General features: G+C 36.7%; 6 protein-coding genes, 1 long non-coding RNA gene and 2 pseudogenes across 25 annotated transcripts; 6 read left to right on the top strand and 3 right to left on the bottom strand.

Annotated features, from left to right (window-relative positions):
* Positions 1-12,760: 12,760 nt before the first annotated feature.
* ANXA7 (annexin A7) lies at positions 12,761-44,780 on the top strand. 7 transcript variants are annotated; one of them, XM_081267871.1, is made up of 14 exons: positions 12,761-12,861; positions 24,855-24,909; positions 26,709-26,913; positions 27,890-28,000; positions 28,515-28,579; positions 28,977-29,042; positions 33,529-33,631; positions 33,844-33,938; positions 37,259-37,372; positions 37,580-37,750; positions 39,828-39,998; positions 40,076-40,151; positions 41,371-41,483; positions 44,353-44,780. In XM_081267871.1, exons 2-14 carry the CDS (start codon positions 24,856-24,858, stop codon positions 44,473-44,475), a joined length of 1,467 nt encoding a protein of 488 aa, XP_081123997.1. In that variant the 5' UTR covers positions 12,761-12,861; position 24,855; the 3' UTR covers positions 44,476-44,780. The 7 variants fall into 7 exon arrangements, with proteins under 7 accessions (XP_081123997.1, XP_081124001.1, XP_081124000.1 ...); XM_081267873.1 differs by lacking the exon at positions 12,761-12,861 and adding an exon at positions 12,934-13,514; XM_081267872.1 differs by lacking the exon at positions 12,761-12,861 and adding an exon at positions 12,934-13,526.
* Positions 44,781-54,185: 9,405 nt separating this feature from the next.
* Positions 54,186-150,964, top strand: CFAP70 (cilia and flagella associated protein 70). The gene is made up of 28 exons (XM_081267827.1): positions 54,186-54,288; positions 57,328-57,427; positions 58,962-59,148; positions 69,680-69,778; positions 69,958-70,037; positions 72,102-72,281; positions 74,018-74,200; positions 76,779-76,873; positions 82,225-82,324; positions 84,191-84,325; positions 87,970-88,140; positions 88,322-88,402; positions 91,130-91,221; positions 104,041-104,105; positions 104,427-104,608; positions 107,978-108,109; positions 112,817-112,942; positions 114,261-114,394; positions 114,517-114,632; positions 114,853-115,086; positions 127,769-127,927; positions 128,607-128,731; positions 130,309-130,461; positions 131,183-131,344; positions 131,678-131,767; positions 144,453-144,554; positions 149,906-149,953; positions 150,828-150,964. Exons 2-28 carry the CDS (start codon positions 57,365-57,367, stop codon positions 150,906-150,908), a joined length of 3,375 nt encoding a protein of 1,124 aa, XP_081123953.1. The 5' UTR covers positions 54,186-54,288; positions 57,328-57,364; the 3' UTR covers positions 150,909-150,964.
* LOC308634195 lies at positions 150,536-151,970 on the bottom strand. The gene is made up of 2 exons (XR_014018974.1): positions 151,395-151,970; positions 150,536-150,992 (listed from the first exon to the last, which is right to left on the bottom strand). It is a non-coding gene; the product is annotated as an uncharacterized lncRNA (long non-coding RNA).
* Positions 151,970-153,768, top strand: MRPS16 (mitochondrial ribosomal protein S16). The gene is made up of 3 exons (XM_081267882.1): positions 151,970-152,347; positions 152,775-153,035; positions 153,527-153,768. The coding sequence occupies exons 1-3, from the start codon at positions 152,335-152,337 to the stop codon at positions 153,658-153,660; spliced, it is 408 nt and encodes a 135-aa protein (XP_081124008.1). The 5' UTR covers positions 151,970-152,334; the 3' UTR covers positions 153,661-153,768.
* A 1,887-nt stretch (positions 153,769-155,655) lies between these two features.
* DNAJC9 (DnaJ heat shock protein family (Hsp40) member C9) lies at positions 155,656-177,147 on the top strand. 2 transcript variants are annotated; one of them, XR_014018973.1, is made up of 6 exons: positions 155,656-156,233; positions 156,388-156,528; positions 157,018-157,272; positions 159,581-159,667; positions 160,182-160,356; positions 176,979-177,147. XR_014018973.1 is itself a non-coding variant. In XM_081267880.1 (5 exons), the coding sequence occupies exons 1-5, from the start codon at positions 156,054-156,056 to the stop codon at positions 160,299-160,301; spliced, it is 783 nt and encodes a 260-aa protein (XP_081124006.1). In that variant the 5' UTR covers positions 155,659-156,053; the 3' UTR covers positions 160,302-162,552. The 2 variants fall into 2 exon arrangements, 1 of the variants encoding a protein (XP_081124006.1); XM_081267880.1 differs by lacking the exon at positions 176,979-177,147 and having other exon boundaries at positions 155,659-156,233; positions 160,182-162,552.
* On the bottom strand, positions 162,562-210,425 carry FAM149B1 (family with sequence similarity 149 member B1). 10 transcript variants are annotated; one of them, XM_081267846.1, is made up of 14 exons: positions 210,195-210,425; positions 205,206-205,310; positions 203,789-203,918; positions 192,651-192,793; positions 191,675-191,791; positions 175,875-176,039; positions 173,707-173,894; positions 170,605-170,729; positions 170,016-170,119; positions 166,922-167,146; positions 166,301-166,418; positions 165,932-166,057; positions 163,870-163,942; positions 162,562-162,808 (listed from the first exon to the last, which is right to left on the bottom strand). In XM_081267846.1, exons 1-14 carry the CDS (start codon positions 210,239-210,241, stop codon positions 162,753-162,755), a joined length of 1,722 nt encoding a protein of 573 aa, XP_081123972.1. In that variant the 5' UTR covers positions 210,242-210,425; the 3' UTR covers positions 162,562-162,752. The 10 variants fall into 10 exon arrangements, with proteins under 10 accessions (XP_081123972.1, XP_081123974.1, XP_081123970.1 ...); XM_081267848.1 differs by having other exon boundaries at positions 175,875-175,970; positions 210,195-210,424; XM_081267844.1 differs by having other exon boundaries at positions 162,562-163,942.
* LOC308634044 (putative divalent cation/proton antiporter TMEM165) lies at positions 177,535-181,037 on the top strand (annotated as a pseudogene). Its single transcript has 2 exons — positions 177,535-177,559; positions 178,994-181,037. The product of its transcript is annotated as a putative divalent cation/proton antiporter TMEM165 (transcript).
* A 40-nt stretch (positions 210,426-210,465) lies between the features above and the next one.
* ECD (ecdysoneless cell cycle regulator) lies at positions 210,466-243,252 on the top strand. Its single transcript, XM_081267843.1, has 14 exons — positions 210,466-210,515; positions 212,017-212,226; positions 215,104-215,221; positions 218,294-218,381; positions 218,497-218,675; positions 219,619-219,811; positions 220,493-220,621; positions 222,442-222,570; positions 232,192-232,277; positions 235,233-235,339; positions 235,473-235,656; positions 236,654-236,721; positions 238,847-239,061; positions 242,614-243,252. Exons 1-14 carry the CDS (start codon positions 210,479-210,481, stop codon positions 242,848-242,850), a joined length of 1,980 nt encoding a protein of 659 aa, XP_081123969.1. The 5' UTR covers positions 210,466-210,478; the 3' UTR covers positions 242,851-243,252.
* A 1,982-nt stretch (positions 243,253-245,234) lies between these two features.
* On the bottom strand, positions 245,235-246,996 carry LOC308634529 (ribosomal protein S6 kinase beta-1-like; annotated as a pseudogene). The gene has a single exon. The product of its transcript is annotated as a ribosomal protein S6 kinase beta-1-like (transcript).
* Positions 246,997-249,246: the final 2,250 nt, after the last annotated feature.

The raw sequence follows: 249,246 nt of genomic DNA, 5'->3' as shown, positions 1-249,246 counted from the left end.
AGAATAAACTAATTTCCTGCTTCACCATCAATTTCCCCCCCTTTTTTGGGGGTGTGTGGAGGGCAGCTATTAACCCAGCCTGGTCTCTGAGGACCCTCCAGAGCCATGCCTTTGGCAGGGATTCTGTTAATAAACCCCATCTCTGTTACAGTCTACTTTTAAATGGACATACTTGTGTGTGTGTGTGTGTGTGTGTGTGTGTGTGTGTGGTGCTGGGGGATTGAACCCAGGGCTTTGTGCATGTAAGGCAAGCACTATACCAACTGCACTATATCTCCAGCCCCTTAAGCAGACATACTTTTTGTACAAAAACTTAGAATAGTAAATTTTGTCCCATAGGAGTCCCTTAGCAATATCTAGAGACATTTTTGGTTATTACAGCTTGGGAGTTGTAGAGGAGGTTATAGTATCTACATATTTCTAGTGTTTCACCCCCATGAGGAGGCTTTTAAGTAGAAAAGTATGTAGAGTTAATCGGTTGATGGTGAAACAGATGCCATCTGAAATTTGGTTTTTCTGTGGATTTGAAACAGCACCTTTTGAAATTAAAGCTCCAAAATATTTTAACTTCTAAACTTCCTCATACTGAGAATAAAAACTGCTGAGGAGGGCTGGGGATGTGGCTCAAGCGGTAACGTGCTCACCTGGCATGTGCGGGGCGCTGGGTTCAATCCTCAGCACCACATAAAATAAAGATGTCCACCGAAAACTGAAAAATAAATATTAAAAAAATTCTTTAAAAAAATGCTGAGGACAGATACCAAGGAAGCTGAGACTGACAGGTTCTCAGGCTAAACTAAACTTGCCTATGTATATTTCCTGCCTTTTGTCCTGCTTTGCTTCCTCTTCTCATAAAAGCTTTCCTCACCCAACAGCCTCCTGAAGATGGTAATTTGAGTCAAAAAGTTTCCTTAAAAGTTGGCTTTGATTAAACCTATTTTCTTGCCAATCTGAGTCCTGATTATTTTCTTAGCAGCCCTGCCCAGGGACCTTGCCTAGATCCCCACTGGCTGAATTTGGCTGCACACCTTGGTAAGAAGTAGACAAAAAAAAAAGTTAAAATGAAAGTTTTGTAGTGGAAGAACAGCTAGATTGCTTCTCCCCACAGGTCCCACAAAAGCAGTTACAATTTATGTGAACAAAAGTAAAAGCCATGTGATACATTGCTGCAGTCATGGCTGGGCACAGAATCACGAGCCACTCAAGCAGGAACAAAACTTTATTTTGAAAAGGCCGCCAATACTCTGTAGGCGCTGGCAAGCCAAACCCGGTCCTCTCACGAGGGCCTCCACCGGAACCGCGGACCTCCCCCGGAATTCCCTCCTACTATCCTTCCCCAACCAATGGGAACTCTCCATGAGTCCCGTAACATGAATCCGGTAGCAGGCCAAGGTGAACAGCGGGAGTCCAATTTCCATATGAATGTAAATCTTAACATAATCATCTCAGTGGCTAGCTGGCGTCACTTTACAACCAAAGGTGCCATACATCGTATATTTGCTTGTGGCTCCTAGCATCTGCCCCCTTCTGTTTAATTAAGCAACAAGCAATGTGGCTAGGGACCGTGCCTGGTAGGTTGTCCAATTTAACATATGGTTCTTACCCGTCATGGGAGAACTGACATTTAGGCGTCAGCTTCCTGTCTTAGGTTGAATCCACTGTAATCAGATCAACCCGTCACTGACTACCGGTCCAGCATTCAGCCATGCTTGTGGATAGGCCTATGCACCAGTGGGGGGGTGAGGTTCTTGCCTCACCTCTGTTGGCCCCCAAATTTAGCCTTGGTGCCAGTGGGGGGGTGAGGTTCTTTGCCTCACCTCTGTTGGCCCCCAAATTTTAGACCATCACTAGTAGAAGGGAGGAGGATACAGAAATGCCACGACACCAAGCCAATTGATGGCTCCTTTGGAAAAATTGCGTCACTGGTGACACCATCAGCAAAGATATGCCAGTATTACCACAATAAACATGGGGTGAGCTGGCAAGGAAATTGCATCACTGGTGACACCATCAGCAAAGATATGCCAGCAGTACCACAATTCGGTGCACCAGATGATATTTCACAATGTATGCAACTGATATATAGTCCAGGCAAGTTCTGCAAGCAGTTCAAATTGGAGGAGTCTATCAATATGTCCATTTCCTCCCAAAGTAAATCAAGTCCTTGATTGAGCATTACTTGTTGAGTTATATTCATTGATGCATCAGTTTATACAGTTTACTGTGATAGCTATCATAGAAGCTGTAGTTTGGTTTTATTTCAGTCTTCACCGGAATTGGGATGGAGATGGAAATTCTGGCAATGATGCTAAAGAGACATTATCCTGAACAGAATTATTAAATATAATGAAAAGGAAAGGTGAAAGTAAACAAACAGATCTGTTAAACTCCTTTAAAAACAATCCTTAACAGCTGTTTACCTAATTTAAATTAAACCATATAAATCACGTGAATAAAGAAAAAATTCGGATCCATTTTTTCATGAGCGCTCCTCATATAAGAAATATGGACATACACACATACAGACATACAACACAAAACAGAAGTGTGCACACAACATACAACACATAAGACAATAGTAAATAAAGGCCTTGTAACTATACCTAGGTGAAATCTCCATTGCAATGTTTAAAAACTCCACAGTCAAAAAAATAAAACACAGTCAAAAAATAAAACTGAACAGAAAAACATTAACCTAGGTTTGTATGAGCTCAAAATTAAAATAGAACTTTATGATGTGGGAAAAATGCAATAATAAAATAGATATTGAAAAAAAAAAAAAAAACACCTTGGTTAATCACTGTCGCAGATGTAAGAATAGCCAAGCTGGAGCTCTGGATGTCAGCTGTTATGGATTTGAGTCAAATCATCTTCTTTTTCTGTAGAAATTGTTTTAGTTAATCTCTCTGGAATCCAAATCGGTTGCTGTTCATCCTGTGGGAAAACACAGATAGCGCCCCGATTCGGGCCTTTCCATTGTCCTGTTAGAATATCTTTCCAAAGTACCTTAGGCTTATGTACATTTTTTGGGTACAAATGTCTTTCCGCAGCACTAAGTCCCGATGAATCCAAATTTAAAAAGTTTAGAGTAAAAAGGGTTATTTTAAGTTTATCTTTGGGGGATATATACCCCTTTCCAATTCCCTCCTTTTGTTTTAATAAGTACATTTTAATAGTTTGATGAGCTCTTTCAACTATGCCTTGTCCTTGTGGATTGTATGGAATTCCTGTTATGTGAGTAATGCCAAATGATGAGCAAAATTGTTTAAAAGAGGTGGAAGTATAACCAGGACCATTGTCCGTTTTTAACTGTTTTGGAACGCCCACAGTGGCAAAATTTTGTAACCAATGAGCTATAACATCTTTAGTTTTTTCTCCAGCATGAAGGGAGCCCATCAAAAATCCGGAAGAGGTATCAATTGTAACATGTAAATATTTTAATTTTCCAAATTCTGGCAAGTGTGTGACGTCCATCTGCCAAATATGGTTAGGTATCAGTCCTCTAGGATTGACTCCAAGATTAACTTGTGGTAAAAATGTCACACAATTTTGACATTGTTTTATTATATGTCTGGCTTGTTCTTTAGTTATTTTAAAACGTTTTTGTAAAGTATTAGCATTGACATGGAACCTTTTATGAAAATTTATAGCTTCTTCTATTGTGGAGAAAATATGTATGTCATGTGTAGATTTATCTGCTAGTTCATTGCCCATACTAAGGGCTCCAGGCAATCCTGTATGTGCCCTGATATGACCTATAAAGAATGGATCTTTTCGGTCCCAGATTAAACTTTGTATAGTGGAAAACAAAGAGAAAACAGTAGAAGAAGGTGAAATCCTACCAGCATCTTCAAGGGATACTATAGCATTAACTACATATTGACTATCAGAAAATAAATTAAATACAGAATATTTAAACATCATAAAAGCTTGTAATACTGCATTAAGCTCTACCTTTTGAGCTGATTGCTTGGGTACTAAAAATGTAAAAGTTTGATCAGGAGTAACTACTGCTGCTGTACCATTGTTTGACCCATCAGTGAATATATTTGGAGCATTTATGATAGGGGTTTTTCTTGTCATTTTTGGAAAAACTACAGGATGCTTAGACCAAAAAGACAACAAAGGATTAGATGGTAAGTGATTATCAAATGAAACACTAGTTTTACACATGATTATTGCCCAAGTATTTAACTCATTAGCTAACTCATCAATTTGATCCATAGTATATGGAGTAATAATTTTATTGGGAGAAATCCCAAATACTCCCTTAGCTGCTTTTATTCCTTTGAGTATCAATTGTCCTACAGCCTCAGGATATCTAGTAAGAATAGTGTTAGGAGAATAAGATAAATGTATCCACAATAATGGACCTTCCTGCCAAAATACTCCTGTAGGAATATTTTTTGTTGGTAGTATAATAAATAATAAAGGCAAACTTATATCAATTCTATCCAAATGCATATTTTCCATATATGTTTCAATGATTTTTAATGTCTTTCTTGCTTCAGGCGTTAACATGCGGGGTGAATTTGGATCTGATGGACCTTTTAGAATATCAAATAAAGGTCCTAACTCTCCTGTTGGTATGCCTAGATAAGGCCTTATCCAATTTATGTCTCCCAATAACTTTTGAAAGTCATTAAGTGATCTGAGTTGATCTACTCGTATTTGAATTTTTGGTGGATGGACCATGGTTGAGGATAATAGAACTCCTAAATAATTAATTGGAAGATTTAATTGTACTTTATCTATTGCTATCTCTAGATTATAATTTTTCAATAAGTTTGTAAGTGTGGCATAACATTCTAGTAATGTGTTTTTATCTTTATGTGCCAATAACACATCATCCATATAGTGAAATATTTGTAGTTCAGGATTTTGATTTCTAAGTGGCTGGATTGCTTTATTAACATAAATTTGACACATAGTTGGGCTGTTAGCCATCCCTTGAGGGAGTACTTTCCATTCATATCTCTGATCAGGACCCTCATGATTTAGTGTAGGGATAGTAAATGCAAAATGTGGACTATCCTCGGGATGAATTGGAATTGAAAAGAAACAATCTTTAATATCTATAGCTAAAACATGCCAGGTTTTTGGTAAAGCAGACAATTGAGGAATCCCTGATTGAGCAGGTCCCATAATAACCATCTCATTATTAATGGCTCTTAAATCTTGTAATAATCTCCATTTACCAGATTTCTTTTTAATGACAAAAATGGGAGTATTATGGGGGGATACGGAAGGTTGTATATGTCCTTCCGCTAATTGTTGTCTGACCAAGTCATGGGCTACTTGTATCTTTTCTTTAGTCAGGGGCCACTGAGGAATCCACACTGGTCTTTCTGATTTCCAAGTAATTTTGATTGTCTCAGTGGCCCTTTCTGAAAACCCAATTCATGTCTATTTATTTCTTGATCTATTTGAATAGGTGCTGTCATACCTTGTTCTTGTTCTCTTAATCTTTTTTCTTTCTTAAAGCCTTGTTTAGCCCTAGTAGTGGGCGCGTTAGGATTGATGTTATTTGTTAATGTCAATCCTAATTGATCTAGGATATCTTGTCCCCATAAATTTACAGGAAGATGATCTAACATAGGGCTGTATAGTTCCTTCACATCCTTCAGGATCCCTCCAATCTAATACCATTGCACTTCTATCGGGATTAGTCGCCACTCTTAGGCCTCGAAGCGTTTGAGTGGCTTGTTGTAATGGCCAATGTTTTGGCCATTCTTGACGAGATATGATGCTGAGGTCAGCACCTGTGTCCAGCAGCCCATTAAAGTCATGTCCTTGAATATTTAATTTTAGCATTGGGCGAGAATCTAAATTTAAAGACAGCATAGCCCAATCTACACCTGTGGAGCCTAATCCCTTGGAACCTCTTTCTACATTACAACTGGAAAATTTATCATGCAGGCTGGGTATTATTAATAACTGTGCTATTCTATCTCCTGGTGAAATTACTGATATACCTCTTGGAGAACTAGCTATAATTTTTATTTCACCCTCATAATCGGGATCAATTACCCCAGGACTTATCATAAGTCCTTTTAGTGTAGAAGAACTGCGTCCCAATAATAAGCCTACTGTTCCCTGGGGAAGAGGTCCTTTTACTCCTGTGGGAATGATTTGAACTCCCATCTCTGGAGTTAGTACTGCTCTGGCAGAGGTGCAGATGTCCAGCTCTGTGTTCCCTCTAGTTTGTCTGATGAGGGATTTAATGGATAATGCGTCCTGGGCACTACCTTGATGGTGCTGTTGGGTTCCTCCATTGCCCCATATATTTGTGGTTTTGGGCCCCGGGGCATTGGGCCCTCTAGTCCGTTTTTTGGCAATGGAGCCTGATACCTTTCTCCACGATATCGTGGGTAAACACTTGGTCCTTGTCCGTTTTTTGATAATGGAATACCCTCTATGGTGGTTTGAGAACGGCATTCATTAGCCCAATGTTTCCCTCTATGGCATCGTGGGCAAATACCCGGTATTCTATTCCTTTGATACCCAGCTTTGTTAAACCCTCCTCTTATGGGGCAACTCCTTTTAAAATGTCCTGTTTGATTACAATTATAGCATGTTTTTGGCCTGGCATCTAAAGCCTGTTGTACTGCTGCTAAGACTTGCCCTTGTTCATTAATGTCTCTACATAATTTAATATATGTGTTTAAATCTTTATGTCTCCATGGTCTAATGACCTCTCTGCAGCAACGATTTGCTTGGTCATAAGCCAGTTGTTTTATAAATGGCATTACCTGTTCTGTATTACCAAATATCCTAGAGGCTGACTGAATAAGTCTATCTACAAATTCAGCGTAAGGTTCATTAGTTCCTTGTATTACCTTAGATAATTGACCTTGTAAGTCTCCATGCCCCTGTAAAGTTTTCCATGCCCTAACTGCATCTACAGCAATTTGTGCGTATATGCCAGGGTCATATTCAATTTGCTGTCTTTGACCCTCATAAGGTCCCTTTCCCAATAGCATATCTATATTTCTTTGAGGGTAACCAGCTTCTGCATTTCGCCTAGCTGTCTCCATGCAAAATTCCTCATTGGCAACCTTTCATAACAAATATTGTCCTCCGTTTAGGACAGATCGACACATGTTAGCCCAATCTGCTGGTGTCATGTCCAAGTTGGTAACAGATTCGACCATGCTTATTGTGAAGGGAGCTTGCGGCCCATAGGTTGTTACAGCCTCCTTTAATTGCTTTATTGTTTTGAAATCTAAAGTACGGTGAATTCGTTGCCCTCCTGCCTGCTCAAGTACAGGGCATGCTAATCTTTGGGGTTCTGTCTCAGAATTCCGTCCATCAACTACGGGAGTTGAGGGCCGCTCAGCGGTAGATGGAGCTGTTGGTTGAATTACGCCCTCTGGTGATAGAACGGAGTTGGTAGCAACCTCCTGTTGTAATTCTCCACCTGATGGCTGCTTTTCCTCTAAGCTTGCTTTCTTTAAATTTTCCTCTGTCTGACTAGCTTGAGAGACCTTCTCTTTTGCTTGACCTAGCGTTTTTTCTACCATAGTTTGGACCTCTAACAATTTACTTAACAGTTTTTCGGTTTGTTTTTTTACTGGATTCTAATCTACTATAAAGGTAACGTAACCCAATAAGATAGGATAAAACAAAGCCGAAACAGAATGAAACAAAAACGGAGCAGAGAATGGTTGTATCGATTTTCTCTTTCTCAGGGCCGAATAACTTCAAACCTTGAGCCAACCATTTTTCCCAGTTCGCCTGAGAAAATTCTAGGGCTAGGGAGCTCGAAATAAAAACAAAATAAATCAAAACAAGAACACACTGTTTTTTGAGATGGTCACCCATCTTGTCGCCTTCCCTCAGGGGCGAGCAATTTTACTCACCTCTAAGCTTCAGGCGTTCCCCGTACGGGCCACCAAATGCCGCAGTCTTGGCTGGGCACAGAATCACGAGCCACTCAAGCAGGAACAAAACTTTATTTTGAAAAGGCCGCCAATACTCTGTAGGGGCTGGCAAGCCAAACACGGTCCTCTCACGCGGGCCTCCACCGGAACCGCGCGTCCCCCGGACCTCCCCCGGAATTCCCTCCTACTATCCTTCCCCAACCAATGGGAACTCTCCATGAGTCCCGTAACATGAATCCGTAACATGAATCCGGTAGCAGGCCAAGGTGAACAGCGGGAGTCCAATTTCCATATGAATGTAAATCTTAACATAATCATCTCAGTGGCTAGCTGGCTTGTGGCTCCTAGCAATACATATACGTGTGTGTGTGTGTGTGTGTGTGTGTATTTTTGTTGTTGTTGTTGTTGTTAGTCAACCTGAAGAGGGGAGTGAAATGGGACAAAAGGCAGAAAATGCCAATATGCAGATTTAGCCTGTGTTAGGCCAGGGCAGGGGCAATTTTTGTTTTCAGCTTTCTTGGCTTTGCTATGCTTCTATTCTCAGCCTGAGGAGGTTGTGTTTTGTTTGTTTTTGGTACCAGGGATTGAACCCAGGGGCACTTAACCTCTGAGCCACATTCCCCAGCCCTTTTTATATTTTCATTTTGAGACAGGGTCTCACCAAGTTGCTTAGGGCCTTATTAAGTGTCTGAGGCTGGGTTTGAATTTGTGATCCTCCTGCCTCAGTCTCCCAAACCACTGGGATTACAGGCCCCGTGAGGAGGTTCTTAATTTTAGAGGGGCCCTCTAATTTCAGTCCCTTTCAGTATTTGTGGAGTATGTTGATGGATAAAGCCTAACCTCTTGTGTACCCAGTATAACAAAAATTCTCAACTCTGCATCAGAAACATCAGACATGATGGGTTTTTGTTTTTTTGTTTTTGATACTAGCATGTTTATTTGCTCTGAGTCATGTTATTAGAAACAGAAACCAGTGCTGGAGCCCCTAAGGTTCTGAGCACTGCCCACTGCACCAATAGCAGGACCAACTGACTCCCTGGGTGGACTCAGTACCACACACACCAGGTAGGCTTGAGCTCAATTCAGGACAAGAGCCTCCTAGGGAATAGGCTTTGCTGTGAGTGGTGCACCATCCAGAGGTTGTAGCCCAGGGCACTGAGGCTGCTCCATCAGCCTAGGTCCACCTCCATTCCAATTCCCATGTTCCCTTTAGTGGTTGCAAAGTGGCGGCTCTGCTCCTGGGTTTTGCATCAACCTCTGGGTGGGGGGGGGCGTCTGCAAGTGGTGGGTGCACTAGGTCTGTCCCTCTACCAGCTGTGTTATCAGGCCAGTGACTTACCCCCATCTACTCAGAGTCCACATGGCCAGGATGGGGATAACTTAAGGCCCAGGCTTGCAGAAGGCCATGGCAGGCCTGGCACATGCTGACTTTCCAAGGATCAGCTGTCACCTAGCTGGAAACAATCCTGGACACTCCTGTGACAGCAGGTTCTGAGGGGACTCACTGCGCACCACCTCAAACCAAGGCCAGGATGATAGCTGAGAGCACACAGGGCCACAGAACCATGCGCGGTTCTCCTCTCCAGGCTCCAACATGTCATGCTCCTCCATGGGTCCTCACACATAGCACTGTCACACCTCTGCTCTCAGCACTTCACCTGTGTTCCAGATGTTTCTCTGACACAGCCATGTGCAGGCCAAGTGCCAGAATCACCAGAGCAATAATGGCAGCCTGCTCCACGCAGGACACTGCCTAGCTCGCGGTGAATGCACCTGAGGACACCAGGAGGCCCATTCAGTGGCAGAACTGCAGCACTGCTCCATTTGATAGAGATCGTGAAGCAGCCTCAGGCTACCACAGGCTGGCAACAGTCATCTCTATGAGGCCTACTGGGCTCTGCCACTGCCCATCCCTTGCGTGAGGCAGTCCACCCCCCTGGCTATGCAGAGGTGCCCCCTCCTTCCTGCTACCTGTAGCATTCCCAGGACTGCATGCAGGCCTTGTGAGGTGCTGCGCTGGGTCTTTCCTTGCCTGCCCATAGTGGCCCTGGACTCACAGCTCACCAGCACATCGCTCACATATCACACAGCACTGTCCAGTCAGTGGTACTGACACTGGATCTTGTGGTCTGAACACAATCTGAGAGGACACCCAAAATTAGACGGTGACAGGTTCTGCACCCTTCAAGGTCTTTGTCTTCTGGTCTGGTCCCAGATATGATTGCAGCTGGGTCCTGAGGTCCAGGGTGCTGCAGCCTGCATGCTAGGATCTCTACCCACCACCCCTGCAATGCTTCTGGTGGCTCCTGCTGCATCTGGCATCATCGTATTTCTCATGTCCCCAGAACCTCAATCTGGCTAGGCCCTCTGAACTCCCACTGCCCCTGGGTGCAGCAGACTCCTGGTTTCCAGGCCTCCCTCTGCTTGGCTGTTTAGCAGTTAGGTCTGATGTGTGATCCTGGCTGTAAGTTCTCTGCCCTCAAAAGCTGTGCAGCACCCACTGGGGCATCTTGTGGGCCCTCAATTTTCCTCCTGAGAAGGACAGCATGTCTCCCCCTGAGCCCTGGAAGCATTTTGTTATTGTGTTCTGACTGTGATAACATGTTCTCTGCTCTGAGACATTTAGACGATGACTCCAACTAGCTGTGAGTACATTACTATTCCAAAATAGTGACAAGATGGGACACATTTCCAGGGCCAAAGCCTGGGGCAGGTGGCCTATGGGCCCAGTGGCATCTCCATAGCCATTTGGGCCCCAAGCTCCTATCTCGTTGTTCTGTCCTCCCAGCACATGGCTTCCCTCCTGTGGTCCATGGGGCTACCCAGGCTCTATTCATCACATCTGGTTTCCAGTCAGCAAAAAGGAAGGGTATCTGCACACGGAACTTCCACTGACCTCTCCCTTGTGAATTGACACTTGGCCACACCAGCAGCAAGTATGCTTGGGAAGTGAATTCTTCCTTCAGTGCTGACCCGGAAAGGAAGACGTGGATAGGTGGGAACCAGCACCTGCAATTTGTTGGAGCTCCTAACACCCCTTTCCTTCCTGACTTCCATCTCTTTCTCCAGACCTCCTCAATGGTGTTAATTTTAACTATTACAAACTTTTTCACACACATTTAAATTCCCAGCTCTTTTCAGCTCTTGGAGGATTCTGTACTCTGGTACTCTGCTCTTGTTTTTCAACTAGGTGCCACTTTTGATCTCTGAGAATGCTGATTCACAGTTTCTAACACTCTCTCCCATTCCTGGAGTGAAATTCTGTCCCTAGGCAGAAACTGTTGGTACCTCTGGCAGGCTTGGCCTACAGCAGGGCTCTTGCTGTTCCTCTGGGACCTGACACAGGTGGGCAGGAAGTCTGCAACCAGCCTACCCCCTGTCTCCGGCTTCTGTCCACTTGTTTATCTGCCCCTGACTGTTATTTTGTTGAGAAAATTCTGGTGTATTATGGTTTGGGGAAAAACATCCTCTGTGTCCTAGATCCCACATTTACTGGCAGCTGTTCCAGAACTGCTTGAGATCTTGAGAACCTGTTCACTCCTGTTCTTCACTTCAGGCACAAGCTCCTCTCCCCATGCTTCCCTGTACTGAGTAGGCACTTAAGTGCCAGAGGGCAAGTCCTGCACAACCCTCATCCAGAGGAGAGAGCTGCCCTGTGACACCCTCTGAGTTGGCCTTCCCCAGCACACTGATGCTGAGACCCGACTGCCCAACATCAGGGAGAACTGATGGCTTGTTAAAACAGATTTTGGTCACTCCCTGGGAGTTTGGTTTATTACTGAGTCTCTGGGAAGGCCTGGTTCTGAAGGGTACTAACAGACCAAGCCTGGCTACTAGCCCCAAAAAACCAAGTAGAAAAAAATAGATGATGCAGCCTGTTGTGGTCATGTGGCCATACAAGAATATATATTTAAGTACTTTCTTTGGGATGTCAACCACAGCTTCAGGGTTAAGTAGGGAAGGATCAAAGGCAATAATAGTCTAGGGGGTTTGCATAGCTAGTAATGTTGGTCAGTCCCTGGTCTGTTTGATCTTTATCCCGTAACTTATCCTGCAGTTTTGTGGGGGCCAAGGAAATGGTCAATACTGGTGAGGGGGGCAGTTTCTATTCCAGTCACATTATATTTATCTATCAGACTTGTCATCTTGAAATTAAAGATAAACTGAAGGAAAGAATAAAAGAAAATAATAGGTCAGAGACAAAATGGGAGTTAGGTCAGTGACTGGGGCCTCTTTCAGATTCAGTGGCCCTAAGGTGGAGCCCAAGAATTTGCATTTTTAACTAAAATGTTTCTAGGTGATGTTCCTGGTCTGGAGGCCACACTCTGAGAACCACTGACTGGTTTTTGCTCTGGACTACCGATTCCTTTATGAGTTTAATATATTGATCGACTTGGAACCGTCTCCAATGTTTTAGTGTGTGTTTAATACTCTTGGGTGTGAGAAGAGCCTAGAATCTCCAACAACTATCTTCAGAGGTGGTTTTGACTAGCAGCAAATCTCCAGTTCCGACTATCTAGAGAATTCCAAGTAAACACTGATTGACTTCGCAGGAAGCTAATAAACGCCGTCTCCATTCCCCAAAGAGACGACGGAGAGGTTGCACCGGCCTCTCCTTCTCAGCCCCGTTCCGCCGCTCACTACTACAGGGGCTCCGGGATACCTCAAGAACCAGAACCCCCGCAACTTCCTTAGTGACTTAAAGGAACACAAAAGGGATTAGAGCAGGCCCTTTAGGACCGAGGCTGGTGATAAAACCGGCTGAGCCACCTAAGGGGAGCGTTCTTTCCCGCAGGTGGAGCCGGGGCGGGAGGCCGAGGCCGCGCGTGGTGCCGCCCTCTCGTCCCGGGGGGGCGTTCCCGGCCGCGGCGGCGATCCTAACGGGCTCGCGAGGCCGCCGGCTCCCCGCCCTCCCCCGGCCCTCCCCGGCTCCATCTTGCGCGCGAGCGGGTTGGGCTCCGACGCTGCTCCCGGTCAGGTGAGGAACTAGGCTCTCGCCTTTCGCCCTCTCTCCCGCCTGGGTCACCTCGCCCCCAGCCCGCTGTGGTGGCCGCCTTCCGGGAAGCGGTGGGGTCCCGTGGGTTCCCCTCGCTCCGGCGCAGTGGTGGCGACTCCAAACCCGGGCTGCAGGGCGGGGTCGCGCCGCGGTGGGTGTACTCGGGAGGCGGGCGGGCCAGGCGGGCGGGCCGGGCGGGCCGGAAGACCGGGGGATCTTGTTGGTTGGTCCTTTGTGTCACTGGGCTCTGCCGGGATCCTAGAGCAGTGACGCCCTGCCCCCTGGCAGGTAGACCACCAGTGGAGAGGCTGAGGTCAGGGTGTCCCTGCTGAAGCCACCTTCTGGGAGGCCTGGTAGGAAAACCCAGGAGCGGCACTGAAAGCCAGATCTGGCCGGGGACTGACTAGACTTTCTGGTGACACAGCAAATTGAGGGAAACGGGAAATTTTGTACTTTGCATAGTGAACTCTTGAGACAGAATTCAGAAACCTGAGATTTGTAGTCTGGGTTAGGCTTAAGATTCTTGGGAACTATTCTACGAAATAGCATTCGAGATTTGATTCCTCTTCATTGAGACCAACAGCCAAAGTGCACGGATTGTCGCCCGCCCTCTGAGAAGACCCAAGAAAACCCAGGTGCAGAGGGAGGTGGGTGCTGTCCACTATAAAGGAAAAGAACCCACCGTCTTTAAACTCTGTAATTTGTCGGCTGATAACGAGCTAACTTGATTAATTTGTCTTAATTACATTATGTGTGTAAAGAGATACTTGTCAGAAAGGCATTTCAAGCACTAGATAGGCAGAAGAGATAATTTTGGTTACTGTAAACTTAAGCCCACTTTTAATTCCCTCCTGTCTATGCAGAAGACCAGCCATCTTTCCACATTCTTTACCCAAATTACTGACTGATTTAAATGGTCCTACCAGACCTAGAGGCAAGTTTCGGAAAATTGTATCTGATGTTGCCCAACTTCAGTCACCCTTCCTGTTTTTTTTTTTTTTTTTCTTCTTCTTCTTCATAAATTTGCAACAGCTGCCTCCTGTGTTCTGGGCTGCAGGCCAGCTTTGGGACTTCCATTGTAAGACCCACCCATTTACCAGCTGAGTCACTGGGTGGAGATAGTTTGGAGAACCTAGAATGATTTTCTAGTTTACTAAAAGTGTTTGAGGATAGAGAATGTTAAAAGGAAAATAAAAGCTCTGGTTCACCAGTAGAGCCTTATTATTCACTTTGGTAAAGTTGTGTAATTTGTTGAGTCATCCTGGGATTTGTTTAGATTTTTACAAAAACTTTCTAAGTTTACCTTTTGAATAGATGATACTGCACAATGTTAAAAGACTGAAAGGACATTGAAAAGTAAGTTTCCTTCTCCTTGAGCACTCCTCTCAAGAGGCAGTCACTGTTTTTTACTTCCTTGTGTATTGTTTCAGGGATATTCTATACGTACACAAGAAAATAAGTGTATTTCTTATACATATGGTTTCAGATTACCTATACAGTTTTTCACCTTGCTTTTTTTCACTTTGGAGAGAGTTTTGGAGAGTTTCATATGTGGGTTAAAAAGCTGCCTCCCCTCCCATTCCCCCACCACTAGAAGCGCTTTACCACTGACCTACACCCCCAGACCCCCACCTTTTTTTTTCCCGAATTTTGAGACAGGGTCTTACTGATTTGCTTAGGGCCTTGCTAAGTTTCTGGGACTGTCTTTAAACTTAGGATGTGTCTGCCTTAATCTCCCTAGTTACTGGGTTTACAGGCATGCACCACTGCACCTGGCCTTCCTCATTTTTGAGAACTGCATAACTCTTCATTTAATAAATGTCCATAATCTATTTCACTTGTCCCTTATTGATGGCTGTTTACAGATTTTTTAAATTTGTTATTCATTTATTTTTTTGGGGGGTGGTACTGGGGATTGAACATAGGGGTGCTCTACCACTGAGCTACATCCCCAGCCTTTTTTTTTTTTTCATTTGACATAGGCTCTCATTAAGTTGCTGAGGCTGGCCCTGAATATGAGATCCTTTTGCCTCAGCCTCTTGAAAGCTGGGATTACAGGGGTGCATTTGGCTTATATAGGTTTTTTTTTTTTTTTTTTTAAGAGGAGTGGGAGAGAGAGAATTTTTATTTTTTTTTCATTTTCGGTGGACACTTAATTTTTTTTTAATTGCAAATAATACTGTAATCATCTTGTATATACATAAATTTGCACTTGTGCAAGTATTTCTATAACATTCCTGGAAATAAAATTGCACTTTCTACCTTTTCATATAATTCCATTCTTTAAAAGGTACTGAAATTCACTATTTAAAATTTAATTTTTATTATATGTAGTTAGGCTTTGCTTTATTTTCATTGTTTTGAAAATCTTATTGACATAATTTCGTCTAAGCACTTAAAAGTAGGATTTAATATAGTAGTTAAATGTAGGAATAGAAGTTTGTCTTGGAATAATTAAAAAATTTTTTTTTGTATAGGAGGCTGAGGCAGGAGGTTTTCGAGGTTTAAAGCCAGTCTGAGCATGGCAAGGTTCTAAGCAACTCAGTGATATGGCTCAGTGGTCGAGTGCCCCTGAGTTCAATCACCAGTTACCCCCCCACCAAAAAAAAATTTTTTTTTGTAGGTATAGATGGACAGAATGCCTTTATTTTATGAAATATATAACATTTTTATTTCCATTATATAGATAAAGAAGCAAACAAGAGATAAGTTATTTTCACATTGTTTTGCAATTGTAATATGACAGATCTATATGAATGGAAACATAAGGAAAGAAGAAACTTTCTTTGGGAAGCCTTTTAGTAGCTCTTCCACCACTAAATTTAAAAGTCAGTGTCCGGCTTCCTTTCTAAACATAATTCAATAGAACGTTGACCATTTTTTGCTTTTAATGTCAAGTTAAAAAGAGAGAAAACAAGATTTATTTTTGTCAAGTTACAATTACTTTTGTTTTAAATTAGAGTTTTCAGCCTCAATGTGAAGTCAAGGAAAATGCAAGTATCTGAATCTGAATTATGATTAAGACCATAATATATTAGCTTTTTAAAATTAATTTTTTTAACAGTAGAATATATTTTGACATATTGTACACAGTGGAGCACAACTTCTCATTCCTGTGGCTGTATATGGTGCAGAGTCACTCCAGTAGTGTAATCATACATGTATATAGGGTAATAAAGTCTGTCTCATTCTACCATCCTTTCCTCCCCACAGCCCCACGCCTCCCTTCACTCCTCTCTACAAAAAACAAAGTTGTTTCATTATTCCCTATCCCCCATACCACTACTGATTAGCACCCACTTATGGGAGAAAACATTCGGCCTTTGGTTTTGGGGGAATGGCTTATTTCACTTGGCATGATGTTCTCTAGTTCATCTGTTTACCTGCAAATGCCATAATTTCATTCTTCTTTAAGGCTGAGTGATATTCCATTGTGTATATGTACCATATTTTCTTTATCAATTCATCTGTTGAAGGGCATCTACTTTGGTTCTGAAGTTTAGCTGTTGTGAATTGAGCTGCTGTAAACATTGATGTGGCTACGTCACTGTAGTATGTGATTTTAAGTCCTTTGGGTACAAACCAAAGAATGAGATAGCTGGGTCAAATGGTGGTTCCATTCTAAGTTTTCTGAGGTATCTCCATATTGCTTTCTATGGTGGTTGCACCAATTTTCAGTCTCACCAGCAATTTATGGGTATACCTTTTCCCCCACATCCTTGTCAACACTTATTATTATTATTATTATTATTATTGCTTGTATTCTTTAATTGCTATTCTGACCGGTGTGAGATGAAATCTTAGAGTTTTGATTTGCATTTCTCTAATTGCTAGTGATGATTAATGTTTTTTCATGTTTATTGATTGATTGTATTTCTAATTCTGTGAAGTGTCTGTTCAGTTCCTTAGCCCATTTATCGATTGGGTTGCCTTTATTTTATGTGGTGCTAAGTATTGAACCCAGTGCCTCACACGTTAGGCAATCACTCTACCATTGAGCTACAGCCCCAGCCCCTGTAATAACTTCTTGAGACTTAGAAATTTAAATTGCTAATGTAGTCTTTAGTACTGTAAACTATTTGTTGTGTATTTATCACATAAATTATTTTCAGATTTTTTAACTTTTTTATTTTTTTTGACCCTGACCCTTTTTGGTCCATTTAGTTGTTTTTTTTTTTTTTAAGAATTTTTTTAATATTTATTTTTTTTAGTTTTCGGCGGACACAAATGTGGTGCTACCGCTTTAGCCACATCCCCAGCCCCGTCCATTTAGTTTTGATGCAGACATCAAACCTGACACAGAGAACAAAGTTCCTATTTTTAAACCCAGGTTTTTTGGTTCCAAATGACTATATGCAATATATTTTTTATTATGTTTTTTTGTTGGCTTATAACTTTGACTCAATTTGTGCACATTCATTTTCAGTTTAGCAGATTTTTATTTTGTATTCTGTGTATTATAAGGGACACTGTAATAACATCTCACTTTCCTATATTTGTTCAAAAGGTTAAATACTTTTATCTGCACCTAGGACAAAATGGGTTTTCTTAAATTATCTGACTTGCAATCAAGTCAGACTCAGTTGGCATCTATTGTTTTAAATGTTGGAGATTGAACCCGGGACCTCCTGCATGAGTATGTGCTTTCCCATTGAACTACATCCCAACCCTTGTTGGTCACCTTGATGTACAAGAAATATAAATCATTTATGGCTATATTGGGGAAAAGCATCAAAACATATATTTTAAAATTTAGGAAATTTGATGGTAGGTCCAGAAATGCCAACATGTTTTGGTACCAAAGTATAATTCACAGACCAGCAGCATCAGCATCACCTGGGAGCTTTGTTAGCAGTGCAGAATCTGAGTCTGCATTTTAACAAGGGGTGATTAACATACATATTAAAATTTGACAAGCATTGTTTTTGTCCACTACATTGTACAAAGAAGAGAGAGACTAGATAAATCAGGTGGGATGGGTGATCTCAGGCTTAAGGGCCAAGTCAGTTAATGATAACAGTTAGTTAAACAAAGCCATACTAAGAGAGGTTCCAGTGGTGGAGATTTTATTTTAGAGGTTAGGTGTTGGTAAAAGATTGAACTAAATTAGAGTTAGTACTAAGGAGATCTGAATGTCAGGCCAAGAATTTTGATACTGGATTTGTGGTCTGAAGGATTTCTGGTCTGAAGAGTAATTTGTTTAAAGAGCAGCATGTTAGGAAGGATCAACTAAGGTGAAAGAGTATAGGCAAGAATATAAGTGGAGAAATAATTTTAGTTATATAGGCATCAAGTGATAAAATCTGGTCTAAGGTATGGCCATGAGAATAGAAATGACAGGAAGAAAAGGAGAAGCATTTCAAAGGAAGACTAGAAAAATATTGGGTTACTTTCTACCCTGGGGTACTGGGTAATTTAAGTAGTGACACCACTGTTGACATATAAGAGATGTTAAGAGTAGTCTAGTAGGGAATGATGAGTATTTAATTCCACACTAGTATCAAAGACCTCCTGATTGGCTATTGCTTTTTTTCCCCTTGTGGTGCTCAGGATGTAAACCCAGGGTCTTTTGTATGTGCTCTACCACTGAGCTACATTCCTGAGTTCTTGACTTTCATTTTAATCTGCCCCTTATTCTATTTTGGTGGTTATTTGTCACAATTACATTTTACCTTTTGCCTTGTATCTGGCACTGTTCTACTTTCTTGCCAGTCTGTGCCCACACGTTTTAAAACCTTGTTTAAATCTTCCATCATTTATTCTCCAGCTACGTTAGAGTTTATTGGTAAATGTTAAATGATTGCTGACATATAGATTTATTTCCTAGATACATTATATCTGATCACCAATAGTATTTTAGATTTGAACAAGCTGAAAAAAGGTACTCTTTTGAAAATTTTTAAAAATATTTTTTTATTTGTAGATGGACACAATACCATTATTTATTTTTATGTGGTGCTGGGGATCAAACCCAGTGCCTCATACATGCTAGGCAACTGCTGTACCACTGAGCTACAACCCCAGCCCTCTTTTGAAATTTTCTATTTGCAATTTTAGGTTAATGTTTTCTTCAAATGCAAAATATAACAATATGTATTTCATATACATATTGTAACATTTTTGTTCACATAGGCTCCATTTATTTTATGTGAGCTGTCTTTTATTTTAAAAAATGAAAAAATGTAGTCACAGAAGTAGACAGAAGAATATAATGTATCCCTATGTACTTGTCACCTACCTAGCACCGACAATTATCAGCTTGTCTTGTTTTGTCTATTTGTACCTATAAGTGTTCCTTTATTTCCACATCCTCTCCAGTATTTATTATTATTCGTATATTTGATGACTGCCATTCTGACTGGTGTAAAATGAAATTTCAGTGTAGTTTTGATTTGCATTTCCCTAATTGCTAATGATGTTTAATATTTTTTCTTATTTGTTGGTCATTTGTATTTCTTTTGAGAAGTGTCTGTTTAATTCATTTGCCCATTTATTTTTTGGTGTAAAGTGTTTTAAGTTCTTTATATATTCTAGATATTAGTGCTGTGTCAGAAAAGTAGCTAGCAAAGGTTTCCCCCATTCTGTAGGTTCTGTCTTCACATTCCTAGTAATTACTTTTGCTGGGCAGAAGCTTATTAGTTTGATGCTGTCCCATTTAACTCTTGGCATTATTTCCTGAGCTGTAGGGGTCCTATTGAGAAAGTCATTGCCTATGCCTATATGCTAGAGTGTTGGCCCTTTATTTTATTCTGAGAGTTGCATAGTTTCTGTTCTAATTCCTAGGTCTTTGATCCATTTTGAGTTGATTTTTTTTCATTGTTGGTATATAGGAAAGCTATTGATTTATTTATTGTGTGTAGGGTGAAAGATAAGGATCTAGTTTCATTCTTTTACCTGCAGGTAGTCAGTTTTCTTAGCACCATTTGTTAAAAAGGGTGGCTTTTCTCTAATGTATGCTTTTGGCACCTTTATCAAGGATCAGATGACTGTAGATGTGTGGGTTTGATTCTTGTTTTCTATTCTGCATCATTCGTCTATGTCTGTTTTTATGCCAGTACCATGCAGTTTTTGTTACTACAGCTCAGCAGTATAATTTAGAGTCAGGTATTGTGATGCCTCCAGCATTGCTTTTTTGGCTTAGAATTGCTTTGGCTATTCTGAGTCTTTTGTTCTTTCAAATGAGTTTTAGGACTGTTTTGTGTAGTACAGTGATGAATGTCATTGGTATTTTGATGGGAATTGCATCGAATCTGTATATTGCTTTCGGTTATATGGGCATTTTAACAGTGTTAATTCTGCCTGTTCATGAACATGAGAGGTCTTCCCATCTTCTAAGATTCTCTTCAATTTATTTCTTCAGTGTTTTATAATTTTCATTGTAGAAATCTTTCACCTCCTTGATTAGATTTATTCCTAGTTTTTTTGGAGGGGCTATCATGAATGGAATTATTTTCCTGATTTCTTAGCAGATTCATTGTTGGTATATAGGAAAGCTATTGATTTATTTTATTTTATTTTACTTTTTAAAAAATTATTTTACCTTTATTTTTTAATTTTTTTTAATGTGGTGCCCCAGGGATCGAACCCAGTGCCTCACGTAAGTGCTCTACCACCTGAGCCACAACCCCAGCCACCCCCCAGAAAGCTATTGATTTTTGTATGTTGATTTTGTAACCTGCTTCTTTGCCAGATTTGTTTATTATCTCTAGCAGTCTTTCAGTGGAATTTTTTTGATCTTCTAGATATAGGATCATATTATATACAAACAGTGATAATTTGACTTCTCCCTTTCTGATTTTTTTTAAATACCTTTTTTTTTTTTTTTAATGTGGTGTTAGCAAGCACTCTATCACTGAGCCACAACTCCAGCCCCACTTTCTGATTTTTATACCTTCTCTTGCCTAATTGCTCTGGCTCAAATAAAAAAAAAATTAAAGTAATACTTAAAAATCAAAATAAAACAAATGGGTCAAATATATTAAATTGGCAGCATAACTACACAGATTTTATTTTAAATTTCTTTACAATGTAGTAATTTTTTTTTTAATTTTATTTTTTTATGCCAATTGCTTTTTTTTTTTAAGAGAGAGAGAGAGAGAGGAGAGAGAGAGAGAGAGAATTTTTAATATTTATTTTTTAGTTCTCGGCGGACACAACATCTTTGTTTGTATGTGGTGCTGAGGATCGAACCCGGGCCGCACGCATGCCAGGCGAGCACGCTACCGCTTGAGCCACATCCCCAGCCCCTGTAGTAATTTTTTTAAAACATTTTTTATTTTTTAGTTGTAGGTGGACATAATGTCTTTATTTTATTTTTATGTGGTGCTGAGGATCAAACCCAGTGCCTCATGCATGCTAGGCGAGCACACTACCACTGAGCCACAACCCCAACCCTATAATGTAGTAATTTGACCATGCATTCATAGTGGAATATATCCTGGAGACATAGAATATTGTAAAAAATATATATTATTTTGTTTTTTTTTTGTTATGTGGGTAACATTATAGACATTTGTATTAACTTCCTATGGCTTTTGTAAAAAATTATCACAAACTTGGTGGCTTAAAAAAAAAAAAGCAAACATTTTCTTATAATTCTGGAGTCCAGAAGTCCAAAATCAGTATCATTGGACCGAAATCAAGGTGTTGGCAGGGCTGTACTTCCCTGGAGGGTGTAGGGAAAAATCTCTTCTTTCCTTGCCTCTTTTAGTTTCTTTGGCTTGTGATTATATCACTCCAATTTCTGTGTCTGTGACCACATTGACTTTTCTTCTGTGTGTTATTCAAATTTCCTTCCGCCTCCCTCTTACAAGGATACATGTGATTACATTTAAGTCCATGTGGATATCTAGAATAATTTCCCCAGTTCACGTTCTTTAATTACATCACTTATTCTTTTTTTTTTTTTCAAAATAAGGTAATGTAGTGTTGGCCAACTCTAAGGATTAGGGTGTGGTTATTTTTTGAGGACCTCTGACTGAGTTAACTACAGTGTCATTATCTTTCTGAAACTCAAATACAGTATGATGAACCAAATAATTATGTTAATGTCATTAGGAACTAAGACTTAGGGTGTAAGGGAAAACATACATAAATGTAAAATTAAAAACCCTGTAATCCCAAATTTGCAGTGGAAATATCAATATGAATAAGTTTTCTTTAGAAAAAAAAAATCATTAGCCTTGTCATGCTGAAAATCTAGAGACAATGATCAATCTAGTAGCAATTAATATCCCTAGTACCCAGGTTGTCATCTCTAAACTTTTTCTACTGAAAATGATTAGGGCTTCTTGAAGAGTAGACTGTCCAGATCTGGGCAAAAAAAGTACAAGATGAGCCTGGAATATCTTGTCATGTAAAATGGCAAGGAGACCTGGGGGTGTTGCTCAGTAGTAAAGCACTTGCCTAGCATCCTTAAAGCCCTAGATTTAGTCCCCAGGACTGCGGGGAAGGGATGGTCAAGGAAAATAGCAAAGATTTCGTAGCCTACTATGAAGGGGCTCCTTTTCACCAAAGGTGGGATAAATTGAGCATTAATAAGAATAACTACAGTGGTCTCAAGTGTGTTTAAATTCTTGAATTCATACAGATACTTAAAAAATTTAGTGCTCATTTTGTAGGCTAGCTCATTATTTTGAAAAATGGTTTAAAAAAGGAAAAAAAATAAAATAACTTCTATATAAACTATACTTCAGGAAAACTAGTGTTGATGATAATATATTTCTCAAGAAGTATTCTTGAGGGGCTGGGGATGTGGCTCAAGCGGCAGCGCGCTTGCCTGGCATGTGCGGGGCATCAGTCACAAAAAAGAAAAGGTATAAAAAGAAAAACACATCCTTATGTGTTTCCTGATAGAAGTACAGAAAACATTTATTGATATTCTTGTCCAAAAAACCTGGATCTGAACAAGTTTCTAGATCTTACTACTGATTTTTTTTGGGTGGGTGGTGGTAATCATTAACACTGAGGAGTTTCAATTGGCAAAATCCAGACATTGGGAGATTTTACAATAAACTGGTTGGTTTCTTCAAATAAACTACAAGAAGAAACACAGGCAGCATAAGGAAGGGGAGGCTTATAGATAAAGAGACATATGAACTGATTATAATAGATGGACCTTATATACTGATTTGAACAAACTGTAAATATTTTGAGACAATTGGAAATTCAAACAATTACTATATACTCGATATTGGGGAATTATTAAAATTTTAAGATACAGTGTTGATATATGATTGTGGATTAAAAGAGTGCCCTACTTTCTCTTTTAACTGAAAATGTATTGACATCTTTGTAAGTTAAAGAATGAAGTCTATGAATTTGCTTTAAGATAACCTAAAGGCAGACCAGTAGAGGAAAGGAACCAAGTGGGGGAGAGCTGGGGAATAATATTGGCCAATTATATTGTGTGTATGTAAGAGTATGTAACAACAAATCCCATCAGTATGTATAACAAATAAAAATGTGTGTGTGTGTGGGGAAAGATAACCTGGGGAACATAGTTTTTGGGGGTAGAATTAACCATGACTTGGTAATTGTTGAACCTGAACATGAATAACATGAATGGTCATTCTGTTAGATTAAACCATAATATTTCATAGATTAAAACAATTTCAGGGGCTGGGATTCAGTGGCAGAGTGCTTGCCTAGCATGTGTGAGGCACTGGGTTTGATCGTTAGCACCACACACAAGAAATTAATAAGATAAAGACATGCTGTCCATCTACAACTACTAAATAAATAAATAAATAAAACAATTTCAGTAAGACATGGAGTTAAAACTAACACTGTTCTTTTTTACTTCTGAATATGTTTGAAATTTTCTGTAATAAGTTAAATAAGTACAAAACAAAATAAAATCTTTAAGAGACAAGTGGAAATTTTAACTCTGACACATTGATATTAAGGGATTATTCATTTTTTTCATGTGTAATGACACTTTTAAACAGCTCTGTTAATTATTTTAACAAGTCCTCATGTTTTTGGAGCTTTGTTGGAGTATGTATAAGTTAAAATGATGTATAATTTATGAGATTTGCTTCAAAATAATACAGTGGAATGACTGGGAGTGAGAGAGTTGTAAAGAAATAGAATTTAGCCTTGCATTGATAATTATTGCAGCTGAGTAATGGGTTTATCTTTACTTTTGAATAAGTTTGAAATTTTTCATAATTAAAAGTTTAAAAAAGCAAGGATTTAATCAGGTATGTTAACTTTTTTTTTTTTTTTTTTTTTTTACTTTTTTTTGAGCCAGGGGCTCACTGCTCCTCTACCCTACCTGGCACTATAAGCCCTCACTGCTGCACCAGTTCTATGTTAACTCTCAACATTTATGCCATCATTTTCCATAATAGGGTTATATTTCCATATAAGGGAATTTCTGTGATACCTGGAAAGCATATTTTATTTTATTTTATTACTTATTTTTGTTTTTGTACCAGGAATTGAACCCAGGAGCACTGAACACTGAGCCATATCCCTAGCCCTTTTTGTGTTTTGTTTGAGACAGGGTCTCACTAAGTTGCTGAACTTATGATCCTCCTGCCTCAGTCTCCCTAGCCATTAGGATTATAGGCGTGGCCAGTATGCTCGCATGTATTCATTTTTAGTACCTTCACTTTGTGTCAGAAAACTACTGCAAGTTTTTCATTTATAAAAGCAATACAAAAGTATAATTTTAAAATGAATGTAAGTAAAAATTAATCGGCCTAAAGTATTTCCCAAATAATAGTTGTAGAATTCAGAGATGAGATAAACTGTATGGTGTAAGAATGAAGTTGGAACCTTTACTATACTGATCTGTGCAAATAGCCAAATGAAGAAGCATCTATTATAAATGTTGTATATATCCCTAATATCCACATTTTGACACCTACCATAAATCTTCTGTGTGGTTGCATGTGTGCCTGAGTATCTTGAAAGGCTTTAAAACTTACCAGAAATTACAGAGGACATTTTTTTTCTTATCATTACAGAATGTCATACCCTGGCTATCCCCCCACAGGCTACCCACCTTTCCCTGGATATCCTGTAAGTATTGACACTTCAAAAACTAAAATAACTCATATCCTTGAAACAGGTATTATATATAGGAATAACTGATTGCAGATCTTGCAGATGTGCTAGAGCAGGGTCATAAACTTAAACCTCCAGAGGTACCAAGTATAATTGGTGATTAAAAGCAGATGCTGTAGGGAAACTATCAAGAACAGTTTTCATTTATGGGAAGCTGGTGGCTACTCAGCTCTAGCCCCATAAGGCTAAGCATGGAGGTAGATCCAGTGTTGCAAGATATTTCAACACCTCAAGTAAAGCCAGAAACTTACATTTAGTGTGCAATGACCTAAATTTTAAAAATTTTGAAGTTTTAAAAATGTTAACTGATACATGAGCTTATAAAACGGGTATGTAAGCCAAGTCCATCCCATGAATGCCTGGCTTTTAACCATTTTGTTAGATTTAAAATAATGAAGAAGATCTTGACTCAGATAATTTGCAGTGGATCAGAGGGCCCTGGACTTGTTGATAGCTGTACCACTCTGAGGATGAAATTCATAGCTGAGGCATTCATAAGAATTACACATTTCAATTTAATATTCATAAGTGTATTAGGACTGTTATATAACCCTGGGGACTGTAAAGTGGGGCCTATACAGGTGAATGTTAATACATGGATCTTTATGTGAAGTAAATATATGGCTCTCCTGAATTTGTCAGAGGAAAAATGAGAATTAGTAATATGTTCCCAGGTTTGTACTAAACTGTAACTCTGACAACCATTTCTGTCAGTTAGGCTAATTGCTAAAATAAACAACCCTAAAATCTCCGTAGTTTATCACACATATCTTGCTTGCTTCAGTTTCTTGGAAGTGACAGTATGGCAGGGGTGGCTGGGAGGAGGCCTTCTTTCATGTACTGCTTCAGATTCCCAGGTTCCTTCCTTGTATTGATTCTACCATCCTTTCACACCTCAGGTCTTCCACTGGATCCTATTTGGGTGGGAGATGAAGGAAGAAAGAAAACATGGAAGATTGGGTAGAGGTTTTTAGTGGCCAGGCTAGAAGTGGCATGAATAACTTTTGTCTGCTTTCATTCACCAGTGTTCAGTCATGTGGTGCTCCCTAACTGCAAGGAGTTCAGAAAGTGTAGTTCGGCTTTGTGGCTGGGGAGAAAGAGTTTGTTTTTGTTTTTAAACATCGTCAGTGTTGCCCAGGATGGCCTTGAACTCTTGGGCTCAAATGATCCTCCTGCCTCATCCTCCCAAGTAGCTGGGAGTACAGGGGTGTGCCACCACAACTAGTTAGAAGGAGTTTATTGAACACATTAAAGAAAGTCTACCACTCGTAGATGTCTGTCTGAACTAAAATCCAAAATGTTACGCCTTGTGTATGATTGAATCACCCCTTTTTTCTTTAATCTTATGCAACAGGTCCAGTTGTATTGCAAGAAAACAATGAATTCCTCTCTTTATGGTAGAGAGGAATATCTTTATCATATTTGCAAATGCTAGGAAAGTGAAGGAAATCATGAGCTTTATTAGTTGTTTTTGAAGCCTTGGGGTTGGCAAGAACCTAGTTCTGACATTCAAATAGAGAAATGGACCCCTCTTACATGACCCAAGTAGAATTAAATTTAACTAAATTTTGACAAGTGTCTGAGAAATTTGTTTAGTACTTATAAACTAGTGTAAGATGCTAGGACTTCTAATGAGATTTTTTAAAAGTAAAATAATAAGCTAAGAGACCTTGATGATAATTTTTGGTCCTCTTTTAAAATATGGGTCATATTTCTCTGATCATATTCATTTGAAAAATTTTCTGGTTTTCTAGCCTGCAGGTCAGGAGTCATCTTTCCCGCCTCCAGGTCAATATCCTTATCCTAGTGGCTTTCCTCCAATGGGAGGAGGTGCCTACCCACCAGCACCAAGTGGTGGCTACCCAGGAGCTGGAGGTTTCCCTGCATCTGGAGGTTATCCAGCCCCTGGAGGCTATCCTGGTGCCCCACAGCCAGGGGGAGCTCCATCCTATCCTGGAGGTGAGTTGTGGATTGTGGGATTACTGATTTGGGATTGCTGAAGTACTTTTTCCTTTTCTCTCTTTAATTCCTGCTTGTTTTATAAGAGGTCAGAGTTGTTCTTAGTTAATCATGGACGGTAAGAGGAAATACCTAGCTGGCAAGGTGGAAGTATAAAAGTTCTCAGAGGACCTGAAAGCTGGGAGCAGTCTAAAAAATTCTGTGGAGAGAATTGGAATAAATTTAATGGTAATAATGGGCCAATATGTAACACTCTGGTTGATTATTTATGATTCTAAGAACTAAGGCACTTCAGTTAGTATGACTTTAACCTTCAACTTTATCTGAAGGTTTTTTAAAGAAGGAGAAAAAAACCCAAAAAACCTTAGCAGTTTGTATGGTCAGTTAATAAAGAAGATGAGTGTAGTAAAAATTTTAATTTTATATATTTTTGGTACCAGGGATTGTACCCAAGGGTGCTTAACCACCGAGCCACATCCCTAGCCCTTTGTTATTATTTTGAGACCACCTCACTAAATTGCTGAAGCTGGCTGTGAACCTGTGATCCTCTTGTCTCAGTGTCCCAAGCTGCTGGGATTACAGGTGTGGGCCTCTGCCAGTTTGTAGTAAAAAATTTTAAGGAGTTGGTGAGAAGCTGAATAATACACAAGGGGACTGCTTTTGCAGCATTACTACTATAGCATTTCCCAGCAGATTACTCTGCTAGGCATGGTGGCGCTCACCTGTAATCCCAGCGGCTCAGGAGGCTGAGGCAGGAAGATCCAGAGTTCAAAGCCAGCATCAGCAAAAGTAAGGTGCTAAGCAACTCGGTAAGGCTCTGTCTCTAAATAAAATACAAAATAGGGCTGAGGATGTGGCTCAGTGGTTGAGTGCACCTGAGTTCAATCCCCGCTGCCAAAAAAAAAAAAAAAAAAGATTACTCTGAAGTTTTCTCTGCATGAGAATTTTCACTGTAGCTTATTGAACTATTTTTTAGTTCCTCCAGGCCAAGGATATGGAGCCCCACCCAGTTCAGCGAGCTTTTCTGGTTATCCACAGCCACCTTCACAGACTTATGGTGGTGGTCCAGCCCAGGTCCCACTACCTGGTAGGTATCAGCTGGTAGTATAGAGAGAAACAGTAACATAATACTGTGAATTTTTTAGTCGCCATTGAGAGAACTTGGTTTATGTTTGTGATAGTCTTCAGTGAATATGTATATGGTTTCATGAAGCAATTTAATGGAAATGCTTAATCAGTAAAATGGGGATGTGGAATCACTTTTTGTATTTAAAAGTATCTCCAAAGCCAAAAAGAAAACACTTTAGGAACATCTGTCCAGTGTGTGCCACAAATGAAAACACCCCTGATAACCATTCCAGGTGGAGTCAGAATTAAATGTGGGTCAAATATAAAAATAAATAATTTGTTACTGTTGTGTAGAACAGGGAATATTAAAAAATCCATGTTGGGTTTAAAATCAGTGTCCTAGTGTGACATCCTGTTGATAGCATGAATGTTCTCATGTTTCTATATTCATAGTGATCAGTGTTATTTTGAAATATTGTCATATGACCTGTTTTTTTTTTTGGGGGGGGTTATTGTTGTTTTTTAATATTTAGGTGGCTTTCCTGGAGGACAGATACCTTCTCAGTATCCTGGAGGACAAGCTCCTTACCCTAGTCAGGTATTTTTGCTTCTAACTTTTAAAATTTAGTTTGGGAAACTGGAAAATGCCAAAGAAGGATACCTCTCCTTTGCTAATATTAGAGGTTTCCATGAAGCAGAGGAAATGGCCTATTACAGTTACTTGACTTTAATCTTTGCTTCTGATAGATCCCTTAGTATCCTGATAACTTCAGTAAGATACATACAGATCCTTCTTACAGATAATGAAGCTCATAACTTTAAAGATTCACTTGGGTTCTCAGCATTGGTTTTAGTTCTTTTTCCTCTTTCCTGCCCTTACCAGCAATTATAACTATGAACTTGGGTCACTGGGTGATTGGAATTTCTGACAATGATTTATGAAGGGTTGTTTTGCTTTTCACTTTTCCATTTATAACTTTCCACTCTTCTTTCAGATCAATACAGAATCCTTTCCTTCCTATCCTGTTTTTTCTCCTGTTTCTTTGGATGATAGCGGTGAAGTGAGTAAGGCTTTCTAATGTTCATTAATCACTAGATCCTCTCTATATTCCTCTATTTGTTTCTGGTTTCTCATGCATTTTTCTTTCATCACTTCCTTGAAAGCTCAATTGTGTGGGGGTTTATCTTTTTGTCCAATAGTACTTGGCAGGGCTTTGAACATGGTAGTTGGTTAAGCATGTTGCATCAATTTCTTGGTAGCCCCAGACGGTCTCCCATACATATGTATATGAAATCTTCATCCCATCTCTATAGATCTGCTGGTTTATTATATTTCTTTTTCAGTGGTGCTGGGGACTGAACCTAGGATCTGAGCATGTGAGGCAGGCACTTTGCTACTGAGCTACATGTTCAATCTGATAACTCCTTATTTTTTGTGTGCTGAGTGTTTTTTTTTTTTATTATTTGATGCTTTATTATTTTTTGTGTGCTGAGTGTTTTTTTTAATTGTTCTTTTTAGATATAGAGCAGTAGAGTATATGACAGTAGAGTATATTTTGATATGCATGCATGGAGTATATCTTATTCTAATTAGGATAATACTATTTTATTCTTAAATCACTTTATTAATTATTTCATATCCTGTGGAAGTTACTAGGATTAGAAGCAGTATACTTTTACCTTGATTTTATTATTGATTTTCTCTATTATATATTAACAAAGGTTTAGCATTTTCAAGCTTATTTTAGGCTGGAGTATAGTATTAGAAGAGAAATACCTTAGTGAATTATTTTGGCTCACTTTTCTGATTTGAGGAATTTGAGATCCAAAGAGGTACCTCTTCTAGGGCCATACAGTTGGGGAAAGACAAAGGTGAAGACCTGATTGTAGTTCTTCTGACTTTCAGACCAGAGTCTTTCTGTTACTCTGTGCTGCTTTGCCAGTATAGCAAATGATAGTCCTCCAAAGCACATAGTAAATGGCTTTCAGTCCTTTTTTATGATTGAAGTTGATTATTCATCATATTATAAATCTGTGGTTAATGTGAGAATTTTGATTTTAGCTTATGCAGATATATAGCTTTAAAGACATCATTTTATAATTAAATGAGATTTTTTAAAATATAGAACAGTAAAATTAAAATATATACACGTATACAACTTATTTTGTGTAACAATTTCCACCTTAAACTAGAACTGAAATTAATAGGGAGACCCAGCAGCTTGGGAGGCTGAGGCAGGAGGATTGCAAATTCAAAGCCAGCCTCAGCAATTAGTAAGCCCCTAAGCAACTTATCGAGACCCTATCTCTAAATAAAATAAAAAATAGGGCTGGGGATGTGGCTCAGTGGATAAGCAGCCCTGGGTTCAATCCTCGGTATTAAAAAAAAAAAAAATGGGGAGTTAACGGAGCAGTAGATTTTGGAAGAGCTTTTATTTATTTATTTTTTAATACTACTGGAGATTGAGCCCGGAGGTGCTATACCACTATGCTATATCCTCAGCCCTTTTTTGTTTATTTAAAAAAAAATTTAAGACAGGGTCTAGCAAAATATCCCAGAATTACCTCAAACTTTTACTCCTCCTCCTCAGCCACTGGAATAGTTGAGATTACAGGCATGCACCATTGTGCCCACCTAGCTGGAAGAGCTTTTAGATGGAAATAGCTTAGTAGCTCAGTGGTTAAGTAGTTAAGTTCAATCCCTGGTACCAAAAAAAAAAAAAAAAAAGCCCTTACCCACCTTTAGTACCAACTGATTTCAACCTTCCCACTGAAAAACTAACCAGAATTAGAGTTGGACCAGAGAGATCAGCTAGCCCAATTACCCATACAAGAGAGTAATTTTTCTTTATATCTTTCTTTTTTTGGCGGGCGGGGGGTGGATAACCAGGTACTGAACTCAGGGGCATTTGACCACTGAGTCACAACCCCAGCCCTATTTAAAAATATATACATTTATTTTTAGTTATAGGTGGACACCATATCTTTATTTTATTTTTATGTGGTGCTGAGGATCGAACCCAGTGCCTCACGCATGCTAGGTGAGCACTGAGCCACAACCCCAGCCCTATTTTGTATTTAATTTGGAGACAAGATCTCACTGAGTTGCTTAGGGCCTTGATTTTTGTTGAGGCTGGCTTTGAACTCGTTATTCTCCTGCCTTAGCACCCAACAAAGGGAGGGACTTCTATTAGCAGACACATAGTGCTAAGAAATCTCTCCTAGAGCTTTGACTGTTAGGAACATAGACTGATTTCTTTGAATTTAATATAATTCCTAGAGGATGATAATATTCTTGAAGATTCATTTCTAACTTAAGACTTTCAACATAGAATATGTCAACATTTTTCTCTACAGATGAAAAATAAAAGATTTTTTTCTTTTAGACAAAAGAGGAAAACAGTGGGAATCATCAAACAGTGTATGACAACAGTTCATTTTTCTTACTGTTCAGACCAGGTTATTAAAAGCAAGGTCTTCTGCCCTTCTAAGAATTTAGACAACAGTAGCTATCTCAATGGCCAGTATCTTAGTTTCTTGATACAGTAAGCCTTAAATAAGAAGAGTATTTTGAAATTTTTTATACTTGAATATTTGCTACAAGTAGAATAATTAATAGTTTTTCCTTAAAACCATCATAGGAATATTTCTTGTTAGTATTCTGCTTACATTTTTGGCTAGTAAGTGGGAGGAATTATTGACCATAAAATATTATCTTGGGACTGTATCTCTCTGGTAGAGTGCATGCCTAACATGCCCAGGCTCTGGGTTCAATCTCCAGTGCTGCCAAAATAAAAGTTTTTTTTGAAAGAAGGTCATGTTCCCTTCTTCCCATTTACTTTGACCATAGTGTATTATTGTATAATAGGTATAATTTTAAATTCAGTTTTAGTTGCCTAAAAAGCAGTTGGATCATTTTTGAAATAATATTGATTGCATGTTTAAATGATAATACCTTTGACATGTTTGGTTAAATAAAACATGTTGTTATAATTAAAATTTTTGAAAAATTCATGGGTTATTATCTTGCTTCATTCCATCCCTTATTAAGTCTGACTTGGAATATTTTAAGAAAACTATTGAATTGTTTCCTAGCATAGTATTTAAAGTGAAATACTATTGCCCAACCTCAGACCTTATTTAAATTTTACTAATTGCCCCAATAATGTCCTTTCTCTGATTCAGGATCAAATCCAGAATGAAACACTGAATTTATTGTCACATCCCTCAAGGCCTCTTTAATATCAGTCTCTTGTTCATGACCTTTACGCTTTTGAAGAACACTCATTTATTTTTAAAACATTTCTTAATTTTGGGTTTGTTTGATATTTCCTCATAATTAAATTCAGTTTATGCCTTTTTGTCAGGAATACCACAGAAATGTTGTTTTCCTAGCATATCATATCCAGAGGCACTTAGTGACTTCTTCCATTACTAGCAAAAAGAATTTTTTTTTTAATATTTATTTATTTTTTTAGTTCTCAGCGGTCACAACATCTTTGTTGGTATGTGGTGCTGAGGATCGAACCCGGGCCGCACGCATGCCAGGCGAGCGCGCTACCACTTGAGCCACATCCCCAGCCCTGCAAAAAGAATTTTTGATCACTTATTTAAAACATTACTTGCTCAGTTTCTCTCATGTAATAATCCAAACTATGCAGTTATCTTTGTTCTGATCATACTTTTGTCTCCTAATTTTAGCATCCATTGATACAGTTATAACTGAAACAGTTATTACTGTGGTATTTGTCAAATGGCGATTTTTAAATTTCCACAGAGATTTGTACTTTAATAATGTAGTCCAGGGTAGAGCGCTTGCCAAGCATGTGTGAGGCACTGGGTTCAGTTCTCAGCACCACATAACAAAAATAAATAAATAAATAAATAATAAAAGTTAAATTCTTAAAAAATATTATATGTATATATAAATTTCATATATATAAAATTATATATGTATGTATATGGTCTGTGTTCTGTTTTCTCGTTTGTTTCCTCATAAGATAGAAATATTGTACCTTTCAGAATCTTAATCATTATTTTTTTTCATTTTGTGGTTTTATTATAAAACATTTTATTTTTAATAATCAGGGCCTTTGGAAGAAATGAAGAGATATTACCAAAATTATATTGCTAGTTTGAAAACTTGTTGGGCTCTCATATCTATTTGACTAAAGCCATATTCTGCCTTTACATCAAACATTTTCACTCCTCTCACACTGTTTAGGGATCAGTCCTTTTTTTCTTCCTGTTCTAGCAAAAAGGAAGCCAATGCATAAGAAGACCATAACTTTAATTTCACAAGTTTGACCCTTTTGTGTCCTTGAAGACTGATGTCTGGCTAATCTGTTAATACAAGAAAAATTGGTTCCAAAGTGGGATAGGTCTTTCCTATCTGTTCTAGAATGAGCCCTGGTAATAATATGCTCATATTCTTGATATTAAATCCAAATATTGACCTTCTTGCCTAAAGATTGATATCAGGAGAATCTTTAATTTGCCTTATTATCAGCAGAGAATCCTGACTTGGATTTTATGTTTTGTTCTTAGCCTGCAGCAATGACTCAGGGTACTCAAGGGACCATTCAACCAGCTGCCAACTTCGATGCTATGAGAGATGCAGAAATTCTCCGTAAAGCAATGAAAGGATTTGGTAAGGAAAACAGATTTTGTCTTTTATAAGAAGTTAAAATAATTAACTCTGAAGTAAAATAAACCTATGTCATAAACCAAGTTCATGTGTCAGGCTGTGCCCATACTTCATTTTTTTCTGGTACATACTTCCTTGTAAGTATTCTATGGAATGATCTCCAGTAGCACCCAACATAGATTTCATCCTTACTTCAATGTGTATGGTTCTTACAGGGACAGATGAGCAGGCAATTGTGGATGTTGTGGCCAGTCGTTCCAATGATCAGAGGCAAAAAATTAAAGCAGCTTTTAAGACCATGTATGGCAAGGTATGGATTTTTGTTTCTGTGTTTTTGCTTTTCTTTAGTGAGCACAAGCAGGGGCAGGTAGACTCTGCATTCATGTCAGATTGGATGCCATGTTTTTATTAGTATCTTTAGTACAATGGAGAGACAGCTAGAGTTTATAGACTCAGGAGTGGTGAATTCACTATATATTTCTTTTAAAAGCCTTTTTCATTCTAGAGAAATCCTGATCTCATAGTCATTCCTTATACTAATGTCTCATATGTGATAGTTGTTCAGTAGAAACCAAATTATAACCATAATCATGACCTCCTTATAGTGGAACTCAAGGCTTATTACATAGCCCCTGATTAATTCTTGGTCCTTAGCATCATCTTCTACTCCTTCCTCTCCCTTCAAACAAGTTCTGTATTAACATTAAATGGAGCTGGCTGTGGTGGCACAGTGACTCAGGAGGCTGAGGCAGAAGGATCGAGAGTTCAAAGACAGCTTTAGCAACTTAGTGAGGCTTCAAGGAACTCGGTTAAACCTTCCTCTAAATAAAATACAAAAAAGGGCTGGGGATGTGGATCAATGGTTAAGTGCCCCTGGGTTCAATCCCCAGTACCCCGGTACAAAAAAAAAATACATGTAACTACTTGCCATTCTTTGCATACTCTGTGGTCTCTCATAGCATGTTTTGTACATGCTATGTTCCTGGCCTTTTACACCTTTTTGTCTGCATGACCAACAACTTCTTAAAGACTGTGTTTGAATATCAATTACTATAACATTTCTGTCATTGCTCTGGGCAGAATTTAACTATTCCTTCCACTCTGGTCCCATAGCACTTTGTATACTGTCACTAATCTCATGGGACACCTCTTATAACTGTGAGCTTCCCTAGGATAAACCATGTGTGTTTATCTTTATGCCTATAGCACCAAGCATACAGTAACAAGTAACTTCCTAATATTTGCTGAATGGATGATCATTGATTAAATCCAGCAAGACTATGGCTAACAAGTTCCATCCTTCTTCAGATTTAATGAGAAACACTGGGCAGCATTATTTAGCTATTTATATAGGAATCCCCAAAATTTCCTAATATCTTCTGCATCTAGTTTACTTTTCTCAAAATGGAGTAGCGATTCCTCAGTCTGGCCTTGCCTATTCTATTCTGCCTTTTCCTCTGCCCAACCCAGATTCACTACTACTGCGGCTACTTTTTTTTTTTAATTTTTAGGAAGGTGTGCTCTGGGGATCAAACCAGGACATCAAGCACATAGGCAAGCACTCTACCACTAAACCACATATGCTTCTTTATTCTTTTTTTTTTTTTTTAATCTTTTAGTTGTAGTTGGACACAATACTTTTATTTTAATAGGATGCTGGGGATCGAACTCAGGGCCTCTCATGTGCTAGGCGAGCATTCTACCCTTGAGCCACAACCCCAGCCCCCTCCCTGCTTCTTTATTCCTAAGATTAAGTATGCAAACACAAGCCCTAGACTTCCGTAAAGTGCAATATCAGATTCATTTCTCTCATATTTTCCATGTTATGAATTTCTTCAGTTCATATCTAGTCTGTTATGCTATCTTGAATTTTCTCAGATACTGCTTTAGAATTAAAACTGAACCTATTTTTCTTACCCCAGCTACCTTATCACTTGACTTCTTATTAGTAAAATGAGTTTTCTTGCATACTGTGGAGTCATCTTTGAGTCCATATTCTTTTTTTAAGAAAAAACATTTATTTTTTAATTGTAGGTGGGCACAATACCTTTAGTTTGTTTTTATGTGGTGCTGAGGATTAAACCCAGTGCCTCATGCATGCTAGGCGAGTGCTCTTCCTCTGAGCCACAACTCCAGCTCCTGATTCCATATTCTTTTTTTTTTTTAAAAAGGAAGTTTTTTTTTTTTTTTTTTTTTTTTTTTTTTTAAAGAGAGAGTGAGAGAGAGAGAATTTTTAATATTTATTTTTTAGTTCTCGGCGGACACAACATCTTTGTTGGTATGTGGTGCTGAGGATCGAACCCGGGCCGCATGCATGCAAGGCGAGCACACTACCGCTTGAGCCACATCCCCAGCCCCCTGATTCCATATTCTTTATCAATTAGTGAATATTTATTCAGGGCCTACTATATGCAAGTAGTGTCTTGTCCTAACAATTTTATTTACTAAGTTTTATTCTATAAAATGACTTTTTAAAAGTGTCTTTTGTATATTTTGTTCATTTCCATTGCTGCTGCCTAAGTTCAAGCCTGCTTGCCTGCCTTTCTTTCTTCCTGTCTCTTTTTCTTTCTCTCTCCCCCACTCTTTCTTTTGTGGTGCTGGGGGTCATACTCATGTTAAACAAGTGTTCTACCATTGAGCTACACTCCCAGCCCAAGTCCAGGTCTTTATTACTTCTTAACTACATATTTCAATAGCCAAAATGTTCTTATTTATAGCCTTTTTATTACCATGGACCATCCTGCATATTGTTACTATTTATATCAAACTATCTTGCATAAAAGTTTCCAGTGGCTCCTCCCAGAAAGTAATCCAAGATTTAGTTATCTGCTATGAAAACCTTCTTATCTAACAAAATCAGTTGTCTTTATTATTCCACTGAGCAAGCTTTACTCATTCTTTCCTCTTACCTGGTGATTCTCAAAAATAGCTAAATACCATCAAAAGTTTTAGAACTTAAAAACACACAGAATTTCTAAGTCTTAGTTTTAGACACCAATTTTTAAAGAAGCTGTATAGATGATTTTAGTACTGGGAACTACTTCTTTATTCCTTGTTTGTTCCATCTTTCTGCCTGAAATACCTTTTTTTATTTGCCTGCTAATTTTTTTAGGTATTCTTCAAAAGCTGGACTAAAAGCTTTCTCTGAGCTCTCTATCCCTTTAAAACTTCCATGTTTCAACTTTTTCGGTTTGTTTTTATACTCCTTGTCTGGTGCTGGAATACAGGTTGGCATGTATTTCTCTTTTTAGATATTTATCTTTCCAAATGAGAGTAAGATGATGATGATTTCTGTTTCCTCATAGAACCAGTTTCTTGTACTAAATAAATATCCATTTATATTATTAATCTAAGTTATTATTTATTCCACATATTTCTCATATTTGTAACTGGTAAAGTAGAACTGCAATAAGAATATATCAAGTGTTCATAGATAGAATGAATATGTATCTGCTCGAATGTAACACACTTCCAATATATGTGTTATTTCTTTAGTATATCACTTTCAGATTTGAAATTTAGGTTTTTCTAAAGCAATTCTATTTCATTTTTTCATATTTTTCTTAAAAGATTTAAGTGATAAAAAATTTGGAGAATATGTATGCTTAGGTTGCATTTGTAATTAAACAGGATTTAATCAAAGATCTCAAGTCAGAGTTGAGTGGAAATATGGAAGAACTGATTCTTGCCCTGTTCATGCCTCCTACATATTATGATGCCTGGAGTTTACGGAATGCAATGCAGGTACTTTGTCATTTACTACATTTTATTCCATTTCACATGTAAAACCCCACAAATTACAGTGGTTCTGAATTTTCATATCTGAAATAGTTTTTCAGTTCTAGAAGACAAGTATTTGTTGGAGTAGTAAAATTTAATTACTTTCAGTAATTGAAAATAAAGATTTTGCTTTTCTTTTATATAATTTACCCTTTTCTTCATTTCACATAGGGAGCGGGAACTCAGGAACGAGCATTGATAGAGATTTTGTGCACAAGAACAAATCAAGAAATCCGAGACATTGTCAGATGTTATCAATCAGAATTTGGACGAGACCTTGAAAAGGACATTAGGTCAGATACATCAGGACATTTTGAACGTTTACTTGTATCCATGTGCCAGGTGAGTGTAGCGTGAATGTTTCTGTATAGTAGAGGGAACATACTTTATTGCCAATTAAAATGAACATTCTTATTCATTTTAATATTTAGCCACCTTGGAATATTGCCAGCTTTAAGAGGAATAGCACAGATTTGGTATTCAGGTTTTTTTGTAGTTAATACTGGGATTTATTTCTGCAAATTTGGATTTCCTAAGAAATTAGAAATTGGGGCTGGGGATGTGGCTCAAGCAGAAACGCGCTCACCTGGCATGCGCGGGGCGCTGGGTTCAATCCTCAGCACCACATAAAATAAAAGATGTTGTGTCCACCGAAAACTGAAAAAAAAAAAGTTAATCCATCTCTCTCTCTCTCTCTCTCTCTCTCTCTCTCTCTCTCTCTCTCCAAGGTTTAGTGGAAACAGAACCCAGCTTTAGGCTAGAATGGGGTTAAAACTGTATATTTAAGTTTAGCAGTGTCCTGCCAGTTATATTGGACCAAATGAAGATATGTAGGACAGCCATGGACCTGATGAACTATGTAAAGAGAGCCAGAAATGCAGAAAAATATTTAAGGGTTCATATTAATACTATGATTAGTATCATTCTTATTCTGATTGCCCAAATATGCTGGAGAAGTAACAGATAATACCCAAACTGGTATTTGGACAGAAAGGATGACGGTGTATTTGAAAGAGATGATAAAAAACACTAGCACACAGATTCAGTGTAAGGAGTTATGACTGTCCTACTAGTGCATATGTCTTGAGGAATCTAAAAGTAGAAGAGGGACTCTTGAAAGCCAACAAGGTAATTGGAAAAAGTGCAGAAGTTAAGGGATATGGAAACAAAAAAATGAAGCAGATAGGTTGTTATAACAGTAACAGAGCAGGGAAGTAGGTTAGCATTTAGAAAGAACAAGGAGGAAAACAGGAATAGTTGATGCTAAAGAATTGTTTTAAGATTTTACATGAATTGCTGAGTTTCTCTTTATGCAGGAAGGATTTAAGACCCCGCCATACTTTTCTGCGGTGTGAATAGAAGATTAGCTTCCTAGAAAAGGGGACTGCATTTTGAGTGTGAGTCCAAAGGCAGTGTTAAGGGAAGTTTTTCCTTGAGCATCTTTTTGTGTGCTATGTTCAGATACCCATTTAGAATATCCCTCTGCATATTCTTTGTGTTAAGTGCTTCTTAGAAAACACTCTTCACCTTGAGAGAGCATCTTTTCATTTTGTTCCTCAGGCACCAACTTGAAAGGGCAACCTTGTATTAAGATTATACTTGGGGGGGCTGGGGTTGTAGCTCAGTAGTAGAGTGCTTGCCTAGCATGTATGAGGCACTGGGTTTGATTCTCAGCACCACAGGTAAATAAATAAAATATAAAGGTCCTTTGACAACTGAAAAAAATTTTAAAAACTAAAAACACCTTAGATGAAGGAAAAGAAGTCCATAAAATCTCCATATTATATCTTCCCTCCTTAGACTTTAAATTCCTTGAGGGCAAGAACCTTTAGTTTTATGTATGGATATAAGGGGAATTCCATACAGTGCATATTGATGTTTAAATCTTAGCTTAGGAGAGTTTTAATTGTGTCATTTGGTAGTTTCTCCCTCCTAGTAAAGAGATTTTTGTTTAAATCTTTTCTGTTTTAATTTGACTCTCAAAGCCCTAAATTTCTTCCTTTTTTTTTTCCCCCTTCTGTATCAGGGATTGAACCCAGAGGCACTTTACTACTGAACTACATTTTTTTATTTTGAGACAAAATAAGTTGCTGAGGCTGGCCTTGAACTTGTGACCCTTCTGTGTCAGCCTTCCAGGTTGCAGGTTCCAGGTTGCTGGCATGTGCCACTGCCTGTCTTGAAACTCTTTATTTTAAAATAACCTTATTAAACTCTGATCATTTGCTATAAAATCCAGACAGTGCAATATAGTACTAGCTGCACTGCTACAGTCTCTTTGGAAATGAAAGATACATATGATGACTTAATGTATTAATCTTTATTAAGTTGTCTCTTTAAATCCAAATGTTACAAGATTGCAAAACAATGTTTTTAATAGCACTTTTCTTCATTTCAATTCATGCCTTCTGTTTTTTTGCAGGGAAATCGTGATGAGAATCAGAGTGTAAACCACCAAATGGCTCAAGAAGATGCTCAGCGTCTCTATCAGGCTGGTGAGGGGAGACTAGGGACAGATGAATCTTGCTTTAACATGATCCTTGCCACACGAAGCTTTCCTCAGCTGAAAGCTACCATGGAGGCTTATTCCAGGGTATGAGCTTTTCTTCTGAAAATTTGGTGTCTGTTTTAGGATGTGAAAATATTTAACCCTATAATTTTTGTTGACAGATGTCTAATCGAGATTTGTTAAGCAGTGTGGGCCGCGAGTTTTCTGGATATGTTGAAAGTGGTTTGAAGACCATCTGTAAGATATTTTTGTGCTTTTCTTGGTTTTGTTTTCCAATCAATAGGGGTTTGAATAGTTGTTCCCATTAAGTGATAATAATTAATAAAATCTTCCTGGCATCACTTAGGCAGAAACTGAGTTAATTATATGTTTTTCTTTGTAATTTCCTGTGAATGGTTGCTGGTGTGGTCAAAATAGGATTGTTTTGAGATTATTCAACTTTATCTATAATATCTTTTCCTGAGAACTGTGCAGGAAGATTCAGTAGATTATAACACTTCTTTAAGGTGAACAGGAAAGCATTAAGGAACTACTGGTACCACGACAAAACATTTTTGAACCCTCAATTATGGTTTTTAAGTACTTAGCCCAAAGAGACCCTTTTCCCTTTTGAAATTAAACAACCCATTTCTGGTGATCTAAATGCCCAGATGTCTATTTGAAATTGAAATTTTGTTCCCAGGGATACTAGGACTAAGGAGAGTAACACAATTGTATTAGCAATGGAGTATCTTACAAATATTACTATCCTAATTATAGCAAAAGTGATAAATGTACACTTAGTACCCTACTATTTGTAGGAGGAAACTCAACTGAGTGAATTTTCTAGAGAAATGCCAGATTTCTGAGCGTCATTTTGAACTCTGCTCAAATCTTATATCTTACTTTCAGCCAAATGATATTCTTGACTGAAAATTCGGTGTCTGTTTTAGGATGTGAAAATATTTAACCCTATAATTTTTGTTGACAGATGTCTAATTGAGATTTGTTAAGCAGTGTGAGCCAAGAGTTTTCTGGATATGTTGAAAGTGGTTTGAAGACCATCTTGCAGATGGTCTATTTCACATGAGTCCTAGGCTTATTTTTTTCTTACAGGTGGTCTTCAAACCACTTAAAGAAGTTTGTCATTATTCCTCTTAAGATATTACTGGGGCACACTTCTTACAGATTTTTCCATTGTAAGGGAGCAAATATAATGAATCAATCAATACATTTATGGAGAAAAAAATGTTTTATGGGACAGAGGAAATCTTCTAGATTTGAAGGTAGCTTGTATGGTACAGCAAGAAAGAAAGATGGCTGAGAAAAACTAAGGGAGGTTGACATCTCCAACTCCTCTGAGATTTCTAAGATGATTATGTAGAAAATAAAGGCAAGCTAGAAGTGACAAAAGAAGCTGGAGTGGTAAACTGGTTTCCAAGTCATGATTTTAGTCTGAAGTATCTCTGACTTGCAGTGCAGTGTGCCCTGAACCGTCCTGCCTTCTTTGCTGAGCGGCTGTACTATTCTATGAAAGGTGCAGGCACAGATGACTCCACTCTGGTCAGGATTGTGGTCTCTCGAAGTGAGGTAAGGCAAAGCAGCACTTTCTTTTTTTGTCTGGGATTTTGAGTGTTAGCTTCTTAAAAATGTCTTAGTTGGTTGTGAACCCCTCAAGAATATTGTAAGAAAGAGCTTTCTTTGTCACTGTATTTATTTGTCATAGTATTCACTTTCTTCATTTTGTGAGAGAGGCCTATAGTAGTGAACAAAACCCTCTACCTCAATAAAAACACCACCAAGAAATGTTCCTAATTGAGAAGATCTGTGGAGACTACTTATTTTATGGCAAGTTGAATGATATTTATTTTTAATTTAATTTTTGTAAGAAACAGGAGTCAAGCTATGTTGCCTAGGCTGGTCCCCAAACTCCTGGGCTCAAACACTCTTTCTGCCTGAGTCTCCTGAGCAACTGGAATTATAGGCACGTGCCACCATGCCTTGCTTGTTTGCTTGCTTTGGTTTGTTTGTTTATTTATTTATTCATTTTTTCACTTTATTTTGCCTGGCTGGAGTCAAACCTAGGGCCTTATATATGCCAAGCAAGTGCTCTACCACTAATTAATCTACAGTCTTGGGCTTATTTTTTTAATTTTGCTCATGTAAAAAATTACATGAAAAACTAATATATGTTAATCCTATTAGATATGAAAGTTGAATGAAAGTTGATTGAAATTTAATGTCCCTTATTCATTATAAGGGATCACCATTTTTCTTTACCTAAATGTGGACTCAAACATTTTTATTTATATATATATATGCATCTATAAGAGTGAGTGAGTGAGCGTGTGTGTGTGTGTGTGTGTGTGTGTGTGTGTGTGTTTAGTGTTGAGGATTGAACCCAGGGCCTTATGTTAGGCAAACACTCTGCGACTAAGCTGTAGCCTGAGCCCTGAAATTTTTTAGTTTTAGGGAAATATACACTACTAAATAATACTAGAGAAGCTAGATCATTTTTACCAAACCAACCAGTATATGATGTTTTAAAAAACATTTTGTGTGTTTATTCTTAGTTCTCTAACCATGATCTTTTAAAAAATTGTAATGAGGAGCTGAGCTTGTAGCTCAGTGGTACAGCACTTGCCTAGCATGTATGAGGCACTGGGTTCAGTTCTCAGCACCACATATAAATAAATAAATAAATAAACAAACAAACAAATAAATATCCATTGACAACTTAAAAATATTTTTAAAAATTGTAATGAAATATTCATAACACAAAATTTACCATTTTTAAACATTTTTAAGTATACAATTCACTGGCGTTAAATATATTTATGTTATTATGTTACCATTACCACTGTCCACCTTAGAACTTTTTTCTTCTTTTTTTTTTTTTTTTAAGAATGAATTTCAATATTTATTTTTCAGTTTTTGGCGGACACAACATCTTTGTTTGTATGTGGTGCTAAGGATCGAACCCGGGCCGCACGCATACCAGGCGAGCGTGCTACCGCTTGAGCCACATCCCCAGCCCAACTTTTTTCTTCTTGCCAAACAAAATTTCATGTTTCAGTATTGTAGGGACCTCTCACAGCACGAGGAAAGTTAATACTGTGCTTTATTCTACCTTTCTCCTTAAACAGTAACTCCCCAACCTCTTTTCTTTCAACCCTCAGAAAACACCATGCAACTTTTGTGGTTTTTTTTTTAAATTTTTAATTTATTTTATTTATTTATGTGGTGCTGAGGATTGAACCCAGGGCCCTATGCATGCTAGGCAAGCATGCTACCACTGAGCCACAACCCCAGCCCAACACCATGCAACTTTCTATTCCTATGTTTCACTGTGCTAGCCACCCCGTATGAGTGGAATCATAAAAGTATTTGATCTTTTGTGACTGGCTTTTTTCACTTAGCTTAGTGTCTTCATGATTCAGAAATTTCTCCCTTTTAAAGGCTAAATAATATTCTATCATATCTTTTTTAAAATTTTTTTCAGATGTTGATGGACCTTGATTTTATTCATTTATTTATATGGGGTGCTGAGAATTGAACTCAGTGCCTCACACATGCTAGGCAAGCACTCTACCACTGAGCCACAACTCCAGCCCCAATATTCTATCTCATCTATTTACTACTTTTTCCTATCTGTCTTTGCAAATGTGGCTTGTTTGTACCTTTTGACAATTGCGAATAATGCTGCTGCAAAGATGGGTATACAATCTGTTCAGGTTCCTACTTTTCACTTTTTTCTTATTTACCAAGAAGTACAATTACTGAATGATGTAATTCTATGGCTCTTTTGACTGGGGGGGAATCACCATACTGTTTTCCATTGCAGTTGCATCATTTTACATTGTCACCAGTGATGAATAATGGTTCCCATTTGTTAACATCCTCTCCAACACTTATTACATTCTTTGTTTGTGATAGGAATCATTCTATTATCAAATGGGTTATTCTATCATAGCCATTCTGTTTTTTAAATGACTAATATATTTGGAAAAATAGATAACATGAGTATCACACTTACCCAGTATTTTACAGAACAGTTAATCAGACTTCCATTGGGTACTGCTAACCCTGGTATGAATGTCAGCTAAAAAATGTCAGTCACTAGGTGTTTCCTCCTTCCCCACATTTTGATTATTAAGAACTTATGATTAGCCAGGTGTGGTGGCACACGCCTGTAATCCCAGCAGCTCAGGAGGCTGAGACAGGAGGATTGTGAATTCAGAGACAGCCTCAGCAACATCGAGGTGCTAAGCAACTCAGTGAGACCCTGTCTTTAAATAAAATACAAAAAATGGCTGGGGACATGACTCAGTTGTTGAGTGCCCCTAAATTCAATCCCCAATGCCACACACACAAAAAAATTTACGATCATTAAGAATTACAATAAATACTAGGGGTTTTTGACTAATTTTTTTTTCCTAACCTATCATTTCTTATGCAGATCGACCTTGTACAAATAAAAGAGATGTTCACTCAGATGTATCAGAAGACCCTGGGCACAATGATTGCGAGTGACACAAGTGGAGATTACCGAAAGCTGCTTCTGGCCATTGTGGGTCAGTAGAAGGGATTTTTTTTTTTTTAAAGGAATGAAGCTATTCATAGCTCATCCTTTAGAACAATGACTGACCCGCATGCAGCAGTATCAACTACCGCTTAACCAAAACAGCTTTTTACCAAGGACTGTCAGGGTAATGTGCTCAGTTTGCACATGTTGTTGTTGCCTTAAATCTAATGTTATCTTTTCACTCTGTGTATAAAGTAAAGCCATATCACAATGATGTAATAATTTAGCAATGTTTGTAAAGCTTCATTCTCACTGCTTTTATTCTAATTAGGATTTCAAATTGAATAAAAATCCCAGCAATATTTACATGTGTAATCATGAGTACATGTTTTAAAAGATTTCTCATTGGACCGGGGACATATCTCAGTGTTATAGCAGTTGCTGGGTGTGTGAGGGCGTGAGTTCAATCCCCAGTTCTGCAACAACAAAAACTCATCACCTCAATCTAGTTTAAAAAAAAAATGAGAAAATACTATTTTATAAAAGTAATGCTGGTTTGGCTTGACTTCAGAACATGATTGTGATAAAGGAATATAAATAATGATGTGTCCACACAACTCACAGCTAGTAATAACTGGTTATTTCCCTCCTTCCCTCTGCCTTGTGCATGCTCAGCAAGTGCTCTACATCCCTGTCCCTTTAAAAATAAATTTATTTTTAAATGGTTTTGCCAAGTTGCCAAGTCTGGCTTTGAACTTGTTGTTCTGCCTTAGCTTCTCAAGTATTTGGGAATGTGGGCATGTACCACTGTGCTTGGCTTACTTATTCTTTGTTTTCTAACATCTTAGTCTTTTCAGCATAAATAGGAAAAAAAAAAAAAGAGAGAGACTTTGCTTTAGCTAAGTTTGTATTATATTTCCATTAAAAAAATAGATTTATGGGGGCTGGGCTCAGTGATAGAGCGCTTACTGTGCATGGGTGAGGCACTGGGTTTGATCCTCAGTACCACATAAAAATAAATAAATAGATATATTGTGTCCATCTACAACTAAAAAAATATTTAAAAAAAATAGATTTGTTTATTTAGTTTTTTTTTTAATGTGGTGCTGGGATGTGATTCTGCAACCTGTACACTTGGAAAAATGAGAATTCATACCCCATTTGACTCAAATGTATGATATGTCAAGATCTTTGTATTGTCATGAGCAACTAATAAACAATTAATTAATTAAAAAATAGATTTAAATGTTGGTAGGGGGTACTCGGGATTGAACTCAGGAGCATTCTGCCTTGAGCTACATACTCATCTTTTTAAATTTTTATTTTGAGACTGGGTCCCACCTCCTCAGTCTTCTTAGTAGTTGGGATGACAGACGTGCACCACCTTCCCCAGCTTAAAATCAGTATGATGTTCGCCAAATGAGAACAATTTACCTGAAATCTGAGCAAAGAGATTTCTACAATCTTCAAATTGGTAAATGTGGAGATTATAGAGATTTTGCTGGTATTCTTGAGATTCCTTTCCATCCTAAGGCTGATTATTATAAACTATTTCCCTGCTACGGGATAGTGGGAGTTCCCTAATGCAGACCACACAGCACTGAAAGTGGTGAGTTCATCAAACCTGGTATTGTAAACTGATGGGACTACGTGCAAGATGGTAAATATTGTTATGCCTCCAAGGCTGTTAGGAGCTGAGTAGGAGCGAAAGAAGGTTGCCTCCTCCTCTTCAGATCCCCAGTATCATTACCCTAACTTTTTATTGGGCAGGACATCAGATTGTTTCTGTATTCCTATGGGATTCCACAGGATATGGAAGAAAGGCAAGGATCACTTTATATGTTCAATACTCAAAGTAAAATAAATCATTTTTAATTTATATAAATCACTATCTTCTTTTAACCTTTTTTACCCTAAGCTTTGTTTCTTAGCACTTTACTAGCTATCCAATGTACAATAGGGTGGAGGATGTATTTGTTGCCTTTCTAGGTAATAAAGTCTACTAATAACAACTGTTTTATGGCCTTTCCTCTCATAATCATTTTTCTGTTATCTTTCTGAAATTACATTTTAGGTATCAACTGTCATTTTTGTTTAACTACCAAACAACCATATCATCTTATTTTAAGTTAGCATTTGTAAAAGTCTTTGAAATTCTGATTTTACTAATTTATAAATTTGATTGATAGAAAACTACTTCCATGAAAAGTGATTAATAAAAATTCCCAAAAGACAACTTTAATTTTAAGATAAATAACTAAATAATCAATTTGGTTCCATGATTTTTCAGAAACAATAGAAATTGTAAATTTCTTTTTTAAAAAATTCAGCTCTTTTGACCGAGAAGGGTAATTTGTATCTTATTTTGCATGATTGGTGTTCTGTATTCAAAATACTTAACTCTCTACACACCAGTTTTACCTATGACAACTTTTTAAAATGGAATCAAATGTTTATATGTTTAAAATACACATCTTACTTTTCCCAGTTTTTTAAATTGAGGTATTTTTTATTGGCATGCTTCACTTAGTAACTTGTTGCCTGAGTTCATAGTTCATATTTTTTTATTGAATAAAAAAATGTACATATTTAAGGTACACATTATGGTGTTTTGATATGCCTTGTGAGTGATTCCCACAATCAGGTTCAAACTAATATCTGTCACCTGCCACATTTAATCAGTTTTTTTGTATGTGTAGTGAGGACCTTAGCAAATTTCAAGTGTACAAAACATAATTAACTATAGTCACCATGCTGAACATTAGATCTCCAGAATTTATAACTGAAAGTTTGTACCCTTTGACCAATATGTCCCTATTTCTCTACCCCCACTCCTAACAACTACCATCTACTGTTTCTCTGAGTTCTATTATTTTAGATTCCACATTTTAAAAATATGCAATATTTGTCTTTGGCTTATTTTACTTAGTATACCTGTCACACAAGTTTATAGTTAATCCCTGTTGCAAATGGCAGATTTCCTTTTTTTGAATAATGTTCCATAGTATATGTAGACCAGGATTTCTTTATCCATTTGTCCATTGGTGGACATGGGTTATTTCTATATCTTTTTCTTTTATATTTTTTTAGTTGTTGATAGATCTTTATTTTTTATTTATTTATACCTGGTGCTGAGAATAGAACCCAGTGCCTCACACATGCCAGGCAAGTGTGCTACTGCTGAGCCACAGCCCTAGTCCCTGTTTCTATATCTTGGTTATTGTGAATAATGCTGCAGTGAACATGGGATTGTGGATATTTCTTCAAGATACTTTATATTTGGTGCCCTTCAATTATATATGCAAAAATGGTATTTCTGGATTTTAAGTAGTTAATATTTTGAGGAACGTCCATACTATTTTCCATAACAGCTGTACCAGTTTACATTTTCAGCAACAGTATAAAAGGGTTTCCTTATGCCTGTGATCCCAGTGGCTCGGGAGGCTGAGGCAGGAGGATCGTGAGTTCAAAGGCAGCCTCAGCAATGGCAAAGTGCTAAGCAACTTAGTGAGATCCTGTTTCTAAATAAAATACAAATAGGGCTGGGGATGTGGCTCAGTGGTTGAGGTTCAATCCTCAAAAAAAAAAAAAAAAAAAAGGATTCCCTTTTTCTCACATCCATGCCAATATTTATTATGTCCTTTCTTTCTGATAATAGCCAACTTAAGTATTATGAGGTAGTGTCTTCATGGTTCTGATTTACATTTCCCTAATGATTAGTGATGTGGAGCAACTTTTCATGTGCCTGTAAGCCATTTGTATGGCATCTTTGGAAGAATGTTTATTGAGGTCCTTTGCCCATTTTTTTTTTTTTAAGACAGAGGGGGAGAGAGAGAGAGAGAGGGAGAGAATCTTAATATTTATTTTTTAGTTTTCGGCGGACACAACATCTTTGTTTGTATGTGGTGCTGAGGATCGAACCTGGGCCGCACGCATGCCAGGCCAGCGCGCTACCGCTTGAGCCACATCCCCAGCCCTCCTTTGCCCATTTTTAATAGGGTTTTTGCTGTTGAGTTTTAAGAGTTCTTAGTATATTATAGATATTAACCCCTTGTCAGATATGATTTGCAGATACTTTGTCCCATTATGCTTTTTGTTGATTTTTTGCTGTGCAGAGCTTTCTGGTTTGATGTGTAGTTCCACTTGTTTGCTTTTGTTGCCTGTGCTTTTGGTATCTATCTAAACAATCATTGCCAACACTAGTATCAAGAAGCATATTCTTTTTTTTTTTAAGTTGTAGTTGGACATAATACCTTTATTTATTTATTTTTTCCAATATATAAACATGTCACAGCTGCAGACAGCTAAGGATCAAATCCAGGGCCTCACACGTGGTAGGTGAACACTCTACCGCTAAGCCAAAACCCCAGCCCCAAGAAGCATATTCTTTATATGTTTTATACATATGTACAATAGGGTGGAGGATGTATTTGTTGCCTTTCTAGGTAATAAAGTCTACTAATTTATTTATTTTTGGTGCTGGGGTTTGATAGGTCTCACCTTTAAATCTCTATTTTCAGAGTTTACTTTTGTGTATGATGTAAGATAATGGTCTAATTTCATGCTTTTGCATAATACATCGCTTTTATATCTACCATAATTCTGAAGATCTTTATTGGCCCTTGATGATTTAAAAAATTGGTTATGAAAGACATTAAAATTAGTTGCAATTTAGGTATGTTCCAAGAAAGTGAGGTTTAACATACCTTAGATGCTCAATGTATGAGTGAATGAATATTAAAGTGTTTCTGTGGGAGAACTGAATGCTAGCCCCTGGGAGGAGCTAGCCCCTAGTCTAGGAGATGAGTTAGTGGGACAGCAGAATGGCATCAAAACCCAATGATTTAACCCTGAGACTAAGCAGTTATTTGTTATATTGAGCATTACACTAGGTCTCAAGAGAAAAGGCAAAGGAAAGAGTTTGTAAGTTAGTGGGAATTCTAAACAAATTAGTACGAAAAAATTATGTTAGATTATAAATTCTGCTGAGGGTAAGAACTTTATTTGTTTTATTCTAACACTATACTTGGTACAGAAGCAGATACTTAATATAGGTTTGACAAGCAATTACACTCAAAATCAAGGGAATGAATAGTGAATATCAATTATTTTTCAACAACTTTTTTTTTGTCATGGGGGTCTTGTGTTGCCTAGCTAGCCTCCAACTTGGAATCCTCCTGTTTCAGCTTCCCAAGTAGCTAGGATTAGAGGCCCATGCCGCCAGGCCTGAAAACATTTGTGTGTGTGTGTGTGTATAAATACTAAGATGAATGAATTCAAGGTGAAATAAGATACAAGCTGTTCATAAGAAGATAGACATATATACAGTTGTAAAAGAAGGCAAAAGCAAGATATGTAGTTTTAGTACTTATATTTAGGTCTTTGGTGTATTTGTGGATTTATTTTTTTGTCTGGTGTAATAGGTCCAACTTCATTCTTTACATAACTGTATATCCAGTTTTCCTAGTACCATTTATTGAAAAGACTATTCTTTTCCTCATTGGATTGTCTTGGCAATCTTGCAAAAAATAAGTTGACTATAAATATATGGCCTGGTTCAGTGGTGCACACCTGTAATCTTACTGATGCAGGAAGTTGAGGCAGGAGGCTCATAAGTTCCAGGCCATCCTGGGCAAATTTAGTGAGACTCTGCTTCAAAAGAGGGCTTGGGAGGGCTTGAGTTGTGGCTCAGCGGTAAAGTGCTCACTTAGCACATGCATGGCCCTGGATTTGATCCTCAGCACCACATATAAATAAAATAAAGGTATTGTGTCCAACTAAACTAAAAAATATATATTTTTTCAAGGGCTGGGGATGTAACTCAGTGGTGGATCTCTCTGGGTTAAATCCCTAGTACCACCACTACCAAAAGTATTTGCTCTTCTTATCAGAAATTAATACACAAGGGGGAAAAATGAATACAAAGGGGTCACTGTTAAGTACTATTGGAAATAACTGTAAATTTGAAAGTTGAAGACGATTAATCTCATCACTATGCAGGTCTAGATTCTGATGCTCCTTGCTGCAATAATATGTCTAGTGACATCTGGAATATGATTTGGGGCCTAAACAGCCTCAAACTCTGCGAAGATGAGTTCCAGACAGAAGTTGGAGACAAGTTCTTCTGTTTCTGGGAGAAGATTATTAGAAGGTGCCCTGCCTAAAAACTTGCAGGGCAGCACAGCATCACCTCTTAAGGCAATGAAAGAAGAGGCAGTGGTGGAAGGCATTGCCTAGAACTGGCAGTGGGCATGTACAGAGCAAGAAGTTGAGCATCTGCCTGCAGAGCAAGCAGGCCAGGCCCCCAGCCACTTGTCCACCTCATTAAGAAACTGGTCTCTGCACAACAGCCCCATCAGCTCTTCACCTCAGTAAGCCCATCTCCACTGCAACTGCTTCATAGTGATTTCCAGAAGAATTCTTCACCATATTCTTGGCCCTAACTCTAGTTTATTGTCATGCCCAAGTGGGATGGCTGTCTTACTGCAAATTCACCCATAGTCCTCTGGGGAAAAAATGAAATGTCTTATTCAATAGTACCATGGTTTTATGTTTATTATTTGTGTGTGTGTTCCTAGGAATTACACCCAGGGACTTTGGAATACTAAACACAGTGCTGTAACATTGAGCTACAGCCCACGGTTTTTAAGGACTTTTATTACCTATAACCCTACAACTTTTATAGCTTTTGTGTTTTATTAGTATAAATAAGAATTATTTTAAAGTATGATTCTGGTAAATCAATATCCTAAGCAAGAAATTTTCCATGGACAGGTGGGGTGTGTGTATGAGCGGTTTTTTTTAATATTTATTTTTTAGTTATAGGTGGACAAAATATTTTATTTTTATGTGGTCCTGAGGATCGAACCCAATGCCTCACACATGGTAGGCAAGTACTATTCCTCTGAGCCCCAGCCCCAACCCCATGGTTTTTTTTTTTTTTTTTGATATTTATTTTTTAGTTGTAGTTGAACACAATATCTTTAATTAATTAATTTATTTTTATGTGGTGCTGAGGATCGAACCCAGGGCCTCACCCATGCTAGGTGAGCGCTCTACCACTGAGCTACAACCCCAGCCTTGTATGAGCATTTTAATGATTTTGAAATTTCAAATGCAGAGCATTTGAAAATTGTGCAAGGAACTTGGTCCCTTTCACCCAGATTTCCAAATAATAGTTTATTACATTTACTCTTTTGCTCACCGTGGGTGTGTTTGCATGCATGTGTGTGCATCTATCTCGTTAATGATCTTTTTCTGGATCTTCTGAAAGCCAAGAAAGCAATCCAAAAACATGTCTCAGTACTTCTAAACATTTCGCTGTATATTCCCCTAAACAAGGACATTCTCCTTCATAACATCAAACAACCTTCCATTTGAGGAAATCAATGGTGCTACAAGGCTACCATCCAATCTATGGAGTCTGTCCACATTTTGTCCATGTTTTGTTTGTTTGTTTTTGTTTTTCTTTTTGTACTAGGGATTGAACTCGGGGTCACTCGACCACTGAGCCACATTCCCAGCCTTATTTTGTATTTTTACGTAGAGACGGGGTTTCACCATGTTGCTTAGCACTTCACTTTTGCTAAGGCTGGCGTTGAACTTGTGATGCTCCTGCCTCAGCCTCCCCAGCCACTGGGATTACAGGTTTGCGCCACTGCACCTGACTGATTCATGGTCTTAACAATGTCTTTTTTTCTTTATGGTCCAGAATGCTATACAGCAATACATGTTGCTTTTGACTGTATGTTTCATCGGAATCTTCATCTGGAGAAGTTTCATCTTTCATTTCTGACAGTTTATAGGCCTTGAGCTGAGGATGTAGCTCAGTGGCAGAACCCTTACCTAGCATACATGACCTCTATCCTCAGTTCTGACAGGGTTGGGGAAAACAGGTCTTACATTCTATGGGATGACTCACCACCATTCCTAATAGAAGGAATACCATTAAAAAGATGCATTGCTTTTTTCAGTGCATCTCACTCATCAGGAGGCACATGAAGTAGAGTCCTCCCAACACTGGTAATAAAACCTCCATATACTGATTATATGGCTATTTTGATTCATAGTTTTCTCCTATATAACCGGTTAATATTTCATGGGGAAGAATCCCAGGATCTGCCAATGTCCTTTTCCTTATCAAATTTCCACCCATCAGCCTTAGTATTCATTGAAGACTCCTGCTGTATCATCCTTCTTTATAGTGGTTGTCAAATATTCTTTATCATTCTCTCTACACTCCTGGGTTGATATTCTACTGAAAGAATTTTCCTTTCTTTCCATTATGCAATTGTGGATTTGCATATTCGTATCTTGTTCAGTGAGTCCATTATTGTCATTTTTTTGCTTTGATGCTTATATTGCCCATAATTTGGCCAACAGGTGTCCCTTCAAGCTGATTCTTAACACTCCAACATTTTTAAGTTGTATATATGGTAAGATTCATCCATGTTATGTGTAACTGTAGTTCATTCATTTTGACTACTTCTAAGATGCCATTTTGTGAATGTACCATTTTTTAAAAATTTTTAAAATTTGTTTTAATTAGTTACACATGACAGTACAATGATCTTGACATCATACATTTGAATCAAATGGGATATAATTTCTCATTTTTCTGAGTGAAGAGGTTGCAGAATTACATTGGTCATACAGTCACATATATACATACAGCAATACTATTGTCTATTTTATTCTGCTACCCTTCCTATCCCCTCTTCTCCTCCCCTTCCCTCCCATCACTTCTCTCTACCCAATCTAATGTGACACACTTCTCTCCCCCCCCCACATCATCATACATGTAATCTGTATAAAGATGAGGGTCTCCTTCCATCTTCAGATCCAATCCTCCACTGGTGGGCACTTTTAGGTTTTGTTGTTGTTGTTGTTTTAGTATTTATTTTTTAGTTGTAGTTGGACAACTAAACCTTTGTTTTATTTATTTATATGTGGTGCTGAGAATCCAACCCAGGGCCTCCCACGCGCTAGGAGAGCATTCTACCACTGAGCCACAACCCCAGCACACTTTAATTGTTGTTACTATCATATTTTTCTATTTCAGCTCTTGAATGTTGAATTTCAAATGTATTAGAAACTTGCATTAGCATTATTTACTTTGTCTGTTTATTGTACAAATACCAAGCACCTAGAAGCAGAACCATTTACATTCACCAGCAGTCAGGCTTTTAAAATAGTGTCTTATCTGTATTGACCACAGAGAAAGATTAAAATGATCTGTTTGTCTCACATAGTGTCTGTGTTGCGCAGGCCGCCCTCAAATTCTCCTTCCTCTGTCTCTGCAGCAGCTGGGGCTATTGGTGCCGGCCACTGCCCCTGGCCAAAAACGCTCCAAGCAGGTTTTTTTTTTTTTTTTTTTTTTTCGTACCAGGGATTAAACTCAGGGGAACTTAACCACTGAACTACATCCAGCCTTTTTTATATTTTATTAGAGACAGGGTCTCACTGAGTTGTTTAGGGCCTTGCTAAATTGCGGAGGCTGGCTTTGAACTGCCTCACCCTGCCAAGTCTCTGGGATTCCAGGCTTCTGCCACCACGCCCGCCTCCATTTATGGAGGAATACTGAAATAAGAGTCAAGAAATCAAAATCGAAAAGTAGACATGGTGTACTTAACTAAAACTTCTGCCAAGTTAAGTTGGGAGAGGACCGGATTCGCGAGTGCGCTGTGCTGGTCTGGGGCGCGGACTGCGGGGCGCAGGCGCAGAAATTCACCTAACATCCCTCTCCCTGCTTTCTGGTCTGAAAACTTATCGCGAGTCTTGGAATAAGCTTGTGGCGGTTGCAGAAAATGAGTTCTCGCGACAGTGACTTGGTTGCTATAGTTGTGAAAAACTTAATCTGAACTGCGGCAGGTAAGAATTATTCCTCTACAGATAACCCTCTCTTCACGACTTCCACGTCCTGGCCGTGCACCACACTACACCCGGACACCCCAATCTTCTCCCTCCGCTAAAGCCAGGCTTAAAATTCGGTACAGACCGAAACTCTAACGACCCCCCAAGAACGGACTCTTGCGTCACCGCAGCACCCCCTCTCGGGGGCGGGCGAAGGTCGCATTGCAGTTCTGCTGGAGATTGACCCTTAACGCCCACTGCGCGGGTTCCCAGACCAGAACCAGTCACAGAGCTTCCTTCGTCTCATCTGTTTCCAATTCAACCCTTGCCTTGCAGATTCTGATCAGATGACAAACAATGGGTGACTTGTTGGGGGCAACAAGAGCCTAGGCCCACTTCACCTGACCACAACTTGTAATTAGTCCGATTTCTTTCCTTCATTATTCGGATATGCTGCGAAAGATACCTTGTGTACCAAGCATGTACAGGGGTTCTGAATATAACTAAGGTTGCTTGTCTTCAAGAGTGTAATTGAGCTTTCAAAAAAAGCTGGGCATATTAATAATGCCTTTCGTGCTGTGCCTCATAGGGTAAACAGTTTTATTGTTTTATGGAATATTCACAACAAAGGTGAAACAAATAGAAAGTTATTCATTTTATAGAAAGTGAAAATTAAGACCCAAAGAAGTTACGCATTTGCCCAGGGTCATGTAGTTATGAAGTAAGAAAGATCTTTTAAATATCCAGTCCTGCGGTGGGGTTGTAGCTCAGTGGTAGCTCTTGCTTAGCTTGTGTGAGGCCCCAGTCCTCATAAACAAGACAGCTTGTGATACATGTCACAAGAAATGTATAAAGTGCTAAAATAGTGGGGACAGGGAAACGTTAGAGTAGGAGGCATTTCAGCCATTTTTGTCAATATAGAGATGGAATGAGGGAAAAAAGAGGGGTAGTTCCAGAGGAAGAAAAGAGGCAAAGGTACAAATGACTAAGTGCAGGTAATCTTTGAAAAGGACTAGGCCAGAGCTAGGTGAGGGGACTTTGGTTCTGCTGGAGCCTAGAGGGCTTTGAATATAATGTCACAGTTTTATTTGGTAGATGAGAGGATACAAGTGATATCATTAGATATTAGATCTGTACTTTAATATGGTATTTATCTGCTTGTCTTTTTTTTTTTTTTTGTGGCCATGGGGTACCAGGAATTGAATTCAGGGCACTTGACCACATCTGGAGCCACGATTTTGTATTTTATTTATAGACAGGATCTCACTGAGTTCCTTAGCACCTCACTGTTGCAGAGGCTGGCTTTGAACTCATGATCCTCCTCCCTCAGCCTCCCCATCTGCTGAGATTACAGGTGTGTGCCACTATGCCCATCTCTGTTTGTCTCTTTGATCTCATTTTCTCTGTATTATTCAGTGGTACAAGCTACTGAGCTACTTGACTAACTTACTTTCTTTCTTCCTTCCTTTCCCTCTGAATCTTTTACAGTCTTCTTTCTGCTTGGAACATCCTTCATTTTTTGTCTGTTCTTTTAGTTCCAGGTCACCTCCTACAAGGAGATTTTCCTGGCATGCACACTCATGCATATGCTTTCAAATCCAGCTAGGTTCCAGCTTCAGCACTTCTTTCTGTATGATGGGTTGCTAAATAACAAACTTGTCTGAAGCTCAGTTTCTTGTTCTCTAAAATGGCAATTTAAGAGTCACTTGGAAGAATGGATACATATAAGATAACATATGTAATGCCCTTGGCACATTTGGCATATAGTAGGCCATAATCAACAGTTAGTTTCCACCTGTAATCCTAGCAGCTTGGGAGGCCGAGGCAGGAGGATCACAAGTTCAAAGTCAGCCTCAGCAACTAAATGAGACCCTAAGCAGTTTAGTGAGACCCTGTCTGAAAGTAAGAAATTAAAAGCTGGGGATGTGACTTAGTGGCTATGTGCCCCTAAGTCAACTCCCAGAACCCCCCCCCCCCAAAGAAACACAGTTAATTTCCTTCCCCCTTTCCTCACCTATGTCCCCTTCCCCCACTTTACTATTTTTTGTCACAGCATCCATTACACAGACTATAAAACTCTTAGCCTATTTATGTCTCTCCTTCTCACTAGATCTTAAATTCCTTGTTTGCTCAATTAATGATTTTGACAGAAATGGAATGGAATAGAATTTTTAAAAAATGGAGTCAGAGATACCAGTTAAGAGGCTTTTGTTATAGTCTAGCAGAAGAGAAAATAAGTTTTAATTTATATGGTACTATTATAAAAGAAAGAAAGGGATTAATACAAAATGGCATTTTAAATGTATACTTAATAAGGAAATTGCCGATGCCACTTAGGCCCTGAAAGAGCCCAGAGATGTGATTTTGAACAAATGATCTGAAACTTTAGGCAACTGGAAAAATGAGGAAGTAGTTAGGAAGAGACAGAATAATTGTAACATCTGAAGGCTGCAAGGAGTCCTATATTGTTTTTATCACCAGCCCTAGATAAACTTGGCATCTATGTCCTTAGCAAATGTTTGAATTGCATAAATAAGCTCCTCCTTGAATAGAAAACATGACCTTAAAAAAAACTGATATACAATCTGCTTTTGAAATTATGTCCTTAGTATTGTAAAATAATTAAAAATATATATCTGGCTAGAGACATGTCAGGATCTTTTCCAAAGGATTATCATTTTATGATAGGGTATATTTCTTGCTCTCAAAGTGTATTTTTGTAAAACAGAAATAAATCTTTGAGATGGCTTTACAGATTGAAAAAAAATTACCAAAGAACATTGTGAAGAATATGGGGAATGGGAGATGGGGAGATAGTGTACCTACTCTCTGTTTTCATGATAATTTGTACATTATACATTAGTTGTATGTATAAAGAATATTTTAAACACTAACCAGTGGAATTATGATTGTGACCAGCTTCCCTGAAGCACTTCTTATCCAGCCTTGAAAGTTAGGAAGGGGAAAACAGAAGGCTAGACTATGGCATATTCTTAGGTTCTCCCCGGTATAGGTCATGATGTAATGAGGGGACAGTTTCATTTATTTTCTTTACAGAGACCAAAGGAGAACAGAACTTTGCCCAATTACTGATATGGAACAGGTGCCAACAGGAGGTAGACTGGTGCAGATCACTGTGACAGATGGATATGATTTGGTAAAGTTTCTTTTGGAAATGTGCAAAGTCCCTAGTTGGGGAGTATCAAGGGAGGAATGGAGTTTTTTTTTTTTTAAGATGTTGATGAAACTTTATTTTATTCATTTATTTATATGCGGTGCTGAGAATTGTACCAAGTGCCTCACATATGCTAGGCAAGGGCTCTACCACAGAGCCACAACCCTAGCTCAGGAATGGAGTTTTTGTGTCATTTTGTACCTCCAAACTCCCTCCCTTTGCATAGCAATTTCATCCTCCGTGTTTCTTATTTGTAATCTATAATCAGCAAGTCACATTACATTACTATGTGTCTAAAATACCTAGCTCAGTGGTAAAGTGCTTGTCTGGCATATGTAAGGCACTGGGTTCAATTCTTAGCACCACATAAAAATAAATAAAAATACTGTGTGTTCATTTACAACTAAATATTTTAAAAAATAAAATAAAATACCTAGCAATTTGAGTACTAAATTTATCAGAGTTGAATCAAGATTAGCTTTAGTTTTTGTGGATAGCAGTTCATATATTAATTTTTCCCCTTTATTTTGAGAAGGATCTGAATTCTGAGTTTCATTTGTGATTAATTTCATTTGGTGAATTTAAATAATAAAACCACAGTTACTACTTAAAAGTAGGAGAATAGACTGGGCTTGGTGGCTCATACCTCTAATCCCAGCCACTTGGGAGCCGGAGGCAAAAGAATTGCAAGTTGGAGGCCAGCCTGAGCAATTTAGTGAGACCCTGTTTCAACATAAGGTTTAAAAAACAAGTTTAGGATATAGCTTAATGGTAGAGCCTAGCATTTGTGGGACTATGGGTTCAATCCCCAGTACTGAAAACAAAATTAAGAGAATAATGAAAAAATATTCAGGATTATGAACTTTAAAAAGCTTGTTCCAAAAGAGGATATAATTAGTAAACTCCACTTGTTTTAAAATGTGTGTATAAAAATGTATATTTACAGCAAAATACTAAAATATACTAATGTTTTAATAATGCTTACATGTTAGAGTAAGATTATGGGCAATTCATTTTCCTCTGATTTTCTCATTTTGCCAATGTTGGTGATTGAACCCAGGCCTTCTGCACACTAAGCAAGTGCTCTATTACTAAGCCACATTGCCAGCCCCCCACAGTATACTTTTAAAGTCAGACAAAACACAATAAATGTTAAATTAAAAAACTTTAATATAGGCTGGAGCTGGGGCTCAGTGGTAGAGCACTTGCCTACCATACATGAGGCACTGAGTTCGATCCTTAGCACCACATAAAAATAAACAAAATAAAGGCATTCTGTCCATCTACAACTACAAAAAAATTTTAAAACTTTAATGATATTTAAATGGAATATTACATTTAGCTATAAATAAATTTGTTTAATGATTTTCTACTTTTCCCTGTTTTTGTGACATAGCTTGTTAGGGAAAAGAAGAAGAAAAGAAAATGCTATTTATCCTGAGTCAAAATGGGTTGTCAGATGTGTAGGAAATGTCTTTATTTGAATTTAATTATAAAGTGATGTTTCTGCCAACAGAAAGGTTACAAAGGAGATACTCCAGTTACTTTTGTTCGAGCGGAATTCAATCAGGTGACTCTGGGAGACTCTGCAAAAATTACTGTCTCTTCAGAGGGAACTGCAAAGTACAACTTCACTAGCAGTTTTGAGTTCAATCCTGAAGGAGGAATCACTTTGAATGACCTCGCTCACAATCCTGTATTCTGTAAGTCCTTGTGATTCTAAAAAATGTTAGTTATATGAGTATTATATGAGAAGATTCTGAGATGCCTAATAGGTGACAATTGAATATGCCTTATCCCCTGACTTTAAGAATAATGAAGTAGGGGCTGGAGATGTGGCTGAAGCGGTAGTGCGCTTGCCTGGCATGCGTGCAGCCTGGGTTTGATTCTCAGCACCACATACAAATAAAGATGTTTTGTCTGCCGAAAACTAAAATATAAATATTAAAAAAATTCTCTCTCTCTTAAAAAAAAAAAAGAATAATGAAGTATACTTTGAGTCCTGTCTGATTTGGCAACAGTCACCAGGACCTATTAATTTAATCAATTTTAATCAAAAACCTTTGATATCTGACTGAATTTTGCAGTCTTTATCCTCTACATAGAGTTGAGATTCCCTCTCTTTGTATTCCTTTATTTAAGGTTGCCAAACTTAGAAAAAAGTGGGGGAAAAAAGCAAAATATGTGTCATACTTATACTTAAAAATTATTCATTGTTTATTTGAAATTTAAATTTAACTGGGCATCCTATATTTTATCAGGCACCTATATCTGTTCTTTTGTATACTCACCATGTAGTGTAGCCATTATTCATTTGCCTTTCTTGCTAGAATAGGTGCTTTTGAAATCAAGATTGAACTCTCAGTATTTTTAGACTTTCTAGTGCATTCCTTTGTTGAAGGAATGAAATAGAGGGATGGATGGTTAATATATCCTTTCTTCCTTACCTTTATGATTTCAAAATATGCAGTATTGTCCCTGTTGTAATGTGTTGTATCAGTTTACTAGTCCAAAACTTTTTTGGTTTTGTTCTGTTTTAATCTGTTATCTTCTTTCATTTTGTAATTTTTTAATTACACCTCTGGGATGCCTTCTGGAACCCAGATTCCAAGATCCCCAAACTTAGATGAGAACTGGAAATGTATATAGTATTCTAGATTTTCAGTATTCTGATCCTGTATCTTTCTTTCCATAAGAATCACTTGGGGCTGTGGGACCACATCTTCAGGTCCCCACATCCGAGCACCAAATTCATAATTGTTAGAGGAGGAGTCTAAGAAATCAGTCACCATTTGACCCACACTCTCTCCCAAGTACCTTCTTCTCTCTTTGTTCTGTGTTTCTTTGCTATCCCAAATAGGAGGAGTAATCCTGATTGCATTCTTCACAAGTATGTTGGATGGGAAAAACAGAACTGAATATTCTTTTTGTGCAACCAGAGACACTGGGCACCGTGGTGCACCCTTGTAATCTTAGTGCCTGGGGAGGTTGAGGAAGGAGGATTCCAAGTTCAAGGACAGCCTTAGCTGTTTCAAGATAAAAAAAAAAAAAAATGAAAAGGACTGGGTATTTGGCTCAGTGGTAAAACACCACTGGGTTTGAAACCCCACCCCCCAAAAAAAATGGAAAGAGAGAAAAATACAAAGAAAGGGAAACCCCCTTGTTCATAGAAGCAAAGAAAGAATTAACACCTGGGAAACTTGAACAGCTGCCATCGATGTATAAATGGTGGTGGTGTTGGTGTTGGGGGAGAGGGCAGTACTCTAAAACCTACGGGCTTGGGTTTTAATGCTCTTACAAGGACAAAAAATCTTGGACTGCTACAGATGAAGAGTTGAGAATGAGACTACCTCCCTACCACAAGCTAAGACTCCTAAAAAGAACAGTCTAGGGAAAAAATAAATTGGCTCACCATTATCTCTAAAATAGAAATGAGCCTCCCTTAAGAATTAGTAGTTGTAGGCTTGTGCCAGCTATTAAAGAACATATTTTGGAGCTGGGGTTATAGTTCAGTGGTAGAGTGCCTAACACATGTGAGGCATTGGGCTTGATTTTCAGTACCACATAAAAATAAAATAAAGGTATTATGTCCATCTAAAACTAAAAAAAAAAATATGTTTTCTTAAAACACACAGGAACATTTAGGAACACACAAGAAACATACTAAAAACTGGCCACATTATAGGCTGTAAATCAAGTCCTACCAACTACCAAAGAATCTTAGCAGATTAATCTTAACAGACTAAGTTTTCTGGCCAAAATACAACAGATAAGAAAATTAGAAATCAATACAAAAAAGAGTTTTTAAAAATCCACATGGAAATTTAAAAACACTCATGAATAATTCATGTGACAAAGAAGAAATCATTATAGAAATTGCAAGACTTGTTTACCATGCATGAGGCCCAGCACCACAAAACAAAACCCGTGAGATATAGTTAATGTGGTAATTAGAAGTACCTTAATAATTTTTAGTGCGTTCATTAGAAATCAAAAAGAATTTAAAACAGAGCTTATTCTGAGAAAATGGAATAGATGTATTTTTCTATATTCTTCCTACTAACTACGACTCAAAATGAATAATTTATATAAAACAAGCATAAGAGATTCTGAAAGGTAGAAAGAAGAAACCTTGAAACTGAGGAATGACATAATGGTGAATTCCTTAGATTTTCTTTTTGCCTTATGTATGTCCCGGACTTGGTGCTGGAGAAGTTGGCAAGCTAGAAAAACCAATGGGTATAGATTTTTTTTTTATTTTATTTAGAGAAAGAGAGAATTTTTTAATATTTATTTTTCAGTTTTCGGTGGACACAACATCTTTATTTTATTTTTATGTGGTGCTGAGGATCCAACCCAGTGCCCTGCGCATGCCAGGCAAGTGCGTTACAGCTTGAGCCACATCCCCAGACCCTATAGATTTTTTTAAAAGCCTAATAAAATTTTGCTCTCTCCAGTCAAAACACCAGGAAAGGGGAAGCCTAATAAGACAACTTTTAGGCAATAACTGCTTTTTTTTTTTTTTTTAGAGAGAGAGAAAGAGAGAGAGAGAGAATTTTTTAGTATTTATTTTTTAGTTATCGGTGGACACAACATCTTTGTTTGTATGTGGTGCTGAGGATCGAACCCAGGCCGCACGCATGCCAGGCAAGCACACTACCACTTGAGCCACATCCCCAGCCCGCAATAACTGCTTTTTTCCAGCCAAGTACTTCAGGAAAAAAAGGCTTTCTTCTCAACCCAAGCTGAGTGGGAAGTCTAGACTACCACCATCACAAAGCAGTAATAAGGTACCCAAATACCCTTGTGGTACCAGAGAAGACCAAATAGGGAGCCAGAACTTCATCTTCTTTGGCAATAGTCTTCTCCCTGTTCCGTCCTGCTCCCCCACCCTCACCTTCGTGGTCAAGACCACATTGAGGACCTTGTGCTTATAAACTGTCATTAACAAGGTATCCCTCTACTTTACTGGGGTGATGTCAGAGGAGGCCTAGTACAGGTTCAGAGCTTTCATTATCACCTAGGGTTAAAGAGTCCACAACCACTGCAGGATCTGTGATAACCAAATAAGGAAGTAGAACTCCTGATTCCTCCTCTGCAGTAATAATGAGCTGCCTCCCTTAGGTGTCAATGGAGGCTGAGTTGAGAACCGAGAATTCTACTCCCACTTAGCAGTAAGGAAGCAGCGCCTTCTCCCCTTTTTTTCTTGAAACTTAGACAAAGCTAGCTAAAACAAAAGATCCAGAGTTTTTACAAAGATCCAGAGTTTCAGTACATAATAGAAAAAGTCCAGGTTTCACCTGAAAATCATGTTATCCAAGAACTGGAAGATCTCAAACTGAAATTAAAAGGCAGTCAGTAGATGCTAACATCAAGATAACAGATATATTAGAATAGTAAGACAGGAATTTTAAAGAAGCTAAGATCAAAATGCTTCAATGAGGGCTGAGGCTATAGCTCAATGGTAGAGCACTTGCCTAGCATATGTGAAGCCGTGGGTTCGATGCTCAGCACCACATAAATATAAATAAATAAAGGTATTGTATCCAACTACAACTAAAAATAAAAAATAAAAATATTAAAATGAGCCAGGCATGGTGATATTGATCAATGCAGCAACACCATTTGACAAAATCCAATACCAATTCACAATAAAGTAGTTGGGCTGGGGTTGTGGCTCAGCGTTGGTGCACTTGCCTAAGCACAAGTGAGGTGCTGAGTTTGATCCTCAGCCCCACATAAAAATAAATAAATAAAGGTATTGTGTCCAACTACAACTAAAAATATATGTATAAAAATATGAATAGTTTTAACTTTTTCAACTTGATAAAGACTGAAATTACACTTAATGGTGAAAGAATGAATGATTTCCAAGATCAGGAATAATTCAAGGATGTCTGTTCTCACCATTCTAAATTCAACATGGAATTGGAAGTCCTAGACGATGCAATGAGATCTGGGAAGAGATACAAGGTTTACAGATCTGAAAAGAAGAAGTAAAAATACTGCTATTTGCAGAGGAAATGATGATCCATGTAGAAAAAAATACCAAGGAATCTACAACACTTAAAAAATAATAAATGTGTTAAACAATATCACAGGATAAAAGAATGTGCAAAAATCAATTATATTTCTGTATACTTGTTATATTGACATCAATATTTATAACAATAAATATTGTTATAATACTATTTTGTAATTGCCTCAAAATTTAGTGTAAAATACATATATAGGCCTTTTAAAAAGTTTTTTTTGTGGTTGTAAATGGACAGAATGCCTTTATTTTATTTGTTTATTTTCATATAGTGCTAAGAATGAAACCCAGTGCCTCACACATGCTAGGCAAGCACTCTGCCACTTAGCTACAGCCCCAGCCTCATGTATAGGACATTTATGCTGAAAACTAGACACTGCTAATGCATGAATCATAGAGGATCTAGATAAATTGATATATGGTGTATAGAACTGGAAGACTGTACATATTTAAGGTATTAGTTCTTCCCACATTGATATATGGGTTGAATATCATTCTTCTCAAAAATCCCAGCAAGATTTTTGTAGATAGGGAAAAGATTATTCTTCTTTAAAAAATACTTTCAGTTGTAGATAGACACAATACCTTTATTTTATTTATTTATTTTTATTTGGTGTTGAGGATCAAACCCAGTGCCTCATACATACTAGGCAAGTATTCTACCACTGAGCTACAATCTCAGCCCCTGGAGAGGATTATTCTTAAATTTATATGGAAAGGCAGAAGAACTAGAATATCTAGAACAATTTTGGAAAAGAATGAATTGGGATGAATTAGTATCTGTATTTTAAGACATATATCTATAGGAGTCAAAGTTGGTATGAGTGGAAGAACAGATACATAGATTAGTAGAATGGAACAGGAAATCCAGAAATAGATCCAAATATATCCAACTGATTTTTTTAAAATGAAAGTGCAAACCCAATTAATTGTAGAAAATGATGCTGGGGCCATTGGACATCTATAGGTAAAGAAATAAACCTCAATATGTCTCACATCTGACACAATAGCTAGCTTCAAGATAGGTCACAGAATTAAATGTAAAGCTACAGAACTTTAAGAAAAAAAATCATAGGAGAAAAATCAGGATATAAGGTAAGACAAAGCATTCTTTTTTTTTTTTAAAGAGAGAGTGAGAGAGAGAGAGTCTAGAGAGAGAGAGAGAATTTTTTTTTAATATTTATTTTTTAGTTCTCGGCGGACACAACATCTTTTTATGTGGTCTGAGGATCAAACCCGGGCCGCACGCATGCCAGGTGAGCGCGCTACCGCTTGAGCCACATCCCCAGCCCAACAAAGCATTCTTAGACTGAAGAACAAATCATTATCCATAAAAGGAAAAAAAAGAGGAAGAATTGGACTTTGTCATAATTAAAAACTCTTGCTCTTCAAAAGACATTGTTAGGAGGACAGGCTGCAGAGCCAGAGGAAGTATTTGCAAAGCACAAAAAACAGGAATATCTAGAATTTTAAAAAGTCAACAGTGACACAAAACAATCACAACCCAAACAAACCAGCCAGAAAATAGGCAAAAGATATGAGACATTTCACCAAAGATAAACAGATGGCAATTTAACACATGAAGATATTCAACATCCATCACCAGACAGTGGCACTCTCCTGTAATCCCAATGACAGGCTGAGGCAGGAGGATTGCAAGTTTGTGGGCAGCAACTTAGTGAAAATGAAAAACAAAAAGGGCTAGGGAGGTAGTTCAGCACTAAAGCACCCCTGGGTTCAATCCTCAGTTTTGCAAAAAAGATAATTCAACATCACTAGCCACTAGAGAAATGTGAATCAAAACCACAGTGGGTTATTACTGCACACCTAACAGAATGGCTTACCTTGAACAAGGATAAAACTGTATAAAAGGAAGCTTCCTCTTTGTTAATGGGAGTTTGATAACAATGCCTAAGTCTTCTCAGATAGTGAAAGAGGACCTAATTTTTGAGCTCTTGTATATACAAAAATGGTCACAAAATTTTTAAGTTATAATCTATTTTATTTTTTGCAGTTCAGGGGATCAAACCCAGGGCCTCATGCATATTAAGCACATGTGCTACAAGTGAGCTACATCCCCAGCCATTTGTGACATATTAAAAACCCATCTTTAATAAATTGATGGGCTTAGCCAGGCATGGTGGCACACGCTCTGTAATCCCATTGGCTCAGGAGTTTGAGACAGGAAAATCGCGAATTCAAAGACAGCCTCAGCAATGGTGAGGTACTAAGCAACTCAGTGAGACCCTGTCTCTAAAAAAAATACAAAATAGGGCTGGGGATGTGGCTCAGTGGTCCAGTTCCCCTGAGTTCAATCCCTGGTACCAAAAAGTATATAAAATAAATTGATGTGCTTAACAACCATAAGAAGATTGAAAACAAATGACTTAAACATTTAATTCAAGAAGCTAGAATAATAATAGGGTGACCCAAAGAAAGTATCTTAAAATTAAGATTAAAAAATAAGAAATAATGAAATGGAAAACAAGAATTACTAAACAAAAATGCTTCTTAAAAAGACTAACCTTAATTACTAACAAATAGGCAAGATTGAGCCATAGAAGAAGGAGGGAGGGAGGGAAAAGGGGAGGAAAGAGAATGAAGTGACACAATGATATTAGGAAGAAAATGGACCATAACTACAAGTAGAATGTCATTTTTAAAATTATAAAAGGATATTCTGCCATTACTTTGGAAAACTTAGATTAATGGACAACATTTTGGAAAATGGAAATGGGGAAAAAAATTAAAAAGAGGTAGAATTTATTGAATAAGAGACTAAGAGACATCAGCTAATCAAAGTTGTAGACAGATGGATCCTGATTCACACAAACTAAAGAAAATGCTGTTGAAGTACAAGTTTGAATAAAAAGAAAGACATACTGTTCTTAGGAATGCTCAACCTTATAAAGATGCCATTTCCCTCTTTATAAATTTATTGTGATCTTTGTAAGACTGCCAACATTTTTTTTTCCCAGAGATGGGTATTAAACCCAAGGCCTTGCATATGCTGGACAAGCACTCTACCATTCTACCAGCCCTATTTTATTTTTAATTTTAGAGTTCTTTTTAAAAAAAAATTTTATAGTTGTCAATGGACCTTTATTTTTAATTTATTTATATGTGGTACTGAGAATTGAACCCAATGCCTCACACATGCTAAGCAAGAGCTCTACCACTGAGCTACAATCTCAGCCCCTTTTGAGAGTTCTTATAGAAAAAAAGATTCTTTTTTTTTTTTTTAGGAAAAAAAAGACTTTTTTTTTTTAAAGAGGGAGAGAGAGAGAGAGAATGAATTTTAATATTTATTTTTAGTTTTTCGGCGGACACAACATCTTTCTTTGTATGTGGTGCTGAGGATCAAACCCTGGCCGCAAGCATGCCAGGCGAGCGCTTTACCGCTTGAGCCACACCCCAGCCCCCCCCCCCAAAAAAAAGATTCTTGATGTAAGAATGATCAGGAAATTCTGAAAAGAAGGGTAATGAGTTATTAGTTCTATGTGATAGAATGTAATATACAAACAAAATGGAACATTGTAGTAGCAGGCATGTGTAGTCATAAAGCTCACTGGAACAGACTGGAATATCCAGATGTAGTAACTAGTACTTCTGGTAAATTAACATGTGATTCAGTTAATATGTCAAATCAGTGGGGGGAGAGATCTGTCACTCTTTTTTTGTGATGCAGGGCCTCACACATGCCAGGCAAGCACTTCACTGTCGAGCTAGCTACATTCCCACAGGGAGAAAAGATGGATTAAGTAATGAACAGTGCTGGGATATCTGGGGAGTTATCTGGAAAACAAATATAACTAATCTCAAAATATGCATCTGGGTATGGTGGCGCACAGCAGTAATCCCAGCAGTTTAGTAGGCTGAGAAAGGAGAAGAGCAAGTTCAGAGCCAGCCTCAGCAACTGCGAGGTGCTAGGCAGCTCAGTGAGACCCTATCTCTAAATAAAATACAAAATAGGGCTGGAGATGTGGCTCAGTGGTCGAGTACCCCTGAGTTTAATCCCCGGTATCAAAAAAAATTTTTTTTAAATTATGCCCAAAAATTTTACAGATGGACAAAATGTGTGAAAAATTAAAGTATGTAGGTACTATAAGAAATCATGGAGTTGAAAAAAATAAATCAGAGTGGCAAAGCATTTTTAAGTATTTTATAACTATTGCAGCCACAGGGTGGAAGAAAGGGCAGTTTACATAAATAACTATAAAATATAGGCCATAAACTGGGATGCAATTTATAATTAATTTCTTGACAGAAGGCACATTTCCCTTTATATCAGTAAAAATATCAGCAAGGGGCTGGGATTGTGGCTCAGAGGTAGAGCGCTCACCTAGTATGGGTGGGACCCGGGTTCAATCCTCAGCACCACATAAAAATAAAGGCATTGTGTTGTGTCCATCTACACCTAAAAAATAAATTAAAAAAAAAGAATATCAGCAAGACTCTAATAGAAAAACACAAAACATTGAAAACTACACAGTAAAGAAAACATATCTGGTCCTTAAAAATGTGAAAAATATTTAGTCTCACTTTAATGAGAGAAACACAATTATGCTTAGATGCCATTTCTATCAGATTATAAAGGTCACAGTTTGTTAGTATACTATATAGACAAATATGTTGTCCAGATCATATTATTTTTGCTGAAAATGCTGAAGCTGAACCTAAGTTTCTAGGAAACACAGTAATTGAAAACAAATACCATGAAGAAAAAAGATAAATTCAGACAGTGTGATGTTCTCTTTAACTGCGGGCCTAGTGCCTTCAACAAGCCAACGTCATAGGAGAAAAGTATGTGGAAAGCAGGAATTTTTTATTTTTTTATTTTTATTTTATTTTATTTTTTTTTAATTTCTTTCTTTCTTTTTAATATTTATTTTTTAGTTTTTGGTGGACATAACATCTTTGTATGTGGTGCTGAGGATCGAACCCGGGCCGCATGCATGCCAGGCGAGCGCGCTACCGCTTGAGCCACATCCCCAGCCCAGCAGGAATTTTTTAAATGAAAAGAAACTTAAGAAACTTGACAACCAAATGTAACCATGTGGTCTTTGATTGGATCCTGGTTTGATCAAACTAGCTACAAAATAAATTTGGGGGAATTGGGAAATGCTAAATATAGACTGGACATTAGATGAATTTTAGGAATCATGTTTAATATTTTATCAAATATTTGCTAGATGTGATAAAAGTATTTCATTTTTTAATACCTTTATTTGATTTATTTTTATGTGGTGCTGAGGATCAAACCCCTAGGGCCTCACACGTGCTAGGCAAGTGCTCTACCACTGAGCCACAACGCCAGCTCAAAGTATTTCAGTTTTGTAGGAAAATGTCATGTTGTGGCTTTGTATACATTAGTATTTAGGAGTAAAATGTCATGATGCATATAATTTATTTGAAGATATTTCATCAAGCAAGGCAAATATGATGAAAGTATTTTGGCAAACAAAATCATATATAAGGAAGCAAATATGACAACTTTCTAACAATTACTAAATTTAGGTGATGGTTGTATGGATATTCATTATGCTATTCCACTTTTTAGTGTATTTGAAAATTTTATCATTAAGTGTTAAGCATACCAAGTAATGCTGTAGTGAAAATTCTGGTACATCCTTGTGTGCCGTGGGGATCCTGTCAAAGTCTCCAAAGCCCTGTCCTAGGCAAGATGGAAAGATCTAATGCTTTTCAAACTTCAGATTTTAAATTTAGTTATCCTAAAATAATTCAATTTAGGGGGGATCATAATCACTGATCTTTTATCCTACAGAAAGTATTTAAGGTTTTTGAGTAGTAAGGGTTAATATTATATGAAATTTTGGCATCAGATAGTCACATATATCAGTTACCTTTAAACGTATGTGTATGCATGATTATGTTATAAAATCCATTTCTTATTATAACTTGTAGGCAAAAAGCTCAAAAATTACTGAATTTGTTTAGTACTTTGCATTAGAAGTCACTGATGTTAGTGCTTTCTTGGGTTACACAGTTTTTGTTTGTTTGTTTTTGTTTTTTTCTGTGCTAGGATGAATCCCAGGGCCTGCCCATGCTGGACAAGTACTCTGCTACTGAGCTATGTTCCCAGCCCAAGTTCATTTTCCTTAACTTAAATTTATTTGCTTTACTTGATTATCTGATGGGTGATTAGAGTTGTTCTCATTTTATTTGCTTTGATTTTTTAGTAACTGTGACTGAAGTTTTACAAAAGGAAAAGAAACAGAAAGATGAGAAGAACTTAATACTAGGTCAAGCTGTGGTGGATCTTCTTCCCTTACTGGAAGGTCAGATATATGATTTTCTCAAAAGCAGAAATATGAAAGTGCATATTTAGATGCAAAGTGTTGCAAAACACAGCCTAAATGAATTTGGAGGATTTAAGAAAAATATGAGCACATTTATTTCTGTCTGCAATACTAATTTAACTCTTCCTTCTTTGGCTCAACTTGTCTTCCTTTCACAGGAGAGAGTTCATTTGAAATGGTGGTTCCTTTGCATCCTGTGCAGGGCTCACCCTTAGAAACCCCTCGACCAGGCTCTAAGGTAATCAGTTTTAACTCTTTAACATTTCAGCCTTCCATTCAATATAATGAGTCTGTCTGTTTATAAGGTTCAATTCAGTTGAGTCCAATTCATTGGTCACCTTTTTTATTTTCCCCACAGCACAATAATGCTAGGTTCTAGAAAACAGATGAATAAATCCTACCTTCTAAGAGCTCACAATCTATGGATATAACCCAGTGTGATGAAATGGTGATGGGGGGACATATTGGCACAGAGCAGATATTGTTGGTTTTGCCCAGGAGTAGATATAAGAAAGGCTTAGCTATGGAAATTCTTCTGAGCTGTGTGCTGATGAATCAATATTATATGAAAGCACATAGCACACTTAAAGACATGTAGCCTGACTCTGGCTAAAGACTTCTAATTCAGCAGTTCTATCCCAGATCCCTGTTGTGAATTCTAGAATTCATACTTTACAGCCACCTGCTATATTTCTCTCTAATGTTACCCCATAGGCACCTAAAATTCAACATTACAAGTCTAAACTCAGAATCTTTCCTAAGATGTACTCTTCCTTTTTTCTTAGTTCTTTTGACTGGTGGCATCACCCAGCTATGAAATCAGAGTCCAGAATCTGTCACATTCCTCAGATCCCAACCTCAACCAGTTTCCAAATTCACCTTTCACTAAATCCAGCCTTTTCCATCTCCTAAATTTCTTCATATTCTTCCTGGAATCACTCCTACTTGTTATTGCCGCATCATCTCTTATCTGAATCATTATCAATAATCTTGTACCTGCCTTTTCCTCTCTCTAGTTCACCCTTCCTACTGCTTGCACAGTGACTTGAGGGGCTGGGGTTGTGGCTCAGTGGTAGAGCACTTGCCTAGCACATGCGAGGCGCTGGGTTCAATCTTTGGCACCACATAAAAATAAATAAGTAAAATAAAAATATCAAAATACCAACTATAAAAACTAAAAAAAAAATTTTAAGTGAATTTGATGGTGACTGGACATGTAGCTCAGTGGTAGAGCACTTGCCTAGCATGTACAAGGCCCTTGGCTTAATCCCCAGGAACACACACATACACACACACACACACACACACACCACAATGAATTTGATCACATCTCTTATCTTACCCTTCTTAGTATATGGTGTGGTTCATGGGTTCACCACTCTATACAGTGTGTACAGTCTAAACTGTGTACAGGTTTAGATCCAGATGCCTTAGTGGGCATATGACGTCTTTGTAATGGGAACTTTCCACTATTTCAACCATATCTCCCAGCACTCCTGTCCTTGTATTTTATGTTCTAAATCCTGAACTACTTCTTACACACGTGAATGGAATACACCATACTGTTTCAGTCTCCTTTTGCATCAACTCTTCTTTTGATCCAGAGTTGTTTTATTTTTACATCTTTACTTATCTAGGTTGCAAACTGGTATTCATCCTTTAAAAGTCAACTCAGGGGGGCTGGGGCTGTAGCTTAGTGGTTGTTTGCCTAGCACATTGAGGCCCTGGGTTCAGTCCTCAGTACCATATAAAAATAAATAAAAATAAAGGTGTTATGTCCATTTACAATTAAAAATTTTAAAAAGAGTTAAAAGAAAAAGTTTCAACTCAGATGTCATCTCTAATTCCTCCCTAGCTCATTAATCAATTATTCATATCTTCCTTGGTGCTTCTCAACTAGAGCATTTTGTATATAGGTCTCTTAATACGAGTTTCATGATGAAAGAAACACTTATCTTCATCTTTATATCCCTAGTGCTGTAGTAAAGTGAAAACATCTAATTATCAATCAACACATATTTTAAACCTACTTTGTATTATATTCTGTGTGAAAATGTCAGAGATATAGAAAATATTACTATTTTTAATTATCAAATTAATTAACAAAATCCTGTTACTTAAGCATAACAGTTACATGAGATAATGGGGAAAAAAGGAAAGCCAATGGCAATTTTTAAAATGCTACATAATTTTATTCTTTTCTTTTTTATGGTGCTGAGGGTCAAACCCAGGGCCTCATGCATTGTAGGCAAGCTCTCTACCACTGAGCTTCAAACCCAGCCCTAATTTTATTCTTTTATAGCAATGCAGTCTTGAAGTTAAAGTATCTGTGGCAGAGCCCTTACTGACTGCAGCACAGGTCTTGGGGAGCAATCTACTGAAGGTCACTTTGGAGGGTGCCTACTCTGTGCCTGAATCCTTCGTTCCAACAGGGACTCAGCAGAACTACATGGTTGGTCTGCAGGTTCCATCACTTGGAGAGGTAAAGCCCTATCACCAGACATTTATATAGCATCAAATGTGTCTACACTCATATGGCTGAGATTCGCATCAGCTAAGCATTAATTCAAAACATTATTTTATTAATTGCTGAGATTTATTTTAGACTTAAAAATAAAGTTTATTTCTGTTTATATACTTTTTTATATTTATAATTAACATGGTCATTGTATATTACATATAATTTTTATTAATAGTATATGCTTATTGTAGAATATATGTAAGATATTTTTCAGTATGTGTTATTGTTATGCATGTATTTTGTGGGTTTTATACAGTGTATTTTATTATACAGAGCTTTCTCTTAATTCCAGGTTATTTTCTTAAGCCAAATTTCTAAATGTAAGAACTAGGTATGAGTTAATTTTTGTATATTGTGTTAGGTAATGGCACAACATTATTCTTTTTCATGTGACTATCCAGTTTTTCCATCACCATTGGCACCCTTAATTTTGACAATTTTTGTCAGTATTCTTATTGTTATGAAGTAACAGATTTTCAAAGGCCCTTATCCTGCTATTTTGTAAGTGCCAGACTTTTATAAAAGATTTTTAAGTTTAACCCAAAGAAACAGAATTATTAAATTTCTCATATGTAGATTTTTTTTAAAAAATGTTTATTTTTCAGTTGTAGTTGGACATAATACCTTTATTTTACTTATTCATTTTTATGTGGTGCTGAGGATTGAACCCAGGGCCTCACACATGCTAGGCAAGCACTCTACCACCGAGCTACAACCCCAGCCCTCTCATATGTAGATTTTAAATTTTATTAGAGGCTGCAAAATTACTTTCCATACTTGTACCAATTTACATTCCTCATCAACAATGTATAATACTATTTTCATTCATAATTTTGTCAACACTTGATATTTTTAGACTGCTTTTGCCAATCTGTGGTATTTCGTTGCTTTAATATACATTTCACTGATTAATTAATTTATTTATTTTTGGTACTGGGGATTGAACCCAAGGGCACTCAACCACTGAGTCACATATCCAGCTCTTTTTATTTTTTGTTTTGAGGTAGGGCCTTGCTAAGTTGCTGCAACTAGCCTTGAACTTGTGATCCTCCTGCCTCAGCCTCCAGAGTTACTGGGATTACAGATGTGCACCACTGCACCCAGCTTCACTGATTACTAATTATACAAAGCTTATTTATTTTTAAATGTTGGATTTTTCAATTTGCTTTTCTATAGATTGACTATTCTTATCTTTTGCTAATTTCCATTGCAAATAAGCTTTAGATAAATTAAAGGATATGAAAATAAATGCCTATAAAAATCATCAGATTTTGTTTTTTCAAAGGATAATTTTTAAACAAATGTAATTGCCTCATATACAAAATGACAGTCTTATCAAAGATTTTATTTAACTAATTAGTAAGGGAATCAGTAGAATGGGAAGAAGTGACCTATGAGTAGGTATCAGGAATGCTGAAATAACTTTTCTAATAATTCAAAACTTATTAGTCCTAGGGTATTCACCAGTTACATTGCCACTAGACAAAATGTATATTTGCATAACTATAGACAAGAATAATTTGCATTATCAACAATTTTATAAAAAGTAAAATGGCATAAAGACAATGAAGGGCACATACTCCTATACAGAATCAGATGATCATGAAAAGATGTTTTGTAATAGACATTCCTGTAATCACTTTGTCCTTTTCAAAGTTTTTTTACACTTTTTTCTCATTGTTGTATTTATTCTATAGAAGGACTATCCCGTTTTATTCAAGAATGGAACACTGAAGCTTGGAGGGGAAAGAGAAACTTTTCCCCGACCCAAAAAATGGCCTATTGCCAACATTCTGGCTCCAGGAGCTAATAATATTCCTGATGCGTACATTGTTGGTGGTCCCTATGAGGAAGAAGAAGGAGAACTCAACCACCCTGAGGTGAAAGTGAACAGTTTTTTGTGATAAACTCAGGGCATTTTGCGAATCACTAGTTTATGTGCATCTGTCACTTATCAAAATAAAAGAATTATATATCAAAACACTTAACTATCTAATTCTGATGGGAATGTCCCTTTAATGTCTATGTGTGGGGGGATGCTGGTGATTGAACTCAGGGCACTCTACCACTGAGCAATAGCCCCAACCCTTTTTTTATGTTTTATTTTGAGACAGGGTCTCAGTGAGTTGCTCAGGCTGGTCCTGAACTTGTGATCCTCAGCCTTTGAGTAGCTGAGATCACAGGTGTATGCCACTGTGCCCAGTTTGATTTCTTAAGTCTAGCAAGTAATTTATGTCAAATTTACTCTTTGTTTTTTGAATAGATAATAATTCAGTCACAGTTTAAAATAATACAGTGAAAATCTCCCTCATAGTCTGTCTCTTCTCCTAAACCCTTCTCCTATCCCATTACCTAGTTAGTCACCTCTATTACAGTTTCTTGTGTTTCTTTCCATATACTTTTTATACATATAAAAGCAAATAGGGTTGGGGTTGTGGCTGGGTTGGGATTGTGGCTGGGTTGGGGTTGTGGCTCAGAGGTAGAGCGCTTGCCAAGCATGCGTGAGACACTGGGTTTGATCCTCAGCACCACATAAAAATAAAGATATTGTATCCACCTATAACTAAAAAATAAATACTAAAAAAATAAATTAAAGCAAATATACAAATGGTCAAAGGAAGATTAAAGACAGAAGCATTTAGAAAATTAAGGGGAAATTTTCCTTACATAGAATAAAAGGGAGTCAGAAGAACTGGCTCACCAGATAAAAAAATAATAAGTACTTAAAAGGGAACATCACAAAATTACTAGGGTCACCACAGTTACAGTCTGTTCATGATGAAAAACTCCAGTTTTTCATGAAACATCCTCAGAGATTGGCACAGTGAAAGGGATGAAATTGTTTTTCTTTAGTAAATCCAGACTCACTGGAAGTATTCATAGTCTTACTATTTTCAGAACTAGAATTAGTCAGGAAGACACTGCTATTATTTCTTAGGATATGGAGTGTTTTTGTTTTTTTAAACTGGGGGTAGGAAGTGCTTACTCATATTGAGAACAGGGGGAATATAACTCTTGCCTCATATATGCTCATACACTAATACACACGTACCTGTGCTGCTTCCCCATCATTTGTTTACACATTTGTAAAGGTGTGCACAGTTACACCATTATGCAGGTTGCTTTGTTTCACTTTATCTTGGACTTTTTTTTTTATATCTCTACATAATGAGCATTTCATTCTTTTTTCTTTCTTTTATGAACTTGCATTATGTTATGACATTATTTGGACATAGTTTAATTTATTTAGTTTCTTATTAGTGAACATTCAGGTTTTTGAAATTATTTTTTCTTTTTAAAACCTATTTTATTACAACACATAATTTCTCAGTGGCATAGAAAATAGTGTAAATACACTTGCAAATGTTTCTTTTACTAGCTGATAATCATTAGGGGAATTATTCAATAGTACAAGTTGTAAAATGAGGATGGTTGAAATTATTTTTATTACCTGACTGTAAATATTTACAACAATACTGATAAAACTAGCAGTATTTTAAAAATATTGTACAGTATCTTTTCTTATCATTGTGGTAGGTGAAAGTTTATATTTTCCTTAGATTTATATTTTAATTTAGATCAACTCTCTTATTTATTTATTACCAGGGATTGAACCCAGGGGCATGCAACCACTGAGCCACATCCCCAGCCCTCTTTATATTTTATTAGAGATAGGGTCTCACTGAGTTGCTTAGGGTTGCTGAGGCTGGCTTTGAACTCTTGATCCTCCTGCCTCAGCCTCCTGAGTTTCTGGATTATAGGTATGTGCCATCGCACCCAATTTAGATCAGCTCTATTATTTTAGATCTTTAGATTTTATATTATGTTTTAATTTAGATCACTAGTTTTCAACCCTGATTGCACATTAGAATCACTTGAAACCTTTAAAACTATGGAAATGGCCAAGCCTTAAACCAGATGGATTATATAAGAATTTACTTTTAAGCCAGGTGGCATAGCCCATAACCCCAGTGACTTGGGAAGCTGAGGTAGGAGGAATGCAATGCCAGCTTCAACAACTTGGTGAGGCCCTAAGCAACTCAGCAAGACCTTGTCTCTAAATAAAATAGAAAAATTACTGGGGATGTGGCTCAGTGGTTAAGTGCTGCTGAATTTAATCCCTGGTACCAAAAAAAAAAAAAATTCATCCAGCTTCCACAGGATTTTAATATACATCCCTGCTTAAGGATCACTAATTGAGGTGATGTGAATAAATATTTTGCACTTAGTACTAGATTGATGTATAGATTATGTAAGTAATATAACTTACCTTCTCTATTAGTAAAATACCTGAAAAATTTAAGGTGGTGATAGTGGCTATAATAGTGGTCATATTCATAGTAGTTACAGTGGTAGTAATAAAATATTGCAATCAAATCCATTACAAGAATGCCCCACAGATTGAGTAGGATGAAAATGTGACACATATGGAATAAAATTATTCTTATTATTTTATAGGACAGAGAATTTAGGAACCAAGCAGAGTACACAAAGAAAAGGATTATTTGGGACTTGGAAAGTCGCTGTTACCTTGATCCTCCTGCAGTTGTCAGGTAGGAAGAGAAAGATCATAGGTGGGAAGACAGTTACTTGTGTTAATTTTACTTACATTTGAATTAAGATGATTTGAGACTTTTTCTTGCTCATATCTATAAATAGTTAAACATTGTGTTCATCTGCTAATAACAGATGTACCTCTTGATGATGGCTTAACCAAGATGTATGTTTATTTCTCTTTCATATAAAAGAAATCCAGAATTGGACTGTGGTGGCTGCACAGTGTTATCAGAAATCTAAGCTTAATCTTTCTTTTTGCTTTACCTTCTTTAATATGTGCCTTCCATCTAAAAGTTTGTCTTATGGTCCAAGGTACTGCTAGAGTTTCAGCCTGCACATTTATGTTCCTGGCAGAAAGTTGGAAGAGGGGAAAGGCCACAGGATTTTAAGGAGGTTCTATAAGGAGGTCCTTCTTAGTCCTCTTTATAGAACCTTCTTGGAACCTAGTAACCTCTGTTTACATTTCTTTGACCATCTCTAGATGCAAGAAAGGCTAGAAAATAAGTTGGTTTTTTTGGATATATTGTCACCCAAACTAATTCAGGATTTAGTTACCAAAGAATAGGACACTTGATATTATGTAAATAACTCTTATTTTCTGTCAGTAATCTAGTGTTTAGGGAGAGATGAAAAATAGAGGTTTATCAATATATGTATAATCTGAATGAGCATCTTTGACCTTTAAAAAATTGGTGGCTTTTTTTCTCTCAATACTTAAAATATTTTTCTTCACTTCTTTCTTTGCATAGTTTCTGAAGAGAAGTTCAATGTAATTCTTATCCTTATCCCTTTTTTAGGTATGGGTGTTTTTTTCTATCTCTGGTTTGTTTGTTTGCTTCTTTTTATTTGAAATCCTGCAGACTGTTTTTCCTGTAGACTGTGTTTTACATTAGAAACCAATCACCTTAATATATATATAGAATCCCATCCCCATGACTTAGCTACTTCAAAATTAAATGGCACACTTATAAATATCTGTGACATAAAAGAAGAAAGCCCATGAAAATTAAATAAAAAGTGTTTTGAACTAAATGATAATAAAAGCTTAAAATATCAGAATCTCTGGAACAAAATAGTACTCAGATATACACTTTTAAAGTATTTGTAACAGAAGGAAGCAAGATAAAGAAGCTAGATAACAGTCATATTTTCAAATTAAATTGTAGGAAAGAAAAAATAAGAGTAGGAGCAGGAATATGTGAAATAGAAAAGAAACAATACTACTAAAAGTTGATAAAATTCTAACAAGTATAATCAAGAAAAATATCATTGGAAAGGGAGCTATCAAAACAATCCTGCAGATCCCAATGGCTCAGAAGGCTGAGGCAGGAGGGTCACAAGTTCAAAGCCAGCCTCAGCAATGCGGAGGCACTAAGCAACCCAGTGAGACCCAGTGTCTCTAATAAAATACAAAATTGGGCTGGGGATGTGGCTCAGTGGTTGAGTGCCCCTGAGTTTAATCCCTGGTACAAAACAAAACAAAACAACTCTACAGATAGTAAAAATGTATTAAGTTCTTTCTTCCAAGTGGTCTAATCTGTCGGTCTAGTCTGATGCTTTCTACTGAATTTTAATTTGTTTTATTGTTTCCTTCGTTAAGATAATACAACAATTGTATAATTACAATTATATAGCTTACATAAACTTGGTCTATTTTAAAGGATCAAAACCATTACTTGTCATAGGGCTGGGGTTGTGGCTCAGCGGTAGAGCGCTCGCCTCTCGTGTGCGAGACCCTGGGTTCGAGCCTCAGTCTCACATAAAAATAAATAAGTGAAATAAAAGTTTTGGGTCTTCCTACAACTAAAAAATAAACATTAAAAAAAAAACCCTCACTTGTTTATACCATCCATGTGAGTGATATGTTTTTCCCCATTCTTTCACCTTCAGTCTGTGGATGTCTTTGTCTATGAGGTGAGACTCTTGGAGACAACATATTTTTAGGTCTTATTTTTTAATCCAATCTGCCAGTCTATGTCTTTTTAAAAAAATTACACAATATCTTTATTTTTATGTAGTGCTGAGAATCAAACCCAGGGCCTCATGCATATGAAGTAGGTGCTCTATCACTGGCTACAACCCCAGCCCTAATCTATGTATTTTGATTGATGAGTTTAGGCCATTTATGTTCAAGGTTATTATTGAGATATGATTTGTGTTCCCAGTCATTTAGGTTTATTTCTAGTTTTTAATTTGAATTCGTTTCTCCTTTGGATTGACTATTCCTTTAGTGTAGTTCCTCCCCTTGCTGTTTTTCACTTTTATTAATTTCATCTTCATAAATAGTTTCTTGAGAATATTCTGAAGTGCAGGCTTTCTGGTTGCAAATTCTTTTAATTTTTGTTTATCATGGAAGGCTTTTATTTTGTCTTCAAATCTGAAGCTTAATTTTACTGGATGTAGGATTCTTGGTTGGCATCCATTTTCTTTTAGAGCTTGGTATATATTATTTCCAGACCTCCTGGCATTGAGGGTTTGGATTGAGAAATGAGCTGAGATCTGAATTGGTTTCCCCTCTATGTAATCTGATATTTTTCTCTTGCAGCCTTTAAAATTGTATCCTTATTCTGTATGTTAGGCATTTTCATTGTAATACAACTTGATGTAGGTCTTTTGTAATTTTGCACATTTGGGAAACCTGTAAGCCTCTTGTATTTGATTTTCCATTGCATTCTTTAGCATTGGGAAATTTTCTAATATTATTTCATTGAAAAGATTGTGCATTCCTTTGGTTTGTATCTCCTTGCCATTAATCTATCCCAATAAATCTTAAATTTGGTCTTTTCATGTTATCCCATAATTCTTAGAAGTTCTGTTGATGGTTTCTTAACATCTTCTCTCAATGGTCAACTCTGTTTTCAAGATTATATATTTTGTCTTCATTGCCTGAGGTTCTGTCTTCCAGGTGGTCTAGTCTGTTGGTGATGCTTTCTACTGAATTTTTAATTTGGTTTATTGTTTCCTTTATTTAAGGATTTCTGTTTGTTTCTTTTTCCCCCAGAATCTCTATCTTTTTTTTGAAGTGATCTTTTGCTGCCTGTGTTTGCTCTCTTACATTATCCTTTACTTCATAGATCAGTTTAACTAAGTACATTCTAAACTCCTTCTCTGACATTTCTTCTACTATGGTATCGATGGATTCTGTCTTTGGAGTATCTTGGTTTGCTCAGAGCAGTTTGTTCCCTTGCTTTTTATTTTTTTTAAATATTTTTAGTTGTAATTGGTACAATATCTTTATTTATTTATTTTTATCTGGTACTGAAGATTGAACCCAGTACTTCACACATACAAGGCAAGTTCTCTACCACTGAGCTACAGCTCCAGCCCCTGTTCCCTTGCTTTTTCATGTCTGCTCATCTAACAGTATGGACCTGAAGCAATAGTTTCTATCCAGTATGTTTATAGTGTCCCTGAACGTTTCTAGTACCTCACTGTTTAGGGGGAGACAAATAATAACAACAACCAATGCAAACAATTTACAGCATTAAACCAAATAGTTCCTACTATGGTGTCTACAGTGTCAATTATCACAGTAAACAGAAATTATATGATCAGTAATGCCTATAATAAGAATAGCAAGTTTGAAAAAGAGTTTTACATTTTCAAATGGTTGACAGGGAAAGAACAGAAGTAATATAAGATGTGATGATTATGAGGGAGGAGGAGAGAAGATAGAAGTAAAAAATTAAAGAAGAGTGAAAGAACAATGAGGAATTGGCTGTTAGCAGAAGAATCAATGGAAGCAGGTAGAAAAAAATACACATAAATTTAACTAAAAAAATAAAAGAATACAAAACTAAAATATACTAATCAAACATCCTAGTTAACAAAAAACTAATACATGTAAAATAATTGGCTTCAAAAATGCTAAAGATGAGAATAAAAAATAGGAAACTATATAAATATCCATGTACCATTAAGGTCACAATTAAACAGTGAAAAAGAATAATAATTTTAAAAACTCAATGAAAAGTTAAAGAATTCTTGCCATTGAAGCTTAAAATTCTCTTCTCAGCAGTTTTAGGTGTGGTCTCCTGGAGTGTGATGCTCCACCCTTTGGATTGTTGGAGTGAGTCAGCAACCCTTAAGCAGAATTCCTGGAGGCAGGGTTTAGGCATATGTTGGCTCCAGGCTCTTTGCTGAATGCCAGTTGGTCACAGGGGTTTTAAATCTGCACACCTCCAGGGCCCAGTACTTGCTGGTCCAGGCAGGAGGACTTTATACCAGGGCGCTCCTGGGTTTCACTAGTGTGGTGGGGGAGCCAATTCTTACTCCTCTAAGACACCTGCAGACCCCACGTTTCCTGGTCTTGGGTTCAGTTTCCAAACAATGTCTCCCACTACTACCCTTTTGAGTTCTGACATCCCTCTCAGCCAGTCCTTGCAAGCAGTTGGATTGGAGGGGGCGGGGTAGAGCCAGTGGGTTTCCACGACCAGTTGTCCCTTGTGTAAACCTCTCTCCACATCGGATTTTCTTCTGGTCACTTAAGCGCACACAATGTTGTGCAGTATGTGTTTACTGGGTCTGTATTTTGGGACAAACTCATGTTTGCCAGGAAACAGCTTTCTTAGTTACTGGACCCTGCCCCGAAGCTGCAAAATGGTTTCTTCCTTTGTCCTCTGCTCACCACCTAGAGAGATGGTGGCAAGGCATGAAACAACTCTTTGAGATCCTGTCTCTAAATAAAATACAAAATAGGACTGGGGATGTGGCTCAGTGGTCGAGTGCCCCTGAGTTCAATCCCCAATAGCCACCCCCCAAAACAACGAAATGAACCTCAAGTTCTGGCACTTAGAATAATAAACATTAAATATATCCCAGCTCCTAACTATATTAAGATAAAACTTCACACTAAAAACCCTAATTACCTCAATTCCTATTACCCAATACATAATATCTAGGTTCCAATTAAAATATTAGAAAGAAGGCTAAAAGTGATGAAAAAATAGTTTGAAGAGATAAAGGTAGCCTAAGAACTATCCTCAGATATGACATAGATTTTGGAATTATCAAATAAGAAATTTAAAGTAACTGATTATATATGTCTTATATCTGTATTAATATGCATATCTATTTTACTAAATGAAACTGACTCTGAAAAAAAAGATTTGACATTGTAAAAGCCTTTGATTATTTTGCAAAATTGCTCTCAAAAATGTGCTGGCAGTCGAGTGAAATTATTTTTATGGAATTGTGTAGATTAGGGGAAAAAATCATCAACCTAATACAAGTTTTTATTTATGTGCATTCCATTACTTTTTAGAAGAGAAGACTATTTACCTTGATTCTAAACTATACTAACCCCATTTTTGCACATAATGCTAATGGACTGATTTTTTATTTACAGTTTTCAGAAGCGAATTGTTGATTGCTGGCTTTGGCCTGTAGAGATGATAAGAGTTCCTCTGGTTATTGCACCCAAAGGAAAAGCTGGAAAAACTGAAAAGGTAAATATGTGCACTCAGAAATATTTATAAAGTCAGGTGCAGTGGCTGGTTTATGTGATCTCAGCATCTGATAGGCTGAAGTGGAAGGATCACTTTAGCTCAGGATTTGACTTGGGAAACATAGTAAGACCTCATTGTAAACAAACAAACGAAACCCTTCATATAAGAAACGCTGGCTCAGACTCAACCTGTTTTTCTGTTTCTAATTCTGATACCAAAAGAAAATATGAACTGACTGTGGTTCTTCTCCTGACTTTCCTGGTTTTAGGACTGAAAGTCTCATGTCCCATGAAACCCTTCTGTCCCAGGATTATTTGCCATTGTAGTTGTTTGTTGTTTACTAATAATCACCCAGGCCTTATTTCCAGATATCCTATTTTCCCATAGTCTTTTATCATAGTTTTACCATAAGCAAACCATATGAAATGGCCATTTTTCGAAGTCAAAATACAACCTAGTATATTTTCTGAATTTCTTTTAAACCCACCATCAAAATGTTTTAGACTGATAATTAACATAATAGCATTCATAGATTTGCTACTCTTCTGAAAAGATAGAGCTTTGGTGAGCCTAGAACATGTTCTATACTGTTTTATCTGTACATGTCTGATCTTTCCTGCTTGGTCATAAACTCTGTGAGGATAGGGGTCATGTAGAAGTATCTAGATTATGTGGTTGATTTGAAAATAAGCTTTTGCATAGTAAAAATACTATCATTGTAACACCATTTCCCCCTGTTATTATATAACATATATTGGCTAACTTTCCTGAGATTTCTAAACCACATACTATTATCACATGAACATAAAACTTCCGAATCTAGTTTCTAATTATTATTATTTTAGGAGGCAAAATCAAAGACTACTTTTAAGCTTGGAATTAAATTTCTTTCAAAAAATGGATTTATACAGCAAACCATAAAGCTATAAAAAACAATGTTAAAACTGGGCACAGTGGCACATGCCTATAATCCTAGCAATTTGGGAGCCTGAGGCAGGAGAATTGTAAGGTTGAATCCAACCTCATCAACTTAATGAGGCCCTAAAACTTAGCAAGACCCTGTCTCAAAATTTCAAAAAGCATATAAAAAGGGCTGTGGAAGTGGCTCACTGGTTAAGTGATCCGTGGTTCAATCCCTAGTACCAAAAAAAAAAAAAAAAAAAGAAAGAAAGAAAGAAAAAGAAAAAAAGACGTTAAAACATATTTATTTACATGTTCCTCATCTTTTCTGTGAGAATTTAGATCAAGTATTGCAAATATATGATAGATAGTTTTCATCCTTCATTGTCTATGGCACACATTGCTCATTGATCAAAGCACTTTTTTGGACCCAGATGCATACACAGAATTTTTCTCTTCAAAGAATGCTAAAACACCTCTACCAATTGATGAAAATTTGGGTATAAGTTAAAAAGCCTACTGGTCATAATTGGTCTAGATGATTTGTAAGCCTCATTTTATTTCTTGTAATTCTATGAACAAAAGCTAGAAGCTAAAACTGCTGATGCCTTTAAGTCTTTGTTAGGTTTTTTAATAAGATCTCATTTTTCCCCCTAAGAAACAACATGGTAAAATTGACTTTTTGGTTGAATATATGTATTATCAATTAATTTGAGTATGTATTGATTCAGCTAGCATATTTATTAATACTGTTGATATGTATTATCTCAGAGATCATGGTATTATTAAACCAATTTTGAAGCTAAACAAACAGAAGCCCAAAATATTATATACCTTGCCCAAAGATACATAACTAGCTAAGTAGTAGAGTTTGTTCCTAAAACTGAGTCTGCACGTCTGAGTCAGTTTCTCACCTTATGCGACATTACTCTGTGGCATTAACAACTCTCTCTTTTATTCCTTTAGGCTGATGATGAAAGTCAGCTTTCATTTCATGGTGTGGCTTATGTTAATATGCTCCCCTTGCTGTATCCAGGTGTGAAGAAGATTCGGGGAGCATTTCATATTTACCCTTATCTAGACAGTACAGTTTATGAAAAGGTAAGAAAAAATTGTAGAAAAGGTATCATTATAATTTATCCTTTATATTCACATCTTTAGTATACATGTCTTTGCAGTTGATACTTAGAACCAGTTGGTATACTGGGATGTTAAATGTAGACCCTTGCAGTCATTTTCCTCTGGACCTCAAAACTTGTGGATAATGAAGAACACCAAACCAGAAACAACCCAAATCTCCATCAATAGGTAAACAGGAAAATAACAACAACAATAAAAAATCTATCAAGGGAATACTGGACTGGGGATATAGCTCAGTTGGTAGAGTGCTTGCCTCACATGCACAAGGCCCTGTGTTCAATCCCCAACACCAAAAAAAGAAAAATAAAGTCTTGGTTTGGGGCTGGGGTTGTGGCTCAGTGGTAAACCGCTCACCTTGCACTTGTGAGACCCTGGGTTCGATCCTCAGCACCTCATAAAAATAAATAAGTGAAATAAAGGTATTGTGTCCAACTACAACTAAAAATTAAAAAAAAAACAAAAACAAACTATCTTGTTAGGGGCTGGGGCTGTAGCTCAGTGGTAGAGCGCTTGCCTAGCATGCGTGAGGCACTGGATTCAATCCTCAGCACCACATAGTATAAAATAAAGACATTGTATCCACCTATAACTAAAAAATAAATATTAAAAAAGGAATACTACTCACAATAAAAAGAAATGAAATATTGATACACACAACATGGATGAATCTCAAATGCATCATGCTGAAGAAACCAGACAAAAGGAGACTACATACTTTAACTATAGAGTTATCTGTATTGATGAAAAGCAGATTAATGGTCATTTGGGGACAGAAATATAGAGAAAGAGTGATTACAGAGGACTGAGAAATATTAGGTATGATAAAAATATTTGTTTTCTTGATTGTGGTGATGGTTTCACAGGTATATAAGAGTACAGAAAGTTTATAACAATTCACACCTCTAGTAGTAAATAAAAATTGTTTTACATGTCTTTGCCAGAATGGACATTATCATTTTAAAGAATTGTTTAATTTTAAGAGTAAAATGATAACATTGTCATTTAAAGCTACATTTATTTGATTACTAAGTGTTTCTTGTTTTTATTAACCTTTAGCATTGCTTTCATGAACCACTTCATGTACTTTGCCCATTGGTGTATTTTTCTTATGTTTAAAAAAGCTGCTTTATATATTAGGAATTATAGGTATCTTTTTCACATGTTTTCTGATATTATCCATATTTTAAAATTTATATTGTAACTTAATTTACCATGGTTTCTTTTACATATAGAAACTTTAAATTTTTGGTAATCAAAATCTTTCCTTTGAGCCTAGGAAGTCTTAATTCATATCTTTAATTAATATCTCATTCTGTTTATAGTTATCACAATTTATTTTAATAAAGTCATATAACATTTATTTTATTTTGAAATTTATTTATGTATTTATTTATTTTGGTACTGGGGATTGAACCTAGGGCCTTGTGCATGTGAGGCAAGCACTCTACCAACTGAGCTATATCCCAGCCCTTGAAATTTATTTTGATCTATGCTATATGTAACACTTTTGAATTCTTTCTTTCATATATTACAAAGCATTGCTAATTATTTTTAATGGATATATATTTTATCATTTTTATTTACTGTAATTTACTAAACCTTTTTTTTATTCAGAGACATTCATATTTTTAGTTTTTATTATTATAGATTCCTTTGGAATTTTTTTGTGTATAAACTTTTTGGTCCTATTAAATTATTTCTTCCAGATAAATCCCTATAAGTGTGATTTCTGGTTCAAAGGAAACTGATATAGAGTTTACTTTTCACTTAGTATGCAAATAAATGATGGGTCTTTCATGATTTTTGTAATTGAAAAATAGTTGTCATAATAATGATGAAATAATAAAAATTTTTCTTATATTTTATAAAAGATCACTTTCCTAGTAAGTAAATATAAAATTGACTTTTTTCTTGATCATGTAGCCAGTCATCCCTCTGGGATGTTGATTCTGAGTTCAATTCCCAATACTAGCTAACTAAATAAAATAAAAAAAGAAATACGGGGTAAAAATGGGAGTTCATAACCCACTTGAATCAATCTGTGAAATATGGTATATTAAGAACTATGTAATGTTTTGAACAACCAACAATAAAATAATTAAAGAAAAAAAAAAGAATAAACCACTGATACATGCTATAACATAAATGAACCTAAAAAATATTAGACTAGGGCTGGGGATGTGGCTCAAGCGGTAGCGCGCTGGCCTGGCATGCGTGCGGCCCGGGTTCGATCCTCAGCACCACATACCAACAAAGATGTTGTGTCCGCCAAGAACTAAAAAATAAATATTAAAAATTCTCTCTCTCTCTCTCCTCTCTCACTCTCTCTTTAAAAAAAATATTAGACTAAATGAAAGAAGGCAGACACAAAAGGCTACATATTGTTGCAGTTATCACTTACATGAAATAGTCTCATGGTACAACATAACCTAGAGTTGTGAAAATTTGAAAAACTTTGCACCTTTGAAACTTTGCATACAGTGCCTATGGTAGAGGTGGTAGGATTATGAGTGATTTTTTAGTATTCATAATTTTTCTTTAATAGTTAGATTTTCTTTTTAATATCATTATTAAGGTATAATTGATAAATAATAAACTCTACATGTTTAAAGTGTACAATTTAAAATTTTGATGTGTATGTAAAATACACATCTGTGAAACTATCACCACAATCAAGATAATAAATATGCATATTATCTCATAAAATGTTCTCATGTCCTTTGTTATTCCTTTGTCCTATCTCTGTTTTCCTGTCCACTTTTGTCCAGGGGTCGGGGGTGGTGTTCTAGCTTTCTTCACTCAGCTTAAATTATTTTGAGAAACATCCATGTTATTTAACTTAAAACTTGGTGATAAGGGGCTGGGGTGTAGCTTGGTGGCAGAGCGGTTGCCTAGCACACATGAGGCACTAGGTTTGATCCTCAGCACCACATAACAAATAAAATAAAGGTATTCTGTCCATTTACAACTACAAAAAAATTTTTCTAAATGGTAGTAAGATTTTTTTTCAATTTATTTACCTATAGTTTAAACCATACAAATGGGCTGGGGATGTGGCTCAAGCGGTAGCGCGCTCGCCTGGCATGCATGCGGCCCGGGTTCAATCCTCAGCACCACATACCAACAAAGATGTTGTGTCCGCCGAGAACTAAGAAAAAATAAAATATTAAAAAAATTCTCTCTCTCTCACTCTCTCTTAAAAAAAATAAATTAAACCATACAAATGTTTTACTTAAGACTTTAAACTTGCCTTAATCTTCTAATTTAATTGATGAGCAGTATTTAGATACTGTTTTTGTGTGGAAATTAATTCTACCATTTAAAATTAATTTGAAATTATATGTTGAAGATAAAATGCTTTCTGAGTTATGAGATACCAGAATCGAGTTAGTTCATAAGGTCTCCCCTTAAAACTTAAAAGTAATATGGTAGGCAGCTAACTTTCCATGGTGACCTTACATGTTCTAGAAGTAGAGAAATACAGTGTAGCTTTTCAGGTCCTTTCTCTGAGTCTATGATGTTGAAATTTTCTGGAACACTAAATGATGCCTTCAAGTTTGTCTTATTTGCCTGTGTTTCATTATGTTTTTTTGTCTTCTTTTCAGACCAAATTGTCATTCAGTTTGTTCCGAGATACTGGTCATCATTTGAATCAGAATAATAAAGTAGGAGGAATTAATTCTCCACTGACCAAACCAGTTGTTTCTAAGAATCTGAAAGAAGATAAAACAGTCAAAGAAAAAGACATAGATGGAAAGATTAAGCCTGGGGATGTGGTAGGTTCTTGAAAAGTTGATTTTGTCTGTTTTCTTACTGCCGAAGGCTCGCACTGATTTCTCATTTGGTGAATTGTATCAATATAGTTTTTATTTTGATGTATTGTAATGATCATCATTCCTGTCACAATGAAGGCCATGTTAAGGATTCAGTTTTTGAAGTATGTTCATTTTCTTTCAGCAGGCTCCTAGTATAAAATCTCAGAGTTCAGATACTCCTTTGGAAGGTGAACCTCTTCTAAGCCACAATGCAGAAGGACAGGTAACTATGCATAAAATTTTGGAAAATTAAGTTTAAATTCATCAGACCTTTACTGAACAAGACAGCTATAGTGGAAAAGGCTCAGGACAGGGAATCTGACCTACCTCCTATATTTGCTCATGGCTAGGTTATGACCTTGGACAAATCTTTTTGTCTTCTTAAGAATCTGTAAAGTGAGTTGGTATCAAATTAATTTTAAGGCCCTTTCTAGCAAATTTTTTTTTTCATTAATTCTACTGTATTAAGCAGGGATGCAAAGATATATCATCTGCAGTATTTATTCTTTTGCCCTCAGGAACACTCAGCTGTTTGGTAGGAGAAATGGATTGGTACAAATCTAACCATAATGCCTAATTTTGTTAAGTGCTATGATACAGGTACAAATATAAGTTTTTTGTGGGCTCAAATGAGTCAACAATTAATATCTGTTAGGATAGGACTGTCTCAGGGAAGGCTTCATCAAAGAGGTGATTATCTAAACTAAGTAGTAAAAGAAAGAACTCTTTGCTTAATAAATATGAAATAAGAGGCATTGCATGGCCAGGGGATAGCTTGAGTGAAAGCACAAAGAAAACCTATAAGAGTAGAATTTAGAGTACATCAGTCAATTCTGTCTGGTATAGAGGAATGAAAAGAAAGGACAGGTTCTAGAAAAAGGTGGGAAGAGAGGCAGAGTGAAGTTGTGGGAAAACGAGTCTTGCTAAAAAATTTGAGCTTTATTCTGTAGGTAATGAGGAATTCTTGAGCTTCATCTTGGAGACTCATATTAAAGGTTTTTTTATTCGTTTATTTTTATTGGTGCATATTATATGGAATGTTGGGTTTCATCATGGTGTATTGGTACATGGGTAATGTTTTATTTGCTCACCTTCTCTCCTTAGTAACTTTCCTTACCTCCTCTTCCACCCTCCCCCTGGTCTCCTTCCACTACCCTATTGGTCTTCCCTCTACTTTCTTTCTTCTTCTCCTTCTTTTTTAGAATTTAACCTTAATCTAATTTATTTGTTTTTATCTGGTGCTGAGGATTGAACCCAGTGCCTCATCAGTAGTAGGCAAGCACTCTGCCACCAAGCTATAAGCCCAGCTCTCTTCCTTCTACTTTTATGACATTCTTTTCCCCTCTCTTCCCCTTTTTGTCCCCACTAGCTTCCACATATGAGAGAAAACATGATACTTTTCTTTCTGAGTCTTTACTTATTTTACTTAACATTATCTTCTGCAGTTACATCCATTTTCCTACAAATGACATAATTTAATTTTCTTTATGGCTAAATAAAATTTTATATTTATATCTACACACACACACACACACACACACACACCACATTTTTTTTATTGATTCATTTGTTGACACCTAGACTGATTCCATAACTTGGCTATTGTGAATTATGCTGTGATAAACATGGGTATGAATGCATATCTAAAGTATGCTGACTTTAATTCTTTTTAATTTGTTCTTTTTAGTTAGACATGACAGTAGAATATATTTTGACATATCAAACATACATGGAGTATAACTTCCATTTTTGTGGTTGTACATGATACAGAGTTTCACTGGTGGTATATTCATACATGAACTAGGAAAGTTATGTCTGATTCATTCTAATGTTTTTCCTATTCCCATGCCCCCTCCCTTCCCTTCATTCCTCTTTGTCTAATCCAATGAACTGGACTCTTCCCTCCCCAAGGCCTGCCCTCTGCTTATTGTGAGTCAGCATCTGCATATCAGAGAGAACATTTGTTTTGGCCTTTAGTTTTTTGGGATTGGCTTATTTCACTTAGCATGGTCGTCTCTAGTTTCATCCATTTACTTGCAAATGCCTTCTTTATGGCTGAGTAGTATTCCATTGTGTATATGTACCACATTTTCTTTATCCATTCACCTGTTGGTTCCATAGCTAGCTATTGTGAATTGAGCTGCTATAAACATTGATGTGGCTGTGTTAGTGTAGTATGCTGACTTTAAGTTCTTTGGGTATTTGCTGAGGAGCGAAATAACTGGGTCAAATGGTAGTTCTATTCCAAGTTTTCTGAGATTTCTCTCTATGATAGTAGGTTTTTCACAAGGTATTGATGACGATTTGATTTAGGGCAGGTAATGTAGTATAAAGAAGTCAGAAACCTGGAGAAGCAAGATGTTTGGAACTCAGAAGCTTTGGGTTTGTTGATGAAGAAAAGATAAAGATAACTAAGATTTCAAGCCTTATTTTCTGGAAGGATGAAAATGCCATAAAGAGAAAAGTCCAGAGAGGTCGATAAATTTGGACGTGTTGTATTTAGGATACTAGCAAAAATCTAGATAGAATTATTCAGCAGTTAGGGTTCATAAATGGTAATGAGGAGATTGTGAATGGGAATATAAAAAGATTATGAAAAGAATATTTTTGCAGGACACACTAAAGAAGATTGCTAGAAGAAAGAAGGACATTTACTTAAAAGAATTTCAAGAGAAGTTATGGGATAAGTTCAATGGGTCTTCAACTGAGGTAGAAATTTCCAGGAATAAAAGTGGAAACCTTTTCATCCATGAGATAACCACTATTACTATATTCCTTTTCAGTTATTTTTCTATGTAGGAAAGATTTTAACAGTTAAGATCAAGCTATGTATGTGATTTTATGTGCATTTTCTCACTCAGAATATTGTAAATATTCTCTTATGTTACTAAAATTTTCTCTTAAATATTTTTTTCCTGAAAATACCAAATAAGAAAAAATGTCTTTACAGCAATATTTTGAAGCAGGGACATACATTGTGTTGGAGATTCAGCTAGACAAAGCTTTGGTTCCAAAGCGAATGCCAGAGGAGCTAGCCAGAAGGTATGTAGCAATGGTTCTCATACTTGTTTAATACAAGCAGTTTAGGTTTAAATAGGAGGAAATCCGTTTATCCCCATGAATGTAATTTCCCCAGGTTAATCAGGAGTTTTATGTTTTTTTTTTTCCAGGTGGAATTTCCTTTGCTATTGTTATTTCCTTATTACAAAAGCATTATATGCTTATTACAAAAAATTTTAGAAAACCAAGATGGGCAAGAAAGTATGAAAACATTGGGCTGGGGATATGGCTCAAGTGGTAGCGTGCTCGCCTGGCATGCGTGCGGCCCGGGTTCGATCCTCAGCACCACATACAAACAAAGATGTTGTATCCGCCAATAACTAAAAAAATAAAAGTATTTAAAAATTAAAAAAAGAAAGAAAGAAAACACGTAGGTTTTCTACTCATCTGGTGATAACCATTTTTAAATGAATTTTTGTTTTTAATAACTCATTTTATGTTTCTGATAACAGCTGATGTTCATTTTAAACATTTTTTCTTTTTTTTGCATTACAGTTTTTAATACACCTTTATACGATAACCATTTTTAATTCCTTTTGTATTTATCCTTTTGGAGTTATTTTAAAGCCTCCCATATTACTTACACACACACACACACACACATACACACACAAACACACACGCACACCCCACATACCTATAGGTAATTTGAGGGGTGGGTACTAGGGATGGAATCTAGAGAAACTTTACCATTAAGCTACACACGCCAAATCTTTTATTTGAGACAGATTCTTCCTAAGTTACTAGGCTAGCCTCAAACTTGCCATCCTCCTTCCTTAACCTCCTGAGTACTTGGGTTTACAGGCATGTGCCACCTTGCCTAGACATAAATGTAATACTTAAAAATTATTTTTGCTTGTGTATTACTAGGAAGTTGTGTATTTCATCTAGATTATCCAAATTGTTGGAAAGTATTTTATTTTTTTGCATTAGGGATTGAACCCAGGGACACTTAACCATAGAGCCACATCCCCAGCCCTTTTTAATGTATTTAATTTGTGATGGGGATCTTGCTAAGCTGCTTAGGTCTTTGCTAAATTGCTGAGGCTGGCCTTGAACTTGTGATCCTGACTGGGCCTACCAAGTCTGGAATTATAGGCATGCACCAGCACTTTCATTTCTAATTTTAGAGATTTGAATCTTCCCTCCTTTTTTTTTCTTAGACTTGCTAAAGATTTGTCAATTTTGTTGATCTTTTCCACAAATCTGCATTTGTATTTCATTGATTTCCCCTATTGTTTTTCTATTAGATATTTTTTTCTCCAATCTGATTAATTCTCTTGCTTCTACTAGCTTTCAGCATAGTTTGCACTTCTTTTTCTGCTTCCTTAAGGTGTACAGTTAGGTTGTTGATTTGAGAGTTTTCTTATTTTTCAATGTATATATTTAAACTATAAATTTCTTTGTGAGTGCCGCAGTCTGGCTGGGCACAATTCAGGAGCCACTTGTCAAAAGAAACGAACTTTATTTTTAGAACCACACATGCCAAACAAAACAGCTCCTCAGGAAAACCTTCAGAGCCCAACTGCCACCACCGGCTTCCCACAAGCCTCTCCACCTCCCCCACTCCTCCTGCTCCCCCACTCCTCCTGCTCTTGAGGCCAATTGGCTGGGTCGCATGGGCAGAGCCAAAAAAGTTCCCCAATGAGCAGCTCCGTGGTCTGAAAGGGCAGGGAAGCAGCCCAATGAGCAAAGTGATCACTTAGTGAAGAAGAGAGAACAGCCCAATGAGCAAAGTAATCACTTAGTGAAGAAGAGAGAACACCATGAAGGCAGTACTAAGAGGAAAGTTCATTACATGGAGTTCATTCCTTAAAAGAATAAGTCAACAAATAAATTACCTAACATTACATCTCAAAACCCTAGAAAAAGAAGAAAAAATCAACACCAAAAGCAGAAGACAGGAAATATTTTAAAATCAGAGCTGAAATAAATGAAATTGAAACAAAAGAAACAATTGAAAAAAATTTATTATTAGTTGTTCAAAACATTACAAAGATCTTGACATATAAATTGAAAAAATTGACAAAACAAAAAGTTGGTTCTTTGAAAAAATAAATAAAATTGACAGACCCTTAGCCATGTTAACAAAGAGAAGGAGAGAGAAAACTCAAATTACTAACATATGTGATGAAAAAGGAAATATCACAACATACACTACAGAAATACAGAAGATAATTAGAAATTATTTTCGAAAACTTGTACTCCAATAAAATAGAAAATGTCAAAGGCATCAACAAATTTCTAGAGTCATGTGACTTTCCCAAGTTGAATCAGGGTGATACACACAATTTAAACAGATCAATTTGAAGTGATAAAATAGAAGATGCCATCAGAAACCTACCAACCAAGAAAAGCCCAGGACTGGATGGATACACAGCCAAGTTCTACAAGACCTTTAAAGAAGAACTAATAACAATACTCTTCAATTTATTCCAGGAAATAGAAAAAGAGGGAGCACTTCCAAACTCATTGTATGAGGCCTGTATCACCTTGATTCCAAAACCAGGCAAAGACACATCAAAAAAGAAAACTTCAGACCAATATCTCTAATGAACATAGATGCAAAAATTCTTAATAAAATTCTGGCAAATAGAATACAAAAACATATCAAAAACATAGTTCACTATGAGCAAGTGGGGTTCATCCCAGAGTTGCAAGGTTGGTTCAATATACGGAAATCAATAAATGTAATTCATCACATCAATAGACTTAAAGATAAGAACCATAGATCATCTCAACAGATGCAGAAAAAGCATTCAACAAAATACAGCACCATTTCATGTTCAAAACACTAGGAAAAAACTAGGGATAACAGGAACATATCTCAACATCGTAATAGCTATCTATGCTAAGCCCCAGGCCAACATCATTCTAAATGGAGAAAAATTGAAGGCATTCCCTCTAAAAACTGGAACAAGATAGGGATGCCCTCTCTCACCACTTCTATTTAACATAGTTTTTGAAACACTGGCCAGAGCAATTAGACAAAAGAAATTAAAGGGATTTGGATAGGAAAAGAAGAACCCAAATTAGCACTATTTACCCACGATATGATCCTATACCAACAAGACCCAAAAAATTTTACCAGAAAACTTCTGGAACTAGTAAATGAATTCAGGAAAGTAGCAGGATACAAAATCAACACCCATTAATCAAAGGCACTTCTATATATCAGTGACAAATCCTCTGAAAGAGAAATGAGGAAAATACCCCATTTACAATAGCCTCAAATAAAATAAAATACTTGAGAATCAACTTAATGAAAGAAATACCTCTACAATGAGATCTACAGAACTCTAAAGAAAGAAATTAAAGAATACCTTAGAAGATGCAAAGATCTACTTTGTTCTTGGATAGACAAAATTAATATTGTCAAACTATTATCATACTACCAAAAGCACTATACAGATTTAATGCAATTCTGATCAAAAATCCCAATGACATTTCTCATAGAACTAGAAAAAGAATTCATGAAATTTATCTGGGAAAATAAGAGACCCAGAATAGCTAAAGCAATCTTTAGCAAGAAGCATGAAGCAGATGGCATCACTATACCAGACCTTAAACTATATTACAGAACAATAGTAACAAAAACAGCATGGTATTGGCACCAAAACAGACTGGTAGACCAATGGTACAGAATAGAGGATATAGAGACTAAACTACAAAATTACAATTACCTTATATTAGACAAAGGCACCAAAAACATACATTGGAGAAAAGATAGCCTCTGCAACAAATGGTGCTGGGAAAACTGAATATCCATATGCAACAAAATGAAACTAAACCCCTATCTCTCACCATGCATAAAATTCAATTCAAAGTGGATCAAGGATCTAGGAATTAAACCGGAGCCCCTATATCTAATAGAAGAAAGAGTAGGCCCAAATCTCCATCATATTGGATTAGGGCCCTACTTCCTTAATAAGACTTCTATAGCATAAGAATTAAAATCAAGAATTAATAAATGGGATGGATTCAAACTAAAAAGCTTCTTCTCAGCAAAAGAAACAATCAGTGAGGTGAATAGAGAGCCTACATCTTGGGAGCAAACTTTTACCACTTGCACATCAGAAAGAGCACTAATCTCTAGGGTATATAAAGAACTCAAAAATCTAAACACCAAGAAAACAAATAACCCAATTAATAAATGGGCCAAGGAGATGAACGGACACTTCTCAGAAGGTGATATACAATCAATCAACAAATATATGAAAAAATGTTCAACATCTCGAGCAATTAGAGAAATACAAATCAAATCCTCTCTAAGATTTCATCTCACTCTGGTCAGAATGGCAAGTATTACGAAGACAAACCACAATAAGTGTTGGCGAGGATGTGGGGAAAAGGTACACTCATACATTGCTGGTGGGAGTGCAAACTGGTGTAGCCAATATGGAAAGCAGTATGGAGATTTCTTGGAAAATTGGGAATGGAACCACCATTAGACCCAGCTATCTCTCTCCTCGGTCTGTACCCAAAGGACTTAAAACAGCATACTACAGGGACACAGCCACATCAGTGCTTATAGAAGCACAACTCACAATAGCTAAACTGTGGAGCCAACCTAGATGCCCTTCAGTAGCTGAATGGATAAAGAAAATGTGATATATATACACAATGGAATATTATTATTCAGCATTAAAGGAGAATAAAATCATGGCATTTGCAGGTAAATGGATGGAGTTGGAGAATGTAATGCTAAGTGAGGTTAGCCAATCCCCAAAAAATAAATACCAAATGTTTTCTCTGATTTAAGGATGCTGATTCATAATGTGGTGGGGGTGGCATGTGATGATTAGATGAACTCTAGATAGGGTGAAGGGGAAAAGGGGAGGGAAGGGAAGGGATGGGGCTTGGGAGTAGGAAAGATGGTGGGATGAGATGGACATCATTACCCTAAGTACATGTATAAAGACATGAATGGTGTAACTCTACAGCCAGAGGTATGAAAAATTGTGCTCTATATGTGTAATATGAATTATAATGAATTCTGCTGTCATATGTAACAAATTAAAAAATGAAAAAATGTGATATATATAGGAATATTATTTAGCTATAGGAGGAATGAAATACTGATATATACTATAACACAGATGATCTTGAAGATATTATGCTATGTAAAAAAAGTTAGACATAAAAGTCACATATTGTATGATTTCATTTATTAAAAATAAGGGAAGAGTCACAAACCAAAATTGTAATAATATTGCCTCTTGTATTTATCCTTACTGGTGTCCTTTATTTTTTCATTTGACTTCGAGTTATTGACTATTATCCATTTATTTCATCCTGAAGGACTCTCTTAAGAATTTCTTGTCTTAGCTCTTGTTTTATCTGAGATTGTCTTACTTTCTTCTTTCTTCTTGAAGGATAGTTTGCTGAATATAGAATTCTTGGTTTGTGATTTTTTTCTGTCAGGCTTTAAGTACATCATCCCAGTGTTTTCTGCCCTCATGGTTTCTTTTGTTTTTTATTTTATGTTATTACCCTCTTAAATTTTATTTTGGTAGAATCTCATTAAGTTTCCCAGGCTGTCCTCAAATTTGTGAACTTCCTTCCTCATCATCCTGAATAGTTGGAATTACAAATATTTGCTACCACACCTTGCTGGTCTCATGGTTTCTAATGATAAATCAGCTGTTAATATTTTTTTTTAATATTTATTTTTTGGTGTAGATGGACAGCACACAATGCCTTTATTTTTTATGTGGTGTTGAGGATCGAACCAGGGTCCGCCAGTCTAGGTGAGCACTCTACCGCTGAGCCACAATCCAAGCCCAGCTGTTAATCTTATTGAAGATCCTTTGTCCGTGATGAGTTGCTCTGTTCTCCCTGCTTTTGTTATTTTCTCTTTGTCTTTGCTTGACAGTCTGAATATAAAGTATTATTATGTGGATCCCTTTGAGTTTATGCTGCTTGTAGTTTTTTAAGTTCTTGGATGGGGAGATTCATGTCTTTCATCAAAGTTGGGAATTCGGGGTATTATTTTTTGAAAATTCTGCCTCTTCCTCTTTTCTTCTGTGACTTCTAGTATGTACATGTTAGTTAGCTTGAAAGTATCTCACATATCTTAAGCTCTCTGGACTTTTCTTTATGTTCCTTAGATTTAATTATTTCAGTTGTCATGTTTACACATCTACTGATTCTTTCTTCTGCCTGATCAAATCTACTATGGAACCCTTTTAGTGAACTTTTAAAATATCAGTTGTACTTTTCATCTCCAGATTTTTATTAGATCCTTTTTATAATTTCTATCCCTATTGATTGTTGAGAGCCACAGCCGAAGGGGCCCCAGCAAACTTCCAGCTGCCAGCAAACTTCCAGCTGCCAGCAAACTTCCAGCTGCCAGCTGATGATTGGCTCACAGCTGCCCCAGCAACTTCTAGCTGCCAACTGATTGGCTCCTCTGCAGTGATGCTCATTGGGCTGTTTCTCCGCCCTTTCAGACCATGGAGCTGCTCATTGGGGGACTTTTTTTGGCTCCGCCCAGCCAATCGGCCTCAAAGAGCAGGAGGAGTGGGGGAGGTTGAGAGGCTTGTGGGAAGCTGGTGATGGCAGTTGGGCTCTGAAGGTTTTTCCTGAGGAGCTGTTTTGTTTGGCATGTGTGGTTCTAAAAATAAAGTTCGTTTTTTTTGACAAGTGGCTCCTGAATTGTGCCCAGCTAGACTGCGGCAATTGATAGTCTCATTTTCTTCATATATTTCTTTACTGGTTTCTCCTCATCTGTTATTTGTGGTTTCCTTTAATTCTTTTGAGTATATTTAAGATAGTTTGATTTAGTATCCTTGTATAGTAAGTCCTGTGTCCGGGCTTCTTCAGGGAGAGTTTCTGCTTATATTTTCCTTTGAAAGAGCCGTATGTTTCTGTTTCTTTATTTTGTTTATGATTTTTTTGATTGAAAACTGAATATTTGAATACTATACTGTGGTGACTTTGGAATTCAAGTTTCTCCCTTCCTCTGTGTTTGCTGTTTGTTAGTATTGAGAAAACTTGTGTTCAGGCAGTGTTTTGACTAAATTTTTCTTGAATGCCAGGACCTTAATACAAAACAAAACAAATATAAACCACTTTCTGCTAATCCTTGTAGATGATTCTGTGCTGAGGCATTTCTTTAATATTTAACCATACTATTAGACTGGGGATATAGCTCAGTTGGTAGAGTGCTTGCCTCACATGCACAAGGCCCTGATTTCCATCCCCGCCACCACAAAACAAACAAACAAACTATACTTAACCATATTTTTTCATCAGCCATTACTTTATACTTGCACTGAGCCTATAAATTGATCAGTAGTGGAAAGCTTAGTGTTTCTCAGGTCTTTTCAGAGAATGTGTTCTGTCCTGGACATGCATGTGGCTTTCTAAATTTTCTAGTAAACACAAGTACTTTTGAATGCTCTAATTTCCAAAAGGTACTCTCCAGATTTGCCTCCTAGGATTTAGGTTGTCTATTATATATCTCCACTCTAATCTTTTGCCCCAAGCACCTGCTGCTTTTTTAATAACCCGACAGTGGTTTTGAACAATGCTTTTCTACTCTAAGGAAAACACAGACCAGTGCCTTACATCAGTTCTTCGGGGAGTCCCTGACAGGTTAAAATAAATACAGTAATTTGGGAATATGGTCTGTTATACTACCTCCAAAATCAGGGACCAGTATGCCACATTGGAAACCCAGGCTACCATCTTTAAGACTGTTTCTGAACTGGGGATTTGGTGGGCAAAGGCAAGTATAAATGCCACAAAGCTTCCTACCGTTTTTATGTTGCCTATTTCTTAAGTCAACATTTGCTTGATTGCTGTGAACCTTTGACAATTTTCCAATATTCTGACAGAGTTATTGCAGTATTTCAAGGTTGTTTTTTTTTTTGTGTGTGTGTGTGTGTGTGTTTGAAAGGGTGGAACTTTGGAGTTTTGTACTCTGTTGTTTTTCTGACATCTAGACTTTACTTCTTGATGTGAGAAGCACTGTTCTCAAATTTAAGGATGAAAAAAGTGATAGATTTTATCTTGTGGATTTTTTTCCCCCAGTACTGGGTGTGCTCTATCTCTGAGCTACATGCCCATATCCCAGCCCTTCTTATTTTTGAGACAGGGTCTCATTAAATTGCCAAAACTTGCCTGATTCTTTCTTCTGCCTGATCAAATCTACTATGGAACCCTTTTAGTGAACTTTTAAAATATCAGTTGTACTTTTCGTCTCCAGATTTTTATTAGATCCTCCCACCTTTGCGCCTGAGTAGCCAGGATTATAGGTGTGTGCCACCATGCCTGACATTAGACTATTATGCATATTTTTAGAACTTTTGATAAATATCTCCAGTGGCCTTCTACAAGTGATGTATGAGATTGCTGTTTCTTCATATATTCACTAATACCATAATTAAATTGTTTTTTGCTATTTTGATGGAGACAGTTTCTCCCTTTAGCTTTAAGCCATATTGTAGTTATTTATTAGTAATTTGAATGTTTTCAGGGAGAATTATCTGTTTATAATGACACACATCATATTTTATACCAGAGAGTCCTTAAACCTTTTAAACTTTACATCTGGATCCTTTCCAAAGATAAATTGAGCATATTTATCATAAATGATATATAAAAATAGTGATGATAATCTAGAAATAGAGTTAAAAACTCAAAGCCATGGGAACAAAAAAGAAGGCAGTATTAAATAGAACTTTAATGAGTAGACATTAAATCTGAGCTATCTAATAAAGAAGGAAACCCTGTAAGTTATAAAATTCTAATCACAAATGAGAAAACACACTAATTATAGGTCCATGACACCATTGCAGAAAATAATCTAAGGATAATTCTATTTTTAGCAAAGAGAGAGCTTATTCAAGAAGAAAGTTGGATATACACACTCTAAGAATTGGGTGCAAGAATGCAGACAAACTCCAGTGAGATGTGCTGCCACGGCTTAAGGCTGAGTTTTTATTAGGGTACATAATTAGGTGATATATGTATGACCCACAAGGGCTAAACTTCTTTTTAAAAACATTTTTTAGACATTGATGGGCCTTTATTTTGTTCATTTATTTATACACGGTTCTGAGAATCAAACCCAGTGCCTCACACATGCTAGGCAAGCGCTCTACCATTGAGCCACAGCCCCAGCTCTGAGGGGCTAAACTTCTTTAAGGATTGGCAAATATTGAGCAAGATCATGTTTCTCCATTAAAGGGTCTGCTTTGATATGTGGGGTTAGTTTACATCAAAGTGTCTGGTGGTTAGTCATGTCATGATTAATCATGTGATTGAGCCAGACAAAGAATTTATGCATTACTGCATCTCCTATATTTCTAGAAATTTATCAGTGTCTTCAAGATTTTCTAGTTTATTGTAATATATATTTTCAAATAGTTTCTAATGATCATTTGGATTTCAAAAGTGTCTGTGGTGACATGTCCTTTTTCACCTGTAATTTTGTTGATTTGGGTCTTCTCTCTTTTCGTTAATTTTGTTAAGGGTTTATTAGTCTTATTATCTTTTGGAAGAATCAACTCTTTTTTTCATTGATCCTTTGTATTTTTAAAATTCTCAGTTTCATTAATTGCAGTTCTGATCTTAATTATATCCTGTCTTAAGACCACATTTCTCCCCCCGGTATTAATTTTCTTTCTTGCTTTTTTTTTTTGTACCAGGGATTGAACCCTGGGGTCGATTAACTGATGAGCCACATCCTTTTTTATTAGAGACAGAGTCTTGCAGAGTTGCTTAGGGCCTCACTAAATTGCTGAGGCTGGCTTTGGACTCTTTTTTTTTTATTGGTTGCTCAAAACATTACAATGCTCTTCATCATATTTCATACATTTGATTCAAGTGGGTTATGAACTCCCATTTTCACCACGTGTACAGATTGCAGGATCACATTGGTTACGCATTCACGTTTGGCTTTGAACTCTTAATCCTTCTGACTCAGCTTCCTAAGTCACTGGGATTACAGGCATGTTCCACAGCACCTGGCTTCCCTGGTATTAATTTCTAAAACAGATTTCTCCTTTGGGCCCTTACATAGATAATATGGAGTGATAAAAGCATCCTTAATGATTTTATAGCAAATGCATAAGCAATTTTATAGCTTTTTTGTCCCATGACTTTTTATACATTTAGCATAACTATATACAATACTTTTTAAAATTATGCTTATGTAACATGTAAATATTATTGAACTTTTTGTAAGAAATGGTTATTAGTAATCTTTTTTGGGGGGAGGGGAGAAAGGCCATAGGGAGATAAAAGGCAGATTTCTCCTCCACGTTTACCTTACCCAAATCCCAAATGATTTTGGGGTATTGCCTTGCATGCACAAGGCCCTGGGTTCATTCCTCATCACTACCAAAAAAAAAAAAAAATTAAAATAGTAGTGAAAATTACACCCAATTACTCCAAATAATATAAAAGATTATTGCCTTTGGTTGCTGGCTGTATGTACCAAACTGCAGAAACTATATCACTGTTTAAGAATATGTATAAGTTTAAAGCAGTCTTTGACATATGAAAGGAAGCTCAATGACTTTCATAATAAAAGAAATGGAAATTAAGATTACCCTGAAATGCCTTATGTTTTTAATTGCTGAAGATTCAAAGGCTTGATAACATGCTGTTGTTGATGAGGGGGTTTGGAAACAGGCCCTCTCATGCAAACTGGGGAAGTGTCAATTGGTCTAACTCCATTGGAAAGCAATTTGGTAATAGTCATTTAAGTAAAAACTGATAAATCTTTTAAGCCTTTGATCTGGTAGTTCACTTCCAATAATTTATTGCTATAGTTTGGATCTAGATTGTCCCTCAAAGGTCCATGTGTGAAAGACTTGGTCCCAGTTTAGCTCTATTGAAAGGTTGTGTAAACTTCAAGAAGTGGGGCCTAGTAGGTGGATTCAGGTCATTAGAGTTTCAGGTCTCAAAGGGGATTGTGTGTCCCTACAGTCTTCCTCTTTATTTTCTTTGATATCTGGTATCATTAGGTGAACAGCTTTGCTGTATCATGTGCTCCTGCAATGATCTATTACCCCCCTTCTCTTAGAGACCTAAAAGATATATGAGTCTGCTTAACAGTGGACTGAAAACTCTAAAACTTTGAGCTAAAATTAATCTTTTCTTTTTATAAGTTGACTATCTCAGGTATTTGTTATAATAATGGGAAGCTGACTGCTATGTTTATCTTCAAATAAATGTTCTTATCCAGGTTATCAATTACTAGCACATTGTTAAATCTAGTGGTTAGCTGGAACCAGCATTTAACTACTCAGTCTTCCTTGATAGACTTTCTTAACCTGGTTCTTAGGACAACTATACTCTCTAGGTTGTATTCTTTCCGCCCTGGCCTTCTTTATCTCTCTAGCATTTAAATGTTAGAGTATCCCAAAACTCAAAATCCTTGAACTTATTTTCTAGCTATTCTTGTTTCCTTGTTTTTTGTTTTGTTTTGTTTTGTTTTTGTTGTTGTTGTTTTTGTTTTTTTGTTTAGAGCCATGAGACTGGCTAAAAAAAAAATCTATATGCTGATGGCTCCCAAATTTGTATTTCAAGTCTCGACCTCTCTCCTGAATTCCAGGTTTGTACATCTAATTCTCACAAACTTTGCTATTGCTCAAATGTGCCAGGCACATTCTTACTTACAGCAAGGCCTTTTATACTTCCTGTTCTTTTGCCTGAAATATCCTTGTCCTCAATATCCACATTAATTGGTTCCTCATTTCCCTGTATCTTTAGTCAAATTTGTCATCAAGGCAATACAACATACTTAATCAGTACATAGGAGAAACACTGTTTTATTCTTTTTAGATTCTTGTAAGATCTTCTGAAAATGGAAGGAAGAAGTTTTGGCATAAGTAGTTTGATGGTGACAAAATGTGTTTTCTTAGCGTAAAATCTGCTATCATTATTGTAATCTTATGTACTTCTCTAAATTTTGATAAAGAATACACTTTTTATTCTAGATGGAGAGGAAAGAAAAGATTTTACCTGCCCGTATCACTGAGATTTCTAAATCTTTGTGCTTTCAGAGACTTATACTGAGTATCCCTAAAATCATTACCCATTGCAATCTAACCCTCAGTCAAGCAGCTATTTGCACACAATAGCAATTTTTTTTAGAGTGTAAGGGTAAATACAGGATGCAAATAGCCAAAAGTACCAGTTAGACACTCTGAGTAGCTGTTTTTTTCCTGTCTAGTCCATAGACCAGTTACTATACTGGGGTTCACATATAGGTTTTTACATGATAGAGAAGCACATTGTTCAAATGTAGTAGGGAAAAAGTCCTTAGATCTCCTCTACCCAAAGTCTCTGGAGGTGAGATATGAGATAACATAAACCTGCAGATAATAAATTTTTTAAACTTTTTTTTTTGAGAGAGAAAGAGAGAGAGAATTTTTTATTTTTGTTTTTATTTATTTATTTTTTTTGTATGTGGTGCTGAGGATCGAACCCGGGCCGCATGCATACCAGGCGAGCGCACTACCGCTTGAGCCACAACCCCAGCCCCTTAAACTTTAATAATACATTTTATTTAAAGTAAAAATAGCTTTTTAACATTTAGTTAAGGTAAAGATTACTAATGAGATCTGATGTTCCTTTTATTGTAAAAAGTCAAGATAATAAATGTTTTTTTTAAATATTTATTTTTTAGATGTAGTTGGACATAATACCTTTATTTTACTTATTTTTATGTGGTGCTGAGAATTGAACCCAGGGATCTCACACGTGCTATGCCAGCACTCTACCACTGAGCAACAACACTAGCCCCTATATAATAAATTTTTATATTTTATTTTCCTCATACAGGGTCAAGGAAATGATTCCTCCAAGGCCTCCCCTTACCCGTTGGACAGGAGGTGCTCAGAAGGCAAGTGCAAAAACTGACATGAAAGCATAAGGTGTTGACTGCATACATTTAAAATGGCGTGGACTCTTCAATGTGTCTTCTAGAAGGAGTGAAAACCTGTTTGAAGTGTCACATATTTTCATTTCTGGTTCCATTTGTGATCAGTGGTAGACAGTAAGTGGTATACTGTTTAACCCTTGGATAGTGGTCTCTGAGTTAGGAAAAAAAGCGTAGTTTATATTTATAGTGTTACTGAACATAAATCCTGATCCAATTTTAGATTTTCAATCCATGGTCTTGACCTCTTAAGGCCACTTTACCAGACATTTTGCATTTTTCTAGGCAGTGAGTGATTACCACACTCAGATCAAGAACATTTCTAAAGCCATTCTGGATGAATACTACAGAATGTTTGGAAAACAGGTTGGGAGTAACATAGACAGTGAAACATTAGAGGAGCAGAAATGCCAGCTCAATTATGAATTTAACTCCTCTGGAAAATACTTTGCTTTCAAAGAACAACTCAAGGTAAAGCATTCACTTATTTGTCTGTGGGATATTATGGAGCACCTTCTCTATGTACTTAACATTTTTTGTCTCTGATTATGTTCAGCTAACTTCTCTGTGATAGAATATCAGTAGAAGCTATACTTCTGCAGTCTTGGAATGGTTTAGTGTCCATTCTGAGTGGGAATTTTTGTTTTTGTTGTTTTTTTGGTACCAGGGATTGAATGCAGGGGTGCTTAACCACTGAACCACATTCCCCAACCTCCCCCCCCTTTTTTTAAGAGAGAATTTTTTAATATTTATTTTTTAGTTATCGGCAGACACAACATCTTAGTTTGTATGTGGTGCTGAGGATCGAACCCAGGCCGCACGCATGCCAGGCGAGCACTGCTTGAGCCACATCCCCAGCCCCCACCCCCACCCTTTTTTTTTTGTATTTAGAGACAGGGTCTCACTAAGTTGCTTAGGGCCTCACTAAATTGCTGAGGCTGGCTTTGAACTCACAATCCTCCTGCCTCAGCCTCCCAAGCTATTGGGATTACAGGTATGTGGGCACCACTCCCAGCTGTTAAACCACTAAGCAAAGAAAAGACCATCAGCTCCAATTGAAATCAAATTAAAGCAAGCTTGTAATTCCTACCAGTGGGGGGGGGTGTCTCTCCCGAAAACCACAGGAACAGAAGATGGCTCCGCAGCTCTCCAGGAGCACAGCTTTATAGTGCAGAAAGTTACAAAAAAGGTCAGGTGTCTTGAGAACTTACAGATAACAGAATTTTGACAAGTATAACACAAAGGCATATAGTAAATTAATGGTCCAGCACTTAGGCAGGCATTCCAAGCAAGTTTAGAAATCGCAGTAATTTATAGTAAGCTGAAATTAACTTTTCATGCCTTTGTGGCGAGATGGCTCCCAATCTTAAGAGGGAATTAGGCTGGGTTTATCACCAGTATGAGTATTGGAGAAATGAATTCTTCACTTGATGCTAGGCTAGATTTTGGACCTGATTTCATGTTGCTCTAGGAGGAAGAAAATGTTACTGACTCTGTGAATAATTCTGTCTCCCATTCAAATCTCTCCCTGGCCCATGGAATCACTTAAGATTTGAGAAATAGTTGCTATGGTACATGCCCATAATCCCAGCAGCTGAGTAGGCTGAGGTAGGAGGATTGCAAATTCAAGGCTAGCCTCAGCAATTTACTGAGTCCCTGTATCAAAATACAACATAAAAAAGGAGTAGGGATGTAGCTCAGTACTAGAGGGCCTCTGGCTTCAATCCCCAGAAAGAAGAAAAACAAAAATCTTGACTAATAATGTTTAACATTTATTAAATGTTTTCTGTACGCCAAGCAAATTTTAATCCTTACAATAACCCTGTGGGGTAGGTACTCCCCATTGCTCCCTTTTATGGGTGGGAAAATATAATATTAATTGGTTAAATAATTTGCCCGAAATCACAGAGAATAAAGGTCAAAGACAGGATTCAAATTCAGGCACTTTGGCTCTAACTGCTATGTTACACTAGCTCTGTGAACATTTGCAATGTGTCCTTTTCTGTAGTAAATTGATACAAAGAGAGCACGTGGAAATGATAAAGTAGATGCTCATGGAGGCAAGAGGGTATTCTCAATAGATGGTATAATCACTTCTTGGTTTGATTCTGGTTTTGCCTTTTCATGCTGAGTGACCTTCAGGACATAACTTTACCTTTCTGTGCCTCAATTTCTTCATTGACAGTGAGGGACAATATTCATATTATCACATGGGCTCTTTATGAGAATTAAATAATATGATGCATGGAAGGTGCTTCCTATAAAACCTGGCAATGATGTTAGGTTAGGGAGAGAAAAAAGCAGCTGTGTGGCCATAGCAATGTGCTGTGTTTATGCATTAGTCCCCCATTATGGGGGGTTATGTTTTGCCATATCACATGACTAAGTCATTCAGGGTCACTCCAGGTGAATTTGGGTATGACGTGAAATAACCACACCAAGACAGAGAAAATATCTTTTTCTTGGGATTCTTCAGCCATGGCTCCTCTGCTCCAGCTCCCACAAGGGAGGCCGAAGAAAGAGGAGGAGGAGTTCTGAAGCCCCTTTTTATTGAGGGGAAGATACTCGAGAAAGTTCTACCCCAGTGAGAGAGAGTCAGGTATCAGGGGGTTGAGTCTAGCTTCCTGATGTCTTGTAGTCGCAGATTGACTGACATCTTGGAAGGCCACACCTATCTCAGGTGCTGTGTGGGGATCATAGGCAGAGCAAGCGAAAAGGACACATATCTCATCAGCCCAATGAGAGGCAATGTCAGTCCAGTCTGCTCATGTGCTCACGCTTATTGTTCACACACACGCTGCCCATGAGTGGCTCACCACAATGTTTCAAGACCCCCAGTAGATCCTTGAAACTGTGGATAGTACTGAACCCTGTATGTACTATGTTTTTTTTTCTATAACATAAATACCTATGGTGACTCTCACCTTTTCACATAAAGGAAGAACTTTATGGCTTTTTTTTTTAACATCACTCCTCTGTGCTTTAGTGCCATTATTAAGTAAAATAAAGGTTGTTGAATATAAGCACTGCCATACCACAAAGGTCAGTCTTATAGCAAGACGACTACTTGGTGTCTGATGGGCTGGTCATGTATAGCATGGAAACAAAAGGACGATTGAACAAAAGGATGATTCACATCCATGGCAGGATGGAGTAGGGCCGTGCAGGATGGAGCAGGGGCCGTTCAGGATTTCATTATGCTACTCAGAATGATACATAACTTAAAACTCATGAATTATTTATTTCTGAAGTTTTCCATGTAATATTTTCAGACCACAGTTGACCATGGGGAACTCAAACTGTGTATAAGGGGAAACTACTATATTTATGTAGCACTTTAAGTTTTTACTTCTGTTTTCTGTCTTTGGTTTTCAGTCATCTCCTATAGATAAGATGACTGAATACTAGAACTACATGTCCACTTAGCAAATTAGGAAACTTAGGTTCCAAAATGTGAAATAATTTATGAGATTGTACATGTAAGCATTATAACCAGATTTCCGTTCTCTGGACTCAAACCAGGTCTTTTTCCCTTTCTGCCTTGAATCATATGGCCACTATGAGAGAGTTAACACATAGCCAAATGCTAAGATTTTCTTCAGGTACATAACTCTCTTCACATGGGATGAGTCCTGCATTGCCCCAATTGGTAACAATGGTGATGTCAAAGAAAGAAGTTCTACAGAGGAATACCAGAGACCTGATAGTGTAGTGTCACCCAGGGAGAAAACAATCACCATCTGAAGTTCTGATGAACCTTAGATGAGAAGTCCTAGAGAGATGTGCTATCAGCACAGTGCTGGTCTGTGTTATATGAAAGGCATTGTGTATATCTTGCAGCATGCAGTGGTGAAGATTGTGAGAGAGAAATATTTGAGGACAACGTCATTTGAAAGCCAGGAGGAACTGCAGACATTTATCAGTGAGCTTTACGTATTCTTGGTAGATCAGATGCATGTGGCCCTAAATGAGGTAGGTGTCAACACTGACAGCTCTTCTTTTCTCTGTAGAATATCAAGATCGCCTTTGAAATATTCCCACTTTGCTTTTTTTCTTCTTTATTCAACAAATATTTATTAAGGTGGCTACTCTGTGCTAGGCACTGAAAACAAAAGATGAATAAGAAACTGCCTAAAATATAAAGCTAATTTCGGGGAGAATAAGGGATATACTTTTACAGTTTCCTAGAAAAATAAACTTTATGACTTTTTAAAATGTAATGGAATCATCAAAAATAGACAAATTAGGCTATGGAAATGGTGAAACAAGATTATCATTCTATTTGTTTTGTGACTGTTCACAATTCTTACAATAAAAACAAAGAAAAACTGAGTTTTCAGATATTTTACCAAATTGCAATACATTTCAAATATGCTTTTCCCCAAGGCAGGTAATCTACTTTCCAGTCCATTTGTCTGTTTGCATATTTATTTGTACACCTGTCTTGCTTCTTGCCTTCATCTGTTCATTTTTGTATGCATTCAGTTGTGGTTTATTTGAAAGGAACAAAATCAAAGTTGTTTTGTGCTCATGTTAGTCTCTTACTAGCTGTGCCTCCTCTTTCTATTTGTTCCTCTCTGTTGTTATTCTTCCCTACTACTATCACTTTTTTCTTTGATGTGGTTCAGCCTTCTTGGAAGATGTAGGACAAGAGGTTCAATATTGTAGAATTAAAAGAACAGTCCTTAATTCTTGGGAATGGATGATGTGGATGATTTGAATTGGAAAGCAGTTGAGAGTTGAGTATGGAAATTGCTGTTGCCTTCTGAACCAAAAGAACTCTCACCTAGTGGTGGAGTCAGGCACAAAATACAGTAACTGCAGTAAAAGGAGGTAAGTGCTGTGATAGTTTTCATTGGAGAGCAGATTAGAGTGAACAAGTGAATTCACAGAGGAGCTATAGCTTGAGCTGGGCCTTCAAAGCTGAAAAGAAATTCTCTAGATGCATGTCTCAGAGCATTGAATCACAGGAATTCCACATAGGCTTAGGAGCTGCAAAGAATCTGGTATATACAGAGTTCAAGAGCAGAGGTTGAAGTGGTTAAGAGGTAGGGAAGACGATGAAGCTAAGGATCTGTTCCTGTTGGGAAATTTGGGAGAGTGAAGGCATGCCTTGTATTCCATACAGAGAACTTGTGACTTTTTTCTCATTAGCAGTTGGGAGCAATAAATTAAACTACTTTATGATCAGTTTACATTTTATAAAAATCATTCAGTTTTTATACAGGGTTAGAGCAGTTATAGAGGGTGGGTTCAAGGTGGCAAAACTGGTGATGTTAGATGACTGTTGCATAATAAAGAGGAAGAGGAGTAAAAAATACTTAAGTTTAAGGCTCATTGACTGGGTACTGATGTTAACATTAACCAGGATAAAGAATATAACATGAATAAATTTGGTGAAATGCAGATAATGTTGAATTAATTTTAAATGTTGGCTTCTGTGGGGTTTTGCTAAAGAAGAGATCTGAACTAGAGATGAGATTTAGGGAGTGATGATACATGGATGCTACTGTCATTGATGAGGCTGCCTGAGAAAAATAGGAGGAAAGAGTGCAAACTAGTTATAGAATCCTAGGAAACACAAACATTTAAGGGATGGCTGAGTGAAAGAATTGATGAAGGAGACAAGTGGAATTGTTAAGGAAGCAAAAGAGCCAGAAGACAGTGGAGTTCTTGAGCCAAGGGGAAAGAATTTTAAGAACAAGTGGTCAACATTGTCAAATACTCCTAGAAATTCAAGGAAAACAAAACCCAAGAAGTTTTCATTGGGTTTGGTAATAAGGAGGTTATTGTTAACTTTTACATAGCAACTTCATTGTGCTAATGGGAAGGATTAAAATTATAGTGCATTGAAGAGTAAATGTGTGACTAGGAAATAGATTAATATAAAATCAGGAAGTTGATAATGAAAGAAAATATGGAAAAGTAAAAGCTAGAAATTATAGGAATTTTCTTTTTAGGATGGAAAAACCTTGAGTACATCTATCTATAAGTTTAGGAAATGGAGTCAGCACAGTGGGAGAAGTTGAAAATTTTGGAAGGAGAGGAGATAAATAATGATAAGCCCAGGTTATACAACTGGAAAGGACCAAGGATTAGCCTTAAAACAGAAGGGACTCAATGCCTCTTCCTCTGAGACCAAAAGGAGAGAGGGAAAAATAGATGCAGAAGTTGCTGGTCGAGGTGGTGCTTGCCTGTAATCCCAGTGGCTCAGGAGACTGAGGTAGGAGGATTGTGAGTTCAAAGTCAGCCTCAACAATTTAGTGAGCCCCAAGTAACTCAGTGAGACCTGTCTCTAAAAACAATACAAAAAAGGGCTGGGGATGTGGCTCAGTGGTTCAGTGCCACTAGATTCAATTCCCAGTACCCAAAACAAAAGATTGATGCAGAAATAAACAACTTAGGTGTGGGATTAAAAATTGAGGGTTTCTTGCCTAATTATTTCTATTATCTCACCTCGTGAGATAAGGTCTTTGTTGAAAGTAAAGGGAATGCAGGTTGAATGAACAAGTTGAAAAGAAAATTTTGTTGTTAAACAAGGACGAATATAGAAATTACTGAAAGTATTAAAGATTTTCAGCTAAGACTGAATGCCACAAGAGTCTGGGAGGCTCAGGTATCTCTATAGCTATTATGTTTCTCTTCCTTTCTTTTTTAAAATGTTGTAGATGGACACAATACCTTTATTTACTTTATTTATTATTTTATATGGTGCTAAAGATTGAACCCAGTACCCCATACATTTGAGGCAAATGTTCTACCCCTGAGCTACAACCCCAGACCTATTCAGTTTTTCTTAGAATCAGTTAAACACACTTGTGCAGGAATGAAGAAATCAGATTGTAGGCTTATTTTTTTAAAAATTATTTTTATTTATTGATTTATTTTGGTACTAGGGGTTGAACCCAGGGGCACTTTACCACTCACCACATTCCTAGTGCATTTAATTTTTTATTTGGGGACAGGGTCTCTCTAAGTTCCTGAGGGTTTCACTGACTTTCTAAGACTGGCCTTGAACTTGTGATACCCCTGCCTCAGCCTCTGTAGTCACTGGGATTACAGGCATGCTCTGTGATTATGGCGCCTAGCTGTAGGATTGTTTTAATTTGGGAGTTTTCAGGACAAATGCAGGAAAAGGACAAGGATGCTTGAGATTTGAGTGTGCTGGTGAGAGAGGAGGACAAGTAGGTAATCATGAGGTCAGGTTGATCCATTTGGGAAGTGATGGGTTTATTGGAAGTGGAGGAAATGAAGTCAGGAAGCTACTTTAAGTAAATGATAAAAAGGTGGAAGGGTTGGAAAGTGGATTCTGGGAATGGGATACTAGAAGTAGAGTAATTCAGGTGTGGGCATAGAAGTGTGCTTCTGGAAGGATTTGAAGGTCATGATAATTAAAACTAAAAAGCACAGAGAACAGAAGCATTAATCAGTGATCAAAAACTCTTTGGCTCATCTCAAATTTGGCTTTATTTTAAAATTATTTTTTGGTACTAGGATTGAACCCAGGGGCACTTAATCATTAGGCTGAATCCCTAATATTTTTTATTTTGAGGCAGGGCCTTAGGGCCTGAGTTGCTTAGGGCCTCATTAAGTTGCTGAAGCTGGTCTATGAACTTGTGATCCTCCTGCCTCAGACTCCAGATTGCTGGGATTACAGGTGTGCACTACCCCGCCTGGCCTTAGCTTTACTCTTCACATTCCTTAGCTACTATAATTGTTAAAGTCATTGCTATCATTTTTACTTTTTTAAAAAAATTTTTTAGTTGTTGATGGACCTTTATTTTATTTATTTATTAATTTATTTGTGGTGTTGAGAATTGAACCCAGTGCCTCACCCATGCTAGGCAAGCACTGTACCACTGAGCCACAACCTCAGCCCAATTTTTACTTTTTTAAAAAAATATTTATTCTTTTAGTTTTCAGTGGACACAACATCGTTATTTTACATTTATGTGGTGCTGAGGATGAACCCAGGGCCCTGCGCATGCCAGGCAAGCGCACTACCGCTTGAGCCACATCCCAGCCCCCATTTTTACTTTTAATTAAGGAATTTTAGGTTCTTGCATGGCCATAGCTTCTGACTCAGGAGATTACTAATTACACCAGACTTGATCTTCCAGCCTGGGTATATATGATATATTCTATTTCTGGTTTTCTTTCTACCTTTCTGGCTATTTCTCAAATGTCTCCTTTGTATGATCTATCAGTTTAATTTTCCCCCTAAAGTTATAGATCTGGCTTTTAAAGCTTTACCCTTTATCTCCTGTTTTCTTCATGTTTAAAAACTCTAGCTAGCACTAACTTGCTGATGTTTTTCACATCATGGCCCTTAAAAATGATATTTGTCCTATAGAAAATAAAGGAAGCTATTTGAGGTCAGAGGTAACTTGAGTAGGGACACTGTCTGCCCTGAGGGTTGAGGAGAATTGTTTTGGCCTTAAACAATTTTTACTCACTTCCATGAGCTCACACTATTGGTATTCAAATACCTGAGCTTCCCTTTCACCCTTGATATTTGTTTCTTGGTTCTCTCATATTCTCTTACTGCCTTGGCAAGACTGTAAGAAACCTCAGTATCATCTTAGATGTTATGACTGTATCTTTCATCTGGTTATTCTCATAACCCTCTTCACTTGGAATTGCTTCATTTTGTTTGCTTAACATCTTGATATTGACAAGGCCATGCCAGATGATGTCCAAAGCACTGTTTCAGCCGTTCATACAAGCAGTGAACAGCTTCGACTCTTTGCATTTGAAGCAGAGGTTAATGAAAACTTTGAAATGGCAGCAGTGTATTATAAAGAGGTAATTAAAAATCTTTCTCAGTGATTTTTGTTACTATTATTGTAAAATATGGACATAAAGAATAGTAGTTTTTGAATACTGAAAATGAAACTTGTGGGGCAGGGGCTATAGCTCAGTGGTAGAAAGCTCTTGCCTAGCATGTATATGACCCTGGGTTTGATGCCCAGCACTGCAAAAAATAAAAAATCAAATCTTGTTTAGTGAAGGGTACACACAAAAATCAATATAGATCAGAGTCCAAAAATAGGCCTGTACAATAAGGATATTTGATTTTTGACAAGATATAAAAGAAATTCCATAGAGAAAGGATAATTTTTCAACAAATAGTGTTAAAACAATTGGTTATCTATATGCAAGATAAATTAAACTTGATCTAATGTAAGCATTATACAAAATTCAAGTTCAAATGGATGATGAATGTAAATTTAAAACAAAACTTTTAAAAGAGACAGAAGAAAATCTTCTTGGGCTAGAACTAGGTAAAGAGTTTTGAGACATGAAACTGAAGTACCATCAATCAAATAAAAATGAAATAAATGGAACCTCATCAAAATTTAAAACTTTTGCTCCATAAGAAAAATACAGATCAGGAGAAAATATTTGTAACACATGTATTTGGCAAAGGATTCGTATCTAGAATATTAAAAACTCTCAAACTTAACATTTGTATATAAGCATTGGTTTGAGTACTTGTTTTTAATTATTTTGGATGTGTACTTAAAAATGAAATTGCTAGGACATATGGCAATTCTGTGTTTAACTGTTAAGGATTTTAGTAGAAATTGCATTGTCTCTTTAGATTGCTTACGGTAGTGGTGGACATCTTAACAATATTAAGTCTTCCAATCCACAAACATGGGGTATCTTCCCATTTATTTATATCTTCTTTAATTTCTTTAAGCAAAATTTGTGGTTTTAATTCATGAGGCACCATTTTTGTCTCAGATTTTTAGATGAATTTACATTTGCAATATCATGATTATGGTAGAAATTACTATATATGGTTGATGTCCCATAAAATGAATCTTTAGGCTTTTAAGGTACTAGATGAGTTTAAGGTGATCAGACACAGGGAAGAAATGGCTTGAGGATTCAGTTTTTACATTATTTCAACAATATATTTTTTGTCCATCTATTAAAGCTAGAATAGTAATTATACTAGGCATTTGGGATTCCTGGTAAGCAAAAAAGTAGTCATGGCCTATGCTCTTATAGAACTTACAGTATTTATGGAGTGCTTACCATGTGATGTCATATGTACAAAAAGTAGGACAAAATGTCAAAATAACCTTGGCCCTCCTGATGCTTGTGTGCCTAGAGGTTGGTCCGTGAGCCGCAGAACCTAGATCACTGGCTGGACTATGGTGCCTTCTGCCTCCTAACTGAAGACAACATCAAAGCACAAGAGTGTTTTCGGAAAGCCCTTTCCCTGAATGAGAGTCACATCCAGAGGTAGAGATGGAAAGGAGATTGAGGGATGAGTAGGAGCAGATGAATTTCTACATGAGATTGTCTTGATTCCATGAATGTGACCTTGGACCATGCTCTTAACCATGTTAGCGGTCTTTTCTCAGCTTGTTGCTCTGTGGTGTCCTGGCTGTCTTGATGGAAAACTATGAGCAAGCAGAAATTTTCTTTGAGGATGCCACTTGCTTGGAACCAACCAATGTTGTAGCCTGGACTTTACTTGGTATGTTATTTTCCTGTGATATGTGTGTGTGTGTGTGTGTGTGTGTGTGTGTGTGTGTGTGTTTCCATTGTAAGACTCTCTTTCCCTTTTTCCTCTTTGATGGCTCATCATGTAGTTCCTAAACTTTGCTAAAAATATGGGGGAAATAGGTCAAAGGTCTCAGTTCTTCATTATGTGATAGTAGGAAATCACATTTATTTCAATATCTTTCTTTCCTCAGGTTTGTACTATGAAATTCAAAACAATGATATTCGAATGGAAATGGCATTTCATGAGGCTGTCAAACAACTTCAGGCACGAGCAGTTCAAACACAAGTAACGAAGGAAAAGAGCACTGGAAATGTAGAGTACGCTGAAGAAGGAGGGAATATAGAATCCAGTTTAGGCCCTTGGGGAACCATAAATGATTCTTCTACTGCAGCAGTCAAGGCTGTAGGAGCAGGAGGTGGAAATGGTGAGTAGCTATTGGGAAACTTACTGACCTTCTGAATAGCAGCTGGCACACAATAGGCACTAAGTATATGTTAGTTAAGTCAATGTGTACTGTAGTTTTTAGTTATTTCAGTGATACTAGGAAAGACTTCTAAATATTTCTTCGTTCAGATGATCAATGGTCTAAAGCTTCTATTAATATTGTTTTTTGAGTTTTCCAGAGTTTACTACTTCCATAAGTACTAAGTTTACTACTTAGTAGTATAAGTACTACTCTAAGTACATAAGTACTGTTTACTACTTAGTAGTATAAGTACTATAAGTACATAAGTTTACTACTTTTCATAAGTACTTTCATAAGTGTCCCATTCTTGCACAGTAGAGTTTCTTGCACAGCAATTTTTTTTTCTTTTCTTCTTCTCTTCCTACCCTGACATGGGTAAGGATCCTGTCTTGTGATTTTTAAAGCTATGTGTTTATTTATCTACTCCATTTTCTCCATTTTTCATTAACAGTCTCTTTTCCTCCACTTTAGGAAATCAGTCTTTATAACATATTTTAAATGTATTTTTGTGTGTTTCCTGCATATATGCATTGTTTTGTGCATGCCTTATTTAAGTATGTCTGAGGTATTGACATTTCCTAAACTGCACTATTTATATATTTGATAACTTTGATATATGAAAACATCACCACAGTCAAGGTAATGAAAATATCTTGTGATCTGTTTCTCCAGCCCCCATTTTCAGACAACCACTGATCTGATTTCTGTTAGTATAGATGAATTTACATTTTTTAGACTTTTAAAATTCTAGAATTCCCTAAAATATTTAGAATTAAATAGAATTACATAGTATGTCCTCTTTGTTGTCTGACTTTTTACACTGAGCACAATTGAGATTCAACCATGCTATTGTTTTTTATGAGTTATCCTTTTTTATTGCTAAAATGGTTCCCATTGTACAGAGATAGCACAATTTGCTTATCTGTTTACTGGTAGGTATTTGGGTTGCTTCCATTTGCGACTATAGAAATAAAGCTACTGGGACATTCACAAGTTTTTGTATGAATATTTAGATTCATTTCTCTTGGGCAAGTACTTAGGAGTTGAATGGCTAGGACTATGATTTTTAAAAATATATATTTTTTAGTTGCAGAATGACACAATACCTCTATTTTATCTATTTATTTTTATGTGGTGCTGGGGATGGAACCCAGTGCCTCAAGCATGCTAGGCAAGCCCTCTACCACTGAGCCACAACCCCAGCCCATGGGACTATGATTATTTAGCAGTGTATTTTTAAATTATCTAAATATTTGGGGATTTTCCCCAGACATCTTTGTTTTTGATTTCTAATTCAATCTCATTATGGTTAACACATTTGTTTTATACAATTTGAATCCTTTTAAATTATCGAAACTTTTTTTATGGCCCAGCATTTTGTCTATGTTGGTAAATATTCTATATACATTTGAATAGAATATTCTCTTGAATAGAATTTTCTGTAGATGTTAGTTAGGGTTAGTTAGCCTAGTTTTGTACCTGTGAAGTTTTGGTCTAACTTTTCCCTCCTCAGATCACATTTTCTTCAATTAATTTTATAATTGTTTCACATGTTGATCTTTAGTCTATATTCTTTTTCTTTCTTTCTTTTTCTTTTCTTTTCTTTTTTTTTTTTTTTGAGGTACTGAGGGTTGAACTCAGGACCTCACATGTGCTAGGCAAGTGCCTACCGCTGAGCTATATCCCCAGAAAAAATCCTCCATTTTTTCTGAGATGCTAGGTAGACATTAAGTTTTATCTTTTTATATAGGGATCTAATTTTTTCAACATTATCTACTAAACAACCATTATTTACTGTTTGATTTAAGATATATAATCTTAGAGCTCTTCATTCTATCATATGTGTCTGATATAAAACTTTACATATGAATATGAAAGCGTATGACATACGTCCTTTCACTGCTGTGGTTTTATAGTGTGAATACATGATGCTCATTTTTTTTGCTATGGTTTTGTAGCATGTCTTAATAATTTGGCATATCAGGTTCTACCATATCGTTACCTTTTTTTAATATTTATTTTTAAGTTGTAGTTGGACACAATATCTTTATTTTATTTATTTATTTTTATGTGTGCTGAGGATCAAACCCAGGGCCTCCCATGTGCTAGGTGAGTGCTCTACCACTGAGCCACAGCCCCAGCCCTCGTTACATTTTTGTAGTTCACTTAGCTCTTTGTAGATCTTTATTTGTCTATATGGGTTTTGTAGTGAGATTATTAAGTATATTAAAATTTTTATTTGGAGTATGGCAATATGTAAAAATGTGGATGTGTAACCGATGTGATTCTGCAATCTGTATACGGGGTAAAATGGGAGTTCATAACCCACTTGAATCAAATGTATGAAATATGATATGTCAAGAGCTTTGTAATGTTTTGAACAACCAATAAAAAATAAATAAAAATATTTTATTTGGACTACATTGAAATTTTAGATTAATTTAGGGATAATTAACATTTTATATTATTAAGTCATTCCATCCAATTGTGTGGAAGATTTTTCCATTTTCTCAGATCATCTTCCATATCCTTTATCAAAGTTTTAACATTTTCTCCAAAAGACCCAGTTTAATTTACAGTTGTTTTACAACTATTGCTATCAAAATAGCATTTTATTTTTGGTTATTGCTATCGTTCTTTAGTATATGATGTTGTTTTGTAGATTGAACTTGTATACGACAGCCTTGTTCAACTTTTATTGATTCTATTTGGATTATTGGTTCTGTTGCTTTTTAGAATATGATTATCATATCATCTGCCAATAAAAATAGTTTTATCTTTTTTCTCCCAATCCTCATACCACTATTTTTTTTAACTTTTAGTAGTAGATGTACATAATATATTTATCTTATTTATTTTTATGTGGTTCTAAGAAATGAACCCAGAGCTTCACAGTGCTAGGCAAGTGCTCTACCATTGAGCTATAACCCCAGCCAACTAAAATCTCTTATTTCCTCTAATAATATGTTATTTGGTAGTTGTGGTATCAACTGTGTCTTCTTCCCTGTCTAAAGGGGAATAAATTTAAAGTTTTTTTTTTTTTTTTTTGGGCCTAATGGAGCACACCTGTAATCCCTGCTACTTAGGAGGCCTAGGGATGAGGATTGTGAGTTCCAGGCCAGCCTGGGCAGCATAGTAAGACTCTCTCTCAAAAGTTTCTATGCAGGGCTGGGGATGTGGCTCAAGCGGTAGTGCACTCGCCTGGCATGTGTGCGGCCCAGGTTTGATCCTCAGCACCACATACAAAGATGTTGTGTCCGCCGAGAACTAAAAAGTAAATATTAAAATTCTCTCTCTGTCTCTCAAAGTTTCTATGCAGCCAGGTGCAGTGGTGCATGCCTGTAGTCCCAGTGGTTCAGGAGGCTGAGGCAGGAGAATCAAGAGCTCAAAGCCAGCCTTAGCAGATTAGCAAGGCACTCAGCAGACCCTGTCTCTAAATAAAATATAAAAAAGGGCTGGGGATATGGCTCAGTGGTTAAATACTTCTGGGTTCAATCCCCAGTACCAAAAAAACCCCAAAACTTCTATGCTATGTCCATGTACAATTGTACAGTCAATCCCACTTTTATATATAAATATAATATACTAATTAAAATATTAACAAAAGCAATAGAAGGAATATCAGTAGAGTAGATCAAGCTGATTGGGGAAGGAGGAGGGGAAGGAAATGGAATATACTGGATCAGTTTATGTTATGTGCATGTATAAATATGGTATAATAAATTCGACTATGTATAATTATAATGTGCCAATAAAAATAAATTTTCTCTATTATATATAAAATATAAACTTTTACTAATAATTTTACAGAATTAAAAATGACCTCTTATATTTTTAATTTCCAAAGAATTTTTTTTCATAAATAGGTGGTAGGCTTTATCAAGTTTTTTTTTTTTGTTTTTTGGTGTTTTTTTTGTAGTTATAGATGGACACAATAGCTTTATTTATTTATTTTCTTTATGTGGTGCTTGAGGATCGAACCCAGTGCCTCATACATGCCAGGCAGGTGCTATACCACTGTGCCACAAGCCCAGCCTCTTAAATTCTTTTTATCAGTTGAAAAAATAAAATTATTTTCTCTTATATGGTGAACTACATTGATAGATTTCTTTTCTTTCTTTCTTCTTCTTCTTCTTCTTTTTTTTGGTACTAAGGATTGAACCCAGGAACATTTAACTACTGAGCAACATTCTCAGCCCTTTTTTGAATTTTATTCAGAGACAGGGTCTCACTGAGTTGCTTAGGACCTTGCTAAGTTGTTGAGGCTGGCTTTTTGTTTTTTGTTACTGGGAATTGAACTCAGAGGGGCTTAACCACTGAGCCACATCCCCAGCCCTTTTTTATATTTTATTTAGAGACAGGGTCTTGCTGAGTTGCTTAGCATCTTACTAAGTTGCTGAGGCTGGCTTTGAAATTTTGATCCTCCTGCCTCAGCCTCCTGAGCCACTGGGATTACAGGCATGTGACACAGCACCTGGCGTTTGGAACTTTGCATTTTTGTTTATAAATGAAATGGCCTATATTTTACCTTTGTCAATCTAGTTTAATTTTTTTAAATATTTTTTTTAAAGTTTATTTTTCCATGTTCACATTAAGTGGAATCATACTGGCACTTGGGGTTTTTGGGATTGGAGAGGAAAGACAGGGCTTTGTCCTTGGCATCCAACCATCTTTTTTTTTTTTTTTTTTTAAGAGAGAGAGAGAGAGAGAGAATTTTTTTAATATTTTATTTTTTTAGTTCTTGGCGGACACAACATCTTTGTTTGTATGTGGTGCTGAGGATCGAACCCGGGCTGCACGCATGCCAGGTGAGCGTGCTACTGCTTGAGCCACATCCCCAGCCCGTCAATCTAGTTTTATAATCAGGGTTGTTATAGGGGTGAGCAAGGAAAAGATGTTGTTACAAATACAAATTTTCATTTAAATAGGAGGAACAGGGTGGGGTTGTGGCTCAGTGGTAGAGAGCTTGCCTAGCATATGTGAGGCACAGGGTTTGATCCTCAGCACCACATAAAAATAAATAAATAAAATATAAAAGTAACTAAATAGATAGGAGGAACAAGTTCTGGTGTTTTATTGTATAGTATAGTGACTATAATTAATAATGATGTATGTTTTAAAATAGCTAAGAGGATTTTATGTGTTCTTATCACAAAGAAATGATAAAAATTTGAGGAGATGGATATGTAATTAGCTTGATTGATCATTTCACAAAGTATACATATATTAAAACAACCTTTTTCCCCATAAGTATACACAATTATTGTATATAAAAAAATAAATAAAACTTAGAAAAATGTTGTTATGCAACCTTTCTGGTCTATTATGTATCAACTTATATATGATAAGAATTGATTTTTACTTGAAGGTTTAGCAGAACGCAACTATAAAACAAAGCCTGAGTAATTGGCAAAAGGGGGTGTTTGATAACCATTTAATTTTCATATTCATCTTATGTATTTTACATTCTTCATGGTATTTTATTGTTGTTGTTGTCTTTTTTTAGCTGTACTAGGAATGAACCCAGTGGGGCTCTACCACTGAGCTATATCCCCAGACCTCAGTTTTGTTAATCTTTTTTATATTTATTCTCTAAATCACTGATTTGTGCCCTTAAATTTTAAGTGATTTTTCTTTATTTCTTTGGGTTTAAAATGTTGCCCTTTTTAAATTTTGCTTTATGTTCATGCCACCTTAAAGTGATCATTTTAATTTTTTATTGTAAAATGAATTGTTTTTGTTGGGAACTTAAACTAATGCCTTAATTGGAAGGTTTAATTCCACAAACAGGAAAAGTGAAGAAAAGACAAGACGGGCAGAGAGGGATGTGAACTAGTGTAAGGTAATGCTTGCTTTGTAGCAGACATTTCATTATGACAAGCTGCAAAGGACAACTGGTTGCTTTGTAAGTATACCTAGATTGGTCTTGTGAGACATCTCTGAGCATTCAAGCTATATGTACTCTCCATGCTTCTGAATAGTGTGAGCAGGAAAAAAGGGGCATGTGTTCTTTTTTCCTCCTCCCTCCCAAGGTCAGAATTCATCATATGGGGAGTTAATTTCACTCTTATTTCCAAGTTGCATCATCTGGCCCTTTGGCAGATGCTTTGGGAGTCATATGCCATGCCCTGAGGTATAGGATTTCATCCAATCCAGAAGTGGTGGGAAGAGCCAGGAATTCAGATTATGTGGCTGGTTGACCTCACTGCACAGAATTGGCCAAAGCGGGAGGGCCTGACCCTCGTTGGTGGTATTGTTTTGAAAGAAACTTTTTGAGCTTCTCTATTGATAGGGAGCTACTGTCTCCAGAAGCTTTCTAGAGGCCCATACAGAAAAGTACAAACATAGGATCCACCTGCAGGGGTCTCTTTGAGGAGGTCAGGGATCAGATTGTAGGCACAGCTTCAATTATAACAAACATAGTGTAAAAGTTTAGGAGTTAGAGATCTTCAAGCTAGGTGAGAGGGGCAGATGCAAGTCCTCCATCCCAGGTCTCATGTAGCAATAGTAATCATGTGCATGTAGAAAAAGGCTTCCCCTATTTAAGAGATGTTATGTTGGTGGGATGCCTTAATTTTGAGGGTTTACTTCCTATTTGGAAACAAGGGAGGGTGGGGGGCGGGGTGGGGGAAGGAGGGGTGGGATTCTTTCCTTGCCTTTACTCCCCGAGTTCTTTTTTCAAATCTTCCATATACTATTTAATTTATAGGTTGGTCCTCTCAGTTGCCAAGAATAGTATTTTAAAATTTCTTATTCTGATTGAGAATGTGTCTATTTATTCTTGTAGTTTTGCCAAATTTTTGTTTTAAATATATTGGGGGGGGCTGAGATTGTGGCTCAGCGGTAGAACGCTCGCCTAGCACCGTCGGGACCCGGGTTCCATCCTCAGCACCACATAAAAATAAAGGCATTGTGTTGTGTCCATCTACACCTAAAAAATAAATATTAAAAAAATATATATATATGTATGTGTGTGTGTGTGTGTATATATATATATATTATATTGAGGTTTGGTTATTAGGTGCACAGACTTTGAGAATTTTTGTCTTCTGTTTAATCAACCCTTCTTTCATTGAATGGTCACTTGCTATACCTAGTAATAGTTTTCACTTTAATTCTGTGATAATATGATTATACTACTTACATATATATTTTTTAAAATTTTTTAAAAATTTAATTTTTATTTATTTTTATGTGGTGCTGAGGGTCAAACTCAGGGCCTCACCCATGCTAGGCAAGTGCTTTTCCTCTGAGCCACAACCCCAGCACTACACTACTTATATTTGTTGTTAGTATTTGTATGATATATCTTTTCCATATTTTTACTTTCAACCTTTCTTGTGATTGTGTTTTAGATAGCTCTTAGAAATACCATATGCTTGGGTTTTGCTTTTGTTTATTCAATCATATTTGTTTTTTTAAATTGTAGTATTACATTGTTGATATCCTTGTATTCATGAACACAGTGTTACTGTGTGCTTTGTATTTGACATGGTGTGTATGAATGTGAGAGTTTCTCCTGTCTCGCCTTCTTTAGGATTGATTGAATTTTGTTATTCCATTTCCTCCTTTTATTAGCTTATAAATTATTCTCATATAATTTTTTCCCCACAGTGCTGGGGATTGAACCCAGGGCCTTGTACATGCTAAGCAAGTACTCTGCCACTGAGCTACGTCACCTCCTATATTGATGCTTTCTATCTTTTAATCCTACAAGATGCTCTTATGATTATTGCTATTACTGTTTTGAACTATTAATATTCATTAGATGGCTCTACATATTCACCATTCCAATTTTTTAAAAATTTTTCTTCTGAATTTCCAATCTCACCCTGGATCGCTTTGCCTCTGACACTTTAATTTCATTTTGTTTAGTCATGATTTTTCTGGTTTTAGTGTATCTGAGAATGTCCTTCTTTTCATATTTGAAGGACATTTTTGCTTGGTATAGATTTCTAATTGCTAGTTATTGTCCTTCAGCACTTTGAAGATGATTATATTTTGGGGGGGCTTCTGTTGTTTCTGCTGAAATACATTAGCTATAAGTCTTACTCTTGTTCCTATGAAGATAATTTGTCTTTCCTCTGGCTATTTTGAGTCTTTCTCCTTTCCTTTGTCTTTGGGTTTCTGCAGTTTCATAATAAAATGACTAAGTTTGGTTTTCTTTTAATTTACCTTAGTTGAGGTTTGTATACTTGAATTTGTGTATGTCATTTACAAGTTTTGGGAAATTCTGTTATGTTTTTTAATATTACTTTTGCCTTATCCTCTTTCTCCTCTCTGTTAGGGACTGCAATTGCTTTTTGTGTTAAGCTATTCATGTGTCCTCTGCATCTCATACTGCATCTTTATTTTTTTCCCACCAATTTTGTCTTTCTATGCTTCATTCTAGACGTTTTCTTCTACCTTAATTTTCTCTGCAGTTTGCTTAATCTTTAAAACCATCCAGTGGTTTTTTGTTTTTTTTCAGTCCTGGGGAACTCAGGGGCACCCTACTACTGAGCTACATCCTCATCATGGAGGCTGGCTTTCAACTTAGGATCCTTCTGATTCTGCCTCCCAAGAAGCTAGGGATATAGACATGTGCCACCATGTCTAACCCAATGGATTCTTAATTTTACTTATTTTTTAGCTCTGAAATTTCTAGTTCATCATTATTATAACTGACTCTTCTGATTCTGTTTTTGGTATTGAGGGTGTTTTTTTTTGTTTGTTTGTTTTTGTTTTTTTAAATCTGGGCACTTTCCACTGAGCTACATTCCTAGCATTTTTTTTAATGATCCCAACTTAGTTTGCTTAGGGCCTTGCTAAGTTGCTGAGGGGTGGCTAGGATTATAGGTATGTACTACCATGCCTAGCATCTGATTAAATTCTTTTTTTTTTTTTTTTTTTTGTGGTGCTAGGGATTGAACCCAGGGCCTTGTGCATGCGAGGCAAGCACTCTATTAACTGAGCTACATCCCCAGCCCAACTTTTATCTTATTGAACTGACTATAGTTAAGTTCATATCCTGAGCTCCAGTGAAATTATTTGTATTTCCTGTCATTTTTGTTCATATTTTCAAGTATCATTGTATGTCTTGCTTTTTTTTTTTTTTTTCCTTCAGGACACACCATTAACAAACCAAGTTTGAGGGATTGGGATGATCTGAAGCTAAATTATAATTCCTGTGAGGGCCTACTTCAGTTTCATCATTTTTTTTTTTTTTGATAGTCACCGACTACCAGTGTCTGCCATACTTAGCTTTGAAAATTAGTCAAAAGTAGAGACTATTAGATTCTCAGTTTCCCCTAGAGATCCATTATATATCCTAGAAGAGAATATAGTTCCTGGGCCTATTTCCTTCTACATATTGGCTTGGAAATTCTATCTGGTTAATTCTCTGATGCATTTAAGCAGATCTTAAAAAGTAAAGTTAAGACTAAAAATACATACTTTGTTAACTTTTTCTGGTTACCCTCAGTGGGAAGATTGGTCTGAATTGCCTAATCTATTAGTACCAGACTCAGAAGTCCTTCCTACCTATTTTTTTTTTCCATCTTAAAAAAATTTGTTGATACTTTTTATATTCATTTTTTTTCCTCTTCTATTTTTTTAATCTCTGTAGGTTTATACATTTAAATATTATCCTCATTTTAATGTGATTTTGGAAGGAAGACTAAGTAAATACAAACACATGGCCCTTCTACCCTAATTGGAAGTCTCCAACTTTTTTTTAATATATATATTTTTAGTTGCAGGTGGACACAATACTTTTATTTTATTTTTATATGGTGGTGAGGATTTAACCCAGTGCTTCACGCATGTTAGGTGATCGATCTCTCACTGAGCCACAACCCCAGCCCCCCAACTTCTTAAACTGGATTCAAAGCCCATCTCCAACACATTGTTCAGTTGGTGATCCCATTTTAATTTAAACTAAGTCATTTAACTATTATTGTATTTCTCTACTTCCATTTATCACTAGCAGAATAATGTACTTGTGTTTCATTTGATTTGCCTCAACTTCTTATGTTCCCAATTTACCCACATCCAACAATTCAGTTTCCATTCTATCATTCATAGGACTGATGACTAACTTATAGTAATGGCAGCAGCATGAGGTGGTGTGGTAAGTCCTTTTAGGAATACCAATATAAGATATGAAATATTTAGGGATGGGGATCTAACTCAATGTAGAACGTTTGCTTGGCATGTCCAAAGCCTTGGATTCAGTCTCTAGCACCCTGCAAAATACACATATAAAACATTTAAAAAAAAACAACTATTTGAAAGTGGTCATCTGGTTTCTATCATAGGTAATCAGCTCTTCTACTGTAGTGTGAAAGCAACTGTAGAAAATATATAGGCACTGCATTTAAAAATATTTGACTGTGCTCCAAAACAACTTTATTTACACATACAAGTGGTAAGCCAGCCTGGCACAGTGGCGCATTGCCTATAATCCCAGCAACTTGAGAGGCAGAGTGAGGATCCCAAGTTCAAAGCCAGCCTCACTAACTTAGTGAAGCCCTAGTTAACTTATCCTGTCTCAAAATAAAAAATAAAGAGAGCCAGGTGTGGTGGTATATGCCTGTAATCCCAGCAGCTGGGGAGGCTGAGGCAGGAAGATTGCAAATTCAAAGCCAGACTCAGCAGTTTATCAAGGCCCTACACCACTTAACAAGACCCTGTCTCTAAATAAAAATTTAAAAAGGGCTGGGGATTTAGCTCAGTGCCCCTGGGTTTAATCCCTGGTACCAAAAAAATAAATTAAAAAAGATAAAAAGGGCTTGGAATGTGGCTTAGTGGTTAAGCGCTCCTGGGTTTAATCCCCAGTATAAGCAAAAATAACCAAAACAGTTTCAGCACTATAATGAAAGCACAAATAACCGGGATGGGAGCAGACTTCATGGATCAGCTCTGCCTTTTATTCAGCAGCAGAGTCAGGCATCGGAGGGGCTCACTTTCTGGTAGAAATGGCCACTGGTTACAAGAGGGCTTGAGTTTTTATAGGTTACACTGAGAGGTGACTTAATTATTGAGAGAATGTGTCAATTTGGGCACTCAGGCAACAGGTTGTGAGAATTTGAAACTTATTTTTACTGGACAAGGATGTAGGGTAGAATGTTTATCTCTTTTCTCCAGGAGTCACTGGGAAAGGATTAATGTTTGGCTGTCTCTCCTCTGAGGTCTATAGTCACTGGAAAGAATTTACTGGGAAAGGATCAATATTTATCCCTTCCCAGGGACTGCCATGTTAGGATTGGTGTTTGCCTCTTTCCCAGGGATTGTCTTGTCACTGGGAAAGGATTTACTGGGGAAGAATCAATGTTTTGCTTTATTTCTCCTTCCCTCCTCCTGTCTTGGGGGGTTGCCATTTTCCATATCCTTCACCTGGTACCCCCCACCCCGAAATAAAAGGGCAAGCCAGATGTGGCCAATAGGCCATTGCTTGCATATTTCTGTCTTAGAGCGACCCCAATCAAATAGTTATACTATAATATACTACAAATAAGTCAAAATGAATGCTAAAGAATGTTCACCTAACACACAGGAAGGCAGGGGAAAAAGGAAATAACAGAATAAAAGCAGAGAAGACAAATTGAAAACAAACAATGAAATGGCATACTTAAATCCTATCATATAAGGAATTACTATGGTAAACTGAAAAATGGCTCCTCGAAGATGTCCCTTTTCTAGTTCCTGGGATCTGTGATTGTTACATTATATGGCAAAAGAGACTTCTGGTGTAATGAAGTTAGATTTTGAAACAGGGAGATTATTTTGGATTATCTAGGTTGGCCCCTTTTGAGGGCATACTCCTAATATCTGGTATAGACATGTTCAAATATAGCTGCTCTGTGATTTTTATTATTTTTTGAATAGTGAAATAAAAAGAATAGAGTTTCTTGGGGCTGGGGTTGTGGCTCAAGTGGTAGTGCACTTGCCTAGCATGTGTGAGGCACTGGGTTTGATCCTCAGCACCACATAAAAATAAAGGTTAAAAAAAAAAAAGAATAGAGTTCCTGTTCTCTGAGGGCTTTAATGTTATCAAAAAATATATTATTCTTCTCATCTAGATTCTTGAGATCCTGGATTTAGTAAGTAACTTTTATAATCACAATCCATTTGATATTGTGATTTGGATTTTACAGCAAGGTTGTTTAGGGGTGGGGTGTGATATAGTGATAAAAGTTGTGCTATCAATTTAGATTATCTCAAGTTATTCAAAAATGTAAGCAAGTCTATCAAAGTCTGTCCATGCAGTTTAGGGAATATGTTTCTCATGTTTTACAAATTTTATCTTCTATAATAACTTAAAAAAATTTTTTTTGTAGTTGTAGATGGACGGAATGCCTTTATTTGTTTATTTTTACATGGTGCTGAAGATTGATCCCAGTTCCTCAAGCATTCTAGGCAAGCGCTCTGCCACTGAGTTACAACCCCAGCCCTGTAATAATTTTTTAAAATATTTATTTCTCAGGTGTAGATGGACACAACACAATACCTTTATTTTTATGTGGTGCTAAGGATCGAACCCAGGTCCTGCCCGTGCTAGGCTAGCGCTCTACCGCTGAGCCACAATCCCAGCCCGTGTAATAACTTTTTAATACCCAAGATAGGAAGTGATTTTTAAATCAAAATGTAATCTATTTAGGAGCAGGAGCTGCATTATCCATTCTAGATGAATTTCTTGAAGAATCTTCCAAACTGCCATCTGAGTCAGGAGAACCCATATTGTCTACACAATTTCAGGATTCAAGTATTGACCCCAAACAATCCAACCTGTTTTTCAAGGAGATACCAGAAAAAAAAGGTAACTAGGAATTAAGAATTCCACTTGAAATGGGGACATAAACAAACTAGGCAAGGATGAAAACTCTCAGGATTATATAAGCAACAATGCTGACTTGTTTGAAATTAATATTGCTTACATTCTTTCAGATTATTCTAAGCTCTGAAGTTCAAAAACAGAGGTGTAACTTCTTTAGTAAGCAAGGATTTTAAGCTCACCCAAGTAGTTCACAAAAGACCTTGACTGACTTATGAGTCTTCATTTTCAGAATATCTACAAATTGTGTTTCACATTCAAGGAGATCCAAATACTTTAAAACCCTTTCATTTAATTGTGACTTGTCCTTGGAACTAACAGTGATTAACGTTGAGGACCTTTGAGTTCTCCTCTTTATGGGCCATTGCTGGAGACAGTCTACTGCTTTCTAGATGATGATCTTTTTCATGTATTATTACATAAGAATATTTTCCCTACTATGCTAGTGGGTCTGAACTTCTGATATTTTCCCTTTATATCTAATCATCTATCCTTTTTTTATATTTTTTTCTTAGTTGTTGATAGATCTTTATTTATTTTTAAAATTTATTTATACATGGTACTGAGAATCGAACCCAGTGCTTCACACATGCCAGGCAAGTGAGCTACCACTGAGCCACAGTCCCAGCCCTGATCTTCTATCCTTTTAATATAATATTTTCAGAAACACCAAAATGTCAAGATTCATCAGCTGTTCTGCAACCTGCTCCTTATTCTGGTGTTTCCCAAACTCCTACTACAATCTTCATGGAGACCATACGCTTCTTGATGAAAGTCAATGCTGTGCAGGTCAGACTATTTGGAAAAGGACATTAGATGGAAAGACTTTAATGAATTACTTTTTATATTCATAGTGTTTTCTTTGTAAGCTTAAATATGTATGAAGCAGAAATCAAACTTTTTTTGAGAGGCGCTGGAGATAGAACCCCTGGGTGCATACTAGTCCTGGTGCATGCTAGGCACATTCTACCATCGAGCTATATACCCAGCCCTTCAAATATACTTTCAAGAGCACACCTTAAGCCCAATAGGAAAAACATGCAAACATGAACCACTCTCTGCGGATGGCACCAGCAGACCTCACTGCAAGTCTCCTCCCTACTGTAGAATACCAGCAGAGCCAAGTCAGACTCTTTTAAGTATTTGCAGCCTGATATCACTTTCTTTGGGGAATTAATGTGCGAGGGCTGAGGGTTCATAGGAACCTTCTCATACCTTTTTTTCCTTTTTAGATCTGATCAATTGAAAACAGATGCATAGTGCCATATGGGGAAAGGGTTAAAATATTAAATTATTTTTATCAATAAAGCTGGGATTAAGACTAAGTGTTCCCACATTTAACTTACCCTTGCAGTCATAGGTGTAGCAGCTGGAGAATTGCAGCCTCCTCCCAGAAAAGAAGCACATTTTATGAGATCTACCCTACCACATGTCAAACAAGAAGCATATCCATGAGCAAAAGATATCCAAGTACAAAAGATAGCAAGATCCGGGAGCCAAGGGATTTGGCCCTAATCTTAGCACATTAACTCTTCACAATTAGAAACAGGCCCTCTTTTTTCCCAGTTAAATAAGTCATTATTCCCCTTAGGTCAGAGAGCCAAAAGGCAGGTAGAGAGAACAACTACACCCACTATCCTCACCCAGTATTTTCCTAAGAAGGTAAAAGTATCAGTGGAGGTTTTATATTATAGGCTGAATGGGAATAGACTGAGAATACAAGAAGGGTTTCCCTGTGCTCAACATCTGACTTGTCAAATTTGCAGCCCTTTTGAAGTGTGAAAAACAAATAGCTCCAAATACAAGATGTGGCAGAAACAGATATTTGTTTTCAGGTCTAGAGTCTAGAATCATAGAGAGGCAAGATTTGCCTCACCATGCGTTTCCTTATGGTGACAGCTTTCTGTTACTTCATGTGTAAATGGGATGGTTGAGGCAATGCCTTTGTCTGCTGCATAATAAATACATTCTAAAACTTACCTCGTATCATGACTAGCAAGATCAGAATTGTATGATATTGCAGGTTATTCTCTTGGAAATATCTCCATTTGGTGACCAAGTGAGTAGTTGATAATGGAACATGAAATATACTGAATGTTTGTAATTCACTCCATGTCTCACCATGATTATCCTAGAAGTACAGTGTGTGAAGCTTCTAGAAATGTGGCTTACTGGTACTTTCTTTAGATAGTATGAAAAGGCAAAGAAAACCTACCTGCAACCCTTTGAAGTTGAGGATAATCATTTCATTCTATAAGATGTTCATTATTGGTTATTATCAGAGACAGAATCCTTCAAATGTGAAAGCTATGGGACTAATGCAGTGCAGCCATGTACATGTTCCTTATGGTCTGATTTCATTGTAGTATGTGCACAGAGTGCTCGCACATGAGCTGTTATGCCCTCAAGGAGGCCCCAGCTGTGAGTATTACTTGGTGCTGGCCCAGACACACCTTCTGAAGAAGGACTTTACCAAGGCAGAGGAATGCCTTCAACATGCAGTCCGGCTGGACTACCTGGTAATGACTTTTGCAAGAAGCTCTGGGGTGGGGGAAGGAGTGAGCAGGCCTTATTAAAGTTAATGATGCCTGCTGGGCATTGCCAAGTACACCTGTGGTCCCAGCACTTGGAAACCTGAGGCAGGAAGATGAATTAAGACCAGGAGTTCCAGGCCATTTCGGGTAACACAGTGAGACCTAGTCTCAAAAAATAGTGGTTATGGGCTGGGGTTGTTGCTCAGTGGTAAGCGCTCGCCTAGCACATGTGAGGCCCTGGGTTTGATCCTCAGCACCACATAAAAATAAATAAATAAAATAAAGGTATTGTGTCCAACTACAACTAAAAAATAAATATTAAAAAAATAGTGGTTACATGTTAGAGGTAGATTTTTGGTGACCAGGGGTGGGGCCATTGGCTATATATACTAGTCCATTTGTTTTCTTAAGTAATCATGAGTTTTGCTGAGGGAAGAGAAAAGGAGAAAGAGCTCTTTCACAGATAGTGTTTACCTATTTCAAGTTTTTTAGACCTGCTTTCTGCTTGGTTATGCTTGAATGTTTTTCTTAATATTTACCCCAAAGACAAAATGGTTTTGAAGAATACAAGAAATAAATGAGACAACAGACCTAGAAAAATACCTTCCAGTGCTGTGAAATGCTCACAGAATGTTAAACATAGGTCACTAATGTACTTTTAAATATCACCTCATCCCATTTTACTACTTGTTGTTTACTTTCTCAGAACCCTAATGTCTGGGGCATGAAAGGTCATCTCTATTTTCTGAGAGGAGATCATGCTGAGGCCAAGGCATGCTACGAGCGAACCATTAGTTTTGTATTGGATGCTTCTGAGATGCACTTCATATTCCTGCGACTGGGGCTCATCTATCTGGAAGAGAAAGAGGTATAGCGGAAGGATAGTAATCATGTAACTTAAGCCATGGTCTGGGACCTGATATAGTTCAAATATTTATATCTTATAACCAGTATTATGATAATGAGGCTTTTATATCCAAAGGTAAAGGGTGGCCCAATTTTTAACTCCTAAATTTTGGTACATCTGTTACTGCCATAAAACCAAAAGCTAGTTTGCCTTCTCGTCCCCAGAAATTTTACTCCTTAATCTTAAGAGTATCCTATTTTTCCATGAGGTGGTCCCTGTCTCACCATGATTATCCTAGAAGTATAGAGTGTGAAGCTTCCAGAACTGTAGCTTAGTAGTATTTTCTTTCTATAGTACGAAAAGGCAAAGAAAACCTACCTGCAAGCCTGTAAGAGGTCACCTTCATGTCTAACCTGGCTAGGAGTGGGAATCGCCTGTTATCGGGTAAGAGAATGAGGTCTTGAGATCAAGCCCATGCACACTGATGACCTTGATTCCTTGGTCTTCTGTCACACTGGGGTTTGTGATGATGGCAGGGTAGCAATCATGGCAGTCTGCTGTAATGAGAAGCCCCTTTAAAAAGCTGTTCATGAACTGAAGATCAATCTAATCTAGAAAAAGAAAATATCCTTAAAAATTCTACAAGAATCTGAATCAGGAAGCTATATAAAATTTTTCACATGATTTGGTTTAGGTACTCTTTAGTGATATTATCTGTGAGAAAAAGATGATGTGGGAAATGAAGAATCTACTCAATTAAAAAATCAATTGATAGCTAGGCATGGTGGTACACACTTATAATCCCAGCAGCTCCAGAAGCTAAGACAGGAGGATGCTGAGTTCAAAGCCAGCCTCAGCAATGGTGAGGCACTAAGCCTCAGTGAGACTGAATGGGACCCTGTCTCTAAAGAAAATACAAAAATAGGGCTGGGGATGTGGCTCATGGTCAAATGCCCCTGAGTTCAATCGCTGGTACCAAAAAAATAAAAATAAAAAAAATTGATACTTACTAAGCATTGTGACCTGTTTACTATAGGAGTTATTACAATTCCCAGTAAAAGATTCTGCTCTACCTCTCCTAAAAATTCACTGCTCGCCCTTCCATCCTGTCATCCAGTCTTTAAAAGAGGCATATATCTTATAATTTTTGTTTAATTTCTTCACATGTATTCTTAATCCCATTTCTACTATTTTTTTTCTTAACTTTTATCTTCCCCATATGTTTCCTTTTTTATACTACCACCACTTGATTGTTATCCTTAAAAAAGAATTATCTCTATTCCCTGTTTCCTCTTCCTTATTGGTATTATGTTCATTATGGAAAATTTAGAAGATACAAAATATAAAGAAAAAAGTTTGCATAATCCCAAAAATCCCAACAGAGAAAAACCACTGTTACCATTTGTATGCATTTTCCTTCACTCTTTTTTACATATATAGTTGAAAGCCTTTTTTTTTTTTTAAGAAGGATCTAGCCCCAAACTTCTGGGCTCAAATAATGCTATCGAGGGGCTGGGGATGTGGCTCAAGTGGTAGCGCACTCACCTGGCATGCATGAGGCCTGGGTTCGATCCTTAGCACCACATACAAACAAAGATGTTGTGTCTGCCGAAAACTAAAAAAAAATAAATATTAAAATTCTAAAAAAAAAGAAATAATAATATTAATGCTATTGCCTCAGTTTCTGTATACCTGAGATTATTGGTAGGCACTGCTGCACCCAACTTTGAAAACAATTTTAATGCCTAATATATATAAAGATTGCAAGGCAATATATATATTTGAGATATACATATATTACTATATATTATATGTGCAGTATAAGTATTATATAGAATATATAAATATAATATAAATATATAACATTATATGTTAATATAATTATTATATAATGTATATTATATTAATTATATATTATTTACATAATATATAATTATATATTGCCTTGTAATCTTTATGCAATATGTATATGTATTATAGTTATATATAATATATATATTTATCCTTATAATCTTTTTTCTACTAAATATAACATTACTATCTTTTCACATCACCAAATAATCTAAAACATGAGTTCGAATGCCTGCATGATGTTCTGTGGTATAGTATGTAAGTAGGATGACCCTGTATTTTTTATCTCATAAGCCAGGGCATTAGATCCAACATGGCAGCGGGCACGGAGAGATCAAATCTGACCTCTTCAGCTGCGCGGGCATAGGGAGTCGTAAACTGTCTAAATGCTGTTTGCTCAGGATCACTAGGCAATGCAGAGCTGATGTGGATCTGGGGAGAAGAGTCCGGGCCTCTCAGAACACACACCGAGCCAGGATCGGCTGCATTCAAGCTGTCCTTCGCCTGCTTCTCGCAGCCAAACCACTATGACTCAGCACTAACGATCGCGCCAAAACAACTGGTCGGCCCTTCTGATCCTATGGAAGTAAATGCCAACCGAGCCTTCATAGGCAGTGGCCACAGGATTGAAACGGGGCTTGGGAGAGACAGTCAGGACCCACCCGTTGCATTGGTCACCTGGCAAAGGGAACGAACTGTCACCATTTGCATGGGATACCACCATGACAGAGAACTGACATCACCAAAACGCGGAGGAGGAGATAAATTCATTGAAACCAGTGGCAACAGGTGTGCAATCCCCTAGCCTTCCCTCTCCACACAGCGGGGAAACCTTAAGGGCCCCTCCCCCCTCCCAGCTCTCCCGTGAGTGCGATAGCCAGACCAAGGGAATCAGGAGTAGCGGGACTCGCAGTGCGGAACTCCCGGCTACCGCTCCCACCAGTGCTGACAACTGAGGTCCCTTGCACCAGCTACCGGGGGCGTGGCTACCGGAGGGCAAGCAAATTCGCTGGGGGTTCTCAGCCCCAAGCTCTACAAACTTGGGGTCCGAGGGAATGGCAAACAGGGAGAGTGTGCCCAGGCGTTCATGAAAACAGAGCTCCGAGGAGCAGCAGACCTGGCGTGTAGCCAATATTGTGGTGAGCGTCACCAGTGAGAGGGGCCTGGCTAGAGGAAAAGAGGGGAAGTGACTAGACACAAGAGGAGGCCCTAGGCACTCAGGATTGGAGACCCGTCCAGTCTGGGAGGAAGAGCTGCTGCACAGTGATTGGTTCCCGCCTATTGAGAGGAGAAGCTTGGCCCAGTGAGCACAGCTCCACCTACTGGAAGAGAAGTTAATCAAACTCTAAGACTGCATTAATTAATTTTTTTTTAATTTGGGTTTTTTTTCATTTTCATTTTTTTGTTGTTTTGTAAATATTTTTTTAAAAATTTTTTTATTATTTTATTTTTTTAAATTTAAATTTTCATTTTTTATTATTATTTGTCTTTTCATTTCTTTTCAATTCTCTTATCCCCCCTTCCTTGAATTCTATCTGCTTACTCTCATTGTCTTTAGTGACTTCTTCCCTTCCCTTCTAATACCTTTTCTCCCAAGCATCAAATAAATTTATAGGAGTAAACAGTAACTCAGCAGTCAAACAGAACAAGAAGTAACATGAGCAGCATGAAAAAGCAAGGAAGAAAAGGTGTACAAACAATGCAGGACAGTCTAAATATTCAGGAGGACCTAGAGCCATCAGAAAAATGGTCATATAAGGAACTCAAGGAATACATTAGACAGATGGAATGGAACCTTACAGAGGATACGAGACAGCAAATTAAAACAGTGAAAGAATACATTGAAAATTAATTACATAAACAGATAAAAGAAGAAGTTAAGCATCTTTATCAGGAGATAGAGATTATAAAAAAAATCAAACAATAATTCTAGAAATGAAAGAAACTATAAACCAAATTAAAAACTCAAATGAGAGTATCACTGAAAGAGTGGAGCAAGAAGAAGCCAGAACGTCAGATAATGAAGACAAAATATATCATCTTTAAAAGAGTCTAGCCAACTCAGAAAGGCTGGTTTAAAATCATGAGGAAAACATCCAAGAGATATGGGATAACAAAAAAACCAAATTTAAGAGTCATCGGGATAGAGGAAGGCACAGAGATTCAAACCAAGGGAATGAGTAACCTGCTGAATGAAATAATTACAGAAAACTTTCCATAAATAAAAAAGGAAACGAATATACAAATTGTAGATGCATACAGGACACCGAGCACACAAAATCACAGTAGACCAACGCCAAGACACACTGTTATGAAGATATCCAATATACAAAACAAAGAGAAAATATTAAAAGCTATAAGAGAAAGGAGGCAGATTACATTCAGGGGTAAACCAATAAGGTTAACAATGGATTTTTCATCACAGACGCTGAAAGCAAGAAGATCCTGGAACAACGTATTTCAAACACTGAAAGACAATGGATGCCAACCAAGAATTCTGTATCCAGCAAAATTAAGCTTCAGGTACGACAACAAAATAAAAATCTTTCATGATAAACAAAAGTTAAAAGAATTTGCAGCCAGAAAACCAGCATTGCAAAGCATTTTGACCAAAACACTACACGAGGAAGAAATGAAAAACAATAACCAAAACCATCAGTGGGTAGTGCCTCGGTAAAGACAGAGGATGGGGGGAAAGCTAATCATGGAGAAACAAACTAAATTAGAAAAAAAAAAGATAAATAATCAAACACAGCAGGAAGTACAAACCATATATCAATAGTAACTCTAAACTCTCCAATAAAGCGACATAGGCTGGTAACATGGATTAAAAAAACAAATCCAACAATATGCTGCCTCCAGGAGACACATCTGATTGGAAAAGACATACACAGGCTGAAGGAGAAAGGTTGGGAAAAAATATACCACGCACACGGTCCTTGTAAGCAAGCAGGGGTGACTATCCTCATATCGAATAAAATCGACTTCAAGACTAAGTTAATCAAAAGGGATAAGGAAGGACATTATACTGTTAAAAGGAACCATTCACCAAAAGACATAACAATTATCAATATTTATGCACCAAATAATGGTGCTGCAATGTTCATAAAACAAATTCTCCTCAAGTTCAAGAATCAAATAGACCACAACACAATAATTATGGGTGACTTCAACACACCTCTCTCACCATTGGACAGATCCTCCAAACAAAAGTTGAATAAAGAAACTATAGAACTCAATATCACAATAAGCTAGACTTAACTGACATATATAGAATATATCAACCATGATCAAGTGGATATACTTTTTACTCAGCAGCACATGGATCCTTCTCAAAAATAGACCATATATTATGCCATAGGGCAACCCCCAGTAAATATAAAGGGGTGGAGATAATACCATGCATTTTATCTGATCATAATGGAATGAAACTGGAAATCAATGATAAAAGAAGGAAGGAAAATTCCTACATCACATGGAAAATGAACAATATGTTACTGAATGATCAATGGGTTACAGAAGACATAAAGGAGGAAATAAAAAAATTCTTAGAGATAAATGAAAATACAGACACAACATATCGGAATCTATGGGACACAATGAAAGCAGTTTTAAGAGGGAAATTCATCGCCTGGAGGTCATTCCTCTAAAAAAGGAAAAACCAACAAATATATGAGCTCACACTTCATCTCTAAGCCCCAGAAAAGGAAGAGCAAAACAACAGCAAATGTAGCAGAAGGCAAGAAATAATAAAAATCAGAGCAGAAATCAACGAAATTGAAACAAAAGAAACTATTGAAAAATTAACAAAACTAAAAGTTGGTTCTTTGAAAAAATAAATATGATTGACAGACCCTTAGCCATGCTATCGAAGAGAAGAAGAGAGAGAACTCAAATTACTAACATACGGGATGAAAAAGGCAATATCACAACAGATGCTACAGAAATACATAAGACAATTAGAAATTATTTTGAAAACCTATATTCCAATAAAATAGAAGATAGTGAAGACATCGATAAATTTCTTAAGTCATATGATTTGCCCAGACTGAGTCAGGAGGAAACACACAATTTGAACAGACCAATATCAATGGATGAAATAGAAGAAGCAATCAAAAAACTACCAACCAAGAAAAGCCGAGGACCGGATGGGTATACAGCGGAGTTTTACAAAACCTTTAAAGAAGAATTAATACCAATACTTTTCAAGTTATTTCAGGAAATAGAAAAAGAGGGAGCTCTTCCAAATTCATTCTATGAGGCCAACATCACCCTGATTCCGAAACCAGATAAAGACACCTCAAAGAAAGAAAACTACAGACCAATATCTCTGATGAACCTAGATGCAAAAATCCTCAATAAAATTCTGGCGAATCGGATACAAAGGCACATCAAAAAAATTGTGCACCATGATCAAGTGGGATTCATCCCTGGGATGCAAGGATGGTTCAATATATGGAAATCAATAGATGTTATTCACCACATCAATAGACTCAAAGATAAGAACCATATGATCATCTCGATAGACGCAGAAAAAGCATTCAACAAAGTATAGCATCCCTTTATGTTCAAGACATTAGAAAAACTAGGGATAACAGGAACTTACCTCAACATTGTAAAAGCTATCTATGCTAAGCCTCAGGCTAGCATCATTGTGAATGGAGAAAAATTGAAGGCATTCCCTCTAAAATCTGGAACAAGACAGGGATGCCCTCTATCACCACTTCTATTCAATTAGTTCTCGAAACACTGGCCAGAGCAATTAGACGAAAGAAATTAAAGGCATAAAAATAGGAAAAGAAGAACTTAAATTATCACTATTTGCGGATGACATGATTCTATACCTAGAAGACCCAAAAGGGTCTACAAAAAAACTACTAGAACTAATAAATGAATTCAGCAAAGTGGCAGGATATAAAATCAACACGCATAAATCAAAGGCATTTCTGTATATCAGCAACAAAACTTCTGAAACGGAAATGAGGAAAAACACTCCATTCACAATATCCTCAAAAAAAAAATACTTGGGAATCAACCTAAAAAAAGAGGTGAAAGATTTATACAATGAAAACTACAGAACCCTAAAGAGAGAAGTAGAAAAAGATCTTAGAAGATGGAAAAATATACCCTGTTCATGGATAGGCAGAACTAACATCATCAAAATGGCGATATTACCAAAAGTTCTCTACAGGTTTAATGCAATGCCAATCAAAATCCCAACGGCATTTCTTGTAGAAATAGATAAAGCAATCATGAAATTCATATGGAAAAATAAAAGACCCAGAATAGCAAAAGCAATTCTAAGCAGGAAGTGTGAATCAGGCGGTATAGCGATACCAGATTTCAAACTATATTACAGAGCAATAGTGACAAAAACAGCATGGTACTGGTACCAAAACAGGCGGGTGAACCAATGGTACAGAATACAGGACACAGAGACTAATCCACAAAGTTACAACTATCTTATATTTGATAAAGGGGCTAAAAACATGCAATGGAGGAAGGATAGCATCTTCAACAAATGGTGTTGGGAAAACTAGAAATCCATATGTAACAAAATGAAACTGAATCCCCTCCTCTCGCCATGCACAAAAGTTAACTCAAAATGGATCAAGGACCTTGATATCAAATCAGAGACTCTGCATCTGATAGAAGAAAAAGTTGGCTCCGATCTACATATTGTGGGGTCGGGCTCCAAATTCCTTAATAGGACACCCATAGCTCAAGAGTTAATAACAAGAATCAACAAATGGGACTTACTTAAACTAAAAAGTTTTTTCTCAGCAAGAGAAACAATAAGAGAGGTGAATAGAGGGCCTACATCCTGGGAACAAATTTTTACTCCTCACACTTCAGATAGAGCCCTAATATCCAGAGTATACAAAGAACTCAAAAAAAATTAGACAATAAGATAACAAATAACCCAATCAACAAATGGGCCAAGGACCTGAACAGACACTTCTCAGAGGAGGACATACAATCAATCAATAAGTACATGAAAAAATGCTCACCATCTCTAGCAGTCAGAGAAATGCAAATCAAAACCACCCTAAGATACCATCTCACTCCAGTAAGATTGGCAGCCACTATGAAGTCAAACAACAACAAGTGCTGGCGAGGATGTGGGGAAAAGGGTACTCTTGTACATTGCTGGTGGGACTGCAAATTGGTGCGGCCAATTTGGAAAGCAGTTTGGAGATTCCTGGGAAAGCCGGGAATGGAACCACCATTTGACCCAGCTGTTGCCCTTCTTGGACTATTCCCTGAAGACCTTAAAAGAGCATACTACTGGGCTGGGGATGTGGCTCAAGCGGTAGCATGCTCGCCTGGCATGCGTGCGGCCTGGGTTCGATCCTCAGCACCACATACAAACAAAGATGTTGTGTCCGCCGAAAACTAAGAAAAATAAATATTAAAATTCTCTAAAAAAAATTTTTTTTTAAATTTTATTTTATTGTTGGTTGTTCAAAACATTACATAGTTCTTAATATACCATATTTCACAGATTGATTCAAGTGGGTTATGAACTCCCATTTTTACCCCGTATACAGATTGCTGTGTCACATCAGTTATATTTCCATTGATTTACAAATTGCCTTTCTAGTGAATGATGTATTCTGCTGTCTATCCCATTCTCCACTATCCCCCCTCCCCTCCCCTCCCCTCCCCTTCTCTGTCTCCACCCCCTCTACTATAAATCGTTTCTTCCACTTATATAATTTTTCTGCTACTCCTCCTTTCCTCTTATATGTAATTGTGTATAACCCTGAGGCTCACCTTCCAATTCCATGCAATTTCCCTTCTCTCCCCCTTTCCCTCCCGCCTATCATGCCTGTTTAATGTTAATCTTCTTCTCAAGCTCTTCGTCTCTACCCTGTCCTTGGTTACTCCCCTTATATCAAAGAAGACATTTGGCATTTGTTTTTTAAGGATTGGCTAGCTTCGCTTAGCATAATCTGCTCTAATGCCATCCATTTCCCTCCAAATTCTATGATTTTGTCATTTCTTATTGCAGAGTAATACTCCATTGTGTATAAATGCCACGTTTTTTTAATCCATTCATCTATTGAAGGGCTTCTAGGTTGGTTCCACAATCTTGCTATCGTGAATTGTGCTGCTATGAACATCGATGTAGCAGTGTCCCTGTAGCATGCTCTTGTTAGGTCTTTAGGGAATAGACCGAGAAGGGGAATAGCTGGGTCAAATGGTGGTTCCATTCCCAGCTTTCCAAGAAATCTCCATACTGCTTTCCAAATTGGCTGCACCATTTTGCAGTCCCACCAACAATGAACAAGTGTACCCATTTCTCCGTATCCTCGCCAGCACTTGTTGTTGTTGGACTTCATAGTGGCTGCCAATCTTACTGGAGTGAGATGGTATCTTAGGGTGGTTTTGATTTGCATTTCTCTGACTGCTAGAGATGGTGAGCATTTTTTCATGTACTTGTTAATTGATTGTATGTCCTCCTCTGAGAAGTGTCTGTTCAGGTCCTTGGCCCATTTGTTGATTGGGTTATTTGTTATGTTCATATACATAAGCCATGTGCCTCCTGCTCTGCCTTCCCAGAAAGGATATAAACCATCTGTGTCTGTTAGAAAACTGGGAGCATTCTAAAAAATAAAAGAGATCAACCACACAAACTGTTCAGTATAGTCTTGATTCTGTTTGTTTTGAGTATTATAAAAAGTATTTTTATTAAGATAGAAACAGCCAGGCGCAGTAGTGCATTCCTGTAAATCTCAGCTACTCCGCAGGCTGAGGCAGGGGGATTGCAAGTTCAAAGCCAGTCTAGGCAACTTGTGAAACCCTGTCTCAAAATTTTAAAACTAAAAAAAGAAAATGGGGGCTAGGATACACAGTTCAGTGGTAGAATACCCTGGTTCAATCCCCAATACCCCTGAGAAAGAAACAGAAACAAAAAAACTATCACTAAGATGTCCAATTAATCCCTCCATCAATATTTTATTCATACTATTCCTATATCTGGATATTCTATAATTTATTTGACCAGTTATTATTAGTCATGTTATTTTATACAGTTATACTTTTATACATGAAGCTGAAGTAAACATTTTTGTACTTAAATTAACTGTGATTATTTCCTCAGGATATATTTCTAAAAGACTGTATATTTTTAAAGTCTCGCCTTCTAGAAAGGCTTTATACTGATTTATACTCTCTGGTAGAAGTGTGAGAGTCCATTTAACTATTACCTCAATCTGAGAGGTATCTTATTTGCAGTTTTATTACTAATAAGTCTGAAATAATATTATATATATTTCTGAAGAAATTGTTCATTTCTCTGTCCCATTTAATGCTCACTTCATTGCCATCAAGCATATACCTCTTTCCACTTGGATGAAATTCTCTAACAAAAAAGTCCCCTGACACTCTAATTGCCAAATGCAACATTTAGATGAAGTTGTCACCTAGGTGAAAATCTCTGTGGCACTTAACTCTGTTGACCATGTCCTTCCTGAAGTAGTCTCTTCCCATAGCTTTTACAACAATGCATTCACGTCCTGCCAAATCTGTACCTTCATCTCTGATGTTTCTTTCTTGGCTCTTTTTTCTGAATCCTCATATTTTCCCCACCGTAGTTTCTGGGCTCTATGGTGAGTCCTTCTCTATGTCACATGTTTTCCCTAAGAAGTATCATCTATCCCCATGGTCTTTTTTTTTTAAATATTTTTTTAGTTGATAGACTTTTATTTTATTCATTTATTTATTTGTGTGCTGAGAATCAAACCCAGTGCCTCACACACGTCAGGCAAGCGCTCTGCCACTGAACCACAATCCCAGCCCCTACCCCCATTGTCTTAACTACCACTTGTGCCCTAATGAATTCTTAACCTTTAGTTTTTAACACTTTTCAAGTTCTGTCTGGTCCTTGTATCAAACAGCTCCATTTAATGGTTCACCAGATACCTCAAACTGAACATGTACAAAATATTTAGAGTCTTAAGAGATGGGTTAACCATTTGTGACCCAGGAGCATTCTCACATTCCCTTAAGCCTTGAGCTTCTCATGTGTTCTCTATCTTAGTGAATGGAATGGTCATGAACCAAATCAACCAATCCAGAAACCAAAGATGTATCATATTATATTCCCACTAATTTTATTTCTATTTATTTATTTATTTATTTTTAAAGAGAGAATTTTTTTAATATTTATTTTTCAGTTCTTGGCAGACACAACATCTTTGTATGTGGTGCCGAGGATCGAACCCGGGCCACACACATGCCAGGCGAGCGTGCTACCACTTGAGCCACATCCCCAGCCCCCCACTAATTTTAATTAGGCATTAAATATCCTATTGATTTTGTCTCCTAAATGTTGAGTCTATTGACTCTTGATGTTTCTATTTTTATTACTGTAATTTATATCTCATCCCCTCTTTACCTGCTAATGTGGTCTCCTGTCCTTCTTCAACTCATTGTTATCAAAATGAACTTTAAAATATGCAAATGCCATGTTACTTTTCCTACTTTAATGGCTACTTCTTGTTTCAGAATAACATTAAAATTTCTTTGAACAATATATATGTTCTGTTTGCTTCCCATCTCTCTCATCTTGTTGCTTCCTTTACTTCCCCCTCTTCCTTCCTTCCTTCCTTCCCATCTCCCTCCCTCATTCCTTCTACCAACTCCATCTCTATTTTTCCCAACTACACAGCATACTTAGAGTTTCTTGAGCATGCTGTACTCTCTCATGACTCCATGCCTTATTCTTTTTATCTGGAATGCCTTTCTTCACCTTGAACAACTAATAAATCCTGCTTATCCTTCAAGATTCATTTTAGTAATGTTTCTTCTCTGAGGCTATCCTTTAATCTTAGAGTACAACTAATCCTGTTTTCCTTTGTCTTTTCACTGGATTATATGTATGCTTTTATTACAGAAATATTTACTCTGTAATTGAAATATGTTTGATTTTTCATTATGCTTTTTTTTTTACATATGTCAGTAAGGTCTTTGAGGGCAAAATTTATGTTTATTTTTTGATGTAGGCATCTAGCATACAGCTTGGCACATGAGTAAATCCTCAGCACATGTAAGCTGAGTAAATAATGAAATCAGTGTCTCAGAGACATTTAAAGTGCGGGCCAAAGTATGGGCATGACTGAAAGGCCCATCCATTTTGTCTTGGGCAGAGAAACTCATTCTTATTTTTTAAAATTATTATTTTTTTTTTAGAGAGAAAGAGAGGAGAGAGAGAGAGAGAGAGAGAGAGAGAGAGAGAGAGAGAGAGAGAGAGAGAGGGAGAATTTTTTCAGTATTATTTTTTTTTTAGTTATCGGCAGACAGAACATCTTTGTTGGTATGTGGTGCTGAGGATCGAACCCGGGCCGCACGCATGCCAGGCCAGCGCGCTACCGCTTGAGCCACATCCCCAGACCTTATTTTTTAATATATATATTTTTAGTTGTAGTTAGATAATACCTTTATTTTATTTATTTATTTGTATGTGGTGCCGAGGATAGAACCCAGTGCCTCACACGTGCTAGGCGAGCACTCCACCGCTGAGCCACAATCCCAGCCCTCATTCTTCTTTTAAAGCAAAAGTATATTGAGTTACTGTATTGGGGAGGTGAAGACAGGCTTATTCTTTCCTTAGACCTTTTGAAAGTATTACAAAGAAAACTCATAGTTTAAGGAAGCAGTCATGATTTTATGTGATTTTTATGATTTTATTTTATCTCGGGGGGGGGGGGGTATCCTAGAGATCCTGAATACTACATTGATTACTCAGGATCAGGCTTTAAATAACATTTTAGGAGAAAAGAAGCCTTCTCAACAGTAGTATTTTAATAGACTCTAACCTCAAAAAATAAAAGCAAACTTCAAAGAAAAAAACCTAAAAAGGTATCTGACAGTCCACTGTAGATGGGAAAAACACTGAATGACACACACATGATAGTGAGTATTCATGACTTTCCAATCCAAGGACTTAAAAGCTTCATGGTTTACAGAAGACCTGTGGGACTGCTATAGAGGGAAGGAGGAAGAGGAAGTTGAGAGTCTCAGGCAGGGCTCCAGAATCTCCTATCTCACTTTTTAGTCAGAGCAGTTTCTCTTTTAATTTGGTTCATATATTGTACCACCACCTAATATTTTGTTTGACTAATTTGGATGCTAAAAATATAAAACACTGATAACCACTGGTAGTGATCATGGACATACATTACTTGGACATAGTGGTTTTATCTAAGCTGACTCCAGCTGTTTAAGTGGAGACTACTTTACCTTACAATTCATGTGTCTCTTTGCTGTCAAGCTGGAAGAGCTCATGGAGGCTGAAGATGCTCTCTCTGAAGCTAATGTGTTAAACAACTACAATGCTGAAGTATGGGCATACCTGGCTCTGGTCTGCCTGAAAGTGAGTATTCTTATTATTCTTATGCAATGCCTTTTAGGGAGCAGAGGTTAGGGGCAAAGTAAGTGAGAGATAGAAGATGGCTATTAATGCATAATAGTTGTAGTTTAATGAGATCTAGATTTGGTCATTATTACCGATGACAATGGAAAGGCCATCCTGAGAATCCTCTACTTGCAATGTATATAAAACTCATATATTCAAATGTGATTTTCTAGTTAAGGGAATTCTAAAAATGTGACCATTGTTCTGTTAGAACACAAACCAGATTAAGGATCCGTGAAGGAGATGCTCTCTGAGTCTGAATCATTTCTTCCTCTCAACCTGTGGCTGAGGGTGCTTGTCCTTGATTCAAGGACAAGGTTGAAGAAGGTATTACAGGAGTTCTTGATAGGTACTTTACCTATTAAAAAAATAACTCTCCTATAGTGAGACTTAAATAACTTGCACATTAGTCTAAGATCAAATTGGGAATAATGAGAGCCACCCTCAGTTTTTTTTTTTAACCTTTATTTATTTTTATTTGGATCGAACCCAATGCCTCACATGTACTAGGCAAGTGCTCTGCCACTGAGCTACAATTCCAGTCCCACCCTCAGTTTTTCAATGACCAATGACACGAAAGAGGGAATATTATAAGAGAAATGAACAAAATAAAAATGTAATGTGTATGTAAATTTTTATCACAGTATTTCCTAGTGGCTCAAAATGGGAAACATTTGTTTACTCCATCAGTGAATGAGTAAACAAAATGAGAATATTTACACAATATAGTACTACTCCATAATTACAATGAAATTTTGATACATATTAGCAATGTGGATGAGCCTCAAAAACATTAATGTAAATGAAAAAAGAAAGGTAAAAAGACTACATCTGTTATGATTCCATTTATTTGAAATTAGAAAAACTATATAAACAGTAAAAATAGATTAATGGTTGTCTGGAGGCAAGGGTGGGGTGAGAATGAGGACTATAAAATAGGCATGAAAAAACTTTTATTTATTTTTATTTTATTTTTTGGTACCAGGGATTGAACTCAGGAGCATTGAACCACAGAGCCACATCCCCAGCCCTTTTTGGTTTTTTGTTTTTTGAGGCAGGGTCTCACTAAATCCTTAGGGCCTTGGCTTTGAACTTGTGATCCTCCTGCAGCAATCTCCAGATCTGCTGGGATCATAGGTGTGCACCACCACAACAAATACATGAAGAACTTTTCAGGGTAACAGGTTTTTAAAACTCGATCATGGCTGAGGTTGTGGCTCAGCAGTAGAGCACTTGCCTAGCGTGCAAGGCCCTGGGTTTGGTCCTCAGCATCACATCAAAACTAATCAATAAAATAAAAGGTATTGTTAAAAAAAAAAAAAAAAACCTGGGCTGGGGTTGTGGCTCAGTGGTAGAGCGCTCACCTAGCACAGGCGGGACCCGGGTTTGATCCTCAGCACCACATAAAAATAAAGGCATTGTGTTGTGTCCATCTACACCTAAAAAATAAATATTAAAAAACAACAACAACAAAAACAATAAAACTGGATCATGGTGATGGTTGAACAACTTACTAGACCTTGAAAGTAGTGAATTCCGTGGTATATAAAGTGTGCTTTAATGTAAGCCATTTTAAAAACACAATTTAGTCTCTGAAAATGAGGAGCAAGTAGATATTTAATAAATAGTGGTGGGGAAATTGGATCCTACCCATTTGAAAAAGAAATTAGTTTCTTATCTCACACCCCCCTACACACACACATACACACACACACACACACACAATTCCAGCTGGTTTAAAGACCCAAATCTTAAAAGCAAAACCTGTTGAATACCTAGAACAAATACAGAGAAGATCCCTATGATCTTGGCTTATGGAAGTTTTCTTAGGGCTCTAAAAGCACAAACTAAAAATAAAACACCAGTAAATGAACTACTTTAAGGTTGGAAACTCACACATATCAAAACAGAAAACCCAGTGACATAAAATTAGTATCCAAGTTATATAAATAGCTCCTATAATAAGGAAAAAAAAAACCCTATCAACAAACTGGTTTAAAAAATAGGCACAGGATAGGAATATGCAGCTTGCTAAAGTAGATCACTAGAAAGCATGAAAATACAATTCAAAATAATGTGACAAATTCACAATTCTCTTTTTTCTTTACAAATTCACAATTCTCGAGGCAAAAATTAAAGTATGGTATTACCAACATTAATGAGGATTCTCATAATTGCTAGTGGATGTAAATCAGTACCACAATATAAACTTTTAAGTGCACTGCAACATTATTTACTCACATTCCTACCTGTAATCTGGCAATGCTGCCGCAGTCTGGCTGGGCAAACTAAGGGGGAGGGTGTGTGTGACAAGGAACTTGTGAAGGTTGATACAGCAGGAGCCGCTTTATTACAGGACAGAGAAGTATATATACCCAACTAATTACACACAGCTTAACTTAATTAACATAAACTAGATACAGCAGTCAACCAATAAGGAATCATCATCTTAATGATTACACACAGCTTAATTTAATTGACATAATCTAGACACAGCAGTCAGTCATTAAGGAATCTCTATCATCTTAATGGCTCGCTGGCAGTTACTTCTCAAACCACTCCTCTTGGCAAAGTGCCAGGCGCCATCTTGACTTGTCTGTGGCTCTCAACACAATGCCATATCTAAATAAGTTTCTTAAGAAAAATACATGATAAATCCCATGACCAGTGCAGCCAAACTAGCATGTTCCAGCAAGGGGCAATGAGAGATGGGAAGAAATAAAGAGGAAACACAAGCAGATCTTGACGATAAAGCAGCTGGAGTCAGATGGAGCAGCTGCTCTCTGATGGAGAATCAGGTCTCAAGAATTACACCAGCAATCTTTATCATATATGTCTCTAAATCAGATGAAAAGCTATGCAAGCATTATTTTTTAAAAAATATTATTTTAGTTGTAGTTGGACACAATACCTTTATTTTATTTATTTACATGTAGTGCTGAGGATGAACCCAGGGCCTCCACTAAGCCACAACCCCATCCCCAAGCATTATTCTTTGTATTCATGAAGTTAACAGAATTGGCAACAGAATACAGCTATTTCCTCAGTTACATTCTACAGTTGCAATGTGCAATGTTAGGAGCTTTGTGCAGCTCTGAAGAAAGTCCACTGTTTAAAGTTACCAATTCGAGGGCAGATTCAGGAGCATGGAACTGGTAAAACATTGTTGTTTCCTTAGCAAGGAAGTTCCTTCATTCCCAGGAGCTGCTGTGCCTGAGAATAAGGTCAAAGCTGATAAGACTTTAGCATGGAGGACATCTCCATATGCCTTTACACAGAAACTTTCCCAGTCAACAAGTATGCCATAGGCATGAAGTCATCAGGGAGCCCAACCTCAATCACTAGTCTCCCAGTCACTATCACCACTCTCCACACATAAAAATGTATATCTTTCTTTCTTTTTTAAAGAGAGAGGAGAGAGAGAAAGAGAGAATTTTTTTTAAAGAGAGAGTGAGAGAGGAGAGAGAAAGAGAGAGAGAATTTTTAATATTTATTTTTTAGTTCTCGGCGGACACAACATCTTTGTTGGTATGTGGTGCTGAGGATCGAACCCGGGCCGCACGCATGACAGGCGAGCGCGCTACCACTTGAGCCACATCTCCAGCCCCGAGAATTTTTAATATTTATTTTTTAGTTCTCGGCGGACACATCTTTGTTGGTATGTGGTGCTGAGGATCGAACCCGGGCCGCACGCATGCCAGGCGAGCGCGCTACTGCTTGAGCCACATCCCTAGCCCCCTGTATATCTTTATTTCATGGAAGCTCTATTTAACATTACTGTCATGATGTTCAGAATAATAAAAGTATTTTTCAAATGGGATTGTGGCTTAGAGGTAGAGCGCTCGCCTAGCATGTGAGGCCCTGGGTTCAATCCTCAGCACCACATAATAAAATAAAATAAAGGTATTGTGTCCAACTACAACTAAAAGTAAATGTTAAAAAAAAAAAAACTGCTTTGACTATTCTGGATGCTCACATCATTTGGGCCTCTGCCTCCCTTCATCAGGAGGGAGTCAGAGGTAGTAGTGGTAGAAAGAGCAGGTATACTGGAACTTCAGGAGGTAATATTTCAGAGGGTAGATGTTGTAGGAAGTGAGGGTTTGGGGCATCCAAATTTTGTGAACTAGTAAAAATTCCACATGATCAGGAGATTGGATTAAACATCCAAAGTTCCCTTGCAGTGCAAATATTCTGTGGTTTTTTACATAGAATATTCTAACTTCTTATATTCAAACTTGTGAAGTGTAATAGGGAATGTATATCATCTCATTTAACTCTTGGAGGAGAGCTTCATGCAAGGAATATATCAACTGGGCAGAGTAGTTAGTTTTCTCACCTCATATCCAGAGCTGCATGGAAGGAATCCTAATATTTACTTTTTATAATACATGGAGATGGGATAAAGTATAGTAGGTAAAAACTTGGACTCTGGAGCCAGACTTCATTTTTTTAAAACCCAGATCTTCCACTTACTAGTTTAAAAACCCTGGCAAGTTATTTATAATCTCTGTGCCTTAAGTTTCTTTCTGTTAACATGGAATGATAAATAGTAGTAATTATCTGGGAGTGAGATGGCACATGCCCATAATCCCCAGTGGCTTGGGAGGCTGAGGCAGGAGGATCACGAGTTCAAAGCCAGCCTCAGCAACTTAGCAAGGTTCTAAACAGCTTAGCAAGACTTTGTCTCAAAATAAAATATAAAAAGGGTTGGGGGACTGGGATTGTATCTCAGCGGTAGAGTGTTTGCCTAGCATGTGTGAGGCACTGGGTTCAATCCTCAGCATCACATAAAAATAAATAATGGTATTGTGTTCATCTAAAATAACATTTTTTTTTTTTTTTAATGGGCTGGGGATGTGGCTCAGTGGTTAAGAGCCCCTGATTTCAATCTCTGGTACCAATAATAGTAATAATAGTAATTATCTCAAGGTTATAAGGATTAAAAGTGAATATATATAAAGCACTTAAAACATCATGAGGAAAACAATGGAAATCACATAATAAGCACTGTAAAATGTTGCAATTACTAACAAAATGGCATAAATTCTAGGAGGAACAAATGACTCATGAGCTTTCAGAAAAAAAAAATGAGAGGCCAAATTGTTTCTAAAAATTTCCTGGGCTAAAGGAGAGATTTTAAAAAATATTGGCCTTTACTTACCACCTTTTATTTTCCTGCTTCCCCTTTGAATTCAGTTTCTTAACTAGGAAGGTATAATCCTCTCATTAGGTAGAAATATTTGGAGAAATGTATTTTTCTCACCATGTGTATGACATGTCATCATCACCAGCTGCTGAACTTTTTTCAGGCTGGACGGCAACTAGAAGCAGAGCAGGCTTACAAGTACACACTAAAGGTATGATGCATATACCTCTGTCATTTTGCCTGCACCATGCTGAGGTTGGGAAACAAGGAGGAAGGTGCTGATTTAATTCAGGACTTTAGAGCGTTTGATGATGTGAATATTTTTAGAGAGATTTTTCTTACTGTCTTTGCCATCATCATGGGGCTGCTAGGTTTTTACCCGTAACCTACATGTTGTCTAGGTGATCTTTTTTTCCAATGTTTTAGAATATAGCTTAATGGGAGAAAAGAAACAAGGAACCCCACACTATAGCTATTTTACCTCCAGGGCTTGTTTAGGTATTCCACCCAATGACATTAGCTTACATTGGCCACAGTCAGTCATCTGACTACCTCCAGCTGCCAAGGAAGCAGGAATGTGATTTTTGAACTGATTAGTATTGCTGCCCTGGGAAGAAATTAAGATTTTGCTAGTAAGAGAAGGTTATTCAGCAGGTTACTAGATGGCTTTCTTACAAACCTAGATTCTAAAATTAAATTCAGATATAATTTAAGTCTGTGATTCATGTATCTCTGATTACTTACTGTCAATTGCCAGATGGGAATATACATATTAGCCAAGAGATGTTGGTAATAATGTGAACAATTTTAAAAATAAACTTTAATAAAGTGACCTTACAAAAAATGTACAAATCATGAAAGCTCATAGCCCCTGATGCATTTTGAGAAAGTAAAGGTACCCATATAAACAAAATAAGGCTCTAAAGTATTTTAATAGAGCTTCCATTGAAATAAATATAGGAAAAGCCAATCCCATCCCTGGGAACTTTGCTCTTTAGCTGTGGCCCCACAAATGAGGGGTCATCTTCAAAGATACTTAGGTGTATCAGATATAACCTGTGTACTTCCCTTCCTTGTTCCTGTAGCTGAAACTGAAAGATGAGGCTCTACTTGCAGAAATCCACACAGTACAGGAGATGGTTGGCTTCGGAAATCCATCTTTCTGACATCCTTAAAACTGAAGAATTTTCTGTATGGGACTCTGAGCTCCTTTCCTTTCCAGAGAAAGTTTCACCATATGAAGCCTAGAGCTGGAGAACCAAAGAATGTTTGTTTTCAATGAAGAGAAACTCATTCATTTATTTCCATTGGCTGTTACTGGATGTTTTACTAATCCATATAAACTGGATCATAATAAAAATGTAAACAAGAGACAGACAATTCATCAGTGTGGTTCTGGAGGTAGGGTATACTAAACTATGTACTATATATATATATATATCATAAATGTATAAATCATTATATAATTTATGTATAGAAATTAAATTAAGGTACAGTGGAGTCACTGTTAGGTTTTCTGATGAAAGCTTCTGGGATCACTATGGAGGAAGTCAGCTGCCAATGTCCATAGCCAGGTTCACGTACTGGAACTTGGAATTAAGCCATCATCTTCAAAGGAGGGCCTAAAAGACTCCTATGCTGGGTCAACTTACTAGAGCAGAGAGCATAGTAGTTGTGGCCAGGACCTTTGGAACCAACGATGAACAAAGAAGCTTTGCTGCAGTCTGAGGTTCTAACTCCTAATGAACCAGGGGTATTTTCATGGATCTAAACCACAAGGTCTATGAAGACAACACCCTATAAGAAATGCCAATCTCTTCACTCAAGATGACAAATCATACTCCACTTCTGCCTTCTTGGATCACAGTACAGCAAAAGCAGGAATAAAGGTTCTCCTAATATGATGTGACTGCCTCTGGGAGTGGGAAAAGAGTAAGAGGAAAAGTGAGAGGCAAATTAGTAAACAGAAAGATAAACTCTAGTCATCTGTAATACCACTCCTTGTCTCGGCCGAAACGCTGTCCCCTTTGCGAAGTCTCCTGAGAAAATCCCGGCGTCGCCTTCTCGGCTTCCCTTTCTCTACTTACCCCCGCTTGGAGTACAGACCGCCCTTAGCTTATCTGGTGCGCTCCCACCGACTCCCTACTAGACAGAGCTCCCTGAGGGGAGAGGACAGCACCCTTTTGTATTTAGGTTCTCAGGACGGCGCCGCAGCACCACTAGGTGCTCAAAACACGTTTGCGGGATGTATGGGTTTGGGGAACACTTAGCCCTCCTCTGAACGTGACCGGCATTTTCCCCAGCTCCCCACTCCAGCGGGCACTCATCCCAGAGAGGGTCACACATCCACTCCTAAAACGCCACCTGGAACGCCCCCGAAGGCCGCACGGTGTAGCACCCTGGGAACAAGATGGGGGAGAGCGGAAGAGGCGGGGCGAGGGGACGCCGGCTTCCGGGACCGCGGCGTTCCGGTTCGGGAAGCTCCCGGGCGTCCCAGCAGCTGGGCGCCGACTCTTCCAGTCGCACTGCGACTTCACCTGCGGGTCTGTGTCAGCAGCGGGACGATCCGAGGAGTCACACGTGGACCCCACCATGGTCCACCTCAGTGAGTCATCGCGGCCCGCGGGACCTTCCGGGCGGTGGTGGGAGCTGGGGTGTCCAGGACTAGAGGCTGCAGCGCTCTCCTAGGCGCGCTGAATCAGCCACACAGCGTTACAGTTGACCCTCTGCTCAAATTTTCCTTCCAGAAACCCTCATCTCACTTTACAGATGAGGCAGTTAAGGGTACGACAAAGTCAAAGAGTTTGTAAATGGTAGGCCTTTTCGGAATGGATTTGGGGATGAGGCGAGCATTTCTGGCTGTAGCAGTGAAGGGATGTTTCACAAAGAGGATGGTATCTAAGCCACATTAACCAGAAAACATTGGGATTGAAGACATTTGAGTGGAAGAAGGGAATTGTTCCTCTGACTATCTCATTTTTGCCTGCTTTGTGCTCTCTGATCTTGTGTCTTAACCAATTATTTCTCTATAGCTACCCTCCTCTGCAAGGCCTATCATGGGGGCCATTTAACCATCCGCCTTGCTCTGAGTGGCTGCACCAATCGGCCCTTTTACCGTATTGTGGCTGCTCACAACAAATGTCCCAGGGATGGCCGTTTCGTGGAGCAGGTGGGCTCTTATGATCCACTGCCCAACTGTCATGGAGAAAAACTCGTTGCCCTCAACCTGGAAAGGATCCGGCATTGGATTGGCTGTGGAGCCCACCTCTCTAAGCCTATGGAGAAGCTTCTGGGTAACTCAGCTCTGGTCTTAACTCATTGGGGGAATTTTACACTGAAGTCAGTTCTAAGTTCTCATCATCTGAGATTGAAGAATGTTTTTCATTCCCTCCAGACTGCTCAGGACTGGAGTGGAAACTGAAGTTGTGATCTAATTGTCATTTGGAATCTGGAGATTCCTTTTATGGACTTCTTTATGAAGCCTTTATAAGTGGCTGGGATTTTATGCTAAAAATGGGAATAACATATCTCCAATGGCCATCTGTTAGTTTACCTTTTTTTCAAGTAAGGAGAATAATGTTAGGAAACAGACATCATCCACTGACTCCTTGCAGTAAATGGAGGGAGGAGGTTGGAGGAAGAGGAAGGAGAAAGTTGGGTAGGTGAGAGGCATTTACATCCATACTCTGGGTCTGAACTCAGACCTCAATTCTGTGAGGCAAACTTCTCAGGGAAACATTGGCTTGTAGTCTATTATAATAAATGAATATCCTGTTGCTTTTAGGTCTTTCTGGCTTTTTCCCTCTGCATCCCATGGTGATCACAAATGCTGAGAGACTGCGAAGAAAACGGGCACGTGAACTTCTCTTAGCTTCACAGAAAACAGATACAGAGGCTATAGAAACAGAAGCAAGTTGACTTCAGTGAATATAACAGTGGTTACAAAGTCAAGGTCCCCTAAAACACTTGTGTGGAGCTCATAAATTTGTTGGGTTTGGAGGTCAATAAATGGAGTTTTCTAAGTTACCATATTCTTCTGGCCTAGCTTAAGCGGAGCCCAGAGATTTGTTTTTGTATAAGAGCTGGGTCTAGATACTAAGCATTTTTGGATGTCATTTTGGGGAAAAACTGTAGCTGTGGGGAAGATTGGACTTTGGGTTGTCCTTGGATCATTTGGGCAAATTTACAATTAAAGTTCAAAACTTTCCTGCTTCAAAAACTCCCAACCAGAGTGACTTGACCTATCCAAATGTTTCCTTAATCATTCTTGATCATCCCACGAGAACATAGATCTCTTATTCTTTTTTTGTAATTGTAGATTGTTTTGCTTGACATGTAATTGTAACTTTACAAAGACAAATTGATGATGAAAATTGCTTTTGGGCTGTAATAGCCTACCTTTTAAGGATGAGAAATTAGAAGGAAGCTGATTTTGTAAAGCACCCCAATGTACCTACCTGGAAAGTCCTGTTCAACATATGTTGTATGTATAGGGGAAAAAAATAAATAAAGATGGGATGCTTTTTAAAAGTCTACTAAGAAATTTAGTAATAGGATCATGTTTAGATGTCATGAGTCTGGTAACATAAATGATTGGTTACCAAAACAAAATATCACAGTATCTGTCCCCCAAGAGATGCAGAATTCCATAACTGTAAGCATAAATTTATGCATGGTTTTAGTGCCTTCTGCATAATATATATTTCAAATTTTGGTATAAGACTGATACAGCCAGGTGTGTTGACACATGCCTATAATCCCAGGAGCTTGGGAGGCTGAGGCAGGAAGATTGCAAGTTCAAAGCGAACCTCAGCCACTTAGGCCCTAAGCAACTTAGCAAGACCCCGTCTCAAAAAAAAAAAAAAAAAAAAAGGAGGGGGCTGAGGATGTGCCTTGGTGGCTAAGCACCCCTGGATTCAAATTCAATCCCTGGCACCAAGATAAGACAAAAAAAAAAAAAAAAAAGAAAGAAAGAAAAAGAAAAAAAGAGACTGAGATACAGGAAATTAAAATGTTTCTAAAACCCTATCAATATTCAAATATATTCTCTGGGTTCTATATTCTGAGAACAATTAATGGTCATCTCAAATTCTAGAGTCTTGGAAACTCCCCTAGGATTGTTTTGGTTGGCTTCCCCTAGGATTGTTTTGGTTGGCTTCTTTGAGAAGACTTTCAAGACATGACAGACAGGCAATGTAGATTTGACCTGGGATCTGAGAAATGCTTTTGAAAACCCTGGTAACTCTGGATGTTTGAAAGATCAACGGTGCCTTGGAAAGTTTGAGGCTTTGCAGGAACTTCTGGCAGAGGATTATGGGATTCTGGAAATTCCTGATTGTGAGGAGAACTGATGTGAAATGGGTTATTTTTTTGAGCTCCAATGAGTTTCTTTCAACTCACTTTCCATTCTGGTTTATCCTTTGTCTGGACTAAGATCTGTATACACATATTTCTTGTGTGGGCTTATCTTGATTTCCAAAATTTTCTCCAGCCTTAGTCTTGCTTTGCATCTCCAAGCCTATGTTTCACACATGTATTGGATGATAGCCCCAGCCACCCTGCTGTCCCCTCAAATCCAATATGCTCAAATTCTGCTGTGAACTTTACTAAGCATTAAATAGTTTCTGCTTCAGCAGCTTCCGTCTTTACTAAAATGAGAGGTTGGGTCATCTCACCTCTTCCAGTGTATAAGGTAACTCTGGAACAGGAAGATGATTGGGGTTGACATGAGTACTAGATAGAGTTTCGTTTTTTAAAATACTAAGACTGGTGTTTTGTGCTTTTATTCAAATAGTCTTTTTGCTGCAGGGCTTGAAAGAAAGTACCCTGACACTACTTTACTGAATTATTTGGGAAAATACAAATTTACTTAACAGGTTGAGCCATGTGAAATTACTGAATCTAATACTGACCAGTTATCATTTTAAAAAAACACTTTGACTTGTAAATACAACCTAATACACGGATATTCTTATCAGTGAAGAAGTGCCTGCTGGAACACTGGGAGCAACATAGGAGATAAAGTTCCACAGCAAGAGGAGGGCGGGCTCGAGAGGATGTGGCGGACCTGTGACGGTTAGGGCTCTCGCTCTAGAAAACCCAGGCGCCGGTTGCACTTCCGGGTCTGGTTTTTCCAAGGCCGGGGAAAACTTGGCCACGCCCTCTTTGCAGCGGCCGTAAAGAGAGTCTACTCGGTGCGGCCCCGCCCCTTCCGCGTATTTTGTGACGCAGGCGCCCTGGGCTTTTTGAGCGGGAAAAGGAAGCCAGGCAAAATAAGTCAGGTGCCGCGCGGAGCCCTTCCGCTTCTCAGCATGGGGCTATTGGCACAATGCGAGCAGGTGTTCGGTACCACCGACCTTTACCGGGTGCTGGGCGTACGGCGCGAGGCCTCAGACGGCGAGGTTCGTCGCGGCTACCACAAAGTGTCCCTGCAGGTTCACCCTGACCGGGTGGACGAGGGAAACAAGAAAGACGCTACCCTCCGGTTCCAGGTACGTGTGACTACGCTGGGATTCAGTCTTTTGGGCTTCCAACCACTGCGAACCGCCTAGGGGAGGTGCATGATCTTGACCTGGCTTTTTCTACCTTTATTTTTCGCGGTGTGGGTAAGGACACGGGTGAGTTTTGCATGCTCTTTTCTCTCAGATCCTTGGGAGAGTTTATGCGGTTCTAAGTGACAAAGAGCAGAGAACAGTGTATGATGAGCAGGGAACAGTGGACGAGGACTCTACGGTGCTCAACCAAGACCGCGACTGGGAGGCCTACTGGAGGTTACTCTTTAAAAAGGTAGGTGGGCTTTGAAGATTTCTTTAATTATTCCCATCATTTAATAAAACAAACGTTCATTAAATGCCATGGGAGGCCTTTAATTTTGTGTTAATTTTGAAGAAACTGAGGAATTTAACACAGCACACTTAAATAAACAGGCCTTTCATTTCATGCTGATACAATGTGATTGTGTGGCGAAGACTGGAGTGTGTGTTCAGGATGTATCTTACGTATCCAGTTGTGTATATGTTTATATGGTTTTCTTCCCATCCTTTTGGACACTTCACTTAAAATTTCTTTTCACTGATTCCTAGTTTAGCAGTTGTGACTGATGGACTAGGGAGAACTCTGAAAAAATCTTAGGCATGGGAAATTTGGTTACTTGCCACAATTTTGACTCAAAACAGTGTTGTGTTTGCGAAGAAGCACTTAAATCTTCAGTTTTACTAGTATACCTTTTATTTAAAATAAGATTCTTGATATTACAGCCATCTCCTTTATCATCAGATATCTCTAGAGGACATTCAGGCTTTTGAAAAAACCTACAAAGGTTCTGAAGAAGAACTGGCTGATATTAAGCAGGCCTATTTGGACTTCAAGGGTGACATGGATCAGATCATGGAGTCTGTGCTTTGTGTGCAGTACACAGAGGAACCCAGGATAAGGAACATCATTCAGCAAGCTATTGACGCCAAAGAGGTCCCATCCTATAATGCCTTTGTTAAAGAGTCAAAACAAAAAATGAATGCAAGGAAAAGGAGGGTAAGAGTTTAAATGCTATTGATGGTTTGTATCTTAATTTCCTACAAATAGGATTTGAGAGTATTTATAACAATATTTAAAGACTGTGGACAAGGGTTAAGGTTAGGTTGGTCTATAGCTTTCAGGTAATTATATGATCATATCAGTTCAAGAAAAACCTCTTTATTTTGGTATGTGGTGCTCAAGATGATTTTATTGCATGAATTGTTTAGTATCATCTTAGGGTGATACTGAAATATCTTTCATATGTGCCAATTCTTATGACTTTGCTGAAGCACTCATCAGATGAAGTGATGTGGAGCCCAGGTGTGTAACATAGACGCAAGTCCTTACTTGTGTCTTGTTAAAAAGTACAGGTTGCGGTGTGGTGTAGCTCAATGGTGGAGCACTTGATCCCTAGAACTACACACACACCAAAAAAAGAAAAAAAAATTAGGTGCTGTGGTATCTGCCTGTTACTCAGGAGACTGAGGCAGGAGGATCACAACTTTGAGACCAATCTGGGCAATTTAGTAAGACCCTGTTTCAAAATAAAAAAAGCCAGGAGTATACCTTAACTTGACATATGTAAGCCCCTGGGTCAATCCTTCAGTACCCAATGGGGGAGGGGTACAGAGCAGAGTAGATTGCTTACCTCATAAATTTGTACAGCTAATGTATATCAAATTTTTAAATAAAATTCACAACGTAGAAATGCAGGTTCTTGAGCCTTTTTTGGGGATTGATTCTTAAGTTGGATCACATTTTTTTCAAATGAATAGTTTATTTTTAAGGGTGTTTTTAATGGCCTTTGAGAAACACTTATTAAGAATAAGTATTATGGCCTGAGTATCTTTACACCCATATTAAACTGGGGTAGGGTCAGGGAATGATAGCAGAGGAAGGTGCTTAAGGATAGATGGAGTTTAGGGAGAGAGTGAATTTAGAGTAGCCATGTCTGCCTCTGGTCTTCTGGAAAAGTTACTTTGGACTCATATCAAAGTAATCATTTCTTTAGCTTGGCTTTCATAATTGCAGACATTTAAAGATTTTAGATATTGGTGGGTACTTGAGGTTCCTTTTGTGTGGCTAACTCAGGTGTGTGAAAAGTTCTGCAGCTTCTAGGAACAAGATAACACGCAGGAAGAAAGCTGACCTTTTTATTTTGGTACAAATTTAAAGGGTCTGTTTTGTTTACATAAAAGGCCAGGGCCATTTCTGTTGAACTAGGCAGAGAAGTGGAAAGCATAAGAACGTAATTGTTTTGCTTCATTGGCTACATCTGCTTAGAAGTAGGCTCACAGTTTGTCATTTTCCCAGGTGAATTTGAGTATACCTGTATTCAATAATAGGCCATTAGCTTGAGGAAAATCCCTAGAGTTTGAGGGGAAAATAGCACAGCCCCTCCAGTAGATCAGGGTGAATTAATTTGTTGATTTGCTGGGTCTGAGTCAAACAGAAAATGGTTTTGTTTTTGAGAGACTATCCAGTAAACTTGTGAGAGAGGGATGCTGAGAGAGAATTTGAATACAAGGAAACTATTTATTGACATATAATCTAAACATCATCCCTAGTGTTAACAGCATTCTTTGTTACTTGGAAAGTTCACCAGAGGGTGGAACCATTTATTGTGGTGTTCTGGAAAATTGGATAGTCAGCTTTGAAATCAATAAAGATCAAAACTAAATTTGTTAACGTTTCTTATGACTGCTCAGGAGAAATCATTTTAAACTAGAATTGTTCACCAGACTGTCCCTAGTTTCATTTAGTAAATTGAGCTTCCAGAGGAAAATCCCGAAGTACCTATAGCCTGACATCCTTTTGAGAGCATCTTTGGTTAAGTGACCTTTCCTGGCTCTCCCAGCATGTTTTCCTTTGTACCTGGGATTGAACTCAGGGATGCTTAACCTCTTGAGCAACATCCCCTGCTCTCGTTTGTATATAATTTTGAGACAGGGTCTCACTATGTTGCTGAGGCTGGCTTTGAACTTGTGATCCTCCTGCCTCGGCCTCCAGAGCCTCTGGGATTACAGGTATATTGCACCTGAAGTATGTTTTCCTTTCTATAACCATGTGGTTTATGATGTCAGGGTATTTGCTACTTCTAGCAAGTAGAAATGAGAAAAAAACCAAATGCTTTTTTTTGAGTTAGAGAATGTATTGCCTGATACCAGTGTTTGTTGTTATCTAGTGAATAACATTTATGTAATTTTACTCATTTTATCTGTTGATAAAATTCTCAAATCATCAAGGATTTCTTTTGAGAAAGAAAGTGTTACTGTAAGCATTTCCTGGTTGCCCTGAAGTCTCATGAGAGTTTCTGCTTCAGGCTCAAGAAGAAGCTAAAGAAGCAGAAATGAGCAGGAAGGAGTTGGGGCTTGACGAAGGAGTGGATAACTTGAAAGCACTCATTCAGGTAAACTTGGCAGATTTGTTTAGTTCTGACTCCTATCTTTAAAATAATTTTCAGAAGCATATATGTGGTATCATATTTTGTTTTCTGCTTTTAAGACATAACTCTTACCATCATTGTCTAATGGTAGAACATTTCATCACTTTCTAAAAGAAACTCCATGTAGGGGCTGCAGTTGTGGCTCAGTGGTAGAGTGCTTGTGTGAGGCACTGGGTATAAAAAACCCAAACATTTAAAAAAGCTTTTTTTGTAGTTGTAGATGGACAGAATGCCTTTATATTATTTATTTTTTATGTGGTGCTGAGGACCCAAACCCAGTGCCTCACAAATGCTAGGCAAGTGCTCTGCCACTGAGCTACAGCCCCAGCCCTAACATTCTTTAAAAAAAAAAAAAGAAAGAAAAAGAAAAGAAACCCCGTGTAGTTCTGCCATTCCTTTTTGCCCCCAATTTCTAGTAACCATGAAATACTTTGGATAGTGTGGCATTTTAACAGCCTTGTTTTAACTTTTCAAACAGAGTAGACAAAAGGATCGGCAAAAGGAAATGGACAATTTTCTGGCTCAGATGGAAGCAAAGTACTGCAAACCTTCCAAAGGAGGAGGGAAAAGATCCGCTCTCAAGAAAGAAAAGAAATAATGGACTTTTTCTCTTCAAAGATCCTTAAGCTTTCATCAGTGCCACTGGAAGCAAGGTGTAGTCAACACTTAAAGGAAAAAGTTAACCTAACTCTTGAGAGAAGTTGTCTTTCCAGCCTAAATTACTTAGATTGACTAAACCAAGCAGAAAATTTGAAGCTGTTTTTAGTGTAACCTAGAAATTACCTGACACTGTGATATCCTCATGTGAAGGAATGTGATAGTGAAGTTGGGAGGGTGGTATACTTCTGATAGCACTTCTATGGCTCTTCATCCATATCTAGAATGTGGGTCTAAGGCTAAGGATATACGTCAGTGGTATAACACTTGCGTTGCTGGGTTAATCCCTAGCACTGGAGAGGCGGGGGAAGAATGTGGATCTTTATGTAGTACTTTCAGTGATGTGCCTGTCTTTTAGACCTAGTTAGAAAGAACACTTACTTGCTGAGCAGCTGTCTTCCAAATAATTGGCCAGTTTGCTTTTGGTCTTAATGATCTTCAATATTAAGACCCTCTCCTATTTTTTTCCCCTCCCTGAGGCAGGTTTTGTACTCCTATTCCTGAGGTATAGAAGAAGCAAGTACTTGGATTACTTCAAACATTTTGGGATTTTATATATGATTAAATAAGTAAAAAATTAGTTTTGGGGCTTTTTAAATGATCCCCCCCTATATCATTTAAATGTGATATAGATAAAATATGGTGTTTTGGATAAAGAAGAGGCCAAAAAAATAATCCTAGTTAGCATGACAATAGAAAGCCTGGTTTCTCTAGCATAAAGAGATATATGTTATAGTCCTGTCTGATTGCTGCTTGGTGTCCTTAGCTCCCTCTTCTGTACAAAATAAGATCTAAAGTTGTCCGATTCTATATATTAAAGTAAAAGAAAATTGCACTGGTTTGAAGACACAAACACACAAGAATGAGGGAATTGGGCTAAATAACCTTCTGACTCTTAACTTTGAAAGGCAAGCCATATATGGATCCAGCGATTTGTTACAGGGCAGTCAGTGGACTGATTTGTGAAAACAGTACAAATTTTCACTTATATTTCTATGAGTTGGTGGTATGTATTCATTAGAATAGATGGATTTTTAAAAAGGACTGTTCAATTTAAAATCTGATTTGTAGACTCATATTCAGTATACCATATGCATAAAACAAACCTATTGCTATTGAACATTATGTATAATAATTTATCTAAAACTAAGCACATGACAGTTTTCAGTTTGTGATTACAAGCAAGTTAAAAAATACTCTTTTAATTGTATTAAAATGTAATTCAGTGCAAGTTGTTTGAAGCATCTGTCCTCATGTGATAAAGTATTATGTTGATATAATTAGTCACCTCAAATTATGATTTTGAATTTATCCACTCTGAAAATTAACAATAAGATTTAACACTGGTAATGATAATTAAGGTAAGTTCAATGAAATTTAAATACATTTAAGCCATAGTTAAAACCACTACTGTATTTATGAGTACCCTCAGGAAAACATCCATGGTAAAATCTGAAGTATGCCAAGGTTCTTTTCTTCTGCTGTTAGGATATGTTTATATTGGGTCAATTTCTTAGTCCAAGTTTCTTAGATTCTTAAGGAATTTGTGCTTTGGTGGCTCAAAAATAGTTTCTATAAATTATTTAAAAAATAACTTTTCTAGAGCTTCAGGAGAAAAGCTTGCAAGATAAGTTAAATATTTGGGAAAAAATAGAACCAGTAAAATACTTTAAGAAGAAAATTAGCATAAGCTGACATCACACAAGCAAGGTTGAGCTGTTCTAAAAAAAATACATGATATAATTGGTTATACGGGTTACTTTATACCAATGCTGAGGCCTTTAATTACTCAGCCCTTCCATTTCATTCTCATTAGAAATCTAATGAGAAAGCTTTAGGAATGATGTTTATTTTATGAGTAGCTCAGATTTTTTTGTGGCACTATCTCCTAAAAATGACAAAACTGAGTACAACTCTCAAGAAATTAATACAAGCTGAAATATTCTGAAGCCAGTGATATTGTTAATATCAAATCATTTGCTACTTATTGTTGTATATATAATCTCATAGAATCCTATAAATGTACTAATCATCCTTAACAGACAACATGAGCAGTGATTTGGGGGCAATTATTCATTTTTACATCTTTGGGGTACAGTCTTTACTGTTGAGTGGAATAGGTTAACTTACACTGGAAGACAATAATTGGAGATAGAAACATTACCCGTGTAGTCAGTCTTTTGGTGGGTAGTCTATTGGTCAGTCTTTTGGTGCGTAGTCTATTGTTTTTCTCAGTTTTACCAAAATAACTCTTCATGAAGATGGATTCTAGTTGATCTTGTATAAATGCTCTCCATCATTTGATGGTCGAACACTGATTCTTGAAGTCTTCCCACATGTTTGCTGCAGCCTGATAGGTTCTTCTCATTTGCCTTATGGTCCCTGCCTGGTTTTAGAGATTGGTCCACCTCTGCTTTGAGATTTTTGTAGAGGCATGCAAATAAGGACCTGTCAGACAGATGACATCACAGAGTAATAGTAAATAGTCTAGATTTGGTAATGAAAATCTATATCCTAGGGCTTTTTGTTCCACTTATCAGATTTTAAATTTGGAGACTGGAACTAAGTAGTAAAGCATGTATTTACCAAGAAATCTAAATTTAAATATTTTACTCCATTAAAAAAAAAAAAACCTGCATTTTTAAGAAATAAAAGCAGTCACCTAGTTGTGCTTAGGAACCCACTGATTAAAAAGATGTTTCACTCACCATTTTTAAATATTAGTTACATCTGTGGCTGAATATAATAATTATAGCTCAGGGGTAGCATTGCTGCTTTTGTAGAAGGAGTCCAATGAAAGCATTTAAAGACTACCAAGCAATGGTATTAGTAGGAACTGGGTTAAGAGAAATCACTTGAACTACAAAAATGGCTTGATTAGTTTTTATTGTTACTTGCTGATTTATCATTAACAGGAAACATTTCAACTTGGATCAGTACTTCTAAATTTCAACTATGACAATGAGAATGACCCTGATTATAGTGAAGACTCCTATGAGAAATTAAAGACATCCTGAAATTTTCTCCCCATGACTCCTTTGTTAATATAATTTAATTTAGAGTATAATTTTGAGATAAGAGTTAATGAGATAAAATCAGACTCATCATATTCTGACACTTTAGAATTTCTTAATTTGGTCTAATATGTAAACTTTTACAAAGCAATTTAATCCATAGGAATACGGATTTTTGCCTACATAATAAAACTCATGCTGTGTTCTTAATGTTTTGAATGATATGAAAATGACTCATTTTAGGTTTAAAAAGATTACATAAAGTAGTTTACTAGAGTAGTGAAAGGTTAATTTACATAATATGAAAAAAACAGAAATCGGGAACTTTTTGGCTTTGATCAATTGAACTATTTTTATTATACCTCATCTTCCAAAATGAATTTTAAGGGAATTTACAAAGATGTAGAAAAACTAAATAAAAAAAAATCTGTAGAAAGGGAAGATGATTGTAACATCCACACTGTGGCAAAAATAAAAGCTGCAGCCCCACCATACCTGCAGATCCCCTACTGGGTCGGGTTTGATGAGGATACTCAAGTGCATGTGAACGATGATACTGTGTTTCTGGCTAAAAGAAAAGAAGAGAGAGATCTTACTATACAGCTTCTCCCAAAGGATAATACTGCAGCAGGTTTACAAGGGAAAATCTTGAAATAGACACCAATGCAAAAGGTGGCATGTGCCAACCTGTACTGAATTTCCTATTAGGCAATCCCAAGCCATTTATTGACATGTAAAAACAACAGCAACAAAAAAACACTGCACATTCTGTGCCTTTTATTAGTATGACTCTATATTATAAATCCCACGATTTAATATTTTAATTGGCTTCAAGGGAGTTTAATCTGACTTATCTATTGCATGCTGACTTTTAAAACAATCTACTTTTTCAGCAATACTGAAATACCCATGAAGTTACCACACTGAACTGAACTTTACATTTTCTTTTTAGCTTTAGGAAACAACATTTCAGACATCTCAAGGAATTTAAATTTACATCTCAAGATGTAATTATACCATTCTGCTGGGGCTTCTGGAATGAAAAAACATCCCTCAATTCCCTATCAAGAGAGCTGAATTGGGAGATTTAGGGAATCCCCCTCTCCCATGAAGCCCTATATTCTACAATAAGGTTCTGTAAGGTCAGATCAGATAGTGTCTTTCAATTACAATGAGCTACTGGTTCATCTCTTATGAGGGCAAATGGGGAGAGAAATGGCTAAGAGAATTTTTTACTTTGTTACTATTATAAAGAGACCTGAAGTGTTTTCATTCTATTTTATTCCTGAGGAAAAGTTAAATTTTGATAGGAAAGAATATAGCTCTAGAACATAAGCTTTAAAAATATTCTGGATTAAGTTATGAGAAGACCAAGATATTCTCAGACTTTCTGGGGTCTACATTAAACCCTAAGAATAAGAAATGCTCACAGTTCTTTTCTGCCCTTGTTTTCAGCGAGTTTTCTCTTAAAGCAAGCTTCCTGAGGTCTACTAAGTTGAATAGTGTCTTCCTTAAGTTAATGTCTGCCTGGAACTTGTGAATGTGAACATATTTGGAAATAGGATCTTTGCAGATTTTATCAAATTAAGGTAGAGTAATACTAGATTAGGATGGGCCCTAAATTCAGGGACAGGGACAGATACTGTTTTTTGTTTTTCTTTTTTTTTTTTTTTTTTTTTAGTTTTCAATGGACCTTTATTTATATGTGGTGCTCAGAGTCGAACCCAGTAACTCACACATGCCAGGCAAGCACTCTACCACTGAGCCACAACCCCAGCCCCTCAATGACAAGTAGCTTTAAGAGAGAAATTGGACAGACTCACAGGGAAGAGAAGGCCACCTAATGATTGAGGCAAAAATCAGAGCAATGAAACTGCAATCCAAGGAATACCAAGGATTGCCAGAAGCTAGAAAGAGGTAAGGAAGGATTCTTCTCTAGAGCTTCCAAAGGGAGCTCTGCCAACCCCCTAAATACCCTCTCTTATTCTCATCACTCTATAACAGATGGGAGATTGTGCAGTGCCTCAGGCTAATTATGGTTCAAGGGTCATGAGCTGGGTTAAGTGGGTTGCAAATCATCATCCTGAAAGCCTCTCTTGAAGCTGCTGATGGTTGTAGGATCATGTGGGGGGCCTGGTTATTGGGCACCCCCACAATGTGTGAGATGTCAGTCACTTCCCTAGGCTATCCAAGCCCTTTTGCCACAAAGAGATGAGGTGGGATTGCACTCAACCTGCAAATGGGCAAGATCAGTGCACATTGTCCAAACTAACAATCTGTTTTCTGTTATTGCTTAAAAGAGGTGGTAAATGGTAAAGCAATGTCAGCATTTAAAATATCAATGGGAAGAAGTCCTGACACATCTGCCTCATTCTGATACCACTTGTGGTGTAATTCCACAAAACCAGGGTAGACAGGCAAGTTAGGCTGATCTGGTATATACTGGAGTTTTGTGCTTGTGCTCAGAAATATCTAGGTTCTTGGTAAGTCGGACAAACTAATTTTTTTTTCCCTCGGTTCTCTTCCTCATCAGCAAACAGGAAGCATGTCACTCTACCATAAATGACTGAGTTGTATTGGGCCTGGAGAAGAAGTTAGATAAAAGGAGCCTATCTTGAGGCTGCTGATGGTTAGGCTCATCCACCACTGCACTTCGGGCTCGACTGGAATCACCATGGGGTTTCTGCAGAGGAAATAAAAATTACAGAAACTCTTAAAACTCTAGGGGGCTTCAGATGTCCCACATCAACCCAGGCAGATGTAGTAACTTTGGGCCAAGCAGTTTCAATTCCACTGTTATAAATTAGAATTCAGCTTGTACATTAGATAGAATATGATATAAATTAAGACCACAGCACAAATCCTGCAGAATTACTGTCCCTGAGGTTTTATCAGTACACAGAGAGGCAATGTGAAAGAGACATACCATTTGCCTTTGTGGCCCCACAGGGCTCAGGTGTTCCACTTCACTTGTGCCAATAGGTGGCAGCAGATTATTTCGACTCAGGGGTATTGGTGAGGAGATCGAGTCAACTGCCAAAGGGCTGAAGATCCAACCAGTGAAGACCAAGATGCGAAAGCACAAAGTTGTTAATGAGACAAGCAAATTGATGAGAAATAAAAAAGCCTAGAACTTTAAGTTCTGCCCATGTTTTTACACAAATGTAAATCAAAGATTTGAAAATTTTGTTTTTTGGGGGTTTTTGTTTTTTGGTACTGGGGATTGACCCAGGGGCACCACTGAACCACACCCCCATCCCCAAGTTTGTAGGTTTTAGACAGGATCTCTCTAAGTTACTGAGGCTGGCTTTCAACTCGTGATCCTCCTGCTTCAATCTCCCCAGTTGCTGGGATTACAGGGGAAAGAGTCCCCCAATCTCCCATTCTCTAAAATTTTAGCTAAATCAACAGAAAGATCCAGTGTCTATTTCATCAAAATTTAACTCTAAATGATTAGTTTCTAGGGACAGATTTTGGTCTTTTCATTCTCTATGTAAAATTGATTAGTTTTACCACAGATTCCATAAATTCTGCTTTTGAAACCTACACTTGTGATCCTCTGAGGATTTCTTCCACAGGTCTTGGTGTTCCGGTACGTGAGTGGCTTGTGCTGATTGGATGAAGGGTACGTGGTGGGGGATTACGTCTCCTGGCAGACTGCACTTTATATGACAGACATGATGTACTAAGCTCCAAGGCTCGGTTTGGCCAATTTCGGGTTGAAAAGATGGTACTGGACCCAGGCCTCATAAGTAGCTTGTCATCAAGATCTCTAGTGGCCAAATCAGAAACCCACAATGAATAAAGATCACCATGTATGGGAAGACTAGTCTCAGGGTTTTTTGTTTGTTTTGTTTTTTAATTAAGCCTTAGTGTAAAACATTCAGGGGCGAAAAAGCAAAACAGAAACCTTTCAGTTAACAGTTTCCAGAAGGTAATCTAGAATGAAGAAGGCATGAGAGTTTAAAAAAAGGATGACATTATTTCAATTATAAACATAATTTTGATGCTGGGCGGGTACTGGGGATTGAATTCTGGGGCACTTGACCACTGAGCCACATCCACAGCCCTATTTTGTATTTTATTTAGAGAGAGGGTCTCAGTTGCTTAGCACCTTGCTTTTGCCAAGACTGGCTTTGAACTCATGATCCTCCTTCCTGCCTTAGCCTCCCAAGCTGCTGGGATTATAGGTGTGCACCACTTCTCCCAGCTCATTCATAAACATAATTTACTAGAATGGAAACTTGAGAAAGCAGGTACATTATTCAGCTGCTATCACAGTGCTTTCCAAAAATCTGCTCTCTCCTATATTTGGGGACTTTTCCCCTTTTTCAGCTGTGAGAATGTCAGCAGAAAGGCAAATATTACTGCTTGGGAACAGTTGTGGCATCAGTGTGGCACTCACTGCAGAGATTAAAGTGCTGAACTAGTTGGAACCTATAGGGATAGAGATTTGGAGTCCTTGGGAAGCTGGGAGCAGGCAAAAGTTCTAGGCCTTGTGCTGCAAAGGGTAGGGGACAATTGTGAACCCTCATTTTCAAAAAATTGAGAAATACAGCTCTTAAGATCTCTGATAGGGCCTGGAGTTGTGGCTCAGCGGTAGAGCGCTCACCTAGCACGTGCAAGGCCCTGGGTTTGATCCTCAGCACCACATAAAAATAAAGTGAAAGTATTGTGTCTAACTACAACTAAAAAATATTTTTTAAAAAGGTCTCTGATAAATGAAATCTCATGCTTAAACAGTTCAGTAGCTTAAATGCTGCCCTACTGATTTGGGGGTATTCTCCCTTTTTGTTTTAAAGCAGATGAGAGGAAGTTTGATTATTGTAAGACATTCAAGAGTGCAGTGAAATGGAAGGCAAATGTAAGAATAAAGGAGCCAAATTCTGCCACTTGTCCCTGTGGCTTTTAGCAAGTTCCTCAAACTTTCAGGCCACATTTTTTTGTCCTTTATTGCAAAATATGCCTCAGAATTTAGAAGATTTTGAAAGGAGAATGACCATGGAGGAATAGGTCTAAACTTTGAAGATTTCAAAAGATCTTTCTAGTTGTCCTGTCTTTAACCATTCTTCTTTTTTAAAAAAATACATACTCTCATGCCTTTTTTGGGGGGAGCAAGGGGCATACCAGGAATTAAACTCAGGGGCACTTGGCCACTGAGCCACGTCCCCAACCTTATTTTATATTTTATTTACAGACAGGATCTGAGTTCCTTAGCACCTCGCTGTTGCTGAGGCTGGATTTGAACTTGAGATCCTCCTACCTCAGGCTCTCCAGCCGCTGGGATTATAGGCATGCACCACTGGCCCTCACTGCTTTTTTGTTACAAAATGTTTAGACTGTTAATTTTTATTTTCTGTGGATTTATTGTTCATAATTCTGGGTTCAATTATCATCTTTTGATAGGTGACTTTCTTAGATTCATGTCCAAATCTAACCTCTTCACATTTCCCAAGATATGGCCCATCATCATAAACTTCACAGCCTAAATGAAATTCATCCTTTCAGGTAAAACTTCTAAGCTTGAAATCTCACAACTGATATTGATTCCTCTATTTCTATAGAATTTCATTTTGTAAGTATCTCTTTAGAATAGTTCATTCCTTTCTTGGTCTGCACTCAAGCAGGAGGACAGGATCTTACAGTTTATGCTGGCACCCTACTATAGACTCCATTCATTTCTTCCTGCTGCAATCCAATCTGTTTTCCACTGCTATAAAATCTGTCTTCAAATTCCTGATTTAAATACCATGATTTAAATATATGTGCTCCCTAGCTGAAACTAACAACTGGCAGGAATGTAAAATGCTGCAACTACTTTGGGAAATAGCATGACAATTAACATACATCTATCATCACCCTTCCACTTATAGGTATTGACCCAAGAGAAATATGACCGTAAGTCCATTAAAAAAGACCTATGCAAGAATATTTATAATGCCTTTATGTATAATAGCCCCAATCTGGAAAAAAATGAAGTGGTAACAGGAGTGTACTCGTGACACATTTTTTTTTTTTTTGTGACACATTTTTACAATGGAATACTATTTGGAAATAGAGGTCATGTGCAACATGGGTGAATCTCAAAAACAAGGTATTTGAAAACATCCATAATTGGTTCATTAGTTTCATAGCCTTGCCCACTGACCATACCATGGCCTATTTTAAATCTAGAAGATTGTCAGTAATCTTTGATCAGAAGTGTTAAAATTCTGACTCCTCTCCCTATCCTATAGCAAAACTGGTCTTTTCTCTCTCCTATATATCTTGCATTTTCCCATCTCCAAAAGTTTCCCACACTATTCTTTCTGCCTAGAATGGCCTTGTTCCTTTTCTCGGCTTATCCAAACCGCCACTTAAACTTACCCACCAAAATGCCTTCTCCTTTTGGCCTGTCATAGCATGCATTCTGGGTAGCACTCAATCACAAAATGCCCTATATGGTCAGGTCTCTCTACCCATGTGTGTCTTCACTTTTTACTTATCAGCTCCCTGCAAGTGGAGACCTTTTGCTTTGGATGTGTTACTCCCCAGGTGTCACTGTGATTGGTACTCAAAAAGGCATGTTGATTGACTGACTTTGCTTTCCCTTTATTTCTCAGTGATCTACTTAAATTCTATTAAAATGTTATACTTCTTACAGGAGCTTGTCAATTAGGTAGAGATTTCTTGGCTGTAGAGGCATCCCATGAATCAAGAGACCATTCGCATTTGGCTGATGACCACTTGCTTGACAGCGACTCATCTACATGTCAAAAGAAGACATTACTCTTCATCAGTTGGTGAAGGTATCTGCTTGATTTCATAACTTTGCCAAACATAAATATTTCCAATTAGGTCATTTATACATTTTCCCTGTGACTTTTACATTGTGGTCAGTAGCCCTGAGGCCCAAAGTGTACTCCCAAGAGGACAAGGCCCTTTTCTTGTGCATTCCTAAGTGACAGCAGGTTAAGGATGCCCAATCAACCTAGACGAAAGCTGACCACATGGTTGATTCTAGATTGTATACCTTATGGATGTCTCTTCAAAAAAGAGAATTATCAATTCTAATTTGCTACTAATTTTTTAAACTGAAGCTGATCAATGCAAAGAGTCACTGGGTTTTTATAATAAACACAATTGTACTGAAAAATATGACTCATAAATAATACAATTAAACAATTCTGGGTAAATTTCCTCTAAAGAGAACAGTCCAAGGCTCCCTGACACATCCCTTGTGGGGCTTACCAGATTTGAGGTGACAGACAGCACCTTGGACTGTGGCACTGGAGGTAACACCAAAGTATGTGGTTCACTCAGCACATAGGGACTTTCTGAATCTGGTCTGGTAACTGCAACATTACTCTCATCATCTGAACAAAGAAACAGACTTTGGTTATCCATAAATATCTTCTGACCCATAGCAACAGTATGAAAAAAATCTTCCCTGATAATTCCTAATCTCAAGCAAGGCTTCACTCATCTCCATAGACCAATTTCATACCACCTGTATAGTTTAAAAAAAAAAAAAAAAAAAACCTTCAAACCAAGAGTTCAGTTTTAAGTAGTTGTTCATGCTGGCAATGCTTGTGGCACACTGCAAAAGGGTTGTTTTTGGCTTCCTTCATAATATGTTTTGATACGGAAAGTTTTAAATTTCTTTTTCCTTTTTCTTTCTTTTCTTTTTCTTTTTCTTTTTTTTTTTTTTTTTTTTTTGTGGTACTAGGGATTGAACTTAGGGACACCCTACTACTGAGCTACATCCCAGAACCCTTTTTATTTTTTTTATTTTGAGATAGGGCCTCAATAAGTTGCTGAGGCTGCCTCAGCTTCCCTTCATTTCCTATGGTGCTGGAGATTAAGCCCAGAGCCTTTCACATGCTAGGCAATGCTCCACAACTGTGCTACATGCCCAGACCAGATAGTTGGATACTTGACAAGTATTGCACTAAACCTGTAAGATGTATATGGGGAGTACTGTCATCTTAATAATGTTACCTCTTCCAGTCCATGAACGCAAGATGTATTTCCAAGTCTTTAGGTCTCCTCTATTTTTTTTTCTATAGTGTTTTATAGTTTTCAGTATAAAACTCTTGCACTTCCTTGGTTAAGTTTATTTATAAATATCTTATTCTTTTTGATGCTATTGCACATGAATTATTTTCTTAAATTCTTATTAGATACGTTGGCCTTGCTATTTTTGGGGAAAAAAGGCTGGCCTTGCTAGTTTTGGGGGTGGAAAAAAAAAAAAAGCTGCCATGAATACCATAGCCACAGACCTGTATGCTCTGAGAACACACAAAAGAAGTGGATATTTTCCTAGTTGAGCCTATACATGAGAACCCAGCTCTGGTCAATAGATTGATCACAGCCTTATGAACCCTATGCAAAGGACTAGCTGAGCTGTTCTAGATTCTGACTTACAAATGTGAGATAAATGTATATTGTTAAAAGCTATTAAGTTTGCAATAATTTACTGAGCAGCACAGAAGAGCCCATATAAATAATTCCCAAGTTAAATATATATATTTAACCATGTAACTCAGACATTTCTAGTACTAGGAATTTACCTAAGAGAAATGGAAATATATGCCACTGAATTATTCTACAGAACTGTTCATAACAGCTTCACATAGAATAGCTCAAAGTAGAACACAATGCAAATGTCCATTGGTAGATGAATGGATAAACAAACTGGTACAACTAAATACTACTCAACAATAAAAGGAATAAATTGTATACACAATGAAATGAAGGAATCTCAAAATCATTATGCTGAGTGAAATGCAGGACAAAAATAGTACATCCTATCAGACTCTATTCATAGGAACTCCACAAAATACAAACTAATCTATGGTAATAGAAAGCAGACCACTCTTTGGCTGGCTGCTTTCTCTCAACATAATGATTTCTTGGGGATGGTGTGGGGCACACAACCTCAGGAGGAGAGATTATAGAGCACATGAACTTCTAGGGTTGATGGATATATTCACTATAATTGACTGTGGTGATGGTTTCATGTGTTTATAGATATAACTTATCAAATTGTATGTTTTATTTTTTTCTAGTTGTTAATGGACCTTTATTTAATTTATTTATTTGTACATGGTGCTGAGAATTGAACCCAGTGCCTCATACATGTGAGGCAAGTGCTCTACCACTGAGTTACAACCCCAGCCCTCAAATTGTATGTTTTAAATACATGCAGTTGGTTATATGGCAATTACTTTTTAGTCAAGCAGTCTGAAAAAGTATGTGCTACTTCCATGTGGTTTTTCCTCACCAATCATTATATTCAAGGAGAAACAAGCTGTCTGAGCGTTATAGACTAATCCTTACTGTTCATCTACCCATTCTAAAATATTTTCAAAATATTGGCTAGTTTCTATGGGATATACAAACATGAATCAGACCCACTATGATATTGTTTATATAATAATAAAAATATATTTGGTATCTTCCCTGAGATCTGGCACATAACTCCTAAAACCTTTGGCATCTCCAAAGCAATATCCTGGATCGTGGATAGTCTAAGGATGGTGTTGCTGACTGCCTGGGGGAAACAACCAAGTGATTAGAAACCTTCAAACTTTCAGTCTTGCCTCATCCTTCTGACCTCTGGAGGGCAGAGGAGCTGAAGATTGAGATGATCATCAGTTGCCACTGAATTACTCAATCCTGTCTATGTAATGAAGCACCCATAAAAACCCAAAAGGACTGGTTCAGAGAACTTCCAGATTGTTGAACATATGGAGAAGCCTAGAGGGTGGAGTGTTCAGAGAAGCCATGGGACCTCTGCACCCCTTCTCCCATACTTTGCCCTGTGTATCTCTTCATCTGGCTATTCATCTGTATCCTTGTAATATTCTTTATAATAAACTAGTAAACATAAATAACTCTTTCCCTGAGTTCTGTGAACCATCCCAGCAAATTAATCAAACCTGTGGGGGATCAGGGCATGTGTCACAGGAATCCTGATTTATATTTGGTTGGTCAGAAGCCCAGGTCACAACCTAAGGCTTGCAACTGTGATCTGAAGTGGGGCAGTCTTGTGGAACTGAGCCTCTTACCCTGTGGGATCTGATGTTAGCTCCATGTTGATAGTATCAATATTGGTCTGAATCATAGGAACCCCCCCAGGTGGTATCTGCTAGAGAATCTGATGGGTATTTGTGGAAAACCCTTTATATATTAGGTGTCATAACTGTTGCAGTGTGTGAAAGTAGGAAAAGACACTGGTTTTCCTCTCATACATCCCCTTTTCACAATAAAGCATAAATCTAATGGACTGGTTAGGCTTCAGAAATCATAAACAATTATTTTTGACAATGTTTTCACAAAGATTCTTACCAGAAGCAAATCCCTCCCAGTGACTACGTGTCAACTGCTCCAAACAGCTCACAATTTTGCTCCACACGTTGTCAAACACATAAGCAAGAATGTCCTCTTTTATGCAGTAAAATGGAGCAATGGGAGGGTACCCTAATTTCTGTTTCTTTGTAGCTGCTTCTGATTTATTTTCATGAAATCCCTCTTCCCTGGAATGGAAGCAAGATGAAAAAATTTGATTACTCTTCACTGAGTGTCCACCATTGTCCTTTATGCTTCTTAGGAATGTGACTGGTGATACCATCCTACCCTCCTCCTTGCCCAGTGTATGTAGCACACAGAATTAAAGCAGCCTTGTGAACTAACAGAGTTCTCAACAGGGAAGACTACATTTCTTTCTTTTTTTTTTTTTTTTTTTCGGTAAAACCTCCAACCTTCCCCACTACTCTGCTAAAAAGGAGGGGAGCTAAATGCATAGAAGCTCCTCTAAGGCTCTTCTGGAGACTCTTGTACTTGTGACCCAGAAATTCCCAATTAGTCCCAAATTAGACATGTTTGTCTATCACACAGAGATAAATTATAAATGAAGGCAAAGCAAATTCTGGAACTGGCTTGGGATTGGGAGAACTATCTCCAGGTCTTTACAATAGAGGTTATCCTGAGGCAGCAGAACTCTCAAAAATTAAATAGGGAACTATAGAAAGAGGCAGAATGATCACAAGTTTGAGGCCAGCCAAGGCAATGTAGCAAGACCTTATGTAAAATAGAAAGAGTTGGGACCTTCAACAGATGAAAATGGATAAAGAAAATGTGGTATACATATACACAATGGAATATTACTCAGCCATAAAGTAGAATGAAATTATGACATTTGACAGTAAGTGGATAGAACTAGACACTATCATGCTAAGCGAAATAAGTCAATCAAAAAAACTAAAGGCCAAATGTTCTCTTATATGTGGATGCTAACAGGGCAGGAGGGAAAAACAGAAGTTCATTGGATTAGACAAAGGGGAATGAAGGGAAGGGAGAATAAGTGGGAATAGGAAAGACAGTAGAATGCATTGGACATAAATTTTCTATGTTCATATATGAATACACGACCAGTGTAACTCCACATCATGTACAACCACAAGAATGGGAAGTTATATTTCCTGTATATCTAATATGTCAAAATACATTCTATTCTCATGTATATCTAAAAAGAACAAAGAATTTTTTAAAAAGAGTTGGGAATGTAGCTCAGTGGTACAGCACTTGTCTAGTGTTATGGTTTGAATCTGGAATGTCCCCCAAAGTCTCAGGTGTTTAAGGAATGGTCCCCCATGCAGCAATGTTTAGAGGGATGGCTTTTGGGAAATGATTAGATCATGAAGGTTCAGCTCTCATCAATGGATTAATCCACTGATAGCTGAAGGGACTAGTGGTGGGCGTGGTTGGGTGAATTAGGTTGCTGGGGATGTGCTCTTGGGGGACTGTGTCTCATTGCTAGTCTTTTCTTCTCTGTTTCCTGGCTGCCATAAGCTGAACAGCGTTCCTCTGCTGTCCTTCTGCTGTGATGTTCTGCTTTGCCTCAAGCCCAAAGCAATGGAACTTGCCAATCATGAGCTAAGATCTCTGAAACCATGAGCCAAAATAAATCTTTCCTCCTTTAAGTTGTTCCCAACAGGTATTTTGGACATGCTGATGAAAAGCTCACTAACACACATAGCATGTGTAAAGCCCTGGTTTCAATCATCAGTACTGCAACATAATAAAATAAATTAAAAAATAAGGTCTCTGATCGCAGGAAAAGGCAATGATGTGTGAAGGAAGAAAATACCAAGGAAGCCTTAGTTTATGTGGGAGCAATAGCTAAGAACATGAAGTCTGGATACTTGAGCTAACTGACAAACCACATACTGGTATAGAGCTAATTATAGGTAATATTGTTATTCTCAGTTTAGAACAAATAGATATTAATACACAAACTAGAAGGAGAGTAAAGAAGCTTAAAGTAAAGCTTAGAGTAAAGAAGCTTAAACAAGGGCTGGGGTTGTAGCTCAGAGATAGAGTGCTTGCCTCGCATGTGTGAGCCCCTGGTTTAGTCCCCAGCACCACATAAAAATAAACAAATAAAAATGGAGACATTGTGTCCATCTACAACTAAAAAAAAAATATTAAAAAAAAATAGCCTAAACAAAACTCACATATCTGTATGGTCGAAAGCTAGGTATTCCTCAATTATTCCTTCTGAGAAGATTATACAGTCTTCTTCTCTTTCCACAGCACACAAACCAGGGGATCTGGCAATGGAAGATACTTTTTGAGCATAAGAAGGTGAAAAATGTAACTTCTTTCCTCTTATGCCAAACCTGGGAATGGGGAAAAAACAAATATTAGTTATGTACAATATAAACATTTCTCACAATAAGTCACATGTCTTTTAGTTCAACCCCTTGCTCTGGGGAACCCCTTCCTGGACTATTCTTAATCTTAAATTTATTAATTCACAGAACAGGAAGATTATATAATGTCCACAGACCTATTCTGCTTAGGAGCACTGCACACTATCTAATATGGCTTGCTATCTTCTCAGATTCAAATAGCTATAGCTATAAACTAAGTTTTTAACAAAACCTCCAGAGGTACCTTAAAACATGCCTATTTCAATAATCTCATCACTGCTCAAAAATGCATGCTCATTAAAGGCAAGGATCTTAATAATATTTAAATTTCCATTCATATCCAAACACTCAGTAAATAGGTGATGACTCATTTATTTAAGCATGTGAGCAATATAATTTTTGAAAATGGTTCAGTTTAACCAAATAGTAAATACACCCAATTTATACTCTGTGTTACTCTCTATTCTTTTTTGTGTCCTAAGTATTTCTTTTTAAATGGGAAAAAGAAGAAACCTATAACATTTTTCAACAAAGCTATCTTTTGGAAGACATTTTGGAATCATGTATTAGAAACCTTAAAATACATACTCTTTGATTCAGTGGTTTCATTTGTAGGGATATCATTTAAGGACATGAATTATAAGATTTAGCTATAAGAACTATAATCACAGAGGGGTCGGGGGTGTGACATAGCGGCAGAGTGCATGCTTAGCATGCTGAAGGCCCTGGGTTCATTCCCAAGTTTTAAAAAATTATCACTGACTCGTTTATAATTGCCCCAAATCAAAACTAGCCCCAATTGTTTCAAAATAGAGGATTTAAAATGGGTTGCTTAATAATGTTTTTTTCGTGAATGGATTACTATGAAGTTTTGTTTAATACTTTTTTTTAATATTTATTTTTTAGGTGTAGATGGACACAACACAATGCCTTTATTTTTTATGTGGTGCTGAGGATGGAACCCGGGTCCCGCCAGTGCTAGGCAAGCACTCCACCACTGAGCCACAATCCCAGCCCCCTATGAAGTTTTTAATGTTGAAGAAAATGGAAAATGTGCGCAATAAAATGTTAAGCATAAAAAAGATTGCAAGATGTGTACATTAATTTCATAAAATGTGTAATTTCATAAAAACTACATACATGTGGCAGAGGATCTACATACCCTTCAATATCCATTTTTTTCCTTCTTTTCCTGGTATAATCTAATTAATCCTAATTTAATTCAAGCAGGCAATATACCCTCAAAGACTGCACTTCCCAGCTACCTTGAAGCTAGATGCAGTCAGATACAGCAGAATTATTATGTGGGACTCTGGAAAGGATGCATAAAGGGAACTGGCATGGCTAAAAAAAGTACCCTTTTGCACGTTTCCCTTTCCTCCTTTCTGCTATGTCATGTTTGAAGCTCTATCACCCATCTTGGATCACAAAGAAAACTTCAGGGAAAACACTGTGAGCTAGGATGGCGAAGCAGAAGGACGAAAGGAGTCAGTCCCTGAAAACACCATGCTACCACTATACTATATTTAGAGTACCTTCCTCTAGACTTCTTTTACATGAAGAGAAATAAACTTCTGCTTACTTAAGCCATTTAACAGAGTATAGAGTACAGGATCATAGGAAGTGGTTTATCGTCTGGTGAGGCCAGACTGTGAAATACTTTTGAAACAGCCCACAATTTTTAAAATTTGGCTGAAATCAAAAGCTCAGAATTGGCCAAGTGTGGTGGTACATGCCTATAATATCAGATTCAGGAGGCTGAGGCAGGAGGATCACAAGTTTGAGGCCAGCCTCAGCAACTTAGCAAGATCCTGTCTCAAAATAAAAAACAAGGACTGGAGATGTAACTCAGTGGTAAAGTGCCCCTGGGTTCAATCTCTAGTACCTAAATAAATAAATGCAAGCTTAGAATTGTTTTAGCTCCTGAACTTCTCATACCAAGGATGGAAGCTGAGGGGCTGCCCCATGGCCCAGATGGGCACTGGGGAAACAGATTGTGACATGCTTCTGATTACCACAACATAGCTAAATCTATATATGTTTATTCCCTGCTTTTTGTCCCATTGTGCCCCCTCTACTCTCATAAAACCTACTATGCCCCTGAACACTTGAAGATGGAGATTTGAGATAGAAAATGTCTCTTCTATCTTCCTAGGAGCCAGCTTTGAAAAAATCTGTTATTCTAGCCAACCTGCCTTCTGAGCATTAGTAGAATGTGACCAGAGATAAAGTCTTTCCTTCTTGGTATCACTTTGTGTATCAATTCAGTAATTTATAGCAATGGAGAGTGTCAAAATTCTTGCATTAGAAGATCACTGTGGTGGTGGTGAAGAAGAAAAGGTGGTTAAGAGGCTATTGAAAAGATGGAGCAAGAGCTAGTAAGCTGACAAGAGCCTGGGCCACAGCAGGAGACATGCAGATGGAAGGGTAAGGGCTAAGGGGCATAGTTGGGACAACCAATACACCTAAACCAGCTGGTATTACAATTTATAAACTCCTTTAAATCTGAGACTTAAGGTTAAGTGTTTTGAAATTCTAAAACAGTGGTTCCCAAATTCTGGTCAACAGATTTATGCTAATCTTTGACAAAATTTTTATTTATCTAAACAAAAATGAGTAAAATATGGATAATGACCAGCAAGACTATCCATATAGCCTTTCTTGAAAAGGACTGTCCTTGAGATTATGTACATCATGATTTTTTGCATTATTTCTTTTCTTTTATAAAGTAATGATAATAGGGTCTTTTTACTGTAACATGATAAAATTGAAGGTTGTCAGTTGAGTACCCAACATTCCGTATGTCATTGTACTATTATATTATTCCATAATATATCATTTTTAGTTGGTGTTTACTAATGAAATTTTTTGCTTTGGAAAAAAAAAAAAGGTATAGGTGTGTGGGTGGCTGGCTAGGTGAGATGGCGCCTGGCTACTTCTGCTCCTGCTGGGTCCTTTGCTGTTGTTCGAAGTCAGGGTCTGCTCTGGACCAGACAAAGACCTTAGCCACCAGAACAAGGAACCGCTGTTAGCTGTCCAGCAACTGAAGCCACAGCCTGCTGGTGTGCAGGGGCCAAGAAAGGATGTACTCCAGCAGCCCCAGTTCATACAAATAATGAAGAGTCAGCTACCCAAAATAATTTGGGATTTATTTATGCATTTGTTGCTGCCATATCAGTCATCATTGTGTCTGAATTGGGTGATAAGACATTTTTCATAGCCACCATCATGGCGATGCACTATAACTGATTGACAGTGTTGGCTGGGGCTATGCTTGACCCTGATGACTTGCTTATCAGTTCTCTTTGGCTATGCTACCACCGTCATCCCCAGGGTGTACAGGTATTATGTCTTAACTGCATTATTTGCCATTTTTGGCATTAGAATGCTTTGGAAAGGCTTAAAGATAAGCCCAGATGCAGGTCAAGAGGAACTGGAAGAAGTTCAAGCAGAACTAAAGAAGAAGGATGAAGGATTTCAATGAACCAAACTCTTAAATGGATCAGGAGATGTTGAAACGGGTACAAGCACAACAATACCTCAGAAAACGTTGCATTTTATTTCACCCATTTTTGTTCAAGCTCTTATACTAACATCCTTAGCAGAATGGGGAGATCGCTCTCATCTCACTACAATTGTTCTGGCAGCTAGAGAGGATCCCTAGGGTGTAGTGGTGGGTGGAACAGTGGGACACTGATTATACACTGGACTGGCAGTAATTGGAGGAAGGAATGATAACACAAAAAATCTTTGTCAGAACTGTGATAATAGGAGGTGTTGTGTTTTTGGCATTTGCATTTTCTGCACTATTTATGTGTCCTGATTCTGGTTTTCAACACACTATTTGTTCATCTGTATTTAGTATAAGGTAACTATTGTCTTTCTGTACATAGTATACATAACAACCAAAAGTGATGGAAAATACTGTATTTTGTAGCAATGATTTGTGAGTTTGACCCATTTAATGAAAGTATTATGTCCAAAACAGTTAATCACGGATTCTATTTGTAAAATGGATTTTTAAAAGAAACCTGACTTCTCAGCGTGGACTTTTTTGGCAGCAATAATTATGTCAGTATAGTCCCCATTTCTGTTTTGTATGTACAGAACCATTGTGCAGTGGGGTCTACCACTTGGTTTTCTTTCAATATGACCCATTTATAAGGAATATATTCTCCTTGGTCACTGAGGCATTTCAGATGTTTACCTTTAAAATTTCCTTGTGGAAAGAATGAATTAATTTCTTTTTTGGGGGCTGGGGTTGTGGTTTAGTGGTAGCGTGCTTGCCTAGCATGTGTGAGGCACTGGGTTCAAGTCTCAGCACCACATATAAATGAATAAAATAAAGGTCCACTGACAACTAGAAAAGATTAAAAAAAAATTCTTTAAAAAAAAATATTTCCCTAAGCCAGTAAGCAATAGTTTAATCATGTCTTTTTAAAATTAGATTGTTTTTAAAAAAGAGACAAATAAGGTAATACTTATTATATAAATATAATGATGCAATTAGAATTGTTTGCTAAGTCCATTCTTTCTTTTAATTGGGTAGGACACCCAATACGAAAATAGTCAATATTTGATAATGTGGAATTACCAAATTAAAAGAGAATACTATGAATGTATTAATATTTTTTCTATATTGAATAAATAATGTAACATAGATACAATGTAAATAAAAGTGGTATGACCAGTGGCAGGGGGCGGGGTGGACAAGTATACCTAGCCAATAACAGGCCTTTCTCTTAAAAAAAGAAATTTCAGCCAGATAAGAAGGGAAAATGTTTCCATTTCCAGTAAAGCTGCAACATAAAACAAGTTAATATTATACATCATAAACTTGTCTTGCTAATGTATTCTCTAACAAAGGAATTTCAATCATTGGACTTTGGAGATTTACTGTGCCTGAAAATAACCTTTAACTTCTTAAATATCTATAATTCTTTTGTTTTACAAAAAGATAATAGTGGTCTTACCCAATAATATGTTGCTCTGGTAGTAATATTTAAATTGAGATCTGGGGCTGGGGATGTGGCTCAAGCGGTAGCGCGCTCACCTGGCATGCGTGCGGCCCAGGTTCGATCCTCAGCACCACATACAAACAAAGATGTTGTGTCTGCCGAAAACTAAAAAATAAATATTAAAAAAATTCTCTCTCTCTCTTTAAAAAAAAAAATTGAGATCTGTTTTCTTGGAAGAGGAAAAAAAAATTGGCACTTTATTCTGCCCCCTCCAGCATGGAGGATAAAATGACTTTGCTAGGCTTCTTGATTAAAAAGAGCTTCATTTGAAGCCACTACCTCCATGTATAGGCCTTAGGAGGCAGAGTTTGCAGACTTCATGGAGGAAGCTGTAATGTTCTCTAGAGTGGTCGGATGGGACAAATAGTCAAAACTCTCCTTCCTGTATCTTTTTTTTTTTTTTTTTTTTGGTACTGGTGATTGAACTCGGGGCACTTGACTACTGAGCCACATCCTCAGCTCTATTTTGTATTTTGTTTTTAGAGATGGGCTCACTGAGTTGCTTAGCACCTTGCTTTTGCTGAGGCTGGCTTTGAACTCATGATCCTCCTGTCTCAGCCTCCCAAGCTGATGGAATTACAGGCGTGCGCCACCGGGCCTGGCTCCAGCCTAGTATCTTAAAAGTACAGATGGCTACTCTCAGACCAACCTTATATCCAATCGAACTCTAGAAATGACTGCAATAGAGGAAATTTACATGAAGGTGGATTTATGATGCTAAGAGGAAGTAAACATAATCCTAGATAGGAAATATGATTGTGGATGGCTCTATACGAAAAATTGAAGTAGAATGTCTCCATGACAGTGCTTTACATCTTAAAAAAAAAGAAAAAAATCTGACTTGCAATTTGCCTGAGTAACTCTTGCATTTAGAACCGTTGTAAAAAAAAAAAAATCAAAGAAAACAAAAGCAAAATCTGTAATTTGTAATGAGAAACATGAGGGAGGAGGACTATAACATTAGCAGCTATACCTTACTACTTGAATGACATGTGGTAAAAAACATATAAGATTTATCATGTTTAAGTGTATGGTTCAGTAGTGTTAAGTATATTCACATTGCTGTACTACAGATCTCTATAATTCATTTTGCAAAACTGAAATTCTAACACCTATTAAACTCTCTGTTCTTGCTCCCTAATCCTAATGAACATCTTTCTACTTTGTTTTTAGGATTCTAACTATATTAGTTGTTACTTCATATGAGAGAACTCATACATTATTTTCCCCTTTATAATTGCTTATTTCACTTAGCATAATGTCTTAGACGCAAGTCCAAATTGTAGGATGTGACAGGATTTTCCTTTTTAAGGCTGCATTTATAATATTCCATTATACATATACTGCTTTTTTAATTTATATATGACAGCAGAATGCATTATAATTCTTATTAGACATACAGAGCACATTTTTTCATATCTCTGATTGTATACAAAGTATAATTCACAATTCATGTCTTCATACATGTACTTTGGATAATAATGATCATCACATTCCACCATCATCTCTAACCCCATGCCCCTTCCCACCCCCCCAACACCTCTGCCCTATCTAGAGTTCATCTCTTCCTCCCATGCTCCCTTCTCCCTATCCCACTATGTATCAACCTCCTTATATCAAACAAACCATTTGGCATTTGGTTATTTGGGATTGGCTAACTTCACTTAGCATTATCTTCTCTAACTCCATCCATTTACCTGCAAATGCAATGATTTTATTCTCTTTTATTGCTGAGTAATATTCCATTGTGTATATGTCACATTTTTTTTTATCCACTCATCTACTTAAGGGCCTCTAGGTTGGTTCCACAGTTTAACTATTGTGAATTGTGCTGCTATAAACATTGGTGTGGCCCTGTCCCTGTAGTATGCTGTTTTAAGTCCTTTGGGTATAGACTGAGGAGAGGGATAGCTGGATCAAATGATGGTTCCATTCCCAATTTTCCAAGAAATCTCCATACTGCTTTCCATATTGGCTGCACTGATTTGCAGTCTCACCATCAGTGTATTAGTGGACCTTTCTCCCCACAACCTCGTGAACACTTATTGTCTTCATAATAGCTGCCATTCTGACTGGAGTGAGATGAAATCTTAGAGTGGTTTTCATTTACATTTCTGTAATTGCTAATGATGATGAACATTTTTTCATATATTTGTTAATTGATTGTATATCATCATCTGAAAAGTGTCTATTCAGGTCCATGGCCCATTTATTGATTGGGTTATTTTTTTTTTTTTAGTGTTTTTGAGTTTTTTATACACCCTAGAGATTAGTGCTCTATCTGATATGTGAAGGGTAAAGATTGCTCCCAAGATGTAAGCTCTCTATTCACCTCACAGATTGTTTCTTTTGCTGAGAAGAAAGTTTTTAATTTGAGTCCATCCCATTTATTGATTCTTGATTTTAATTCTTGTGCCAAAGGAGTCTTATTAAGGAAGCTGGGGCCTAATCCCACATGATGGAGATTAGGGCCTACTTTTTCTTCTATTAGATACAGTGTGTCTGGTTTTATTCCTAGGTCCTTAACCCACTCTGAGTTGAGATTTTTGTATGGTGAGAGATAGGGGTTTAATTTCATTTTGTTGTATATGGAATTCTAGTTTTTCCGAGCACCATTTGTTCTTTTCTCCAATGCATGTTTTTGGTATACCTTTGTCTACTATAGGATAATTGAAATTCTGTGGGTTAGTGTCTGTGTCCTCAATTCTGTACCACTGGTCCACCAGTCTGTTTTGATGCCAATACCATGCTATTTTTGTTACTATTGCTCTGTAGTATAGTTTAAGGTCTGGTATAGTGATGCCACCTGGTGTACTCTTCCTGCTAAGGATTGCTTTAGCTATTCTGGGTCTCTTATTTTTCTAGATGAATTTCATGATTGCTTTTTCTATTTCTATGAGGAATGTCATTGGGATTTTGATCAGAATTGCATTAAATCTGTATAGTGCTTTTGAAAGTATGATTATTCTGATAATATTAATTCTGCCTATCCAAGAGCAAGATAGATCTTTCCATCTTCTAAGGTCTTCTTTGATTTCTTTCTTTAGGGTTCTGTAATTTTCATTATATAGATCTTTTACCTTTTTCGTTGAGTCTCAGATGTGTTTGTTTTCTTTTCTTTCCTGTTCTTTTCTTTTTTGAGGCTATTGTAAATGGGGTAGTTTTCCTCGTTTCCATTTCTGAGGATTTGTCACTGACATACAGAAACGACTTTGATTTATGGGTGTTGATTTTATATCCTACTACTTTACTGAATTCATTCACTAGTTCTAGAAGTTTTCTGGTGGAACTTCTAAGGTCTCCTAGGTATAGAATCCTATCATCAGCAAATAGCGACAATTTGAGTTCTTCTTTTCCTATGTGTATCCCTTTAATTTCTTTTGTCTAATAGCTCTGGCCTGTGTTTCAAAAACTATGTTAAATAGAAGTGGAGAAAGAGGGAATGCCTTCAATTTTTCTCCATTTAGAATGATGTTGGCCTGGGGCTTAGCATAGATAGCCTTTAAGATGTTGAGATATGTTCCTGCTATCCCTAGTTTTTCTAGTGTTTTGAACATAAAGAGGTACTGTATTTTGTTGAATGCTTTTTCTGTGTCTATTGAGATGATCATATGATTCTTATCTCTGAGTTTATTGATGTGATGAATTACATTTAGTGATTTCCATATGCTGAACCAACCTTGCATCCCTGGGATGAATCCCACTTGATCGCGGTGCACAATCTTCTTGATATGTTTTAGTATTCAATTTGCCAGAATTTTATTGAGAATTTTTGCATCTATATTCATTAGAGATGTTGGTCTTAAGTTTTCTTTTTTGATGTGTCTTTGCCTGGTTTTGGAATCAGGGTGATATTGGCCTCATAGAATGAGTTTGGAAGTGCTCCCTCTTTTTCTATTTCCTGAAATAAAGTGAAGAGTATTGTTATTAGTTCTTTAAAGGTCTTGAAGAACTCGGTTCTGTATCCATCAGGTCCTGGGGTTTTCTTGGTTGGTAGACTTTTGATGGCCTCTTTTATTTCATCACTTGAAACTGATCTGTTTAAATTGCATATATCATCCTGATTCAATTTGGACAAATTATGACTCTAGAAATTTGTCAATGCCTTTGATATTTCCTATTTTATTGGAGTACAAGTTTTCAAAATAATTTCTAATTTCTTCTGTATTTCTTTAGTATCTGTCGTGATATTTCCTTTTTCATCACATATGTTAGTAATTTGAGTTTTCTCTCTCCTTCTCTTCATTAGCATGGCTAAGGGACTGTCAATTTTATTTATTTTTTTCAAAGAACCAACTTTTTGTTTTGTCAATTTTTTCAATTGTTTCTTTTGTTTCAATTTCATTGATTTCAACTCTGATTTTAATTATTTCCCATCTTCTACTGCTTTTGGTACTAATTTGTTCTTTTTTAAGTCATTTGTTTTTTAAGTCATTTATTTGTTGACATTTTCTTCTTTTAAGGAATGAACTCCATGCAATGAACTTTCCTCTTATAACTGCTTTCATAGTGTTCCAGAGATTTCGATATGTTGTATCTGTGTTCTCACTCACCTCTAAAACTTTCTAAATCTCTTCCTTTATGTCTTCTGCAACCCATTGTTCATTCAGTAGCATATTATTTAGTCTCCTGATGTTGGAGTGGATTTTATTTCTTATTTTATCATTGATTTCTAATTTCATTCCCTTATGATCTGATAGAATGCAGGGTAGTATCTCTACTTTTTTATATTTACTAAGAGTTGCTTTGTGGCATAATATATGGTCTATTTTAGACAAGAATCCATGTGCTGCTGAGAAGAAAGAGTATTCTCGGGCTAGGGTTGTGGCTCAGTGGTAGAGCGCTTGCCTAGCATGTTCGAAGCCCTGGGTTCGATGCTCAGCACCACATAAAAATAAACAAAATAAAACTATTGTGTCCAACTAAAAAAATATATATATTTTTAAAAAGAAAGTGTATTCTCTCATTGAAGGATGAAATATTCTATATATGTTAATTAAGTCTAAGTTATTGATTGTATTGAGTTCTATAGTTTTCTTTTGTTTGCTTTTGCTTTTGTTTGGAAGATCTATCTAGCGATTAAAGATGTGAATTGAAGTCACCCCAGATTACTGTGTTGTGGTCTATTTGACTCTTGAATTGAGAAGAATTTGTGTGATGAACGTAGATGCTCCATTGGTATATATAATTGTTAAGTCTTGTTGGTGTGTGGTTCCCTTGAGTAGTATGTATTGTCCTTCTTTATCCTTTTTTGTTGACTATAGTTTGAAGTCTACTTTATTTGATATGAAACCCCTGCTTGCCTCCTCAGTTCATGTGAGTGGTATGATTTTTCCCAACCTTTCACCTTCAGTTTATGGATGTCTTCTCCTATGAGAGGTGTCTCTTGGAGGCAGCATGTTGTTGCATATTTTTTTTTTATCCAATCTGCTATTCCATGTTTTCTGATTGATGAGTGTAGGCCATTAACATTCAGGGTTATTATTAAGACATAATTTGTATTCCCAGCCATTTTTGTTTATTTTTGGTAGATTTTTCCTTTAGTGTAATACCTCTCTCTGCTGATTTCATCATTGTTTTTCATTTCCTCTTTGTGGAATATTTTGCTGAAGATGTTCTGTAGTGCAGGCTTTCTAGTTGTAAACTGTTCTGTTTACTATGAAAGGTTTTTTTTTTTTTTTCCATCATCAAATCTAAAGCTCAGTTTTGCTGGATGTAAGATTCTTGGTTGGCATCCATTTTCTTTCAGAGCTTGGTGTATGTTGTTCCATGATCTCCTGGCTTTGAGGGTCTTGGCTGAAATATCTGCTGAGATACGAATTGGTCTCCCCCTGTATGTGATCTGATTCCTCTCTCTTGTGGCTTTTAAGATTAGATCCTTATTCTGTATGCAAGGCATTTTCATTATAATGTGCCTTGGTGTAGATCTGTTGTAATTTTGTACTTTTGGTGTCCTGTAAGCCTCTTGCATTTGGTTTTCCAATTCATTCTTCATGCTTGGGAAATTTTCTGATATTATCTCACTGAAGAGATTGTGCATTCCTTTGGTTTGAAACTCTGTGCCTTCCTCTACCCCAATAACACTTAGATTTGGTCTTCTGATGCTGTCCCATAATTCTTAAATGTTCTGTTCATGGTTTTTTACTATCTTCACTGTGAGATCAACTTTATTTTCTAGATTGTATACTTTGTCTTCATTATCCGACGTTCTTTCTTCTAAGTGATCTAGTCTGTTGGGTATGCTTTCTACTGAGTTTTTTAATTTGATTTATTGAATCCTTCATTTGAAGGATTTCTGTTGTTTTTTTTTTCAGTCTCTCTCTCTTGAAGTAATCTTTTGCTACCTGTATTTGCTCTCTTATCTCTTTATTGAAGAGATCAATTTTTTGCCTGTATTTGCTCATTTAGGTAATTCTTTAATTCACAGATCATTTTAATTATGAACCTTCTGAACTCCTTTCTGACATTTCATCAACTTTGCAGTCCATGGGTTCTGTTATTATAGTATCCTGTTTGTTTGGGGCACTTTCCTCCCTTGTGTTTTCATGATGTCTATGTGTCTTCCTTTCTTGTAGTGTGGACCTGAGATATTACAGTTTCTTCCCTATATTCTTGTAATACCCATGTAGATTGTCTGTACCTCACCTTATGTTGGGCTTCCAGACCCTGCTGGTGTCCTTCAGTGTATGCTACTTCATCTAAGGTTGGTGGCGGCAATATTAGAAGTAACTGTGTGGGGAAGGATATGGCAATGACTGCCATGTCCAAGATGAAAGTGGGTTAGGCTTAGGCTCCCAGGTGTGTGTGTGTGTGTGGGGGGGGGCGTGAACTCAGACCTATTCTGAACCTGGGTCCTGTGTAAGTCAGTGTGGACAGATCTGGGCTGGGCCTGATTCCAGCGGTAATTTGTTGGACTGAAGGGGCGGACCTGTGCCAGAAGCTAGGCTCTGGCAGGTGTCTGCCCTGCTGGTGGAGGGGTGGACCAGTTCCTGCTGTGAGCCTGGATCCCGTGTGAGCTGGTGTGGGCAGTCTCTGCTTTTTTCTTTTCTTAATCTATTCTTCTGTCAATAGATATTTGGGTTGTTTCCATCCCTTGGCTACTCTAAATGATACTGGAATGAATATGAATGTGCAAATATATATTTGGGATCTTGTTTTGTATTCTTTTGGATATATATCCAGAAGAAGGATTCCTAGATTTATATGGTAATTCTATTTTAAATTTTTTGAGAAATCTCCATACTGTTTTCCATAATGGCTACACCATTTTACATTCTTATAAACAGTGAACCAAGGTTCCAATTTCTCTGTATCCTTGTCAACACTTATTTTCTATTCCTTTGATGGTGGTCATCCTGATGGACATGAGGTGTGATACTACAAAGTTTTGATTTGCATTTCACATGCATGGTAATCATTTGAATATCTTTGGAGAATTGTCCAAGAATCAAATCTTGTTCATTTTTCAATTGGGTTACCATTTTGTGTGTGTGTGTGTGTGTTTGTGTTATAGAAGTTTCTTATATTTTCTGGATATTAATCTTTTATGATATAAATTTGCAAATATTTTCTCCCATTCCATGTGTTGCTTTTTCATTCTTTGATGCAGAGAAGTATTTATATGTCATAGAGTCCCATTTGTCTATTTTTGCTTTGGTCTGTTCTTTTGATTTTACATCCAAGAAATCACTGTCAAATCTCATGTCTTGAAGCTTTCCCTCTATGTTTTATTACAGGAGTTTTATAGTTCTTATAATTTTTATCAGAAGTTTTATAATTTCTTATAATTAGGTCTTTAATTGTTTTGGGTTAATATTTTGTATTTATATAAGGTAAGGGAGGGAAGGGTCCAACTTCATTCTTTTGAATGTGGACATCTAGTTTCCCCAACACCATTTGTTGAAGAAAACTGTCCTTTCCTCATTGGTCTTGGCACTCTTGTTGAAAATAATTTAATCATGTATTCAGTGTTTATTTCAGAGGTTTTTATTAATAATTTTAAGGGTTATAATTCTGCCTACAGTCATATACTTTAGATAATTTTTCTTTAAACTAAGAATAGACAAGCCCTTTAAGCTAACTAGAAGCAGCAGAATGCATAGATTTTTTTCAAGTAGAAATACCTTCAAGTTCATTTTCTTTAGGGTCCTTTTTTAGCCTGTTTTCCCTATATATTGCCACCATATTCCAAAGTTTTAGCTTCCTCAAATTTTATTTTGACTAGACACTAATATTTATTTTGATTGGTAAGTCTGTTTTGCAACCATAATTTTAATTTATATTGCATCTTCATGTATTTTATAGTTATATAAATATAGCCTACTTTTGATTTAGTAAAAAAAGAGAAAAAAGAAAACTGAATGCTAACCATGCTCTAGGTACTGTGCTAGGTGTTAAGAAATATAGAAAACTCGATTTTATATTATTGTGTTGCTTATGGTACCACTTTTCTCTAGCCCAAGAATGCCTTAATAGAAACTGAACCAAATATCTATTTTAGTGTGTTTGAAATATGAAAGAAAACCAATGTTTGGAGACTTACTAAATGAGAGCGAGAAAATGACAGAAGATAAAAGTAGAGAAGTAGGCAGGGATCAGCTTATGATATCATTTTAGATTTTCTCTTAAATTCAATGGTAAGCTATTTAAAGTTTTAAATAGAAAAAAATCTACACTGAATTTTAAAAATCTGACATAGAGTTGCAAAATAAATATAATATGAAATGTTATTTTTGTAAAAATTCCTAGTGGTTGATAACCTCTTTGGCAATCTGATTTGTTAAACTGAAAAACTAAAAGCAAATTCATAACACATTTTTCCTACAATTCTCACAACGAAAAGTGGCAAAATAGCAGTAGTATCACCAGCTTATACATCCTCACCATCCAAATTTTGTTCTTTAATTCTAATAGCATCTTGAAGGAATCAGGGCTCCTTGAAGTTCAGCTGATGCCATGTCTTAAAGGAGAAAAAAATTAAGGATGGGCCTGGAACATATTACTATAATCAGAAAGCAAGTCAAAACAAAAACAAGGTACTAGCTTGAAGTGGTCAAGGTGTAACAATTAGAGCATTAATAATAATTACAGTTAAATAAACTATGAAAGTATTTTGAAATGCTATGAGTTCATAATGTACTCAAGAATAGATGAAGTACTGGGGCTGGGGTTGTGGCTCAGTGGTAGAACACTTGCCTAACATGCATGAGGCACTGGGTTCAATCCTCAGCACTACATAAATATAAACTAAAGATATTGTGTCCATTTAAAACTAAAAAATAAATATTAAAAAAAAAGAATAGATGAAATATTGAATATAGACAGAGTAGTTGTTACGTGAAAAAAGTAAATGTGGATTATGTTTAATTTTTTATTTTTTTCAGTGAATACTGGCATGGTAATATAACTGCATAATCTATGTATGTGTCTCTGTGTAATGTATACACAGATATTTGTTTTATCTATGTAAGTAATTATTGAGAACTGTAAGTTTAATAGCCTAGACAAAGTAGATCCAAAAATAAAAAGATCAGTCAGCAGTGGTGGCAGCAGGTAGAAAGGAAAGATAATAATATGTTGAAGAATAATGAGTTACTCAGGTAACCTAAAAAGGGGGAGTTAACTGCTCAGACTTGATTCTTTATATTTTTGAAGAAAAAAAAAATCTCTAAGCGGACCTACTTGCTCCAGTTATAAAATAATGCACATAAAAAAGTTTATACTAACATTTAAAGAAAATATATCCTAATGACAACAGAATTTTGGTCAGAAGAAATAAAAGGATAAATTATACCTGTGGGAGACATTGGGTTTAAATTTATATGAAAGGAGTAAACTTAAGAAGGTTTATTGATATATGAGTTTAAATTTAAAAAGAAAACCAGCAGCTTGAATTTATATTACTTTGAGAAAAGCAAACAATTCCATTCTCTGACCAAAAATCAGCTGACAATGCAGATTCCATAATCTTCGTCTGTGACAAGTTATATTTAACTGAAAGCCCAAAAGTAAGTTCTAGTCTTTTAAAAACTATAGTATTACATTTTATAATATATTTAAATAAGCATAGGTTTAGAAATAATCCTAGTTGAATATTTCTACTATAAGATTTGAGGCATTCCAAAAATTTAGCTATTTAAAAATTATTTTGAAGTTTAATTCTGGTTCTGTAAAGGGATTAAGTTATAATTAACAAGTTTTTTAAAAAATCACTTTTAAAATATAGTTTTCAAAAAAATTTTAAAGTGTGACCCCTAAATTTTTAACAACCATTCTATTTACACATTTATTCCAGAGGGGAAGTGCCTATATTTATGAATAGGTGTAGATATAGAGATATACAGATACAGATGAATAGATCTGAATAACAAATATATCCCTCAACTGCAGGAAATGTTTTAATTTTTTGAACAAAAAATTATATAACAAAATTTTAATATACACAAAGACTATGACCAATCTTACAGAATTTTCTGTGCTTTATTAAATACCAAGAAGTATAATTATCTTAATCCTTAGTTCAATCAGTAGAAAATAATATTTGCATGTCAGGATATTGAAACACATACATAATAGAATACTTACATTGCTGAATCTCTTTCTTGAGACAAGGCTGCTTCATGTGAAGCTGAAATAGCAGGTGGGGATGTAGGATATAATCCATAACCTTCACTTGGAGTAATTATCTGTTTACCCAGAATTCTTCAAAATGAAAACATATAGACCATTAAACACCTTCACTTGGCATACATACAAAAACTAGTCATTTCTGGAACAAATCTGATGGCTCTACATAGAAGTCCAGTACATATTAGTTTGACATTGATTTAATTCTTTGGGGGGCCGGTACTGGGGACTGAACTCAGGGGCATTCAACCACTAAGCCTCATCCCCAGTCCTATTTTGTATTTTATTTAGAGACAGGGTCTCACTGAGTTGCTTAACACCTCACTTTTGCTGAGACTGGCTTTGAACTTGTGACCCTCCTGCCTCTGCCTCTCGAGCTGCTGGGATAATAGGCGTGTGCCACCGCACCTGGCTCAAGAATAATTCTTCAGATAAAATGTGAATCCTTACCACAGGTATATCTCTCTCTTCAACAAAATGGGGATAGAAAAGATAAAGCAATAGCCTGGGAGTTTTTGAAAATCCTAAGGAAAAAATAAATACACAAAAGGGGAAAAAACAGGAAAAAAATAAACCCAAGGAAACTGAGCAAACTTTTGGAATTTGCCCTTAATCCTCTATAATAATCTGCATAAACAAATATATTTTCTGACCATATTGCTCAAAAGTAGAGTTCTTTAGAAACTCCTGATACACAGATCTCAGCTACTGGTATAGAAATAGTTTCTCTCAACCAGGATAGCATATTGGTAGCTATGGAAACTTCCACCAACTTGAGTATTCATTCTCTCAGTTGAGCCTTTACACCACATGGCCTTGTTCACATTCATTAAAATAATATCCAATAGATATTTCAGAATATAAGCTTTTTTAGAAATGCACTTTTTAATTTTAGTTTTAGCCATGAATACAAGACAATGGTAGCCTTCAATACCTGAGGTGAGGAAAGCTAGATGTCCACTGTTGGCACTCTTCTTGTAGACTCTTGGTATGCACACTTGACTTTTGCTCATATAAGAGCTCATCAATGGCTGTGAACATGGCCTGGACTTTTTCAGTGGCATTTTTATCAAGTTCCTAGAAGAAAATACCCCCCAAAATATTTAGGTGACCTTCAACCTCTGTTAACAATGTAAAGACTGAAAGCAATCAGATTTTGTTTTGTTTAAAATATTTAATCCATTTGAAATATTACTGTGTTTACATGAAAGAAAAGTAGTTACGGAATTTTCAGAACTCATGTAATTTTCAGAGCTCATGGAATTTTTAGATGTCTTTTCTATTCCTGTTTAAAGAAAATTTACAGAAATATGTTTTTTAAAAAGTAACAATTTCTTCTTCATATAAATACTATTTATTGTAAACATTTTAAAAGTACAGAAAAGTATAAAGAAAAACTTAAAATTTTCTAATGAAGCAGACCAGGTACCCCCACCCAAAAGACTCTTGCCATAATTAAGCTTCTCCTCTGTCAGGTCAGCAGGATGTCTGCAAAGGTTATTGTGGTTGAAATTCTTTCTTGTAAATGCCAGGTTTGCACACAAAAGATGTAACAGAATTAGTCTGTAAGCTTGTTGTACAAAATATATTATCTGTGTTTTCTTGGTAAAAACTTATGTGACCTGTGTCTGTCCTTAGAACTTAAGAAATTATTTTATGCAAACTCCTCCAGCATGTAAACTTCCAAGGCCCCACCCCCCACAATGGGTATAAAGTTCAAAGAATTTCCAAAATCTTGGTTCAGAGAATTTTTTTAAAAATATTTTTAGTTGTAGACAAACACAAAGCCTTTATTTTATTTATTTATTTTATGAGGTGCTAAGGATCGAACCCAGTGCCTCACACGTGCTAGGCAAATGCTCTACCACTGAGCCACAACCCCCGTTCCCCAGAGAATGTTTTAGGCTATGCAATAGCCTCTCTGGACCCTGCAATCAATAAACCTGCTTCCTGAAAATTCCTCAGGTATACAGGTTCTTCTGTCCTGTTTCACTACAATTCCACAAAAGTTAATGATTATTATTTTTATTATTATGTTGTTATTATTATTGAGATATCTCCCCAAACTCCTGGGCTCAGGCAATCTTCCTGCCTCTGCTTCCTGAGTAGCTGGCACTACCAGTGTGTGCCACCATACCTGGCTTTGATGACTGCTAATTTTAGTATAGTTGCTTGGTTCTAGTATTTTTTAGAACAAAAAAATCTGTATATATTACTTAGTATTCTGCATCTTTCACTTGACAACTTATGTTACACATTTGAGCCCTGTAACCTGTCAGAGGAGCCAGGCACTGTAGCATAGGCCTGTAATCCCAGCAATTTGGAAGGCTAAGGCAGGAGGATCACAAGTTCAAGGCCAGCCTCAGCAACACAGCAAGGCCCTCAGAAATATAGTGAGATCCTATCTCAAAATAAAAAAAGGACTAGGATATGGCTCAGAGGTAAAGTGTCCCTGGGTTTAATCCCCAGTAAAAACCCACCCCACCCCCACCAAAAAAAGAGAAGGCTATAAAATGTGGAACTAATCATGTTATCAGATCTTTAAATTTCCTGCTTACCTTTACTGCAGCTATATTTATTATGTGCCCTTTTACATTTCACTGGAAGAAAAGTTATACTTTCTTCTAAAAGGATAAAATGAGAACTATGTATTTTCACTGTAAAAATTAAAATCAGGGGCTGGGGTTGTGGTTCAGTAGTAGAGTGCCCATCTTGCACGTGTGAGGCACTGGGTTCAATCCTCAGTATCACATAAAAATAAATAAGTAAATGTATTGTGTCCATCTACAACTAAACAAATATTTTGAAAAAGAGAATTAAAATAAGTCTCTTCTCAGTAGAAATATATTTGGGAATCATTTAAAAAAAAATCTGGCCAGACACAAGTCTGTAAACCCAGCGGTCAGGAGGCTGAGGCAGGAGGATCACAAGATTTGTCTGTTTTACTGACAATTTTTCAGAGAACTAACTTTTGACTACATGTTAGTTTTCTCTATTTTTTTATGTCATTAATTTCCAGTTTAATTAATATTTCCTTCTTTCTGCTTGCTTTAGATTTAGTTTGTCCATTTTTAGTTTCTTAAGGTGGAAACTTATGGACTTCAGATTCTCTTTTCTGTAAGCATTTAGAACCATTAATTTGTTTCTTTTTAAATTTTTTTATTTGTTCTTTTTAGATAGACATGACACTCCATTAATTTATTTCTAAGCACCACCATAAATTTTGATATTTTGCTTTTTCATTTTCATTTAGTGAAAAATATTTTTTTTTAGTTTTCCCTTGAAGATATCCCTTCCAAACAGCATTTGGGGATATTCCACATTTCTGCTTTCTATTTCCAACTTAATTCCATTGGTATTGGAGAACATACTTTAGATTTACAATACTTTTTTAAAAATGTGTTTGAAGAGTATATAGAGTACATATTCTGCTGTCATTTAGGTCAAGTTGGTTCATAGTGCTATTCATCTCCTCAGTAATCTTTGCTAATCTTTTGTCTAGTTTATTTTTTAAGTATTAAGAGTAGGGTATTGAGTTTCCAGCTATAATTGTGCTTATTTCTCCTTGGAATTCTGTTCATTTATGCTTTGTGAACTTTAAGTTATTGAGTATGTATAATTTATAATTGCTATATTTTACTAATGACTGAAACCTTTTATCATTACAAAATATTCCTTGTTTCTGGTACTTTTTCTTGTCTTAAAGTTTATCTCCTCTGAGTTCTAATTCAAGCAGTGCTTAGTTTTTTTTATTTTTAAGTTACTGAGGATTGATTCCAGTGGTGCTTTACTACTGAGCTATAACCCATCCCTTTTTTTAAAAAATATTTTTTTTAGTTGTAGATGGACACAGTACCTCTATTTTATTTATATATTTTTATGTGGTGCTGAGGATTGAACTCAGAGCCTCATACAAGCTAGGCAAGCACTCTACCACTGAGCCACAACCCCAGCCCCCAACCCATCCCTTTTTAAATTTTGAGACAAGGTCTTGTTAAGTTGCCGAGGCTGGTCTTGAACTTGAAATCCTGTAATGCTCCTATCTCAGACTCCTGAGTAGCTGAGATTAGAAGTAGGCACCTCCATGCATGACTGCCCCAGCTTTTAATTTCTGGGTTCCTTCTATCTTCTTCTGCACTTGCATGCATCTTATTTCCCAGATCCTTTTAATAAACTTCTAGATAATGTGCCAATCCATTGTCTGTAACCTCAGCCTGTCTGATCCACTGTTCTTCCCAAGTTTACAACTGTGTTGACAATGCTATTAAGCACACAGTTTGTCTAAGCTTTACTCTAGATCCTTCTCTGGCAGTAAAACTGCTAGCTTTCATAGCTTGTCTGCCTAGAGAAACAGACTCTCATTGTTCTTAACCCAAGCCCTATTGATTTCTATAAATAATTGTTTATTTTTTAGTTGTATACTTTTGGTAAACTTTCAAAGTCCTTAAATAGCTGCATTCACCACCTTAATCTATTTTTATTATTGTCTTTGGGGGGAGAGGATTTGTTAAAACTACTCACTCTGATATTATAAGTTCCCCCTCATAATTTTCTCTTATTATATTGTCTTCATCAGGTTTTAGCATCAAGATTATGCTGACCTCTTAAAATGAGTTGAGAAGTGTTCCTTCTATTTTTTGGAAAAAAGTTTGTGCCGTTGTTATTTCTACCACAAATGGATAGAATTCAACTGGGCCTAAAGCTTTCTCTGTGTGAGAGTTGTTTAATCTAATTTCCTTAGTATTTTTATAACAACTCACAATTGTAATAACCTTAAAAAAGGAAATTTGTATTATAGTCAACCATCCTTTGAGCTGTAATTACTTCTATAAGCCCCATCTTTATACATCTTATATGCATTATACATACATATCTTATATGTCAATATATATTAAATATAAGCATTTTTTTGCCTCAGTCAGTATCTTTTAAAGAAATCAGATAAAAATAAAGACTTTGACATTTACCCATTTATTTACAGTTTCTGGTACTCTTCTCTCCCTCCCTGGCAGATTCCAGCTGCTTCTTTTGCCCTGAACTCTGGTATCTGCTCCTCAGCACAATGGGAACATCATTGCTTTGCTTGAACTCTGACTCACTATTGCATAGTCAGAAAACTCCCCAGGCAGGGAGCCAAGGAAAATAAGAGGTCAAGGGAGTAGGAGGATGGCCTGCTAGGCAATATGAGACTTAGAGGGCTCAGAGGCCCTGAACATGTTAAAAGGGTATTTCAAGTTACTCTGGCAGTGAAGCAAATTACTCCAAAACTCAACAGCAAAAATCACTTATTATCTCTCCAGGTTTATATGGGTCAGGAATTTGTATAGATCTCAATAGGAATGGCTTATCTCTGCTCTGTATCATCTGTGGCCTCAGTCAAAAGACTCAAAGGCTGGGAGCTAAAATCATCTGAAGGCTCATTCACTAATACAGTGGCAACTGAGGCTGGCTTATAACTGCAGACTTTAATTCCTTTCCATAGTGCTTTTTCATGTCTGTAACTGAACTTTCTTACAAATGGTGGTTAAATTCAGAGATCTACCACTCAAAGACAGAGACAGAGACAGAAATAGGCAAGCAGAAACTGCAGTGTCTTCTAACCTAAAAAGTCAAGTAGCATCACTTTCACTTTGTTCTAATGACTGAGGCAGTTAAAAGGGACATCCAGGTTCCAGGAGAAAGAACATGGCTTTTGAAAATATAATCTACCCACAATGGGAATAAGATGTTGCAGGATGAGCACTACTGAAAATCAAGATGTCCCTTTGGGAAGGCAATCAGCTTGTAATGTTGAAATTAGAATGGAGAGAGGAAGGCTACCGCATGGGGAGTAGGTGGAGCAAGAGAGGCCAAGGTTAAAAAAGGTACCCCAAAGGAGGTCAAACCAGTATGAGTGTCTGAGTCCAAGCCGGCTGAGAAAATCCAAATGGTAAAAGGATACAGGGGGGAGTGACCCAGTGCAGGGTGAAAAGGGCATATGCAGAGAGTAAGAGCCAGTGGCAATAGTGGGAAACTGGTTACATTCAGGGAAATTAATCAAATAGATAAACGTATTAAGGATGATGAGAGCCAGGTTTCTGTCAGATAAAGAAGCTACAAATATGGAAAGGGGAAAACTATTATGAACCTTATCATGTAAGATTGGAATAGGAGGACTACAAGTATTCCCTGGTTCTGTCCACTAGGAAGGGCTGGGCATCCATGACAAGAAAAAATTAGTATGCATATCCAGCACACAAATCTTGTTTTCTAAGTATCCCAATTCTGGGTCAAAGTACAAAATAAGCCTAAAATATCTTGTGCCAGAAAGTAAATGCTCAAAAAAGAATAGGCCAAAATGGCATAGAATAGGAATAGAATGGGAATAGGCCAAAATGGCATAGAAGCCATTTTGCAAGGGTTTTCATTGGCCAAATTTGGGATAATTCGAACTTCAAGATAAATAATAATGATGTGTAACTCATTGAGTAAAACGGAAATCCACGAGTCCCACGGATACAAATAAATAAGTTGAAAGTTTGATGAGAAACAGAAAAGCAACATAATTTCAAAATAACTCCCCATAAAATACCTTTCCATGCAAATGCAAATGAGTAAGTTGGAAGATCTCACCTTAATGAAGTAACCAAGGTGAAGACCATAAATACTGAGATAAAAGGCATTGTGTGCCACCTACTAGAGCACAGTAAGAAAAATATTTTCATTTCTGTGCTATCATTTTAAAGAATGATTCAAGATTGAAGGAGCAAAAGAGGATAGGATAATGTGAACTGAACTTTTGTTATAAAGGATATTATTAGCACAATTGGTAACACTAGAATAGGGCCTGAGGATTAGATGGCAGTAATATATCATAACTTTCCTGATTTTAGTAGTTGCATTCTGATAGAAGAATGTCCTTATTTGTACACATTATTTCTTTATTCATAAGAAATACACGTTAAAATATCTGGTGGGGGGGTATTATGTCATTCAAATTGTGGAAAAATAGTTCAACTTGAGGGCTGGGGTTGTGGCTCAGTGGTAGAGCACTTGCCTAGCATGTGTGAGGCCCTGGATTCAATCCTCAGCACCACGTTAAAAAAAAAAAAAAACAAAGAATAAAGGTATTGGGTCCAATTACAACTAAAAAAATTTAAAATAAAAAAGAATTGCAACTTTAATTCAAAACCTGAATTTTGGGGGCTGGTATCGTGGCTCAAGTGGTAGCGTGTTTGCGTAGCATGCGTGAGGCACTGGGTTCGATTCTCAGCACCACATAAAAATAAAATAAAGATAATGTGTCCGCCTAAAACTAAAAAATAAATAAATATATATATATTTTAAAAAAACTTGAATTTTGTTACATACAAAATAATGCATTTCAGGGCAGGGGATGTGGCTCAAGCGGTAGCACGCTCGCCTGGCATGCGTGCAGCCCGGGTTCGATCCTCAGCACCACATACCAACAAAGATGTTGTGTCCGCCGAGAACTAAAAAATAAATATTAAAAAATTCTCTCTCTCTCTCTCTCTCTCTCTCCTCTCTCACTCTCTCTTTAAAAAAAAAATAATGCATTTCAAAGGAATTTTCTACTCTGACATTCATATGATTATATCTGCAGTGAAGTCTTTGCAATAATATAAGGAAGACATCAATATTATTTATTTACTAACTAGAAATCTTGAAAATCATAATTATTATAATAAATATCAAAAATAAATCTATTCTTCAAAGAGTTAAACACAGAATTTTCATATGACCTAGCAATTCTCCTTGTTATATACCTAAGATAATTCAAAATATAGGCACACCAAAAATACCTGTACACAAGTGTTTATCCTAGCATTATTAATAAAAGTCAGAAGTAGAAACCCATTAGCTGAAAAACAGATAAGATTTGGTAATCTATGCAATATAATTTTTTAAAATAAATTTTTAGGTACTGTATCACTGAAGTACATCCGATCCCCAGCAATTTTTTTTTTTTTTTTGGTAGTTGTAGATGGACAACATGCCTTATTTTATTTGTATTTTTATGTGGTACTAAAGATGGAACCCAGTGCCTCACGTGCTAGGCAAGTGCTCTGTCATTTAGCTACAGCCTCAGCCCTGCAATAAAATTTATTAACAAGAAAAAGAATAAAGTACTGATTAATTTATAATATAAATGAACCTTGAAACTATTGTGCTAATTGAAAGATTCCAGATATAAAAAGCTATAGTATAATTTATTTATATGAAAATGCCAGAATAGGCCATTCCACAGAGACAGACAGCAGATTAGTGGTTGCATGGGCCGGGGGAGTGACAGCTAAGGGGTACAGGACTTCTTTCTGAAGTGATAAAAACATAGTAAGATTAGATAGTAATGATGGTTGAACAACTCTGTGAATATACTATAAAATACTCATATACTTTAAAAGGGTAAATTTTATAGAGTATGAATAAGTAAAATAAAGTTAATAAAAATGGAATGTTATACAGTAGGTAAAAAATACAAACAACAAGAAACACAAACAACAAGTCTTAAGTTATAATTTTAAAACATTATACCATCCAAAGTCCCTAGAAACTAATCCCTAACAAATGTACAGTACCCCTTTATTGATACAATAATGAAAACCTTATTACTAAAATATATTAAACAAGATCTAAATAGTTTTTTTTTATTAAGTTGAAAGATTAATATACCAAGGACATGTTTAAAACTCAAATTAATAAAGATGGCAGTTTTTCTCAAATTGACCTATGCAATTTTAAAAACTTTCTATTTTTTATATTAAAATATTGGTCAAGACAATTATGTGCAATGTGGTATTACTGAACAATTCAGTAATACTACCAGACAATATGGATTATTATACAGCTATAGTTACATATAATTGTTATATAGTTATAATTGTTATATAGTTAAAACCAATAAATGAGCTTAGGATAGGACAATTTAGAGAGTCTGGAAATAACTCTTTCATATTTTAAAATTTGATTTATAACAGAGGTAAGCATGGCAGACAGAGGGAAAAGAATAAACAGCTCCACTGGAATATCATCACTTATGTATAGGAGAAGGTAAAAAATTTATTTGTATAATTTTAGAGAACCCATTGATGGGGTACTACCAATATTTTGATAGGAAGGAATCATATATACTAAGCAGTCTGTTAGTGGGACATTTCTACACATTAACCATACCCAAAATGTTACTGCTTAGAAATTCTGACCTAGTAAATAAATGGTGCTGAAACAATTCATTATGCATGTGGAAAAAAGTAGGATTATGTCTCTGCTACATACCATAACAAAAGACAATTGTGGGTGGATTAAAGAACTAAATGTAAAAATTATGAAAATTATAAAAATCCCATACTAGAAAAAGGTATTTGTAATGTGTTTTTTAAAAGGATGAGTATGTCAGTCATGAATTGCATTTGGATACTACTGAGAATAACAGTGGCTTAAATAAGATAATTTTCTCTCATAAAAAATTAAGTTTAGAGGTAGGAATTAAAAAGTTGATATGGTGGTCCCAGGGATATCAAGGACCCAGTTTCTCCTACCATTTCCATCTTCAATTAATACTTCATGGTCTGAGATGGCTGCTGTATTTTTAGCCATAGTTTCATGATTCAGACAGGAATTAGGAGCAAGAGATAACTGGAAAAAAAAAAATGGCACTCCATAAAGCCCTACCTCCTCACTTCTATGTAACAGAGACTGGGAAATATAATTTTCAACTTGGTCCAATGTTCAAATTCTATAGCTCTATAGGGAGAGTAGATACAATAGCAAAATCTAAGGTTCTGTTATAAGTAGTATTTGGAATAAGTTCAGCAAACTGTGGTCAATAGGATAAATCCAGCCCATCACCTATTTACAAATGAAGTTTTATTGGAACACATTCAGTCTCTTTATTTACACACTGCTTTATAGCTTATAGCTGCTTATAGTTTATAGCTGCTTTGTGAATACAGTGCGAGATGAAGGTCCAGATAGAGTCTACAAAGCCTAAAGTATTTACTATGTAGCTCTTTAGAGATAAATGCACCCACCCTTGATCTTAAAAAAAAAAAAAAATCAGTGAATTAAAAAGATAAACATGAAAAATTGTTAAAAACCTATGAAAAATCTTATATTATTCCATTTTTCCTGACTAGTGAAGAAATGAAGGTAGAAAGTGAAATGATTATATTTGAATTTTTAAAAACCTGTTACATAGTAGTTAAAATAAAATGTTACATAATAAAATAATATAAAAAAGCAAGGGAATGGATATATCTGTATGACATTTTTATAACTTAAAAAGAGACAACTATCATAATATAGAAAGAAATGATGGAAATACATATAGTCAGTGCACTAAATCCTCCATATGAGGCATCAACTTCATTCCTTCAGAATAAAATTTAAATTCTTTCCATGGTCTATAAGGCCCTACACAATGTACTTCTGCTTACCTCTCTAATCTCATTTTTGTGCTTTTCTCCCCCTGGTTCACCATCTTCCAGCCACTCTGATTGTTTTCTTCAGTTTCAAGAACATGCCATACATTTTGCCTTGGAAATATGAACTTCTTCTCCTTGGGGTAGAAAGTTCTTTTTCTCACTCTTTTCATGGCTAACTCTTCAATATTTAAGTCTCACTCAGATCTATCCTACCCGATATTTCTATATAAAGTGAATTCCCCTATACTATTTCAGCACCTGTCATCTTCCTTAGAGCTCTTACCACTTTTTATATCTTATTTCCTTTTGTCAATCTCCCTCATAAGACTATTAAGTATTAGAAGCCTCACTTGGCCCCATATCCCCCAAGCCAATGAGTATAGTAAAAACAAATGTGCTCAATAAGGTTCAGTGAAAACAAATGTGTTCAATAAATGTTTTTAAATAAATGAACAAAAAAATGAAAACCCAAATATCAGAAAATAAGGGAAAACTTAAATTATAATACATTAACACCAAGAAATATAACTATTCAAATAGATAGGCATGAAGGATGAAACATCTATACAAAGTAATGGTACATGAAAAAAGTAGACCACAAAATAGGATACATACATGTTGTATGTACACACACACATGCACACACAGAGTATATGTACATATATCATAGAAATATATGAAGAAAGTATATATATATAATATATATAAAAATATATATTATATATTATATATATTACATATATATAAAATGATTGGAGGGGCTAGAGTTGTAGTTCAGTGGTGTAGCACTTGCCTGGCATGTGTGAGGCACTGGGTTGGATTCTCAGCACCATATATAAATAAATAAAGGTCCATCAACAACTAAAAAAAAAAAATTAAAAAAAAGATTGGAAAATAATTCATGGTAATAATAATAGGTTTTAAAAATTAGGCTTTCTGTAAAGAAAGCAGGTTGCTAACAATAATAGTGTGTAAAATAAACATTGGGGCTGGGGTTGTGGCTCAGTGGTAGAGCACTTGCTTCATGTGTGTGAGGCACTGGGTTTGACTCTCAGTACCACATACAAATAAATGAATAAAATAAAGTCCATCAACAACTAAAAAAAAAACACTTAAAATAAAATAAGCATTGTAGAAAAGTGCTTACAAAGTAATATTAAATGAAAAGTAGAGCATGATACTATTATGTACATCATGATTATAACCAAATTACAAATTGAAAGAAGACATAAAAATCAAAATACCTACTGAATCAAGATGGTAAAATTATGCATAAAATTTGTCTTTCATAAATTTTTCTTTGAAGGTTATTAGTCTTTTAAAAATAATTTTTTATAATGGGAAATTGATACAATTTAAGCAAAAGTCACTCATTTAATCACCTAATTAATAATGACTGAATAACATTAGGGGTAAATACATTTAGTCCTCTTTTGTAATATATACACGTCAAACACTACCCATCAAGTATTGAAAGAAAGTAAGGATTAATACTTCTTTACAACTATTATAAAGTGTGGTAAATTTAGGAATTACCACACTTGTAAAGAAACAATACAGGAGAGTGAAGGAATGAAATATACCAACAAATCCTAACTCCTAGGATAGTCTCCTAAGAACTCCATTAGACTGATAACATACAACTCACACCATATCCCCAGGAGAAGTCTGAGCTGCCTTCTGTAGAGATCCCTGTGCCAGTATAACTTGGAAAAGCAGATCCTGAATTCTCAGTGTTGCCTGATGTTAAAGGTGATTCTTGAGTGAAGTCAGACTCACTAAATGCACAATTTGAGAGGGAGACAGAAAAAAGTAAGATTCTCATATTTCCTCAAATTTCTGCAGCATTGACTACCCAGTAACTTAGGTGACAAGCATGTGTACAAATACATCCAATGAGGTGAAAATAAATGAAGAATCTGAAATTAAAGCATCATGGAAAACTCCTATCTAATTTCTATAAAACCAACAGCATTCCTTCCAAATAATTCTAGTCATAGCTTACAATGAATACTTTAATATTCTACCTATAACATATATTCTTTATAACTAAAGATATTTCAGAAATGTTAATAGTAAAATCTGAACTGTATCAAGTACTTTTACAGATGTTAATCTCATTTTATCTTTGGTACTACCTGGTGATGCAGAGTTCCAGTAACTCCATTTAAAAAAAGAAGTAATCTGACATTTAGTTCCAGATTTTAATCTTGATAATACATTGCTTCTCAGAATACTCTTTGAAGTCATAGTCTCTTCTCTTCTATTTCTTTAAATAACAACAGCAGCTAATATCTACTGAGCATTTGCTATAAAACAGTGTTAGGTTTTACATACTTTATCTCATTTACATTCACAATATCCTATAAGAGGTACATTATCAAGTAGGTAACTTGCCCGATATTACTCAGCTAATAAGTGGCAGGACTAGGATTAAGTTCATATTCTTTTTTTATATACCTTTATTTTATTTATTTATTTTTATGTGATGCTGAGGATCTAACCCAGGGCCTTGCACATGCTAGGTGAGCGCTCTACCACTGAGCCACAACCCCAGCCCCTAAGTTCATATTCTTAACTACATCATAATACTACTTCTAAAGGTTATAAAAATAAGTATGATGTTGTTGCCATTAGCTATTCTACAATGAAGGCTGATGATTTTGGCGGGGCAGCGGATTACTGGGGATTGAACTCTAGGGCACTAGGCCACTGAGCCACATCCCCAGCCCTATTCTGTATTTTATTTAACCAGGGTCTCACTGAGTTGCTTAGCACTATGCTTTTACTGAGGCTAGCTTTGAATTCACAATCCTCCTGCCTCAGCCTCCTGAACCAATGGGATTACAGGCATGTGCCATCATCCCCTGGCCATTTGTTTTTTAAATGAGCTCTTACTATGTTGCCCAGGCTGACTTCAAACTAATAGACTCAAGCAGTCCTACTTCCTCAGACTCTTAAGATGATAAAACTTCTTGATTCGTTAACAAAGTCTTGATACCAAAAAACAAAACCTTTGCCATTAGCAAGTCCAATAAACAAACAAGTGCACTCTGTGTTATTACCTTTGGGAACTTGTGTCTTTTTCATGGCCATCATTAGTAGAGGAAATTTCATCCAGTTGCTCTGGAAGGGGATGATGATTAAGAGCATGTTTTGTTACTCCTTTCCTGTTAAAGATAAAATAAAGTTATATTTCCTATAAGGAGAAGATAAATATATTTCAGTAACTGGATCTAAAAATTAGTTACCAACTTCCTGCAACTCTGGAACTGTCCAATGCAGTGGACACTACTAGCAAGCAGCAATTACAAATGAGGCTCATTGGAACTGATTGTGGGTTTTTTGGTTTGTTTGTTTGACAAATGCACAGACAGAGGTTTATTTAGGAAGCAGACACATTCAAGAGAAAATTTGAGCTACCTCAAGTGTGAGAACCCCGGATTGTTTTTTAAGTGTATAACACATTGGATTCCAAAGTCTTAGTACATAAATAATATGCAATCTTATTAATTTTATTATCTTGATTATATATTAAAATATTTTGGATATAATAGTTAAACAAAATATATTCTTGAAATTTCATTAAAAATTGAAAATATAGTCCCACCAGCAACGTATGAGTGTGCCTTTCCCCCCATATCCTCACCAACATTTATTGTTGTCTGTATCCTTGAAATAACATTCTGACTGGTGTGAGATGAAATCTTAAGAGTAGTTTTGACTTTCATTTCTATAATTACTAGAGATATTGAACATTTTTCACATATTTATTGATTAAATGAATATCTTCTTCTGAGAAGTGACTGTTCATCTCCTTAGCCCATTTACTGATTGAGCTGTTTGTTTTTTTGGTGTTAAGGTTTTTGAGTTCTTTATATATCCTGGAGATTAGTGCTCTATCTGACGTGTGTGTGGCAAAAATTTGCTCCCACAATGTTGATGGGAGCAAATTGGTGCAACCAATCTGGAAAGCAGTTTGGAAATTCCTTTAAAAAATTGGAATGGAATCACCATTTGATCCAGCTATTCACACTCCTCAGTCTGTACCCAAAGAACTTAAAATCATCATAGTATAGTAACACAGTCACATCAATGTTCATAGCAGCTCAATTCACAATAGCTAAACTGTGGAAGCAACCTAGATGTTCGTCAATAGATGAATGGATAAAGAAACTATGGTATAAATACAATGAAATATTACTCAGCATTAAAAGAAAATAAAATTATGGCATTTGCAGGTAAATGGAAGGAGTTGGAGAATATCATGCTAAGCAAAGTAAGCTAATCTCAAAAAACCAAAGGCCAAATGTTCTCTCTGATAAGTGGATCTCATCCATAACAGGGAGCAGGGAGGCATGGGAAAAATGGAGAAACTTTGATTGGGCAAAGGAGAGGGAAGGTGGGGAGGACCGATGGGGGCAGGAAAGATGGTTGAATGAGATAGACATCATTACCCAAGGTACATGTATGACTACACATATGGTGTGACACTACATCATGAATCAAAATGCATTCTGCTGTCATATGTACTTAATTAAAATGAATTAATTAATTTAAAAAATTGAGAATACAGTAAGATATCACTATACACCTATCGGAACAGCTAAAATAAAAAATACTGATAACACTAAATGCAGGTGAGAATGTGGAATAAACGGGATATCATATAATAATTTACTGGCAAGAATGTCAAATGGTATAGCCATACATACATTTACCAAAAGACCTAGCAGTTAAACTCTTGTGTATTTGAGACCAGAGAAATTAAAACTTATATTCACACGCAAAAACATACACAAAATGTTCATAGCAGTTTTTGTTATAGTTGAAAAAGAACTGTAATCAACTCAAATGTCCAATGTGTAAATGATTAAACTTTGGTATAGTCACACAATAGAATAATTCGGCAATCAAAAGAAATAAACTATCGATACATGCAGCAACCTGGATGGATCTCAAATGTATCATGCTTAAGTGAATAAAGCCAAAGCCAATCACAATTATATATACTCTATGATTCTATTTATATAACATTCACAAATAACCAAACTATATAGAGAGAACATAGCAGTAGCTGCTGGAGGGGATGTGACTAATAAGAGTACACAAAGAAGTTCCTTGGTGGTGGCAAACCAGATGTCTACTTGATTGTAGTGGTAGTTAAACAATCTATAAATTAGACCATCTGGATAGAACTATGTGTATATACATATATGCACACAGAGACGACAGGATGTAAAAATGGGTGAAAACTGAATAAGGTCTGTAGTTTAGTTAACTTTACTGTACCAATGTCAGTGTCTGGCTTTGAAATTATACTAAAGCTACCTAAGATGTCATCGACGGAGGGAAACTGAATGAAGGGTTCATGGGGCTCTATATACTAATTTTGCAACTTTCTCTGAATCTATGATGATTTCACTTTTTTATTTTTTGTTGTAACCACCTGAAAATTTAAAATGTCATATGCAGCTTATATCATATTTTCTATTGGACATTACTTATCTGGAATTTCTATTTTCTATTGGACATGTGCACTGGAATAAACTATGGGTCAATTATTATATGTTCCAATCCTAATCATCTACAGTACTTTCCTTCCTCATAAAATTCTGCAGTCAAATAAATTGAGGAGACTGGCTAGTTAAACAAAGCTACCCAAGTTTCTTTATAATAGGTTTCCCATGTCCTTTAATACAGAAATTTATATTATAAATTTAGTACATTCCCCAGGGAAGGAAACTGAAGCCCAGAGGGATTAAGTAACCTGCTTATGGTCATATGATTAGTAAGTAGAGTCAGGATTCAAATCTAAGTAGTCTGGTTCCAAGGCCTCTAAATGGAAATAAAGTTTGAGACTTTAGTAAATTGTATCATTTTTATATATAAACATAAAGCAAAGGATCAGGTCAACAAAGCTTTCCCTTTAAATTTTCTCTAATGGTAGAAATGAATTTCTGCAGAGCCATCTGTACTGCTCTCATTCAGTGAACCTAAAACTAAAAGCCTATCTTTGATAAAATGGGAGGAATCTGAAATATGGATTCTAGCTATGAAATAGAGACTTAAAAACATTTTTTTTTAGTCAAGGAAGTGACAAAAAATAACAAAGAGATATTATTAAATGTAACAATAGCATTTTGATTACATAAGAAAATGTCCTTAGCTTTTAGAGATGTACAGGATATGAATACAGACAAAATGACAACATAAACCAGTATCCTGGGGGTTTTGTTTTCCTTCTTTCAGAGAGAAGCTACAAAGAGATAAAGATAGATGAAGCAAATACATTAATAGGCTGACAACCGTTGAGTATGGAGTAATGGGTGGCTCATTATATAATTCTCAATATATTTATGTTTGAAATTTTTCATTTAAAAAAGTTATGCTGTGTGTTGAAAATCTCTTTTTCCCAAACTCTTTTCAACATCTATAATTTATAATTGTTAGGAAGAAAGTTAAAGTTCCTGCTTCAAAGGACAGTATATAGCATCTTGATTAAAAAGCCCTTTTATTGCACTGTCTTTTGTGCACATTTTATCTTCATTACTCACTTCACTGTGATTCCAGATGGAGAATCATCTTTTGGGATTATCAAATTACCAATCAAGAACAAGTAATGTAACTACTCTGGGTCAATAACTTCAATCCATTCAATACTTAACTGCTTATTCATGTTTTTTTCCTACACAAGATTTGTTTTAACTTTTCAGTATGTTGGAATTAACTATAAAAGTAGATTTTAAGCTAAATGCTGTTCACTTTACTGTGAAACGACTGTTCTTCATTCCAGTTCCTTATTATCTGAATGGCTACTGGGCAGATATCCTATTCCTTAACAGATAATAAGCTTTTGAAACGCAAAGAGAGATTTTAGACTTATTTTCTTTGTATGTCTATTGTACCAAGTAAAGGTGGATATGTAAAAGGAAATTGCCATTTACTGAGGACACATTTATTTCATAAGAAGCCCTATGCCATCATTGTAGACATGCTTTTAGATAATGAAGGCAGAGAGATTTTGTAATTCGCCAAAAAATTACATAGCTAGAAAAGAGTCCAGCTAGAAACTCAGCATACTTAAAATATGCTTGCTTTTGCCATGTGTAATTAATATTTAGTAAATGATGTATGGCTGCTAAAATAACAGAGTTCAATGAAAGGGGAAAATTTTTTAAAGCCCAGGCCTAAATCCTGATTCTATTGGCTATGTAACCTTAAAATGAGTAAACTTTTTCATATAATTTCATCACCTGAAAAACTGAAGATAATCAAACCCTTCCTACAGAGTTGTTATAAGGATCAAAAAGCAAAGGACTTTGACTTAGTAATGGGAAGACATTAGCATTACTTGCTAAATTACAACATTATGTAAGGACAAGAAGTGGGTCTTTAGGTTAGAAATACTTGCTTTTTAGTCTAAAAAGAAAAATTGATTCTTTTAAGTTCTGATGCTTAAGAGGTGGGGAAGCAGTATATATAATGATTATGACCACCGGGTTCAGAGTCAGATTGCACAGGGTTTGTAACTCTGAGCTCCACTACCTCCCGGCTGTGTGTAACCTTTAGCATGTTACTTGAAATGTGGGACCTTTATCTGTAGAATGTCCAAAATAAAATACTCAATCTGATATCCATGTTGGAAAGATTCAGATAATGCATGTAAACAGATTTGCATTGGTGTCTGGCACTTGAGGTGTTCAACTTTATTGAAACATTCGATTATTAATAACTTCTCCAGTTGTCAATTACCATTAGTAGTGGGGCCTGAAGCACTGTAGAAACTACAAATGCCTTAGGAGACCCAGTTCCTATAATCAGTTAGTACTACTCAAGAGATCAAGTCTTAGGCTACAGGTCGCGAGACATGCCCTCAGTTGCAGGCGGAGGGACAAGTGTCCACCAAGGCTGGGAAGAGAGAATTCCAGGCAATATTTATTTTCCCCAACCCCAGGAAAAGAAAGGCGAGAAAGACTACTTATGGAGGGTCCCCAGGGAGCCCACGACCCGCCTCAGCCTCGCGGGCTGGGGTGGATTAGCAGTCCACTCACAGCTCCAAGTTCTGCGGCACGGCCTTCCGAGTGTATCTGGAGATCATCCTCCTCCTCTGCCTCCTCCTCAGCCGCGGCCGGGGCAGGTACGCAAGGGTGGGGGCCTCCGGGCCTGGCACTCCAGCCGGCTCCGGCTGGGCCCCCTCCCACCACCTACCGGCCCCGTCTCGCCCCGTCGCCTAGACTCCGGATCACTACCGTCCCAGGGTTCCCACCTCTCCAGTCCTCCGTCCTCCCAGCTTCCTAGCGGGGGCGGAAGTGACGAATACGCGGGCACCTGCCAAATGCCTCGGCTGAAGCGCAGCAAGGACAACATCCAAGGTTCCGGGAATTGATGGGTTTCAGGCTTTCTCTTAAGATTTCCGCTAGTCTTGGGTTGGTGGAGACAGATACTGGGCCACGCTCTCGGAGCTCTCAAGTGGAAGAGGAGGCCGAGGAAAGGTCCCACAGCAGAAGCGCACAGGAGAGGGCCTAGAATCGTAAGAGGAAAATTAATGGAAATGAGAAACCTAGTTTGAGTAAACAACGCTAGACACCTTCAGGTCCCTGCTGCTTGGTCGCGTCTCTTTCAGGGCTCCGGGTTTTCTCGTTTGTTCTGTGAGGTCTTAACCTGAGTGATCTCAAGGCCAATCCTGACACTGTAAATTCTGTATAAATGTGGGTGCTTGGCGTTAAGGGGTGGGTGGGTAGAATTGGTTGTCCCTCTAGATTGAAAGCAAAATGATGATGTGAGCTGATCGCAATGAGTGGGTGTGCGGATAGAAGAAGCAGTTCCTCAGGAATTCATTAGAAAGCCGAGTAAGCTGAAGAATCGAATCGCTGTGTTAGGATGGTCCCTCCCGTGCAGTGCCTTCGTTTACTGAACATCACCTGACAGCAATAGTAAACTAGTCCTTATATTTGTAAGGAAAACTCTTAGAAAAGTATCTACTACCTCTTGGTGTAACAGAGGTATTGACCCCCGAGACTTGAAAAGGGGACAGATTTAGGACAGAGTTGTGAGATCAAGAATCGTGGGTAAATTATTTCTGGGTGAAATGAGCGGACATCTTTCGTAGTTTTGTATTCTACTATGCCATACAATGTTCGTAAAAAGGAAAGTTTTTAATTCTGTAGAGTAAGGGAGATTGTTCTTTAGCGCATATAAAGGGCACAAATTTAAAGCAGGAGAGATTGTAGAAATGGTAAAGTCACACTCCCATTCCACAATTAAGGAGAAAACTCCAGAAAGGGGAAATGAACTGCCTAAAGTAACGCAACTAATTAGAGGCAGAAGTGGGACTTTAGGTAGTATTTAAACAGTGGATGTTAGTGTAGTGTGTCTCAAAGTGTGTTACACACACCGCTGCTAGTACAAGGGCAAACATTTATTTATTTTTAAGAGGTGGGGTCTTGCTATGTTTCCCAGGGTGGTCCCTAACTTGGACTCACATGATGGTTCTGCCTCTGCCTACCCAGTAGCTGGGACTATAGGCATGCCCATTGTACCCAACCACATTTAAATTTTTATTCCTACAACTTTATTAGTGTAGAAATGTGATATTGGGTTTCCATTCACTGTATAATATCAAGTTTTCCTTTTAATCTATTTTTAAGTGTAATAAAACATAGTTTTAAGCATAAAAGTCTTTAAAAAATATGAAGTAAAAATTACTATAAATGGTATATAGTCAAGGCAAAAACCATGAGAATAGTGTATGGATAACAGTATTTTAGAAAACAAATGTGAATGCAGTCATTTAGAAGAGTTTAGGAAGTGGGACGTTTTTTCTGCACTGTTCTATGTGGTTTAACTATCGAAATTTTAAATGTACTTTTCAAGGAAAAATGGAGGAAAATATGAAGCTTGTTACACTGGAAGACACTGTGGAGTACCACTTGTTCCTGATACCAGATGAATCAAGGGACCCAGAGAAACAAAAAGAAATTCTTCAGAAGTATATTGAGAGAATAATGACCCTGTTTGCACCTATCCTAGTCCCCTATATCTGGCAGAATCAGCCTTTTAATCTCAAATATAAACCTGGGAAAGGTAAAGTAATTCATTCTTCCTTTAGTGTTGTCAGATTTATATCCTCAACTTTTTAGGTTAATAAGGCTTGCCTATATTCAGGCAAGCCACTAAACTCAAACTTTAAAAAAAAAAAAACAAACTTATATTGATAAAAACTTTCCAATAGTCAATACCTAGGAACTAGCTTGTACTAAAAAAAAAAAATTAAGTTCATGGCTATTGTTTTAAACTTTAATTACTATGCCTTAAAATATCTAACTAAAGAGGTGCAGGTATCTGGTTTCCTTAATCGTAGTTCCTTTTGCTATTTCTCAATTCTTATCATGATAATATGTTTAGTAGGCTGCCCTTTTTCACATGATTTTTTTGGTAAGGATCTAAGATTGACTTTGCCTGGCTTATTAAGCTTTAGACCATCATTTGCCACTCATAAGATTTTTTTGGTTTTGTCTTGTTCTAAGACAGGGTCTTGCTGTGTTGTCCAAGCTAGTCTCAAATTCCAGAGCTCAAGCAGTCCTCCTGCCTCAGCCTCCCAATTACCTGGGACTGTAGGCACACACCACTATTGATGGCTCAATTCAGAAGCATTTGAGTTTCCTTAACTGCTTTCTTGTGTTGTTGATGCTTGAGATCTGGCCTGTGACAAAATATAGCACTCTGTCCTATCATTTCTTATAGCTTTATGAAAATGAATTCAGGATAGATGACCAAGGCTCTACTTACACAGTGACTTATGTGGAGTCACTGGCATGGGGAGATTGATATCTTGTGATACCATGAATCTGACACACAATCTGGTACTTACCTGTTATCTTTAGCTAGCAGTGGCTAAATATTTTCTCTGCTATATCTGAAATATATGTGATTTTTTTTTGCAAGAGTGCTGTCCCATTAGCATAGTACATCTAAAACCAACCCTTACCTGTTTTCTAGAAAATCATCTTTACCCTATGTTTACTCATCTTATTTAATGTCATTGCCATCTTCCTCATCATCTAAGCTACTTAGTATTTCATGATCATACTCAGCCACTAAATCTTGATGTGATTACTTCTAAATATGATCCTTTTTCTACATCTGTTTGACTTTAGTGTAGGCCCTTTTTAATCCCTTCTTCTCGAAAATTACAGTATCCTTCTAACTTACCTCTGTGGTTCCAGTCTCACCAATTTCGTACACTGTTGTCAGTTACCTTTGTTGAACACAAATTTGATCATGTCACAATCCTGCTTAACTTTCTCCACCAGTTCCCCATTGCTTCAGGAAAAGGTTTAAATGGAAGTCTAATATACAAGGAAGATGTACTCTAATTGGAGCTGTTATAATTGAAGAAACTTGAGAGATCCTGAGTAGGGAGAAGAAGAGTTGAGTGGAATGTTCTTTTCACCTGTTTTGTGCTATCACAACCTTGGAGACACTCTCCATTTGCATTTGTTTGACATTCGTTCTGTTAATGTGTACAGTGATTGATTTTTTTTTTTTTATTAAACTGTCCTTCCAAACCAGTAATAAATCCCACTTGGTTGTGATTTCTAATCCTTTTAATGTGCTGTTGAATTTGATTACTAGTATTTCATTGAGGATTTCTGCATCCATATTCATTAGGAATATTGGTCAGTAGATTTCTTGTCTCATATTATCTTTTCTGGCTTTGATATTAGGGTCATACTGGCCACAGAGAATAAGTCTGGGACTGTTCCCTTCCCTTCATCTTTTTGGAAAACATTGAGGAGAATTGGTCTTAAATTCTTTAAATATTTGATAGAATTCTTTAGTGAAGCTATCTGGTCCTGGATTTTTCTTTGTTAGAAAGTTTTTGATTACTTATTAAGTCTCTTTACTAATTATATTTCTGTTCAAGTTTTCTGTTTCTTCATAATTCAGTCAAGACCTGGATTATTAAGCTTTGTATTTTAAGAATTTATCTTTTTCACATAGGTTTCCCAATTGATTGTTCATAGTATTCATAGTATTCATAGTATTCTCTTATTTTTGTGGCATAGATTGTAATGTCCCCTGTTTAATTTCTGGTTTTAATTTTAGTCTTTTCTCTTTTATTCTTAGTTAATTTAGTTAGTGGGTTAACTAATTTTGTTGATGTTTTCTAAAAAAAAAAAAAACAAAACCTATTCAGTTTTGTTGCTTTTATATTATTTTTCTATACTTAATTTCATTTATCTTTATTGTTTCCTTTCTTCTATTAACTTTAGGTGTAGTTTGTACTTCTTTTTCTGGTTCCTTAGGGTGTAAAATTAGATTACTGATTTGAAATATTTCACAACTATGAAATTTTTCTCTTAGACTACTTTAACTGAGTCCTATGAGTTTGGGTATGTTGTGCTTTCATTTTCATTTGTCTCAAGATATTTTCTAATTTCCCTTATGACTGCATTTTTGACTCATTGGTTGTTTAAAAATGTATTGTTTAATTTCCATATATTTGTGTATGGTATGCTTGTATGAAATTTTCAGCTTCCCTAAATCCAACTTCCTGATATTTCCAGAATGCTGTTGTCTATTATGCCTCTGTGCCTTTGCGCAAGCTGTTCCTTTTTCTGGGAAATTCATCTCTGGTCATTCCTCCAGATACCATTCTTTCTTACAATAAAGGAAGCATCATCTTAAAGGTATCACTCCTGTTTCGCACATATAACCTTCAGTGCATGCCTCTGTTCTAGGTTGATCATCTTGTTTTGAGATGATTTGGTTGTCTCTTATTTTAGACACTGAGCTTCTCAAGAATAGGCATCTTGTATCTTGTTCAGAATTGCAACTCCAGTTCTCAGAACAGTACTTGGATCATAGTGAATGTTTGTTTGATTGGATGATTGTGTATATTTTTATTTGCAGTGACAAATTTATCTGATCATATGGTTGCTTTTTTAATACTTCTAGGAAGTGTTCCTGCTCATTTGTATGGCGTGACAAAGTTTGGGGATAACATTGAGGATGAATGGTTCATCGTTTATGTAATAAAGGAAATTACAAAGGAGTTTCCAGAGTTAATAGCAAGGTATTGTAGGTTATTTTAATTATTCTAAAGGAAATTATTTTTTTAAACTAAGTCATCACATTTTTAAACATTTAACAATTATTCTTCTGAGCTCTCGTCAAAATTGTGCAAATTTGGGACATATCTAAAAAGTTACCTCAGTGTTTTTTCTTCCCCTTCTCTTATGACTGCCTTTTCTTGGGAAATTATTATTGGAGAGTTCAACTTCCAAAATATTGGAAACAAAGCATACTTATTTTAAGTTCTATTTTTTAAAATTCTAGCTACAAAAGAAAAAATTCACATTAAAACTCAAACAAGGGCTGGGGATGTGGCTCAAGCGGTAGCGCGCTTGCCTGGCATGCGTGTGGCCCGGGTTTGATCCTCAGCACCACATACCAACAAAGATGTTGTGTCTGCCGAGAACTAAAAAAATAAATATTAAAAAATTCTCTTAAAAAAAAAAAAACCTCAAACAATACAAAAGATTGTACTCCTCTGGTTTCCTAGAAGTAATAAACATTAAATTCTTTTGTTATCTGGTTGAAAAAGAGACGATTCATCTACATATCCTAGAAAACATTCGGCCTTTGGGTTTTTGGAATTGGCTTATTTCCCTTAGCATAATATTCTCTAGCTCCATCCATTTGCCTGCAAATGCCATAATTTTATTCTTCTTTAAGGCTGAATAATATTCGTGTGTGTGTGTGTGTGTGTGTGTGTGTGTATCTCATTTTCTTTATTCACTTATCTGTTGATGACCACCTAGGTTGGTTCCATAGTTTAGCTGTTGTGAATTGAGTTGCTGGAAACATTGATGTGGCTGCATCACTATAGTATTCTGATTTTAAATTCTTTGGGTATCAACTGAGGAGTGGGACAACTGGGTCAAATAGTGGTTCCATTCCAAGTTTTCTGATGAATCCCCATACTGCTTTCCATAATGGTTGCACCAATTTGCAGTCCCACCAGCAATGTATGAATGTACCTTTTCCCCTACATCCTCGCCAACATTTATTATTGCTTATATTCTTGATAATTGCCATTCTGACTGGAGTGAGAGGAAATCTTAAAGTAGTTTTTATTTGCATTACTCTAATTGCTAGAGATGTTGAACATTTTTTCATATTTTTTTGATCAATTGTATTTCTTTGGTGAAGTCTGTTGAGTTCCTTATCTCATTTATTGGTCATGCTAAGTGAAATAAGCCAATCCCAAAAAACCAAAGGTCAAATGTTTTATCTGATATGCGGGTGCTAATTCACAAGAAGAGGTGGTGGGGGAGCTAGGGAAGAACAGAGTTACTCTGGATCAGGTAGAAGGGAGTGAAGGGAGGGGAGGAGTATGGGGGTAGGAAGGATAGTAGGATAAATCTGACATTATTACCTTCTGTACATATATGACTACACAATTGGTGTGATTCTACATCATATACAACCAGAAGGATGAGAAATTATACTCCATTTATATATGATGTGTCAAAGTGCATTCTATTGTCATGTATAACTAATTAGAACAAATTTTAAAAATAAAGCTAACCATAAATCCAAAACATAAGAGAGACCATTCAAATACATACTTCACAGATTTCTTTAATATGTATTTCCATTGCTATATTTTTGAGAAGTTATACACAGAAGGAATGTAAGCAGAAATCAGCATAGGAAGCAAAGTAGTAAAATTGCTATATAATTGGGTTTTTAAAAATGGAACTGATTATTCTTTGTAATTTCCCAGCCTGTGCCAGCAGAGGGCATTTTATCCCACTGTTAAATTTTTTTTTTCTAGTTTTTCTAGTCAGCTCCCCAAATCTGATCTTTTTCAACCAACCCAGCTACTTCCCCAACAGAACAAAAGAGAAGCGGTGAAAAATTTGGAAACTTTTTATTATTGAAATTTTAAGCACACATAAAAGAAGAGAGAATTAACCCATTTGTAGTCATCATCCAGCTTCAACAATTACCAATTTATGGTCATTATTATTTTATTTACACCTTCCCCTACTCCTCCATCATATAGAAAAATTATTTAAAGGTAAATATCCAATACTATGCCATTTGATCCTTAATTCAGGATGTAAGGCTAAGGAATAAGAACTCTTTATTTTTTTATTTTTAAGCTTTTTAAAATTTATTTATTGAGATGTTGCCCATGCTGGTCTGGAACTCATGAGTTCACGCAATCCTCCCCCTTCAGCTTCCCAGGTAGCTAGGATTACATGTATTAGCCACTGTGTGTAGCTGATTTTTTTAAAAAACATTATTTTGTTTTTCTAGTTGATAAATAAAAATTGTATATATTTATCATAAGCACCATATTTTAATATGTTTCATATATTGTGAGATGACTAAGTTGAGCTAATTAACATAGGCATTATTTCCCTTACATTTTTGTGGTTAGAACACTTAAAATCTCTGAAATATTTCCAATAATGCAATACACTATTATTAACTACTGGTACTGTGTTGTACAATAACATGTTCACTACATTACACATAGGCAAGATCTGCAAGGATATACAAAAAACAATACAGGAGGGTAGGAATGTGCAGATAGGAACAGAAGTCAGAGAGACTTCATTCTGTAAATTTTTGTATTTTTTAAAAAAATGTCAACCATGTGAATATATTCAAAAATTAAATGAAAATAATGTGAGGCCAAAAACATATATGTATGTATTATGTTACTGATATATACATTTGCGTGTATTATGGATGTGTATATATACATATACATACATATATCTTTCAAGGCCCAAATAACACTTCCTACATAAAGATTTTCCTAATATTGGCTATATGTGATTTTTTTCTTTTGGAAACCTATATTACCTTGCATAATTTCATATTTTTGTCTAATGTTACTTGCTTTTCTTATTTTCTTTCCTTATCATCTCTTTCTAGTTCCTCCTTACAATCTTATAGACTCCTTTAGTGCTTACTGGTATTTAAATGTTTTGCTTTTTTATAGTAATTTATACAAAGTATATATTTATCTACTAAGATGAAGGAAAAAATTTTTTAAACTAAAGCTATTTTGAAAACTAGCAAATATGTGCTTTTTAAATGCAAAATTGAATCTTCTTTTCATTAGGATTGAAGACAATGATGGTCAATTCTTGTTAATAGAAGCTGCTGACTTCCTTCCTAAATGGTTGGATCCTGATAATAGTGTCAATAGGGTAAGTTTAAAAAGGTTTAGAATATTTACAGAGATGAGATTATGCTGCATTGTTTTCACATGTACCTTAGCGTTTGCTAGTGCCTGCTATGAAATTAAAATGTGCCATTTTGCAGGTCTTTTTCCACCAGGGTGAGTTGTGTATTATTCCTGCACCAAGAAAACCTGAAGCTGAGTCCTGGTTACCCACTACACCCCCAACAATCCCACAAGCATTGACTATAATCTCGGCACACCCAGAAAAAGTTTTAGCTTCAGAATTAGTACGAGCTTCTGTTAATAGGCGTATCAAAGGGTAAGAAAAATAACTGTCATTGTTTGTTGAGGAGCCTTTTGTTTTAGTAGGACTCAAGTCTTTCACTGAATATGGAATGCCTTTCACTGAAATTACAGATACCATCTCTCTTCATGAAATTGACTAGCAAGTTAAATTTATGGATTTTTAATACTAAGAAATAGTTTTTTTGTTGTTGTTTAATTCAGCTTCTCACTATGTTGCTCAGGCTGGGTTGAACTATTGGTCCCAAGTGATCCTCTTGCCTCAGTCTCCCCTGTGACTAGGACTTTAGGTGTGTGTCTTCATGCCTGGTTTAGATGTATCTTTTACTTCCCATTCAAAAGTATTATAATCTAACCCCAATATTTTTGCATTTATTTACCTTAGGTATTGTGGCTGTTATCTCTATCCCTGTATAAGAATATATTAGATCTTTAAATGAAAACTTAAGGAAGCACGATGTGCTCAAGTTTTTTCCTGTGGTTCTGGAACAATATGTGGTATTCTTAGATGTATGTGAAATACTTAAAAATTTCCTTCAGAAAGAAGACATCACCATACTAACATTTTAGTTCAGCCATTTAAATTTGAATACCTATTAAGTGTTTAATACCATTCAGGTCTTAATTATATTAAATATCTCTTTTAGCCTTATTTTGGAAAAATAAAGCCTGAGCTTATCCTTATTCCAAAATATAGTAGGTTTTTTTTTTGTGTGTGTATTGTTGTTGTTTTAGCTGCCATAATCTCTTTTTTGTTTTCCATTTCTTCCCACTTTTTATTTTTCCTCTCTTCTTTCCTACAGTCTTAGAGTATGTACAGTATATCTTTCTTTTCACCTCTCTTGTCACTTTCTATTCTTGATGAACCATGACAAAATAAAATGTTAAAGGGGAAGTAAATGGTATGAAAATTATAGATATTTATATTAAAACAAAAGCAACTCTGTTACCTGTCATAGGTACCCAGAAAAAATTCAAGCTTCCCTTCATCGAGCACACTGCTTCCTTCCAGCTGGCATTGTAGCAGTACTAAAGCAGCAGCCCAGATTGGTGGCTGCTGCAGTTCAGGCATTTTATTTGCGGGACCCCATTGACCTACGAGCCTGTCGTATTTTTAAGACATTCTTGCCTGAAACACGAATAATGACATTGGTAAGATATCTTTCTTGGTTATTTAGTTTCTCTCTTTGAAGAGTTAAAACATAATTTTAATTGTTCTCTAGAAAAAGTTGGATATATTCTGTTCCTTATAGCAAGTTAACACACATTTTTTTTCTTCATTCTTTTTTCCCACCCAATGGAGGAAGTTTTCAAGAGACCTGACTACCCATTTTATATCTCAGTGTTCCCTGGCTATTTTTCACTATATTTCCCCTATTTCTAGAATTACTTCCTTCTTAATAATAAAATGTGTCATCTCTCCCAGAGAATTAAGAAGTATTCTTTTATTTTCTGTCCCCAAAACTGCCATAATTAATGATAAGAATTCCATTGTAGAGTGTTGAGGGTGGAGCTCAGTGGAGAGTGTTTGCCCGTCATGTGTAAGAAGCTTGGACTCAATCCTTAGCACCACCAAAATATAAATAAAAGAATTCCACTTCTGACAAATAAAAAGTAGGCAGTAGGGTAAATTTTATGGTATGTGAATTATGTCTCATAAAGACGTTATTGAAATCAAGTATGCAGTGAATAGGTTGGGTGGTCTTTTCATTTCATTTGGGAATATATAAGTATGAAGCTCATAAATGAATTATTGTTAGATTTAACTGTAAAATGATATTCAAATTTTTAATTTCCCAAAGAGACTTATGTATTTTGTGTCCCAATGCCCAGGTCACTTTCACTAAATGTCTGTATGCACAGCTAGTACAACAGAGATTTGTGCCAGATCGACGGAGTGGATATGAGCTGCCTCCTCCATCTCATCCTCAGTACCGAGCCCATGAATTGGGCATGAAATTGGTAATGTTGATCTAGCATTATTTTTTCCTTCTTTTATGTAAAAAGTTTATTGATAGAATAAAGACACAGTACAGAAAGTCCAGAAATATACCATGTTTATGTAAGAATATAATAAAATGTGCTACTTTAAATTGGAAGGAAATAATGGATTATTCAATAAATGATGATACGACAACTGTAAAGCAATCTTCAAAATTAAAGTTGATTCCCTCACACCTATACTAGAATAAATTCCAGTCAGATAAAATATTTAAATGTAAAAATGAAACCATAAAATTTAAAAGAAAATACAGGAGAACACTTTATGATCTGAATAGCAAAGGTTTTTTTTTTTTTTTTTTTTGTAGTTGTAGATGAACAGAATGCCTTTATTTTATTTGATTATTTTTGTGTGGTGCTGATGATCAAACCCAGTGCCTCACGCATGCTAGGCAAGCGCGCTACCACTGAGCTACAGCCCCAGCCCAGGAAAGGTCTTTTTAAACATGATTTAAAAGCAGGAGCAATAAAAGAAAAGATCAAAAAATTTGATTTTGTAAAAATTTCTGCTTGAGGAAGAAAAATCCCATAATGTCATAAGAATACAAACTTGGAAAAAATATAATATTTGCAACCTAAATGAAGAGAACTGACTTCTCTAGTATAGGAAGTATTCCTATAAGTCAATATGAAAAAGGTAATACTAATCAATTAATTAAAAAATGTTCTGAAACTGTGAACAGATTGTTCACTGAAAAGGAAACACAAATTATTTAACTCAAGTTAAATGTGAAAAATGTTAACACTTGTTCGTACTAAAGAAATTTCAATTTAAAGTTACAAAATAGTGTTTTTTACCATTATATTGGCAAATATCAAAAAGTTTGATACATGTGCTGGATTGGTGAGAATATATAAAGAAAAGGTAGACTTGAACATTGGTGATAGAACTAGAAATTGATTCATCTTCTTAGGAGAACAATTTGGCAATATCCACCAACATTTAAACTGCACAAATCCTTTTGCTCAGCATTTTCACATTTAGAATGTTTCTTCCATGTACTTTATATATGCACAAAGATATATATGTCTACTTATTGTTTATTGTAGCTGAAAATTATAAACTTCTTAAATGTCTATAGAAGGAGAATAATTAGATAAATTATCACTTATCTATGAAGCAAGATAGGTGTCCATATGAAATGTTCTCCAATAATACGGTTAAGCATGAAAAACAAAGTTCAGAATAGAGTGTATTGCTATTGAGTGACAAAGGCGTGGAATAGCAAGATGTACATATGCAGATATCTGCTTGAGGGCATTGCTTCAAAAGGAGATGCAAATGGTTAGTAACAATCTCCTTTAGAGTGACCAGGGAAACTCTATGATTGAATTATTTTGTTATACCCATCTGTTTTATTTTTAAATAAAAAGCCTTAAAATGAAATGATTTCATCCCTTTCATATATCTGAGACCATTCCCAATTAATTTATAATTTCTGTTACAGAAAAACTTTCTGTAAGCCTTTTTATAGTCAAATGAAAAATGTTTTAATTTCTGTTTTTTGTAATTGGCAGAAAAAGGAATTTCTTTAAAGAGAACAGGAATCTTTTTTTTTAAGTTTTCTTTCCTTTTATAATATTTAGTATTCTAAAGAGAATCAGAAGCTTGGAAATAAATTTGTATTTTTCATAAAATTGAAAAAGTGTTAGAAATGTCCATATCCCCGTGTGTCCAGTCACCTAGTTCTTGAGTATGACTAAGTAGATAGAGAGTATCTTAATAAGATAATTTGGGAAAACAGTAACTTAATAATAAAAATTTTGCCTATCTCATCTAGGCTCATGGATTTGAGATCTTATGTTCCAAATGTAGCCCACATTTTTCTGACTCCAAGAAATCCCTTGTGACTAACTCACCACTCTGGGCCAGTTTCCTTGAAAGCCTGAAAAAGAATGATTACTTTAAGGTAGGACTTGTAACATTTTTTAAAGTATATAAAGCAGGGAAAATCAAGCCAGTGACTTTAGTCCTGAGGTCCATCTTTAAATGTGTAAAATAGGTATAGAAGCTTGAATTAAAGGGGATCTTTGTAGTTCAGTGGTACCCAAGATCTTGGAATGGAGTAATGAGAGGGTATCTTGACTATTTTCAGTATTAGAGAAATCTAATACTATTTATATTAAGTGATGAAAGTTATTATTTGTATAAAATGAACAAATTGTAAAAATTATAAGCAAACATGAAGATACCAGATAGGAAAATTAGCAAACATGTGGATAAAATGTTGACAACTAGTAAATGTCTCTCAAAATATACAGCATCACAGGTTTAAAGATAAGCATATGTCTTCAGTTTGGAAGACAATTCTTCATGTATGTAAAAAATGATATGAGTGATATTCAATACGGCAAATGGATATGCCGTAATTTACTCAATTATTGTACTATGGAGAAGATACAGAATTTAACTTTAATATCCAACATTTTAATTAATGTTGCAGGAGAGATTCCCATTCTCCACACTAGGATAATTTTTCAACGATTTAAACCAAACTCACATCTCCCTTTAGACCTGTTCTTGAATTCCCAATGTTTAGAGTTTTTTTTTAATTTATTTTTATTTTTATTTTTTTTCCCTTTTTAATATTTTATTTAGAGACAGGGTCTCACTGAGTTGCCTAGGGCCTTGCTAAGTTGCTGAGGCTGACTTTGAACTCACGATCCTTCTGTGTCAGCCTCCACAGCTGCTGGGTTTACAGGTGTGCACCACCACGCCCAGCAAAAAAAAAAAAAGCATTTGACATCTTTTCTGACAAAACACTTAACAAATGACTGAAGGGAAACTCTGACATCTTACAGAGAACTAGGTTGAGAGCAGCACAGACAGAATCTCGAAATAAGAAACATCAGCCTGCCCTCGAGTTTGCTAAGACCCCATGATCATTCCAGCCAAGAGCCCCATCCATCTGGCTGGCCATGGAGAGTTCTCATCAATCGCATCCCAGTAAAAACCCACCTGGGTTTGACATGTGCTGGATCAACTCACTATTGGCCTAGTAACCAATTTTTTTTTTTTTAAATGGATCTCATTCTTTTTTTTTTTTTGAATTTCAATATTTATTTTGTAGTTATCAGCGGACACAACATCTTTGTATGTGGTCCTGAGGATTGAACCTGGGCCGCACACATGCCAGGCGAGCGTGCTACCGCTTGAGCCACATCCCCAGCCCCCTTTTTTTTTTTTTAGATAAAATGTTTTTATGGAGCTGGGGTTGTGGCTTAGTGGTAGAACACTTGCCTCGCACGTGTGAGGAAGTGGGTTCAATCCTCAGCACCACATAGAAATAAATAAACAAAAATGAAAGGATTGTGACCATCTACAACTAGACAAAATTTAAAAAAATGTTTTTAGCAGAGCAATTATTTATTTTTTAAATAGCTATTAGATTTTAACATTATATCATATTTAATTTTTGTTGGAACATTTGACAGGCTTTTCAAAATATGCTGGCGACTTTGGGAAAGGAAAATTTTATGTTGGTACATATGTGTCAGAACTGGGGGCCTGTTGGCTAGATACAGCTTTCAACCTCACCTGATTCTAGCGATAGGGCCCAGATTCCTGGAAGAAGCACAAAGAGAAAGGAAAATGCCTCTAATTCTAGTGATGTGACTGCTCAGACGGTCAGGTGGCTGAGGCAAAAAAGGAGCCAGATAATTTCTAATAAAATTCAATAAGTTCTCACTTATTCTTAAGCATTGGTATGTGTGTGGGGGGGAGCATCACTTTAAAATAATCAACAAGTTTTCACTTAGGATGTCACGTATTTATGCCACGTCCTATAAACTCTTTTAAAATTTTTTTCTTTTTTTTTTTAATATTTTATTTTATTATTCTTTTTTTACCTTGATTATTTTTTTTTATTGGTTGTTCACAACATTACAAAGCTCTTGACATATCATATTTCATACATTAGATTGAAGTGGGTTATGAACCCCCAATTTTACCCCAAATGCAGATTGCAGAATCACGTGGGTTACACATCCACAATTTTACATAATGCCCTATTAGTAATTGTTGTATTCTGCTACCTTTCCTATCCCCTACTATCCCCCCTCCCCCCCCATCTTCTCTCTCTACCCCATCTACTGTAATTCATTTCTCTCCTTGTTTATTTTCCCATTTCCCTCACAACCTCTTATATGTAATTTTGTATAGCAATGAGGGTCTCCCTTCATTTCCATGCAATTTCCCTTTTCTCTCCCTTTCCCTCCCATCTCATGTCTCTGTTTAATGTTACTCTTTTCTTCCTACTCTTCCTCCCTGCTCTGTTCATAGTTGCTCTCATTATATCAAAGAAGACATTTGGTATTTGTTTTTTAGGGATTGGCTAGCTTCACTAAGCATAATCTGCTCTAGTGCCATCCATTTCCCTGCAAAGTCCATGATTTTGTCATTTTTTAGTGCTGCGTAATATTCCATGGTGTATAAATGCCACATTTTTTTTTACCCATTCATCTATGGAAGGGCATCTGGGTTGGTTCCACAGTCTAGCTATTGTGAATTGTGCTGCTATGAACATCGATGTGGCAGTATCCCTGTAGCATGCTCTTTTAAGGTCTTCAGGGAATAGTCCGAGAAGGGCAATAGCAGGGTCAAATGGTGGTTCCATTCCCAGCTTTCCAAGAAATCTCCATACTGCTTTCCAAATTGGCCACACCAATTTGCAGTCCCACCAGCAATGTACAAGTGTACCCTTTTCTCCACATCCTTGCCAGCACTTGTTGTTGTTTGACTTCATAGTGGCTGCCAATCTTACTGGAGTGAGATGGTATCTTAGGGTGGTTTTGATTTGCATTTCTCTGACTGCTAGAGATGGTGAGCATTTTTTCATGTACTTATTGATTGATTGTATATCCTCCTCTGAGAAGTGTCTGTTCAGGTCCTTGGCCCATTTGTTGATTGGGTTATTTGTTATCTTATTGTCTAATTTTTTGAGTTCTTTGTATACTCTGGATATTAGGGCTCTATCTGAAGTGTAAGGAGTAAAAATTTGTTCCCAGGATGTAGGCTCCCTATTTACCTCTCTTATTGTTTCTCTTGCTGAGAAAAAACTTTTAAGTTTAATTAAGTCCCATTTGTTGATTCTTGTAATTAACTCTTGTGCTATGAGTGTCCTATTAAGGAATTTGGAGCCCGACCCCACAATATGTAGATCGGAGCCAACTTTTTCTTCTATCAGATGCAGAGTCTCTGATTTGATATCAAGCTCCTTGATCCATTTTGAGTTAACTTTTGTGCATGGCGAGAGAAAGGGATTCAGTTTCATTTTGTTGCATATGGATTTCCAGTTTTCCCAACACCATTTGTTGAAGATGCTATCCTTCCTCCATTGCATGCTTTTAGCCCCTTTATCAAATATAAGACAGTTGTAACTTTGTGGATTAGTCTCTGTGTCCTCTATTCTATACCATTGGTCCACCCGCCTGTTTTGGTACCAGTACCATGCTGTTTTTGTCACTATTCCTCTGTAATATAGTTTGAAATCTGGTATCGCTATACCGCCTGATTCACACTTCCTGCTTAGAATTGCTTTTGCTATTCTGGGTCTTTTGTTTTTCCATATGAATTTCATGATTGCTTTATCTATTTCTACAAGAAATGCCGTTGGGATTTTGATTGGCATTGCATTAAACCTATAGAGAACTTTTGGTAATATTGCCATTTTGATGATGTTAGTTCTGCCTATCCATGAACAGGGTATATTTTTCCATCTTCTAAGATCTTCTTCTACTTCTCTCTTTAGGGTTCTGTAGTTTTCATTGTATAAATCTTTCACCTCTTTTGTTAGGTTGATTCCCAAGTATTTTTTTTTTTTTTGAGGATATTGTGAATGGAGTATTTTTCCTCATTTCCATTTCAGAAGTTTTGTCGCTGATATACAGAAATGCCTTTGATTTATGCGTGTTGATTTTATATCCTGCCACTTTGCTGAATTTATTTATTAGTTCTAGTAGTTTCTTTGTGGATCCTTTTGGGTCTTCTAGGTATAGAATCATGTCGTCCGCAAATAGTGATAGTTTAAGTTCTTCTTTTCCTATTTTTTATGCCTTTAATTTCTTTTGTCTGTCTAATTGCTCTGGCTAGTATTTCAAGGACTAAATTAAATAGAAGTGGTGAGAGAGGGCATCTCTGTCTTGTTCCAGATTTTAGGGGGAATGCCTTCAACTTTCTCCATTCAGAATGATGCTAGCCTGAGGCTTAGCATAGATAGCTTTTACAATGTCAAGGTAAGTTCCTGTTATCCCTAGTTTTTCTAATGTTTTGAACATAAAGGGATGCTGTACTTTGTCGAATGCTTTCTCTGCGTCTATCGAGATGATCATATGGTTCTTATCTTTAAGTCTATTGATGTGGTGAATAACATTTATTGATTTCTGTATATTGAAACATCCTTGCATCCCAGGGATGAATCCTACTTGATCATGGTGCACAATTCTTTTGATGTGTTTTTGTATTCGATTCGCCAGAATTTTATTGAGGATTTTTGCATCTAGGTTCATTAGAGATATTGGTCTGTAGTTTGCTTTCTTTGAGGTGTCTTTGTCTGGTTTCGGAATCAGGGTGATGTTGGCCTCATAGAATGAATTTGGAAGAGCTCCCTCTTTTTCTATTTCCTGAAATAACTTGAAAAGTATTGGTATTAATTCTTCTTTAAAGGTTTTGTAAAACTCCGCTGTATACCCATCCAGTCCTGGGCTTTTCTTGGTTGGTAGTCTTTTGATGGCTTCTTCAATTTCATCCATTGATATTGGTCTGTTCAAATTGTGTGTATCCTCCTGACTCAGTCTGGGCAAATCATATGACTTAAGAAATTTATCGATGTCTTCACTATCTTCTATTTTATTGGAATATAGGTTTTCAAAATAATTTCTAATTGTCTTCTGTATTTCTGTAGCATCTGTTGTGATATTGCCTTTTTCATCTCGTATGTTAGTAATTTGAGTTCTCTCTCTTCTTCTCTTCATTAGCATGGCTAAAGGTCTGTCGATCTTATTTATTTTTTTGAAGAACCAACTTTTAGTTTTGTTAATTTTTTCAATAGTTTCTTTTGTTTCAATTTCATTGATTTCCGCTCTGATTTTAATTATTTCTTGCCTTCTGCTACATTTGCTGTTGTTTTGCTCTTCCTTTTCTAGGGCTTTGAGATGAAGTGTGAGCTCATTTATTTGTTGGTTTTTTTCTTTTTTTGAGGAATGACCACCAGGCGATGAATTTTCCTCTTAAAACTGCTTTCATTGTGTCCCATAGATTCCGATATGTTGTGTCTGTATTTTCATTTATCTCTAAGAATTTTTTGATTTCCTCCTTTATGTCTTCTGTAACCCATTGATCATTCAGTAACATATTGTTCATTTTCCATGTGATGTAGGATTTTTCCTTCCTTCTTTTATCATTGATTTCCAGTTTCATTCCATTATGATCAGATAAAATGCATGGTATTATCTCCACCCCTTTATATTTACTGAGGGTTGCCCTATGGCATAATATATGGTCTATTTTTGAGAAGGATCCATGTGCTGCTGAGAAAAAAGTATATCCATTTGATGATGGTTGATATATTCTATATATGTCAGTTAAGTCTAGGTTATTGATTGTGGTATTGAGTTCTATAGTTTCTTTATTCAACTTTTGTTTGGAGGATCTGTCCAATAGTGAGAGAGGTGTGTTGAAGTCACCCATAATTATTGTGTTGTGGTCTATTTGATTCTTGAACTTGAGGAGAATTTGTTTTATGAATGTCGCAGCACCATTATTCGGTGCATAAATATTGATAATTGTTATATCTTGTTGGTGAATGGTTCCTTTTAACAGTATATATGACCTTCTTTATCCCTTTTGATTAACTTAGTCTTGAAGTCGATTTTATTCGATATGAGGATGGCCACCCCTGCTTGCTTACGAGGACCGTGTGCATGGTATATTTTTTCCCATCCTTTCACCTTCAGCCTGTGTATGTCTTTTCCAATCAGATGTGTCTCCTGGAGGCAGCATATTGTTGGATTTGTTTTTTTAATCCATGATACCAGCCTATGTCGCTTTATTGGAGAGTTTAAGCCATTAACATTCAGAGTTACTATTGATATATGGTTTGTACTTCCATCCATGTTTGATTGTTTATCCCTTTTTTAAAAAATTTAGTTTGTTTCTCCATGATTATCTTTCCCCTTGCCCTCTGTCTTTACTGAGGCACTTCCCACTGATGGTTTTGGTTATTGTTTTTCATTTCTTCCTCGTGTAGTGTTTTGCTCAAAATGCTTTGCAATGCTGGTTTTCTGGCTGCAAATTCTTTTAACTTTTGTTTATCATGAAAGATTTTTATTTCGTTGTCATACCTGAAGCTTAATTTGCTGGATACAGAATTCTTGGTTGGCATCCATTGTCTTTCAGTGTTTGAAATACATTGTTCCATGACCTTCTTGCTTTCAGTGTCTGTGATAAAAAATCCGTTGTTAACCTTATTGGTTTACCCCTGAATGTAATCTGTCTCCTTTCTCTTGTAGCTTTTAATATTTTCTCTTTGTTCTGTATATTGGATATCTTCATAACAATGTGTCTTGGCGTTGGTCTACTGTGATTTTGTGTGCTCGGTGTCCTGTATGCATCTTCAATTTGTATATCTGTTTCCTTTTTTATTTCTGGAAAGTTTTCTGTAATTATTTCATTCAGCAGGTTACTCATTCCCTTGGTTTGAATCTCTGTACCTTCTTCTATCCCGATGACTCGTAAGTTTGGTTTTTTTATGTTATCCCATAACTCTTGGATGTTTTTCTCGTGATTTTTTACCAGCCTTTCTGAGTTGGCTAGACTCTTTTCAAGATGATCTAATTTGTCTTCATTATCTGACGTTCTGGCTTCTACTTGCTCCACTCTGTTAGTGATACTCTCAATTGAGTTTTTAATTTGGTTTATCGTTTCCTTCATTTCTAGAATTATTGTTTGATTATTTTTTATAATCTCTATCTCCTGATAAAGATGCTTAACTTCTTCTTTTATCTGTTTATGTAATTCATTCTCAATGTGTTCTTTCGCTGCTTGAATTTGCTGTCTTGTATCCTCTTTAAGGTTCCATTCCATCTGTCTAAGGTTTTCCTTGAGTTCTTTATATGACCATTTTTCTGATGACTCTAGGTCCTCCTGAATATTTAGGCTGTCCTGCATTGTTTGTACTCCTTTTCTTCCTTGCTTTTTGAAGCTGCTCATGTTACTTCTTGTTCTATTTGACTGCTGAGTTACTGTTTACTCCTATAAATTTATTAGATGCTTGGGAGGAAAGGTATTAGAAGGGAAGGGAAGAAGTCACTAAAGAGAATGAGAGTAAGCAGGTAGAATTCAAGGAAGGGGGGATAAGAAAAATGAAAAGACAAAAGAAGAAAAAAATAGGAAAGAAAAAAAGAAAAAAATTAAAAAAATAATAATAAAAAAAATTAAAATTAAAATTAGAAGAAAAAAATTGTAAAAAAAAAATTAAAAAAACAACAAGAAAGAAAAATGAAAATGAAAGAAAAACCCAAATCAAAAAAAAAAGAGAAAAGAAAAAAAGGAAAAAAAGAGAAAAAAAACTAATAAATGCAGTCTTAGAGTTTGATTAACTTCTCTTCCAGTAGGTGGCGCTGTGCCCACCAGGCCAAGTTTCTCCTGTCAATACGCGGGAACCAATCACTGTGCAGCAGCTCCTCCTCCCAGACTGGGCGAGTCTCCAATCCTGAGTGCCTAGGGCCTCCTCTTGTGTCTAGTCACTTCCCACTTTTCCTCTAGCCAGGCCCCTCTCACGGGTGCCGCTCATCACAATACTGGCTACACGCCAGGTCTGCTGCTCCCGGGAGCCCTGTTTTCATGAACGACTGGGCACACTCTCCCTGTTTGCCATTCCCTCAGACCCTAAGTTTGTAGAGCTTGGGGCTGAGAATCCTCAGCGAATTTTACTTGCCCTCCGGTAGCCACTCCCCCGGTAGCTGGTGCAAGAGACCTCAGCAGTCAGCCCTGGTGGGAGCGGTAGTTCCGAGCCGCGGGTCCCGCGCCACCTCTGATTCCCTCGGGCTGGCTGTCGCACTCACGGGAGAGCTGGGAGGGGCCCTTAAGGTTTCCCCGATGTGTGGAGAGGGAAGGCTAGGGGATTACACACCTGTAGCCGCAGGTTTCAATGAAGTTATCTCCTCCGCCGCAGTCTGATGACGTCAGTTCTCTGCCATAGTGGTGTCTCTTGCAAATGGCGACAGTTCGTTTCCCTTTGCCGGGCGACCAATGCAACGGGTGGGTCCTTACTGTCTCTCCTAAGCCCTGTTTCAAACCTGTGGCCACTACTTATGAAGGCTCGGTAGGCATTTACCTCCGTAGGATGAGAAGGACTGACCAGTTGTTTCAGCCGGATGGATTAATGCTGAGTCACAGCTGTTTGTCTGCCTCATCGTGCAATTTCTGAGCCTGGCTTGCAAAGGCCATCTTAATCCACGATGCCAGCCTATTCAGTTTTTTTTTTTTAAACAACTGAATTAATGTCATAGATTCCCTCCCCCCAAGCTCTATTAATAGTACCATCATCTTCCTCTTTAGTTAAAGCCCTGGCTATTCTTGGATTCCGTGTGTATCATCAATACACAATCAATACAATCAATACAATCAAGAGTATGTTAACCTTAGTACTCCTGCACATTGTTGGTAAGGTAACATTGTAAATTGGTAGAACCTGGATTGAAAATAATTTAATAGTAGGTCCCAGAAGCTATAGAAAGGCTCAAACTCAAAACCTTTATTTGAATAATTATTCAAAGTAGAGAAGTCCATAAGAATGTGATGATTATAAAGATTGTGAAGCAGTTTGAAAAAAGTATATAAGCTATTATAGTACATTTTTTGAGTAATATAAAACATAAAGTATGAATACCATTATAAATATGCATGTAGAAAATAGAAGTGATATGTTGTAATGAAATCAGGCTACACACACACACACACACACACATATATATTTATTTATTTATTTATTAGTTGTAGGTGACACAGTACCTTTATTTTATTTTTATGTGGTGCTGAGGATCCAACCCAGTACCTCACATGTGCCAGGCAAGTGCTCTACCACTAAGCCACAGGCCCAGCTCTTGGCTACTTTTGATTCATTTTGCAAACTTCTGTACTTCGTAATTAATCAATTATATCTTTTTTTTTTTTTTTTTTTTTTTTTTGGTACTGGGGATTGAACTTAGATGCTCAACCACTGAGCCATATTCCCAGCCCTATTATACCTTAATAAATAATTAAATAATAGAAATAGGTAGAAAACTTTTCAAACTGGAAGTAGACCCTGAATGTTGAACAGGATTAGAAACCACTACATCTGGCCTACTCCCTCCATTCATTTAAAGAAACTAGAGCCCAAACAGGTACATTAATGATAAAACAGGAACTAGGACTCTGGCCTTATAATTCCTAAAGAACGCAACTTACACTGCTTCCCTGAAAGTTGCTGGTGTTATTTTAATGATACTTTGTAAGTAATATTCTGACACACCATTATTATTTTTTTAAGGGACTAATAGAAGGTTCTGCTCAGTACCAAGAAAGGCTAGAAATGGCAAAGAACTACTTCCAACTCTCAGTAAACCGTCCTGAAAGGTGAGTTATAGTTAGGACACCAACAACAGAGTTGGCTGGTAGTTCTCTTTAAGTAAGAAAGTTAGTTGATTGTTGTTTTAAAAGTAATGTAGTCATTCATTATAGTAAATAAAGATATGAAAAGGAAAAAAATTTACACCAGAGTTGACTACTATTATTATCTTGATTTATGCCTTCCAGGTTTTTATTCCATTGATTTTTTTATACTTTAAGAAATTTTGTATTTTTGTACATAATTTTTATTCATTATGATCTTACATTTTTCTACAGCATTAATAATCTTTATAAATATAATTTTAAATAGTTGTACAGTATTTGAGCAAATGGATATGCCGTAATTTACTCAATTATTGTACTATGGAGAAGATACAGAATTTAACTTTAATATCCAACATTTTAATTAATGTTGCAGGAGAGATTCCCATTCTCCACACTAGGATAATTTTTCAACGATTTAAACCAAACTCACATCTCCCTTTAGACCTGTTCTTGAATTCCCAATGTTTAGAGTTTTTTTTTTTTAAACAACTGAATTAATGTCATAGATTCCCTCCCCCCCAAGCTCTATTAATAGTACCATCATCTTCCTCTTTAGTTAAAGCCCTGGCTATTCTTGGATTCCGTGTGTATCATCTTATGCATTGTTTCTTACCTCCCTGCCATTTCAGTTACTTACTTTTTGAACTATGTTAGTACCTAAACTTGTTTCCCAACCTCTAATGACTGTTCTCTTCCAATTCAACTATTAGGACCAGGAAAACCTGCTTAAAATATTATACCTCCAATCATGCCACTTTCTTTCTTTTTTTTTTTTTTTTTTTAAGAGAGAGTGAGAGTGAGAGAGAGAGAAAAAAAATTTTTTTTAATATTTGTTTTTTAGTTTTCGGCGGACACAACATCTTTGTTTGTATGTGGTGCTGAAGATCAAACCCGGGCCGCACACATGCCAGGCCAGCGTGCTACCGCTTGAGCCACATCCCCAGCCCCATGCCACTTTCCCTAGTCCTAAAATTATTAGGGATTGTTTCCCCCATCTCAGTACTGGGGATTAAATCTAGGGCTTCACACATGCTGGACAGGTAATCATCAAAAGCTACAGCCCCAGCCCTATATAATTGCAACTACCTGAAATACACATCAATAAATGGATAAATGAATTGCAGTATATTTTCGTCAAATTTATTTAATTTGTTTTAAATTGATATATATAACATGATGTTTTGAAATATATATACATTGCAGAATGGTTAAAATATGTATTACCTCACATAACTTGACAATATGTTATATTCTTCAAAGATACAGAGAGTGGATATTAAGTGTCTTCACCACAAAAGTAAATAACTCTGTAAGGTAATGCATGTTAATTAGTTTTATCTAGCCATTCCACATATTTTAAAATATCATGTTGTATATGATATATGTACAATTTTTATCAGTTAAAAAAATAAATTGGGAAATTGAATTTGCAGAAATATAATAAAATGGAATGATACTAAACATATTGGTAAGCAATTTGTTTACTTACTATGACTTGAAGAGCTTGAAAAGTTGTTATAAAATAAATTTGCCTCATTAAAAAAATATAGCTAAATGGTATTACCAAAGCATGTCATAATTTAATTCTCTACATTGTCAACATTTGTTTTGAATTTGTTGTTATAACAGTGTTACAGAGAACATCTTTGTGCATTAAAAACAAATCCTGGGCTGGGATTGTGGCTCAGCTGTAGAGCGCTCACCTAGCATGGGCAGGACCTAGGTTTGATCCTCAGCACCACATAAAAATAAAGGCATTGTGTTGTGTCCATCTACACCTAAAATAAACAAACAAACAAACAAATAAAAATAAACAAATCCTTTCCATTCTTTAAGAACTAACTCAAATACCTCCTCCCTGAAGACTTTTATTATCTCTTTTTAACTTCTCTGTCTCACTGCAATGAAAGTAGTTACCTTCCCCTATGTCTCTCCTTAGCATTTGCTATTCCTGAATGATATGTATTTGGTCATTGGTTATGATTATCTGTATGTTTCTTTTCTCTCTCCTGATAATGTTTACATAGTATAAAATAGGAACAATTTCCCATCATCCATGTGATTTTGCATAGTATGCAGATATTTGTTAAATTAATGCAGGTTCTTTCTATAATTTAATTTGTTCCATTCTAAACAATTTAGACAGGGTTCCATTAATTTATATAACAAGCCATATCATCATCATATAGTAACTTACTCATCGTATAAACAATCCCTATGCATATTTTCTTAGCAGAACACAAAATAATATCAGAAGAGTTGATTTCTAGACTTTCCTCTGTCAATTAAATGTACTTGCAAAAGTTATAGAACTTCTCTGGGCTCTGGTAGTCTCATATATAAAACAGAATTGTGACCTCTTTTTTTTTTTTTTTTAATTGTTACCTCTTCAAAACAGTAATTAGAGGACCAAAAAAGAAAATGTACTTAAAGTGCTAACATAGCATGTCATACATGGAAGATTAATATATATAAAATATACTTATATATAAATATATAAATTGAAAGGGTTGTTAGATCAACAGCTTCATAGTGGTGCTTCTGAACAACGGAGAAGGCAAAAATGGGTAGGTCCCTGAGCTTTCATTCTTTGCTGTAATCAAAGCCATTTTTCTTGAACTTTTCTATATTTTTTGGTTCCTGGTAAAATTTTATTTGAGAAAAAGGAGTCTGCAATCTAAAACAAAACAAACAAAACAATGTTTAAAACAAAATGGACTACCAATTTTTAAATACTGTTTTATTTTATTTATTTTTTACATGTGGTGCTGAGGATTGAACCCAGTAACTCACACATGCTAGCCAAATGCTGTACCACTGAGCGACAACCCCAGCCCATAATACTGTGTTTTTATCATTGCTCTTCTAGGCTCTCTTATAAAGAAATACTAATGTCTTTTTTTTTTTTTTAAATAGTTCTCTTGCTATGAGTCCAGGTGAAGAAATCTTAACCATGTTACAGACAATACCATTTGATATAGAAGAGCTTAAGAAAGAAGAAACTAATCTTCACCCAGAGGATGGTAAGTGATGGATCAGGATACAGAAAGAAGGTTAGAAAGAATTAAAGCATCCCACTAAGTCTCACAGGATCTTTCCTAAGACTTCTTCTCAGGCAACTTTAGGATGGCAATATCATGCTTGCTTCTTTTTCAGATGACCGGTGGTTAGATCTCTCACCAGATCAGCTGGAGCAGCTACTTCAAGAAGCTGCTGGCAAAAAAGAATCACAGCCCATTTCCAAGAAGGAGGAGCAGGACTATGATTTAACTCAAGTCTCAGAGAGCATGAAAGCTTTCATATCCAAAGTCTCAACCCACAAGGGAGCAGAGCTACCTCAGTAATTTGTGTTAAAGTATAAATATCTAAGTAGTTATAAGTCAGTATTAAAGTCATCTAGTCAATGGGAAATGCCATTTTCTTTTTTTTTTAGTAAATGATTTGTACTTCTTTTCCACCTCTTTTGGTGCCTGGTATTGGTGATAATTTACCCATAGGAAGTCAGAGTTCTAGTAGCCTGATCCCTTATAGTCCTTAAAGAAGCCAGAAAGACTCCTTAACAGATTTAAGAACCATGGCAGAAACCATGCCCTTTACTCTGTATGCCCTTTACTCATGGATTCTTAGCGTCTACCTCTCAACAAATTTAGACTTCTGATCTCATACATGTGAAATTATTTTGTCAAGTAATAAGGAGAAAAGGAAGAATTGCTCTTTAGACAGCAAATGTATCTTTATTAGTGCAGATGTTCTTGAGCCTTCTGGAGAGATTAAAATTGATATTCATTTTTCTTTTTAAGAAGGCAGAGATGAGGGAAGGTATGTTCTTATTTATTTTTCAAGCTTTGGTTTTTTTAAAAAAGGAATAAACTTTATGTAAATGAACTCAGATAAATAATACTTTGACTAATGCTAGAAATACCTTATAGGGGGCATATAGTGAATGGGTCCCTAAATGCATAAGTTAAACATGCACAGATGAGGTGAAATTCTTACTTTTTTCATCAGACTTTCCTATTTTTGTTGTTCTGCAAGGCCAGTAAGCACAAGAACTTTTTTTTTTTTTATTGGTTCACAACATTACAAAGCTCTTGACATATCATATTTCATAGATTAGATTGAAGTGGGTTATGAACCCCCAATTTTACCCCAAATGCAGATTGCAGAATCACGTTGGTTACACATCACAAGAACTTTTTTTTAAATTAAGACATTAAAACTGCCATTTTCTTTTCTGTCCCTCTTTGATAATTTTTTTTCCTAAGAATGGCACCACTTTAGCAAAAGTCTCCAAGACTTGCATTCAGAATAAATTGTCTTTTGCCTTTATCTTGCAGAGAACCTTCTGAGGCACCAATCACTTTTGATGCAGATTCCTTTCTTAATTATTTTGATAAAATTTTAGGTGAGTTACACTGTGGTGTTTACTTATTTTGAAATTGTAAGGAGTATGGCTGTTGCTAGAGAATTGGAGCATTAGATCACTCAGAAGTCAAAACTGTTTTTTCTTCATTGTTTTGAGTTGCTTTCAACAATAAATTACTGCCCTGTTTAGTGATTTTTATAGAGGCTCCTAGTCAGTGCTTATGAAATATTTAAGTGAATGGGTTTATGTGTATAGATAGGTTTTACCTTGGCTTCTGTATTATACTGCTTTTTTTCCTCTTTCAGATAGTCTATATTTACATATCAATAAGAAAATAGCTAACAGCGCAATAGAAAATCAACATAGGATATGAATAGGCAGTTCATTGAAGAAGAAATATATTTAGTAAATGTTTGAATATAATTAATTCTTCCTAGTAAGCAAGTGAATGCATAAAAAAAGTTTGAAATTTTTGCCTATAATATTGGAAAAATTTTTTAAGATTGATAATAACCACCTTATTTATTTTTTTAAAATGGCCATTTCTTTTTTTTAATACGTTTATTTTATTGATTTATTTTTATGTGGCACTGAGAATCGAACCCAGTGTCTCACCCGTGCAAGGCAAGTGTTCCACCACTGAGCTGTAACATCAGTCCCATCAATTTATTTTTTAAGGGTTGGAAAAATGAACATTGTCAAACTCAAGGGATAGAAGTGTAAGTTGTGTTTTCACAAGGAAGTTTGGCACTGTAGAGTGTTCATAATTTTTGACTTTGCAATTTAGCTTCTATGAATTTACTCTATGAAAAAGATAAATGTGCTAAGATGGTCACTGCATCATTATAGTAGCAAAATATTGAAATATCCAAAATGTCCACCAATAGATGTCTACCAAGAGGGAATGATTAATTAAATCACGGTACGTCTGTATTATAAAATCTCTACAACCATAATAAAAATGAAGTCATTTTGTATGTTCTGACAGAGGAAGACCTCTAAGACATTTAAATAAGTGGAAAAGCAAACCTCATTTCAATATGAACACTGTGACATAAAGTATGTTTGTATACATCTATAACAGTTTAGTCAGTATCCAAACCTTAATTTATGCAGAACTGTTAAAAGATGAAATCTGATTAAACTGTTAAAAGATGTGTCTGAGACAGAAGAAACACAAATTCAAAGCCAGCCTTACCAATTTAGTGAAGCCCTAAGAAACTTAGCGAGAGACTCTGTCTGAAAATAAAAAAATTAAAAAAGGGCTGGGGATGTGGCTCAGTGGTTAAGTGCCCTTGGGTTCAATCCATAGTTAAAAGAAAGAAAGAAAGAAAAAAAAAGTCTCTGAGAAGAGAGGGAACTGTGAGAGTGTTGCACACCTGTAACTCCAGCTATTCAGAAATATGAGATAGAAGGATGGCAAATTCTAGGCCAGCCTGGGCAACTTAGCAAGATCCTGTCTCAAAATAAAAAGATCTGGGGATGTAGCTCAGTGGTAGAGCACTTGCCTAGCACTCACATGGCCCTGGCTTCCATTTTCAGTATCACATCACATACGCATGCACACGTGCGCGCGCACACACACACACACACACACACAAACACACAGCTTCCATTTTCAGTATCACATCGCATTCGCGCGCGCACACACACACAAAAAGAATGAATTATGAGACAGTACTATGGCTTGAATATTTATATCAAGATATATATAGTTTTTTTTATTTTTGTTATTATTTTTTATTTTGCCATTCTGGGGAATGAAACCATACTAGGTAAATGCTCTACCACTAAGCTACACTCCCAGCCTAGGTTTTTAATTAAGAAAAAAATTTTAATTAATTTAATAAATTTTAATTAATTCACTTTTTAAAAATTTAAGGGGCTGGGGATATAGCTTAGTTTTGCCTCTCATGCACAAGGTACTGTGTTCAAACCCCAGCACCACAAAATAATAATAATAATAATATTTTAAAAGCTTAATTGGCTCAGCCTGGGTTTTCCTGCAAATGTCTAATAACCTTCCCATTTCTGGAAGGGATTTTTGTGAAGTAGTTTGCCTGTCTATATTGATCCTGTTCTGTGTATAACATAATTCTTTTGAGAAGTGTAATCACTCAAAAAAATTTACCAACTGGCTCATTTTATGTTGGGGTCTAAATAGGGCCAAGACCTCATGAATCAGATTCTGATGATCTAGATGAGGAAGACTTTGAATGTTTAGACAGTGATGATGACGTAGACCTAGAAACACAAGAAGCTGGTGAAGAGGTATCTCTGAAAGGAACTCTTGATAATCTCAAGTCATACATGGCCCAGATGGACCAGGAACTGGCACATACCAACATTGGCAAAAGTTTTACTACCCGGAAACAGCTGGTAAGTGTGTTTTTAACCTCTTTCCATTCTTAAAGTATGTTTTGTAGGATTGCTAAAGTCATATTCTATCTTAGTTTTTCTTTTCTTATGATGGTGATATTTGAAATAAAGAAGAATACTAATTTGTGGTGACAGGTGCATCAAACCCAGGACCTTGTATATGCTAAGCACACACACACTACCACTGAGCTATACCCCAGCCCCAAGAATGTGAATTTTTTCCTAGATTATATAAACTAGGCATGGTGTATACACATAGCTGGTGCTTGTGTTCCCAGCTGCTTGGGAGACTGAAGCAAGAGAATTCCTTGAACCTAGGAGTTTGGGGCTAGTATAGACAAAATAGTGAGATCCTGTCTTTAAAAAGCTTGGGGTGTAGCTCAGTGGTAGAGCATGTACTTAGCATACACAAGACCACTTGTTCAGTCTTCAGTACCAAAAAGTAAAGGCTATAAATTTTATTTTCTGAACATGTATTACTTATTGTATGCTATCTATAAAATAGTCACATAATGTGCTCAGATGAATATGTGGTTATGCACTACTATTGCCATAATAAATGGATTTTATAAAAGCAAGAGACAATCTTAATTATACAAACAATTCCAAATCTTGTTTTCTGTGTTTCCCCAGTTTAAAGCCAAATTTAGAATCATTTTCCATCACATTTTCATCCTAGTTTTTATGCCAGCACTGTCTAGTCTTAAGAGACTTTATGGAAAGAGAGTGGACCCTGGAGTTTCATGGATCAGAGGTTGCTATCCAGCTCAACGATCCACTGTGAATGAATCCATTAATCAGTAATCCTCATGTCACAGAATTAGCTTGAACCAAAAGAGACAACAATGAAACCCATAATAGGTGTCTAACTAAAGTTAATTTCCTTTGCTTTGATCATCTAAACCATATTTAAAGCTCTAATTGCTTTCAGTATTGCCAAACTCTAATAGAAACCATATATTAGATTTATCTAAAGCAGTACTTAAATTTTGTTGTGAATATAAACCACCTAAGAATCTTGTTACAGTTTTGATTTTGATTAAGCAGATCTGGGATGAGGCCTAAAATTTTCTATTTATAGCAAGCCATAAATTATATGGGTGCTGCTATGTAGACAACACTTTGAGTCACAAAGTACAATCTTTCAAATCTTTTTCCCAGCCTGTGAAATCAGAGACCAAGTAGCAATTCAGTGTCTTTGTGGCTGGACTCCACAAGCCTTAGGTTTTTACTTTAAGCATTGTTATTGGAGGAAAAAAAAAGAAATCTAGCTTCTTATATTTAAGAGAAAATTTAGATTCTTGTCTTTTTTTTTAATTAGTGTATTATAGTTATACATAGTATTGTGGCTCTTTTTGACATAATAAGTATGGAATATAATTTGCTCCATTTCAATCCCAAGTACTTTCTCTTCCTCTCCTTCTTCCTTTCCCCTGTTCCCTGCCTCTATTCTGCTGATCTCCTTTCTACTTATTTATAGTTTTTTTTAAATTAGTGCTTTATAGATGTACATAAAGGTGAAATTCACTGTGGTATATTCATATATTACGTAGCATAGTTTGGTAAATTGCATTCCACCATTCCTCCCTTTTCCTGTCCTTCCTCTCTCCCCTCCATCCCCTTCCCCTACTCCACTGATATCCCTTCTATTATCATGGGAGTTCTTTGTCTTTTTTTAATGTTAATTTTATGTTTCTCTCTCTCTCTCTCTCTCTCTCTCTCTCTCTCTTCAATAGTACTGGTGATTGAACCCCGGGGTACTTTACCACTTACCACTGAGCTAAATCCTCAGACTTTTAATTTTTTTTTTTTAGAAGAACAAATATTTACTTTGTGAGATTATTGCTGCCTGCAGTCTTTTACCCTCACCCAGTCATAAAACTTTATAAAACAATCTCTAACAGGAAACAGCACTCGCTCATTGCTTCCTGTATTAAATATGATCTTTTTCTTAGCCAAATGATGCTGGTGTTGTAGTATGTAACTAGAACCAAAAGAGTTTAAAAAAATACTAAATACCTGCTCTACAGTTTAATGTACAAATGAATGAAAGCAGCATAAGGTCTAGGTCTAGCGTCCAAAGTTACAATAGGCACTAATAATAAAAACAGAATGACAATGACAGATTCCCCTTTTTTGCAACTATTCTTGCAACCACAGCAAAGGTTTAAAAGATTTAAAGCATTCCAATGCACCATCTTTCATAATATAATGAACAAAAGGTTGAAATCTGTTCTTTAAAATTGTTTTACCTTACTTTTTTTTATTAGCTACACATGACATTACAATGATCTTGGCAATTCATACATTTGAATCAATTTGGGTATAATTTCTCATTTTTCTGATTGTACAGATTACAGAATCACATATAGCAATCATAATGTCTATTTTATTCTGCTGCCCTTCCTATCCCCCCTTCCCCTCCCCTCCCCTCCCCTCCCATCCCTTCTCTCTATCCAATCTAATGTGACACACTTTTTTTTTCTTTTTCTCCTCTGTATAACAATGAGGGTCTCCTTCCATCTTCTGTGCAACTCCCCTTCTCCCTCCTTTTCGCTCCCACCTCTCTTCCCTATTTAGTGGTAATCTTCTTCTCATGCTCTTCCTCCCTATCCCATTTTGAGACACCCCCCTTATATCAGAGAAGACATTTGGCATTTGTTTTTTATGGATTGGCTAACTTCACTTAGCATAATCTGCTCTAATGCCATCCATTTCCCTGCAAATTCCATGATCTTGCTATTTTTTAGTGCTGAGTAATATTCCATTGTGTATAAATGCCACATTTTTTTAATCCATTCATCTATTGAAGGGCATCTAGGTTGGTTCCACAGTGTAGCTATTGTGAATTGTGCTGCTATAAACATTGATGTGGCTGTGTCCCTGTAGTATGCTCTTTTTAGGTCTTTTAATGTTCTTTTTAGGTCTTTTTTAAAAATTGTATTGTTACGGGCAGTCTTGCTAAGAAGAAGGTCTTGCTAAGTTGCCCAGGCTGGCCTTGAACTTGTGATCCTCCTGCCTTTGCCTTCCCAGTTGTTGGAATTACAGACATGTGTCATGGCAGGCTATTTCAAAATAGAGATAGAAATCATCCAATTTACAGAAATTTTTGCTAGAAGCAGGTGTGGTGGTGCACTCTTGTTATCCCAGTGACTCTGAAGGTGAAGGCTGAGGCATAAAGATAGTAAGTTCAAAGCCAACCTCAGCAATTTAGCAAGGCCCTAAGCAACTTAGCAAGATCCTGTCTCAAAATTAAAGTAAATAAATATATAATGCAGCTCAGTGGTTATGCACTTGGGGTTCAATTCCTAGTACTAACGACAAAAAGAAAAGAAATTTTTCCTAGAAACCTGTCATAATCTTTAAAATCAAGTTTTAATATGTGTTAAATCATGTAGACTATTAGACTTCATTTTTATTTATATCACAGGAGATATGAAATTACATTTTAAATTTGAAATTCAAATATACATTGTTACTTTGTGTAGCTTTTTATTGTAATAAACATTCAGCCTAAGGGGATATTATTCTGTGATTTTCTTTTCCTTCCAGAATAAGGAACCTCCATCCCAGACTGCCAGTAACAATTCAGATGAGGAAGATTCTGGTGCAGGAGATTCTGTCATGGAACCAGTGGATATAGACCTGAACCTGGTTTCAAATATTTTGGAATCCTACAGCTCCCAAGCTGGACTGGCAGGACCTGCCTCCAACCTTTTACAGAGCATGGGAGTACAGCTGCCTGACAACAGTGATCACCGAGCCACAAGCAAGCCAGGCCAAGATTAACCTGCATATTTAGTTTTTCTTTTCTCTCTTTAAATAAATAATGAGTCTTGAGTGTGTTCATTTCTAGTTTTAATTATTCATTCAATAAAAATGGTTCTTCGTTACAAATTTCACGGGCTGTCTTCTCCTGAACCCCAAATATTGCCTTTTCTGGATTGATAATTTCTATTATATCTAGAAATATCTTTTTAAATTTATTTAAATGTTTTTCTATTACATTCTTTCCTGTCATTCTGGACCTCTAATTAGGAATATGTTCTTGTTATTTTTAGTTGATTCAGAAATTATAATATTCTTCAAATTTGCATTATTGTTAATAAATTTGAGTTATTGACACCTTCTATAGACTCCTTGTTGTGGCTCATATTTTATTGAAAAAAATAACTGTACATGTGATAAGATTCCTGATATGCTTAGGCAAATTCTACTATATGAAGGTTATTCGTTACATTTTTGTGCATTAAAATACTTAAATATTTCATTCCAAATATTTTCATTATTACTATCTTTATTTCATTGGGGTTATCATTTTGTTATTATGTTTGATAAGGCAAGACTCATCACATAATTTCTGTTTTGGTTATCTTGAACATTTTACCAAATCCAACAGAGGTATTGCCAAAAATATATATTTTTTTCTTTTTCAATGCAGAATATAAATTTATCTCCCAAAGTAGAAACTCATTAAAAAAACTCTTCATAGAAGTTGAGAATTTAGCCAGGTGCTATAGCACACACCTGTAACACCAGTGGCTTTAGAGTCTGAGACAGAAGGATTAAAAGTTCAAAGCCAGCCTCAGCAACATAGTGAGGCCCTAAACAACTTTGAGAGACCCTATCTCAAAATTATAATATTTCAAAATTCAATCATGTACAGTGTTTTTAAGCTCTCCTTATTTACTTAATTGTTCACTTCTTCTCTTAGTGTAGTGATAATTTATTTTATTCATTTTTTAGACCTTTATTTTACTTATTTATTTTTAGGTGGTGCTGAGGATCGAGCCCAGTGCTTCACAGGTGCTAGGCAAGCACTCTACCACTGAGCCACAACCCCAGCCCTGTAGTGTTTATTTAAATGGCTCTCCTTTTAGAGAATGTGTCTTCCATAATTTCAGTTTACTGAAGACTTCAAATAAGTTTGATGTTTCCTTCATTGATACCTTAAAGATTCATAACTGTTTTTGAACAAGTTACTTGAATCAAATATATGAAATATGATATGTCAAGAGCTTTGTAATGTTTTGAACAACCAATAATAAAAAAGAAGACTCATTTACAAAAACATTCCATTTTAAGACAAGATTGATTTCCAAAGTGGTTCCTCAAAGGGTCAGGCGTTGCTAAATCTGACAGAAAATAAAAAGAAAAAATGATTGTTGCCAGTCTTGAATAATTTTTAACTCAACATCAGGTTAATCACCAACTATTAGTAGCTTAGTACTTCAATTGTGACATTAGCTCATCTTCCTCCTCCTTCATTTGTTCCTCAGATGTAATCTTTTGAATCTGTTCATATTTTAAAATGAAGGGCTAGGCGCAGTGGCACAGGCCTGTAATCCCAGAGGCTCAGGAGGCTGAGGCAGGAGGATTGAGAGTTCAAAGCCAGCCTCAGCAAAAGCAAGGAACTAAGCAACTCAATGAGACACTGTCTCTAAATAAAATACAAAATTGGGCTGGAGATGTGACTCAGTAGTTGAGTGCTTTGGAGTTCATTCCCCAGTACCCAAATAATAAAACAAAGAATAAAAATGAAGGGCTTTTCTACTTAACATAGGTCAGACTGGTTTTCTACTGGTGTCTAATTTAAATTTTTTCTGGATTTCTTATTTTTTTATTTTTTTTTCATTTGCATTTTTTTATTTCATCAAGAGAAGAAACAAGCTGTCTGGCTTTCTTCACACCACCAATAATTTCGCATTTTAAAGTTTGGGATGTTTTCCATAATGAGCTGAATCAAAAATCTATTTGAAAAATATATATTTATATAAAAAAAGATTCAGGTTGTTTGCACATAAAACATCAATTGATAAGTTTGTCTTTGATTCCATGTTGCTGGAAAAAGTTTGACCAAGCTTGCATGCTAATTTGTCCTTAGTTGCAAGTATTATAGGCAATTGCATACTTTGCCTAATGAAAGGAAAACCCTTCTCCGACACAATCAGAATTTGACAGTGATTCAGAAGCAACATCCTATTCTTAATACTGTCAGTTTCCAGCCATCAACGTGAAAATCCTTGATAAGGTTGAGATGTTGCTAGGAACCAATTAATTGATGTGCCTAAGAGTTCTGAAATACTATTTTGCTCAAGTTTTTTTGTTTTGTTTTGTTTTTTGCACCATTGATTGATTTTTAAAAATCCATGTTTGTTTTTCCTTTGTCCAAAGCATTCCAGGAAATGACACTGACTCTTTGAGACTGTCATTTTTAATTCTTCTTGTTTCATCTTGCAGGATGCTCACACATCCCTTTTCTCCTGCTTTTTTTTGTTTTTGCCTCAAATTAATTAAAGCATTGCTTTGTCATAGATTCATTCGCAGGTGCTCTGGCCGTTTGGAGATCATGGGAAAAGCTTGTTTTTTTGTATGGCCCGGAGTTCGGCTATCGTATTGGAAGTGGTGCTGATGCTTCCCCACTCATTGTCACATCCATCTGCTCTATTCCACTTGTTTCCATTGGGTATTCCACAGGCGTCTGAGGATTTGCTGTGCTGGCTGAAGCACCTCTTGCCCAGAAATCCCCAGGAGAAAATTTGACGGGGCTGACAGGTGTTCGTGGGCTGCCAATAAATCTTCGTGGAGATCAAATTTTTGGTTCAAAGGAAAACTTTTCTTTCACGCTTTCAAGTACAGATGGAGCCACATATGTAAAACCCAGAAAGACCTGGTTGGCACTTTCACTGAGAGTTGAGTCATCTGGGCTGTCAACAGGTGTCTGACGCGTAAACTTTGAATCAAACTGACTCACATCCTCTTCGGATTGCAACAGAGGTTTAAAGGGAGGCTCCACCTTCCTAGCCAGAAGTTCTTCCCAATTAATATGTCGGAAGAATGGATGAGCTTGAACTTCTCCAGCGTCCCCAGGACCAGCTCCAAGTCGAGAAGCAGCATTTCTTTTCAGCAGCTTTTAAAGCAAATCTCTGGCTTCTTGTGTGAGGTAGGGAGGCAAATTGAGGATTTTGTCAATTGTTTTCTTTCTATTCTTCCCAGTGAATGGAGGTGCTCCAGTCAGCATGTCATACATTAATGCTCCCAAACTCCACCAATCCACAGCACGATTGTGGCCACTTCTCATCAAGATTTCAGGGGCCATGTATTCTATTGTTCCACAAAATGTGTGTGTGACTGTTCCATCATGAATAGATTCTTTGCATAGTCCAAAGTCTGTTAATTTCACATGACCTTGGTGATTAAGCATGATGTTCTCCGGCTTCAGGTCTCTGTAGATGATTCCCTTTTGATGTAAATGCCCCAAAGCCATGGAGATTTCTGCCAAGTAAAAGCAAGCTGTGTCTTCCATAAATATTCCCTCTCTTTCTAACTGCATAAATAGTTCTCCTCCACTGAGATACTCAAGGATGAGGTAGAGTTTTCTACCGGTCTGAAAGGCATAAATTAAATCCACAATGAAGGGATGCTTTACTTCCTCCAGAATATTCCGTGCTGCTTTTGTATGAGCTGTATCTTTAGCATTTCTTACTATCATTGCCTTTTTAAGCACCTTCATGGCAAATATTTTCCCAGTATTTGCTCCTGTTACTTTTCGTACTTGAGAAACCTTTCCATAGCCCCCTTTACCAAGTACCCGAAGTAGCTCAAAACATTCTGGTCTGATTTTTTCTGGCCCTCTGTTCACACTAGTTTCTGAGATTTCAAATTTCTCACAATGTTCCATGCCAAGTTCATATGGTCCAACTCCCCCATGGTCCATGCTTTCATTTAACTGACCCCCCTCCTCCAGCTCATCCTCAGAGCCTGCGTCCTCTGGCTGGTCCAGGTCTATGTCAAACACTCCTGTCATGTCCTCAGCTTCCCTGTCTCGGAAGTCAGGCGCTGGGTAAAAGCCGTCCCGCCTCCGTCGTCGCCTCGTGGGCCCAGACCCGCCGCAGCCACAGCCGCCGCTGCCGCCATCACCGGCTGCTTAGGCTTAGTGCCTGGATTTCTTATTTTAAATGAAGTATTTATAATAATTGTGGAATTAAAATAAAGCTGGATTGGTTTGCTGTATCTCAGATCCTGCCAAGGTCTAATCTAATGGTGTAGATGACACCAGTGCACTGAGTAGAATTCTACTTTACTAATAGTTGATTCTGAAAATCATCCACTGAAAAACCACCTTTCCTCCTGCTCATTTACAAATGCTCTGTAACTAACACATCCTTTTAGTGTCAGTGCAGAGTGCTCACTGAATAAAATGAAATGTACCCAGATGTATATGATTTCACTGGGTCCTTTATTAATAAAGACTCTAGCCCTTTAGTAAGTTGTAACATTTTAATGGCTGGTTGCAAACTATGTATTTCTTTTTTTAATATTTATTTTTTAGGTGTAGATGGACACAACACAATGCCTTTATTTTTATGTGGTGGTGCTGAGGATCGAACCTGGGTCCTGCCGGTGCTAGGCGAGTGCTCTACCACTGAGCCACAATCCCAGCCCCACAATGTATTTCTTAATTACGAAATAATCACTATAGATGTTCTTGGTGCATAGCTGCCTTGCTCAGTGAGATTCAGGAGCTCACCCTGCCAACTTATAATGCCACATTTCAAATGGGCTCCTGTGTTGCTTGTGTCTAGGTAATGGGATGGGACTGAAAACTTGTTAAAGGTCTTGACCTGGAAGTGACACATATCACTTCTACTTATTTTCTGTAGCTTTTTTGGTCACATGACAACACAAGGAAACAAAGCACTAGAAAATGCAATCTTTGAGGCTGGGATTGTGGCTCAGCGGTAGAGCGCTCACCTAGCACTGGTGGGACCGGGGTTCAATCCTCAGCACCACATAAAAAAAATAAAGGCATTGTGTTGTGTCCATCTACACCTAAAAAATAAATATTTAAAAAAAAAGAAAAGAAAATGCAATCTTTGGTGAGGGATCCAAGTTTCAGTAGCAATTCTGTATTATGGAAATGGTAGCACAATTTTTGGTTGCCAGCAAGCACTCATTCTTTTTCTTTTTTTAATATTTTTAGTTGTAGATGGAGACAGTACAGTTGTTTTATTTATTTTTATATGGTACTGAGGATAGAACCCAGTGTCTCACGTGTTCTAGGCAAGTGCTCTACCACTAAGCCACAACCCCAGCCCCTCATCATTGATCATTGACCTCTGATATTACACTAAAATAAATCCAGATAGGCCAATTATTAGTGCATAGTGAATTAAACAGATAATTATAATCACAAAAAGGAAAAAGTTCACCTCTTGTGACACAAAATTCAGAACTCATGGAAGAAAGGCATTAGTTAGGGGCTGGGGATGTGGCTCAAGCGGTAGCGCGCTCGCCTGGTGTGCGTGCGGCCCGGGTTCGATCCTCAGCACCACATACCAACAAAGATGTTGTGTCCGCCGAGAACTAAAAAGAAATAAATATTAAAAAAAAGAAATTCTCTCTCTCCTCTCTCTCTCTCCTCTCTCACTCTCTCTTTAAAAAAAAAAAAAAAAAAAAAAAAGAAAGGCATTAGTTAATTCAACCACAAAAATAAACCATGGCAACCAACAAAACTGGAAAGGTGATGATATATAACTATAATCATAGGAAAAGTGATCATTTCATTAATATCTGAATAATTTCTATAAATCAAGAAGAAGGAAAAGATATAAGTGTTCACCCAAAAAGGAAGTACAGTGATATTAAACAATAGAAAGAACCTATTCTGTAAATCCATTCTTGAAATTACCTCACAGATACGGTTGCTGTATATGAGTGAACAGCATTCATTCACTGAGCACGGTTTATAAGAGCAAAAGAGTCTAATCAATAGTCCATCAATAGGATTCTGTTCTAATTTGTATTTAATCCATATAACATTGGAAAAGTAGAGCAGCTCAAGAGAATAAGATAAAACTACATGTTAAGGTTCTCTGACTTGGGTGGTTGTGATGAACTGCTTGAACTAGGGTCCTTTGGGGGAACTGTAATGTCTGCAGTGTGTATTCATCAAAATACAACTGTGTTCCACATTTGGAACTTTTCTTCATTGATCGCTAAACTCTAAAGGAAAGGTAATTTAAAGAAACAGTCCAACAACTAGTTAAAGTCACCATAGCCAATTACATCTTATTTCCTCTACCCTCAAAAAAATTCAAGGAAACAGGGGCTGGAGTTGTGGATCAGTGGTAGATCGCTTGCCTACCATGCGTGAGGCACTGGGTTTGGTCCCTGGCACCACAT

This window comes from Spermophilus citellus (genome assembly GCF_964194105.1).
Source record: "Spermophilus citellus genome assembly, chromosome: 15".
Taxonomy (NCBI): domain Eukaryota; kingdom Metazoa; phylum Chordata; class Mammalia; order Rodentia; family Sciuridae; genus Spermophilus; species Spermophilus citellus.
The sequence above is the reverse complement of the archived record's forward strand: the minus strand, read 5'-3'. Positions and strand labels throughout refer to the sequence as shown.

Coding starts and splice junctions, on each gene's coding strand:
- ECD (XM_081267843.1), top strand. CDS start 210,479: ATGCCTCGGCTGAAGCGCAGCAAGGACAACATCCAAG. Junction 210,516..212,016: donor CAGCAAGGACAACATCCAAG/GTTCCGGGAATT, acceptor GTACTTTTCAAG/GAAAAATGGAGGAAAATATG. Junction 232,278..235,232: donor TCAGTAAACCGTCCTGAAAG/GTGAGTTATAGT, acceptor TTTTTTAAATAG/TTCTCTTGCTATGAGTCCAG.
- ANXA7 (XM_081267871.1), top strand. CDS start 24,856: ATGTCATACCCTGGCTATCCCCCCACAGGCTACCCACCTTTCCCTGGA. Junction 29,043..33,528: donor CTTTGGATGATAGCGGTGAA/GTGAGTAAGGCT, acceptor TTTTGTTCTTAG/CCTGCAGCAATGACTCAGGG. Junction 39,999..40,075: donor CCATGGAGGCTTATTCCAGG/GTATGAGCTTTT, acceptor TTTTGTTGACAG/ATGTCTAATCGAGATTTGTT.
- FAM149B1 (XM_081267844.1), bottom strand. CDS start 210,241: ATGATCTCCAGATACACTCGGAAGGCCGTGCCGCAGAACTTGGAGCT. Junction 192,794..203,788: donor ACTTCTCCTGGGGATATGGT/GTGAGTTGTATG, acceptor ATTTTCTTCTAG/GAACTTGATAAAAATGCCAC. Junction 176,040..191,674: donor CAAGAAAGAGATTCAGCAAT/GTAAGTATTCTA, acceptor CCCCATTCCCAG/GTTTGGCATAAGAGGAAAGA.
- DNAJC9 (XM_081267880.1), top strand. CDS start 156,054: ATGGGGCTATTGGCACAATGCGAGCAGGTGTTCGGTACCACCGACCTT. Junction 156,234..156,387: donor ACGCTACCCTCCGGTTCCAG/GTACGTGTGACT, acceptor CTTTTCTCTCAG/ATCCTTGGGAGAGTTTATGC. Junction 157,273..159,580: donor TGAATGCAAGGAAAAGGAGG/GTAAGAGTTTAA, acceptor TTTCTGCTTCAG/GCTCAAGAAGAAGCTAAAGA.
- MRPS16 (XM_081267882.1), top strand. Junction 153,036..153,526: donor GCCTATGGAGAAGCTTCTGG/GTAACTCAGCTC, acceptor TGTTGCTTTTAG/GTCTTTCTGGCTTTTTCCCT.
- CFAP70 (XM_081267827.1), top strand. CDS start 57,365: ATGGAACAGGTGCCAACAGGAGGTAGACTGGTGCAGATCACTGTGACA. Junction 72,282..74,017: donor AGGTTCCATCACTTGGAGAG/GTAAAGCCCTAT, acceptor TTTATTCTATAG/AAGGACTATCCCGTTTTATT. Junction 76,874..82,224: donor GATCCTCCTGCAGTTGTCAG/GTAGGAAGAGAA, acceptor TTTTATTTACAG/TTTTCAGAAGCGAATTGTTG.